We start from the raw sequence: 288,358 nt of genomic DNA, 5'->3' as shown, positions 1-288,358 counted from the left end.
ACTGTTACAACACCATTTCCCATAAATTCAACTACACTCCTTGACTGCCGTGATACAACATTATGACGTACATCCATTTGATCAGATTTTCAATACGGCCCAAAAACAAACGGGTGACTTGTCACTTTTGTATTGAAATGGTGCTTACGTTGTTTTGTTTTCTTGATTTTATGCAACGTACGGATAAGTAACAACTAAAACAAAGATACCAGAAGATGTGTCTTCGAATAACGAACAAATTGGCATAAGAACCCCATATTTGAAAAAATAACGCTTACGTCAGTCTGCAAGATTACGCTAGTTGAGTTCTTATAAAAAAGAGAAAGACTAAGGCAGGCCTTATTGCCGACCGTTGATTAAAATGGATCCCTGCAACTCCTGGGGTTCATGGTCGATGACAAGCTCACCTTAGGGAGCCTAGTATACTTGTAAGAGGACCTGAATGGACCTTAAAATCAGTAATGGCGTACAAAGCAATTTTTCTTTAAAATACTTCATACGTTGCTTAATCTTGCTCTTAAAACATGACTGTAGCAATCAAACAAACCAAAGCTCAATTTGAAAGCTGAAGTAGACTACCACAACATGATCTACCACCACTCTCTCCCACTCTGCGAGAACATTCCAAGCGAGGGGGTACAATCGCCTAAAAAATATCGCTAAGGGATACGCGGACAAAAAAGGTTGAGAACCGCTGTCATATGATGTCTAACAGATCAGCGGTATTTGGCAACAAGCGGTATTTTCTAGTTGCTCGATTTTTGCAGACTTGTTAGACCAAAACTATTATCATTTTTAGAATCAGAGAGACAGAAACACCAAAAATAGCATATTTAAACCGATTTTTTGCACCAAACACAAAATTTTATTTTGAATTTGTACAATAGATTAAGCTCCAAATAGGGTTGCGAACGGCTTCGGCAGTGGTTTTCTTCGGCAGGTTTTCTGCAGCAATTTTATGCAGAAACCTGTCGGAGAAAACCACTGCCGAAACCTTCTGCTATCCTATATCAACGTCGCAGCACTAAATCGAAATCACAGTTTCGTTTTCACTGCGACTTGAAATATCCTTACGTGGGAAGTAGTGCGCTGTATAGCACATCAGATGCGCTATACAGCGCACTATTTGCGACGTAAGGTATAATGTGCGGCATGAGAGTAAAATCAATTGTCGCCAGTCCACAACAACAATTTTCAACTAAATGGTTAATATTTTATTCAAATCTAGAACAACTGAAAAATTTGAAATTTCCGAACACGTGGTCATCTCGCAGTAATACCTTTCTCTTGCACATGTTGATCATCAGCTGTTTCGTTGCAGGCGGAAAACGAGCCGGTTTACTTCCAGTATTGAGTTTTAGTGCGCATCACGAAAGCGCAGGAGTAAACAAACGAGCTGTAAACAGTCACCGAACACTAACCGCTAGCACCAGTCACTGTCGGTTCGGGAATTACTGGTAGTAGGATGTGACATGGCCATTTACTGTTTGGTCAATTTCGAGAATCCAAATTCAGTTCCGCGTTAACACTCGTCCTTGGCGGATGTGTTCTTTCTAGGTACGCTTCGAAAATAAGAAATCTTTGCTCATTACTGGACTTTCTCGGTTCGTCCAATGTTTAACAGCAAACCGTAATAAAGTGCGAGGACATTCGATTGGTTCGTGGTTTCATTTGCCGTGCCTATTTCCCGATGGCGACCGTGATTGTGATAAATTGTGTAGCATTGTTGCAAAGTTTCCGGTAATGGATGAGTATGGCGATTTTTGGAGATATTTCTCCAACGCTTCCGAATATGGAATACGTGTTGAAAATGTTGAAGTTCGTAGCGGGTGCGAAGCGGTATTTTTTCTGAAAGCACGAAAGGATATGCTGTGTTATTGGTGTCAAGAATAAAGAATGAGAGTAATTTGTAATAAATTAAATGTTGGCTTGGGTGCAGAAGTTTAATTTGGGCTTTTCCATTGAAGTGATAGTAGGATTGAAAACTAGATTCGTCTTCTTTCTAATAAAGGTGTTTTAATATGTTCTGGTGATGTGTTGGATTCAATTCTAATTCAATAGACGTAACAAAATTCACAAATGGTGTAGTTTTCTGGCACGTGAAGTTTTCCGGTGAAGTTATCTGGCAGACAGAACAAATTGGCGGCACTAACTAGGATTGTACAGTAAAATAGAGTCAAGGCATCAATCGACTAAGAAAAGGTAGGTGTTTTTTTTTCTAATATATTTAGTTCATTGAATTTGGTATTGACTATGACCACACTTATAAGCATTTATTTTTGAATTAATTTTTACACTACAGTAAGTAATGAACATATTGTGTTTATACAAAACAACGCATGAAGTGTTGAATAACCGGGACTTCCTCTTTGAATTGTTTTGCGGTCAATTGAATGAGGTTTTTATGTTTTTACCTACAAGAAAATGAAACTATGGCTACGAATATGGCATTTTAAGCGAATATGATATGATATTTTGGTTCAATATTGCGAATATTATGAAGAGTGAAAATATAACATTTTGATAAGATGCTACCAAGCTATCATTGCATTCAGTTGCAGCAATCTGGCAATACGAAGAGTGTAAAAGCAGTTTATTGAATGTTATTAGCTTTCGCAATTAAGTTAATGTAATTGTAGGAAAATTATTAAACCTACTTGTCAAGGAAAAAAAATGAATAAAACAAAACTTAAAATAAACTTAATACTATCTTACTGACTATAAAGTGAGCTAATCGTTGCAATTGGGGATTGCAACGACTTTTGTCGGAATTTGTTGATAATTTGGCTTGAGATATTTTCTAATGTTTCTACATTAGTGAGCCTATGTAGCTCGTTCATGCTAAACCAGGGACGACGCTTCAAAATCATTTTCAAAAGTTTATTCTGAATCCTTTGAAGTGTCTTCTCCCTGGTTGCACAACAACTTGTCCAGATAGGAACTGCATATAACATTGCTGGCCTAAAAATTTGTTTGTAAATTAACAGTTTATTCTTGAGACAAAGTCTAGAATTCCTGATGAAAAGAGGTTATAAACATTTGATATACTTATTGACCGGATATTTTAAATGTGCTCCTTGAAAGTAAGATTCTTATCATAAATTAGCCCTAAGTATTTAACATGATCAGCCCAATTTAAGACCACACCGTTCATCTTAATAACGTGGTTATGGGTGGGTTTGAGAAATGAAACTCTTGGCTTATGAGGAAAAATAATTTACTGTGTTTTAGAAGCATTAGGGGAAATCTTACATTTCTGCAAGTATGAAGAAAATATATCTAAACTTTTTTGAAGCCGACTGCATATAACACGAAGGCTTTTTCCTTTTGCGGAAATGCTCGTATCGTCACAAAACAAAGATTTCTCACAACCTGGTGGTAAATCAGGAAGATCAGAAGTAAAAATGTTATATAAGATTGTGCCCAAGATACTCCCCTGAGGCACACCAGCTCTAACAGGCAATCTATTAGATTTACCATTTAGATAGTTAACCTGAAGAGTGCGGTCAGTTAAATAACTTTGTATCATTTTTGAGGGGTAAAGCGGAAAACTGAAATTTGACATTTTTGCTATTAAACCTTTATGCCAAACACTGTCGAATGCCTTTTCTATATCTAGAAGAGCAGCTCCAGTCGAATAGCCTTCAGATTTATTAGTTCGAATCATACATGTTACTCAAAGTAACTGATGAGTAGTGGAATGCCCATGGCGAAAACCAAACTGCTCATTTGAAAAAATTGAGTTCTCATTAATATGTGTTATCATTCTATCAAGAATTATTCTTTCAAAAAGTTTGCTAATAGAGGAAAGTAAACTAATTGGTCGATAACTTGATGCTTCAGCTGGATTCTTTTCGGGTTTTAAAATTGGAGTGACTTTGGCATTTTTACATTTCGTAGGAAAATGTGCTAGTGCATCTGTTAAAAATTTTTACCAAGAAATTTAAAGAGTTTTCGGGAAGTCTTTTGATGAGGATATAGAAAATCCCATCATTTCCTGGAAATTCTTGGGTGGTGATCTGATCATACTTTTGGTTTACTTCATTTTCAATAGGACTCACTGCGTTCAAATTGAAGTTATGAACACTCTCAAACTGCTGAGCAAGTTTTTGAGATTTTTGTTCATTCGTTAGAAAAATGCAATCACCATCTTTAAGGACTGGAATGGGCTTCGAAGGTTTCTTAAGAACATTAATTATTCGCTATGTTAAAGAAGATACAATTTTCCACTTAACAGTAAGAAACGAATTTTACTTTTCTCATTCTGGAATACAAACACCCACTTTGTTTAGCACATTTTAAAAGAAACAACTGTGTTGAAGACATCATACTTCTATCTACCTATTTAAATTGATTTTTTTGGAGTTTTCTATAGGTCACCCGTAGAATTCAATTGTTTTCAATTTAACTTTGTATAGTGGTTTTCTACAATTTTTCAATGTTCTTCAATATTATTGACTGTATTGCAACAAACCATTTGTTCGAGAAAAGTTTATTAGCATCACACATATTATTTTGGTTATTGACGATTTTTACTTAAATAATGCCCTAATTAACACTAATTTTTTGATACTCAAAGAAATGATTTTGAAGCCATAGTGTCTTCAGCAAAGTTGTTTTTTTTTTATTCTTCTTTTTTTTAAAGTTAGGATTTTGTGATTAATTTACCTAGAAGTGAAAAACGAATTTTATTTCTCTCATTTTTGTATATAAAAATCCCCTTAGCTGAGTGCAGTTGTAGCACATTTTATAAGTAACAACCTTGTCGAAGACATCATACTTCTAATTACCAATTTAAATGAACAATTGACTGTGATTTTTTTTTTAAAAGGTCCCTTAAAATCATTTTTTAAATATAACTTTTCATAGTGATTCTCTACAACTTTTCAATCGTCTACAATGTTATTGACTATAATGAAACGCAAAAGTTGTGTAAGCGTTGGTAGCCTCCGCTTAGAAGGTTATTGAGATTTTTGTATATATATATATATATATATATATATATATATATATATATATATATATATATATATATATATATATATATATATATATATATATATATATATATATATATATATATATATATATATATATATATATATATATATATATATATATATATATATATATATATATATATATATATATATATATTCGTTTTATTTTGTTTGTTTTAATTGGGAAGTGTTTGCTTATGTGGGTAACTCCCGACGCCCATGCCACCCAACGATTGACGTATGAACGCAGCCACCCACCCATGAGGTTAGTGTATCCTGCCACCAGGAGACGGGCGAAATGGAGAGAGGACTAAGTAGGATCTGGCGGGAGAAAGAGCTGCTTATTTACTTGGCGAGGGCAATGACCGTTGGCGTAGGGCAATAACCTGTTGATCCTATCGAGAATCGAGTCTTGATCACTCTTAAAAAGACGGCATATCGAAGCAGACCGTGAAAAAAGGAAGCTAGTGAAAAGAGTAATTAAAACAGTGAATAGCAGAGCAGAGAGTAAAGTTTGTAGACAACAGGTAAGCCAAGCCACCCTACGCCATTTAGCCCAAGAGTGCCCTCGCCAGAAAGCTGATGAAATTCTAATTTTCACTTCCCCAGAATCCCGAAGTTTGAATTCGAAAACCCACGTAGCCAGTGCTTTGGGAAAACGTCGGGAAGCTCGGCGAGGGCGGCAAAGGTCGAGGAATTGTCGCGGTCGTTGGCGGCAATAGTGGAGAAAATCGCGTCAGCCGGGTGCAGATTGGAGGCGAAAGGTGGTGGAAGCCGTGGCAGGAAAGGGGCCCCGAACGTGAAGAGAGAAGGTTAGGTAGAATATAAGGAAGTGGGAGGCCAGGATTGTGAGAATAAAAATTGTTAATTGCAAAATACGTCTTTACATCGGCAAAGCATTTCCCAGTTGACTCGCGAAAATAAGGATGAGCGTGCCGACCCTGAGGCATTGTTCAGGGAGTCAGACCAACGCTCACGGTTGAGACTACTGGCAACTTACAGTTTACCGGAGAAAGTTTATTTTTATCTCTTATATTGTCCTTTCACAAAAAATTAGAATGCAGGGTATTTTTAAGAAAAAGAAGAAGCAACACCCGCAACTGACAGACATCTCAAACACTGGTAAAAAAGTGCTGTAAGGAATAGCACTCGATACACGTTCAACTGGGGATAGTGAAATGTTCGTAATTGAAATACAAAAATATCCGAATAAGTTTTATTCTCTACACCTCATTAGGTAATTAGAGTCTTTTTATTTGTTTCTTAGGTTTTCGTTTGTCTTGATCGAGCAAAGAATATCATATTCATCATCAAAGGCATGTACGGTTTATTTTTAGATCGGTTAGTGAATATGATACGACAACATCGGGTACGGGTTTGTTAAAGTTCGCATGCTTTTGGTGATTTTAAGTATTTATCACAACAATGCCATGATATATAAAATAAAAGTCGTGGGACAACTATGTCTATAAAGCTCAATTTTGAAGATGCAGGAGACAGACATAGAAACGATGCGCTGTAGACTTTTGCGGTACTGGAAAACATTTATGTTATCTCAGGCAACAAATTTTCAAAAAAAAAAAGACTTTCAGAAGCATAGGAATTCTCAAGCTGTAACCAACAGAAGTTATGGAGAAACTAGGCCTTCGAATTTCGTTTAGCGGTAGGGCTCAGAAGCTTCGGTTTTTCGAAAAATGTCCTCAATGGTAAAAATAAATTAAAGCTGAGAGAGTTCTCAGCTGAAAAATATATAAATTTTTTTTCTACCACAAAAGATCAAAATAATGGTCGCAGTGGTCCAAATCTTACAAAAACAATACTAGATTTTAACGTTTATTGCATCTCTAAGGAATTTGGCATCACATTTTTTTTTATCGAACATTTATTCATTGGTAAAAAAGTATAATTTAACCCGCACGACTTCCCGAAGTCCGATTGTGCTGAAATTTAGAATAGTGACTTTTTTCTAGAAGACGGCGACGAAACTCTTGAGCCGTACCTCTAAATCTCTGAACGAAATTCAGAGGTCTTTTTCCCATTTATCTCATCGACACATTTTTTTGTTGAGGTTTTAACCGAAGGTCATTCACCAGTCAATGAAAACTATGTTATATTGCATACTGTTTAAGCAACATAAAATAATGGATCATAACTAGTTTATTCGTAGAACATTCTGATTGCAAACCATATCAATGCGGCTCTGCTGCATAGTCGAGGGCAAGGAATCAAGGGGGCTTCAATGCTATTCAATTTCAATTGAAGTAAATTAAGAGTGCATACACTTTGACAAACAAGTTCATGAGTCGCATTTTTATCGGTGCTGTCTGAGATTGTCATTTTCGGTTGTCAGTTAGAGCGCAAAATTCTAATTTTTCTCTGAAATCACAATATTTATTGAGTTATTGAAGATTCTTATCATCTACACTGGAGACAGCGAGAGACAACTGCCTATATTTAGATTGAATATTGTTTTGCTTATATTTTAATGGAGAAATGGTTTAGTTTGCAGGTGTTTGCAGATTTTGAAGTGATCTGTTAGTAAATTAGTGCATTGTTTTAATAAAAAACGTCAATAACTAAGGAAATTTGAGAGATAAAAATAAACTTTCTTTAATGAAATTGTTTGTCTCATTATAGCAAACAACTTTATAGAACGTTGAAAAATTATAGGAAATCACTGCTAAATGTTAGCATAGCATAGCATAGCATAAACAGCTGAACAACTTCGTAGTTGGTGCTAGCAACAATACTCTGTTTATGAGAACAAATTATCTTCGTTCCTGAGCAGCAACATGAAATTTGGGATCTAATTAAATGTTAATAAACAAAGGTCAGATGTCTCTAATTGATTATATTATAGGTGTGAATTTTGAGAGCTAACAAGAGCTGAGGCTGTTGCGATTTATCGACTTATTAGTTTAAATTGTATTTTATCAGTTTAATTTTTAGATTATTCAAATAGCAATTTTACTATTTTATGTTTTGAAGTTAGGGATGAAGGTATACATAGATAGTTTAGTTATACGCTTATTATTATCCTACGATTTGACATAATTGTCATTAGTAGCAAATTAATCTTCAGACAGCCAGTCCAAAGGGGTTTTACCACATCATATATTTCCATTACATCTGACTTGATGGTCGAATATTGTCAAATAAGACCCACGCGAACAAAGTCCAATGTTCTCCGAAACATAAAACCGAACCTCTAAAAAATTTATGTTAAGTGACACATTCGTATGAACAAGAAATCCTCTGATTTCTTTTTTAAAAAATTGTTTCTAACACAAGGTTCAACAACGTTGCTGAGCAAAGTGAATTTTTATATGCAAATATGAAAACAGTAAAATTCGTTTCTCACTGTTTCGTGGGATGATCACAAAATTGCAACTTCTATAAAATGGAGAATAATTATTGGATCGACATTGCTGAAGAACTACGGCTCTAAAATCAATTTTTCTGGGTCAAAATAATTTTGATTATGTTTTGGTTGCTTTGAATTATGAGAGTTTGACTCAGGGAATCCCATCAGGTTGCAACAAACAACCGACTCAAGATGATGCGCGTAAGAGGTGGCTTCTTCCGCTTTCTTTAGTAGTTCTAGATTTTATTGACTTGAGTGTCGACATCGACCTCTTGCAGCGTTATAGTACCGATAGATTCAAGAGTGTTCTCGATAAAGTCGATGGATCTGCTATTTCAAGAATAATACTTTTCCTTCCACGGCATGGTCTTCCTCGATTATTCCGGACCGTATTCTCGCAGCTGGTTGTTTACACGCACTAATCTCTTATCTCACCAGAAGATCCTCATGCTTAGTCTCACGAGGGTACCAGGATGGTGATCTACTTCTCTGGTAACGTACCTCTTTCTTTTAGTTGCTCGAAACCCCAATCGCACCCAGTATTAATTGGCTTGAAATTAATACCGATTAGCATATTCAGATTGCTCACAGCATGGTAAAAAGGCAACTTTGTTGATAACATTAACTCGATTATTTGACCCTCGCTACTTTTACTTTCCCGCTTTTTCATCTCTCGAAGATAATTCTAATGTTAAGATTGTCACCATATCTAGCTTTGATTTATTTCTCTTGCCGTCTCAGTCTCCGTCCAGAACAGCATATGTTAATCTTCAAATATCCCATTTACAAGTAACGGAATGCTCTTCACGTAACACTTAACAAGAGACGCATTCATCCGTTAATAAGTTAAACAGATGGATGTATTCATTTTATCGGATGAATGAACACCCTTCGCACGGAGAGTTGAACGAATAAGTGTTCTCATGAATGAGTGTTTTCAAACGTCCAAATGACGAACCAGTCGGAAATAAGTTAAGCCACGGTCATTGTATTGTTATTCAATGTTCGGATACAAACCATCAGTCAAATTCAATTTTTTTTCGGCCTGTGATTTTTCCAAATGTTTAATATTCACGAGCATCGCAGAGTGTGTATCTATGTGCTCGCACGGGCGTACACTTTGTTTGCGTGTGTTCGCCACTATATGTGTGCAAGCGTATATTTCCATTTTGTTGAAAAGAGCCGAATACTTTTCCATGATAACCAGTACACAGCATTATTCATCAATTGGCTGCTCTTATTGTTGAATTCATTTTGACACGGGCTAGCCAGCAACCTAACTCTAATCTAATGGTGAATATATTTTATTCATGGCAATCCATAAGGAAATTATCTTAATAACCACGACTCATGTCAAATATATAATTATGCGTACCGCACTAAAATTCATTATGGGGGTTCGTCATACGTAACGTTTCTGCACGCTAGAAAGCTCTATGGTAAATTAATGGAAAACAGTTGTACGAAATGGAGAAGGTAATATAAAATTATTGGATAACGCACTAAACCAATTTTCACCGTTCTAATATTGAATGGGAGGTCTACTTATTATGATATATTTTCAATGTAATCATAAATTTTGGCCGTTCAAGTTCAGAAAATGGAAAAGAGGGCATAAAAGATAAGATATATACCGTGCTGGATAGAAACCCGTACAGTATCGAAATCCGTACACCTTGATGTTTTTCTTCAGTTATAAGCATTATAAAAGTGAAAATTCATATGTTAGTTACATGTACATATCCGTTGAGTTGTTGGCCTTCTGTTAAATTAAACTATGCGCCAGTAGGCCATGAAATAAAAATATTAAAAATAAAAAATCAATCGTGTATCGGTTTCAGTTGTCATCTCGTTGTATCGTTAGAGAATTTACTAAGGAAACGTTCTTCAGATAAAAACGATTTTCAAGTGGGATATAAGTGTTTTACTATGTGAATCTTTTTGAAATTGATGGAAAAGGTAAGTCTTTGGCATTTTCGAGCTGTATATTGTCTAATAAATAGTGTAAGATGTATTTAACAAAAACTCTGCCGTACGGATTTTGATTCTTTTTATTTGCTTGAATCGAAATCCGTACAGCGTGTGTATCATGCATATATTGTTGAACTATCTTCTTGTTTTCAGCATATAATGGAAGAAAACAAGTATAAATATACGGCAAACAATTTTAAACGAGCTGTGACTGAGGTGCGCAAGGGAAAGTCGTACCGGGAAGCTTCGAGAGGTTCCGGCGATCCGGTTACTACGAAACGCTACGAAAATTGCACTATTTCAGCTGATATCAAAAATTAGAAAACCGTGTGAAACTTTAGAAGCCAGTTGATCCTCAAAATATACTTATTCGGTAATGTAAAGATAAATTATGAATAAAAGATGTTCATTTTTGTACTTCTTCATCTATACGGAGTTTGATTTATTGTTGTATGGACTTTGATCCAGTCTATATCGCGTGTGTGCGGATTTCGATTCAAAAGTGTACGGGTTTTGATTCAGACAAAAAACTGTGTACGGATTTCGATTCAAAACATGTTCTATTTAAACAAGATTTTTTTCAAGTTTCGGAGTGATTTCAATCATTTTGCTGGAAAATAGTGATAAAATATAAGTAGACCTATAAGTAAATATGTCAGTTTAGAGCAATATGTGATTTCTTGAATTTATATTGACCGTCGAAGATTATCATGTGCTTAGGTGTACGGATTTCGATCCAGCACGGTAAAAGTTTAAAAGAAAATGAAAATTTTTTTTCACAATAATCAGTTATAAAAAGAATAGAAGGGTTAAAGAGCCAGTTTCAGCTATGATAGGTTTTGTATGAAAAATATCGATTCTTATACTTTAAAAAAATATAAAATTGGATAAGTTGAAAAAAGCAATAGATCATTTCATTTATATTCTTCACTCAAAGCTAGTTCAAATGAGAAAAAGATGATACCTATTTCGTACAAATATTTTTAAAACAAGGAACCCTGGGTTCCTGTTTTGGCCACTCGAAGTTACTTCATTGCCCAATCGGCAGCAAATGGTGAAATCACTCAAATTTATTTTGTACTCAGACTATACCACCTATTTGATTCTATACACATAAGCATAAACAAATTGCCTAGATTATTCCATATTAATGATTTCTCACGTTCACATTTCGGGCTTAAGAAATGAAGCTGCTAGTAGCCTGCTACTTTTCAAGGGGAAATTGAATTTTCCTTTCATTAGTGCTCATTCAACGACCGCTACGAACACAATATCGAGAATGGTAAAATAAAGTAATTTGAGAATTGTAGAATATAGCATTAAGTAATGATTGATGGGCGTGAGTAACTGGACATTAAATGGCCTGGAAATGTTAACTTCGGACCTACGACTACGCACTTTTTATTGCGTTTCAGTTATTTTGCAACTACGATAATACTACTTCAACATTTCGAAAATCCCCAGAGGTATTTTATAGCATTTTTCGGCAATTCAAGCCTTGGAGCCTGATGTAACGACTGGAAAAAAATTGTGTGACAATTGAATATGTAATGTAATAAAAAAGAATCGCGAAGCAGTTTAGCGCGAATCTTCATACTCATAAATTATCTATATCAATGTATAGACACACAGCTTGACTGGCATGACGGCGACACGCTTGTTCCGAGCAGCCGACTTTTCCTTCCTAATGAAATATATTCCAGAGCGTACAGGAATATTGCTACCGATCCATCACACCAGATGGGGGCAGCTCAAAAGCACTCTTTGGTCTAGCAGCTAAACTTCGGTGAGGTTCCGTCAACGGTGTCAATTTTCCGCTTTTGCCTTTTTGTTTTACTTCAGCTCCTTCGCATTTTTCCAATTCGATCCCTACGAAAATTGACTCTGACGAGATATCAACGCAAATGTCATTGGCAAAGTTTGTTAAATCGCTTAATGTGTTTTCTCGACTGGTGTTCTGGGGGATTTGAGGGGAGATTAATTGCTGCTTACCGTACGTCTGGCGCTAGAGCCAGATAATCAAGTTTGCATCAGAGAACGCTTTATCGTCAACTGCGAGGGTCGCCTATGATTCAAGTATTATAGCTCGTGATAGTGCAAATTGCGATTTGGTTCTTGGATAATTTGATGGACTGATAGTTTTCCAATGAAATCGATCATGTTCTCCTAGTGCCACTTGACGATATCCAGGCAGCAATGGCAGCTTGCCAATCTAGGTCAAAACTTCACGTTACCTTTTCGTGTTAGAATGAATGACACAATCCTCTTCGATGTTTAATACAGTCTGTCAAATTTAGGCGATGGTAAAATGGAAAACGAATGAGTTAAAATTAAAAAAAAAACCTTTTTTGTTTTTTGGGGTTTTTTGATCGTGTCTTCCGCAGAGTGATAGATAGTATTTTTGTCGTTCCAGTTAGAATATACACCGTAAAAAATAAAAATGTCTTCTTGAGGTCCAATTTTGAAAGATACGATTCTCTTACAAAAACTACATATTCTTAGCCTAACATTGATGCTTGTTTGGATATGGTAGAATGTTTTGCGTTTTGGTAGGACATTGAACATTGGATATTGCACTATTGTAAGAGAAACTATTTTAAATCTTGCAAAATTTCCGAGATACTCAGGAATCCCGGGAATCAATATTTTTGTTCTCGGGATCCAGGATGCCCGGGTGAAGGTAATTTAAGGGATTGCAAACCCTAATGAAGGCAAAAGTTCCGAATCAAAAATGTTTTGGTGCATTAATATACAGCAGTCCTTGACTGGCGACAGTTGACAGTACTGAACTTTTCATTTATAACCAGTTTCAACAGTCAGCAGTGCATGCAGATTAAAATAAATAACTTTTGGTTATAGCGCAAAACTAGAAAAAAAAATATATTTTTTTTAATCCTATTTGTTGTCCATATAAGAACAATTGTTGTGCAATTTAATAGCGAATATAATGTTGATCGCATCTCACGATAGTTGAGATTAAGGCATACGTACAACACAGTAAAAAGTTGTTTTCACTTTGAAAACTAGACTCGGCCGGCAGATTACGATTGCCAGCATTCACAAAGGTTGCGTGTTGCAAAAAAAGCAGAATTTTTTGCATTGTAGGATTTATCGGCCAATGCACCTACCGCTGATGCTTCCGCTATCGCACAAAGGCAGCTTTTTACTAGAGGAAGAAGAAGTGCCGCTTCACCTACCGCTGACTCTCTGTGGGGATTAGTAACGCATTCTATAGATAAAACAATCGAAAGCTGTTTCACACTAAAAATTTGACGGCTCATATATTTTGAATGCCTGTGTTTCAGAACGTCGATGTGTTGTCAAAATAAGGCTTTTTTTTCATTGGAGAAAGTGCCGCTGCACCAGCTGGCCCTGCCACACAAAGGCAACTTTTTGATAGAGTAAGTGCCACTGCACCTACCGCAGCTGGCACTAATATTACCTGCTACAGCTACCACTGTTGCTATCCACTGTCACTGCCGCTGCTGCTATGTAGGGTAAACAGACCTGTTTCGTTATATAGCGATTTATCTTTGATTATTTACAGAAATTTGATGAGGATTCAACTCCAGTTATCAATTTCCATTCAATTTTCTCGTTTTTACTATTTACGTCATTTGCTGTAGAAACACTTGCAAGTTTATGGCTCAGTTTTTAATTTTGCTTCTTTAATTCATCAGCGTGATAATGAAATTCCAAGCAATTTATTTCATTTCGTTCTAGAGACCCACACTGTTTGGATCCAAGTATCCAAAAGTTACAACGCAGTAAATAACCTCATCTTAGAAACTAATATAAGGCAAACGATCGAACGAAAGTTGCTGTTACATAGCTTGAGAACATGACAGCAACTTTAAGAAGCATTGCTGTGTGTTTGTTTTGTGCATCTCGCAAGCATCACGCTGGCAACTTATATGCTCCATCCACTAGATCTATTCAGTAAAGGTTAGGTTTTCAAATGCCGTTTACACGTTTCAACAACAAAACCAATGCAACTTTAGTTGTTGCTTATATCTTTATAATTTCATCGTAGTAACAAACAATGTTTCTCAAAACCTCGAAATTCCATCGGTGCAATTTATTTTTTTTATCATATTTCCATTGTTGCTTGGGGATAAACACTACCTTCACCTCCAGTCAGTTATCCAAAATATGGCCCAGGATGAGCTGCCTCTGAAGAGATTGATGAGTTCGTACATAATAGCTGCGTCCGATTTATGTAGAAAGATGGGTAGTATGCCATCTTGACCTGGAGACTTCATATGGTCGAATGAGCTTAGAACCCAACCTGTTGAAGTTTCCGTGAACAGTCGACGGGCCAGCAGGATGAACTCCCGAGACGCCATATGTCTCGAATTGTTCCGCCGCGACCCATCACTATCCTGTTCTTCGGTCTCTGTCGATTTAGAAAAGTGGGTGTTCATTGGTATCTCCATGCAATTTGAATGAAATTTAATTTATTTGTGTTCGCAAAATGGGCTGTGCAGAAATTTGCTTCAGTTGCGTTGTAAAACCATTTCGATTTGCACAAATCAAAATCCATGTGGGCTATTCTATGAACGCTTACTTGGTCTTAACAAACAAAGCATTTTTTTATACCAACCCACCGAACAATTGTGTTAAATAACAGCTTATTGAACTGTAGTTGAGCCGAATTGCGTTTAATAGCAGCTTTACAAGCTATAAATCAACAAAACTATTTGTCGGGAGGTGTGCGTATTCTACGTCAGTTATGCGGTCATGTCTTGGATACAATCGCCTAACATGTAGCCATTTACTACCCATTATAGGCAATGGCGGATTATAGTTGAGCTTTGCAGGAAATCATAAACAATAGATACCGGAAGATTGCCGCTTTCAGAATGGTTTACCGTGAATTTTTGCCAAAATTGTTGTGCAGTTCATAGCGAACTGTACAATGCGGTAGGGGAAAGCTCCTTGCTTCGACGCCGTTTTTAACAGTACTGCGGCCGTCTTGGCATACTCATCGTGTGTAACGAAGAGGCTCATATAATTTGCACAGAACACCGAAGCATGTTAAAAAAACGGATGAGTTGATTATTTTTTTCGCACGCTGGAAACAAATGCACACTGTGTAAAGAAAACAAAATACGCAACATCAGAAAGCTTGTTTTGTGAAGAGTAAGCGCATAAAGCTCTAACAGAGAGACTTTCTCGGTTGCAACTGTTAAAATATAGATAGCGCACATCGATTGCTCATTGATAAGGGCACTATGATGAAAATTCTAGCTGGTTGAAAACTTTTCTGGCTGATTCCGTAATAAAGTATCCTGTAGTGGTTATGTAGGGCACTGCGCTATGCTCACTGTGTTTTGTTCACTGAGTTTTTTTTTATCACAGTGTACTGCCCATAACCGCATAATTGTAACATTTGCAAAATTGGTTGTTCGAGCAAATGACACTTTTATATTTTGACCTTGAATGCATTGTTCCTAATATATTTTTGCAAATAGACAGTTCAACTAAACTTAGTATCACGAAAAAAGCACTACTTTACACTATGTAAACGTTGAACACTACTTTTGAAGTCAAATTGGTTGAAATTTTGGCAATGATACTTTTATGCCGTTACTTTCAAGCTACTTTTGGAATATATTACAGTGGAAATGAAGTTTTTCTTGTATTCAACAAGCATGAGCTGAACGTCAGAAACAGATCACCGGTAGTTGGCTACCGGACCAGAATAACTTCCGAGTTTCAAAGGATGCAGAAGTGGATTTGGATGGAAGCTTTTATGACAAAAAAGTTGAAAAGGTTAAGTAGTGTTACAATTATGCGGTTATTTACGCTATGTGACAAAACAACTTAATATTTTTTACGACTTTTTTCAAACAAACATAAGCATATTTTTTCAAATGTAAAAGTACATACTATTTTAAGCATGTCCCAATAAAAAACGCAAAATCCATAAAATGTCGAATGTTACAGTTATGCGATCACAGGCAGTGTAGGTCTATGATAAGTTTAGCCCAGACACAGTTAATTTACTCAACAGCGCGCAGCTTTGGCTCGCCTACACATATGTGTAGTTATATTCCACGCTTCCTACGTGCAAAGGCACTGCTCATTAAGACTGCGCATTTTTTTCTGCTCATCACAATGCCTACTAGAAAACTAGTCAGCCTATACACCAGAGAGACGCCGAGACACTCACCGTTAAGGCAACTCTCAACATCAAAACGGGCGAGTTGTATAATTTTGCGTTGCCGTAATCCGATTTGATGTTGACAGTTGCCTTAACGGTGAGTGTCTTGTCATTTCTCTAATATATAGAAAACTGATGTGATGATATTTATGTGTTGATAAATGCACAAAGATGAGTGACTGGCCAAGACTGAGTACTGCGCATGCATGATCATAACAAAAAATACTGCCATAAAGAGGGGAGAGAGAGAGCTTTCATTTACAAACTTTCATTTCTCTCTGAGCGTGTTTGTTGTGGAGTACGAGAGCCTTTAAAAAATTTCAAATTTTTATTTTGTCACCCGTTAGAGTTCATAACATGCTCCGAGTTTATTGCAACCCAAAATAACGTTGTTGAACAGCTGGTTCATCATAAAACTTTTTTATTTTTATATCACCTGAGTGGTTCAAATGTTGCAATTTAAGAACTCCTCTGCGCGTTAAACTTGGTGTTACGACTATGCTCTGTGAAATTGGGCAACCCTTCAATATTTCCAAATTACGATGGTTGGCACATTTGTAAAGCATTGTAGTGTTTTTTTTCCGGTCCGGTAATCATTAACTAGCGAGAAGTCAAGTGGGATGGAACTTATGATTATTAGTACATGACTATCAAATTCTTGATTATTACCAGTGGTGGGCACCGCTAACCGAAAATTTAGCGACGCTAATCGCTAAGTCGCTAACCGGAAAATTTAGCTCGATAATCGCTGAACGCTAAACGCTAAACCCATATTAGCGGAACTTTCGCTAATCGCTAATCGCTAACTTTTTAATATGTAAATAGTCTTATCACTATATTTATTGCTCATGTTTTGTAAGATTTGGACCACTTTGATCTGTTTTGGTTAAACAAACGAAAACAATTACTTTTTAAAGCTATTTACAGTAAGAGGTTCACGAAACGGTATTCATATTTGATTTTGTAAAAACAAGAATAACAAAAGTTATTTAGCTTGTATTGAAAATAGATACTCTTAGGAATGTTTTCATGAAAATTCAATTATTATCTGAATCGAAAAAGTAGAACCAAAGTTCTCATAATTTCAAGCGCATTGCAATTTACCAAAGTTCTTGGTGTGCCAAAAATTCAATCTAGACCCGATCAGAAGAGCATAACAAGAAAATTACAAAATTCTATCAACACGAGATACAAATAACATAATTTGATACGATTTTGTATTTTCCCATATGTTTTTGATATCAAAATATAATCTGAATGAGTTTTAAAAACAAATCCTGAAACAAAGTTGTTTTGAGACAAATCTCACATTTTTTTTCGTCTCTATCAAAACCTGTAGTTTATAACAATGGTTGTCATTATACTGTTCCATATGCTATCTCATTTTGTTAGAAAGCTGATACGTTAGTAACAAAACTTGATATGGGTTTGATATTAGTAGAATATTTATTGTTATAATTTCTGTTATTTTAACACCTAACGGGATTTAATTTGAAACACAACCTGAAAGGTTTTTTGTATAACAAACTAACAGCTTCTGTTACATTTTTGTTTAGTCTTTCTGATCGGGGACCTTGTGCTTGTTCTTCAAAATGCTCCTGTGGCTTGTACGATAACTGGAACTCCATTCCAGCGTAAAAAAACTGACAAAAGTAACTTTCGCAGTAAAGTATGTTCATCTTTTGGAGCAATTTACGTACGCCATCAGCAATCCACAGTTTTTCTATATATTTCTATTGTCGCTTCTCCACAAAATTTAGCGAATTAGCGATTAGCGTTTCGAAGGCCAAAATTTTAGCGACGCTAACAGTTTCGCTAACCAGCTCAAAAATTAGCGAAATCGCTAAATCGCTAACTGAATTTTAGCGTCGCTAGTTAGCGAATTAGCGAATTAGCGGAATGGTGCCCACCACTGATTATTACATTCGTATAGTACCCGCTTTCTTTCTTTGGTTTGTCTCTAACTAAATTTCATAGTTTCCTGATGATTTGAAATTCATATCTGGCATTCGATTTTTCATTTCATTCTATTACGGCTGTCGATTCGTAACCCTGTGTTATGCTACAGTGATTTAGGACTTTTGAAGTGACCTAGTGTAGGTTGTAGGTCTTGTTGAGTGTAACATTTGCTCATACTAGAAATTTTCCAAACTCCCCCAAAATCTGAAGTTATGGTCAAAATACGGTTTTTTGGACCTCAGTGCATACAATTTTTTTAACTCAGTCATTTCTCAAACGATTTTCAATATTGAGGCAGTTTTGGAAAGAAGATAAACAGAGCTTTTAAAAGATTTACTAGTTTGTACTAATATCACTAAAACATTATGAGTTATTTGAGTTTAAATATAATTTTTTAGTTTTTTCACGCAATTTTACAATTTAATTCAAAATTTGCCACCTGTTTTTGTGAGAAAGATACTACAAATACACTAAACTTTTGAAACTATATTCAATGACAAATCAAACAAAAGTGGTTTTGTGAAAATCGGTGAATATTTGACTGAGTTATATAATTTTTAAGAAAACCAGAATTTATGGCTTCTATCCCACAATTATTTCGCAGTGCTAAAAATGGTTAAAAAAACACAAGAACTTCTGAAGTGACCTACCGTAGGTTGTAGGTCTTGTTGAGTAACATTCGCTCATACTAGAAATTTCCCAAACACCTCCAAAATCTGAAGTTATGGTCAAAATACGGTTTTTTGGACCTCAGGGCATAAATTTTTTTTAACTCAGTCATTTCTCAACCGATTTTCAATATTTAGGTAGTTTTGGAAAGAAGATGAACAGAGCTTTCAAAACATTTACAGGTTTGTACTAATATCACTAAAACATGTTGAGTTATTTGAGTTTAAATATAATTTTTTAGACTTTTACATGCTATTTTTCAACATAACTTGAAATTTGTCACCTGTTTTGTGAGAAAGATGCTACAAATACAATTAAATTTTGAAATAATATTCAATAACGAATCAAACAAAAGTGGTTTTGTGAAAATTGGTGAATATTTGGCTGAGTTATAGGTTTTTTTTAAGAAAACCAGATTTTTTGGCAGCTAACGCACAATTGTTACACGGTGCGACAAATGGTAAAAAATGCAAGAGCTTTTGATGTGACCTAGTGTGGGTAATAGCTCTAGTCAAGTGTTAATAGCGCGCATACTTAATGTTTCAAATACCCCAAAAATTTGAAGTTATGATCAAAACCTAGTTCTTAGACCTCACATTAAAAAATTGTGTGAAAAAATCTAAAAATTTTTATTTAAACTCAAATTACTTAACCTGTTTTAGTGATATTAGTACAAACCAGTAGATTTTTTGAAAGCTCTGTTTATCTTCTTTCCACAGCCTAAAAAACTGCGGAACGGCACTGGTTTGGGGTCATCGGGTACGAAGCCGCTCCCGAAGGCCACATATAGGGACATGGTGGGAGCTATAAGCCTTGCGGTTACTTCTGCTACTCACCCCAGCTCCCTACTCACAACGGACCAGCTTCAGGCTGTCCGGACCTCCATCCTCGATCACATTGCGGACCAGGAAAATCCAACCACCAAGCCCAAGTTTAACGGTTGCCATCTAAAAAATGGCTTCCTGCAACTTGCCTGTGCCGACAACGACACAGTGCAGTGGTTGGAAAGGGAGGTACCTTCTCTCGTACCATGGGAGGGAGCACAACTTCGTGTATACCACATGAAGGATCTGCCGAAGGCCAGACGGTATGTTGGTTACTTCGCGGACAGTGCGAACTCTCCGGACGAGAAGATTCTTCGTTCACTCCAGAATCAGAACGACCATCTCTCTACCAAAATGTGGCGAGTCTGTAACCGCAAATTGGTAAAGACCTTGGTCGAACTAGTTCTGGATATTGACGAAGAATCGGCCAAACTCGTTGAGAGTAGAAATAATGAACTGCACTACGGTTTCGGCAAAGCACGCATCCGAAAGGTAAGCGGAAGGCCGAACGTCACAGGCAGGAAAGACTCCGTCGCAATGTCAGGGAAGGTACGTGCGGGTAACTCCTCCGGGAGTACTCTGCCACCACCCAGGCAAAGCGATCCTGCGAATGGGCTAAAGGTTCGCGTGGGAAACTCCTCCGGGAGTGCCCCACAACCACCCAAACGCAACCCTGCGGTTGGGAAGGTACGCGCAGGATGCTCCCCCGTGAGTGCCCTGTCACCACCCAAACAACGCAACCCCGCGGCTGCTCGGACGGTTCCGCCGAAGACTCGCAAGAGTGTGAAGCATCAACCACCGAAAAGACGCACCCCCTGGAGTCAAAAACCGCCACAGTGTGCGCGACCACCTTCTGTTGCCAATCGACTGCTGCAACCGAAGCCGAACAGTGAGGAAGAGCAACTTCCATCAACCAGCCAAACCGCTGTTGGCAGCCGTCAGCCAATACCAGGATCATCTTCCGATCCGGACAAAGACGGCAACTTCACTGCAAAGTGAGCAGCCTTCGCTGCGTGCAAGCGAATCTCCATCACGCAAAAGCGCCTCGGGTGTTCTTTGCAGCAGATTCGCCAAAGAGCAGCTAGCGGCTGCATTCATCCAGGAGCCGTGGATCAACGAATCCAAAATTCTCGGACTTAACGCTCCTAACGGTAGGTTAATCTACTGTGACACGCAGTCCAAACCAAGGACTGCAATTCTGCTAAATAGAGAACTAAAATTTTTACCTATTACAGAATTTTTCCAACGCGACGTCGTTGCCGTCACGGTTGAAGTACCGACAACCAGAGGAAAGTAGGAAATGGTTGTCGCGTCGGCCTACTTCCCGGGCGACCAAGGTGATATACCGCCACCCGAAGTTGCTGCGCTCGTGCGGTACTGCAAGGCCATCAACAAGCCGTTTCTGATCGGCTGCGATGCCAACGCTCACCACACGATCTGGGGCAGCTCGGACACCAACACCAGGGGTGAGTACCTACTTAAATACCTTACTTCTAATGATGTCAATGTATGTAATGTAGGGAATAACCCCACGTTTATCAACGCTATCAGACAGGAGGTCCTTGATATCACTCTGTGTAGCGCCTCTATTTCTGAAAGGATTAAAAATTGGCATGTCTCCGATGAAACTAGTTTGTCGGACCACAGACACATCGTTTTTAATATAGAGGCGCCTCTGGAAAGAGAGCTGTTCAGAAATCCTAAGAATACAGATTGAGAATCCTTTACGGAACACCTGGTCGATTCACGAACTTTCAGTTACAGCAACATTGGAAATTCAGTAGACCTGAATTCGGCAGCAAATGATCTACAAAACAGAATCATGGATGCTTTCGACGCTAACTGTCCACTAACACAGCGGTCAGTATGCCGTGACCTACCCTGGTGGAATGATCAACTTAGTGACCTTCGTCGGGAAACTAGGCGGTTGTTCAACAGGGCAAAAGTCACGTCTAACTGGGACGACTACAGGGCGTCCCTCACTAAGTACAACGCCGAACTACGCAAGGCTAAACGGAAATCCAGAGTTAGTTTCTGTGAAAGGATCCAAACTCTGCCGGAAGCTACGTGGCTCCAAAAGACGATGTCCAAAGACCATACTAACGGCTTAGGACAGGTGAGGAAAGAGGATGGATGCCTCACTGTCACTACCAAGGAAACGCTGGAGGTTCTGATAAACACCCACTTTCCTGGATCGACAGAGACCGAAGAACTGAATAGTGATGGGTCGCGGCAGGACAATTCGAGACATATGGCGTCTCGGGAGTTCATCCTGCTGGCCCGTCGACTGTTCACGGATGCTTCAATAGGTTGGGCTCTAAGCTCATTCGACCATATGAAGTCACCTGGTCCAGACGGCATACTACCCATCTTTCTACAAAAATCGGCCGCAGTTATCATGTCCGAACTCATCAACCTCTTCAGAGCCAGCTTTATCCTGGGCCATATTCCGGATAACTGGCTGAAGGTTAAGGTAGTGTTTATCCCCAAAGTTGGAAGAAAGGACAAAACCCTACCTTAAACTTTCAGACCCATAAGTCTGACTTCATCGCTTCTCAAGTTGATGAAGAAAATAATGGATAAATATATCCGTGATGAGTTTCTTAAAGACTCCCCGCTGAACAGGAACCAACATGCCTTTCAGAGCGGCAAGTCAACAGAAACTGCTCTTCACAGCTTAGTGACGTTGATCGAAAAGTCCCTGAGTTATCAGGAGACGGCGCTATGTGCCATTCTTGATATTGAAGGGGCCTTCGATAACACGTCCGTTGCATCAATTTATACGGCTCTTTCTTATAAGGGAATCGACCAAACTTCAAGGAACTGGATACACGCAATGCTCTCTAGCAGAGTGATCACAGCAAGCTTGGGAGATTCGTCTGCAACAATGTCAGTGATCAAGGGATGCCCGCAAGGAGGAGTTCTCTCGCCCTTGTTATGGTCACTAGTTGTCGACGCACTTCTCAACAAGCTTTCACAGCTTGGTTACGAGGTCATTGGATACGCCGATGACATCGTCCTCATCGTCAGAGGTAAAGATGATGCAACTCTGTCGAGCCGAATGCAAACGGCTCTGAATACCACCATGTCATGGTGTTTACAGGAGGGTCTAAACATAAACCCCTTAAAAACAGTCCTAATTCCATTCGGCTGACGAAGGACGATCTCCATCACTCCTCCAATACTGAATGGAGTTAGACTGGGCTTCAGCAATGAAGTCAAATATCTCGGAATTATTCTGGACAAGAAACTGAACTGGTCTGCACAACTGGATCATGCCGCTAAGAAAGCGACCTCAGCGATCTGGGCCTGCAGAACTCTGTTCGGTAAGACCTGGGGACTGAAACCAGACTTGGCACTCTGGTCTTACAAGACCATTGCCCGACCAAGAATCACCTATGCTGCCCTAGTGTGGTGGCCTAAGGTGAACGAAGTGACTGCGCAAGCCAAACTCAAAAAAGTTCAAAGACTTGCATGTCTTTCGGTTACCAGCGCTATGCGAACAACTCCAACTGCAGCCATGGAAGCTATGCTTTGCCTACTACCTCTACATCTTCATGTGAAAAAGGAAGCAGAGCTTGGCGCTCTAAGGTTGCAAAGGAGGAAAACCATACTTGAAGGGGACCAAATCGGCCACCTTCGCATACTTAGGGAGTTCAAACTAACTCCGCTATTAACCACAGTCTCCGACTGGATGGACGTTAGGACCAACATGGATATTCCATATAGAGTGATTGAAACAAACCGCTCTATGTGGAACAATGGAGGGCCTAAACTTCCACCTGGCATCGTCAGTTTTTATACGGACGGCTCGAAAATGGGATCCCTAACGGGATCTGGTATATACGGACCCGGTATCAGGGAAACGTTTTCCCTGGGAAAATGGCCCACCGTTTTTCAAGCAGAGGTATATGCCATATATATCTGCGCAAAAATATGTCTGCAACGCAACTACAGACATGCGAAAATCGGTATATTCTCGGACAGTCAAGCAGCACTACTAGCACTCAAGTCCGTCAAATGCGCTTCCAAACTTGTTGGGAATGCATTGAAACTCTACGGGAACTTACCCGACAGAATTCAGTTTTTTTGTTTTGGGTGCCCGGACACTGCGGAGTCGAGGGTAATGAACACGCTGACTACCTAGCAAGACAGAGATCAGCTCAGCGGTTTATTGGCCCCGAGCCGTTTCTGGGTACGTCCATTTCCGCTATCGAAAGCGAACTACTAACTTGGGAAAGGCTAGAAATAGTATCTCAATGGCAACAGGCACAGGGTTGTAGACAAGCTAAACAGAGTATCTATCCGAACCCTGGAACCGCCAGAAAGCTACTTAGTCTAAATCGTAGTGACCTACGGATGATCACGATTCACGGAACTCCTCACCGGACACTGTCCCGCTTTTTAGCATTTAAAGAAAATCGGCGTAGTGTTGAACGACACCTGCCGATTCTGCAAATCTGAACCAGAGAGTTCAGAGCATTTGCTTTGCTCTTGCGAAGCTCTTGCTTCCTCTAGGTACAACTTCTTAGGAAGTTACCTTTTAACTCCATACCAAGCATGGAGCTCCAATCCCAAGCAGGTCATTAGTTTCATCAACTATGTTGTACCTAATTGGGGTACAGGTTTACAACAAAACAGTTCTACTCCATCAATGAGTACGAACAATCCGTAACCTGTGCACAGCAATCGGGCACCGCCACAAAAGACAATCAGCAAGAATGTCGCAGTGGCACTTCAGTACCCAGTGCCTTTCAGGCATACAGAGATACATTTTCTTTCCAACACTGCTTAAATATTGAAAATCGGTTGAGAAATGACTGAGTTAAAAAAATGTATGCCCTGAGGTCCAAAAAACCGTATTTTGACCATAACTTCAGATTTTGGGGGTGTGTGGAAAATTTCTAGTATGAGCGCATGTTACACTCAACAAGATCTACAACCTACACTAGGTCATTTCAGAAGTTCTTGTGTTTTTTCACCATTTGTAGCACTGCGAAATAATTGTGGGATACAAGCCACAAATTCTGATTTTCTTAAAAAATATATAACTCAGCCAAATATTCACCGATTTTCACAAAACCACTTTTGTTTGTTTCGTCATTGAATATAGTTTCAAAAGTTAAGTGTATTTGTAGTATCTTTCTTACAAAAACAGGTGGCAAATATCAAATAAAATTGAAAAATTGCGTGAAAAAATCTAAAAAAACCTAAATTAATCCACCTAGCGGTCAGACCCAGCCTTTCTCACTCAAACTTATATCAAATTGTTATGAAGTTTGTTATTTGTAAGCTTGAGAGATGACTCGTTCGTATGACACTATTTATGTTCGAATAAGTCGTGTAATCTTTGAGATAATAGAATTTCGTTGTTTTATTAACAATTTATTACATAACGGTTGCTTAGTTCGATTATAATCAAATGAAATGGGAACGTATAGGGCAGCCAAACTTTGAAACCACGTGTCCAATCATAATTCATCAGTTAACCCTTAACTAGCCCGTTCATCTGATAATACTATTGATCAAATCGGTTGTGTACTTTCTGAGATAATGAAGTTTCGTGATTTTCACAATTCGGTACATTACAGACGGAGTTACAGTTCGATTACAGTAAAATTCAATAGGGTGTCATGAGTCAGCTAGACCTTTCATTTGACACTAATCTCGTGAAAATCGGTTCAGCCATCTCTGAGAAAAGTGAGTGAGTTTATGTATTCTTCGGAATATGTTTCTTTTCATAGCTAGATTTCACATTTCTAAACATAACAGGCAAAGTAATAGTCCGATTGCAAAAATACCAATAGGGTCTTATGAGGTAACTAGACCTATCATATAACACTGATTTTGTGGAAATGGGTCCAGCCATCTCTGAGAAACATGAGTGAAATTAAACAGTCTTTAGAAGACGTTTCTTTTCATAACTTTTGAACCACATATTCAATATATATAAAATTCAAAAGTTAAGGGTTTTTAAGATAGCTCGTTCATTTGATACCAATTTTATTGAAATCGGTTGTGTGGTCTCTGAGATATTGATGTTTCGTGACTTTTACATTTTTAAACATAACCTCTAAAATAAAAATCCAATTACAATGAAATTGAATAGGGTCTTATGGGGCAACTAGAACTTTCATTTGCATATAATTTCATTAAAATCGATCCAGCCATCACTGGGAAAAGTGAGTGAAAATAAAAATCTGCACATACATACACAACCACACACACACACACGCACATACACACACATACACACACACATACATACATACACACATACATACATACACACATACATACATACACACACACATACATACAGAAAATGCTCAGCTCGTCGAACTGAGTCGAGTGATATATGCCATTCGGCCCTTTGGAGCACTTTCATATCTTCGGTTTTGCAAGTGATTGCTATACCTTTCTAGGAGAAAGGCAAAAAGTTAAAAAAATTAATAATTAGGAGAAAAATATTCGTGCTGAAGAAATAGCGAAATAATAAAAAAATGACTTTGAATTTCGTACACTTCAATCACGAGCAATACCGGGAACGTACGAATAGCACAATACCAAATTTAAAATTTGTTGAGGCTATATGTTTTGATCAAACAGTTTTAAATAGTCTTTGAATTTCGTTTCTTTTCAAAACTTTTGAACCACATATCAAATCGCTATGGAATTTCTTACTTGTGAGTTTGAGAGACAACCCGTTCAAATGACACTAGATATGTTAAAATAAGTTGTGTGATCTTTGAGATAATAGACTTTCGTTGTTTTTATAATTTTATACATAACGGTTGGAATAAAAATACGATTATAGTCAAATAAAATGGGAACCTATAGGAAAGCCAAACTTTTCATTTGACACTAAGATTGTTGAATTTAGTCCAGCCATTTTTGGGAAAACGAGTGAATTTGAAAAGTCACCGGAACATGTTTCTTTTCACAATTTTTGAACCACGTGTTTATTCACTATAAGATTCATCAATTAACCTTTAACTAGCCCGTTCATTTGATACCAATATTGTTCAAATCGGTTGTGTACTTTCTGAGATAACGAAGTTTCGTGATTTTCATATTTCGATACATTACAGACAAAGTAACAGACTGATTACATTGAAATTCAATTGGGTGTTATGAGGCAGCTAGACCTTTCACTTGACACTGATTTTGAGGAAATCGGTTCAGCCATCTCTGAGAAAAGTGAGTGAGTTTAAGTAGTCTTCGGAATATCTTTCTTTTCATAGCTGGATTTCACATTTTAAACATAACAGGTAAAGTAATAGTCCAATTGCAAAATAAATCAATAGGGTCTTATGGGGTAATTAGACCTTTCAAATGACACTGATTTTGTGGAAATCGGTTCAGCCATCTCTGAGAAACATGAGTGAGATTAAACACTTTCCAGAACACGTTTCTTTGAATAACTTCTGAACCACACGTTCAATCTTCATGAAACTCAAAAGTTAAGGGTTTTTTAAGTAGCTTGTTCATTTAAAACCAATTTGTTAAAATCGGTTGAGTAGTTTCTGAGATAATGATGTTTCGTGATTTTCACATTTTTAAACATAACCTCTAAACTAAAAATCCGATTGCAATGAAATTCAATAGGGTCTTATGGGGCAACTAGACCTCTCATTTGCAAATAATTTCATGAAGATCGGTCCAGCCATCTCTGAGAAAATCGAGTGAGATTGGGAGAGCGTTACACACACACATACATACACACACACATACGCACACACACACATACAGGAAATGCTCAGCTCGTCGGACTAAGTCGATTTATATACGAGATTCGACCCTTTGGAGCACTTTTATACCTTTGGTTTTTCCAGTGATTGCTTTACCTTTCTAGGAGAAAGGCAAAACTATATTTAAACTCAAATAACTAAACATGTTTTAGTGATATTAGTACAAACCAGTAAATCTTTCAAAAGCTCTATTCATTTTCTTTCCAAACTGCCTAAATATTGAAATTCGGTTGAGAAATGACTGAGTTATAAAACATTGTATGCACTGAGGTCCAAAAAACCGTATTTTGACCATAACTTCATATTTTGGGCGTGTTTGGAAAATTTCTAGTATGAGCGAATGTTACACTCAACAAGACCTACAACCTATACTAGGTGACTTCAGAAGTTCTTGCATTTTTCTTCATTTGTAGCACAGTGTTATAGGAGAAATGAAAGTCATATAAATAAATTTTTTAATTACCATATTTATTTGACGCGGAAGAACGCTGTTTTTTCCAACGGTGTCTTTTTTTCCAGTTAGATTTTTTTCAGCGATAGTGGATACAGGTGATAGCGGGTTTACTCTGGGTGGCTTTAGCGGTGATGCTACTTATACTCCTTGCTTCGTTGTTTGTGTCTTTGCTATTGATTCTGCTTTTGATTTCACCGTAGGAGACTTGGCTTTTTTTGTTCCGACCATTTGACTGGAGACGGATAGAATGGTCTTCGGTTATGTTTCAGTTGGTGGCAGTGTTGTCACATTTTCATCTGTACTGGGAGCTGCAAAAATCTTTTTCATCTGTACTATTTCCGGGAAAAATCTGTACCAAAATCTGTACCTCTGGCTCAAAGTTTTTATTTTCTATATTTATACAGCTTCAACGTGAATTGTTTAGAGAAAACTGGGACTGCGTTGACTCAGTTGACATTAATTCCAAATTACTAGCTCGATTTTCAATTAAACTTTTGCTCACTTAAGAATGGGGCTCGGTAATGCATATTACCGAGCCATTGCGGTTCAATCTCCTGGAAATTCAGCCAAAAAACAATGAAACCCATAATTCAGAAACACTACCGATATTTCGGATATTTTGTACCAACATCTTATTTTGGTTAAATCGAGATTTACGAAAAAATGTAACAACTGCCGTTTTTTAACCGGGTGATGCCATTCTCGGCAACAAATTACCGAGAGTTGGCAGTAAATTCTAAGTGCGTGGATTGCAAGATCCCATCCATTGTATCGTTACAGAGTCGGCCAAATCTAATCCTTTCTAACCATCTAAAAAATCTGTACTTATCTGTACTTTTTCTCGAAATCTGCAATCTGTACGGTGCAGAATCTCTACCGAAAAACCCGAGAAAATCTGTACATTTCCAGATGAATCTGTACAGTTGGCAACAATGGTTGGTGGTGGTGAATTACAATTATACTTCCTATAGTGCGCAATAATCCGAAATGCACCGCTGTAGTACAAAAAACGTAGCACATTGCACAGACTAAAATCTAGTTTCATACGGTTTCCACCTCCTGAATTGGAGACTGTATAGGGCATACCCGAAATTCTACGCAGACGGTATCCTCTCGCATTTTTTAAATGGTGTAATTAGTTACCACCATTCACACTCGGAGAAAAAAAACGCTTCGAAATATTAGAGAATAAAACCATAACGTGCGGTGTTCTCAATCAAACGAAGGGAAACGAAATGTTTCGGGGTAAGTAGCATTTGCATCTGTTCCGGCTGAAAGACTGCCTATTATAAACCCATTTGGTAGTAGGCAAAACAGTATTGAAGCCAAAAATGGCCGACTTCGAGCCACCATTTCGAATTTTCAAAAGCACAAGACTCGGTAACAGGTAATGCATCTGTGAAAACGCTTGTGGCTTCAATACCGTTTCACCTAAAGTTTGTTCATAAAATTTAAATCATTCTACAGCTTGTTTATATCTAATTTTTGTCGTGCTAGTTTAGCGATGTTGTTAGGTAAGCGTTTAACGATCGATGATTTATCGAAAAAGTTATGAAAGCAGATTATTGTCAAAGTGGAAAGCAGAATCCAATGAAACGAATGAGCACGGCTCGAATAAGATATTGAGATGAACATGTTTTCCGAGCACGGACTCGATACATTTGGGAGGCTGTATCGAGAAATATACGGTTCACTGTATCCGTATCCATGTGGGTTATACTTCCAAGAATATGCTCAACGACTCTTCAATACATCAGGCGCCTCCAAATCGGACACGAGCTACGGAAAGCATCGCTAGAAATTTTCAATACATCATAATTTTATATCAATAATGGTAGATTTATATTGCTAATCATTTCTAAATTCTAATAGGAATTTCGATTTCATAGCAGTTGGTATAAGCTAGATCAATATATTCAAAGCATGATTTGCTAATGTTTTTTTACGGAAGCTTCGGGCTACTTTTTTATTACCATGTACAATAATGATCGGCTTGTTATTGTGGCAAATAAACCTCTAATTAGGTTCACTCTATTCATTCTACTTTCAGGAAAAGGATGATATCATCACCGTGCGACGTCAATCATGCTGTGTCCATTTACTTCGGTGTGCAAACCGGAAGAATCTACAAACCCTAAAAAAGTGATAGATAAAACCATCACGTATATCAATAGCGAAATTATGTTGACAGACTACCATTAGAGAAAGATAGCAATACGATATAGTGTACCATTCCATTCCACGGCAAAAATGGAAATCGTGTTATCCCGAGTGAATCTTAGCTTGGATAATGTGACGCTTGCCACCACATTTCGACAAGGTTTAATCGAGCAGTTTACCCATAACCGTAAAGTAGACGAACCAGCATTTCATATACTGATTGTAATGTACAGCATACTAATCGTGTTTGGTGCCACCGGCAACAGCCTGGTAGTAATGGCCGTGGTTCGAAAACCCCAAATGCGGACAGCACGCAACATGTTTATCGTCAATCTGGCAATTTCTGGTAGGTTGTACATATTTTTGAACGCTTTATGAAAGTAGTGGGAGAGGGTAGGGATTTTATAACGAACCTAAACCAGCATTGTGTGTCGTACTATAATTCGTATGAAATCGAAAACATTAATCTAGATAAAACCCAAAACAATGGATGATTTGCACATATTTTCGAAGCATTGTGATGAATTTGTTTCCTCACCTCACCTGCCTATACACAAAAAAATCGATTTGCTTTTTTACGTAATAGATTACTCCAATTTACATTTCATTTTACAACAGATGGGAAAAGCCTTGTTGCTTCATTTCGCATTTGGGACTTGACCGTCAGACGTATTCAACGCTAAAGTGTGTTATTCAAGCGAACAAAAACCAAAAAGTATCATTTCTATCGTTTACTTTCGCATTAAGTGAATCGTGGACGTTAGGTCCGAATTAGTTTGAAAAAATGGCGGACATGAAACTTAGAACAAACTCGCTCAGGTTCGATTCGAGAGAGGTGATCCGGAAAAAATGTCGCTCAAAAGCGAGAATTTACTATTGATGTACAAGGCCCGCTTTGTTCTTCTCTTCAACCTCAATCCGGAGGTTCGAGAATAGGAGATCCAGAAGTTTATGCCGAAATATGGCAAGCTAATTCGTATAGTTTGGAAGATATCGGTGAGGAAACCGGCTTGCCAGAGTGGCAGTGCAGAGCACATGGAAGCGGAATGTCACCAACGTAGGTCAATGAACGAGTGTCTTGCAGCTAGGACGTCTAGTTACAGTGCTGCCTGCCTTTAGCGAAACGGGAAACTGAACAAAGAAGCGACAAGACGGAACGCAACCCGGAATTAGACAAAATGAAAGACGTCATTGCACGAAATTCATATCAGCAGGAAGCACATCAGTAACAACGCATACACCAGAAAGCATCAGCCGTTAACAACCGCTCTGCTCTTTTGGCGAGCGTGGTCACCAATACGCACAAAGAAAGAAAGAGAGTAGATATCGGAATAAAAAAACGAAGTGAAAATGAACAACACTCTCGCGGCGACACACAATCAGCCAGGCGCCTCCATATCTTCCATCGTTATGATGGAGAGGAGAAGTATGTACAAGCAACGGGAAGAAACACGACAACAAGCAAACATCGAAGAACAAGCCATCGAGCGTACCCATCACTGCCGACCAGGGATGCCACATATACAGATTTTCCTGTATTTTACAGATTTTAAAACTGGAAAAGCAATACAGAATCTGTATTACAGAATTACAGAATATTGCCAAAAATACAGATTTTACAAATTTTTTGTTATGAGCATGAGTATGATTGACCGCCCGCGGTTGCTACTCCGTTATTGCCAGATCAGCTGTAATTACACAGAGAACCAACAGATGATGCTTGGGACCAACATGCATCCTCAATGTGTAAAATCTGGTGACCTTAATCTTTATATTAGGCAATACTAGCGCCGGCCGCATCCTATAAAATGCAGGTCAAAGAAGGAATTTGTATAGGAAAATGTTGACGTGATACTCGCTTATTGGAAGCCGAGAACACCTCTGCACTTCCACGAGAAATCACTGGGATGTTGGAGAAAGGACAAGGTACACAGCAGGGTTCGTTTTGGTAAACGATGCGCTGGTTTCGAGTGTCGGGTTCTTTAGAACCAGTATCGCGCGAACAAGTTCATTATATCCGCCATGATATTCATAATGCGATTCGAACTTATTCAGTTTAACAATGTAACACCGCAACAATAAACCGTACGAAAGGATACTGGACCTTTGATCAAATTGGGACAACTTGAAATGATATGATATCTCCTCGTAAGGTGATCCTCTTTACACCGAAATCTATTGCGCGTTGTTGATCTATCTGCGGATAATTCGACCTCATGAAGGTATCGACGCGGAGTCACTAGGGGTTCGGTCAACCGGACATTTTCTACCTAATTGATCGACCAACGACGTTTCTCGTACACACTTTGTCTGCTCTAAAAAAAAACAATACGATCCCGCGAAAAACACACCTGAAAAACAGAATATAACAATGTTGCGCGCTTATTACGAAAACTAACCATGAGTATATTTCTTGCCAAACATCGCGATCCTCTGCGTACGACGCACGCGATAGATTTTACGGATTTTTTTGTTATACCAACGATCTGAAATCAATTTTAAAGGTAGAATTCGATTCGATTTTCAAAGATTTGTAAAAAAAAAACATCAGGATTATGTAGGTATCGATACAGAAGAAATGGAATGTGACTTGAACGAAGCCCGAAAACGAACGTTTCGAAATATTCGTCAGGATTTCTATTCAAAACTCGTAAAACAAATTGCAAAGAGGTGCGATTTCACCGATCCTGTTATAAAAATGGCAGCTTTAAGTAATCTTAAATCGTTCGTGAAATTGGAAAATTTAAATGATGCGATAATTCCCCAAATTCGTAACAATAACTGACTGACAAGGGCTGTCTAACGAATTTCGCACGCTTGAAAAAAAAAACTTTTTGTCCGGAAGATTCATTGAAACAAATGACATAACTTGGTCTGAGCTGTTGAACACCATTAGGCGGGATGGTAATTTCAAGTTTCTATTACAGATCATTTGTAAGAATTTTTTATATAAATCTACACTCTTCGGCTTGTTTAGAACGCATACTTTTAATATATAATTGAAACCAGAAATTGCATGGCCCCTAAGCTAATGATCTCAATTTTAAAAGCTGAAAGCTACATTGCAGAACAAGAAGGAGATTCTAATATTAAATTAACGAAAACTTTAAAAAATAAATTTAACAAAAACCTGTATGAACATCATGTAGAGAAGGATGAATTTGTTTAAATATGTTCTGCAAGTAAATTTTTTCCATCCAAGATTCTGAGTTTGCTCAATACAGATTTCTAATACAGATTTTTTGGCCCGAGATACAGATATACAGGTATTTTAAAAGAAAAATACAGATATAAATGTGGCAACCCTGCTGCTGACGCTGACGGTTACACGACGATGAAAACACGGAAACCAGCAACGAAGGAAAAAGATGTCAAGTCTTGGAACATTCAACGACGGAGTCAGACCATTACGAGAAAAGTGGAACTGCTAAAGCAAAAGTAAGTGATGCCTCTCATTATTCGGAGAGCAAGATATGGTGATGTTGAGATGGATAATGAGAATGTAGTTTTGTAGATTCACATTGCTGAAAGAAATGAGTTTTGTTATCAAGGTAAGAAGTGTAAATTTGAACAGTGCCACAACGATTGTTAGTAATGTCGTTTTCGTTTTCGCGGTGTAGCTACACTCGGACTACACTTTTGACACCTTAAATGTTTTATTTCTATTACCGACCTACACTTTTTCTGTCTCTGACTACACTTTTTATGTTCCGGACTACACCCGAAAAAAGCAGTGTACTGTAAGAAGTTACCAACACATTCACACGTATGTGTCAAAACTGGTTTGTTTTGGTTCTCGTTCCACGTGGTAAAGTGTCAGGTAATTTTTTTTTTCAGCACAATTGCGAGATGGGCGTATGAAATGGAAACGAGACAAAATGACGATGGCGATAATCCGAGTATAGATGACAGTTCTAACAGGTATGCTATTCACGTCGATGCATTAGTATTAGTGATCTTTATGAACTTTTTCCTATTTTGTATGAAATTTGAGATGATTTTGCATTTTAAACTAAACTTATAAAACATACTTTCCTGAAAAGTTATAGAAATGATGTTGAAACATGTTTTACTTGTGGGGAATACATAAACATGCTGCGGTTTAGGTAAAATGTGCTGTTTTTCATCAATTTGCCGGTAACCTTTTTGAACTTTTCGTTATTTTCTTGTACTCTAATAGCGCTTCTAAATAGAGTCGCTTTTGTTTCATACAGTAACAAAAGTCATGAGCTATGACAATGACTAAGATTATGCTCCAACTATTAGAAATTTAGCATTTTTATAGATTTTGTTTCTACATATTGTCGCAATTTTTCACACTAAATCTAAATTAATAACAATTTCTAGTGTGTTTCAACTGGAGAATCACTCTCCAACCGAAAAAAGTCAGATATAAAACAACATAAAACGAGAAATTTCCAAAAATATTCTGAATTCCATACAAACCGCGAAATTTTTCATAACGAGATTTGTTTGTGTGCGAGGATAGACAAAAATGTAGCATACCTTGTAGAACTGTCATCATACTTGGGGCGATAATGACCAAAACAAAACAAACTGACAGCTATCCCTATTATTACGCATACCAATGCAACTACACTGAAAATGTTTTATGTCAAGCTGCAAAGTGTAGTCCGGAAAAGTGTAGCTACACCGCGAAAACGAATTCGACATAAGTATCTTTTGCAGGACTGCGTATTTTTTTATAGGGGGGGGGGGGGAGTTTGTTATGATTTATTTATGTACTAAAATATCTATTCAGAACTAGTATTGTGTGTTCTGCCACAAATGGTGACATTTCAACACTATTATATATTTGTACGCTTTTTAGTTATATTGAATGTTATTAGCTTTCGCAATTAAGTTAATGTAATTGTAGGAAAATTATCAAACCTACTTGTCAAGAAAAAAAAGATAAAACGAAACTTAAAATAAACTTAAAACTATCTTACTGACTATAAAGTGAGCTAATCGTTGCAATTGAGGATTGCAACGATTTTTGTCGGAATTTGTTGATAATTTGGCTTGACATATTTTCTAATGTTTCTACATTTGTGAGCCTATGTAGCTCGTTCGTGCTAAACCAGGGAGGACGCTTCAAAATCATTTTCAAAAGTTTATTCTGAATCCTTTGAAGTGTCTTCTTCCTGGTTGCACAACAACTTGTCCAGATGGGAACTGCATATAACATTGCTGGTCTAAATATTTGTTTGTAAATTAACAGTTTATTCTTGAGACAAAGTCTAGAATTCCTGTTGATAAGAGGATATAAACATTTGATATACTTATTGCTTTTTGACTGGATATTTTCAATGTGCTCCTTGAAAGTAAGATTCTTATCATAAATTAGTCATAAGTATTCAACTTGATCAGACCAATTTAAGACCACACCGTTCATCTTATTAACATGGTTATGGGTGGGTTTGAGGAATGAAACTCTTGGCTTATGAGGAAAAATAATGAACTGTGTTTTAGAAGCATTAGGGGAAATCTTCCATTTTTGTAAGTATGAAGAAAATATATCTAAACTTTTTTGAAGCCGACTGCATATAACACGAAGGCTTTTTCCTTTTGCGGAAATGCTTGTATCGTCACAAAACAGAGATTTCTCACAACCTGGTGGTAAATCAGAAAGATCAGAAGTAAAAATGTTATATAAGATTGGGCCCAAGATACTCCCCTGAGGCACACCAGCTCTAACAGGCAATCTATTAGATTTACCATTTAGATAGTTAACCTGGAGAGTGCGGTCAGTTAAATAACTTTGTATCATTTTTGTGAGGTAAAGCGGAAAACTGAAATTTGACATTTTAGCTATTAAACCTTTATGCCAAACACTGTCGAATGCCTTTTCTATATCTAGAAGAGCAGCTCCAGTTGAATAGCCTTCAGATTTATTAGTTCGAATCATATTTGTTACTCTGAGTAACTGATGAGTAGTGGAATGCCCATGGCGAAAACCAAACTGCTCATTTGCAAAAATTGAGTTCTCATTAATATGTGTTATCATTCTATTAAGAATTATTCTTTCAAAAAGTTTGCTAATAGAGGAAAGTAAACTAATTGGTCGATAACTTGATGCCTCAGCTGGATTCTTTTCGGGTTTTAAAATTGGAGTGATTTTGGCATTTTTCCATTTCGTAGGAAAATGTGCTAGTGCAAAGCATCTGTTAAAAATTTTTACCAAGAAATTTAAAGAGTTTTCGGGAAGTCTTTTGATGAGGATATAGAAAATCCCATCATCTCCTGGTGCTTTCATGTTTTTGAATTTTTTGAGAATGGTTCGCACCTCATTCAAGTTTGTCTCCAATACCTCTTCGGGAAGAAATTCTTGGGTGGTGATCTGATCATACTTTTGGTTTACTTCATTTTCAATAGGACTTACTACGTTCAAATTGGAGTTATGAACACTCTCAAATTGCTGAGCAAGTTTTTGAGATTTTTGTTCATTCGTTAGAAAAATGCAATCACCATCTTTAAGGACTGGAATGGGCTTCGAGGGTTTCTTAAAAACCTTCGAAAGCTTCCAGAAAGGTTTTGAATAAGGTTTTAGTTGTTCATCTTCTCTCATGAAATTCTCATTTCGCAAGAGAGTGAATCTATGTTTAATTTCCTTTTGTAATTCTTGAAAAATAATTTTCAAAGCAGGATCACGAGATCTTTGGTATTGACGTCTCCGTATGTTCTTCAAACGTATAAGAAGTTGAAGTTCACTGTCAATAATTGTTGCATTAAATTTCACTCGAGCCTTAGGAACTGATAAATTCCGGGCATTGAGTATTAAGCTGCTAAAATTATCTAATGCTCTGTCAATGTCAGCACTATTTTGTAAAATAATATCATTCAAATTTTTCTCGATCGTAGAACGATATCTATCCCAATTAGTCTTGTGATAATTTAACACAGATCTAGTGGGATTTAAAATAGTTTCATGGGAAATAGAAAATGTTATGGGAAGATGATCAGAATCAAAGTCAGCATGAGTTAATAAATCACTGCATGAATGGCTTTGATTTGTTAGTACCAAATCAATTGTAGATGGATTCCTAATAGAAGAATAACATGTAGGACCATTTGGAAATAAAACTGAATAAAATCCAGCCGAGCAATCATTAAACAATATTTTTCCATTGGAATTGCTTTGAGCATTATTCCAAGATCGATGTTTCGCATTAAAATCACCGATGATTAAAAATTTAGATTTATTTCTTGTGAGTTTTTGCAAATCTCCCTTGAAATAATTTTTCGCTCACCAGTGCATTGAAAAGGCAAATACACTGCGGCTATAAATAGAATGCCAATACTTATTTCAATTTCAATTCCCAAACTCTCGATAACTTTGGTTTCAAGATGGGGTAAAACACGATGTTTTATTCGACGGTGGATAACTATTGCAACTCCACCACCGGTAACATCAATTCTATCAAACCTATGAACTATAAAATTTGGGTTCTTTTTTAGTTTAATATTTGGCTTTAAAAGCGTTTCAGTCACAACTGCAATATGCACATCGTGGACTGTTAAAAAATTGAAAAATTCATCCTCTTTCGCTTTTGAAGAGCGAGCATTCCAATTTAGAAAATTTACAGCATTATTTAAAATCATTGCTGGATTTCAACTTCATAACAATATTAGTTGTAGATTTTATACCTTCTTGAACAGCCTCGTACATCGAGTTACAGTTCAACAAAACGGATATTAGCTGCAGCATGGATTGTTGTAGGTATTCAATCTTTTCGGGAGTTGGATTACCTAAATCAATACTGGCTGACTTTTCAGCACCAAACACGAATGGTTTGTTACTGTTTGAATTTGAAATATTACCTGAAAGGACACTGGCATATGAACAGCCTGGTGTTGCCTGAACAGGATTATTTTTCTGAAATTTGTTATCTCTATTTAAATTATTACCTACAGACACACCTGCTAATGAAAGTGCTGGTGATGCCTGAACAGCACTGAAAGTCTTTTGATTACCCACATTGACAACAGGTTGTTTAGAATTCCTACGTTGTCTAGAAGCAATAATTTTTGACCTTACAGGACAATTAAAGTAATTAGATTTGTGATTTCCCCCACAATTTACACATTTGAAACTATTAGTGATCTCTTTCACGGGGCAGATATCTTTCGTGTGACTAGTGTCACCACAAATCATACATTTTGCAGCCATATGGCAGTTTCGAGTTCCATGACCATAGGCTTGACAATTCCGACATTGCGTAAGATTATGGATTCCTCCATGTCTCTTGAAATTTTCCCACTTTATTCGCACGTTGAATAAAACACGTGCTTTTTCTAAACATTTTAAATTATTTACTTTGGTACGATCAAAATGTACTAAGTAATTTTCCTGGTGTATTCCAGTTTGAAAAATTTTGGCATTTGCCTTTCGTTTCATCAAAATTACTTGGTTGGGGGCAAAACCAAGTGATTCTGACAAACAATCTTTGATTTCATCAATACTTTGATCATTTGAGAGACCTTTCAACACAGCCTTAAACGGTCTCTCGTTTTTGGCATCCAAAGAGTAAAATTTATACATCTTTTCAGTCAAATACTGTAAAAAATGTTTATGGCCATCAAAAGATTCGGCCAAAATACGAATTTCGCCTTGGCGACCAATTTGAAAATTAACTTTCACATTCGATAGAAATGATGAAAGTTCTGATCGAAATGCTTTAAAGTTTGCTACAAATACCACATTAGGTGGATCTTTAACCTTCTTCATAACGGCTTTATGCTCAGTATGAGAAGTTTGGAATTCTAGATCCCCAACAGAAGAAAGAATATCATACCTGTTAGTCGAAATTTCAGTGTCACTTGGAGGAGATGCCTCACGTTTTCTTGATGCCGCATCAAAGCGAGCTTTTTTATTTTTCCAGGTATAACTGGACAACTTCACTACACTTTCACTTCACTATAGAATTTAAGTAGAAATATCTCAAACCAAATTAATTCACTAAACACTCGTTAACTTTAAAAACAAATTTATTACTTTGCCTTTCAACAGGTAGTCTTTTAAAAAGGTTGCCTGTTGAAAGCGAAAAACAAAATTTTAATATCTCTCGGTAGTCTAAGACTTAGCCTCGAGCTGTTGGTAAAATGCGACCGTACTGTAGGACAGTTCAAGTCGTTCTGGGACTGCGTATTTAATTATCATATTAACGTTGTATTTGTATAAGAACTATGTTACTCAAATGTTTCTTCTGTTCCATCTAACCAGCCCATGGTGAACGTAAACGAGAACGGTTCCAGGACAGCCATATTGATTCGAACCTCATTTGAAGCTGATCAGCCTTTGGTTTGCTTGGATGAACGTATCGCCTCTGTAGTTGTAAGCGGAATTAAGTTCGTAAATGTTCGTAAATGCTCGGGATCATATCGCAAAAAAAAAAACTAAAATCTTTTGGCAAAAAATCTTACAGTACCTACATCTGGGGAAGGGTGGTGTAACTGGGGGGGAGGGGGTGGGCGGTGATTCCGAGCAGTCTTCGTTGTTGCAATTAGAACAAAGTGTGCGAGAAACACATGTTTTCACTGCGCTTCTGATTCTCTTGGTTGGATACAAACATACATTTACCTCTGACGATGTGGACGATGTCATCAGCGTATCCAATAAACTTCATAAGCAAGCTGTGAAAGCTGATTAAAAAGTGCGTCGGCAACTAGTGACTATAACAAGGGCGAGAGAACTTCTCCTTACGGGCATCCCTTGATCACCGACATTGTATCAGACGAATCCCCCAAGGTTGCTGTGATCACTCTGCTAGAGAGCATTGCGTGTATCCAGCTGCTTGAAGTGTGGTCGATTTCCTTACTGAAGAGAGCCGTATAAATTGATGCAACGGACGTGTTATCGAAGGCCCCTTCAATATCAAGAAAGGCACACAGCGCCGTCTCCTAATATTTCAAAGAATGCTGATTGAAAACAACGTCACTAAACTCTGGAGAGCAGTTTCTGTTGACTTGCCGCTCTGAAAGGCATGTTGGTTCCTATGCAGCGGGGTGTCCTAGAAACTCATCACGGATATATTTATCCATTATTTTCTCCATCAACTTGAGAAGTGATGAAGTCAGACTTATGGGTATGAAAGTCTTAGGTAGGGTTTTGTCCTTTCTTCCAGCTTTGGGGATAAACACTACCCTCACCTTCAGCCAGTTATCCGGAATATGGCCCAGGATAAAGCTGTCTCTGAAGAGGTTGATGAGTTCGGACATAATAGCCTCGTCTGATTTTTGTGGAAAGATGTGTAGTATGCCATCTGGACCTGGAGACTTCATAGGGTCGAGTGAGCTTAAAACTCAACCTATTGAAGCTTCCGTGAACAGTCGACGGGCCAGCAGGATAGGCTCCCGAGACGCCATATGTCTCGAATTGTTCCGCCGCGACCCATCGCTATTCAGTTCTTTGGTCTCTGTCGATCCAGGAAAGTGGGTGTTCATAAGAACCTCCAACGCTTCCTTGGTAGTGACAGTGAGGCATCCATCCTCTTTCCTTACCAGTCCTAAACCGTTATTATGGTCTTTGAACATCGCCTGTTGATGCCGCGTAGCTTCCGGCAGAGTTTGGATTCTTTCACAGAAACTAACTCTGGATTAGGCTTGCGTAGCTCGGCGTTGTACTTAGTGAGGAACGCTCTGTAGTCGTCCCAGTTGGACGTGACTTTTGCCCTGTTGAAGCTTCCGACGAAGGTCACTGAGTTGATCATCACCAGGGTACGTCACGGCATAGTGACCGCTGTGTTAGTAGACAGTTTGCATTGAAAGCATCCATGATTCTGTTTTGTAGATCATTTGCTGCCGAGTTCAGGTCAACTGAATTTCGAATGTTACTGTAACTGAAAGTTCGTGAGTCAATCAGGTGTTCCTTGAAGGATTCTCAATCTGTATTCTCAGGACTTCTGAACAGCTCTCTTTTCAGAGGGTTAGTCTCTATGTTAAAAACAATGTGTCTGTGATCCGACAAACTAGGTTCATCGGAGACATGCCAATTTTTAATCCTTTCAGAAATATATGCTTTTGATAACAAAAATGGATCTGAATAACTTGTAATAAGAAATCCTGAAACAAAGCTGCTCTGAAACAAATCTAACAAATTTTTCGTCTCTATCAAAAGCTAATGTTTGTAACAATGGTTGTTATTATACTGTTTTATATACTATCTTATTTTGTTATAAAGCTGATACGTCAGAAATGGCTTGTTGATGGCCTTGCAGTACCGCACGAGCACAGCAACTTCGGGTGGCGGTATATCGCCTTGGTCACCCGGGAAGTAGGCCGACACAACAGTCATCTCCTGCTTTCTTCTGGTTGTCGGTACTTCAACCGTGACGGCAACGACATCGCGTTGAATAAATTCTGTAATAGATAAAAATTTTAGTTCTCTATTTAGCAGAATTGCAGTCCTTGGTTTGGACTGCGTGCGCAGTAGATTAACCTACCGTTAGGTGCGTTAAATCTGAGAACTTTGAATTCGTTGATCCACGGCTCCTGGATGATTGTAGCCGCTAGCTACTCTTTAGCGAATCTCCTGCGAAGAACCTCCGAGGTGCCTTTTGCGTGATGGAGATTCGCTTGCTCGCAGCGAAGGCTGCTCACTTTGCAGTGAGGTTGCCGTCTTTGCCTGGATCGGGTGCGACTGTTCGGTTGTTGATGCTTCGCACTCTTGGAGTCTTCAGAGGAACCGTCCGTGCAGCCGAGGTTGCGTTGTTTGGGTGGTGCCAGGCCACTCCCGGGGAAACATCTTGCGCGTACCTCCCCAGCCGCAGAGCTGCGTTTGGGTGGTTGTGGGGCACTCCCAGAGGAGTTTCCCACACGTACCTTCCCTGACGTTGCGACGGAGTCTTTCCTGCCTGTACAGTTCGTGGTTTCCACTCTCAATGAGTTTGGCCGATTCTTCGTCTACATCCAGAACCAGCTCGACCGAGCTCTTTACCAATTTGGGGTTACAGACTCGCCACATTTTGGTAGAGAGATGGTCGTTCTGATTCTGTAGTGAACGAAAAATCTTCTCGTCCGGAGAGTTTGCACTGTCCGCGAAGAAACCGGCATAGCGTCTGGCCTTCGGCAGATCCTTCGTATGGTATACACGAAGCTGACGAAGCTGTGCTTCCTCCCACGGTACGAGAGAAGGTACCTCCCTCTCCAACCACTGCACTGTGTCGGTGTCGGCACAGGCAAGCTGCAGGAAGCCATTTTTTAGATGGCGAACGTTAAACTTGGGCTTGGTGGTCGGATTTTTTTGGTCAGTAATGTGATCGAAGATGCAGGTCCGGACAGTCTGAAGCTGGTCCGTTGTGACTAGGGAGCTGGGTTGGGTAGCAGAAGTAACCGAAATGCTAGTAGCTCCCGCCATGTCCCTATATGTGGCCGTCGGGAGCGGCTTCGGACCCGATGACCCCAAACCAGTGCCGTTCCGCAGTTTTTTAGGCTGCGGACACTTAGCACTGGTGTTTGGGGACACCTAGTCATCCGACCGCTGTCGCTTGACGGTGACTTCTTTTTTTTTTATCAAGCTGCTCTGTCGGAAGGAGGGCCAGCTTCCTGGTTTCTTCGTACGAGAGACCGGAGCGAAGATTTTTGCTCAGTCGCCGCCTTTGCGCGTTAGAAAGTCGCTTAACAAGGCTTAACGATGATTTGGGTTTCTTTTCGTCTTCAGGCCTTGTCTCTGGACCGAGAAGTAAGTTAATTTGAATTTCGTCGTTTGCTTGTAGAGAACGTAGGATTAAAGATGAAGCAGAGGGTCCTCCGTCCAGCGATCCGCTGTCGTGGTTGAAATCACCCTCATACTCCATGTCTTCCGTTCCGCTCGGTGAGTTTGTTTTTAAAGGACTGTGCTCCGTTAAGTCCATGGGTACCGGCAAAGAAAGGCTGCCGGTGGCCTAATTTTGTGAAGTTTTGTCGTTCATTAAATTCCCACGAGTCGCTGAGTAAGGAAGGGTCCGCTGCAACAGTGACCCGCGTGATGCAGTGAGGGCTAATTACTGTGAAGGGTGCTCTGGTGCTCCACAGGCTCCGTTTGCGGCACCAACATTTCATCTATCGGCACGGGTCGCATAACACCTTTGCTTAGGGGTTTAACAATTGGATTTTACGTAACAGCCATGGTTAAGAGCTGCTACAAACATCATCCTTTCCAGGGGCTTTGGACCCTCTGCTTCAGTTATGAATAATTCAAGTCTATTCGTAAAGGCTGGACTGAACTAAGGAGAACTGTAACAGGCGGAGTTAAAATATTAGTGCATAGTTACAGGGGGTCATAGCAATAGCAAGAAATCAAACCGCTCCTGCTGCCGCTTTCTTATACAGTACTCACACAAAAAATTGCGGATGATTTTATAAGCATTCTTACAGCATGAGTCGGTTTCTTACAGCTTTCTAGTCGCAAACGAGCTTATTCACTCAATCAGTAAATATCAAAACATTTCCATGATCAATCAAAGAACATTCTTCTCCCTAAATAATATTTATGGCATGACGGTTGGGCCATCCGGTAAAGCGCAGTTTCAATGACCAAGCGATATCTGGTTTCGCTGAACGTAAGCAATATTCCGAGTGCTGAAAACAAGTACGCAGTCGAATTAGTGTTTCTTTCGTTTACCGCCCTTCCGGTTTGAGGATTCCTATTAACAACGGTGGGCGAGAATACACCTCTTACCTATAAATTACAAGATGAGAAAAACAGCTAAGGTAATGCTGTGGACGATAAAGCAGCTTCGAACAATTTTATTACTCAGCAGCAGCACAACTTATATTCATAACAAAATATGCGGCATAACTATAGCATCTGCTCTTTTCTCTCTGCCACAGATTTGCTGCTCTGCCTGGTAACGATGCCACTGACGCTGGTGGAAATTCTGACCAAGTATTGGCCAATGGGTCCGCTGCCGTTTCTGTGCAAGTCGATAGGCACCCTGCAGGCCACCAGCATTTTCGTGTCCACTATTTCTATCACAGCAATTGCGTTGGATAGGTATCAGGTGAGTGTTGGCTTTGGACTTGTTAATACGCGCATTTTCATTATTTTTTTGCTTAAGGTTGGTTTGATGAATATTCATTCGATGCAGTCCATGACTGGTAGTGTGTGGAGTTTTTATCAAAGTAATTGTTTTTAGGTGGACTAGAAATGTTAATAGATGGTTGAATAAAACATAATGGGAACAAATCTGGGGTTAATTCAATTATTTTAAATGTTTACTTTGTGCTTGATTCAGTGTCGTTTAAAAAAAACTCAAAAAATGTCCTAGTGTCAGCATTTTTACTTTATCTTGATTTTTCCGTGTTCAATCTGTATTTGAAAACTTTGACAAGCTGGGAGACTTTCATTTTCAAACCAGTTTTTTGACTGTATATTTCAACCACATGTCACAGATGTGCAAATCCCTAAAATATTTTCTGATTAATCTAAAAAACATCAACTACCGTTAGCCGGGGTGAGATTGTACCAGTGGAGGTGAGATTGAGCCATCCAACCCGTGACTTATTCAACTTATTCAAGAAAGATTGTTTTTCGATCGCCATGGGATGGCCGACAAACTACGAGTTTGCATGGCAAAAACTCACCTCTACTGGCACAATCCAACCCCCACTAGCATAATTTTACCCCGGCTCACGGTATAACAATGCACTCTACAAGTGAAATGCGAATGTTTCCCAGCTCAACATTTTCTAAGTCCTCGAAAGTCGATTTTTTTCCAAAATTCCGTATTTCGAAATAACACCAGATCTCGACGTTTTTTGCATTTATAAGACATTTGGCATTGAAAATTTTTTGATATCGACAATTTCATGAACTAACTACCAGTATTTTTTTATTGATCAAAAAGTTGAAACTTTGACCGCTTTGAGGCACAGATCGAATAGTAATACGTTTTCGCACTGAAAAATAAATTCAATATTCATCATTAGATCACAAACCAATCAATTTTTGATTTATTCCATTTCCGTGAAATCATTTCACTTTCAAAATGCTCTTGAAATAATTCCACGCGAAACGCCGCTAATTCCGTTTTCACGTCAGTGATATGACACTCATAATTGGCCCTGACGACTCTGTTGATATTGGTTTGGTTTTTACTTGCGAAAGTGAAGGAGGAAATATTTTTGCTTTTGTTTTCACACATAAATTGACAATTGCATATGAGAACTCGCGTAGGTGCGAACAGCCTTAAAAATCTCTTTTACTTGTGTCAGGGCCAATAACCGAAATTTTACGGCAGATATCACTTTGCGACGTTTTTGTCACTTAGTTAAGTGCCGTAATTGGACTTTATTCACTTTACTCTGATTTCACCGTGAAGTGACTTCCATAATAAGCACCAATAAGAATAAAGTAGCAGCCACGAAAAAACGTTCCAAATTACTTGTAAACAGTAAAAACGTCAAATATGGATTGCTTTAATATGCCAGTCTTGTTGCTTGTTGATTTGATGTTTACTGTTTTCGAATGCTAAAGTACTTCCAAATTTCTTTCGCTATTCGCTTATGTTTTTTTTGCATAAAACATTTTAAAATCAGAGACAAGCAATAATGAGCGTACATACTCTATAACGAATGACAAGCTAAATTTGGATTTTTGTCTACTGCTGTCAAGAAAAGGTAGTTGTACTTGAAGAAAACTGAGTTAATTTCTTCAATTCGTTCTGCATATCCGGAGTGATTTGCGATTAGGGCGCCACTGGCAAAAAAACATTTTTTTACCGCATTAGGGAAATCAGTTTGTAAATTTGCAAGTACATCTTAAATCGTAAATTCAAAAGAAGTGACTAGCATTAACATTAATACCAAAAATCGACGTAGAATAAACCTGTCTTATAGTTTCCTAACCATACTATATTAAATTTGTGCATTTATAGCTAAAAATCTGCGCTTTTCTTCTAACCCTTTCGAAATGAACCTTAAAGCATTCTGACAGCGACCTCCATTTCGCCTTGTTTTTAATTTTTTTTTCAGTTGCGCCTGTATTTTGGAAACAATGTTGATCCACCTTTTACTGTCGCATGTTTACGAAATATTTCGTAAATAAGCCCGTTGTTTCGAATGGAAAGGGCCTAGTTCCAAAGCATCTTTTGATTTGGGTAAACTGTTCTGTCGCCCTCCACTTAAAACTTGATTTAAATAATTTTATCGATTATTACAAAAGAAAGGATTCTTGCCATGATTTTTGTCAGTCTTGTCGAAACCAATAGTGTAATGCAACGATTTGTTTACATTTTGTTAGTTGCGCCCTAATCGCGAATCACTACGGATATATTCATTATTATAAAGATTAATGAACACTTCAGAAAGGTGCGTAATCGGCTTTCCGACAAAGCTTTTTCATAATAAATTATAAAATTTTCTTCAGACATTCGTTTTGGTCCTATCTTGATTGATTACCGAAACACTGAACTTGAACTATGATTAAGTGAGAAGAACGAAGTTCTTTTTTGACGTTGACTAACGTCTATATCGAAGTTAGGCACCTGAATTTGAAAATCTAGTAATTCAACCAAGGAAAACCAGGGAAAAGTGGTCAGATTTTGAGCGCTTATTTTGCAGTGATCTATAATCAGGTTTTCGAGGTTTTGGCATCAATCGATCATAAATTCTTTTACGGTTAAATTTATGTAACAAAAACAAACTATTGTTTGAGATACACTTTTGAAAAATTGGTAATTAATATCGATTGTCTAAATCATACCGCGCAGCTAATCACTACCTCTCTTCCCAACCACAGTCGACACTAACGGATACAGTCGATCGGACTTTGTTGTTATTGTTGTTGTCACTTTCTGTTTCCGATGTTTATTTGCGTTCCTTGTCAATCCATTCTCTACTTAGCCCCTCCTTCTTTCTAACTAACTGACGAAGCCTTGGTATAAAACGTACCGTTCGAACATTTCACCCTATCAGTTTCATTACTAAACCGTACCGATTACATACGGACGCTAGGTGTTAGCAGCTGAAAGGAGGAAAGACTATATAAATAGTACCGGTCATCTCGTGCCGGTTGCACCCGTAATGCTGGTGGCTGTTAGTAGTACATGGCTCCTGCAAAATACTAAATGGCAACAAGAATAATCGGCAACTGGCAGCTTTTGGTGCCTCGAAGTTTTGTAATAGAAGCGTTGCAATTCCCTCTACTATTTGTTTTAATGGAATATAAGAATACGGTAGTCAACGTCATGCGGTCGTGTCTTGAATACCACCCTCCTACTATTTTCCATTGCTTTGGCCGATCATCCACTATTTTCTTGAAGAGTTATTGTTACGGTTTGCAGGCTAATACAGGAATAATACATAGTTGAAACCAGAAGATTTTCGCTTTCAAAATTGTTTATCGTGATTTTTTCTACCGAGTTTCTATGCAATTAAGAATTAAATAATACATTTGCGCAATGCTTCTTTCGACGCCATTTTAACAGAACTGAGCAGGGATAAACAAAACGAAAAATACTGGCAAAAAAGGGGGAAGAACATACATATACATACTCTCATTTCTCTGTGAGCGTGTTTGCTGTGGAGGAAAAGAACCTTAAAAAATTTTCAAAATTTTAATTGTCACCCATTATTTTAACTTAGCTAATAAGTAATATAAACTGATTGCCACCCTTGAACGTTAGATAGGGTAGGGAACATATTCTAAGCAGCTTTAGGAACCCCCTGTGTGTTCAGACGAAATACTCGAAATGTGTTGGGTGTAATTCAAACAGTAGTATATCAATATGTTCTTTATCGTTTTGTCTGTTAGAATTTGTTTTCAGATTGTAAAAGCAAGTTAGCAAACTTTAACAATAATCAATTAAAGTTACCAATCGAGGGACACTATTCCAATCACCCCGAACCTATTTAAGGCATTTCCTATCTGTTTTGCAGGCGTTTTTTTGTAGCACCCAAAGTGGCTCCTGGATGGCTGCAATATAGGTCGTTTGGAATGATCTTTCTTCACAGATTTCTTTGTGATTAAAGATATTTCTTATATTCGTAAGACAGCTAGACAATCAAAGTTTCCGTTTCCATCATTGAAATTGTCGATATTGATCAAAATTCAGGAGTTTTAGGCCTGTTTTCTTTGACTGATTAAAATAGACGCTACTGCTTAAGCCGTTCCTTACCCTAGTATTGTACCATGTCAAATAGATGATTCATGCAAAAAAGGAATAAAAATTAACATCTGTTTTAAAACGGTGTGATGCCGAATGATGCGATGAAGTGAGAATTTTCTAATTATTGCAGACTCACAAATTTAGGTTTGCCGTAGGATTACGTATGAGTCATTCCAGGGCATATCTCATAATAGATCTACGATTCTGGTCGCAGTGAGGAAGTCCATACAGGGAAAAAAATGGGTCATTCCATACGAAGTGTACATGCCACTTGGACACGACCATCACAGATTTTGTTCAAAGTTGGGAGAATTGTTCATCTACTGTCTCTTTTGGAAAATCTCAACTTTGGTGTCGATTGGAATACCCCTGGCTTTCTAGGACCCCCCCCCTCCCCTTTATTGCAAAGTAGCGCAATTTTTGTCGAAAATCTCTTTTTTTTTCTTACAATTCATAGATGTAAGATGTCCGAAAAACACTGATAGATGGTTTTCGAGGGAAATAAACCAAGGAATCCAGGAAAAATATAAGTTTTGACCGGAAGCGTTGCCAGATAAATTATTTTTGTATTTGAAAACTAAATTTACATTTTTTGGCAAATGCAGCCATTTTTATTTTAAATTTGATAATTTCATCGTGTTCCTTGGAAAATTTCACATGAGAAACAACTATCATCCCGAGGTAACATGAGCCAATCTCGAGATATAACATTTTTACGAAAAAAATTGTAAACTTCGTAATTATTTTATTTTATAATTTATAGACGTAAGACACCAGAAAAATGGTGATATGTGAATTTTTAAGAACATAAACCAAGGAATCCAGAAAAAATATTGTTTTTGCCCGGAAGTGTTGCCAAATAATTTATTTTTGTAGTTGAAAATTGAATTTGTATTTTTCGATCAATGCAGCTAATTTTATTCTAAATTTGATGGTTTCATCGTGTTTCTCAGAAAATTTTACGTAAGAAGCACTCACCACCTCGTGGTAATAAAAGCCAATCTTGAGATATAACATTTTTACGAAAAATTAATAACGAAATTCAGAACTATTTTCGTAAAAATGCTATATCTCAAGATTGGCTCATATTACTTCGGGGTGATAAGTGTTTCTTACGAAAAATATTCCAAGAAATACGATGAAACTATCAAATTTAAAATAAAATTAGCTGCATTTGTCGAAAAATGCAAATTGAGTTTTAACATACAAAAAGAATCAATCTGGCAACACTTTCGGTCAAAAATAATATTTTTTCTAGATTCCTTGGTTTATTTTATTAAAAATTCATCTATCACTATTTTCCGGGTGTCTTACGTCGATAAATAGTAAAAAGATTATTTACGAAGTTTACAACTTTTTTCGTAAAAACGTTATATCTCGAGATTGGCTCATATTACCTAGGGATGATAGTTGTTTCTTATGTGAAATTTTCCAAGGAACACGATAAAATTATCAAATTTAAAATCAAAATGGCTGCATTTGCCGAAAAATGTAAGTTTAGTTTTCAAATACAAAAATAATTTATCTGGCAACACTTTCGGTCAAAACTTATATTTTTCCTGGATTCCTTGGTTCATTTCCTTCAAAAATCATCTATCAGTATTTTTCGGACATCTTACGTCTATGAATTGTAATAAAAAGTAAAAAAAGATTTTGAACAAAAAATGCGTGACTTTGCAATAAACAGAGGGGTCCCACAGAGCGGGGGGTATTCTAATCGACACCAAATTTGGGATTTTCCCAAAGTGACAGTAGCCGAATACTTCTTCCAACTTTGAGCAAAATCTGTGATGGTCGTGTCCAAGTTTGTGCTTTTCCGTGGTCACTTCGTATGGAATGACCCGTATGACAACGTATTTTGAATAAAAGCCTCATTTAAAAGTCATAATTTTATTTTCTTTCTAACATTAGCACTGCGAGTGTAATTTTATACCCTTGTATACACTGCCGCTATTCGCATAACAGTCATATGTAAAAGTCTTTTTTTTTTGCGGGAATGGGTCCATTTTGGCATGCTCTTCAAGAATTGCCATTAAAATCGAGGTTGTGGGAATCAAACCTTATATTTTTAATGACTATTCTTGAAAAGCATGCCAAAATGGACCCATTCTCGCAAAAAAATAAATGAGAAAACACTCAAATTTTACACGGGAACTGTGTTGACAATTTCAACTACTAAGATGCGCACTATGAAGATGATTCGATAATATTTGATAATATGGTGCTGGGAATTCAGTGTTTGTGTCATAAATTCATTTTTCAGTACAGATGACAGAGCCAGTTTTTGCATGAAGATTATGAATGCCTGAGTTAACTTTGGTTAATTTGATTCGGTTGTTGATGAAGGATTTTGTGAAGCTGGATTCCAACGAAAAAAGGGTGTCCAACATAAAATCGCGTCACGGGAAAAAATCAAATTTTTGTAGAAAATTACCCATTGGGTTTTTTGCCTTGAAAATTTGGGAAGAAGTAGTTTGGAGTGTATCGTTTACACTGTATTTCTATCGCTGTCAGTTTTTTGAAAATTGGAAAAAATACCGTTACCCGAAAAACAATGTCGCGAATTCGTTTTGCGCCAGCACCTGGAAAATCGTCAACGCTCTCATCGGGACATCGAAAAACAACTTGGAATTGTTGAGTCATCGTGTAATTGAACGTTGCTACAAAACTTTGAGCATCGAATAGAAGGGGAAATGCGGTCAGAACTGATGTTTTATTATTGATCAGAATCACAAGCGTGTTGTGAAATAGTTTACGCGGAATCCTAATGCTTCGCAGGGATGTGACCAAAAAGCCGAATTTGTCCAAGTCCAGAGAGCCAATGAGTGGGGGGACTACATACATATAAAGTGCAGAAGGCTCCAAATCTTGATGAACGGCAAAATACGGTGGAGAAGTCACGGGCTCGGAAACTGCCATATGCTGACGAAGCCTTATTGTCTCATCATGGATGTGGAGACTCACGTCAAGGCGGACCTCAGGTCATTGGCGTAGCCAGAGGGGGCTGGGGGCGGGGGGTGGGGTCGTTGCCTGTTCAGCACATTACGTCAGGTGAAAACCTGGCTAAGGTCAACAATGGTTGAATAGCGGTTGAGTGCTCTCTGCTTGCTGAGTGTTCATCGGCAGATGGTTAACAACAAGCGTGAAAAGACACATGAACCGCTTCCGGAACGTTGACGTTTGATGCCCGAAGATTTTATTGAGAATCTTAACTGTGTCTTCAAACTTCATTCAGCTGGCCTGCATCGTTCTAGAAGAGGTCCTGGTAGTGGTTGAACCAGTGTCCGAACGTAACTCCGTTTTCTTAGTCGGAGACAAACTCGGTGATGTTCGATGAGAGGGACTTCAAAATTTGCTCCGTGGTTTGATACTGAGGCTGCTGCTGCTGGGCCGCCATCTGCTGTAAAAGTTGGGCCATCTTGAGAATCATATCTTGAATTCGCTGTTGCGGCTGCTGTTCAATTCTATCTTCTGCCATGTTCGTGGATTCTTGAGATCCTCGTCGCCAAAAAGATATGTCCAAAGGTTTAAATGAACTAAAGAGTTTTTATTAAAGAACATCTATTTAAATTCGAGGTTGGAGAAAGAATAATCAAATTTTCCACTCTGATGTCTTTTCACTTTTCACTTTTCACTGGTTGCCTTGATGTAACAATCAACACTAGTATTTATTTCTATTTTTTATTTTTAAATTCTAAAATTTGAAGAACTTGCCTCCCCCCCTCTATTCGAAATTCTGGCTATGCCCATGCCTCAGGTAGCTTCCGGGGCTACTGTTCTGCCCTGCCCAGCACAAGTTTATTGTTCCGGATGAAGTAAGGAAGCAGAAACTTTAAAGTTGCCAAGAAATAATTGATTTGGCAAGCGACCTGCCCATGTGGCGAAAGAAGACCACCGTTCGTGACTACCGGAACTGTAAACAGGGAGATCTACCTCCAAGAGTGTCTACAGAAACGTCTGCCTCCTCTGCTAAAGCAACACGAGGAACCTACGACCTTATGGCCGGATCTAGCTTCGTGCCACTATTCAAATTATGTACTAGAGTGGTACAAAGCCAACATGGTCACATTTGTACCCAAGGACAACGCATCCCCCTTCCCCTCAACACTGGACAAATATGAAGCAGGCACTACCAAAGCATCCCAAGGAGGTCAAATCTGAAGAGGACATTAAAAAAAATGGAGTCGTACAGTACAAACTGCAGCCAGATGTTGTAAAAAATTTAATAAGTGAAGTTAAGCGTAAAGTGCAAGTGTACGGTTAAGGTATTGAAACTGAATGAAGTAAATATGCCAAAAGTTTACTAATGGGTTATATTTTATTGTCTGAGGTTTGAAAAGGATCAGCTAACTTGATAATTTCCTACAGCCTTTTTTCAGTGATGTAATTTGCTGTGGGACACCTTTCAGTTTTGATATTTCCCATATTTAATAGATATAATAGGCTAGACTTTTTTTTTTTAAATTTTACCTTTTTTGTCGTTTGTTTCTTCACGATCAGACAACCATCAATGTTTAACTATTCTTCTGCAGTTTTTATAAAAAATAACTTTTTAAAAAATGAGCTTGTTAAGAGCACTAATTTTAGGTTACTCTTTTCAATTTTATTGTTGAAATTGAGCAACCGGGGAAATAATTACAAGTGAAAAATAACGTTATGAATATCAACCAGTCCATGATAACCAACATTCTGAACACGCTGCAGAACTTTTAATTGCGATAAAAATAGCATTCAGAATAGCACAAAAACTGTTGTTGAGTACTTAGCACCTTTTTCTAGGTGAACGTTTATGAACTTGTGTGAAGGTAATTAAATAGCAGATAAATCAATTAATGGAATAAAATTTGTAAAACTAGTGGTTCTATATTGTACATGAAAAATGGGTTACAGTGAAGCAGCTTTATTCAAGTCCCTTGATACTTCAACAATTAATTAATTTTATTCTTCATTTCTCGATTTAACTCTATCAACAGGTAATCGTCTATCCTACGCGCGACAGCCTGCAGGTGATGGGTGCCATTGTGATACTAACCGGCATCTGGATCATCTCACTGATCCTTGCATCACCGATGTTCATCATCCGGCAGCTTATACATTACGATGTGCACCTGCTTAGCCTCGGGATTGATTACATCTCGTACTGTGTCGAGGAGTGGCCGATAGCCCACGGTAGGGTATATTACTCGGTATTCACACTGTGCGTCCAGTATCTGCTGCCAATTTTAACGGTCTCGGTGGCTTACCTACGAATATATTTTAAGCTAAAGCACCGACTAGTAGTGACGACGACAAGCATCACCACTAGTGCGACATCGAATGAAGGCAAACCGTTGCGAGAGCGAGAACGAGGTCGACGGATGCAACGTACGAACTATCTGCTGATAAGTATAGCCTTAATTTTTGGAATCTCATGGCTTCCACTGAACCTTTTCAACCTAATTGCCGACCTGTATTTGGACGGGATCACACAGGAGATCATGGTCGGGTATGCGGTTTGTCACATGATGGGTATGAGCTCGGCTTGCTCTAATCCCCTACTTTACGGTTGGTTGAATGATAACTTTCGGAAAGAATTCAACGAACTGCTGTGCAGAAAGGATACGCATATGGTTTCTGCGAATGGAGGAGGAAAATCTATCTCGCGAAAAAATCGAACTTCGGTAGCTGCTCCGGAAGTAACGCAGGTGGGAGACAAATATCGAACAAATAGTGACCAAACCGAGCTTACCGAGCTTATGCCGTAAATCGAAGCATGTTTTGTACCCATTGTTGACACAGAAACCGCAACCGTTAATCCAAACATCCGCTGCATCCCACGTGAGGTGTGCAATGCTAACAGTTACTTGTTATACATCAGGAACACACAAACACATACATGTAGTTGATCCGCATTTAGTTAATTTACACATTTCCAACACAGGAACTTGGTAATTTACTTGTTATGTTGTTTCTTCTGTGTACGTATTACGTTCGATCAAATGCAGTTTTTTTTTCAAGTGTAGGTTTTTAGTTGCTATTTTAGAAAAGTCAGTCATTCTTTGAATAGGTTGGAAAGGATAGTGTGATGAAAAATGTAGATATTTATTATTACCAATCGCAGTTTGATGTCGACGCTACATAACATACGCAGTTTAATGCCGACGCTGCAATAACACCACATTATTGCATATATTTTATTGTATCCTTGTTACTTGCTCAGCTAATCAATAAACTACACGAAGTTAACACCGGCCTTCAACAAGTAGACCCCAAGCGATGTTTTCAACAAAAACAGTCATTTATATGAATATTTCCACAGTCGAATAATTTGAAACTTAGATCCTCTTGGAATGGAAGGTTGAAATTTAATTTGTAAATAGATCATTGCACGATGACGTCACAAAACAAGAAGAAGAAAGGGATTTGACAGTTTTCGAGGGTTTGTTTACATAGTAAAATTTTCGGCTCGAATAAAAATGTGGAAATGTCTTGTTAAAAATTACGTTTTTAAGAATAAACCAAAAGATCACAGTAACGAATTCGCAAAGGCGTACTCGTATCATTCATTTTCACTCCTATCACATGAAAAGTGAATGGAACAGATTGTAAACAAACCCGTGGGAAGTGTCAGAAAAGTGAGGTAATTTTTCGTGTGCAATGATCTATAGGACCGCTACATGCACAAAATGCTATCGCCAATAAAGAACTACATTCACCAAACTCATTTAGACCGATGTACACTCTAAAACAATTTATCAGGAAAGGTGGCTAATTCTCATCCACTTTCTTTTCATGTAACTTTAGCCAATTTCTCGAAAACCCCTCATGTGCTAAGGTCAACTTCAGTGTCAATCATCTATGTGTTGGTCAGGTAATTATATCCTGATTTTCACGTACCTTCTAACTAGACTTTTTACGTGATGTGTAGGTAAAACCATAAATAGAACGCATAAACACCACATGATTTTCACGTGTTATTCAGATGAAATCTATGTGAATTTTAAGTAAATAGAATACACAGCGCATATAAAAAATATAATTAATTTTCAAATATTAAAAATAATTACTTGTTCAGGATTGACATTTCCGACAGGAGAAAAATAGGAATAGTCAGAACGATATCATCAGTTCATAGTTTTGACTCGCAGCTGGTGCAGGAGGTGTTCCGCTTGAAACTGACTGTCGACGATTCCAATCGTTCCGGAAAGAACTCATGAAACGAAAATTCGAAAGATTTATAAGTTTCTTTTGTTAATCTAAATATTATTCTGGCTATGTAAGTAGTCTTTTGTTAATCTAAATATTATTCTGGCTATGTACATTGCGTGTTCTCCAATATTGAATTAACTGGAGCAGCTCAGGAGTTCTTAGTACACTATATTGACTTTTTTGTATACTAAAAATTCACGTATCTACTGTTATCGGAAACGTCACACCACAGCCGCATTACCACTAACAACCCCCCCCCCCTCCCCCCTATGTAACAATAAGTAATACATACTTAACCCCTCTCCCTCCCTTCACGCGTTACGTAATTTGTGTACGACGCCTAAGAATTTATTAGATTCATTCCGAGCCTGAACACAACGAAAATACAAAAAAGATAGATGAGAATAGAAACTGTTATGAGCAGTGATAAATGACCGTGATTAATGGCCATTCTTGTTAAAAAACCTTTTGAATCAATTATCTTTCACTACCATCTCACAGTAAAATTGATTTGCTAATATCAAAGATTGGAAAAAAAGTTTTAGTGAACAGATAATTAAGAATCTACAGGGTGACAAAAAAGTCCGGTCACACAGGAAAATCTCAATATTTCAAAGAATAAGAAGAAAATCTGAATCTGGCTTTCATAGCTTTATTCAGTAACTCTTAAAGATACTTCACAGACGATATCTCGGAATTACACCACCTTTCTCTGATCGAACCAGCTTCAGACGTCTCGGAAAGTCGTCGCAAGCGGCGCGCACGTGCTCCATCGGCATCTCGTCCCAGATTTTCGTGATAAATCGCTTGAATTGCTCCAAATTTGTTATATTATAGTCGTTCAGCTTCGACATCATGTATCCCCACACGAAATAATCCAGTGGATTCAGATCCGGAGACGACGCAAGCCATTCATTCTTCGAAATGAAATCGGTCAAGTTTTCCTCACACCACGCCTGAACAACCTTTGCGGTGTGGGATGGGGCGCCATCTTGCTGGAAGCAGTAGTAATCGTCTTCAAACAATAGTTCAGCTTGAGGCAGAACATTTTTATTCAAAACCGTGTCGAGGTAGTACACTGCGTTGATTTTGACCCCTTTATCGATAAAAATAAGAGGCAGTTTATGGCTCCCCAAACCATCACTGACGTCGTATTTTGGAACCGGGAAATGTTCAGCTTGTCCGCAGGAGCTTGCTGGAGGCTCACACTCCAAACTCGATCATTTTGGCGATTGACTGTTTGCTCCAAAATGAACCGCTTCTCGCCCGAAAAAATAATCTCGTCATCTGCGCGCCAACCGAGCAACTCCCACGACCGTTGATTCCTCTTGTCCTTTGTAACTTTGGTAACCCCATGAACCACCTGTTTTTTGTACGGTGTAAGTTTTAAATCCTTGCGCAGAAGCAGGTGGATTGATTCTCGGTTTATTTTAAGGTTCCTGGCCAGCTTTCCTGCAGATTGGGCGGGATTCCGGCGAATCCGGTCTCGTATAATCTTTTTCAGCCTTGGAGTTCTCACAGACCTTGGTCGTCCAGAACGTGCCTTGTCCTCGAAGCCTCCGGTCTCTAGGTACCGATTTATGGTCCGGTACACGAATTTCCGGTTGATTCCGAGCGGTTTTAGGTGTTTGAATATGTGTCCGGGTTTGTACCCTTTCACATATTCAGCGATAACAGCTGCTCTTAACTCTGCCATGGCTCACAACTCAATGTAAACAAACTGCACAGAAACGAAACTCTGCCACTGGCACCAGAGAGATGCAACTTGTAGGCTACAGGCGACCCCAAAAAAGTGTGACCGGACTTTTTTGTCGCCGTGTCTTGTGCATATTTCAAGATATAACCAAATACAGTCGCCGTTCGATAACTGCAAGTCTTTTAACTGCAACGCTTTTTAACTGCAAGACCGATAACTGCAACAACTTTGCAGTTATCGGACCGCAATCCGTCAAATCTGAAATCAAAGTCATATTTGACATTGAAGTGACAAACCTCGCGGGGGGATTCTAAATGCATTCGCAAATGAAAATTGTTGAATATCTAGAAACATTTCAAACGGACTTTTTCATTTCGATTTCGTTTACTTTTTGTCTCTTCATTCTAGATGGGAGATTATAGATCTCCACTATTAAGGGGTTATATACCTTTTTGGTCGAGAAAAATGAGGGAAGTTTGAATTCATTATCAAGTGCATAGCACCATTTTCATTGCATCGAAGTGGTATTTTTCTGAAAGGACAGTTTATCAACAACAAGAAAATACGTTTGATTTTGAGATATACCAATTATTACTGGAGTAATGGCCGTTTCCCCGAAACGCTATTTTTTTGCAGAGGCTTGCGGTGATCCTGATAGAGACTCAGCGGGTCAACCTCAATCAAAAAACTCATATTATTTCATTAGTTTAGAAGTGTGCCGTGTCCTTGTACGATCGCTTTTGTGTGTATTTTGTTTTCAGTGCAAACGGGAACGTTTTTCCCAAAAAATGCACGTTTTGAGCGCTAAAAATCGCATTAATTTTTTTTGCGGCAAGATGTAACTGTATGTTTCAAAAAGCGATCGTTCAAGGACCGGCGAATTTAATAACGAAAATAAAAAAAAATAAAGACGAAAGAAATCGGTTCAGTAGTTTCCCGCAATCAGAATCACGGCAAAGTCATTTTTCGGAAAACTTTATTCCGAGATAATCGCGTGTAAAGTTTTAAGTTTAGCTTATGCGGCCGTGGCGAGGCGCCCTGCAAATCGCTCTAACTTTCTTCCTTTTGCTCAGATCTTTATGAAAATTTGTGAAAATGTTCTCAAGATATTGTATTTGAAGATAATGCAATAAAATTTTTTTCGGTTTTTTGAAAACTAAAAAGGTTTAAAACCCCTTAATCAATGAAGCAAAATCACCATGTTATGTGGTTCACTTTCCGTAATTATTATAAAAGAAAAAAAAAATTCTTTGTGCATTGTTTGGCTAGCCTTCACTACTCAGTGAGGCAGTGCATAGTAGATCACAAACAATATTTTGTGACCTAGCGTTAAATAGACCATTTTAGGAACTGATAGGTGTCACGGATCGTGCTGACATTGATGTTGCTTTTACTTGCGTTATGTCAGCGGTTCCGAGCTTTCTGTCAAAATTTCATTCATGAATTGAGTTCAGAAACGTCTCGTTAAATGATCTTCTGTAGTGATGAACTTTATCTTCGCCTACATATTGGTTATGTAAAGTAGTTACTAAAACGCAATAAATTATGATGCGGAAATATGAATATCAAATTGATTAACCAAAAAAGCGTGCCTATTTTAGTTTCCTGCTATTTTTTGCCACTATTCCATTAAAAAAATACATTTCGACATCATTGAAAACAAAAATGGTAGTGACGGACCCCCTTCTAAATTTTGGCATGTGTCAAGTGTTGCAGTTATCGAACGGCATTCGAAAACTGCAATGTAAACATGTTGCAGTTGGCGAACGACGACTGTATATGGTTTAGATAGAATATTTTTCATATATATCACTTGGTAGTGTAATTAATACAATGAATCTAACGGTGATTCGACCGTAAAGACTGTGACTGTGAAAGATTTGGTAAATTTTTGCATGAATCTGTCATTAAAGGGTGTTCATTATATTGCATCACGGAAAAAAAGCAGTAGAAAGTTACGTAGTCGACTGATTCTTTTCAAACTTCAGACGATAGAATGTAACACAATCGTATGCTTTTGGCAAATTTATTCAATTCGACTTCAATGAAATAACCGTACGCTCGCACCTTACGCTTAACTTTACTCGTTAGGTTCTGGCTGCAGCTTTCACTGTACATAAACCCGCTTTTTCTTCATGTTTTCCTCAGATTTGTCCTCCTTGGGACGTTTTCGTAGTGCCTGCTTCATAATAGCCCAGTATTTTTCGATGGGCCTTAGTTCCGCAGCGTTTGTGGTTCATGTCCTTGGGTACTAAGCAGATCGCTTGTCAAATCAAGTATTTCTCGACAAACTTTGAAAGTTTCTGCCTCCTAACTTACTCCGGAACATCAAACTTGGGCAGTAGCCCCATTAGCTGCTGGTAGTCCGCGTTGTCGTAAGTCTCATAATCCATAATAAGAAAAAAAGGCTTCGTCAGCATCTGGGTGTACAGCTTCCGGACCCGTGGCTTACCCACCGTATTTTGCCCTTCGTCACGATTTGGAGCCTTCTGCATTTTGTAAGTATGCAGTCCCCCCGGCCCTTAGCTCTCTGAAAGTAAAACTTGGACAGATTTAACTTTTTGACCACATCCTTGACCGAAGCATGGAGATTCGTCGTAAAAGCAATCACAACACGCTAGTGATCCTGATTACTAATAAAACATCCATTCTGACCGTATCTCTCCTTTCGTGCTCTCCGATCGTAGTAACGGTAAATCATACGTCTCACCGTTGACTGTATGATTCCGAGTTGTTTTCCGATGTTCCGACGAGAGCATTGACGATTTTCTAGGTGTTTGCGCAAAATCAATTCGCGACGTTGTTTTTCGGATAACGGATTTTTTTTAAATTTTCGAAAAACTGACAGTGATAAAAATACAATATAGACAACAGACTCCAAACTACTTGTACCCAAATTTTCAAGACAAAATACTCAATGCGTAATGATCTACAGCATTTTTCCCGTGATGAAATTTGTGTCCCACACACCCTTTTCACGTGCACTTCGATTATTACCTTTACGTTTTTCGTGTGATTCTGCATGTAGAGCAGTGAAAAATGCACTATAATAATAAACTTGTTAACCAAATTTCTGTTTCCCGTTCCAATTTTGTAGAATCCATTTTGGGAGAAACGAATCGGCAGCATGGACCAGCAGGACTGCATGAATTTGTGTAGTGTGGAGAATAGCGTGTGAGAATAACACATTTTTGAGGTCAAAATAGTTGTATCCCTTCGATGTGTGCACAGTATTTTTACCAGTCACCGTATTTGGCATTTGAAGCAAATCAAAATGAAAACCAACATTCATAATAATACAACAACGGTAGGTGTTTTGCTACTACCGGACGAAACCAACGAGAAAGGCTTTTGCGCTTCCATTGTAAATATAAAAATGTTTTGTGCGACGTTAGACTAAGTGAAGGCGTTTAAAAAAAACCCCAAAGCGCCTATAGATAGTCCCATGAAGAAGTGACAGCTTAATTCCTAGTACCATGAAACGCAACGTTGGCCACTGTCAGTAGCCTAAGTAAAACTGTATATATAGCAGAATGGAATGGGCAAGGCAGTTTGACTGGCATCGTTTAGTATAGAGGATGTAAATACGATATTCCAATATATGAAAACTTTTGAATGGATGTGGCAAATTGAGAAGGAGATTTATTTGTGAGATTTACTAGCGTGAATTTTCGATTGTCCGTGATCGACTTAGCCTCTATGAATAAAATAATCGAATTCTATATCATTTATAGGTTAACATAATTGAATACAATTCTACAAACTGCTTGTTGATTGTTTGTAAGTCGGTTTCGGAATAAATAAATGTTTTCTTCCACTATTTGACGAAGAGAATTCAAGCATTTATCAGGTAACATATTATTATAGGTGAAATGGATTTAATCCAGAACTGAATAAGTAGAACAATTTGGCTGGTTCAAAAACAATTGCCCATTCGAGCCCGACAATGAAATTATTCCAATTAATTGCTGCAGTGAACAAACAGCGTTAATAGAAAGAGAGCGCTTTTCATAGATTTTGAGTGAAACAATATTGCATCAATTAAAAATTAATTAGAATAAATTCACAGTTCTGCAATTGATAAAACTCGAAACAGTAAATTTTTCTACTTGTCCTTTTTATTAAAAAATAACAGGCGTAAAAAAGGTTTGTTAACGGGGTTTCAAAGTTTTACGACCAATTATATGAAATGTAATTCAGTGAGAAATGCAATTTAAAAAATAAACTCTGTAAAATTTTCTGCATAGTCCTTACCAAAACAGCGGTGAATTTTAATTTACTGTTTGTATATTTAGTCATATCGGGGATAAATAAAGCATTTTTATACAAAGTAATCGACCAGCTGTTCACTTTCCGTTCATCTATATCACATTCATCATTTGCTGACTCTCATAAAATTCAATCCCAAACGTCGCGCAAACATCCATAAACTCGCTGGCACAGCCATTTCACTGTCAATATTGGCGAAAAGCGCAAAGGCCACCGTCAAAGACGCACGGCATGGCACTCACGCCACCACCGTAGTCTGTTTTCATATTGATGTGTTTTTATTTGGCCTTTCTAGGCTACTCTCCTCTTGCTTTCCCTGTTGACAAAATTTTCGATACCTATGTGGTTATAACATTTTATATTTCAGCTAACAGGCATTTATTTCCTCGACATGATATCAAGATTGAAAATAATTGAAACGTCTGCGAGGTTATGTTGCTTCAAAATGGATTGCCGTAGGTAACAACAACGGTAACAACGAAAGGGTCACACAAAATGTGTAAAACATTCATACTAATCTGCCAATCTAAAGTAATTCAATTCAATCGAATAAGAAATGATTCAAACCGATCCTATCAAATCCATTCCAATCCAATTTATTTCAATCCAAGTCAATCCAATCCAATCTAATCCAACCCAATCCACTTCAGTTCAATCCAGTCCTATGCAAAAAAAGGAAATAATAAGTTGCAGTTCAATTTATTATTCTATTCGTAATTCTATGTTTGAACATGCGTTTATACACTATGGCACATAGCCCTCCATTTTTTTAATCTGATCATTTCAATGGTTGTGTTTTGTGTGATTGAAACTCTAAAAATTCGTAAGTGTAAATAAGAAGGAAATAGAATAAAGATCAATCTAGCTATAAACCAGAAACTCAGCTGTTGCCGAAAAATAGATATATGAATGCAATATTTCTTTTTATAGAATTAACAGTGTTTGTTTTTTGATTCATTTTCTAAAGTCATATTTGAACGAACTGCTTGATTTAAGCTTAGTTTATTTGAAAAACAACAACAAAAAGATTAATGAGATCTGATGACCCTTCAGGTAGTATCACAGATACGGCGAAAAAAAGAAGACCCGCGGAGCATAACTTGGTGAACTATTGAATGTTTTCTCTCGAAATTTCAAGCCGAGTTCATGTACTCAACCGACCGTCACTAGAGTTTTCGCATCAGGTAAAGTATAGAAATGTGGTGTGTTTTCCATCGGCTCGTGTCCCACGTTCATTGAACCACAGTGTTAGCCATGCGCTGGGGCACTATGCCAAAAAAAATGGAAACATTAATCTGGCGATAAGGTGAGCGTGCAGCATAGGCACCAGCAGAAGCACAAACCGGTTTCAACTTTCGGTACTCCCACCGTGATCAAACGGTAGGAATGTACTGTACGATGCGGATGCTTTTTTTTTAAACTCTAATATTTATTTAGGCCCAACCGCAAAGCATAACGGGGCCGAATATCTTTTGGAGTAGGGAAAAGCCAGCTTGAGTAGAGCCTGTATCCCGACTGCTCCTCCTCAAACAGGCATAAAAACCCTCTCATCTTTTCTCTTTTATAAATACAATTTAAAAATACATATCATTTAAACCTACGGCTAACAATAACAATAACAATTAAAGTTTTTCTCTGTATGAGTAAATATCAATTCCTAATACTATTCGCTGAGGTGTGATGGTTCCTTATCTCTTAGAAATCAAAACTTATATCTATGTTCGGTGGATCATGTCTCTCAGAAAGAAGCGATGATTCATGTGTCTCTAAAAAGATCAATAAAAAAAAAGAAGAAGAGGAACAGAATTAGTGTGAAACTTTTTGATGGAGGTTGTGTTGGAAAACAAAGGAGAAGAAGCAAGGAGATAATCAAATTCGATACTTGATATCTCTTAAAAAGTCATAAATAGGTATTACAAGCGCGGGGTTGCGGCTAGCAAGCGCATCCCGTACTTGCATTGTAAATGTCACTTTCTTTTTTCGGAGAAAATCAATAAGCTTGGTCCTTGCTCTGTGGTACTTAGGGCATACGAAGACTATATGATCAATATCTTCGTACCCTCCACATTCGCACAGATTACTATCGACTAAGTTTATTCGATAAAGGTGTGCGTTTGCAACAAAGTGATTGGACATTAGGCGCGAAATAACTCGAATGAAATCTCGAGTTAAATCTAACCCTTTGAACCAAGCTTTTGTAGACACTTTGGGCGAAATCGAGTGCATCCATCGCCCAAGATCGTCTTTATCCCATTTTTCCTGCCAGTTTGCCAGGGCCAGTTGTCGAGGCAGGTGAAAATACTCGGTATAGATGATCGGTCTATCAAATATATCTCCTTCTATGGCACCCCTTTTCGCTAATAAATCAGCTTCTTCATTGCCTGGGATTGAGCAATGAGAGGGGACCCACACAAAGCAGATGATGAAAGACCGATCAACCAGCACTTCCAATATCCGTCTAATTTCCGGAAGGAAATAGGACGGGTGCTTGACCGGTTTAATCGATCGGAGAGCTTCGATAGAACTGATATAGGACTGATATAGGATAGGACTGAGCTCGATAATTCGCAGCGAATTGTGTATGGCAGCTAATTCAGCTACATTTTTGAGGGATATGTGATGATCTGTGTTAAAAACGCCATATCCGGATTGTCCATCCATCACAGATCCGTCCGTGAAAAAAGAATTCTGTTCTGGGAGGTGGCCGAATTTTGCCGAAAATATTGATGGCACAACTGTTGGTTTAAGGTGTTCGGGAATTCCATGGATTTCATGTTTCATCGTCAAATCAAACACAACAGAAGAGTTGTTGAGCGATGTTGAAATCTCACGGGATGGAGCAACAACCGAAGGGTTTATCTCCATGGTCATGAACCGCTGGTATACTGACATACAGGGTTTCTGGACAACTTCCAAACATTTCTCATAGTTCGCAATAAGCATTGGATTTGCTATTTCCGATCTAATAAGGAAACGAAGGGCCAACTCAAATAGCCTCTCTTTGAGTGGCAGCATTCCAGCTATGACCTCTAGGGACATGGTATGTGTCGATTGCATGCAACCTAGAGCGATACGCAAACAACGGTATTGTATCCTCTCTAACTTCAGCATGTGTGAAGCTGCGACACCTCTGAAGCATATGCTGCCGTATTCTATTACGGGCAAAATCGTGGTTTGGTAGAGTCGTATCAAATACTCTGGAAGGGGTCCCCATGATGTTCCTGTTACCATTCGAAGAAAATTGATTCTCGGTTGGCATTTTTGTTTCAGGTAATTGACATGTTTTTCCCATGTGCACTTAGAGTCATACCATACTCCGAGATATTTAAAGCTAGGTGACTGAGTGATGGGTCTTCCGGACAGAACTAGCTCCAAACGGGGTGGTGGTCGCTTTTTTGAAAAGACTACCATCTCCGTTTTTTCAAGCGAAAACTCAATCCCAAGGCAACTGGCCCAACTGGTCAGATTATCTAGCGTATTTTGTAGGCTGTTCTTCATGTCTACAGCCAGGGACGCCGTGACTGATACTACGCAGTCGTCAGCTAACTGGCGCATTGTGCAGCCGTCCGTCAAGCATGTGTCGATGTCACTGATGTAGAAGTTGTACAACAGCGGACTAAGACAGAAGCCTTGGGGGAGACCCATGTAGCTCGTTCGTGTTACTGTTGATGAACCGTGGTTGAAAAGTAAATGCTTTTCAGACAGCAGGTTGATCAAAAAGTTTGTCAATATAGGGGAGAATCCTCTTTGATGCAGTTTCTCGGAAAGAATTTCGATTGAAACTGAATCAAATGCACCTGTGATATCCAGGAAAACCGACGTCATTTGTTGTTTGCTACCAAGAGCCATTTCCGCTTCTGTGGCTAGTAGAGCTAGGCAATCGTTAGGGCCCTTGCCCCTACGAAAGCCGAATTGGGTCTCTGATAGTTGGTTAGTAGCTTCTGCCCAGTTATCGAGCCTACGTAGGGTCTTTTTTTCCAGCAGTTTGCGTATGCATGAGAGCATCGCAATCGGCCTGTACGAGCGATGATCTGCAGCAGGTTTGTCTGGCTTTTTGATTTGCGATAATCTTAACCTGTCTCCAAGCTGTCGGGACCATATTGTTCCTGATAAGTTTATTAAACAGTTTAAGAAATCGTATCTTGGCTGAATCCGGCAGGTTTTTCATCAAATTAAATTTGATCCTGTCCGGTCCTGGAGCCTTGTTCTTGCAAGACGCGAGGGCAATCGAGAATTCCATCATTGAAAATTCAGGTTCTTCAATCGCCGTTGTGTCACTGAAATTTTGCTGTGATGGGACTGCATCTGGACATACCTTTTTCGCGAAATCATAGATCCAACGTTCAGAGTATTCCATAGCCTCATTGTTGTCGGACCTATTGCGCATTTTTCGAGCCGTATTCCAGAGATAGCTCATAGAAGCATCTCTGGGTAACGTGCTTATGAAATTTTGCCAGTACGATCTTTTTTTCAGTTTGTGCAGTTGAGCTTGCTTTAGTTCCAGCTCTCTAAACTGATCATAAAGCTCAATTGAGTCACCATTCCTGAATGCCAAGTATGATGCTTTCAGAGCTTTTTTCATCTCGGTGCAATCTTTGTCCCACCATTGTTTGTTGGGACGAATTTTCAACTTGTTCTCAGGGGCGGGCCTCGTCTGAGATTGCAACGCGCTATCTAGCACTAATGTTGCAAGGAAGTTGTATTCGTCAGATGGGGAAAGCTCTTCGTTTGTTTCGAGACCCTGGGATATTATGTTCGAGAATTTTCCCCAATCAATATTCCGGGTAAGATCATACTCTACTTCGACTGTGGTAGCAGAATGGAGCCTGCTCATAATCGAAATACTGATTGGCAAATGGTCGCTACCGTGGGGATCTTGAATAATCTCCCATTTGCAGTCCAAAGCTGTTGAGGAGGAGAACATCGACAAGTCTAATGTGCTCTCTCGTATTGGAGGCCTTGCTATTCTCGTAGTTAACCCAGGTATGTTCAATAAGGTCAGATCGAAGTCGTCCAACAAACTTTCAATGAGAACAGCACGGCTGTCATCCCTGGGTGCTTCCCATGCCGTACCGTGAGAGTTGAAATCTCCCAGGATAAGGCGTGGAGTCGGAAGCAGTTCAGCTTATTGTGTCAGCTGCAACCGGTTAATAGTAGCTCTAGGCGGAATGTAAACTGATGCGACAGTGAGGCCCTCACCAGCAATTGTTATATGGCAAGCAACAATTTCAATACTGTCAATTACTGGGAGAGGAATACGGAAGAATGTGTAGCATTTTTCGATACCAAGGAGCACTCCGCCATAAGAGTTTTCGCGGTCTAAACGGATGATACTGAAGTCTGGTACGGCTAGTGTCGTATCAGTTGATAACCATGTTTCAGATAGCGCGAAAATATCGCATTTGCTATCGTGAACCAGAAGTTCAAATTTATTTAATTTGGGAATCAAACTTCTACAGTTCCATTGTATGATCCCTGTTGTCGATTCGTCACTTCTGTTGTCTGATTTAGACATCGAAGGATACGAACGCGAGGAGGGGCCATTTGGTGCTTAGTTGCTTACCCAACATGCAAATTGTTGGAAGCCAAGCCGAAATCATTCTTGATGCGGATGCTTCTTCATGGATTCAACGCTTGACGGTGAAGATTTGGTATTCCAAGTGTCGTTTTCAATCAGTATTAAATTGAGAATGATAGGTACTCGAGGTGGTGCATTTCATTGGGATATTTGGAATAAATTATATGAAATAGTATGAAAAAAATCGGTCATTTTTTGTATAGCACCGTCTTGACACTACTTCAATGTACTTGAAATACACAATCTATCAGTTCAATAAGATCAAAATAATTTTATTGATAGTATGCGCCAAAATGAACAAAAATTTTCGTTCCCACGTCAACATCTGCCGTCTGGTAGAGAAATGGTTAAACTGATTTTATCTTCCCTTGTGTGCTTTCGTAACAAGCATAGATAGGGGAACAGCAGGCAAAACAGACAGGGTAGGTATAGTAGACTGCTGTGAACACTTTGATAACAAAACAAATCATTAACTGTCAAAAAATATACATAATAAATTATTTTTTAAACAATACATTTCTCTCGCTACTCTAATTTTGCAACATGAACATTAGAAACACAAAAACATTTTTTTCTACTAGTTTTAAAATTGTGGCATATCATCCCGCGTAGGAGATGGATTTGATTAAATATTCCGTGCTTGTCGTTCTTCATTTGTTTATTATTCGGGTTTGATATTATCGACTGTTTTTATCGTTGAGCTTGAGCTTGAACTTGACGACCGTACATTTCGTTTTTTCTCCGTGATGGATCTGAGCTAGTGAAGTTGCACAAAAAAAACAACTCAGTAGCTTCCGCTTTGAATCGATCGATAACGGCGTCGGCCACGTCCTTACGGTCGCAAGGGTAAGAAAGGAGGTTGTAAGAAAAGAGGTGTAACAGGCTTTATAATCAACGGAAAGATGGTGTTTAGGGACTCTCAACTCGCGGCACTTTTGGAAGATCTGCCGCAGGGTAAAGGTTTGGTCAGCCGTAGACCGTCCTCCCATGAAGCCGGCCTGGTAACTTTCTAGAAATCTGTTGACTAATTTTTTTTTTTTTTTTTTAGGGGGGATTTGTTAGTAGCTCAAGTATTTATGATAAATGTTACTAAATAATGAGTATGTGTGCCCAATCACAAATGGTGACTTCTCAACACTGTTAGAAATTTGTAATTTTAATTGTTAGGATTTGTTTGCTTTCGCAATTAGGACTTATCATTCGTAGGGATTTAAACCTACTTGTCAGGAAAGGGGAAGTAAACTTACAACTAACTTAATTGCTAACTTATTGGCTATAAAGAGAGCTTATCGTAGCAATTGAGGATTGCAACGATTTTTGTCGAAAATTGTTAATAATTTTATTTGACATAGCTTCTAATGGTTCAACACCAGTAAGTCTATGTAATTCGAGTGTACCAAACCAAGGAGGACGCTTCAAAATCATTTTCAGAATTTTATTCTGAATCCTTTGGAGCGTTCTCTTCCTTGTTGAACAGCAACTTGACCAGATCGGTACAGCATAAAGCATTGCTGGTCTAAAAATTTGTTTGTAAATCAAAAGTTTGTTCTTTAAACAAAGTTTAGAATTCCTGTTAATGAGAGGATATAAACATCTCGTATATTTGATGCACTTGGCTTGTATACTCTCAATGTGCTCTTTGAAAATAAGTTTTTTATCATAAATTAGTCCCAAGTACTTAACCTTGTCGGACCAACTTAAAATAACCCCATTCATCTTGACAACGTGATTATTGTTTGGCTTGAGGAAAGAAGCCCTAGGCTTATGCGGAAAAATTATCATTTGAGTTTTAGAAGCATTGGGAGAGATTTTCCACTTTTGCAAGTAGGAAGAAAAAATATCTAAACTTTTCTGCAATCGACTGCATATGACACGAAGACTTTTTCCTTTTACGGAAATGCTTGTGTCATCGCAGAACAATGACTTTGTGCATCCTGAAGGCAAATCAGGAAGATCTGAAGTGAATATGTTTTACAGGACTGGACCCAAGACTGAACCTTGAGGTACACCTGCTCTGACAGGAAATCTATCAGATTTTGAATTCTGATAGACAACCTGCAGAGTTCGATCAGTCAGATAATTTTTTAAAATTTTGATTAGGAAAATTGGAAAATTAAAAGTTTGCAATTTCGCAATCAAACCTTTATGCCAAACACTGTCGAATGCTTTTTCTATGTCTAAAAGAGCAGCTCCAGTGGAATAACCTTCAGATTTGTTAGCTCGTATCATATTAGTAACTCTGAGCAATTGATGAGTTGTGGAATGCCCATGGCGAAATCCAAACTGTTCATTTGCAAAAATTGAATTTTCGTTGATGTGTGACATCATTCTGTTAAGAATAATTCTCTCAAACAGTTTACTTATTGAAGAAAGCAAACTGATTGGTCGATAACTTGAAACTTCAGCTGGGTTCTTATCCGGTTTTAAAACGGGGGTAATTTTTGCATTTTTCCATAATTTGGGAAAATATGCAATTTTGAAGCAGCAATTGAAAATTTTCACTAAAAATTCCATTGTGCTCTCAGGGAGATGTTTGATTAGTATATTAAAGATTCCATCGTCACCAGGTGCTTTCATATTTTTGAAATTTTTAATAATTGATTTAATCTCATTCAAGTTAGTTTCAATTATTTCTGCAGGTAAAAAATTCTGGGAAGAAATTAAATCAAATTGACGTGTGACTTCATTTTCAATTGGACTCACAAAATTCAAATTTGAGTTATGAACACTCTCAAACTGCTGAGCAAGTCTTTGAGCCTTTTGTTCATTGGATACAAGAAAACGTTCACCATCTTTTAAAACTGGAATAGGCTTTGAAGGTTTCTTAAGAATCTTCGACAGCTTCCAAAATGGTTTTGAATATGGTTTCAATTTTTCAACTTTAGTCTCAAAATTTTGATTTCTCAGAAGAGTAAATCTGTGTTTAATCTCTTTCTGTAAATCTTAATAAATAGTTTTAAAAACAGGGTCACGAGAACGTTGATATTGACGTCTGCGGACATTTTTCAAACGAATTAGAAGTTGAAGATTTTCGTCAATTATTGGTGAATCAAATTTCACTTGAGCCTTTGGAACAGAATAATTCCTGGCATCAACAATTGCACACTTTAATGCTTCCAAAGCGGAATCAATATTCACTTCGTTTTGCAAATCAAGCTCATTATTGAAATTTCTCTCAATATGAGTTTTGTATCTTTCCCAATTAGCCTTGTTATAACTAAAAACAGAGCTCATAGGGTTTAAAACTGATTCATGTGATAAAGAAAAAGTTATTGGAAGATGGTCAGAATCGATGTCAGCATGTGTGATCAAATCACTACATACATGACATTGATCTGTTAGCACCAAATCAATTGTTGAAGGGTTTCTTACAGAAGAAAAGCATGTAGGACTATTCGGAGACAAAATAGAATAGTATCCTGAAGAACAATCATTGAATAAAATTTTGCCATTGGAATTACTTTGAGAATTATTCCATGAACGATGTTTAGCGTTAAAATCGCCGATTATGAAAAATTTCGAACGATTTCTGGTGAGTTTTTGTAAATCACCTTTAAAATAATTTTTGAGCTCGCGTGTGCATTGAAATGGTAAATATGCTGCGGCAATAAATAAAATCCCAAATTCAGTTTGAACTTCAATTCCCAAAGTTTCAATAACTTTCGTCTCAAGATGGGGAAGAGCACGATGTTTGATTCGGCGATGAATAACAATTGCAACTCCACCGCCGGAACCCTGAATCCTATCATATCTATGAACCACGTAATTGGGATCATATTTTAATTTTATGTTAGGTTTCAAAAATGTTTCAGTAATAATTGCAATATGCACATTATTTACTGTTAAAAAATTAAATAGCTCATTCTCATTGGCCTTCAATGAGCGAGCATTCCAATTTAATATTTTAATTGTTTTATTTGAAATCATTGCTAAATTTTAAATTAGAAACAATTTTAATAGTAAAATTTGTGCCTATTTGAATGGCTTCAAACATTGATTTTGCCTGCAACATGGCGTTCATAAGATCGAACATTGCCTGTTGCAAAAAAGAAAGTTTACCTGCCGTAATAGGCCCCAGGCAGTTGACATTAGAAAAAATATTTTCGGTAGCAATATTACCTGGAGTGATAGGTGTACAATTATTTTCTAGCGTGTTTTGCTTACCCATATTAACGGTCATTTTCGAACTACCAACACTAGGCGGTATAATGTTCGAACTACCTGTAACCTGTGCATAAGTTAAACAGGTATGCAAAGGAGTAGGTAAACTATGCGTCACTGGTACGCTTGGAGAATTTTGTTTTGAAGTTGGTTTTAATTGAGAAATTGAATTTTGTTTACCTTGCCTTGCCTTAACAATTGCTAAACGGACTGGGCATTGATAAAAATTTGACATCTGGTTGCCGTTACAATTCGCACAGCGAAAATTTTTACTCTCTTTCACAGGACATGTGTCCTTTTTGTGAGAAGAGTCTCCACAATTAAGACATTTTTGGTCCATGTTACAGAATTTGGAACCATGGCCATAACGTTGGCAAGTACGGCATTGAGTGATATGCTTTTCACCTCCGCCATACTTCCTATAAATTTCCCACTTTACACGCACATTATACAAAGCATGTGCTTTTTCAAAAAATTTTAAGTTGTTAACCTCATTGCGGTTAAAATGAATTAAATAATTAACAAGGGAAATTCCAGTTCTCTGACTGTTTTCGCCTCGTGATTTTTGTTTCATTAGAATTACTTGGGTAGGGGCTATGCCAAGTAATTCTGTTAAAGTAAGTTTGATCTCATCAACGGTTTGATCGTTGGTGAGACCTTTCAAGACAACCTTGAACGGCTTGGCGTTCTTGGTGTCATATGTAAAAAATTTGTACATCTTGTCAGTTAAATACTGAACAAGACGATCACGACCCTTTACTGAGTCGGCTAATAAGCGGCATTCACCTCTACGGCCAATTTGATAGGTAACTTTAACGTCAGAAACAAACGTTGAAAGTTCCTTTTTGAATATATTAAATTCAGAAGAAATAGTTACCACAATAGGTGGAACTTTCTCCTTTTTTAAAGATTTTATATTTTGTATAGTTTCATTATTAATAACTTCCATTTCACCAGCTTCTTGCTCAGGCAAAATATCAAAAGGATTGTCACTACAGACACTCGAAGTGTCAGAAAGAGATGCCTCTCTTTTCCTCCCCGCAGCGATGCGAGGTTTCTTTTTCCGTCCAGCCATTTCAGGTGATACGAAAAAAGTTAAAACAAATGTTAAATTCAAAAGTAGGTAGTCTTGAGAAAGACTGATGGGAAATAACTTTCAGGTAGTCTTTAAAAGACACACTAACAAAACACAAACTTTGAAGCTATAGGCAGTCAAAGACCAGTCCACAAGCAACCGAAAAAACGTCTGATCTGTAGGACAGTTCAAGACGCACTGATCTGTTGACTAATGGTGAACGGCATTGGACCTGGGAAAACACTTTGTAGGGCGCATTCAGGACTGTGATCACTGAGTTGATCGCCTTTCTTGTAGATGGGGCAGATAATCCTTTCTTTCCACTCGTCCTGTAGCTGTTCTGTCTCCCAGATTTCGACGATTAGCCGACGCAGCGAGCTGATCAATTTTTCGGGGCCCATTTTCAGAAGCCTTGCTCCGATGCCGTCCTTTCCGGCCGATTTTATGTTCTTGAGTTGCCGGATTGTATCCTTAACTTCGCTTATTGTTGGGGGTGCACATCTCGTCGTTCGTTGCTGTCGTGATCTTCTGCTTGCACGTCGTGCAGACTATCTATTAAAACGTGGTCGATTTGTGTTTCTGTTCCATTTGATGATCTCCAGGAGAATCCATACTGGAGCCTATGCTGGAAGAAGGTGTTAAAGTCGATTAGTCTGAGGCCATCCTGATCAAACGATTATAACAAACGGATATTTTTGAAACCGCAAAGCACAAGCAAAATATCCCCAACACTAATACTTAATTTTTGATTCTCGTCTCTCCTCTGATCCATATTGCTTGTGCGAGAAGCGTCGCACGGGCGGCCGAGCAACAATCTTTCTATACACTCAGGTTTCTCTTGCTTTTTCAGGTTTCTGGTTTCGAAGCGTATTACAAGTACAAAATAAGTTTCAAGAGAGTCTCTAAGAGTATCATGAAACATAAATTGTTACTTGGTCTCTCACACAGATTTATGAGCACTCGCGGAGAAACACGTTCCACCACCGAAAGAAATGGCTGATCCCAGGAATCATCACTGATCAGCGAAACAAAAAACACAGGCGGGGGCCTAGCGTGGTTGGTAACGTCTCCGCCAACCACGCTCGAAGCCAGGGTTCGAATCCCAACGCCGACATAGGTGTGGAGTGGCGTGATCCACTCACAACCAACCCAACTGGTCTAGTTTCAATCTTAGCCGACACCGGGAGATTTTCTGAGGCGAAAAATCTCTGGGATCACGCCTTCCATCGCATGAGGAAGTAAAGCCGTTGGCGCCGGCCCGTTAATCAACGGGTCGTAAGTTAGGGTCCTGTGTGGAGTCGCCTCCCGGGCGTCACTGCTTGGCACAACAACAGTGACGGAACTAGACCGACGGAAAATAAGCGAGAATAGAAAAAAGCGAAACAAAAATTGTTGCGCCAAACTTTTTTTTCTCTCGTTATGATATTAGAAATCTTCAATCTCGAACAAGCCACCATAAACCATCATAATCACTGCTACTCTTAGTCATGATTAGCCAAAAACTTTTAAAGAGCAAATTTTTACTTAGCCTTAATTCACACGTGCATAACGTTGGCCAGACTTCCCGATTTCGAGATTGTTTTTATTGGAGTAAAGAAAAATTAAATCATCAAACATATAAAGTATTTGCACCATTTTATGAAAAAGCACAGGCCAATATCGAATATCACTGAAAAACGTTAAATGAAATATTATTCATTTGATCATATATACATGTTTTACCCGCATTTCCCTTACATTGCTCGTGCTCAGGGGGCTCTTGTGGCTGTCAAACTCCATACATTTTCCATCTACCACTCAATGATTCTGGTACCAGCGTTTCTGGTACCCACTTTTTGGTTGGTTTGCCCTAATACAAGTGAAATAGAGTAAACGTCCCATTTTTTCGGTAGACTTATTCTCGAGTAAATGTCGTTTTAGATGGGAAAAACAAGAGCTCAACATTTGTTTTCAGTACAATGTGCACTTTCAATGAATAAAATAAGTTTTGTAAGTATTTGAAATGAAATATCACCGCCGTGATGAATATATGATTGGTAGGCAAAATGTTGACGTTTATAGGCCCCTGCTTGTGCTACCTGTTGGACAATGTGGGTTAATGTGTACGTACTTAAGCCGTAGTTACTAATGGGAGAAAGACCGTAGCCTTGTATAAACCGTCAGATCTTCTTTTTTTTTTCTTCATCTATAATTTATTTGACACGGCACAAATACCATTTAATGTTTAACGGCGCCAATTATATCTGGTAGCTTACTTTCTAAAGTATCTTAATAACTAAAAGCAAATTTTTTATCCTCGCTGCCGACTACGAGCTGAAACTAAATCTAACTTAAAGCTAGAATGTTTTGCATTGAAAACACTGATTTGTTGTTTGATGGTTTTCCATCGCCATAGGTAAGCAGCATATTGAATATGTTCCGCTGCTAGGCCAAGATATTACGGACTGGCATATTGGGTTGTCTCCCTCGGGGCCTGAGAGTATCGTGCGGGTCTAGTTGCTGTTTCCGGATCCGGGGTCTTAACGTGTTCTTGTCGTTTGGTTGGATGTAGGCGGAAGGGAATAGGATTGAACTGGGGCGTGGATGGATTTCAGGAAAACGTATATAAGGGACATGAAGGATAAGTCACGGCTCGCCAAGACATCACGAACAGGAACAGCCGGCTGCCTACTTTCGGCCTGCAGGGAAGCTATTAATTTAGACCTTGCGTCACGGTGTACAGGGCATGACCAAACCACATGCTCTATGTCGTGATAACCTTCACCACAGGCACAGATACCACTTTCCCCGAGCCCAACACGACGGAGATGCGCGTCAAATTTATAGTGATTGGACATAAGCCGGGACATCACGCAAATGAAATCCCGACCTACATCCAACCCCTTGAACCACGGGTTCGTCGATACTTTGGGGATTATGGAATGTAACCATCTTCCCAATTCCCCTCTGGTCCAAGCATTTTGCCAACTGATGATCGTATTCTGACGTACAAGTGCGAAAAATTCATTAAAGGCAATTGGTCTTTCATAAATATCACCGTTTGTTGGGCCCACCTTAGCCAAAGAGTCCGCTTTCTCATTACCCGGTATCGAGCAGTGAGAAGGGACCCACGCTAAGGTAATCTGAAACGATTTTTCGGATAAAACACTCAGATGTTCCCGTATTTACCCCAGGAAATACGAAGAGTGCTTAACATCTTTCATCGATCGGAGAGCCTCAATGGAACTGAGACTGTCCGTAAAGATGAAATAATGGTCCGTGGGCATTTTTTTGATAATCCCTAGGGTGTACTGAATTGCAGCTAATTCTGCGACGTAAACAGAAGCAGGATTATCGAGCTTATGGGAGACGGTTAAATTGTTATTGAAAATACCGAAGCCAGTGGACCCATCAAGAAGTGATCCGTCAGTGTAGAACATATTGTTGCAGTTGATGTCTCGATATTTTTTGGAAAAAAAATTTTCTGCTGCACGCGTAAATGATCCGGGACTCCACGAGTTTCTTCTATCATGGATGTATCGAAAAACACAGTAGAATCAGAAGTATTTGATAAGTCGACACGATTTGGAATATTCGAAGAAGGGTTAATATTTTGGGACATGTGATTGAAATACAATGTCATAAAACGGGTTTGAGAATTAAGTTCGATTAACCTTTCAAAATTTTCAATCACGGGACGGTTCAAGACCTCACATTTGATAAGAATACGAGAAGACAGGCTCCAGAAGCGGTTTTTCAATGGTAGTACTCCAGCTAAGATCTCCAAACTCATCGTATGGGTCGACTGCATGCAACCTAAGGCGATACGCAAACAAAGATGTTGTATTCGCTCCAGTTTGATCAAATGTGTGTTTGCTGCGGAGCGGAAGCAGAAACACCCGTACTCAATAACAGACAATATCGTTGTTTGGTAAAGCCTTATAAGGTCTCCTGGATGGGCTCCCCACCATTGTCCGGTTATTGTACGAAGAAAATTCACTCTTTGTTGACATTTTTTTATCAGATACCTCACGTGACAACCCCAGGTGCCTTTAGAGTCGAACCACACACCAAGATATTTCTGTACCAAAACCTGAGAAATCGTTTTACCCATTAATTGTGTTTGAAAATGAGCAGGTTCATGCTTCCTAGAAAAAACCACTATCTCAGTCTTCTCCGGAGAGAATTCGATACCTAGCTGTAAAGCCCGAGCAGACAAATTGTCCAAGGTATCTTGCAATGGTCCTTGCAAATCGGCAGCTTTGGCTCCTGTAACAGAGATTACACTGTCGTCTGCAAGTTGTCTTATCGTGCATGAATTTGCCAGACATTCGTCGATGTCATTTACATAAAAGTTGTAAAGAAGGGGGCTTAAACATAAGCCCTGGGGAAGACCCATGTAGCTAATGCGAAAAGTTACCAAATCGCCGTGCGTAAAATGTATGTGCTTTTCGGACAACAAATTGTGCAAAAAATTGTTCAAAATTGGAGAAAATCCTTGTCGGTGAAGTTTACCCGAAAGATTGTCAATAGAAACGGAATCAAAAGCCCCCTTAATGTCCAAGAACGCAGACGCCATTTGTTCTTTGCGAGCATACGCCAGCTGAATATCTGTTGAAAGCAACGCAAGACAATCATTCGTCCCTTTGGCACGGCGGAAGCCAAATTGAGTTTCTGATAGTAGACCATTTGATTCGACCCAGTGGTCTAAACGACGGAGTATCATTTTTTCCATCAATTTTCGGATACAGGATAGCATTGCAATCGGCCTATAAGAGTTATGATCAGAAGCTGGTTTCCCTGGTTTTTGGATGGCGATCACCTTCACTTGCCTCCAATCCTGCGGTACAATGTTTTGCTCCAGGAACTTATTGAACAAGTTCAACAAGCGCCTCTTGGCATTGCCGGGTAGATTCTTCAACAAGTTGAATTTGATTCTATCTAACCCAGGCGCGTTATCGTTACAGGAAAGAAGGGCAACTGAAAATTCTGCCATCGTAAAAGGTGATTCTATCGCGTCGTGGCCCGGAGACGCATCGCGAACAATGTTTTGCTCAGGAACAGTGTCCGGACATACTTTCCTGGCAAAATCAAATATCCACCTACTTGAAGACTCCTCGCTTTCGTTGACCGTTACGCGATTCCGCATTCTTCGGGCTGTGTTCCAAAGAGTGCTCATCGATGTCTCCCTCGACGTCTCGTTCACGAACCGACGCCAATATCCGCGTTTCTTTGCTTTAGCCAAGCTTTTAGGATTGGTATCAAGCTCCGAATACCGTAAATAGTCGCCAGGTATACCTCCCTTCTGGTAGGCCAAAAACGCGTCGGATCTTTGCGTGTAGACATCGGAGCACTCTTGGTCCCACCACGGATACGTGTCATTTCACCGTTGTTTAAAATAGTCATGTCGAAGTCATCGCAAAGGTTATAGATTAAAGAGGAGCGGTTATCATTGTAAGGGGAACCCCAAGCCAGGCCATGAGAGTTGAAGTCTCCCAAAATCAAACGTGGCGAGGGAAGTAGTTCTATTAAACAAAGAGCAGCCGTTGCCCAACCTGTGCTCTGGGAGGAATATATATTGAGGCAATACAAAGCTCTTTACCTTGTATTGTCATTTGACATGCGACAACCTCGATGCCTGGAATCGAGGGGAGGTTAATACGATAGAAAGAATAGCACTTTTTAATCCCTAAAAGTACTTCTCCATATGGGGTGTCTCGATCAAAGCGAATAATATTAAAATCATGGAAGTTGAGATCAATATTTGAAGTAAGCTTCACAAAGGGAAAATGCATCGCATTTGTTTTTATTTATCAAAACTTTAAACGAATCAATTTTTGGTAGAATACTTCTACAATTCCACTGTAAGACAGAGATAGAATCCTTCATATACGCAGTTGAATTAGGCATCGAAGGATACAATCGCTGCAAGGAGGGGCCATTGGGCGGTCAACTGCTTCAAAAATGATCTAACTGTTGGGAGGAATGCTGTAAGAAAAATTTTAATTAGATCGGGTACATTGAAAGTTTCAAAAATCCAGTCCACAATGTCAGAAAATTTCACTAATCCAGAGTTTGTTTCATCGACTGGGAGTGCAAAAGGAACAACTGGGGTTTTAGATGTTCCTGGCAGGGCTGGGAACTCCTTCTGGGACTTTAAATTTGCAAGCCCAGGAGGAGTTTGCTTCGGTTTTTCCGCAGCACTGTTTGGTTTGTTTGTAACTTTCATTTCACTTTGAGAAATCTTAGGACCTTTTCTGGGATGTTTAGGAGAGGAAATATTTTTCCTCTTTCTAGACTCCCCAGGATTGGCGTAAGATGTTCCCGCTGGTGAATCGTCAGAATCGGTTTCATGAGAGGACAACAGATCAAAGGGTTTGATGTAATGGGCGAAGTGGTAACGGTCTTCTTCAGCATCTCAGCGTAAGAACGCTTCGAACGCTCATTGAGAGACCTCTTTATTTTATCTCTGCGCTGCATGTACACCGCACATGTCGAGAGCTCATGCTGACTCTCCCCACAGTGAATGCATTTTTCAGCATTTTTACTGCAGGAATCATCCGCATGATTCTCCCCACACTTGCCACAACGTGCCTTATTGCAGCAGTAGGCGGTGGTGTGGCCTAACTGCTTACAATTCAGGCAGTTCATGACGCGAGGCACATATAATCGCACAGGGAGACGAACCCGGTGGATCGAGACGTGGCTTGGTAGTGCTGACCCGGCGAGCGTAACTCGAAACGAGTCTGACGGAGTGTATACTGTTTTGCCACAATGATCGATGCTGATCGCAGTTGCTTGCAGTCGAGCACCTTTACATCGGGACATGTGTTGTTCTCAAAGCACCCTTTGGCATTTTGCAATATACACTCGACGGACAGACTCGAATCGGTTATGACACCGTCGATCTCCACGTCTCGTGCGGGTATGTAAACGCGATACTCGCGTGTGAAGAGCTCAGAGCAAGCTATGTCGTTGGCCTCTTTCAGGTTACTGACCACGACACGGAGCTTGGTAGGCCGGACCTTGGAAATTTCGGTCACGCCCTTGTACTCCTTCGTCAGGTCTTTAGAAATCTGCAAGAGGTTCAACTGTTTCGATTTCGGTCCCGCCTTTGGCCGAAAATAAACAGTATAGCTGCCCTGGGCTCCGTCTGGGTAAAGCCTGGGGCGAGGGGGGACTGAAGAATGGACAGGGGAGGGGGTAACAGAAGGGTCAGGGTCAGAGGGATTCGGGGATGGTAGCGCGGGAGGCGAGGGATCTACATCCATCGCGCTAAGTCTAGCGCACTAGCGCCAACAAGAACACGTACCTTTTTACTTCTCCCTTCCAGTAAGGTTGGTTGTCCGATCGTTCGAAGTTGCAGCCGTTACAGCCAGCAGCACCAATACAGCAGCACAAACAGCCACCAGCAGCGAGCCAGGTGTGAGATCACTCCACACAGCGATACAACTCAACTGTCAACTGATGTCTTCTTCTTTTTCCTCTTTGGTGTCTCGTCCACTGCTGTCGCACAATTCAGCCTGCAGCCAAATCGGCTTACGCACCAGCTGGCAGTCACGATGCGAAACAGTTGCACAAAGGCACGACCTTGAACCCGGATTTATTTCACTCGACCAGGCAAACAATGCCAACACTTGTTCACACGTCTTTTGTTTTATATTCTATCGGAGCGATCACCAAACACGTCCGATACTGATGCGTGTTCGGCACAGAATGTCATCAGATCTTCTTGTTAAGTGCGAAGGCCATGATGATCCTGATAAAATTGTATTTAATTTAGCGATAGAAATGATGTAAATCAGCGGTTCTCAACCTTTTTTTGTCCGCGTACCCCTTAGCGATATTTTTTATATAGATTGTACCCCCTTCGCTTGGAATGTTCTCGCAGAGTGGGAGAGAGTGGTGGTAGATCATGTTGTGGTAGTCTACTTCAGGTTTCAAATTGAGCTATGGTTTGTTTGATTGCTACAGTCATGTTTTAAGAGCAAGATTCAGCAACGTATGAAGTATTTAAAAAAAAAAATTGCTTAGTCCGCCATTACTAATTTTTCTTTCGCGTACCCCCTGAAGGCTTTCGAGTACCTCAGGGGTGCGCGTACCCCAGGTTGAGAACCGCTGATGTAAATGATGATAAATGAACATTTGTATGCAGAGGTTTCTGGGGCCGATGAAGGCTCCTTTGATGACAACCAAATTTGGCATGTGAATGTTTTCAAAGGTACAACATATGTTCATAATGGTTCGACACCCCTCCTTCTTCTACAAGGGAGAAGTCCCATACAAGTGAAACACAAATTTCAGCATATCTTGAGAAATAATCAGGAAATGGAACCAAATTTGATATGTTAAGGCTTTTGAGAGCAAGAAAAATTTGCATGGTGGTTCGACACCCCTCCCTCTTCTGAGATAGCGGGTTCATGCAAATAAAAAATAATTTTTTTCACAATTCAAAAACTAATGAAAAAAAATGGAACCAAATTTGGTATGTTGAGGTTTTTGGGAGCAAAATAATATTTTCATGGTTGTTCGGCACCCCTTTCACTTCTGGATGGGAGGGCTCTTACACAAATCAAACACAAATTTATATAGTGGATTGACTCTACTTCGCACTCTGGAAGAGGAGGGAGGGCTTCCATACAAATTAAATAGAATTTCAACCAGGTTTTCCGGAAAACAGCCTAAAATGATCGGGTCGATGCACAGGAGCCAAAACTCGACTCCAGACGCCACTTTTAAATTTAAGATGGAAACTTCCGGTTTCTAATATTGGTATTTCCGGAGCCAAAATGACGCCCTAAGACCAGAAATTGTCTCCAAATGCCATTTGAAATCCAAGATGACGACTTGCGGTTTCTGGAAACAGCGGAAAGTGACCAAATACCACCCTATATGGGTATTTCTGAAATCGTAATGATACACAGGAGCTAAAATCGGCCCAGACACCATTTAGAATTGTATCATTGCATTCTGGAAAACAGCCAAAAATGACCAAATACCCCAATATGGATGTTCCTCAACCAGAATGACGCTCAGAGGCCCGAAATTGTCTTTTGAAATCCAAATCAAATATCGGAATCGTAATGATGCACTGTAACCACAAATCGATATCAGACAACATTTTGAATTGTAAGATGGCAACTACCGGTTTCTGGAAAACAGCCCAAAATGGCCGATTTCCATTAAATAGGAGTATCTCCGGAACCAGAATCGTGCACAGAAGCTAAAAATCAATCACAGATACCATTTTGAATTCAAAGATGGCGACTTCCGGTTTCTGGAAAACAGCAGAAAATGACCAAATAACACATTTCCTAAACCAGAATGACGCTCGGGGACCAGAAATTGTCTTCAAATGCCATTTTAAAATCCAAGATCGTGACCTCCGGTTTCTGAAAAACAGCCTAAGGTGACCAAGTAACTCCCAATATGAGTTTCTCGGAGCCAGGATGATGTAAAGCGTTGAATGTTGATCTCAGACACCATTTTGAATTGTGAGATGGCAACAGCCGAAAATGACCGAATACTACTTAATGTGGATATTTCCGTAATCGAGATGATGTAGAGAAGCCAGGTATTGACTCTAGACACCATTTTGAATTCAAAGATAACCACTTTCATTTTCTGGAAAACAAATAAAACAACTGAATACCACCGTGGGTCTTTCCGGAATGATGCCAGAAAAACAGCTGAAAATGACCGAATACCACCCAATGTGGATATTTTCAGAATAGAGGTGATGTACAGAAACCACAAGTCAAGGGTTTTGTTATTCCGGTAAAACCAGTCATATCAAACGATTTATCTTTTGACCTTGATTATATCCTACTAGCTGAATGTACCCGGCCTTGCTCGTGTAGAAATTTCTGCTTTTTCTATAATTTTTTATACTTTCATATATTTTTTCAACCCATCATTTCAAATAATATTTCTATTTTAGTTACAAACTGGATCATGCCTTTTTCGTTTCGTTTTTCGTTTCTGATTGAAGATCCTTTTTTGATTAACAAACGATGCGGAGGCATTCCAGCTGGGTCGAGTGAGTTCAAAAATTCCGCTGGAAAATGGATGGCCTCATCAACATCTTCGACGGTATTGATTCACTTAAAATAAACTCAAATTACACTGAAATTACATAATCAATAGCCTAAGCTCACCTCTGATAGTGAAAATTTTTGTTTGCTTTGTCTTCTCATGAATTAATTAACAATTTGGAGAAAAGGGGACTAACTCGACATTTTCCTCAAGTTTTGAATCACTTCCAATGCAGTAACACAACCCTCACTATACCAAACGTTCGGACACCAATTTTCGGTTTTGGGGAGTCAGGTCTGACATACGAATATTCTTGAATTTGAGAATAGCGTTGGACACCCGTTGTCATTTTCTGAACATAGTTCTCTTTCTAGAGATATCGACATGATTTAACCATTTTACTCAGTATCACACAGAAAGCGGAAATCGCGAAATTGATTTTAAAACAACGTTTCAATATAACGTCCAAGCATTCTTCTGTATTTTAGTAACCTTTCCAGATAATGTAATCTGCCATGTACGATTCAAAAATTTGCGCCAAACATGAATATTTGGATTCTTGGCGTCATCTTGATATCGAAAATATATATATTGCAGAGCATATATTCAAGGAGGGCAGGAAAGTTATCGTACTTTTTCAAAAAGTTCCCATAATGCACTAAAAGACTTGACTTTCTTATACATTAAGGACCCCTCCCTCTTTGATAGTTGCCCCTGTCTCTTTTTGACATCATGTGCCGGTCTCTGGAAATCAATTTCCGGCCTCCAGACATGACCAAAGGCCTTAAAACTATCGTATTCATTCAGAAAGTTCCCATGATGCATGAAAATTGATTTTTCGATCAATTAAGACCCCCTCCTCCTTTAGGGATTGCACCTCCCTCTTCCCAATATTTCTATGACCACTTTCTCTGTACATAGAACACGTATGCCAAGTTCGGTTGAAATCGGTACTGTCATTCGAGAGTTATGCTGGAACATACATACATACAAACAAAACTTTTTTTTAAATAAATAGCTGGATTTCAGAAACTCTTATCTTGTTTGATTGATGCTCTTAACCTATTTTTTATTCGGTAATAGTTGAGCTTCGGCAAACTTTTCCAAACATATTTTTTATCCAAAACGCAAGATTGAACTCTCCGTTATTAAATTATATCCAAGAAATATGTCAAAAAATCGTTTCAAAAAACGGATCAAAGCAGGTTGGATGTTTTGTAACACTACTCTAGAAACATTTGCACGAAAACCGATTTTCGGCTGCAATCAGACGTCACTACGTTTCAAAGAAGGCCAATACATATTTGGAAACATATGATCGATTTTCGTATGACAACGTTATTCCAATTCCGAAAATACCCATATTGCTGTATATAATTTAATTATTAATTTTCGCAGATTTCCAGAAACCGGAAGTCGGCAACCCAAGTTTCAAAGTATCGTCAGGCACCGATAACCGGTTCTTAAAAGTCATTTTTGCGCCGAAAATATCAATATTGGGGGATTTGTGAACGTTTTCCACAGTTTTAAATGGCTTTTCAGAAACCGGAAGTCGCCATCTTGGATTGAAAATGGCATCGAACATCATGTTTCGGTCTCTGGACATCAACTTCAGGGCTCCAAATGTGACCAAGAACCCGAAAATCATCAAATATCATTGAAAGGTTTCCATTATGTATGAAAATTTATGACTTTCTGTAAGGGTGACCCCTCCACCTATATAATATTTCTATGACCACTTCCTTTGTACAAAGAATACGTGTGCCAAGTTTGGTGGAAATCGGTTCAGGCATTCAAGAGTTATGCTGGAACATACATTCATACATACATACATACATACATACATACATACATACATACATACAAAACTTCTCTTTTATATATAAATAGATAGAAGATAGATAGATAGATAGCCGATTCGTCGTGCATTCGACAAATCGCAAGGAATCAATGAATTTGGAATGTTCAAAATTATTTAACCCTCTAGTGCCCAAATTAATTTCTAAACGGACTTCGATAGAATCACTATAAACTATTATAAACACTTTTTAAGTATTTATTGAAGCTTTTCGGAACTTCGACTGAAGCCCGCCAAATGGCGGCATTGGGCACTAGAGGGTTAATTAAACACAAAAGTGGGCGGAACTAGCTGACCCGGCAGCTAGTATAATATAAAAAGACAGATAATCGATTTTGCGGTACCCAATGGCCGATTTAAAATACCTTTGTAAAAGTTTCAACAATGACCAATTGAGCGCTACTATCGGAGAAGCCTTCAATACGAATTGGTTGCGAACTATGTATAAATTTGGCTTTAGGTCATATGCCGGAACGCCACTAGCATGGAGTTGGCTCTTTTGACTCACAGTAGAAGATCTAAAGTTTCGAACCAACCCGGGCAGGAGAGCATAACAAAAACATAACTCATTAACAACATATTTAGCTATGAGGACTTATCATGACCGACCGAGGGCTTGAAAGTTATCAAACATGTATATGAAAATATCAAAACACAGTGGAATTTCCATTTTGTCACGGTCAAAAAAAAACTTTCTGATAAATCTACCTGAATTTCGAATTCGAGGAAATAATGGAGGTTAGTATTTTTGCTACATAGCACTGAAATCTATCGAAAAATACAAATTTTTATCATTTCACCAAGTTCACAGTTTCGTTGGATTCACGGGGGGATGTTTTTTTGACCGTGATAAAATCGAAATTCCACTGTCCATATTCTCACTACACTTTGAATTCTACAACAGTTTGGGCTGCATTTTTTAAATAAATGGTATGCCAAAATGCATACACTGTTCTAGAAGTGTTATTTTCGAGTCTGAATATTTTCATAAAGAATACTAATACTAAATACTTAAATAAAAAAAATAAAAAAATAAATGTTCACGGACTCGCCTTTTTTGAACGGCCCTAAGTGGACGTAAACGTTGCCAACAAGTTAATAATAATGTCGTATCGAGGGTAAACAAACATGTTCGAATTAATAAATATGCGAAGTGATGATAGTAACTGATAAAATACCAAGTCTTTGTGACCCCGATTCCGACCTAATATAATATAAAAGCATAATCGTTAACTTTCTGTTCTGAGTTGAACCACGTACAGTAGCATAACATCAATAGCACAGACTAACAGACATAACACTACGAACAAATTTTCGATAAAATCATCGTTCGGATAATACAAGTACTTTACGTTAGTAACACTGGCATCACCTGCTGCACAACAGTTGGAAACCAAAAATTATGTATGAGGTTGCATGACAGCACTCCGGGCGGTGTTGTCACGCGATGACTGTTCTTCAATTGAAAATTTGAAATGATCTTTTTTTTGTGGCGATGGAGCTAGGTTCCAGTGTTACGTCTGTTAGCCTGTGTTGATTAGATGCACCATCATTATGTTCATTGAGGCGCATCTAGTTGACAAACAACAATCATAGAGAACTACTGTTCGATTTTATCTCTTGTTTTGCGTAACACTCAATTGCAGTGCATAGATGGAAGCTAGGAAGACTCTATGAAACCAATAACTTCGATAACATATGATTTAACATTTCATCGAACTAACAAGCCACTGAAGTACCAGCAATCATTTGTTGTGTGTATATAATTTCAATCTCTATCGGACCTCGAATTCCAAATGCGTCCGAACGTTCTCAAACACTACCCAGTAGACGAATAATATATGGTACAGGATGGTAATGAAATTATAATGTCAAATACATCTAAGAGAAGAGCAAAGTTGTGAAATTAGAAGACGGCGAATTAATGTAGGCAAAGGGTCAAATATAAGATACCCGGATTTTGCTTTGAGTTGTTAACATCATTACAGATAGTAATTGAAGTGGGGAGCAATTTGGGAAAAAATACTACGAAGTAGATGTTGGCCGAGGAATGGTTTTGGCGAGAAAGCTGTTTGGTGTCTTTTTCAATTGGATCGTCCTCATTTATGTTTATTAGGCACGTTTTAGTTCATAGCAGAAAAAATGGATTTTTTCCTGTATTCTATTTCAAACATGCGATCAAAACCTTGTAGCTATTTGTTTATTAAGGTGAAACGGTGTAGAGGCAACGAATGGTCGACCAACACTTTGAATTTTCGATAGCACAAGACTCAGAAATAGCTATTGCGTTTCCTGTGAAAACGATATTTCATGTTTACTTTATCACAGCAAACATGCAGTATCGTTTTGACAGGTGACGCATTAACTATCACCGAGTCTTGAGCCTTTGAAAATTCAAAGTGTTGACTCGTAGTCGATCATTTGTTGCTTCAACACCGTTTCACCTTAATATTTCTTTTTTGCTAATAAAAAATGCGTTAATTTGGTCATGAATCATTAGGATCTCAGAAACTCAATCTTTTCTAATATTTCAACTACTAGATGTACTGAAACAGTCTCTGGTCTCACATAAAGCTGGCGGTGCTTGAACGACCGCACATTTCATAGTTGATCCTCCGTGATGGATTTGAGCTGGTGAAGTTGCACAAAGAACCACCGGAAGATGGCTAATTTGGAATTAATTCATCATCTTCAATGTATCAGAATTCAGTGGCTTCCGCTTTGTATAGATTGGTAACAGTGCCGGCTATATCTCTAGGTCGGTTAGAGAAGGAAGTGATACAGTTGTTGTTGCTAGCAGGAAAGAGAGGTTACTCTAGTGATAAGAGACAGTGGTAATTCGCGGCAAAAAAGTTGAAATTTCGCGGGTGGCAAAATAAAAAATATTCAAAATTCGCGGTAATTTCGCGGCAACTTTTTTTACACAAAATACTAAATAAAGTAAATTTTTTCGTAACAATAAGAAACAACTGTTTTATTTAACTTAACATACGGTAATTTAACCGAACGATTCATAATTTCTTTGCATCACTGACTATAAGTACATACTGTGTCAAATTGTGTTCAGTTATATTTTGGTGTCGATAGGCACGTAGTTTTGGCTCACGCTGCGTTTCGTATTTTCCGAGTTTTCAGGAATTGATAAATATTATTTGCCAACCGGAAAAAGCGATCCGAATACCTACAAAAATTATAATACCGTACCGATCTCACTGTAAGACATTTTAAAATTGCTTACTAGTAGGTACTTAGGTCATTTAGCAACTTCGATTTTGGCTGCACACTCTGGAATTCTATCAATCGCCAAAATATTTGCTCGAAGAGGATCTAGCAACCGAAGACAGTTCCAGGTTGACAAAATCGCGTTGTAAGAGAGCAGAAGTACTGTTTAATTTTATTGGTTGCGTAGGAAAAGTTGCCCTCAAGGTGCCCATTATTCTTCAGCTTTGTCCGTGTCGCTGGTTTTCAGAAAATTCGCAGGTTTCGAAAAATGTTTCAACATTGACATAGAATGCTGCTATTTTTCATTACTTTCGCGGGTTTTTGTAAATTTCGCGGCCGACGCAGGATTTCGCGGAATTCGCGGCTTCCACAAAATCGCGAATTACCACTGTCCCTATTTATCACCATGGTCAGTTAAAGATTTTTGCACTTTTACCCTTCCCTCTACACGCTTATACACTCTACTGCTCTTCTTTGTCAACCCTAGTCAGTTACCTTGCCAAGTAGCGGCGATTATAACTGCCTGGAGATATACTAATTCAATTGTATTTTATTCTTTTCTTGAATTCAGGGTGAGGTTGAGGAGAGGTGTAGTAGGTAGATGGAAAAGAGCCTGAGAATAAACCCATGCGTGAAAGTCCTTCTGACACTGTACAGTCTGATCTACTAAGTCGTCGTACACAAATTATGAAACGCATGAAGGACGGGGACGAGGGTTGAGTTTGCGTTACTTATTGTTACATATGGGGGAGGAATGTGTCAGATTAAATGTTACTTACGGTTACATATAGGTCTAAAACCTAGATTTTTAGTATCACGTAATTTGACGCCTAAGATTCGAGCTTGTCACCAACGGACTCTGCAACTTTGACGCGATTAGCTCCCCTTGGCCTCACATGGAGATGGCGTTGCTAGTTGAGCAACCCCTTCTGTACTTCTGTTAAGTTGATACCATGGAAAAAAGTGAATTTCGTGTTTTGCTAACGTATTGCTGTTGAATAATTAAACAATAAACTACTTGAAGCCGTGTGAAATGACTGAAAAGTCACACATCAATAAAACGCGTTGAACATCTCGTTTACTTTACTAATGAATGAAACATGGATCCATCACTACACTATTGAGTCCAATCGGCAATTGGTGTAGGGTATAAGCTAGCCATGTTAGAGGCGGCATACAACAGCGTCTGACCCGGAGCGGGCGGCTGAATCATGAAACGTGGTGTCTCGCCAGCTATATCAAAGACGGCAGCCCCGTCGCGAGACTAGGTATCGCAGCCCTAGTGGGGCAGCAAACCGAATATTAAATACTACGAACAATCCAGATATAACGGAATAATTGGCATGGACCTAGGCGAACGAAAAAGGACAATGATTATTGGAAACTCGGTACTTGGAATGTAAGGACTCTACTCGAACCGGCACGCGCAAGAATCCTGGCTAGAGAGCTGTGGAAGGTGAATGTGGAGGTTGCAGCTATCCAAGAGGTGCGGTGGCCGAAATCGGGAGAACGCGAATTCCGGGCAGTAGATCCTATTGCGGACACTTCATTTAAGTACCACATCTACTATAGCGGCGGCGTGAAAGCAGAAAGAGGAGTCGGTTTCGTGCTAATTGGAAAACAGATGAAGCGTATCATTAGATGGAGGCCGATCAATGACCGTATATGCGTGTTGAGAATTAAGGGCAAGTTCTTCAACTACAGCCTAATAAATGTGTACGCACCGACCAACCAGAAACCCGATGACGAAAACAAGGAGTTCTATGAGCTCCTGGAAAAGACATACAATGAGTGCCCAGGACACGATATAAAGATTGTCATCGGAGCTGCAAATGTACAGGTCGGGCAGAAAGACTTTTTCCGCCCCTTAACTGGTAGGGAAAGCTTCCACTCTACTAACGACAATGGCCTGAGGCTTGTTAATTTCGCTGTAACTAGGGGGATGACTATCTGTAGCACTTACTTTGCACGCCGTAACATACGTAAGCACACCTGGATGCACCCGAATGGAGAGCTTTGCTCTCAAATTGACCACGTTCTGATTGATGGACGGCACTTTTTAGACGTTACAGACGTGAGGTCGTTCAGAGGACCGAAAGTTGACTCGGATCACAATCTCGTAGTAGCCAAACTCCGCGCCCGGTTGTCCAACGTGTTGAAATCCAAGGCAACGAGGAGGATGCAGTTGAACATCCAGCGACTATCAACTGAAGGAGTGGCTGCAGAGTACTCGCAGAAGGTTGATGAACGGATTGAGGGAAGATTTGAAGGGAACCTGAATAAACAGTGGAGACACATCCACAGTTCGACCAGCACTACAGCGCGAGAAGTATTGGGTACAACTGCGGCAGCTGCGTCCAATGAGTGGTTTGACGCTGAGTGCCAGCGAGTGACGGAGGAGAAGAACCGCGCCAGGGGTCACATGTTGGCCACGGCTGTGACTCGTCAGAGCGTGGGTAGATATCGAGATGCTAGAGCCGCTAAAAAGAGATCGTCGGAAGAAACGACCGCATTGGGAGCGTATTCTTGCGGTGGCGGAAGGTTGCTTCTCCACGCACGATGCGAGGAGCTTCTACAAGAAGGTCAACGGAATCAGGAATCGAAACGTGTCAGCCCCTGTCATGTGCAACGATAGGGAGGGGAACCTGATAACCGATAAAACAGAGGTGGCCAGGCGTTGGAAGGAACACTTCAGTGTGCTGTTGAACGGTGAGGGAAACAGTGGAGTCGAAAGGAGCAGGATGACTATTGAGAATGATGGTCAAGCTGTGAATCCACCATCCATGGACAAGGTGAAGAAAGCAGTGAAAGAGCTGAGAAACTGCAAGGCAGCCGGGAAGGACGGCATTCCAACCGCATGGTGCTCCCACAGACCGTTATTTTAAAACAAAATGCACCAAAGAATCTGAGTACAGCATTCGATTCGTTATGACGTCCAGAATCTCTGGTCAAAATTTCAAAATCATCGTACGGTACATTTTTAAGTAATGCCCTTTTGAAGGTCGTAAGGTACAAAAAAGTGATATAAAACCGACGAAATACTTATTGTAAAGCACGTTTTTCAACCACCATTTTATGAAACAAACTTCCAATATAGTTTCCACACATTCCAAGGGTTATATTTCAAGACATAAACAATTGGTGAAAGATTTCTTTGAAAATCCCACAGTGCACAGTGATCTAAACTCGAAAAATCGTGATCGTTCTAGATTTGACTATGAAAAATTTATTTTATGTACCCAATGTCTTCAGCAAATTTGTTTCATAGAACAAGGCCTTACTTTTGGCGTTTTTTGTTTTTCGATCAATCCACCTAACAGTTAGATAAAGAAAAATATTTTCTCTTATTTTCAATAAATCAGATTGCTTCCTTCAGCAAAGTTGTGAAAAATTTTAAAAGAAAAACAATTGCTGAATAATGCGATGCCCTATCTGTACGTTAGACACGAAAAAATGGAGTTTTTCGCGGAACAATCCTCCTTAAAATCAGTTTTTTGTCTATGATTTTGTCTGTAATGGTCAAAACAATGCACAATGTTCTAAGATTTAACTCATTCAACTAAGCTTCCCTCAAGACTTTGTAAAATTTATTGTTTTGACAATCACAGAAAAAGTTATAGACAAAAAACTAATGTTAAAGTAAGGTGTGGTATTTTCAAATAAATCTTTCCACCAATTGTTTATGTCTTGAAATATAATCTTGAAATATAATTGGAAGTTATTTCATAAAATGGTGGTTGAAAAACGTGCTTAACAATAAGTATTTCGTCAGTTTTATACCACTTTTTTGTACTTTACGACCTTCAAAAGGGCATTACTCAAAAATGTATAGTAAGATGATTTTGAAATTTTGACCAGAGATTCTGCACGTCATAACGAATCAAATGGTGTACTCAGAATCTTTGGTGCATTTTGTTTTATAATAACGGTCTGTGGGAGCACCGTGAGCCGAACTCTTCAAAGTCGGGAGCGAACAGTTGTATCGTGCCTTCCATCGGATCATGCTGAGAGCGAGGTCTGATGAAGAATCGCCCTCAGACTGGTTGGAGGGTTTCATATGGCCGATTTACAAAAAAGGTCATCGCCTTGACTGTAACAATTATCGGGGCATAACTCTTCTCAATACCGTGTACAAAATTCTCTCCCGCATCCTGTTCCACAGACTGGGGCCGTTGCAGGAGACCTTGGTTGTACCAATGCGGTTTTCGAGGGGGACGCTCCACGACGGACCAAATGTTTACCTTGCGACGAATCCTCGATAAATTTCGAGAATTCAACTTGCAGACGCACCATCTGTTTATAGACTTCAGGGCAGCGTACGATTCAGTAAAGAGAAATGAGTTATGGCAGATTATGCCTGAATATGGCTTCCCAACAAAGCTGATCAGGCTGATACGTGCCACCCTTGAACTGCCGTTCTACGCATATTTGTCCCATGTTCCAAATAATGCAAACGAGAAAAACGATGTTAAAGTTTTACAATGCTTTTACGCATTGCGATAATGTGACAAATGCAGCCATGGATTTTAAAGCAGTTTTACCTTGCAATAGACTGTTTTCAATAAATCTAGTTGAATGTTTTGCGGTTTAACACTCTTTTCCATAAAAATACCCACTGGGACAATAATGCCAAGAAATTTGCCTTTCAATAGGTTATTTCTACGCATATCAGTCCCACCACGTACATTCGATGTTTCCCAATACAAAGTTCGTTTTGGAGATACAAGGCTATTTATTTTTCACGAAAATGATCACGCTAATCGTGTTATGAAGAAAGCAGGTGATGATAGTCGAGATGATAGTTTAGTTATTTGAATAAGTATCAGATGACTTACCATTACAAAGGAGAATTGTTTTTTCAGATTGCCCATATTTGAACATTGTTAGGCTTTCACCATTTTGGCCACACACAAAAGACAGTTCTTATAACTTTCAGTTAGTATATTTCTCATGCGATTATCTTCTTATGCTCGAAAAAGAAAGGCATTCACATTACAAACCAGCACGCAAGGTTTAGGTATTCCGAAAATATGAACGTACCGCATTTTAATAACCAAGCAAAATGATTGCGGTACCGAATTTCTGACACCCATAATGTAGCCAAACGTTGTAAGGAGAAGTTTTTATTGCTCTGTAGCACTTCTCAAGTGTTGAATATGGGAATTAGTGGTTAGTGGGATTGATTAGAATAGGAAAAATCTAGTGGGACAAATATGTGTAGAAAATCATCGATGGGACAAACAGATTTGGTATAATTTTTTAAGACTTCCGGAACGAACAATGTTATTTTTGAGAGTTTTTCAAAAATATACATGAAAATAGACTCATTGGTGATAATAAACGAAAATCGACCAATCGACGGGCTGTCGAACTTATTGTTCAACATCGCATTGGAAGGTGCTATACGGAGGGCTGGTGTACAGAGAAGCGGCACCATCAATACGAAGTCGCACATGCTTCTCGGTTTTGCGGACGATATCGACATCATTGGTATCAACCGTAGAGCTGTGGAAGAGGTCTTCGGACCTCTCAGGAGGAAAGCTGCGAGATTAGGGCTTTTTATAAACTCTGCCAAAACGAAATACATGGTGGCTGGCAGAGTGCGTAGTAGTCCGTCGGAGGTTGGTGCTGCGGTGGTGCTAGATAGGGAAACATTTGAGGTAGTTGACGAATTTATTTACCTGGGAACATTAGTGACATGTCACAACGAGGTTAGCCGTGAGATAAAGAGGCGGATAGCAGCCGCAAACAGGGCCTTTTACGGATAACGTACCAGCTAAGGTTCCGCAGTCTGCAAATCCGTTCTAAACTTGCACTCTATGAAACACTGATTCTTTCGGTGGCTCTCTACGGCCATGAATCATGGACGCTGGAAGAGGCTGATCGGCGAGCTCTTGGTGTTTTTGAGCGTAGGGTTTTGCGGCAAACCAGAAAATGGTGTTTGGCGCAGACGCATGAACCATGAAGTGTACCGGCATACAAATCGGCGGATATAGTCAAGCGGATAAAACACGGCAGGCTTCAGTGGGCTGGGCATGTAGCGAGAATGCCGAATGAGCGTCAAGCGAAGGCTATATTTAGCAGGAATCCCGATAGAGGTCGTCGACTTCGGGGTGGACCCCGCTGTCAACGAAGATGCACGCGAAATAGGGGTTAAGGGCGATTGGAGGATAGCGGCCCAAGACCGAGGGACATGGCGACGTATTCTGGATTCGGCACTGGATCGATAATCGGTCTGTCGCCTTAAAAGCAAAGTTAGTAAGTAATAAGCTAGCTGAGTTTTAGGTAAAACAGAATAACAGTGTGGTAGATGGGACAACGGTAAATAGAAGTGCCGTGTAAGGAAAACGAAAAGGGAAAACAGAGCGAGAGATTGATCAGATAGAAGAAGGCATGCTCGGAGTGGATCAAAAGTGTGCTGACTGCCCAGTGAAAAAAGTGAATAATACGGCCATAAATATTCTACAAGAGTTAAATTGGGGTTTGCTATGGTATTTAAATTAGCAGAGTGGTTTTCGCGTGATGATAGCCGTCCGCTCAAAAACGCTACAATCAGCCGGGTTTTGCAAAACATGATCGATAAACCCTATTATTGTAGCAAGAAAAAAAAAGTGCTGTTTCACCAAAACAACGTTTTGCGCTCATTCTGCTTATCATATGACCGATTAATTGTGATAATTGCTTTACGAACTGGTTTCCTATTTTTTTTGTACTCGCCAGTTTGAGCGACTATTTTTTTTGTTCTCCCTGTTGAAAATGTGGCTCCCTGGGAAGCGATTCTACTTAAATGAAGAAATTGAGTTGAAATCATACGACTATTCAGAAGGACTCACCGCGTAGCGTTACAAAATTGATTTTGGTAGTGGACCGCTACAATAAGTGCATTACTCTAGATGGAGACTATGCTGAAGAATAAAACAGTTTAAAAAAAAACGTGTTAACATGTTAGCGCAGACTAACAGACATGACACTTTGAACAAATTCTCAATAAAATCATCGTTCGGGTGATACCAGTACTTTACTTTACTAACACTAGCACCATCTGCTGCCATGTTTGCGCTGCGTCTCGTATTTCGACTTCAGCGCAAGCGGACGTTCAAGTGTCAGATTGAGAACTACAAAATATGTATACGATAGCTTGGCAGCGCCTTAGACGGTGTTGTGGCGCGATGGCTGTAAGATTATGGGAAATTTGAAATGATATTTTTTGTGGCGATGGATCTAGGTAACAGTGTTTTCTAGTAGCAATCCTCAAAGGGAGAGATATGCAGAGAGAATGTTGTGAGGCAAACGAACACATCAAAATCCGCGCTAAACGAACAAGTAAAATAGCAACACAGATAAACAGACGTGCCTCTTCGAAGAAAAATCCAGAAAAATCTTCTTTCTCATTCGACACGTTACACTCATGCGCCATGAGCTTATTGCCTACTAACTTATTTTCGTAAAACGGTTTTTGTCTTTGCTAATGGGTGTGTCTTCGAGAATGAATGTGCATGATTGCCTATAGCGACACTGGTAGCATTATTGCCCACTAAGCAAAATTTCAAAATAATCCTTATTTTTCTGGTCGATGAAATCGTCATCGAGTGGCACATCTGTTTGTCTGTGATAACACATTGAGAGGTATTGCATTTAGGTACAATAAAGGATGTATTTATTTTTTCACGTGTTTCATGTTCTACTGCTAAAAAAACAATGAATTGAGAAGGCTCCGAAGTTGTTTTATCACAGTGATTTTTCATTGGTGGTTCACAAACCCTTTGTATGCTCAACAAAATACTGATTAATTATGGTGAAGGTATATAAAATTAATCATAAAGATAAAATTTAACATCTCTATGGTTTTTGTGATGCACTTTATTATTCCGCAGGACTTCCACCGTTACCATCAGTTAAACAAGTCGAATGAAATAGTGGAAGAGGTTGTTTATAAGCCACGACCGCAGAGGTAACGTAGAATACGACAGCCTGTCTTGTGTCAATGTCTTTCTTGGCATAGGTTTGGGAATACACTCAATTGAGGTTAATTATTTTAATAGTCTCTTTGCTCCAAATGAAGTTTACCTCTGTAGCCGGCACCGCGGTTTCACTTGCTGCCGTATCCAAAACAAGAATGAAATTAAATTGTCTTTTGTATTAAGTTGCACTAAGATATCTTAATTTAGGTAGTGGCTACTAGCAAGCCACACACGCTATATAGCAAGCCACGTACGCTAAATAGCAAGCCACACAAGCTATAGACATGCACAGACACGCTAGACACGCTAGACATGCACACGCTATATAGCAAACCACGCACGCTATATAGCAAGCCACACGCGGTGGCGGTGGCGGTGGTGGTAGCGGTGGTGGTGCCACACGCGCAATAAACATGCACACTCGCGCTACAGACATGCATACACGCCATAAACTTACACACACGCTATACAGCAAGCCACACACCTTATATATTAGGGATGCACGCTTTAAATATTCACACACGTTATGTGCACACACCCTACATACGCTGGATGATGGTGGCTCCACAAACCACCTGGCGGTGCGAGTCTCTTTTAGTTTCGGGTTTTATTCACCCAACGATATCTGAATCGGATTACCGCTGGTGGGGTCCAACTCAGATCGAAAAGGGAGCCGAACTGAAATAGGTAAGAACTGCACTGCCTGTAATCGCATACCAGTCCCATATGGATTTTCATCGTTTTTGAGTTAAATACCAGATTCTACCTATTTCTTGCTCTACTAACGATTAAGGAAACAAAAAAGTATATTTTATTTGAACAAGTCGGAAAAAATGTGAGGTCAAATTGTCCCATCTTAAAAATAATCGCATATCAGTCCCATCAAATGTTCTTCCTAAGTATGGCCATATTTTTTCTTCAATCCATGTAGCAAATATTTGGTACTGTTTTTCAAGCCTTTTACTGTTAAAAAATCATCAAATAATTAAATAATGCAAAGTTGTTTCAAACACACACAAATTGTCAGAACTCAGAAGAAATCGTTTTTAGTTGCTTAGCTAAAAACAGCTTGTACCTCTTTTCATCGCCGTTGTCTTCCGTCAAGTCGCTGTTGTAATGAAATTGGAAACTTCCCAATATATCAATACCACTTTTCCAATATGCTAAATGCACGGGCTAATGCGGAATAATTTTATTCAGCACGTATTGCGAAACACTGAAGATGTAAGAAAGAAAATTATTCAGAAGCATATCTAAGACTCCAACCTTATATTTTGCTTGTTCTAAGGCGACCTTAAAGTTGGGGTAAGTAATGGGTGGACGTCTCCCCCATTTTTCATGCAGCATAGAAGTTGTCTGCGGTCATAAACGTCTGCCCATATTCAAAATACTTGAGAAAAATATGACTACTCCTAAACATAGCGGTTGAAAGTGAGACTGGTATGCGATTATTTTGCTACTCGATGGCCTAAATAATCGCATATCAGTCTCGTCTTTATTTTTCATTGTAATTTTCACGAAAAAGGCAATTCTTTGATGAAAAAGTGATGATTAATAGACCTTTCATTACATTATGTCGAAAAAATAAGAATAATCCACCCCAAACAGGTGAAATACCTAAAACAAGAAAAATATCTTTAAACGCTGTTTTCTCAACTCGACGATTTTCCACATGGGACTGATATGCGATTATAGGCAGTGCAGCTAACCACTACCACCGCCGCTGCTGCCCGATGCTGATCCACTTCGCCTACTGCCATCGGTGTTGATGTCCGCTGCTGCTGCCTGCTGCTAGTACACTGTTTTGTTTGAGGAAAAACAGTCTCTTATATAGCCCAAAGAGTGCATTCCCGGCTAACTATGTACTCCATTCTGTCGTCCTTTTTAGGGAAAGGCAGCAAGCGACCAATCAAAAGTCGACATTTGTGTTTCGACAATGTTCAACAATTTTCAATATTACAATAGTTTGAACAATCAGATTACAATTTTCTGCATTTAGACGGGTGCTTAATTGCGCACATTGCGCTTTGAGAAGAGATCTGGCACCTCTGATATGTTTAACCTAGTTGCCAAATTAGCGTTTTTTTATCACTTATCTCTCTCTCTCTCTGAGTAACTCTAGTTCCTACTTCCCTTAGAATTAAGACGAAACGGTGTTGAAGCCACAAATGGCCGACTTCGAGCCATCTCTTTGAATTTTCAAGGATAAAAAACTCGGTAATTGTAAATGCGTCACCTGTGAAGACGCTATTTTATGTTTGCTGCGGTGAAGCAAAAATAAAATCGCGTTTTCACAGGTGACGCAATAACTATTACCGAGTTTTGTGTCTTTGAAAATTTGAAGAGTTGGCTCGAAGACGGCCATTTGTGGCTTCAACACCGTTTCGCCTTAACCGCGTGTCTTCTTTTTGTGCATTAAACTAAAAACAAACTAACAGTAGGAGTACAATAAGCAATCTCTGAACGTCCGGTTAATGACAATTTCGAGAAATCTGACATGTTTCTAGATGAGTTTCGTGAAACCAGCTGATACACTGCAAGCATTTGTTCCGACCCGATCCAGTGAAGTAGGTATCTTGCGCATATATCGCAGAGAATCTAAGTCTTCCGAAAAGGATCCAACTTTTTACGCTTCATGTTATCTTAATGTGCTTCACAGCCTTGACTGCAGCTTGTTGCCGACAATATTCCTCGGTAGGTGAAACAGCAGCCTTTTTGCATTAACGCTTCCGTTTTCTGCGTCTTGTCCCAGTGATATTGAAAAGCGGCAAAACTTTTGCCGGTAAGATTGCGAATAAAGAATCAGGACTGACATTTATTGATGATTCAAGTAAACAAAACGGAAACGATTTAATCGTCATTTTTCACTTTTGGTGCTATTAAAGTCACGTTCACTACGGACTTGACTTCAGAAATTGTTTTATGCTGATCCTTTACTTAGGTGGTTGGCGCTAACGAACCGTATCCAAAAACGTAACGGTCAAATGGGTAAGTGTCAGACGCCACAAAGCCTTTTATTGCGATACTTGTATTAGTGACCTTGAGAAATGCGGCACCTAACAATGTTGACACGTTGTATTGTTCAATTGACTTTCCTGGATGATGATGTTGATATCTCATGATATTATTTAAAAGGTCATATTATACTGTTTTAAAAACAACGTGAAACGGTTGAAGCATAAAATAATAAAAAAGCCACATAATTGAAGCATGTCCTTCCAGTGAATGCGAGGTTTTCAGTATGGCAATTGTGCCCATTGATTATGAGCAACGCTGGGTTAACTTCCTCGTGCGAATTCTAAGAAATGACTAAACAAATAACGAAAGGATACCATTTCGTTGTTTCAATCCATCAGGAAATCAGGAACTCTCGGGAAAATCCTCTATGGTCGAATATGCTTTTTTTGTAGCTGACATACATAACATGACATTGGTTTTTTCTCGATCCTGCGGATTCATTCCTGAGCAGCAATATTTGTTTTGGGTGGAGCCCTTGAAATTTATGGTAAATACTGAAACAATACTATTTTAAAGCTCTTTTGTACTAAATGTTCCACATCATCCACATTATAAATGCGTACTGGAAAATATTTATTTGTCGTCAATAATGGCTTCGAGTATATTAAAAAATAAACAAATATATGAAAGGATTATTGAAACTACAAGACTGAGAGAAAAATGTTGCTTCAGGCTTTCGGAACGTTATTTTAGTGTTTCGTTCGAGTAAGAAATAAGTTTATCTCATCACGTCCTGTCTTTCTCTCACCACTGCGAAAGGAGTTTTTCAATTGAATCTTCGCAGGAGGTGCTGTGTCAATAGATCATTGCACGATGACGTCACAAAACAAGAAGAAGAAAGAGATTTGACAGTTGTCGCGGGTTTGTTTACATAGTAAAACTTTCGGCTCGAATAAAAATGCGGAAGTGTCTTGTTAAAAATTGCGTTTCCAAGAATAAACCAAAAGATCACAGTAATGAATTCGTATAGGCGGAGAGTTTTTTCATTTTTTCCGTACTCGTATAATTCATTTTCGCTCCTATCACATAAAAAGTGGATGGAACACCTTGTAAACAAACCCGTGGGAAATGTCAGAAAAGTGAGGTTATTTTTCGTGTGCAATGATCTATACTTGTTCTTGTATCGGCGAGAAGACAACATACTTTCGTTTCACTCGCATTGGTATGCCCGGTGATTGAATGCGTCTCATTAGTGTTCTTCTGGGTATTCTACAAAAAATTTAGGCAGCACGAATCATGACACAATTTTTGGCACTTTTTCTGGCCGCTTTTAACTTATTAGATGTCTATGGCTGTGACGCTCTTCTAACTGTATGAATTAATCATTTATGTGTGAGTAATACATAGTTTTTTTTTGCTTCAACTCGCTTTGATATGTCACCTGTACCACAGATTTGCCCAATTGGTGAAAAATTTCCTAATCATTCCAGCACAAAAAAGGGGTTTTCAATAGTTGTAGTTGAATAAAGATCGAACTCACTTGCTCGAAAAAACACATCGCACTTTTTGTTATCCTTTCTTATTTTTGACAGTTCATTCGTTACACAGGGTGTCTCGAAAACCGTAAATTACTGAAGTGCTTATACATTTTTATCAAAAAACAAATAGTTTTTGCTCAACTCGAAATAGTCCTTCTTTTCCTAACTGTCCGTCTTGCCTGTTATTCCTCAACTATGTACGTAACCACAAATTCGGTCGGCAAAGTTTCGGATTTATGGAGTGAATAACAACTAGATAAACAAAATTTCGATACATGTTTGATGAATATTTTATTTTCTACTACCAATTGAAATGGCTTTGAAATATTTCTTTGCAAATGATCAACAGAACGCCAAAGCAGCCTGCCGAGTTGCAGCGGTTCAAAAGCGGCCTCGAATGATTAATTTAGAGAAAGTCATCATCTACAATGTGGGGCAGTCTTTTTCGCGATATTCATCTATCAAAACTGAATCGACGGGGTTTCATAAGTGACAATACAGAATTAAAAAGTTTCTCTGTATAGCGGTAAAACTGATCACAAAAGATAAGTGTAGATGAACGGAACGTGTGTCGTTTGTCACGTAGCACGCGAGCACGCGAGCACGGGACCCGCAATACCGCTGACTCACGGCAAAAAGTCACTGTTGATTGTTTGCTCGCTCTTATACATGGAGTAACTCGAACAAGTAGGTTTTCATAGCAAATGTTGCGGGGTTAATGGTGCGATTTTTAGTTTTGTTCGACACACTCGAAGCATGTACAGAATGTTCGACAGCTTTGTATTTGCGAGAATAAATTCGATGTTAACAGCAGCAACAGTAGTAATTACTTAAATATTTTTTTCAATATTTTCATCAGCAATTAGAAACAACATTAAACATTAAACAAGTTAAACGAATAAAATAAGAATAAAATCACAGTTTTATGCTAACATAATCTTTGCTGTAGTATCGTAACGGTACAAAACGGCGCGGTTTCATCTGAATGTTTCCCAATTTTGACACCAGACGGATATCAACTAGCCGCAGCAGCGGCACAAGAGAGAATAACCTCAAGCATTAAGACTTAATCAGCAAAATAAACAACAACGAAAAAAAGTATTATTATTTCGTAGGTACTGAAGAAAGTGTTAATCGATTTCACTTTCTACAAAACCAACGGCATTTACGACGCATGTCAATAGCTGCAGCGCGTAGATATAAACGATAGAGAGTGAGAATGAGATAATCGTTTATAGCATACATAAGATGGATTGGTCCTTTATAAATGAAGAGAAAACAAAGTGATATTTATTTTGTTTTCATTATCACGGCTATTTGAGAACGTTGACGTCACAAGTTCGAATAAATCAATTTGGTCACTATCCTTATGACGTAGGCTTTGTCTTCTTCTTTTTTTGTTACAAACCATCTGTTGACAGTTCGTATTTTGTTATAGGGTCAGGTAGGCTTTATCAACTACTGTTTAGCGCTGTTGAGGGGAGCGAAAATGACAGCGGAATGACAGCAACAGTTTTTCATGCACTTTTCATTATGTTCATCAAATTCGGCAGTATTTACTGTCAACAAGCAACGAAACCGGAAGCAAAAATCAAGCCCGTGGTCCAGTCGAAATGAGACTATCCACCGAAGTACGATCTTTTCCGGAAAGACAAACAGACGTGCCACTCGATGACGATTTCATCGACCAGAAAAATAACGATCATTTTGAAATTATGCTTAGTGGGCAATAATACCGCTAGTGTCGCTATTAGCAAGCTACACATTCATTATCAAAGACAAAAACCATCAGTAATGCCGCTCGTGTTGATTTAAGCAAGCGTGCACACTAGGGTGGGGCTTATTTTCAAAAATGTTCGCGGGACCTGTTTCCCAGGCAAAAAGACCTCCTTGGGGTTCAATAAGCAAAAAAAAAATTGGTTGAACTACTGTCAATTGGTTGGCAGAGGGCCTAAAGGTCAAATTTTAAACGAAAGCAATTTTAAAACAAAACGTATGTCTATGTAGGTAAACAAGTGATTTTGTGAACCTTTGGGGCGTAAATTTCGTCCGTTTTGCGTTAATTTCAACCGTTTTTGAGATATTCGCCATTTCAGTGTACACTCTTGCAATCTCGGGGTATGTGATTATTAGGAAATGCACAAGGTGCCTGCATAAGTTAACACGTCATGTTCTCGAATATATTCTCGCAATAGACATCATTGTTCCTCCGAAAAGAGTGCAAAAGAGAAAGAAAAAGAATAGGAAAAGCGAAAATATGGAGCATCACAAACTTGAAATTTACTAGTTTCTTAAGATGAAATACAAGCAATACACGCATTTGACTTTGCTTAGTTTCCCTTTTTTCATTCTCTTTCTTTCTCTTTTGCACACTTTTCAGAGGAACAATGATGTCTATTGCGAGAATATATTCGAAAACATGACGTGTTTACTTATACAGGCACCTTGTGCATTTTCTTATAATCACATACCCCGAGATTGCAAGAGTGTACACTCAAATTGCTAATATCTCAAAAACGGTTGAATTTAACGCAAAACGGACGAAAAATACGTCCAAAAGGGTTACAAAATCATCTGTTTACCTATATAGGCATATGTTTTGTTTTAAAATTGCTTTCGTTTAAAATTTGACCTTTAGGCCCTCTGCGCCACCTCTAGATCTTAATGAAATTCAACCAATTTTTTATATTTTGCTTATTGAACCCCAAGGAGGTCTTTTTGCATGGGGAAACAGGTTCCGTGAACATTTTTGAAAATAAGCCCCACCCTAGTGTACACCCATTAGCAAAGACAAAAAATTGTTTTACGAAAATAAGTCAGTAGGCAATAAGCTCACATGTTTAACGAATAGGACGAAGATTTTTCAGGATTTTCGTTCGAAGAGGCACGTCTGTTTGTCTGTGGTGCTAGTGTTGCATGAAAATTTTACAATGTGTCTCAGAATACAAAAAAGCAATCTGGGTACAAAATTTTATAATTTTTAAGATAAAAAATTTTTTCAGTATACTTTTTTGCAACACAAGTAAAGTATTGCTCAATTTTGTCTGATTTAGAATGCTTATTGTTTTTTTACCTTGATTTTTGAAATAAAGTGAAGATATTCTACTAGATAAGGATCAGTAGACACGGCCGGCTACTCCAAAACTTTGGCTTCCCGATCAGGAGAGCATAACTAAAAAATTACAAAATTCCTTCAACACGAGATACAAACAACAAAATTTGATACGATTTTGTATTTTTTCATATGCTTTTGAAAACGAAATTGAATCTGAATGAGTTATAAAAACAAATCCTGGAATAAAGTTGTTCTGAAACAAAACTAACAATTTTTTCGTCTCTATCAAAACCTGTTGTTTCTAACAATGGTTGTTATTATACTGTTCTATATGCAATCTAATTTTGTTAGAAAGCTTATACGTTAGTAACAAAGTTTGATATGGGTTTGATATAAGTAGAATATTTTTTGTTATAATTTCTGTTATTTTAACAACTAACGGGATCAAATTTAAAACACATCCTGAGAGGTTTTTCGCATAACAAATCAACAGCTTCTATTACATTTTTGTTTTGTCTTTCTGATCGGGTTACTTTTAGCTTTAATATATGTTTCGGATCTACATCTTGCTGGAATGCATATCTACGGCAAACTTTCAGTTTTTAAACACTTGCTGATAGTTTTCGCATCGTTATGTCCAAATAAACCTCCTTTGTTCTTATTCATTATTCATTATTGTTCATTATTCCGTCAGTGAATTCAGGTTCTTCAATGACGGAACTCTCCAATGGAGCTCTAAACTCCACCTGCGCAAAAAATAAATAGAGCAAGTTAAGTTTTGTTAAAACTTGTTATAATTCACCTTCACCGTCCATCAGTCTTTCACTATTTTCGAGTACTGCCATCAGACACGAATAACATGATTTTGGTCTCGTCTGACCGAATGACCTTTCTCCCATCATCAATTCCATCATCCCTGGAATGTGAGCTCGCACCCAGGTCAGCTGTTTCTTTATGTTTTTCACCAAGACTAAAACCTTGTTGATAAAGACGATTTCACACTGCTTGAGCTGTCACATGGACGGCAAACTCACACTCAATTGGTTTCGGTATTTCGGTATTCTGTTTCATATTTGATAGAGAACATTGATAACGCAGTGTTGAAAAAAACGTTCTAATAAATTGGTCTATATCCTTTAGAACTAATTTTGTTTCTTTCTTTCCTGGTTGTGCTATTTGTTATTGCGAGGTCTGCCATAAAACAACACAAAACGTACTTCCCGCAGCTGTGGAAAAGTAGTTTTAACAAGATGGATAAGCCTCTGGCTTTAGACTCTGAGAAATAGGTTAGGCCAGCCGAAAATCGTGGTACATTGTTTATTTTAAATGAGGCAATAACTTATATATTTAGGGATCACCCACATTATTATCAGTCACAGGTTTTTTCAATTCACTTTTTTTTTAAAGTTATTCGGTATTGGTAAATCTCAACCGGAGAGTTCCGTTAAGCGGTCCGAAACGCTGCATTCTGGTTCAGTTGTAAAATTAGAATCGGATTTGAAAGATTCCGCTCCTATTGGGCTCCATGTTTGATGTGAAATCTTGAAGGTATTACAGAAATTTGTTAAATTTGCCAAGTAAAAATATAATATTATAACTTCTCGAGTTTTAACATTCTCTAAGACCAAACATATTCAAATGATTCCGTTACGGGATATCACCATTTCTGGTTTAAAGAAAGTTAAAAGATTGATTGAACATTTTATTGTTCAGAAACAATCATAGGTGTTTCGAATTGTATAATAAATATCGAACAGTTCACTCTTGAACTGCAAAAAGTTCGAATAGATGTTAATCTGCAGTTAAAGCTATTTTCTCCGTGCGAATATTAGCTGCTACATCTAAGAAGTTATTAATAAAAAATTATTTGTTTTTTTGAAGAAAAATAGTTGAAAAAAAGAATTTATCAAGCTTTGATGATGTAGAACCGTTACTAATGGGCGATTAAAATGACTGTTCGACTAACAGCTGGCGCTGCAGTGAAAATGATGATGATGATTGGCGATTTGACGCAAAACTAGAAACGACCGTGCGACTTCTGGATTTAAACTTCAGAACTAGTAAAATGATGATAGATTTATGTTTTAGCCAAGGCTGCTATACACAGGAGACTGTTGTGTGATATTTACGTAAAATGGATGTTCCTGGCGTCAAATAGAATACAGCTGGTTAGAAACTTTCAGCAGCATCTAGTAGACTGCTTACTGTCAAGAAAGTACATATGAAATTGCAAATATATGTGATCCGGTTTAGTTTCTAATTTGAGGTAGGGTTGCCACTTCTCTGGGTTTCACCTGAAGTCTCTGGGTTTGGGAAGTGATCTCTTGGTCTCCGGGTGAAAGCGAAATTTCTCTGAGCCAGCGAAATTATTTTCAACTCGCTCTGGAAACGACATAAGTCATAAATTGAATAATTTATTTTCAAGTTATGCGGATTGCCGGAAAACTCAGAAAATTAGCGAAGTAATTTCGGCATTAATTTTGAAAATTTCTCCAAAGGAGATTTTGAGGCTGTCGAATTTACGGCAAATCTTCATCATTTACTAATTGGGTTGTTTAGCTATATCAGTTTTTGTTATCATCTGAAAAAGCTGGATTTCTAAGCAAAACTACGCATCTAAGCAAAACGTGATTTTCAAAATTTTTCTATCGTTGTCCTACAATTTTTAAATCACGAAATAAAATTGCTCGAAATCTACTCGAAATCACTACAATGACAGTTCATCCATGTACCAACTGCCATTGTAGCGATTTAGAACGATTTTAATTATTCATTTAAAAATCGAGGGACAATTATATAACATTTTAAAAAATACGTTTTGCTCAGAAAATTACACTCTTTTAGATGTTATATAAAAATCAGAAATCCGTGAATAGCTAAAAAACCCAATTTCATTGAAATATTATACTGACATTGTCACCAAAATCACCGAATTCGATCGGCTGTTAAGAATAGCTAAAATGAATAAAGTAAATAAATAGTGTAGATCATGTAGTGGAAAAAAATCTCAACAAACACCGCTTTCCCTCCCAATACTTTGAAAATCTCCGGGCTAGGTGTCCCTATCAGGTGGCAACCCTAATTTGAGGTTATGTTTTTACAGGAGTTGGTAGGTACATAGCGTGTTGGAATTGAATTTTCTTAGCTTAAATCTTGAAGTTTCCCGCTACGTGAATTCGTGATAACTCACTGCAAATAGAATCTTGCTAGGTTGAAATGCTCTCATCATCATCATCATCATCATCATCAATCATCATCATAATTTTTACTGCAGCGCCAGCTGTCAGTCGAACAGTCATTTTAATCGCCCAGTGGTGCTTGGTTCAATAACGTACCGTTTTGACTCAAACTTCGAACAGTCTCAAACTTCGAACAGTCTCAAACTTCAAACACTTCACAATAAACGTCGAATTATTATAACTAGTGTGATGATAAGTATGATTATTATATTCCATTTCGTTCCTTGGAATGTCCGAAATGGAACGAAAATAAATTTTTCGTTGATTTTTTTGTGCAAGAAGTTACATCATTGGTTAAGTGTTCGAAATTTGATGCAGTACGATAAATTATATAAAAATGTTGTTAAAAATTTTAAACTAAAACAGTTTGTTGAGAAACTGCCAATTTGGAGGATGGTCAGGAGGTTATTAAAAAAAATAATTCCTATACTATACTGTCACCTTGCTAGAGTTATTCCTGCAAAAATCATCTTTCAGCATTTAGTTAGAATTTTTATTTCTGTATAACATTTTCGTCAAGCATAACTCGTTTTTTGACGATTGCTGGATTTATTTATCACTCTAAATAACAAATTTTTGGTAGCCAACAGTGAAACTATACGGAACATTTAAAACATACATGTAAACATGTAAATAACATAAATTGAATATGTTTCAAATATTTGACGCGATTTTTTTTTGATCGTGGTATTATTGGTATTGTCGAAATGTCACTGTACTCATATTTAGGTTAGACTCTATTATATATCATTCGATAAAATATTATTTCAAATTCGATCATTTATAGTAGGTTTTTTTCTATTTCAAATATGACTTTCTTTTCACAACTTTTGAAACACGTGTACATTTCAATCATACTATTTCAATAGTTAACTCTTATTGTTCAAATCGGCTGTGTAGATATTGAAGTTTCGCGATTTTTACATTTTGATACATTACAGACGAAGTTACAGTCCGATTACAGAAAAAATCAATAAGGTGTTTTGATGCAGCTAGACCTTTCATTTGACGTCAGTTATGTGGAAATCGGTTCAGCCATCTCTGAGAAAAGTGAGTGACTTTAAGTAGTCTGTAGGGGAGCTCCGTGTGGTCCCCGTGGCTATGTGGTTAGCGATGTCGGTCGGCTAGCTCTCCCACACGGTTGTGATACCGGGTTCGATTCCCGATCGAGTCGAGGATCTTTTCGAGCTGGAAATTTTGTCGACTCAGCACTGGGGCACGGTGTATCGTTGTACTTATCCTACACATACAAAATGTGCCGAAAACAATATCGATAACGAATTCTCTCAACTAATCTAGTTGGTCGAGACCGCTATTAGCCCCAAGGCTAAGCGTGCGATATTGTATGGGGGAGCTCCGTAGCCGCAAGGTTACAGAGTCCGCTTTGGTAAGCGGGTGGTCGTGGGTTCGCCTCTTAGTAGAATCAGGCCATTTGCTTGTCAAAGGAGTCAAAGGGTTTATTCTCAGGCTTCCCATCACGTACCCTTCCTTCAACCTGAACTCTACAGTACCTCTGTTGACTCTCCTTCTAACAAAATGAGTCCGTATTATAATAAAACTGGTGTGAGTAACGTATTCGTCTCCAGGGAATTGTAATTAGGCGATATTGTAAGGATGGACAGATGCTCGGTACAGTAGAGTAGTAAGCTCGGAATAGTAAAACTTACACACAAGCACGGATATGAACGATAAGCATATCACCTACTTCAATAGTGATTAATATGAAGTACGGAGTACAGAAAACACCTGGGAAATATCACAATAGATCTAATCTCTGGTCGCAGTGATGAGTCCACTCAGGAAAAAAATGAAGTCTTCGGAATATGTTTCTTTTTAAATCTGAATTTAACATTTTTAAACATAACAGGCAAAGTAAAAATCCGAATGCAAAAATAATCAATAGGGTCTTATGTGGCAACTAGACCTTCCATATGACACTGGTTTTATGAAAATCGGTTCAGCCATCTCTGAGAAACATGAGTGAGACTGAACAGTCTCCAGAACACATTACTTTCCATAACTTATGAATCACATGTTCAATCTTTATAAAATTTGGAAGTTAAGTGTTTTTAGGTAGCCCGTTCACTGAAACCAATCTTGGCAGCGTGAAATGCTATTCCAGCTTCTACTCGTGAAAACTTGGTGATAAGCATACCACGAAGATTGAATATGGTTTTACAAAACAAAGGACAATCCACAAAATATTGAAAGTGAGTTTTGTAACGTGAAAGGTCACTTTGCTAACGATATATAGAGAAATAAAGCTTATTTGGAATGTTTTGTATATATATTTCGATTGTGTTATTTATTTTTTTCGCCACCTTGAAAACACTAACTCACGCAAGAAACTTTCGGAATCACCGACACATAAAAACTCCAGTGTTTTCTCCGTTCATCTTTTAAAAGTGTCTGCAGTGAGTGTCTGCAGATCGTAATGACGTAACATAACATCAAATATCAACTTAAATCAGTGCGGAAATATGGAAAATTAACCAAAACTGCAAGTGTATTATCATTTTCTTCATGACTGTAAGTCTAGATTGTTTAATATTGACAAAAAAGAAACAGAACTACGACGACAAAGGTGGTTTTATGTGAAATTCCATTCTTGTCGATAGTGAATAACCGTCACGTGCTGATGTAATGATATTGGAAATTTTAAATATTCCTTTTTTACCTTTCTAAACCACATGAATGAGGTACATACTGGCAAGTAAGATTAACGACATGAATATATTGCTCAATTGGTGCAAATGATGATGACTGCGACAGTAGCTCAGGTGTTACTCACGACAATAGTTGGTGCAGCGGAGTGGGTCCATGGTGCTAGTGATGCGCTAGTAAACCTTTTACGATAAATCGTAACCTTCTTCGGAACTAATACTGTTTTGGTTCCGTTTTATTATCGTGAAGGCTATTTTTTATGTCTCACTAATTGCTTCTTACTTCAGCAGTAGCTTTTATACTTGAGGATAACACTCGGACATTGTAGATAGGTACATAAAAATTATTTCGCAAACATAAAGAATAGTAAAATCGAACAATCAAATACTTCGGTTTTATCCATTACATCTCACTTTCTTGGTAAAAAAAAAACAATAGTTATGAAATATGGTTCATCAGTAAATCACCTATAGCTATAGTAACCCAACAAAACAAAAGCTTTTATTTTGATTTTAATTTTTTTCTCATAACTTTGTAATCTTATCGACGTCACGTCGCGACGATCATTAGCAACCTCGATCGATAAACCGTCCGTCTGCCGGCAGTTCGGTGTGTAATGATCATGATGATGATCGCGTAGTATACCATAAGGTGTATGTGCACACCCACCAACACAGACTCAGTGTCATCACACCAGGGCTCCACACATTTTCCGCTCTCCATCATTTTTTCTCAAATCTCTCTCTCTCTCTCTCTGTTCCGAAGCGGACCGTAAACAACTGCTGATGTTTGAATTTCACTGCTGCTTTCTTCTGCTGGGCGATCTTGGCAGGTCTTGTCTGGTTGTTCCACGTTTGCTTGTTTTATTTCGCTGGTGAAATTGATCGAAGAAAGACACGCGCGCGTGCGGCTTCGTATATCGTATCATTTTGGCTCCCTGTTTTGCGGTTTTCTGGGATTGTGTCGTTTCGGGCCATAGACGCCGCAAGTAGGACTCCACTTCATGTGATCGCTGGTCATCTGCGCGTGAAACCCTTACCCCTCCGTTTACTACAGAGCGTACGCGACGGTTGTGTGCGTGTGTATTGGTTGGTGAAGGAATGCGTACAACTCAGTGTAGGAACCGGAAGTGAGTACGTGTTTTTGGTGTTTTCAGATAGTTCTTTTGGATTATCGAAGGAGAAATCGAAAGCTGATCAATTCTGGTATACGAAAGTGAACAGGTTTTACGAAATGTACAAAACGGTGTTCGATGCGTTTCTACTGCACTGAAGGGATACAATTGAATCGATGGCGGCAAGTGAGTGAAAGGATTGAGTTGCAGACAATTTGAGTCGGGTTTCGCGTCTGTCGGGAAGAAAGTGGGTGTAAGAGGCGCAAGTGGAAATCGCAGTTTTGTTTGGATGTGTGCACATTATTGGCTAGTTTTCGATATTTGAACGAATAAACGTAGAAAACGTTTCGAAACAACATTGGAATTTTTATACCGTACGAATTAGGTAAGGAGAAACACGCTCAATAATTGCTTTAATTCATGTGCAATTTTAGTGATTTATGAATAAATGATTTTCAGTTCAGTTAGTAATGCGTTTACAAAATGCTTCATTTCTAGCAGCTAATTTTTCACTTGAAGTGAACGATTTTGTTTCCTGCTCAACGCCGAATATTCAATGTCAATTTCATACTTCCCTTTGAATTACTGTAAACATTCTGGGATACACTTGAATGAAGCCAAACTTTGAAATTAATTAGTCTGGAATTGTTCTTATTAGCTGGTTTTTGGAGAGAGTCCACCGAACCTAACAATTTTATCCTTCAATCAAAGCATCTCTTGGGAACCCCGCTCCTCTTGGTGTTTAATTGATTGAATTCCCGGTCTATCTGCTGCTACGTAAAGTAGTAATTTTCTCTGGTACAAATGGTGATTTAATTATTTTATTGCTCTTGTTATTTACTCTCTTCATGATATCGCAGCCGAACTCCAATAGCACTGTAAACGAGTCGAGACAGGTTTTCTGGTTGATTAGAATTCAATGTACCTATATTACGATATCGTCGAATTGAGCTTCCGTAGGACGCAGAAAAGTTGTTTATTAAGTAAAGAGGACTAGAAATAATTGATGTGTTCCGGACTTGCCTCGGAGGGGGCGATTTGTCGAAATTGAACAAAATCGAGATGATGATAGCATTGAATAAAGAAGCTGCCTCTCCAATTTAAATTTATCAAATGGCGAGGGGAACGGTACAAATTTATACTGAATGAAGAGAAAATGAAGAACGTACGAGGGTAGTATGATAATTTTTTAAAGTTTTGACTAAAATTTGTTCCAGTAAATTTTATTTTTCCGTAGTTTTTTTTGTTTGTTGGAGTTTAAATTGAAAATAATCACCGCATTTTGATCCCTATGGTTATTTTATTTCCGTTATTTGCATTTATATTGCTAGTAACGAGGAAGGTTTTCAATGGATGTCTTCATTTTATTTAAAAGTATTAAAAATTTGAATTTCAAATCCTAAACTGAAAAACGACGATTTAAAAAGAATCGGTCATCTCAAATTTTTCTCAAACTAAATGTGCCGCCACACGGACGCTAGTACACTCTAGCAATAGTTTGTCATGAATCATAACGTTAGCATTAAAATGGACTTTTTTTGGGATGGTGATGGACAGAAAATAAGACAAATAATTGAGTTTGATGAATTTCCCATGAAAGGTATTTGCCATGACGGACGAAAATATGCGTGTAGGCATGTTTTTGACTTCTTTCTTCGTTTTATTTATGAATTCCTTCTCAGTTTTTGCGTCAAAATATTTGGAGTAGATCTTACACATCAGGTTTGCCCAGAAATTCTCGATGGAACGTAGCTGGGGGACGTTGGGTTGGTTCGCTGATTTGGGTACCATATCGATATTCAGCCGCTCCATCTCCTCTAACGATTGTTTCACCAGAACACCGCGTCTTCGCTCTTATGGTATTGCTTGATGAACGACGCAACTTCCGGCAGGCATTTCGTAATATAAATTTCCCCGTTCACAGCCAGTCCAGAGTGAAAGAAGAGCGGCTTTGTCATCCCTTTCTCGCATGATTGTCAGCCACAGCAGTACTTTCTTAGGGAACTTGGTGTGTAAAATGAACTTCACGTCGGAGCTCACTTCTTTCGTGGGGAAGCAAACAATGAAGTGCCCTGCCAGTTGTTGCCGTCCAGGGTGGGGTAGGTCTCGTTACCCACGTCGTGATTCGCCGAGAAAATCGACTGTACCATCTTATTCAGCCGGTGCTGCTGCGTCATTGCCTGCAGCTCCGAAACCAGTGGACGGGACTGCCGCTTCCTAACAGAGTCGTCGGCCTTCCGAAACCGGGCTTGCTTTCGAAGCTCTGATTGTTGTCCAATAGTGCCAAGATGTTGTAGGTGCCGGAGCGGGCGTATCTGTTGTCCACAAAGTAACGCACGACGTCCGTTTTTGACGCTTCGGGGTACCGTTCTTTGAACGCGCACACTTCTGAACGGAGTAACTTTACTCTTTTCGTCATAACGGTTAGAGTTCGACTGATAGCGGTGCCAATTTTTTTTTTCTGCTGACTCATGGGTTATTATGATTGATGCTGCATGGGTAGTTTCGTCAGAGCGTGTAAAGGTAAACCTATAAACGTTTGTGTTTTTTGGCGTTATGACACTTTCTCTTGCCAAAACACATTACTTTTATCGGAATGGTGTTTTTGAAGAAATGAAATCAAATTTGTTCTTGAACATTCGTTCTAGTACACATCTTCATTGATAACCAAACCACCACTGGGCTCGAATAATGATTTAGGTAAGAAGAACGAAGTCCTTTTTTTGTCCATTTTTCGAGCTGGTCATCCACGATCTTTCTGGTAAATTATTGAAGAGGTTTGCAGGAAACCATACACAACAGTTGAAACCCTTAAAATGGTTTGCCGTGAACTCTCAACAAAGATCTCTGTGCAGTACAATGCGCTTTCGCAATGCCTCTTATTTTGACGCCATTTTGAATAGAACTGAACATGCTTAAACAAAACAAAAAAATCTGGCATAAAGAGAAGAGAGACTTTACATATCCTTACTCTCATGTCTCTTGGAGCGTGATTGTTGTTCCGGGAATGTTGACGATGCTGTAAAAGCTGTGATGTGACAGATATATCGCTTAGTCCTTACGATTTGAAACAACGCCATTGAAAAAGAATCCCGATCAGAGATGCAAAACAAAAACGTAACACCAGCTGTTAATTTTTTTTGAGAAAAACAAACCTTTCAAATTCTATTTTCAATTTAATCCCGTTGCGTGTTGCTAACGTATCAGCTTTCTGAAAAAATAAGATATCATATAGAACCAATAATAACAAAAATTGTTAGAAACAAGAGAATTTGATAGAGAAGAAAATTTTGTTTTCTTGTTTCAAAAAAACTTCATTTCAGGATTTGTTATTATAACTCATTCAGATTCAATTTTGTTATCAAGAGCATAAGAAAAATTACAAAATCGTATCAAAATATGTTAATTGTATCTGTTGTTGATAGTATTTGTGATTTTTTAGTTTTGATCTTCTGATCGGGATAGGAATTACCTATTCGCGGCGTTGTTTGTAGATTGAAGCGCTCCATACGTTGGCCGAGGAAATGCACCTGTAATTTAAGTTTCGAAGCGCGTATAAAAGGGACTGTTTTTGGGCAGATTCTACGCCCTCTTTGTGTACGGCAGCATAGGGATTCCATAAGTGATTACAATATTCCATTCCTACAATTATATTCACTTAACTGCGGACGCAATTACAATCTTTTAATGAAATAAAAATTAAAATATATGTTATAGTGTCGATATGTTACCGTTAGTGGCAGAACCCACAATATAAATTTTGAATAAATATTAGTAAATAGGGTAGGTGAGCCAGTTCTGGCAAGTGCACTAGTTATGGTTATATCCCATAAGCGCAATGGTACCAGCTATGGCACTACTCCATTTAAACTCTATAGGCCATAACTGGTATGCTTCCCCTGATTAATGCATCACAAAACATCTCCTCCTTTTAAAAAATAAAAGATCACAATATTCCACAATATGTCTTAGTAGTTCTTTGTGTCTGTCTTCCTGTGTGTCTATCTGACCCCAATAGACCTGGACATTACTAAATCAATTGCCGTGAAAATTTGAAAGTAGGCATTTTGGAATCCGTGATACATATGAAATTCAAGGGTCCTCTCCTCTCTGGGGGGCGCGGGTTCCATACAAACGAAACACAAATTTCCGCATGGCTCGAGAATTAATACATCTCTTTTTTGGAAGAGAATAAATACGGGTCTCCTATGGAAGAATAGGGTTCTTCTAAATAAAAACCAAAAATATTGCTTAACATCGGAATTACAGGGTGTTCAATAAGTTCGAATACACTTTAAAAATGTTTTAAAAATGAAAATACAAGATATTTATTACTGAATTAATTTTTATTGAAGCAGTGTTAATTGAGAACCTTCACGATATATTATATGGGAGCAAACTCCCTTTGTGCTAAATAACAAGCTTGACACGTTTTTCAATGCTTTTTAAATTGGTTAATAGTGCTCACTTTATGTTCGCTCTGCTTGGCCAGCATGTACGACCATACATGAAAGTCCACCAGAATAAAAACATCGGCCTTATAGCGCACGGCGTTGATTTTCACGTTTATTCTCGATGGACGGCAGTGGGAGCTTCTGGCGTCTGGATTCGGCCCAAAACCATCACCGACGCGGCGCTCTGGAACCGCGGAAGAATACTGACCAATGGCGGTGCCCACAGCTAATCAAGAAGAGTTTCTACTCAGAAAACACGAAGTCCTGACATGCGTACTGCGAAAGTACTCTACTTATGACGTCGCGGTACCCCTTAATCCTACGCCGTAAACAAACAACAAATGTCAGCAAGTCGGCACCATGCGCGTCGGCTAGTCTATATATGAGGCTAAAGTTGACGCCAATACCAATATACATAATGCAAAGGTGAGCACGTACTTACACAACGCTGGAAGATTGCATTAGAACTTTTTGAACACCCTGTAAAAGTAACTACACGGTGCTCCCATAGACCGTTATTTTAAAATAAAATTCACCAAAAGATCTGAGTACACCATTCGATTTGTTATGACGTCCTGAATCTCTGGTCAAAATTTCAGAATCATCGTACGGTACATTTTTGAATAATATCCATTTGAAGGTCCTAAAGTACAAAAAAAGTGATATAAAAACGACGAAATGCTTATTGTAAAGCATATTTTTCAACCACCGTTTTATGAAATAACTTCCAAAATATTTTCTACCAATTCCATGTATTATATTTCATGACATTTACAATTGGCGAAAAAATTTATTTTAAAATCCCACAGTGCACAGTGGACTAAACTCGAAAATTCATCATCGTTTTAGATTTGACTGTGAAAAATTGGTTTTATATACCTACTTTTATGTACAAAATTGTTTTATTGAGCAAGGCCTTACTTTTGGCGTTTTCGGTTTTTTAATTAATCCTCCTAACAGTTAGGGGAAAAAATATTTTTTTTTTTTAAATTTCCATATACCAGATTGCATCTTTCAGCAAAGTTGTGGATTAATTTGAAAGAAAACAAAATGCTGAATACTGCGGTGTCCTATCTATACGTTTACTTGACAAAATAGAATTTTTGTGGAACTCCCTTTCTCAAATTCGGTTTTTGAATTTACCTTCTTCTGTAAGTTCCAAAACAATAAATTTTACTAAAGTCATAGCTGAATGAATAAAATCTTAGAACATTTTGAATCGTTTCGAACATTACGTTAGAAAAAAAAACTGATTTTAAGTAGGGGTGTTCCACAAAAAAATGCTATTTTGTCGTGTCCAACGTACAGATAGAACACCGCATTGTTCAGCAACTTTTTGCCTTTCTCCTAGAAAGGTATAGCAATCACTGAAAAACCAAAGGTATAAAAGTGCTCCAAAGGGTCGCATCTAGTATATCAATCGACTTCGACAAGCTGAGCATTTTCTGTATGTTTGTGTGTGTGTGTGTGTGTGTGTGTGTGTGTGTGTGTGTGTGTGTGTGTGTGTGTGTGTGTGTGTGGACCGATTTTCATGAAACTAATTGCAAATGAAAGGTCTAGTTGCCCCATAAGATCCTATTGAATTTTATTGTTTTTAGTTTCGAGGTTATGTATCAAAATGTGAAAATCACAAAACTTCATTATCTTAGAAACTACAGAACCGATTTGAACAAAATTAGTATCAAAAGAACGGGCTTATTTTTTGGACTATTTGTAAAACAATTTTATAATGATTGGACATGTAGTTCAAAAGTTATGCAAAGAAACGTGTTTCAAACACTGTTTAAACTCACTCACTTTTCTCAGAGATGGCTAGACCGATTTTCACAAAACTAGTGTCATATGGAAGGTCTTGTTTCCCCATAAGACCCTATTGAATTTTATTGTTATTGGACTTTAACTTTGTCCGTTATGTATAATCATGTGAAATCAGGCTATGACAAGAAACATGTTTCTAAGACTGTTTGAACTCACCCACTTTTCTCAGAGATGGATGGACCGATTTTCAAAAATAAGTTGCAATAGAAAGGTCTAATTGCTTGATAAGACCCTATGAAGTTTTATTATAATTGGACTGTAACTTTGTCTGTTATGTATCAAAATGTAAAAGTTATGAAACTCCATTGTCTCAGAAACTACACAACCGATTTGAACAAAATATGTATCAAATGGAAAAACTTTAAAACCTCTAAATAACGAATTTTATGATGATTGAACATGTAGTTCGAAAGTTATGAAATGAAACGTGTTCAGAAAACTTTTTTAAATTCACTCGTTTTGCCAAAGATAGCATCACTGATTTCAGCAATCTTAGTTTTAAATTGAAGGTTTAGTTGCTTCATTGGTACCCATTTCATTTGATTATAACACTGGTTGATAAAATCGAAAAAAATGCTGCTCTAAAGCTCATAATAATTGCCCTAGAAAGAAAAGAATTCACAGGAAAAGCTATACTTTTCCATTTTTTCTTAGTTTGACCTTCGGGGCAACACTTGTGTTGACCAGTGTAATCGGACTTTTATTTTATCCATTATGTGTTAAATTGTAAAAATATTGAAAATCTCTTCTTTTAAAGATTACACGACTTATTTAAAGAAAACAGGTGTCGCAAATTCGGATTTCAAAATGAAGTACGAAGTTGATTCCTAGTCTCTGAGCATCATCCCGGGTACTGAAAAACTCACATTGGGTAATGTTTGTCCCTTTTAGACTGGTAAAAACCGGAAACTACTGTCTAGAAATTTAAAATGGCGTCTGAAGATGATTTCTGGCCTCAGGGTATCATACCGCTTCTTCAAATCGTATTGGATGATATTTGTCACTTTAGGCTGTTGATCGGAAACTGTCGCCATCTTCGCCATAGAAATACCCAGATTAGGCAGTTCGGCAATTTTATGATGGATTTTATGATTTTATGATTATCAGGCAACCGGAAGTGGTCATCTGGATTGAAAATTGGGTTTTAGGTCGGATTCTGGCCACTGGGTACGATCCAGGTTTCAAGAACCCATATTGATTGGTATTTGGCAATTCATTAAATGCTCCTCAAAAACGATCAGTAATATCAACTGCGTTAAAGAATTTTAATTTCACTGATTGGATCATTCAAATTAATATATAAGGAACAACATTTAATTATACATTATTTGAAATCTACTGACTAACGTTGACTTAAAGAATCTGAATATTTATAGGCAGTATATGAGTACAAATCGATTATACCACAATCAAAACAAAGTCGCATCTTATATTTGAAAGAATTCAATGTTATTTGCAAGTATATGTGTTAATTTATATTCATATCGTCGGTTTTGTGCTACACTGGCACAACTCAAAAAACATAGTTTCGAGAAAAACGCGTTTGAAAATTTGCGTCGAAAGTTTATTTTTTCGATTTTCAAGAAAACTTAGAAGTTTAAGATTACCAATCCTTATTTAACACCTTTGGGTCTATTATACTCATATAACGTGCTTACGTTGTCCAAGTTAAAACCTTATTTTTACTAACTTCATGGAGAAATTTCGATTTGTGCAGCAAAGGCACTTCTACTCATAACTCTGGAATTTTTGTGATTTTCGAAATGGGATTTCGTGTGATGAAACTTAACAGTATTTTGCATCGTTTGCCATCAAAAACTCAAAAATGCAAAATTTTGAGTTGTGCCAGTGTTGCACGAAGCCAATGATATGTTAAATTTTAAATGTTCGGTATAGTTGTGCTGTTGGCTACCAAAAATTTGTTGTTTAGAATGAATAACAAATCCAGCAGAAATAATCAAGGTGTATATTTTAAGTGTTGGAGCAAATCTAATTCAACAAATTATAAGTTCGAAGGAGAAAGGATGGGTCTCACCACTAGGTGGTTTAATTTAGGTTTTTTCTTTAAAGTTTTTCCACAACTTTGCTGGAGGATGCAATCTGGTATATTGAAAATTGGAAAACATAGAGTTTGATAGAGTACGGCACGTGAAAATTGTGGCTGAACAGCCTAATAAAGCCCTACTTACTACAGGTATACCTCGATTTTACGCACATTCTCGTTTTTGAAATGTGCGTAAAATCGAATTGTGCATAAAATCGAATCAAGATTTTTAATTTTTTTACAGCCCAAAATTAACTATCGTGATAGGAAATGTGCAAGAAAACATGTAAGGGATCTTCCAATTAGTTTGTAACGTCTGACAGGGGGGTTGGAAAATTTGACAACACATAAAAACAAAATTAAGGGTCCAAAAAAGGGAGTGACATAGGAGCGGGGTCGAAGAAGGTAATTATTTGCGTTACGTAATTAATAGACGTTCCCTAATTTGCTCTGGGAAACTCACGGCAAATGCAAAATGCTTGAAAGGAAATACCTAGAACAATGAATATGGGCGTGTGTGTATGTGAGTATATAGGTGTATGTGTGTGTATGCGTGTATGTGTGTATATGTGCGTATATGTGTGCGTATATGTGTGCGTATGTGTGTGCGTATGTGTGTGTATTAGACTGGGACACGGTTATATCAGAAAAAAGCGATGGTGTTATTTCTTAGCTCCCATGAACTTTTCGTGTTCCTTATGAGTCCTACAACAACTGTTTAAATTCTCAGATCGATCGGTGAAACTATATTTTTGCGCTCGATTTTTAAAGTTTCCATGCAATTTTATAGGTGAAAATCCCCTTTTTCAAAACTTATTCTCTAGAGATGTCCAGTTGGCTCCTAAAAATATATCGATACATAATATTTGTAGAAAATTTTCCTGGGAAAAACTCTTCTGTAGATCGTAAGGCGCTAGGATACTTGTAGAAAAAGTTATTCCCTTCAAACTGATTGAATATCTGACGAACGGCTCACCATTAAATTTTTTTAGCAATATTGTTGCAGCATGCTGCTGTTGCCAATTCAACCATGTGATAAGAAATGATATCGAATAAAATTTATCTCGAAGGCTTCTCCGAAGATACTATGAGCAAAATTACCCTTTCAAGCTTAATTCCACGCGAAATTATTTCTTATCCTTAAGCAAGTGTGTAATAGCAGCATGCTTGCTGGAAAAATTCAATGGTGAGCCGTTCGTCAGACATTCAATCAGTTTGGGGTAAATAACTTTCTCTACAAGCATCGTAGTGCCTTACGGTTTTCAGAAGATCTTTCCCAGAAAAATTTCCTACAAATACCATGTATCGATGTATTTTTAGGAGCCAACTGGACATTTTTAGAGAATAAGTTTTGAAAAAGTGGATTTTCCCATATTTTTTTTATTCTCGCTGATTTTCCGTCGGTCTAGTTCCGCCACTGCTGTTGGGCCAATCACCGACGCCCGGGGAGGCGACTCCACCCAGGACCCTAACTCACGACCCGTTAATTACCGGACCGGCGCCAACGGCTTTACTTCCTCATGCGATGGAAGGCGTGATCCCAGAGATTTTTCGCCTCAGAAAATCCCCCGGTGTCGGCTAGCATTGAATCTAGACCAGTTGGGCTGGTTGTGAGTGGATCACGCCACCTCACAACCATCGACACCTATGTCGGCGGTGGGATTCGAACCCAGGCGTCGAGCGTGGTTAGCGGAGACGTTACCAACCACGCTAGGCCCCCGCAGGATTTTCCCATATAAATTTTTATGGAAATTTTATAAATCGGGCGCAAAAATATAGTTCAACCGATCGAGCTGAAAATTTACACAGCTTTTATAGAACCCATAAGGAACACGAAAAGTGCATGGGAGCTTACATTTATTTTTTGTCGCACCCTAGTGTGTATATGTGTGCGTATGTGTGTGTGTGTGTGTGTAAGAGAGAGAGAGAGAGCATATGTGTGACTCACACATTCTTTTTACCCACACACTAAAACTGTTTTACTCACACACTAAAACTGTTTTTACCCACATACTAACGCTGACCACCGTTGAAAAAAGCTCCTCTATCTTGTAACAGTACACGTTTTAAATAAAAGTTTTAGTTAATTACTGCAAAAGAGACTGTGTGCGTACGACGCCAAATATTTTACGCGTTAGACACGTATACAGCCTTAAAAAGTTCGATATTTCGCAAAAAAGGTCTTGTTGTTACTGTCTCCCGGTTTTCGGTAGATTTCCCAGTCTATATAGATGACCCCTTATTTGTGAACGATGTCTAATATATATAACCATTCATTATGCACAATTTAATGTAGAAAACATACGAATTTAAAATGTGTTTGAAAAAAGTGTACGTGAAATCGAGGTAAAATGTGCTTAAAATTGAAGTACGTAAAATCGAGGGTGCGTATATACGAGGGTGTGTATAATCGAGGTATACCTGTATTTACTTCACTTATGATTGAGTTATGATGTTCTGCGAAAGTTAGATTGGAGTCTAGGAAAACCTACTCCTAATTCCCAACAATCTTGCATATTTGTACTGTTTGATTCCCAGAATGTGATCTTTCAATTTTTCGGCTAAATGCTATTGCGAAATGTCATTTACATATGCCGATTCGGTCAAATGCTTTACTGAAGTCAAGCATGGCTTCTAACTGCCTACCATTATTCATTGCGATAAAAATAAATGTATCCAATTCTAAAAGATTCGAGGTTGCTGACCTTAAAAAACATATTGTTTGCCAGTGACATGGTAATTTACCTGCTAAAATTTTTGGTCATTTACAAGTTATTCAAAAAGTTTTGGAATGCAAGAATTACTTGCGGATTTTTTTAACCTGTAAAAGGAGAAACTGTTCATCTTATGTTCCTCTTGAAACTTCATTCATGTCGTGTATAACTTTTCTATTAAAAATATTATTTTCTTCTACAAGAATGGGAATGGAGAAAAACATATATCACTAATAGATTGCCAGTATAACTAAAAAAATAATAAATAATTGTTCTGAAAAAAAAAACATCGCAAATTAGTTTATGCAGATAGTAATTGCAAATAATTAGAACCGTCTTTTTTGAAAAATTGCCTCACACATTTACAATATTTATACCGGCTTAACTGTTTCATTTCAGTATTACCGTTTTTTATTTTAGTTTTCACAGAAAGTAGGTAGGGGTAAGCGGGGTAAGACCGCCCCCTTGAGCAATTCAGTTTATAGAAAAAAAAAGCTGGGGCTGCAATTTCATTTTTTCATCGCTAAGAGGTTCTTCTATTCAATACCCGCATTTGAAAACTGAGAACTGAAATATTTTTATTTATTTTCTAGCTTTTTTTTTAAATTCATTGAAAATGTGCAGATCTCTTTCATGCGGGGTAAGCCCGCCCACCAGCGGGGTAAGATCGACCACCATTTTTTGAGGATAACAAATATTTTAAGGGCCAAAACGGTTGATTTTATTGGTAGAGTGTCTTTGACAAAGTTGTAAATGGTATTTTTTTTTCTTTTTTAATAAAAAAGTGAAAGAGGTTGTTGATAAGACACGACCGCAGAGGTAACGTAGAATACGACAGCCTGTCTTATGTCAATGTCTTTCTTGGAATAGGTTTGGAAATACATTCAATTGGGGTTAATTAATTTAATAGTCTCTTTGCTCCAGATGACGATTACCTCTGTAGCCGGCACCGCGGTTTCACTTGCTGCCGTATCCAAAACAAGAATGAAATTGAATTGTTTTGTGGCTGTCTTTTGTATCAAGTTGCACTAAGATATCTTAATTTAGACAGTGGCTACGAAGAGGCTATAGACAAGGGCAATTAGTGCATTCTCCATCTATGATATAACAGTTCAAATTAAAATTTTCTGCATTTTACGATAGCGTAGATAATTTTACAACTGACTGCTGCAATTAGTAGGACTTGTGCGAAAAATTATGTGATTCAGGCTTACTAGCTCAGAAATTCTTCAGATAAACTTTACGGTCAATTGTGTTTGTCAATGCCATTTATTGACAAGTGAAAATTTTTCAACATGGCAAATTTTTTATTTAGTTTTGGATGATTTACAGTGATAATTGAATTCTACATGAGGTGATTTATTAGCAATTATGTATATATGAAAATTTCTATCGCTATATTGCTAGCCACACATGCTATAAACTATATAGCATATATAGCAAGCCCCGCACGCTAGCCGTACGTTATATAGCAAGCCACATACGCTATATAGCAATCCACGTACGCTATATAGCAAGCCACACAAGCTATAGACATGCCGATACACGCTATTAACATACACACACGCTATACAGCTAGCCACGCACGCTATATAGCAAGCCTCGCACTCTAGCCACACGCTCTATAAAAAGTCACACACGCTATATAGCAAGCCACGTACGCTAAATAGCAAGCCACACAAGCTATAGACATGCACAGACACGCTAGACGACATGCACACGCTATATAGCAAGCCACACGCGCTATAAACATGCACACAAGCGCTACAGTCATGCATACACGCCATAAACATACACACATGCTATATAGCAAGCCTCGCACCTTATATATTAGGGACATATAGATATTCACACACGTTATGTGCACACACCCTATATATACATACGCTGGATGATGGTGGCTTCTCAAACCAACTGGCGGTGCGAGTCTCTTTCAGTTTCGGGTTGTATTCACCCAACGATATCTGAATCGGATTACCGCCGGTGGGGTCCAACACAAATCGAAGGGAAGCCGAACTGGAAGAGGTAATAACTGCAGCTAACCACTACCACCACCGCCGCTGTTGCCCGCTGCTGATCCACTTCGCCTACTGTCATCGGTGTTGATGTCCGCTGCTGCTGCCTGCTGCTAGTAAACTGATTTGCTTGAGGAGAAACAGTATCTTATGTAGCCCGAAGAGTGCATTCCCGGCTAACTAGGTACTCCATTCTGTCGTCCTTTTTAGGGAAAGGCAGCAACCACCAATCAGAAGTCCACATTTGCGTTTCGACAATGTTCAAAAAAATTCAATATTACAATAGTTTGAACTATCAGATTACAATTTTCTGCATTTGGACGGGTGCTTAAATGATTTTCCAATCGATTGCTGCAAAAATGACAGAAATCGGTTGGAAACTGACTGGGTTTAAAACGTTTGAAATTGGACAATTTCCGTGACGCTCTCGATGTTTTCGGTTTTGAAAATGGATCCATGTTTTGAAATTGGGTCCCTGTAATTGTTGCCGTAGGACGTATTCTACGTCAATATACACTGTGAAAAATCTGTAAAAAAAATTTTTTTCTAAGTTTTAACTTTTTTTGTTTTTTGTTTATCCAAGTTCATATCAATGTTTAGGTAACTTTTTGTGGTTTTCAAAATAAATAGATTTTTCAGAATTGGGTTTTTTTAAGATATTCAATTTATAATAAACCTGTCTTAAAGTTAAAAATAAAAACTTATAAACCTGTCTGTATGGTTTTTTTGAAGACGTATTTTGTATAGAGTAATAATAATAATTATTAATTTTTTATTCATATTTTCATTTTTTTATGTTTGTTTGAAGAACAAAATTACCAACGACTTTATACATCAAACAAACCACCCAAAAAAATTTTTACAAAATTTGAGCTATTAATATTTCTATTACTTTATGATCCAACAAACATCTACTTTTCGTTATTTTTTTTTACAGTGTATACTTTTTTCGGAAGTGAAAACTACTATTCTTAACTCTGCCGGAGACGTCATATCGATCAAACGAACCGTCCTGGCTTTAAAATTATTTTTGTTTATTAATACCATTTTTACACAAGTTTATTTTTGCCTTTCTCCTAGAAAGGTATAGCAATCACTTGCAAAACCGAAAGTATAAAAGTGGTCCAAAGGACCGAATGGCATATATCACTCGACTCAGCTCGACGAGCTGAGCTTTTTCTGTATGTGTGTGTATATGTGCGTGTGTGTATGTGCAGATTTTATTCTCACTCACTTTTCTCAGAGATGGCTGGACCGATTTACATGAAATTAATTGCAAATGATAGGTCTTGTTGTCCCATAAGACGCTATTAAATTTTATTGTAATCGGATTTTTAGTTTAGAATTTATGTCTCAAAATGTAAAAATCATGAAACATCATTATCTTCAAAACCTTGCAACCGATTTGAACAAAATTGGTTTCAAATGAACGGGCTACCTGAAAAACCCTTAACTTTTGAATTTTATAAAGATTGGACCTGTGGTTCAAAAGTTAGGAAAAGAAACGTGTTTGAAGACTTTTTAATCTCACTCATGTTTCTCAGAGATGGCTGGATCGATTTTCATAAAATCAGTGTCAAATGGAAGGTCTAGTTGCCCCATAAGACCCTATTGATTTGTTTTGCAATCGGAATATTACTTTGCCTGTTATGTTTAAAAATGTGAAATCCAGCTATGAAAAGGAACATATTCCGAAGACTACTTGGACTCACTCACTTTTCTCAGAGATGGCTGACCCGATATCCAAAAAATTAGTGTCAAATGAAAGGTCTAGCTGCCTCATAACACCCTATTGAATTTTACTGTAATCGAACTGTAACTTAGTCTGTAATTCACCTAAATGTGAAAATCACGAAACTTCATTATCTCAGAAACTACACAACCGATTTGATTAATATTATTATCCGATGAGCGAGCTAGTCAAAGGTTAACTGATGAATTATGATTGCACACGTGGTTTCAAAGTTTGGCTGCCCTATACGTTCCCATTTCATTTGATTATAATCGAACTTAAGCAACCGTTATGTATAAAATTGTTAATAAAACAACGAAAGTCTATTATCTCAAAGATTACATGACTTATTTGAACATAACTAGTGTCATACGAACGAGTCATCTCTCAAACTTACAAATAACAAAATTCATAACAATTTGATATGTGGCTCAAAAGTTATGGAAATAAAAGAAATTCAAAGACTATTTGAAACTATACTCACTTTGATCGATATATGTGGCCTCAACATAATTTAAATGTGGTGTCGAACTATTTGAACGTTCCAAATTCTTTGATTCCTTGTGGCAGGTTTAAAGTCTGCAAATGCACGACGAATCGATCAAAGCCAAATAACAAATCGTTTGAAATGATTGGTTTTATCGAAATGACAACATCCTCGACTTTTGGCTTCTGTACATCGCCTCAATTCTGAATATATTGGGTGGTATTCGGTCATTTTCAGCAGATTTGGCTTCAATCTGGCACCGGAAATACCCATTTTGGGAGGTATTTAGTTATTTTGGTTGTTTTCCAGAAACTAAAAGTGGTCGTCTTTAAATTCAAAATGGTGTTCAGGGTCAATGTTTGGTTTCTATGCATCATCTCGATATTCATATTGAGTATTATTCGGTCATTTTCGACTGTTTCCTAGAAGTTGCCATTAAGCAATTCAAAATGGTGCCTGATTGGTTATTTTAGGCTCTTTTTCACAAACCGGAAGTCGCCGTCTTGGATTTCAAAATGGTATTTAAGATAATTTCTGGCCTCTGAGTGTCATTCTGGTTGAAGAAACACCCATATAGGGTGTTATTCGATCATTTTCGGCTCTTTCCCAGGAACCGAAAGTCGCCAACCTAGAATCCAAAATAGGGTCTGTGGTCGATTTCAGTTGCTGTGTATCATTCTAGTTCCGGAGATACTCATGTTAGGCGGCCATTTTTGGCTGTTTCCAGAAACCAGAAATTCATAATGGTGTCTGAAGTCACTTTTTAGCTTGCAACATTCTGGCTCCGGTGATACTCGTATTGGGTGGTATTTGGTCATTTTAGGCTGTTTCCTGGAACCGGAAGTCGCCATCTTAAAATGGTATCTGTGATCGACTTGAGCTCCTGTGTATCATTCTAGATCCGGGTATTATTATATTGGGTGGAAATCGGCCATTTTTGGCTGTTCTCCAGAAACCGGATGTTGCCATCTTATAATCAAAAATGTTGCCTGAGGTCGATTATGGAACATATTTGTTACCACTAAAAACTTTCAACTACCAAATATGGTTCCATTTAGTTGATTAGTTCGCGAGATGTGCAGAAATTTGTGCAGAAACATGTGCTTCCAGAAAAGGGAGGGGAGTCGAGCCATTATGGACATATCTGTTACCTCTAAAACCATTCTCATACCAAATTTGGTTATATTTTCTTGATTAGCTTTTGAGCTGTGCGAAATTTGTGTTTCATTTGTATGGGACCCTCATAGAAAAGGGAGGGGTGTCAAACCACTATGCACATATTTGTTACCACTAAAAACATTCACCTGCCAAATTTGGTTTCATTTAGTTGATTAGTTCTCGAGATGTGTAGAAATTTGTGTTTCATTTGTATAGGACCCCTCCCTTCCAGAAGAAGGAGGGGTCTCAATCTATCATAGGAACCATTATCGGAATCAAAAACCCCTACATACAAATTTTCACGTCGACCGGTTCGGTAGTTTTCGAGCCTATATGGATCAGACAGACAGACAGACCGGACTGCATTTTTTTATGTATAGATTACAACATCAATTTTTAAGAACCTTATAAATTAATATACATTTATTGGATTGAAGCGTTCATGTAAATCTATTTTTACAAATAATAAGTTTGAATGAGAAAGGCTGGGTCTGACCGCTAGGTGGATTAATTTAGGTTTTTTCAAAAATTAGTCGCGTTAAAAAATATTACTAGAAAAGCTTCAACCAAATCGAAAATGGTCGATTAACATCGATGTCTTATGTGGCTTGAAATTGCTTACTGATCCTGTAAATATTTCCTTTGTAGTGTCGAGGCATTTGGGTCTTGAAGTAAAACAACAAGCAGTTGTATACGTAGCGGTTTTACCCCATGTATAGTGGACGACGTTACCCCCAGTGGAACATTTTCGAATTCTATCGAAAAAGTAGTCAAAATTACAAGATTACTCACGGCCTTCGATATTTCCGAAAGAAGACAGATTCAGGCAAGCGGTTAAACGTATATTCACGAATAAAACAATAGATTTTTAGACAGAAAAACCTTAAGTTCCGTTGCCGCAAAACATTAGTGCATTGACTGGTTGCCAGCTGAAAGGTTGTTTTTGATTATTTCTGTGACCGTTCGCGCACTATCAAAAAAGAAAGGGGTTTGCAAATGTTATGTAATTATACTGTAATAGACATGTTAAATTTTTTTTTCAATTATCATATAACTTGGTAGTTAAACTACGGGGGGCGGTCTTACCCCGCTGGGCGGTCTTACCCTGTTTACCCCTACTCTAGTAAGGTAACCAGTGACCTACCTGAAAACAGCGCAGACCTGCGATAAATCTAGAGCTGAGCAATACTAATCAAAAATTATGGTGTCCACCACTGGTCAAATTCTGTTGTAATCAAATAATTCTGCATTTGCAGAACGAACCTACAAATACAATGTTCATGGTTCTCTGTTGATTATTTCGAACACCGTAAATCCATTTTACGCTCCAGCTGTACGATACAGAGTGGGGCAGGGGAACTAGCCGACATACTTGCCAGTCGGCGGCTCCACGTGTTTACAAGATTTCCACGCTGGCTGTGGTTTTCACAATTTCATTTAGTGATGCTGCGAACTTTGCAGGAAGCGTTCAAATGCAGCAATAAAAATCGAATTTCCTTTTTGGCATCATTTAGTTAGTGTTCGAATGTTTAGCAAGCCGTCGGTTCCGTTTGTTGAGCTCATGGTTTCTCTGGCAATGCCTGCGGCTGTCGAGCGTTTTGTATCTCGCAATTTGATTTTGCTGCATGTGAGCAATGTAACAATAAAAAACAATCGAACGATTGGCTTTTACGAACTATTCTCTACCATAGTAGTAACCGTTTCATCATGCGCACGCAACATCCAACAAGCTCGAATTTGACAAAGTTTTCTTTTCGTGTGCTATATATAATTTTTAAACAATTACTATTAGACACTTCAAAAGTGGACTACGAGTTTTTGTAGGCAATTTTCAAATTCAACCGCAATGTGGAAAGAATGTCTATCGATTGAAAAGAGGATTAAAAGGTTGCGGAAATAGCAACCCAGCCAATAAATAAATCCTGATAGATATAGTTATGCTCTGAACAAAATCAACACTACCCGGAAAACTTTTCTCACCACCACAACTCGGAAACACAACGCCAGTGTTCCAGATATCGCCAAACCAAAACTTTAGGAAAAACTTTTTTTATCAGCTCGTGTTCCACGCTGACGGGGAAGATATCACGTCCTATTGAATTTGCTTGTAAATGATATTGGTTTTTGTCCGGCATGGGCGGTGAAATGGGCATGACGCAAAATCTGTGTTCCGATGAACGACAGATAGAAATTTCGTTGCTTGTTTCCCGCGATAAAGTTACGCCATCGATTTAAAAGTTCATTTATCTCGTGCTTCGACGTGACGCACGTTGAACCCTTATTTCACAAAGTTTAAGTTTGTGTGCGATAGGATTACAGTTACAGTAGTCTTCACGAATGAAATATTCCATGATTATTTTATTCCGATCTCGTTCAATCATAAAATACTTTCAAGCAAAATGGCTCAACAAGTTTCTTTGGGATCCATTCCGGAATATGTTGACGGAGTTTTCATTTGAAAACAATGACATTCTGGTTTTATGTTCAGTATTGTAGTTTAAATATTTTTTCAGGATGGATGTCTTGCTATGAAATTTCATTTGAGTATATAAAATTTTGCTAGTATTATGCAAGTCAAATACTGTACTATGTTGGATAAAATGCCTGGCTCGACTATTGAGGATTGGGATGGAATTTTCGTCGAAGGAAAATTGTGAGAAATCAAGCGTTTCTAGAGAAGCAAAGCCGCATTGAATGTAGTTTTTGAAAGAAAGCTTCAATTATGTCCCTAAATCTGATGAAGCAATATTCTTCTGCACATTGATGCCTTTCTCCTGGAAAAGTATAGCAATCACTGGCAAAACCAAAGGTATAAAAGTGATCCCAATGGCCGAACGTCATATACAACTCGACTCAGTTCGACGAACTGAGCATTTTCTGTATCTATGTATGTGTGAATGTATGTGTGTATGTGTGTGTGTATGTGTGTGTGTGTGTGTATGTGTGTGTATGTGTGTGTGAAACTTCATTATTTCCTAAACTACGCAACCAATTCTTACAAAACTGGTGTCAAATGAAAAGACTGCCTTGAAAATCTTTACCTAATGATTTTATGATGATTAAAAATGTGGCTTCGCTCCACGGATTCATATTAGCACTAGAGCATAGTCTGTCGAAGTAGTGTAGCATAGTCTGTGAGTGTAGCTTTCGCAGATGCGAAGGCGATACGGCGCTGCTTTCTTTCCATATAGGTACGCGCACTCTACCATCTCCACCTCGCATGGAGGCATGCTTTGAGAAGGTCTGTTATCGTATCAGTACACCAGTATGCGGCCGCCTTCTGCATCTAGGTCGACAATCCTAGGCATGGTGGCGTCGAACGCCTGCGATAGTATGGTAATGCCCATCAGCACTCGACTGGAACTTCCCACCTTTGTGTTCTCTTTTATTTGCTCCCTGAATACATCGGCATCAAAGTGCGATGTCTTCCAGCCGCGGATTGTTGAAGTTATGGCTCTGCCTGTCACTAGCCGCCTCGTGTTTTGGTCTACGTTATAGCGTACCGACTTGTGGTCGCTATTAGTGTGACCGTCGTCTACCCTCCAGTTCGTGATCAGTCCGGGCTGCAGAATGTCAATAATCGACTTTCCATCATTTCTGCTATAGGTGCACTTATCACCGATGTTTGCCAGATCCAAGTTGATCTTCTCCAGAGTTTCCAACAGGATCCGGCTCCTCGGGTTCGTACAGTGACTTCCCTACTGGGCAGCCCAAGCGTTACAGTCACCTGCGACAACCGACGGCATTCGGCCCGTCAATTTCATTGATTCTTGGTCGACCATCTGAGTGAACCTTTCGATAGACCAACGCGGTGTGGCATAGCAACTACAGTCGTTCGACATTCGACATTCGAAAAAAATTAAAATATCAAATTTTCGATTTTTTTGTTTGATTTTAAATTAGATTAGTTTTCCGAAAAACCATACCTCACCGGGCAGCTTCAGGCCAAGGTGTGTCTTGTTGTTCAAAGAAGTCGTCTTCATTTAGTTCGGTCAGCCAGGGCGAAAGTCCCACAGGTCATCTGCTTCTCGATCGAATCACCTTGTTCGCTGGGCGCCTCCTCTCGTTCCAGTTGGCTCTTTATCGAGAACCATCATCTAGCCTTCCGATTTTCTGTGGTTCTCTTAGCAGTTGATGCAACTCGGGGTTTATCCGCCTCCGCCACGATCCATCGTACATTCAATCTGATTCTGATACGTCTCCGTCATCGTCCTAAGGATTCGTGCTACAATATCAATGTCATCGGTAAAAAGCTGAACAGTCCTCCAGAATATCGTGTCATTCAAGACGATACCAGCTCTATGTTTTACACCTTCCAAAAAGATGTTAAATAGCTACCCTCCATTCGCTCCATCTACTCCTCCGGTACTACCACCTCCTCCTTAATCTAGGTGTTGCGCCTTCGCCAGTGATTCGCCACCGTGTTTCAACAGCATGCTGGTGAGTTGGTATGCTCCAGCTGCTTTGTTGTTTTTCTGCCGGCCAATGTGCTTTGTAACCTCCTGGAGGTCAGGGGATGGAATTCTGTCGTCTTCTGCGCGTACACCGAGATCTACTACCATCTCTTCGTCGTCCTCTGCTACATCGCCGTTGAGGTGCTTGTCGTAGTAGTCGTAGCTTCCACTTTTCAATCACCTTCGTGAGAAGGTTGCCGTCCAGGTCCCTGCACATGTCGGCTTGTAGCACATAGCCTTTGCGGGATCTGTTCAGCTTCTCGTAGAACTCTCGTGTGACACTCGTACGGCACAGTTCTTTTATTGCCTCGCAATCTCGATCTTACTGCTGTCGCTTCTTGTTCCGTAAGACCGAGTTTTGCCGGTTCCGTGCGCGTCGGTAGCGCTCCTCGTTCGATGTTGCAGCATTCTCGCTCTAACTACATTCTTCTCTTCCACTTCCAGTTTCGACTCGTCGTCAAACTAGTCGTTTCTCCTGTTCGGAGCCATTGTAACAAGTGCCGCTACAGTGGTACTACCTATGGCTGCTCGAATGTCCCTCCAGCCATCTTCAAGAGCAGTTACGCCAAGCTACTCTTCCGCTGGTAATGCTGTTTCAAGCTGCTGTGCGAATTCCTGTGCAACTATAACCCGTAGTTGCCCGACGTTTGGTCGAGGTGAGCAACTTTGACGCGTGTTTCGCACCGTCGAAAGTTTTGAGCGCATGAATACTGCAACGAGATAATGGTCCGAATCTGTATTCGCATTGTAGTAGGTGCGAAGGTCTGGTATAGCAGTGGGACTCCCCACCTTCGTGTTCTCTTTTACTTGCGAATTGTTTAGGTATTAGATCTACCTGTCGCTAGCCGCCTCGCGTTGTGGTCTAAGCTATAGCGCACCGACTTGTGGTCGATATTAGTGTGACCGTCCTCTACTCTCCAGTTCGAAATCAGTCCGGGCTGCAGAACGTCAATAACCGACTTCTCACCTATTTTGCTACAGGTGCACTTATCGCCAAAGTTTGCCAGATCCAAGTTGAGCTTCGCCAACTCGGCATCCCAAGCGTTAAAGTCACCTGCGACAACCGACGGCATTCGGCTCGTCTATTCCATTGATTTTTGGTCGACCATCTGGGTGAACCTTTCGATAGACCAACGCGGTGGAGCATAGCAGCTGCAGTCGTTCGAAATATACACAATTTCCTGCAACGGAACCCGCTCGTCCTCCATAAGACCGCCTTACCAGATTTGTCCAGTACCCAGTTACCATTTCCGGGTGGGATCCCGAGTAAAGTTGAACAACAAAACGATAACATGATGTGATGCCTTGTTATCAAGTAAGCCAAATCCTATAACATGATATTCTATATTTTGATAACAGAGAAAAACAAAATGAATCCAAAAATGCCATAATTTGTTATTCAGATGCCCTGAGAGCTGTTATCATACTTTATTCGGGATGCGATACGAGTTCGATACGCTGGCAATGTTAGACTGAGTTACCATTTCCGGGTGGGATGCGATACGGGTTCGATACGCTGGCAATGTCAGACTGAGACTCGCATGATGCTTGGTATAGCAGCTACTGTGCCGCATAGCAATGGTTCAGGTTTAATTGAATTGCCCTCACGCCAGAGGTTTAGTAACCGGCTTGATTGCCGGCTACTTGAGACAACCAGTGGTGGGTTTATCGTCCCGTTTACCGGTACATACAAAACACTTGGGAGGCTCGCTACATAGCCTGCACCTCCGCATCTTCTGCAAAGCTTAGACTGGTCGAGCTTTTTACGCGAACAGGAGCTTTTCCTGCGCTCAAAGCACCTGAAGTAGACATCAAGCTGCTGGAAGATATGCAGGAGGTAAACCGATCAGCCGACATTTAGTCTGGTTATCTTTGGGGCTTTGTTGCCCTCCTTTAATGGAAATTTTATGACGGCGACCTCAATCTATGCTGGACACTGACTTTCAGGTTCCTAAACTGGTAAGTCACCTCCTGGGTAAGTGCCCTCCGTCAAGCTGTTACGGGTTACGGGTTGCGGCCGTTTTGGGTTACCGTTTTGTAAGTAGAACCTTTTTTCTTTGCCGCTTTGCGGGGTTCCAAGATCATCCCACCAGTACGAGACCGACGAACGGTCTTAACATCAGCGCCATAGTCTTTAAGCTGGGCATTGCCCCTTATGGCCTTCAAGACTTCAGCATACATAGACTCATCAGTTTTGAGAATGAGCGCGTCGCCCCTGCTCTTTGACTTGTTTGTCCTTCCGCGGTTTATTGGGGCGTTTTTCACGCTTATCCCGTTTGTTTGTTACCCGTAGCTTCACCCTTTCGTGGGCCGAGTTGGTTCAGTTGACGAGCCAGCCTCTGGGCTTACTTCCATCAACCGTCTCTTCGTCTTTTTTCCGGAGCAAACCTCAGCTTTTCCGCTTATAGGAGAGATCGCGTCAAGGGCCGGCGTCATACTATTTCCCTGGGTGGGTAGTAAGGAATAGAAAGGCTCCTGGGTGACAAAGGTATGGTCAGAAAGGTTGGAGGGAGGGGTGGCTCACCGATACCTGAACAAAATTTTTCGAAAAATCGACAGATTATCAACAATAGGGTGCCGATGGAATGTATAAGACAAATTTGGTTTTCGAATTTCATTCAGCAGTAATGTTTGCATTAAAAAATTGCCTTTTTTCGGATGGTGATAGGAAAAAATAAGACATATAGTTGGTTTTGATGAATTTCTACACCCTTGCGAGCGGCCTTCCGGCAGTTGACCGGCACTTTCGCAATGCGGGCGAAATATGCGTGTAGACATGTTTTTGAGTTCTTTTTTCGTCCTATTTATAAATTCGACGTCGCGATTGCAGGGAAAATCGACTTATCCATTTTATTCAGCCGCTGCCGTTTCCTGACATTTATGTTCATGTTTGCCAGGTAATTGTCACAGTTTGGTCGGTGGCACTAACCTGATTGGTGCTGCATGGGTAGTTTCGTCAGTGCGTCTAAAAGTAAACCAATGAAAAATCGACCATTTTTGTGAATTTTTTTAATGTAAACGGGCTTCTGGTAAGGCTTTACCTACAGTAGAGAAAGTCTCATTTCTTTGAAGAAATGAATAAAATATAACCTCTCACTAAACGATATCCTTAGAAAAAATCGCACATATGCGCGGCAATTTAACATAGTTCATAGTTCTGAACATAGGAAACATTGCATTTTTTTGGTTTTGTCCGATAATTCCGTGTGGGTAAGTACCCACATGAATATTTTCCGAGTGGGTACTACTACCCATACTACCCATATCAACCGCCGGCCCTGATCGCGCTGTCTAATCGCTTCCTCTGCTGCTTGCGCACGCTTTTCCGCATCCTCGGCTCATGTAACCTTTTTTTTTTGTTTTAAACATATAAATCCAGCTTCCCTAAAGTTCTCATATGTGCGCTACAATGATAAAATACTTGAAAAACTGTAGAATTGCCTGTGGATCTGTCCAACATATAATTTTTAATGAGTTTTATACAAGTTTTTAGGGTTGATTAACCTGAAAATAATACGAAAAACTGTGGTTCCTCTAACTCGCACACTTTTGGAACTAAAAACACTATGAATATTTCAATTTGTTTGACACACTTTCATTCACTTGTACCTAAGAACGATCAAAATTAAAATTAGGGGGAAATGCACAATGAAGCGCTGCAGATGATGACTTGGCAGTTTAGGGTGCGAAAATTAATGATGTGGAAAAGAATTTACCGTCGATTAGTACATGGTCGTATGAGCAGTGCACGTTGATGATGTTGTGTTAAATAATCGACCCTTAATTCTCAACTTACATATCCTCGTACCGATCGGCTGACAGACAGACGCTTGGGTTGACGAAGCATTTACTCTACCACCGAAGTATGATTTACGCGCCAATGATCGCGTCGCTCCTTCCTACTTAGTTATTGTCGGATGACAACATTATCCAGGCAACGCCAACCACACGGTGTCAAAATTTCGATTATTATCGAATTTTCATGTACCTCTGATTTTTCTTCGCAAAAATGTTGCCAACTGGATAAGAATCAAGGATCGGGAAGTTAAAAAATATTTCATCGGCGTTTTTTTGAAAAATTTGGATTTTAATTTTTTCAGCGCAAATCTACAAAAAAAAATTCCCTCTTACTTCATTAATGTCAGTAATATTAACATAGTCAGCAACCAGTGCATTTGAGGGTAGTGCAGTGCCATTTAATTTCAAAAAATTAACAATTAAGTCAGTCATTTTACCACAGACAAACAGACGTACCACTCCATACAAAATTCTAAAAAAATGTGGTTCCGATTATTTTGTGCGACACGTACTGGACATATTACGCAAATGATAAACTTTCAGCCTTTCTGCGAAAGCCAAATGTACCTCTAATTTTTTTCTTCGCAGAAATGTTGCCAACTGGATAAGAATGAAGGATCAGAAAGTTAGAAAATATTTCATCGGCGTTTTTTTTTTGAAAAATTGAATTTATTTATTTAAAAGACGTTCAGCGAAAAAAAATTAAAATGTTACAATTTTTGTGGGATGCAGGAAAAACAAACGGGAGTCCAGCAAACCAGTTTGTCTTTATGTTTTCGTAGAGAAAATTTCCTTAATGTTAAATTTTTGTTGGATTAGATGAATAAATTCATTAAAAAACAATTTTCCTTTGAAAAATTCAAAGTTATTTATATTGAAGTATTTTTATTGAAGTCGTGGACGTGCAAATCTCGATGCTTCCGACCTTGTTCGAAAAGGTGCCTCAGCAATAAGTAATTTGACAATAATTAGATCACATTCGACTTAACTTTGGACTTTCAGTACACCCCCAGATAAAAACTCCCGCACAAATATCTAGGATACTTTTTATCATTTTCGTTATACATAGGCAAAAAGTGAGAAAATAGCATTTCCTCCACTGCTCGCCTATTCTCTTCGTAGATTTAGTTTTTTTGAAGCACAAAGCGCAAACCAAATTTCTACACTTCTCGTGGTCTAGCTTCATGATTTATTCGTAAAATTTTCGAAATGAAGTGACATTGCACTATCCTCAAATGCATTGGTTGCTGCGATTTCCTGTGGTTAAATCACAGATAAACAGAGGCACCTTGAAATTTATATTCATGGATCAAAATAACGGTCAATTCAAATGAGTTTCAATTACGCGGAATATTTCCGCCGCAGCAGTGGTGCACATTAGCCCTTTTACCTTTGAACTCAGTAGACAGTCGCGTGCCGTGCTGCCAGAAACAGCAGAAAGGCTGAAAGTTTATCATTTGCGTAATATGTCCAGTACGTGTCGCACAAAATAATCGGAACCACATTTTTTTAGTATTTTGTATGGAGTGATACGTCTGTTTGTCTGTGGTAAAATGACTGACCTAATTGTTAAATTTTTGTAATTTATTTATTTATTTATTTATTTCGTCAAGCAAATGTAGACTACAGTTATAATAATACAATGTTTTCTTATATTCTATACATTATTTCCAGTAGTTAGTAGTTTTTTTATTTGATTTCTGCCCATGGTGATGTCGATATTTTCGCAGTGCTGGTTATAGTGACGCATCATGCGATTTATTGGGCCATTTTTTGAGTAGTTTGTTCTGTGAGAATTTTCCGAAAATATTTTACGATTTCTCAATTGACGACTGGGTGCATAAAAATTTAGTTGTGATAATAATTGAGTAGATTGCACGCGTTGAGAAATAATGTCATTGATAAAATAAAGCATTGAAAGATCGCGGCGTTTTTTAAGTGCTTGTATGTCTATAAGCATGCAGCGTGCTTCATATGATGGTAAGGGAAATGATGTCCAATTTAGCTTACGAAGCGCGTACAAAAGAAATTGTTTTTGGACAGATTCAATGCGATCTTCATGTGTGGCAATATAGGGATTCCATACAATGCTACAATATTCCAGAATTGGTCGGACGTATGTAATATATAATAGTTTGATTGTATATGGGTCTTGAAAATTGTGGCCGAAGCGTTTTATAAAGCCCAGCATACTATTTGCTTTGTTGATAATTGTATTATAATGTTCTATGAATGTGAGTTTGGAGTCTAAGATTACGCCTAGGTCCCTAACGATTTTGCATTTTTCTACTGGTTGGTTTCCTAAGAAAATGTTTGTTGGTGGTGTTACTGTTTTTCTGCTAAAGGCTATTGAATTACATTTTTTAATGTTGAGTTGTAATAGGCTTTTGTTGCACCAAGTGTAGAATACATTAATTTCATTCTGGAATATTTCGAAGTCTTCTGCATTGGTTATTTCTATAAAGAGCTTCATGTCATCAGCATATACAAGCACATGTATTGACTTAAGAAGAAAGGAAATGTCATTTACGTATAATATAAAAAGAAGAGGGCCCAGGTGGGAACCTTGAGGAACCCCAGAAGTTACTTCTATTGGGTTTGAAAAGGAATTTTGGAAGCGGACTATTTGTGTTCGTTTTGTTAAGTATGACTGCAGCCATTCCAAAAATTTTGTTTCAGTTCCGTATTTTTCGAGCTTGAAGAGTAATAATGGTATGTCGATTCTGTCAAATGCCTTGCTAAAGTCCGTATAAAGAGCTTCTACGTGGTTACCGTTGTCCATTACAGTCAGAGTGAAAGTTATGAATTCCAAAAGATTTGTGGTAGTTGATCGGCCTTTGTAAAAGCCGTGCTGTTGAGTTGTAATTTGGTGTTTTACTTGTTGAAAGATTTTTTCATTAATTATTGATTCAAATAATTTTGGAATGCATGAAATAATGGCAATTCCACGATAATTACGAATGTCAGATTTAGCGCCAGATTTGAAAATTGGCACTAAATATGAGGTTTTCCAGAGTTCTGGGAAAATTCCATTCTTCAGGGACATGTTAAAAAGGTGTTGTAAGGGTGTAGATAGTTCTTCTGCCAAATTTTTGAGAAAAATTGGAGCTATTCTGTCAGGTCCAGGACCTTTCGTAGCGTCTAAATTTTTAAGTGCGTTCTGAATTTCGAATTCAGATATTTGATTGACAGATAAAGAATTCGAAAATTCAGGAAAATACGAGAAGTATTCGCGGTCGCGATCTGTTTCTTCATATGTGGTGTAAATTTCTTGAAAAAAAGTGGCAAAAAGACTACATATTTCATTACTAGTTTGTCCTACATTACTGTCAAGATGCATTCGTGATGGAAAGTTGTTACTTTTTAGTTTGGTTTTTACGTAATTAAAGAAGTTCTTAGGGCAAGACTTGATTTGATGTTCGATTTTACGATTATGTTCTTCATGTGCAATTTTAATGGCTGCGTCAAGTTGACAGCAAATTTCTTGGTAATTTTGAAGATTTTCGCTATTGTTGTCTTTTTTGTATATTTTATGTGCTTTTTGTTTTCTATTTTTTAGGTTCTTCAATTGTGGATTAAACCACACTGGATATTTGTTGGTGTTCGTTCGTCTTCTTTTCTTTATAGGTACATTTTCTGATATAATTTGATTAATTATTTCATAAAATTTTGATACTTCTTCGTTGACATTTCCTTCTTTACAAATTATACTACGCCAATTTATTATGCGAAGTCTAGTCTTAAATGACACTGCACTACCCTCAAATGCACTGGTTGCTGACTATGTTAATATTACTGACATTAGTGAAGTTAGAGGGATTTTTTTTTGTAGATTTGCGCTAAAAAAATAAAAATCCAAGTTTTTCAAAAAATCGCCGATGAAATATTTTTTAACTTCCCGATCCTTGATTCTCATCCAGTTGGCAACATTTTTGCGAAGAAAAATCAGAGGTACATGAAAATTCGATAATAATCGAAATTTTGACACCGTGAACCAGTTGTGTCCATGTTTCAGCTGGCAGCCACTTTTTTCAGATTGCCAACGCACAAAACCTCTTAGGCGGGGGCCTAGCGTGGTTGGTAACGTCTCCGCCAACCACGCTCGACACCTGGGTTCGAGTCCCAACGCCGACAAAGGTGTCGATGGTTGTGGGGTGGCGTGATCCACTCACAACCTACCCTACTGGTCTAAATTCAAGCCTAGCCGACACCGGGGGATTTTCTGAGGCGAAAAATCTCTGGGATCATGCCTTCCATCACATGAGGAAGTGAAGCCGTTGGCGCCGGTCCGTTTTTCAACGGGTCGTAAGTTAGGGTCCTGGGTGGAGTCGGCACAACAACAGTGGCGAAACTAGACCGACAGAAATTAAGCAAGAATAATAAAAAAAATCACAAGACCCCTGGGTTTTATGGTTTTTACTAAAGTTACTTACTGTTCAGATACACGGTAAAATAGTTCTTACAAAATTTCACTTGCTCCGATCATGACAAAAATCGCTAACAATGTGGGGGGTATATTTTTTTATTTATTTTGGAGATAGAATTGATTAAATCTTCAACATCACTCAACATTTTAGAAATTTAGAAATTACCATGCGTCTACATTAAAAAAAGTTACAGCAACGCTTGATGGAGACATATCTGATTAATTTAGTGACATTTATATTACCACAATAAAAAATATACCTCCTTCAAAATTTAGTTATGTAAAATTTCCTGAGCAATCAAAAAAACTAAATATACAACGATAGGGTCTTCTATGTCTTGAACCCTCTTTTTTTAGAAATTGCTATCTTTAAGGCCAAACAATATTTATGATAAAGCATTATTTTTTGCTAAAAATCATCGTTCATAGCTGATCGAAATTTGCTGCCATTAAAATTTGTTGCCATCTGAAAAAATTATTTTGGCTCTTTAGTCGTTTAAAATAATAAATGCATTTTTGATTTTACTTCACCTAAATTTTAGGACGTGAACTGCCTTGAGCTTAGTGATTCTACTACATGACAACGCTTGGCCTCATATTACCAAAGTCGTTAAAACTTACATAGAAACACTAAAATGAAAAGTCTCAGATATTAAGCAGTTCGATTACTACTTGTTTAGTTCGATGTCACATGGTCCGGCTGATCACCAGTACCGTTCATATGAAGACATCTGAAAAGAACTCGTGGTTAACCAAATAAACACACTTATCGTAACGGCATTTGAGCTCTGCCATAAAGATGAGACAGAGTTATAGCTAGCGATGGGCAATACTTTCAATGAGTTCTAGGTAAATATTTGTTTCAAAAACAAAGTTACATTTTTATGAAAAAAAAAAAAAACAGCGAATACTTAGTTGCGCACCTAATAGTTAAAAAGTTTAGAAATAAGTTAAGTACAAGATAATGTAGTTTTTCTTGACAATTAAGTCTACATGACACAGAATTCACATCATAGTAAAAAAATAATATTTCCATTTGAGTTTCACAGAAGAATTTGTTACTATTTCGAACTAATTCACTAAAATAGAAAGCTGCTTGTTAGTGCCACCTTATTCCGTAAGGTACTTTTCAAATAACTTTTCAAATAAAAAAATCACGTTCCCCAGAAGCTTAAACTATTCATCCCACACCTACTATATAACCATCGCAGGTGCGGCTGTTATCGGCTCTAACTACGACCACTTAACACCTTTTTTCTGACCCTTGAAAATGTCGCAATGCCCTAATCGGGCTTGCTTTCCACGGCGTGCTGCCCGAACATAGGTGAACCTATCCGGTGGTCAAGACCAAGAGACACAGTGACTGAGTTTTGCTGCTCCGTCTGTCTGCTCTGGTCGTCGAGAGAGTTGCTGGGAGGAAATGGCGTGTCATACCAGCAACTCATGCATGATGCATCCGCCATTCTCCTGCGCGAGCTCCACCGTTGAGTTGCCCGGATGGTGCCAATGGAGGCTAGCATGACAGAAAAAACCTGTTACAAAAGAAAGTTACCGTCCCTAGCGCGATACTGAAGCGAGGACCGGTTTAACTAAACAGTCTATCTTCCCTATAATGGTATTTCAGGAATTGGCCGAAGAAGGAAAGCGGAAAATCGATGTATGATAATGTAAACCAAAACATTGGAGTAATTTAGTGTAAAGATGTAAAGTAACCTAACAGTTGTAGTTGTTTAGCGGCTAGTCTAATTAGAGAGGTTTGACTGTAGTGGAGGGCTAGCTTAACGATCTGAGCTAACTACAAAACACAAGTTCAACACACCTTCGCAGTAGCAGACGCCGCAATAAAGTAGAGGAAAGAAGATGATTCGAATTAAAACATGTTTCATGCGTCAGCTTTTTATGGTATCGTAACCATCGGAATCTTAGCACCCCTGGCTGTTTAAGGGCATTCGCGAATATCATACGTTTACTAGTGAGATCGACGCAGAGACGTCTTTTGCTTCGGCCTGAAGAGGACTTTCCATTTCACGTCCGATATGTGGCTGTACCCAGTACCAGTTTGAAGATGAAAAGGAAATTTATCATTAGAGTGCATCTTCGGCATAATTGATAGCTTGGTGATGTGCGGAAATAATGTAATTTTCTTAGCGACTAGAAACTCAATGTCGCCTGTTGAAAGCCGATTAACCTGCAAGGTCATTAGGGGGTTAGAAGATAATTGTTATCGGTTATTGGTGAAATTTTCAATTATATTTATTGTCTGAGGGATATGTTCTCCAAAATCGATATAAATATATAAATAAATAAAATAAATCAGTTCCATGCGTTTTTGGGTCACATTTAATTGTGATAAAACGAGTAAATTTTTTCGCTTGATTGTAGCATTTATTGTGTTTCTACATAACATAACCTGTGCGTGCAGGCTGCCAATAAAAGTTCATATCGCTCCATGGAGAACCCACCCGAATCATGATCGCTGTACACCGGAGCGGAGAGACCCAGCCAGACCACAGTATGACTGATGGTTGAGTGCATTTCCTTCGTATTCTTCGAACATTATGAAACGAACTGCTTTCCCAGCCGAAGTGAGGCGACCACCAAGCGACAGAGCTTGATCGTTTGCCGGCAGACTCTAACGTAATAATGCGTTATGTTATGGGTCAACAGATAAGTGCTTTTGTAATGCGAAACAAGGGCACAGAACAATTTATTGATAGGAGGCTAAGGGTATAACTAACCTCGTTTTAACATGCCATCACCTAGTTAATGGCTGTTTAGATTCACGATAGTGTTCTTCAGTTAGTTGACATTGCATTGTTGAGCTCAAAACTGGCACAACTCAAAATTTTGTACTTTTGGGGTTTTAATACGAACGATGCATGATATTATTTAGTTTCATCCCACAAAGACCAGTTTTGAAATTTACAGAACAATACGAACCTTTAAATAGATGTGTCCTTGTAACTAAAATCCAAAATATCGTAGGAAAGATGAAAAAGTCAGGTTTCAACTCGTACAACTTGCTCATTATATGCACATAGTAAACGCAAAGATGTTCAACTAGAATGGGAAGTCTTATTTTTCTGTTTTTTTAGTTTGTTGGTCAGTGCTAAAGCTCAAGGCAATAATAACAGCAGCATGGGATTGCAATTTAATCCAAGGAGGATATTGATATCCATCAAACAACGTCCCACAGAAAACTCAATAATTTCATTGACACTTGGCTACGCGTGAAGAAAATCGGCAACCGAGAAAAGAATATTGGAATGACACTGACAGATAATTTTATTCTGATAGTGTCGCCGCAATATTAATAGGGTAAACAGGTATAATACGCCCCCCCTAAGGAACATCGTCAATATTGTAGCTATATTTATCACAAACAACAAATAGTTCATGCAGTTGGATACACTATTTAGTTGGTAATGCACTGCCATTACTTTGTTTTGTAATTACTGTTACACAAAAACGCCATAATTTTATTAAAAAAATTGACTAAACTGCAAGCTTTCCAATCTATCGGGGCAAAACGCCCCAGATGCAGTATAATATGCCCCATGCAGTAGCTTCATATGCCAGCTCAGCATGCGAAGTGAAACAGTGCTTGAAGTCTCAGAAGCAAACGCTAAAGCAATGAACAAATCAGCTGGGCTAGCGGTGGGGCATATTGCCCGCGAGCTGTAGTGTAGCCGAAAGCATTGAATACTCAAGCAAATTATAAAAATTTTATCGTTTCTTCACTAGATACAGCTGCTTAGAGGTTCATTTGAGATATATAAGTACAAAAACCAGGTAATAAACTTTATACATATTTATACTTTATACAGAAAAAAAACGTTACGGAAACGCTGCAAGAAATTAGATCTGAAGCAGCTCAATACAAAATTGATTTTTGTTTATTTTTTGCTGCTAGTGACAATTATCAAATTTGCACAGAAGGTTGGTCCTATGACCCGCTACGGATTCCCAATAGTCTCATTTCTTATTTTTTGTGTGTTTCCGAATAAATGGACTGGGGCGTTATGCCCCGGGGCCGGGGGGCGTTTTATACATATTTACCCTACAGGCACACTTCGTCCGATCGAAAAGTTTTGGGCGATAGTTAAAAAGAAGCTTAAAAAAGCGGAAAATATTTAAAACCGATAAATCTTTGAAAAAACTGGAAGAAATTGTGTAAGGAAGATTGACAAAGCCTCGCCCAAAACCTCATGAGCAGTGTCAAGAGGAAGAAAATATTCAATAAATAAATTATGCCAAAGCATAGCTAATATGTATAGTTGTTTAATCCCTGAAATTTGAAAAGTACCCGATTGAAACCTAATTTCTGGTGATCATTTTTGTGTGTCTCGTTTTTTAGAGTCCAATCTCTATTTTAATTTAGTGTTGAAAAGCTCGTTCTCATTTGCTTTCAATGGGCGAGCGTTCCAGCTCAACAATTTTATTGGATTAACGATAATTTTTCAATTCACCACTTTGAAAAAATGTTAATGGTAAAAAATGGTTCAGAAATCAAAAGTGAAATTTGCGTCCATAAGATCGAACATTGCCTGTTGCAGAGAAGCAAGTAATAGCTTCTATAGTCATTATAGATGAGCAATTCTCGCTGAAACTAGGCCACTAGATGCACAAGGTCTTTAAAATTTAATATAAATGCACATAGTTATTAGAAATAGAGAAAAAATGATAATGCCATTTTTGTTTGATCGAATTTTTTGACCCCTTGGTCACCGAGGGGCGAAACAGTTTTCAGAAAAGTTGAAATTTTAGCAACTCCTGATGTATTATTTGAGCTATATCTCTAAAATTCGTTTTGTAAAGTACTACAAGTAGCACTTTTCTGTAATGAGGAATAATAGGGCTTTCATTTGAAGTGATCAGAATTTAAGCCGCCATCTTGAATTTGGCCGCCATCTTGGATTACATCAGAAATATGCAATTTTGACCGTGTTCGCAACTACCGATTTTCGATCTGAGACCAGCATTGGGAAGCTGAGAAAAAATTCTATAAGATGCATGAAAAAAATTTGGTGAGCATCAGTGTTAACCCATCAATTGAAGCTATTTTCCAAGCTGAGTTTCAAATTATTCATCGTACATCGCGCGATCAACGTAGTAACCTGTCTACTGAGACCAAGTAGATGCACATGTTATGTCCATATATGTCCCCCAAGCAGCACACATTGTTGCAATGAAGCAAATGCAACTCTCAACGCAGCATTCCAAGATTGTAATAATTCGCATCCGTTACTTTTATTCAACTTGTAAAAAACCGAAAAAGCGCAAGAGGTGGAGCCTATATGCAACAAACAGTGTTATGTGAAATCATCATCTGCATCGATAGTCGCTGCAGTATAGGAAGAAAAGAGGGGAGAACAAAATTTAGTTTGTTTACCTTTAATCTCATTACTCTTCGGTGATGGTGTCACGAAAATTCATATAACTACATATATCATAAAAAACCTCAAATATATCGATTTTTTTTCTACTTACGCTTCTGATAGGCAGTAATTCTACCTGCGATTCAAAATTTACCGTGCAAAAAATGTTTTTACTTCGTAATTATTCACGCGCCTATTATAAAGTGTTGTAAAAGAAATTTTTTTATTTTCCCAAAATAGCATTTTCGATAGCTTCTCAAAAATGAGTCGTGTTGCAAAATATTAAACCATTGGCACAGAATGGCATCTTTTGCCTATAGAAACGTCTATGCAGAGTTTTAGCCAAATTAAAAATGACAATTCAAATAAAATATTGAAACTGGGACATTTTTTGTGGAACTGCTCAGTATTAAAAAATCTAGTAGTATCACACATGCTAGTATTGTACTCATTATTCCCACTAAACTTAAAAAACAGTAGTGGCGTACTAGTTGTAGCATCAATCGATTATGATATATGGACATATATGGACATAACATGTGCATCCACTTGGTCTCAGTAGACAGGTTACTACGTTGATCGCGCGATGTACGATGAATATTTTGAAACTCAGCTTGGAAAATAGCTTTAATTGATGGGTTAACACTGATGCTCACCAAATTGTTTTCTTGCATCTTATAGAATTTTTTCTCAGCTTCCCAATGCTGGTCTCAGATCGAAAATCGGTAGTTGCGAACATGGTCAAAATTGCATTTTTCTGATATAATCCAAGATGGCGGCCAAATTCAAGATGGCGGCCAAATTCAAGATGGCGGCCAAATTCAAGATGGCGGCCTGAATTCCGATCACTTCAAATGAAAGCCCTATCATTCCTTTTTACAGAAAAGTGCTACTTGTAGTACTTTACATAACGAATTTTAGAGATATAGCTTGAATAATACTCCAAGAATTGCTAAAATTTCAACTTTTCTGAAAACTGTTCCACCCCTTGGTGACCAAGGGGTCGACAAATTCGATCAAATAAAGATGGCATTATCATTTTTTCTCTATTTCTAATAGCTATGTGCATTTATATCAAATTTGAAAGACCTTGTGCACCTAGTGGCCTAGTTTCAGCGAGAATTGCTCAGATTTTACTAGTCTGGCGGAGTGGATTCGGGAACCAATTTTAACTGTTATAACGGGATTCAGTCAATAAAGATTCTCTATGACTGGTTCTCGTTATAACAGTTTAAATTGGCTCCCAAATCCACTCCACCAGACTGTAAATATAGAGACTGTAATAACTCCCAAGCAGTTAAAGTTGGGAAATATATCATATATCTATTATACTCACTTACTCCGGCGACAGACCGACTATCGATCCTGTGCCGAATTCATATTACGTCGCCCTACCACTCGGTCTTAAGCTGCAACCCTCAGTCACCTCTAACACCTATTAGGCGAGCTTCCTCGTCGACAGTACACATCAACGAGTGCGTGATTTACCCCAAAGTCGACGGCCTCTACCAGGATTCTACTTGAATATAGTTTTTGCTGATCGTTCCTTCGGCATTTTAGCTACATGCCCAGCCTACTGTAGCCTGTCATGTTATATGCGCTTGACTATACCCGCCGATTTGTATGCCTGGTACTCTTCATCATTCATGCGTCTGCGCCAAACGTCATTTTCTAGTTTACCGCCAAGTATCAACCGAGAGATTCTACGTTAAAAAACATCAAGAGTTCGCGAATCTGCCTCTTTCAGTGAGGATGTTTCCGGGAGGCCACCGGGAGAATCAGTGTTTTACAGAGTTTATAGAGTTTATAGAACATTATCTGCCATAACTCATTGCTCTTAACCTAGTCGTACGCTGCCCAGAACTATACCCAAGTAACAAAACTGGTTTTATCAAAGTTTTATAGCTCTGTTTTGGCTGTATTTGGCGCTATGAAACTTTGATAAACCCAACATTGTTACTAGGGTATGAACAGATGTTGAGTCTGCAAGTTAAATTCTCGAAACTATCGAGTATTTTTTGCAAGGTAAACATTTGGTCTGTGGAGTAGCGTCCTCCACGAAAACCAACAAAGTTTTTCTGCAACGGCCTCAGTGGATGGAACAGGATGCAGGAGAGAATTTTGTACACGGCATTGAGAAGAGTTATACCCCGATAGTTACTACAGTCCAGGTGGTGACCTTTTCCGTAAAACGGGCATATGAGACCCTTCAACCAGTCCGAGGGCAATGCTTCATCAGCACACACCTCCCGACTTGTTCCCGACTTTGAAAAGCTCAGCGGGAATGCCGTCCTTCTCAGCTGCCTTGGAGTTCTTCAGCTCTTTAACTGCTTTCTTCACTTCGTCCATGGTTGGTGGATCCACAGCTTGTCCATCATTCTCAATGTCAATTCTGCTACTTTCGACGCTTTTGTCTTCCTCACCGTTCAACAGCACACTAAAATATTGCTTCCAACACCTGGTCACATCTGATTTATCGGTAACCCTCCCTTTCGTTGCACATGACAAGGGCAGACACGTGTCGGTTCCTGATTCCGTCATTCTTTTTGTACAAGCTCCCTCCGCCTCCGCAAAAACACACTCCCAATGCTGACTTTTTTCTCGGCGATGGAGTCTCTAGCTGCTCGATATCTCCCTACTCTCTGGCGTGTCACAACTGTGGCCTACAAGTGACATGTGGTGCGGTTCTGCTTTACCGTCACTCGTTGGCACGTGGTTTGCGCTTCAGGTCCCCTGCTTATCGATCTGCTCAGCAACTTTCTGCGAGTACTCTGCAGCCTATCCTCCAGAAGGTAACAGCTGGATGTTCAACTTTATCTTCCTCGTTGTCCTTGATTTCAATACGTTGAACAACCGGGCGCGGATCTTGGATACGGAGAGATAGTGACCCGAGTCAATGTTTGGTCCTTTGAACGACCTTACGTTTGTAACGTTTGATAAGTGCCGACCATCGATCAGCACATGGTTGACCGATGAGCACATGGCAGGCCACTCATTTGGGTGCTTCCAGGTGTACTTACGAATATTCCGGTGTGCAAAATAATTGCTACCGATAGCATTGCTTCTGGCTGCAGGAAACACTATAAGCCTCAGGCCATTATCGTTCGAGTAGAATGGAAGATTTCTCTACCAATTATGGGGCGGAAGAAGTCTTCCTGCTCAGAATGGGCATCTGCACCTCCGATAACGATTTTGATGTCATGTCCCGGGCACTCACTGTATGTCTTCTCAAGAAGATCACTCCTTCTTCTCGTCATCGAGTTTATCATTAGTCGTTGCGCACACATTGATTAGGCTGTAATTGAAGAATCTGCCCCCAAACTCAACACGCATATTTGATCACTAGGGCGGTTCGATTTGTAGGGGATCAAAATATATGCTTAGGCACATATGATTTTCGGATTCTAGGGATCAAAATAAGATACTTTGCTCAAAAAACCATACCTCTAAAATGAATTCTGATGTCCCTTGTACTAACGTGTAGGTACCCAAAAGGTCAAATTTCAAAAAATCCTGTTTTGACCCATTTAGAGTGCCCCAATCGAGTCCAAATGTATGACCGACCCCCACTAACTTTGGAGGGCCGACCCACCCATGCTAGTGTTACCCCCCTGGGACCCCCCTAGGGGGTCTTCCATACAAAAATATAAAAAAATATCAAAAAATCACCATTTTTGGCACTTTGTATGTCAAAAATCAGTGAAATTGCTATTATTTTTTCCGCACAAATGAAGTTTCTAGGAAAAAAATGTTTTTTTTTTTTGTTTTTGGATTTTTGTTTTCTCCTGCTTCGCATGGGATTCGGTCCTGAGTCTTCAGCGCATACATACACAATTACACATATTTCTGAGCCATTCTCATTGCAGATGGCGTTTGCAGTTGGCGTCCTTTTGAACATAAAATCGTATATCACTCTGTTACATCATATGTAATATTCTTATTTCGACCAGTCAGGCGAGCACCGCTGGTAAGCTACCACAACGGCTACCACAACGGCTACCACGCACGGACGCTCCGTTTCCACTGTTCCCACGCACACTGTAGAACCAGAGTGAATAAATAGAGTGACGCAGAGTCTGAAACCAGAAAAACCAAACGAACACTGCAAAGTCGGGTGTTTTCGTCAATGAAATAGTCTGCTGGGAGGCAACAAAAATCCATCCACTGTTTCCTCACAATCGGATTCTTCGGGAACCGAAAAAAACTCGGTACTGTTTTTTGTTATTACACAAAACGCACTTCATTTTATCTATCTCTATCAAACCTTATCAAACGAACTTGTTTTAAATTTAAATACAATAACTATCTTTTCACTCTGACAATAACAACACTCCGTTGAAGTCAACTGGAACTTGAGCAAAAAGGGGCTGCCAGAAAAATATTTTGGTGGATACATAAAAAAACCGTGTTGCTGTTTTGACTGAATTTCTCTCTGCGTCACTCTATCTATTCACTCTATGTAGAACTAGTGTAGGTTTCGTATAGGATAGAAACGTCAACATAAATCATTCATGGTGATTTTTTGATATTTTTTTATATTGTTGTATGGGAGACCCCCTAGGGGGGTCCCAGGGGGGTAACACTAGCATGGGTGGGTCAGCCCTCCAAAGTTAGTGGGGTCGGTCATACATTTGGAATCGATTGGGTCACTCTAAATGGGTCAAAACAGGATTTTTTGAAATTTGACCTTTTGGGTACCTACACGTTAGTACAAGGGACATCAGAATTCATTTTAGAGGTATGGTTTCTTGAGAAAAGTATCTTGTTTGATCCCTAAAATCCGAAAATCATATGTGCCTAAGCGATTTTTAAATCGACCCACCCTCACTGATCGGCCTCCATCTAATGCCACGCTTCATCTGTTTCCCAATTAACACGAAACCGACTGCTACTTAAACAAAGTGTCTGCAATAGGATCTACTGCCCGGAATTACGTTCTACCATTCTTGGTCACCGCAACTCCTGGATAACATTCACCTTCCGCAGCTAGCCAGGATACCAGCGCGTACCGGTTCGAGTAAGGTCCTTATATTCCAAGTACCGAGTTTTTAAGGATTGTTGTCCTTTTTCGATCGCCTAGTTTGATTCAGATCAATTACTCCGTTCCGTATTATTATCTGGGTTGTTCGTAGTAGTTCATATTAGGTATGCTACCTTACTAGGGCTGCGATACCTAGTCTCGCGATGGGAGCGCCGTTTTAGATATAGCTAGCGAGGCACCGTATTTCATACTTAATCCACCCGATTCGGGTCAGACGCTGTTGTATGCCGCCCCTAACATAGTGGGACAGCCGCGTACGTCCCCCCCCCCCCCTTTCCAGTTAAACCAAAGTTTCCACCAGGGGTTACTTACCCGATCTCCACTAAGGTTATTCGTATCCCGGTCGGCTCCACGTGGAGGTTGGGATAGGAGATGCTGAACAGAGGTGGGTGACCACAATAGGGTCTTCCAACACAGTTTCTTAACCTATTTTGGCCCAGGTCTTCGATTTATTTATTTGTAATGACAAGGACGGCATCCTGCTTACTGATAAGCCGACGGTTGCAGCCAGGTGCAACCTGGAGCATTTTCAGGCGCTTTTGAACAGTGAGGAGCCAGATGAGCAGAGCAGGAACAGGATGACGATTATGAGTGACGAACAAACTGTAGAGCCACCAACACAGGAGGAGGTGAAAAAGGCGATTAGTGAACTGAAAAATGTCAAGGCCGCTGGGAAGGACGGTATCCCGGCTGGTTGGGAAGCTTCATATGCCCTATCAATAAGAAAGGTCATCGATTGGGTTGTTGCAACTATCGAGGCATTACGTTGCTCAACTCCGCATATGAAGTGCTCTCCCCTATCCTGTTCCTCAGATTGAGAACGTTAACAGAATCATTTGTTGGCGAATACTAGGGTGGTTTTCGGCAGGGGCGTTCCACGACGGATCAAATTTTCACCCTCGACAGATCCTCGATAAATTCTGAGAGTATAACCTGCAAACGCACCATCTGTTTGTGGATTTCAAGGCGGCATACGACTCAGTCAGTCAGTCAGTCTGTGGCAGATCATACTGGAACACGGTTTCCCGACGAAACTAATTAAGCTGAGTCGTGTGACGTTGGAGGGATCGAAATCATGCGTGCGGACAGCTGGCGAAACATCAGCCGCGTTCGTAACGTTGGATGGACTGAAGCAGGGGGATGCACTCTCTAACTTACTGTTCAACATCGCCCTTAAAGGTGCAGTACGAAGAGCAAACGTGCGGAGAAACGGTACGATCATCACGAAATCTCACATGCTTCTTGATTTTGCGGACGACATCGATATCATCGGTACCGTAGAACCGTGGAGGAGGCCTTTGTACCTTTCAAAAGGGAAGCAGCGAGATTGGGACTTGTAGTACTTGAAGTACATGGTAGCTGGCAGGGAGTTCCCGTGGTGTTGGTGCTGAGGTGGAGATAGATGGGCAACGATTCGAAGTGGTTGACAAATTTGTTTATCTTGGTACGCTTGTGACATGTGACAACGATATGAGTCGTGAAGTGAAACGACGCGTTGCAGCCGCGAGCAGGGTCTTCTACGGACTGCGTAACCAGCTAAGGTCTCGTAGTTTGCAAACTCGCACAAAACTTGCGCTGTGTGGGACGCTGATACTCCCGATGGCCCTTCACGGACATGAAGCATGGACGCTGAAGGAAGCTGATCGACGAGTTCTCGGCGTTTTTAAGCGTAAAGCTCTGCGATCGATACTTGGCGGTGAACTGGCGTAAGTGTTGCGCAGACGCATAAATCACGACTTGTACCAGGTATAAAAACATGCTGATATAGTGAAGGTAATACAACGGGGCAGGATTCAGTGGGCTGGACATTTAGCCGGAATGCCTGCGAGAGAGCCGTCAAAACTATCTTCAGTAGAGAAACAGGAAAAGGCCGTCGACTCCGTGGTAGGCCTCGTGTAAAGCCACAACCGCAAGGTTGAAGTAGAATACTTTTACAAGAAAGATAACCCGGCTGCTTGCGTGTCAGTCATTTTTTCTTATTTACTATTTACTTATTTACGTTTACTAATCATTTCAATCGAATTTTGCACTTCAACATGGATTGACCATTTTCAATAATAGAGTAAGTTGCTTGACATGATTGGGGCTTGACAATTTTGAAATTTTGGTTATGCGAAAAAATAATTTTTATGCAGGTAATGAAAATTTTTCGGATGTCGTGCTCATGACTGGAGAAGATAAGTAAAATTTATAACTTCTAAAAATTTTAAAATGTAAATTAACTCAAAAGAAAATATTAACTCTTTAATCATGAGGTTTTATTCCATCCTGAAAGGGACAATTTGTTGTTCAATTCAATATCGGATAAGATACCGATCACATATTGTCGTTATCACTGACAGTGCGAATGAAATATTCTTTGTGATTAAATAAATAGTGAAAAGCTGATTAAACACTCAAAACTAGACGGCTTATGTGTTGTCAAAATGAGGCAGCTTTTCATTGAATGCCCGCTATCGCATAGAGACTGCATTTCACTAAAGTGCCTCACTGCATCAGCTGCTATCGATGCTGATACCCGCTGCAACTGCCACGGTATCCGTAGCCATGGCCGCTATATGCTGACATTGGTATCCGCTGTCCCTGCATCAGCTATCGATGCTGAGATTCGCTGCAACTAGTGCGCTATCCATTGCTATGCCACAGCTGTGGCCGCTATCCGCTATCGCCAGTATCCACTACACTGCTACTGCTGCTGCTAAGGGTGGACTGCTGTTGTCGCTGTCTAGAACTATTATAAGCGGCTTCGGCTGAAACAGGCTCTTATATAGGAAAAATAGCATATTTTAACTTGCAAGGTATATGATTCTATCGACCGTGCTTGGGAAGCAATCATATAACGACCAATCAGAGGTCGAATTTTTCGTTTTGACAAGGCTTGACTATTTTCAATAGTACAATAGTTTGAATAATAAAATAACAATTATCTTCATTTGTTACCAACCTATTGCTGCAATAACGAAGGAAATCCTTCGAATACTAACCGATTTATTAGCATTTGAAATTGGACATATTTTTCACTTTTTGCGGTTTTAGATTTTCATTTCACATCCCTATGTAGCCGAACTTTCTGAGAGAAGTATTCTACTTCAAAAAAACAGACAATCAAATAAAGTCACCAGAAATTTGCACTAATGAAGAACGTGGATAACCCCTTTTCGGAATCATCGACGATAAACGAAAGTTGTTAGGGTAAAAGGAGGTCTAGTGAAATTATATGCTTGTATATTGCAGGGGAAAAAGTCTAAGCAAAAAGTGGCCAGAAATAATCCAAAGGGTGTCTACGTGTTTTATGGATAGCTTTTTGACCAAATATTACCTCAATACAATAAATCTATAATTCCAGCATTATTAAAGCTACACCCACGAAAAAACTGGTCACTGATAACAAAAAAATTCGATGGCATAGTTGAACCAAAATTTATCGATTTTTTTTGTTGTGCATGCATTCTAATATATCAAAAATATGTTTTAAAAATGTGGAACTTGAAAAAAAAAAACCATTGGAGATACATATACGTATTCGAGTAATACTTTAAGATACTACTACTAAGTTAGCGGTACTTTTTATTTTTTTCTATATTTAAAAAAAAAATTGAAAAGCTGATTTTTTTGCAAAAGTTTACCTTCACTAGACCCCAAATTCAATTATTGGCGTGAATTCATCCTTTACCGGTAAGATGTTTATGGGAACAGTTAATAAAAAATAGGGATAATTTTTTCACCGTTGCTTCTTTCTGTAATGTACATTTTTTGAATTCTATTATCTGTACATATATTTTGATGATTTTTTTCATTAGGGGAACAAAGTTACGTTGTCATACGGTGTGAATTTTTGTAATAACTATTATTACAAGGATGCAGATCAGCTTACAGAGCGACGTTTATTTCCTTTTTATTTGCTTTATGCGATGGGCCACAATGTTCCATAATCGTTTGATGGCTGCAAGATTCTGGCAAACACGGTTATTATATTGTTTGTCTTGAACATTTTAGAGTAACAAATTAACTTAATTACAGAATCATCTCGTTAGAGTGTCTCGCCTCACGCTCCAATAAATCTATTTCATCTCCCTCGACAAAACCGCTAATGTGTTTGCTATACCGGCAGTATTGTTGAAATACAAATTTTTTTTTCTAGGAAGATTCTGCCTTATTGAGCTTTGGTGAATTATAAATTTCAAAAGCGTCTCTATTTAGCAGCTGCTCCTGCTTTTTCATTGCGGTAATTCAAGAACAATTTAATGGATTGATGTGAAATTTTCAAGTATTATTCCTAACTTTAATAGCCACTAAAAGGTGTTTTTTAGTTATGCACTAAACAACTAATATGTACTTTAATGTGAAACAGTATATTCTAGTGAATTTGTAATACTAAATCTGTAAAATTGACTGGGAACTAGACTAGAAACGGTTCAATCGTTGCTGACAGTATGTAGGGAGCCTAATCGTCAAACCACATCTGTCTCATTCGCTGTCGAACGACGATCGTAACAAAGACGTCAAGTTTCTTTGTAAACTAATTTACACAATCAGTGCAGTAACCGGCACGACTGACTCGCCTGAGACAACGCAACTTGCTTCAGGTAGACTCGGATGATCTCATCAGTTTCACATCCTCTCTCAACTCTAACAGTCTCTGCTGGTGTGGTGTTGCAAGCGAAATGAAAAGTGAAATTGAAAACAATCGTTCCCGCGTTGCACAAGCTTTAAATCCGGCCCGAAATCCGATCGCCCTCCGTTCTGCACGCTTCTTCATCGTTCCGGTTTTGTCGGTTGCCTCGGCTGCCGGTCGCGGTGCTGGTCAAGTTCAAGTGACCGCCAGAGCACCGGCAACGACAGCTTCCCCTGCTTTCACTTTCGATCTCTCAACAAATCACGCGTCAGTCGTCGAAATTTCCTGCCAGGTACTACACACTCCAAAAAGTTTCTTGAGGCGATTGTTTGGAATTTGTGCAATGACGCCGATTCAAATGAGCTACGATGGACAATAAAAAGAGAAACATAGTGCTGGAATGATGGTCTCAACAATTGATTGCTCACGCTTGCCAGTACCAAACTGAATGAGCTTTATGGGCCGTTAAATTTCTCCCTCATTTGTTGGTAAAGTGTGCGATTGAATCTCTCGCGGATGTCGTTGAACTATGAATCCAAGCGGGGGCTCAGATTTTCACACCTATCTTGCGAACTATAAACCAAACAAAATAGTCTATACCAGGAGGTCTTTGCGTTATGGCATTAGTTGTGGCTAGAGCGGTAGCTCATCCGAATCTGAGGTTCAAACCGGACGCGCAGTATATGATTGACCGACATTCTAATATGCCTTTACCTGAGGGTCCGCGGGCCCCATGGTGAAATGTGGAATACTCATTACGAGTAATCCAAGTGTACGCTAGCGCAGTGATGGCAACTTTGGCGTGACGGGTCGCCACGGATGGGTACGATTTGTCACCAGACTTGCAGGGCTGGCAGGCTGGCGTTGACAGTTGTGACCAACGTGATTCGGTTGAGTTAGTCTGGATCCGAACATTGCCGCCCTTCTCGTTCATGTATTGATGAATTGACTTTCGATTGTAGCTCATTCATAAAATTGTTATGGGCTTCCTGATACGTTATTATGCGTAAATAGGTTTGTAGATCATAACGGCAGAATGATGTGTCTAACCAGCGTTAGCAATAAATCATGCAATCATGATGAATTTATAATTCTGCGCTTGTATTCGACTATAAGTACCATCTATTTGATATTAGACATTTTGATATTGGCATAATTTCAGTGCCCAGAGAACATTGATATGGTAATAACGACTATGAGTCACCCACTGATTAATTGATTGAGGTTCCTGCCTAGATGTTCACTAACTTTCACAGTCGCTCAGACGATACTTTCGATATGAGATCATAAGTAAAATCTTCAGATATATGCAAACAAGCACCGCATAATAGATGCCGTGATGCTGTCACCAATGCACCAATGCTGTGGCGATAAGCTGCTATCAGCTTTGCTTAGTTGATGCGACTAATGACGGGATGGGGCTGCTTCGGGTGCCGCTCGTGCATAGCACTAGAAGCGTAGAAATTTTTTAATTGATTGCACCCCACAGTTGACTGATAATCGTTTAAACTACTGCAGTGTTTGGTCAGACAGGAAGAGTTACCGGTTTAATGTATGTGAAAAGTGAAACCGGGTGTAAATGCCACCGGCGTTCGATTATTGAGTGACATAGATACGCAGGCTCGTAAACATATACATTAGGCGAGTTAAGCGTTCAAGTACCGGCTCAGTTCAAGGGCACGTAAGCAGTTGTCCATCTGTGCGTTTAATTTAATTTTATTTTTATTGTGTGTAACCTAGAAAAAAACCTGTCTAATACAAGAGATAACCTATATATATAACGTTGTGGATATGGATGCAGATTACAAGGCCGTGAAAACCGAGGCAGATCTGGTTTGTTGTAGGTTTAAGGACATAAATAAATAGCTCAGATACTAACCATCCTACATTCTCGAAAACAATTGGACAGAGGATATAACAGTAAATCAAGTCAAGCAGGACATACATCTCTCTCGTTAGGCCCTTTTGTGCGTCCTTTGTCAATGATGGTTAAATGTCTCCGAAACTGAACACCATTGGCACGACGTTTATCAGCGGAAAATCTTTCCGCATTTCGATTGAAAAGTGAAACTTTTCAGCCTCGCTTGCACGTTTGAATGTGTCAACAATAAAAGGACGCACCCAATTGAAAACATGACAACAAAATGTATGAAAATGAGAATCAGCTTTAAGTGTATTATTATTTTCCGGTACGGTTTTAAGCAGAACAACATTGATGACGTTCATGTGCCGCTAGTTAAAACCGATAAAATAATAAACCATATCAAACCAGCAACTATGCTTAAAAGAACCAGCAATAGACATATTTTATATCATAATAAAGTTATAATATAACGAAGATAAAGAGCAAACAGCTACCATTTAGTCCATTCAGGTTGGCATGAATTCTAGTATTCCACGTATTTTTAAATTGGGTATTCTAGATTAGGTAACAGGGCTTTTGGACATTCCAAGATGATTCCGAGTATTGCTCTGATGCTGTTCGGCAGTAATGGTTATTGTGTTGCTGGCCATTTGAGTGAGTTTTATTAAACGAGCAATCGATTTCGGTATCACACTGCAACCTGAAATATCTACCTACTTCATGCACTGTAGAACCGCTTTTTTGGAAAATTATAATAAACAAGTCCGCGTTAAAATCTGCTGGTGAGGTTGTGAGTAAAAATGAGAAGGATAATTGATTCTTGCTAAGCGTCCAATTCTGGTCGCATTAAATTCATTATCATACTATTAAATTTAGAGTTTATTCTCAATTGGTGCATACGGAGGAGGTTCAAGTTTTTTGTTAAAAGTTTGGCTTGTCGGTAAATTGATGTAGAAGATTTTTTTTATTCAACACTAATTCAATTACTCTGTGATTTCATTACGGTATGATCTGCAGTTCTCAGAGTAATTTTGCTTACATCAATTACCATTAATTGATTTTCGAACAACGATAGAAAAAAATAAGTACGATGTTCCATCTTTAGTCTATGCGTAGAAAAACAAATAAAGCTGATGTCTTACATTATTCCTATTTCTGTATCCTGTCAAAAGCAACTGGCTTGAAAGCTTGAAACCAGTAGTAGTGCAATAAGTAGGTCATCGAAAGCCACTCAACGGACGTGAAAATATATAAAATAATCATTTTAGGGGCACGTATTTTCATTTATCGCATAGGTTTTGCCTTTCTCTTAGAAAGGTATAGCAATCACTGGAAAAACCGAAGGTATAAAAGAGGTCCCAATGGCCGAATGTCATATACCACTCGACTTCTTTCGACGAACTGAGCATTTTCTGTATGTATGTATGTATGTGTGTATGTGTGTGTGTATGTGCAACTTTTTTTTCTCACTAACTTTTCTCAGAGATGGCTGGACCGGTTTTCATAAAATTATTTGCAAATGAATGGTCTAGTGGCGCCATAGGTTGCTATTGAATTTCATTATAATCGGATTTTTAGTTTAGAGGTTATGTATCAAAATTTAAAAATCACGAAACATCAATATCTCAGAAACCACACAACCGTTTTCAATAAAACTGGTTTCAAATGATTGGGCTGTCTCCAGAACCCTTAACTTTTGAATTTCGTTATTATTGAACATATGGTTCAAAAGTTATGTAAAGAAAAGTTATTCTGAGGTTGTTTAAACTCACTTATTTTTCTCAGTGATGGCTGAACCGATTTTCACAAAATTGGTGTCAAATGAAAGGTCTAGTTCCCCATAGGTTGCTATTGAGGTTCATGGGAATCGGATTGTAACTGTGTCCGTTGTTCATAAAAATGTGAAATCACATAATGAAAGTAAACATATTGACTTTCTTTTAACGATCACTGGCTAATTAAAAGGTAGAAAAATGATTGAAATGGCCGAATGTCATATACTACTCAACTCAGTTCGACGAATCGAGCATTTTCTGCATATATGCATGCATAGGTGTATATGTTTGTGTGTGGGTGTGTGTGTGTCTTTCGCACTCACTTTTCTCAGAGATGGTCTGACCGATTCTTTCTATCTTGGTGTCAAATGAAGGGTCTATTTCCCGCTTAGGTTGCTATTGAATTTCATTGTAATCAAACTTTTAGTTTTGGCGCTGCGTCAGAATGTGAAAAACGCTCTTATATCTCAGAAGCTATGAACATAAATGAATTCAAATAAATGGGCTTTCAAACCCTTAAACAATGAATTTCATAATGTTTAAACATGTGGTTTGAAAGTTATAGAAAGAAACGAAACCCGCAGACTGTTTAAAACTATAGCTACGATCAAAATATGTGGCCTCAACATCATTTATGTTTGATATTGTACTATTTCAATGTTTTCGGCCTTGCTCGGGATTGAAGTTCAAATAAAAAGTCATTTCTATCATTTCACTTTTTGCCTTTCTCCTAGAAAGGTATAGCAATCACTGCAAAAATTAGAGATATAAGAGTGCTCAAAAGGGCCGAATGTCGTATACCACTCGACTCAGTTCGACGAGCTGAGCATTTTCTGCATGTGTGTGTGTAACGCTCTCCCAATCTCACTCAATTTTCTCAGAGATGGCTGAATCGATTTCAATGAAATCAATTGCAAATGAAAGGTCTAGATACCCTATAAGACCCTGTTGAATTTTATTGTAATCTGATTTCTAGTTTAGAGGTTATGTATCAAAATGTAAAAATCACGAAACATCAATATCTCAGAAACTACACAACCGATTTGCACAAAATTGGTTTCAAATGAACGGGCTACCCAAAAAACCCCAACTTTTGAAGTTACAGAAAGAAACGTGTTCTGGAGACTGTTTAATCTCACTCATGTTTCTCAGAGATGGCTGGACCGATTTTCATAAAATCAGTGTCATATGGAAAGTATTGTTGCCCCATAAGACCCTAATGATTTTTTTGCGAATGGATTATTACTTTTCCTGTTATGTTCAAAAATGTGAAATCCAGCTATGAAAAGAAACATATTCTGCTGACCACATGGGCTCACTCATTTTTCTCAGAGATGGTTGACCCGATTTCCACAGAATTAGTATCAAATGAAAGGTCTAGCTTCCTCATAACACCCTATTGAATTTTGCTGTAATCGGAATGTAACTTCGTCTGTAATGTATCGAAATGTGGAAATCACTAAACTTAATTATCTCAGAAACTACACAACCGATTTGAACAATATTGATATCGAATGAACGAGATAGTTAAGGGTTAACTGATGAATTATGATTGAACACGTGGTTTCAAAGTTTGGCTCCCCCATACGTTCCCTTTTCATTTGATTGTAATCAAACTTAAGCAACCGTTATGTTTTAATTTGTAAAACAACGAAAGTCTATTATCTCAAGTATTACACGACTTATTTTACCATAACTAGTGTCATACAAACGAGTCATCTCTGAAACTTACAAATAACAAACTTCATAAAAATTTGAGATACTGTTCAAAAGTTTTGAAAGAAAAGAAATTCAAAGACTATTCAACACTATAGCTGCTTTGATCAATATATTTGGCCTCAACATGATTTAAATGTTTAAATGTCTTATATTTCGCTATTTCTGAAGCACTAACATTACGTCAAATTTCATATTTAATACTTTAATTACAACATCAATATTTCAGAACCCAAAGAGTGAATATACCTTTTTGGATTTAAGCATTCATGTAAATCTATTATTACAAATAATAAGTTTGAATGAGAAAGGCTGAGTCTGACCGCTAGGTGGATTAGTTTAGGTTTTTAGTTTTGTTTTGATCGACATTCTGTCATCTTTCTACAACCCATAGCATGACGTTCTCACTGGGGTAATAAATTTATATTCCTTCAAACGCAGAATCGTATTTAGGCTATAGTAGTTGTTTCCCGTGTTTGGTGTAGAACTGTTGTTCATTCTCTAGTGAATGAATTTGACAGCTCCACAAACACCCTATTATCAGAGAAATATTGTGACTTGTGAGTATTGCAAATGGAATTGTCGCTAAATCTCATTTAACGAAATTTAGAAGGTTTTTATCATTTTTGTGATAGATTTAGCGCTCAATCAAACACTCGGCTGCTTCACTAATAAACCATCTTTACTCTGTCTTCTCAAAGCTTTTCCATTAATTCACTACAGATCTTTCACCACATTTATCCTTGTTTCAGAAACTAAGATTTAAAAGTTGCATGTTTGGTATGTTTGTAATGTAATGAGCTGTATTAAATGTGGAGTATTTCGAAATAAATGATTTCCTTCTACGGTAAGAAGCGACTCGGACGTTTGATTACACGCTGGGGACGGAGTTGTCCTGCAACCATATCTGCTTCAACGAATTTCGGTGGTGAAACGTGAATTCCCTCCTGACTTGTGCTAGATTCGACTGGATCCCTCTCGTTCTGCTCTTGCCAGAGTCTTTAAAGCTGTAATTTCGCCAAGGAGTGTATTCTTCGCCACGTCGTAGAGATGTTTCAGATGGCTCATGTTCCTGTCATATACCTTTTCAGGCTCTCCATTTTGTACAGTTACTTGTGGGTCTTGCTTGACTTTACGGTGGGGTTGAAGGTAGTACTGAGTTTATTCAGCTGGTGTACAAAACCAACTAAAATCCCGTATGTATCGAATAGTGAAGCGCAAAGTGGTCCAAACTATGGTAGCGAGGGTTTTGGAAATTTTCGAGAAGGTTGAAAATGAAGGACCACCATCTGAAAAATTGAGAAGTCGCTGGCCTGTGCCGGGCTCTATGCTGAATGTCATCTTCACTGGTCACTCTTCTAACATTCGTGCCACATGGCCAGCCTACTGTAGTCTGCCATATTTTATCAGCTTGATGATATTTGCATGTTGGTACGCTTGATACACCTGGTTCATGTACCTGCGCCACACTCATTCTCCAGTTTGCCGCTAAGTATTAAACGCAGGATGCTACGCTGGAAGACTACAAGTGTTCGTCGGTCGGTCTCCTTCATCGACTTACACTCATGGTCGTATCACCGGAAGAACCAGCGTCCTGCAGAGCGCAAAATTTGTGCTGACATGCATGCTGCAGAATTTCAGCTGGCTACGTTATAAACTCACTTCACGATTAACATCGGAGTCACACGTCACAACAAGTGTTTCAAGGTACATAAAGTCATCGACTACTTCTAGAGAAACATTTCAAAAGGTCCTATCTGCTTTTGTCGATTTCTTGATCGATCACTTCCATTCAATCACCACAACTTATTAAACAACTTTTATAACACGCTATTGGCACAAGTTGATAGTGGAGGGATCACTCTAGCCTTTTGGACGAAAACCACGCTTGGGAGAGTTACTAAAGCTGAACCATTACCAAAATGAAAAGACGCTCCGGAAAAACGATGAAAGCAGATAGGACCTTTTGAAATGTTTATCTAGCCTTCATATGAACTTCTATCTTTCACAATCTCAGTAGGTATCAAGACTCGTTGAACTTTCACGCTATCTACCAGCCACCACATGTTTTGTGTTGGTAGAATTGATAAGTCCAATTTTCGCTTCCTTTCTCCTATACAGCACGAATGCCTCTCACGCTGCTCTGCGAATAATATACACCTCTTTCGCAAAACCAAGAAGCATATGAGACGATATAATGGTACTGCTTCTTCGCATGTCAGTTTTCCGTATTTCAACCTTCAAGCAATGTTAAGTAACAGGCTGGAAAGTTCGTCATCTCGCTTCCGTCTAACGTCCATGGAACGGATCCGAAAACATGTCTATAAGCAGATCGTGATGACAGAATCTTAACGTTGACGGTAAAAAAAAACTCCAGCCAAACAGTAAAAAAGTATCTGACAAGCATGGACATGCATGTCAGGAAGTACTAGTCTTGAAGCTGCAGACAATGACACAGCGGCAGCGCCTGAATAAGATGGTCAAGTGGATTTTCCCGGCAAATCACGACGTGGTAGTGGTGATGGACGACGTGACCTGTCTCACCTTGGATGGTAATGACTGGCGGGCACTTCGTATGAAGTTGATTTCACACGAGAAGTTCCCCAAGAAGGTGCTTCTATGGCTGACAATCAGCGAGAAGGGGATGACAAAGTTCCGGACAGGCCGTGAACGGGGATATTTAAAGTACAAAGTGCCGGCTGGAAGTTGTGTCGTTCATCAAGGAATACCATAAGGCCGAAGACGTGGTTTTTTACTGGATCTGGCACCGGCCCACTACTCGAAGCTATCGTTGGAGGAGATGGAGCGGCTAACTATCGATGGGGTACCAAAGCTGCCGAACCCGCCCAACGTTCAAATGTTGCGTCCCATCAAGGATTTCTGGTCAAGCCTGAAGCGTAAGATCTACTCCAACAATTTTGTCGCGAAAACTGAGGAGGAATTGATGAATAAAACGAAGAATAAATTGAAAAACATGTCTACACGCATGTTTTCGTCCGTTATGGCGAATGTTCCGGTAAACTGCCGGAAGGCCGCACGCAAGGGCGTAGAATTTTTTTTTGCTTGTTACATAATTGACTTCAAGCAATCTGGCACCAGCGGCTTTATTACGCCTTTTTCAGTCTTAAGGGTGTATCAAAACGCTACTATGTCTTATGTCCGACGTTTCGGCCTTTGGACTTGGCCTTCCTCAGGGGATGTAAAGTTGTACCGTTTTTCGTTCAGCGTACAAAACTTTACGATGTACGATGTACGCTGAACGAAAAACGATATAACTGTATATACCGTGAGGAAGGCCAAGTCCAAAGGAATGAAGTGTTAAAAGAGAAAATACTAAATCTTCGATGGACACCCGCTGTAGCTACCCACACACATGCCATAGCAATCTATACATACGAACAGATAAGAAATTTCATTCGACGGCGTGTGCTTCTATAAGCGACTAATACTTGCCACCACCCGCTTTCTGCTGTTCTAGGAAGAATCATCCGCTTTGCCGGTCAACAAACAAATGATAAATTCAATTCAGTGGCATGCGCTTGTATGGGCGACAAATATTTGCCACTGTCCGCTTGCTGCTCCAGAAAGAGCCGTCCGCTTTGCCGGTCAACGCACGAATGAGCACAAATTTAAATTAAAATGATGAGGTGAAATGTTCGAATTTTACCTTATATATCAAGGTTTCGTCAGCTATTTGGAAAGAGGAAGGAGTTTTGAAGAATAGGGAATGGTAAGGAAAATAAAAAAGCATCGGAGTCAGAAAGTGACCTCGAGTGAAACAAAAACAAATCGTTTACAAAGTCAGATCGGTTGTATCCATTAGTGATTGGTTGCTCGGTATGATTTAGACAATCGATGTTATTTACCAATTTTTCAATAGTGTATCTCAAACAATAGGTTGTTTTTGTTACTAAAATGTAACCGTAAAAGAATTTCTGATCCGTTGATGCCAAAACCTCCATATTCTTAAAAGAAATGACTGATATATAAGCGTTCAGTCTTTCATATTTAGGCGCCTAAACTCGATAAAGACGTTAGTCCAACTTAAAAAAAAAATCGCCAGAGAATTTTGTGCGCCGTCATGAAAAATCCGATGGCATCATGATCGAAAGACAACTGGGAATCTCCCATACAACTGTGTCTCCAATGGCAAAATCGTTTAGGGAATCCCGGACGACCGAGTGGCGGGCTGATTGTGAAAGGAAATCGAAGACAGGGATTCTGTGGTTCAGGAATACAGATATCAGGCAATACCAAATTGACTAATAGTTTTCCGGCAGAATTTCTAGCTATAATCGAAAATAAATAATCTTCAAAAATTGTCTGGGAGTGCATTTGAACTGTCAAATAATCCAGGGAAATGCGTCATCGGAGGCAACAAAACGGTAAACGAATACGTCAGCTCGTAGTTTGTTGATCCGAAGCCTGGAGGTTAAATTCTGAGAAGAACAAAAGGTGACAGCCAATGAGATGGATGTCAGAGAATGTCACCAGTCAATATACAGTTTCCAGTACCGACTTTCCAATCGCCGTCCTCATTTCCTCGCCCTGGTTGTTATTACGCGTATCGATTCAGAATTTTTTGATTGGTCTTAGTTTATTTCAAATTGACTATGCCACCTTACTAGTGCAGCGATGGTTACTCTTGTGACGTTCCACATTTTTTTTGTTGTTAATAGAGCTGCAATTCGTACGTTAATCGCCAGCTCTAGGTCAGACGTTGTTGTACGCCGTCCCCGGCATAAGGAAACAGACGCGTGCAACCTCTTTCTCAATGTTCAGGCGAAAAAAAACTCCCACAGGAGTTGAATGCTAGATTTCCACAAAGGTTACTCGTATCTCAGCTGGCACCGCAACGAGGTCGAAAAAAAGTTGGGCTTAGGCTTTTGACCGCAGTGTCGCGATTGGAAATAACCAACATTTTCTCGTCGGAACTAATTTGCTTCGAATTATCCCGATATACTTTTTTTTAAAGGGGGGATTTGTTAGTAGCTTAAGTATTTATGATAAATATAAGTAAATAATGAGTATGTGTGTCCAATCACAAATGGTGACTTCTCAACACTGTTAGAAATTTGTAATTTTAATTGTTAGGATTTGTTTGCTTTCGCAATTAGGACTTATCATTCGTAGGGATTTAAACCTACTTGTCAGAAAAGGGGAAGTAAACTTACAACTAACTTAATTGCTAACTTATTGGCTATAAAGAGAGCTTATCGTAGCAATTGAGGATTGCAACGATTTTTGTCGAAAATTGTTAATAATTTTATTTGACATAGCTTCTAATGGTTCAACACCAGTAAGTCTATGTAATTCGAGTGTACCAAACCAAGGAGGACGCTTCAAAATCATTTTCAATTTTATTCTGAATCCTTTGGAGCGTTTTCTTCCTTGTTGAACAGCAACGTGACCAGACCGGTACTGCATAAAGCATTGCTGGTCTAAAAATTTGTTTGTAAATCAAAAGTTTGTTCTTTAAACAAAGTTTAGAATTCCGGTTAATGAGAGAATATAAACATCTCGTATTTTTGATGCACTTGGCTTGTATACTCTCAATGTGCTCTTTGAAAATAAGCTTTTTATCATAAATTAGTCCCAAGTATTTAACCTTGTCGGACCAACTTAAAATAACCCCATTCATCTTGACAACGTGATTATTGTTTGGCTTGAGGAAAGAAGCCCTAGGCTTATGCGGAAAAATGATCATTTGAGTTTTAGAAGCATTGGGAGAGATTTTCCACTTTTGCAAGTAGGAAGAAAAAATATCTAAAGTTTTCTGCAATCGACTGCATATGACACGAAGACTTTTTCCTGTTACGGAAATGCTTGTGTCATCACAGAACAATGACTTTGTGCATCCTGGAGGCAAATCAGGAAGATCTGAAGTGAATATGTTGTACAGGACTGGACCCAAGACTGAACCTTGAGGTACACCTGCTCCGACAGGAAATCTATCAGATTTTGAATTCTGATAGACAACCTGCAGAGTTCGATCAGTAAGATAATTTTTTAAAATTTTGATTAGGAAAATTGGAAAATTAAAAGTTTGCAATTTTGCAATCAAACCTTGATGCCAAACACTGTCGAATGCTTTTTCTATGTCCAAAAGAGCAGCTCCAGTGGAATAACCTTCAGATTTGTTAGCTTGAATCATATTAGTAACTCTGAGCAATTGATGAGTAGTGGAATGCCCATGGCGAAATCCAAACTGTTCATTTACAAAAATTGAATTTTCGTTGATGTGTGACATCATTCTGTTAAGAATAATTCTCTCAAACAGTTTACTTATTGAAGAAAGCAAACTGATTGATCGATAACTTGAAACTTCAGCTGGGTTCTTATCCGGTTTTAAAATTGGAGTAATTTTTGCATTTTTCCATAATTTGGGAAAATATGCAATTTTGAAGCAGCAATTGAAAATTTTCACTAAAAATTCCATTGTGCTCTCAGGGAGATGTTTGATTAGTATATTAGAGATTCCATCGTCACCAGGTGCTTTCATATTTTTGAAATTTTTAATAATTGATATAATCTCATTTAAGTTAGTTTCAATCATTTCTGCAGGTAAAAAAATCTGGGAAGAAATTAAATCAAATTGACGTGTGACTTCATTTTCAATTGGACTTACAAAATTCAAATTTGAGTTATGAACACTCTCAAACTGCTGAGCAAGTCTTTGAGCCTATTGTTCATTGGATACAAGAAAACGTTCACCATATTTTAAAACTGGAATAGGCTTTGAAGGTTTCTTAAGAATCTTAAGAGCTTCCAAAAGGTTTTGAATATGGTTTAAATTTTTCAACTTTAGTCTCAAAATTTTGATTTCTCAGAAGAGTAAATCTATGTTTAATCTCTTTCTGTAAATCTTTATAAATAGTTTTAAAAACAGGGTCACGAGAACGTTGATATTGACGTCTGCGGACATTTTTCAAACGAATTAGAAGTTGAAGATTTTCGTCAATTATTGGTGAATCAAATTTCATTTGTGCCTTTGGAACAGAATAATTCCTGGCATCAACAATTGCACATTTTGATGCTTCCAAAGCGGCATCAATATTCACTTCGTTTTGCAAATCAAGCTCATTATTGAAATTTCTCTCAATATGAGTTTTGTATCTTTCCCAATTAGCCTTGTTATAATTAAAAACAGAGCTCATAGGGTTTAAAACTGATTCATGTGATAAAGAAAAAGTTATTGGAAGATGGTCAGAATCAAAGTCAGCATGTGTGATCAAATCACTACATACATGACTTTGATCTGTTGGCACCAAATCAATTGTTGAAGGGTTTCCTACAGAAGAAAAGCATGTAGGACTATTCGGAGACAAAATAGAATAGTATCCTGAAGAACAATCATTGAATAAAATTTTGCCATTGGAATTACTTTGAGAATTATTCCATGAACGATGTTTAGCGTTAAAATCGCCGATTATAAAAAATTTCGAACGATTTCTGGTGAGTTTTTGTAAATCACCTTTAAAATAATTTTTGTGCTCGCGTGTGCATTGAAATGGTAAATATGCTGCGGCAATAAATAAAATCCCAAGTTCAGTTTGAACTTCAATTCCTAAAGTTTCAATAACTTTCGTCTCAAGATGGGGAAGAGCACAATGTTTGATTCGGCGATGAATAACAATTGCAACTCCACCGCCGGAACCCTGAATCCTATCATATCTATGAACCACGTAATTGGGATCATATTTTAATTTTATGTTAGGTTTCAAAAATGTTTCAGTAATAATTGCAATATGCACATTATTTACTGTTAAAAAATTAAAAAGCTCATTCTCATTGGTCTTCAATGAGCGAGCATTCCAATTTAATATTTTAATTGTTTTATTTTAAATCATTGTTAAATTTTAAATTCGAAACAATTTGAATAGTAAAATTTGTGCCTATTTGAATGGCTTCAAACATTGATTTTGCCTGCAACATGGCGTTCATAAGATCGAACATTGCCTGTTGCAAAAAAGAAAGTTTACCTGCCGTAATAGGCCCCAGGCAGTTGACATTAGAAAATTATTTTCTAGCGTGTTATGCTTACCCATATTAACGGTCATTTTCGAACTACCAACACTAAGCGATATAATGCTCGAACTACCTGTAACCTGTGCATAAGTTAAACGGGTATGCAAAGGAGTAGGTAAACTATGCGTCACTGGTACGCTTGGAGAATTTTGTTTTGAAGTTGGTTTTAATTGAGAAATTGACTTTTGTTTACCTTGCCTTGCCTTAACAATTGCTAAACGGGCTGGGCATTGATAAAAATTCGACATATGGTTACCGTTACAATTCTCACAGCGAAAATTTTTACTCTCTTTCACAGGACATGTGTCCTTTTTGTGAGAAGAGTTTCCACAAATGAGGCATTTTTGGTCCATGTTACAAAACTTTGAACCATGGTTATAACGTTGGCAAACACGGCATTGGGTGATATGCTTTTCACCTCCGCCAAACTTTCGATATAATTCCCCTTTTACACGCACGTTATATAAAGCATGTGCTTTTTCAAAAAATTTCAAGTTATTAACCTCACTGCGGTTAAAATGAATTAAATAATTTACAAGGGAAATTCCAGTTCGCTGACTGTTTTCGCCTCGTGATTTTTGTTTCATCAGAATTACTTGGGTAGGGGCTATACCAAGTAATTCTGTTAAAGTAATTTTGATCTCATCAACGGTTTGATCGTTGGTGAGACCTTTCAATGCGACCTTGAACGGCTTGGCGCTCTTCGTATCATATGTAAAAAAATTCTACATCTTTTCAGTTAAATACTAATAAGAACTACTAATCTAATCTTTGAAGTTGGATGGGAAAATTGTGAGCGAGCGATAAAAGTTCTATGAAATGAAAATAATTGTTATAACAAAATTTTCATTTGTGTTTAGTAAGCGAGATTCATCGCTTTATCGAAGTGGTTCCTAGAATGCCTGCCGCTAACTGCTTTTCTTTTCACACACCGATAAAAGGCAGGTGCTAAATCGTCGATGCAAAAAATTTGGCTGCCAAAACGGTGTTTTCCGTAATTTTTGATTGAACATATATTAAAAGCATCCCACTCTGGCTAGGCAACGGGATTATTTTTCTTTTCATGCTTCATTATTGCGCCTCGTATTGAAGCGCAAATATGTTTACCGGCCGCTAAACGCAATCGAGTGGAGGCACGCTTTCCGCAGCCAAAATACAAGGGTCCAAAGCAAATCCAGTTGCTCAGTAGGCCACTTGCTCGTAAAGTATATAAAAACAGCCAAAGTGGGTTAAAAGAAACCCAAAATAGTTTGCACCGTTTGTTTGGTCACAGGTGGTTTTGGGCGAGAGCGGAAAATAAATTAAATAAGCTTTTTATTAGCATGATGGGGAATAAGTTGGTGTTAACCGTGAATGATTATCTCGCCAGAGTTAGCAATTGGGTCACAACTAAACAACCAAAATAGTTGATTGATCTGATGATTGCGGGAGTCTTTTGCTTTTAGAAAATTGATAATCATCTTTGAACACTGGCCGATATTTGGTGGGAAAATCGGCTTCATAGATTAACGTACCGTTCGCTTAATTTGCGAATTTGGCTAAGTTTCGTATACAGGCACCTGAGCGATTTTATAGGAATGAAAATTATCATACCACATCACAGAAAGCAGTTTCATCCTCAAAAACAGATACTTACAGGTTTTGGTTGCCCCTAGACAAAACATGTTCTACGCCTGAATTTAAAAATGAATCGAGTTGAATAACAATTGAATTTGGCACAACCAATTGTTGGTTAGCAACAAGGCAATCAGCGTGATAAATTGTTTCACGTATTTCAGTACTTCGGCAGAATGACTCCAAGAATGGGTTTTGAGACGTGTTATTTCAACTCCAATCAAATGGGTACGAAGAAAATATTTATAGAATATTATTTAAGTCAAAATACTGCTTTCAGCTACAGGTACCTGCGTTATTTGCTGCACAATTTAACTTTTAAGTCTTACACTTTAGAGAAACGGATTCTTCAGTAAAGTTGTAGATAATGTTGTCACAAAAAACTTTGACGATCTTTTTTTCTTCTAACTCTACTTGTTTTGGAGATACACCATTTTGTATCAGACTAGTCCGTAAAATTTGATTTTTCCGAATACCTTGAAAACTGAACCATTAAGAAAGTAAAAATAAAACAAAAAAAATAAATAAACATATTACGGCAACAACTGTTTTTTTCATTTTCGTTCGTTTTATGTCGGTCTAGTTCCGCCACTGTTGTTGTGCCAATCATCGAAGCATGGGAAAGGCGACGCCACCCAGGACCTACGACCTGTCGATCAACAGACCGGCGCCAACGACTTAACTTCCTCATGCGATGGATGGCCTGGTACCAAAGATTGTTCACCTCAGAAAATTTAGATTTAAATCCAGAATTGAATCCAGGCCATAATTAAATTGGGTTGGTTTTGAGTGAATTACGCCTGCCCCATCGAAATCTATGTCAGCGTTGGGATTCGAACCCAGGCCTCCAGCGTGGATAGCGGAGATGTTACCAACTATATTACACCCCGCTTTTTGGCAATCACTTAAACTGTGTAGAAGCTATCTTTTTTGAGACTTCTATAAAGTTGTATGTTTAGATGGGGGGCGGGACACGAGGCATATGGACGCTAGGCATATGGATGTTAGGCATAGTATGCTAGGCATACAGATGCGAGGCATAATGGATGTGAGGCATAATGGATACGAGGCATACTGCCACGAGGCATAACGGACGCGAGGCCGAATGAACGCGAGGCTGAATGGACGGGAGGCCGAATGAACGCGAGCCCGAATATGATGTTGCACGATCGCATGGGATCCGATTATCGTGATTATGTGTCCCGGATTTGCAACATTCATATCGGAATGTCCATTGAAAAATTTTAATCAGAATGTCTATTGAAAAATATGTTGCATGTTTGATGATTGTAAAAAGTGTCATCCATTAAATTGTATATTTAACTCAGATATGTTTTACTCTACGTGTGTAGTTCAAGTGTAACTACATTCCTAAAGAGTTTAGGGTGGGTATCTTATTATTTTTTAAATCATGCTGCGAAGACGCGTAATCGAGGGCAAGGAAAGGAGGCGGCACTAAGCCGCCGTGGTTTCTGCAGTCCGAGCCGGCCACCGATCCGCCGTCGGAAGCGGCGGCCTCTCGTACACAAACGACTGATCTACTGGGTTGCTAGGTCTACTAAAACAGAGTGTCTTTCTCTTAGTTAAGTCCGAACGAGCGATAGCGAGTAAGGACAGAATTCGCCCGAATTGCTTTCCAAATGTCACTCTGAAGCGAAATATATGTTATTGAAAGAGGGCTGTGATGATGATGACGATAATACCGTATTCCGGCTCCCTTCTCCTTGGCCTTGCGTCCATTCGGCCTCGCGTCCATTCGGCCTCGTGTCCATTCGGCCTCGCGTCCATTCGCCCTCGCGTCCATTCGACCTCGTGTCCATTCGACCTCGCGTCCATTCGGCCTCGCGTCCATTCGGCCTCGCGTCCGTATGCCTGCCGTCCATTATGCTTATCGTACTATGCCTCGCGTCCGTATGCCTTGCGTCTGTATGCCTAACGGGGTGTCATCGTTTAAATGTTATACAAATATATGTCCAACATTGTTGCCTTCTAAATATTATAGTTTTTTATTTACTTACCTTACCAACCAGACGACAGTCATGGTGGCTCGTGCTGTATCAAGTCTCCTTCAATCTGGTCGAGCTATCATGCAGGCTGCGCCCCTCTATTTCTGGTGCCGGCAGGGTTGCTGACGAGAAGTGATTTCAGAGGGTTGGCGTCCAGCATCCTTACGACGTGACTAGCCTACCCTATTGACTTTCGCCAGGTGTGCAATGGGGTCCTCTCCAAGCATGTGCCGTCGCCATTCACCGTCGTTCGTAGATAGTCCGCTGCACTGTTTGAAAACTCCAAGAGCGTGAAGGTCTTCCGCGAGAAGCGTTGTAGTCTCAATTCCGTAGAGGACTACCGGTCTCCCTGTTTGTACAGTGTCGACACTTTGTGCGTCGTCGCACTCGACTCGATCGAAGTGTCATCCGAAGTGAAAAGTTGGCACGATTTGCAGCCTTAATGTGTCTCTGGATCTCTTTGCTGGTGTTATTGTCGGTGGTGACTCCAAATACACGAACTTTTCGATCACCTCAAGCTCATCGCCGTCTACAGAGACTTGAATTGGGAGGCTGACGTTGTTCTCCTTGGAGCCTCTCGCTCGCATGTATTTCGTTTCCGACACATTTATTCGAAGTACGATTCGTCCGGCTTTGGCTTTCAGTCGGGCGTAACTTTCCTCCACCGACGCAAAGTTATGATGTCAAAATCATCCGTGAGGCCCAGCAACTGAGCAGACCTTGTGAAAAAAATGCCCCTTGTGTCGAGGCCATCAAGGGCGATGTTAAACAACAAACAGGAAAGTCCATCACCTTATTTTAACCCTCTGCGCGATCAAAGGGACTCGAGAGTGTCCAAACACGCACGTAGCGTAGTGCAAAGGTGGCCTTGATTGATCGAGACAGTTTATCCGAAAATCCGTTCATGCACGAATCTGCTATAGCTGTTCTCGGTCGACTGTATCATAGGCCATCGTGAAGTCGATGAAGACGTGATGTGTAGGTACGTTGTTCTTGCAATATTTCTGTAAGATCTGTCAGATTGAGAAGATCTGGTCCTTGGTGGCACGGGCTCCCATGCAGCCCGCTTAGTATGGCCTACGAACCTCCTGGTTAAAGGTGATACACGACGGAACAGGATCTGTGCGAGTATCTTGTAGGCGGCATTGATAAGCGAGATACCGCGGTAGTTGCGGCACTGTAGCTTGTCGTCCTTCTTGTAGATTGGGCAGACGACTACCTCCATCTACTCATCTGGCAGTTTTCCCTCCTCTCAAATTCTGGATATGACCCATTGAAGCCAGCCTCTATCCAGCGCCTCTCTCCCATGTTCAAACAGTACACTCGGCAATCAATCTATGTCTGCGGCTTTATTGTTCTTCAACTTCCCGATCTCACAAAGAACTTCATGAACGTCAGGGACTGGTACTCAGTCATCTGCTGCTGGTGCTCCTAGGTCAGTCCCTGCTCAATTTATGTTTACTGTATCGCCATGCAGGTGTCCATCGAAGTACTTTCTCCACCTGTCGACCTCCTCACTGGCATCTGTGAGAAGGTTCCCATCCGTGTCGTTGCACAAATCGGCTTGCGGCACATAGGCTCTGCGAGACTAGTTTAGCGCGTTTTCCGCTATCACTGGTACGGTACAGCTACTTCATCTTCTCATGTTCACGATCCTCTTGCTGGCGCTTCTTTCGTCTCTTAATGGTGGTCATGTCGTTCCGTGCCCGTTTGTAATTGACCTTGTTCTCTCTCGTTGACCTGTCCAGGTATATCGCCCACGTTAGGTTCTTCTCATTCTCCGCTGCCTCGCACTCCCCGTCATACCAGTCATTTCTGCTACCCCGTGCTTTACCGTGGGCAGTACTGTTTTGAGCTGTTGCGCGTATTCCGTCGTAGTCTGGGAGTCCTGGAGCTGTTTGATGTTGAGCCACGGGGTTCGGCATGCGTAGTATACGATCGACAGTCAAAAATACCGCCACTGGTCTGAGGCAATATCCGCACCGCGATTGGCGCGCACGTTTGTAATGTCTGAGAAGTATCGGCCGTCGATGAGAACATGATCATTTGGTTTGCTGTACGTTGGTCATCTCCAGGTGGTTTTGTGGATGTCCTTTCGGGGAGAGAAGGTACTTCGGACAACCAGCCCTCGGGACGCTGCGAAGTTGACGCATCGTTGTTGTCGTTTGTCACGGTGTGCAGGTTGTGTGGGTCAGTCACCGGCTTGTATATGTTTTCCCTACTGATCTGAGCGTTCATATTTTCTATCGTATAGTTTCCCCAGTTGTGCGTAGAACGCTTCTCTCTCTACATCGGGTCTTCCTTCGTGAGGGCAGTGCACATTGAGGATAATATAGTGGTAGAACCGGTCATTTATTCTCAACAAACACAACCTGTCATTGATCGTCTGTCACTTGATAACACGACTCTACATCCTGCCCAGCACTATGAAGCCGGTACCCAGTTCATTGCTTGAGCCGCCGCTCTGGTTGAACTGTGATATGTGGCCACGCGGTATCACTTAGAGGTAGGGATAGGAGTTGCAGGGCATTATGTTTTGGACCACACTGGTACTGCCCAGCCGTTTTTCAACCAATTTTTTGGACAAGTCTAACACAAAACATTATATCTTCAAAAAACAAAACAGAATAGATAGAATAACAATGTCCTTGACATTTTTTCTGTAATGATATCATCAAAAACACTATAGATGAGGAAAAAAAAATCATCAAAAACTCTCTTGAAATCATCATTTCAAGTAGTTTATAGTATGTCAATGAAACCAGTATTTGAATAGCAAATAGAGGAAAAAAAAACCAGATTTCGAGTTCTTTATCGGCAATGACGCAGTCTGTGTAGATGCTCCCATTTTTGTGTCTCTGCAAATTTGTAATTTTTCAATGATATACTGAAGAAGATATGCTGAATGTTATTGCCTTTTGTGACAGCATCATCTACAATTTTGCCGAAGACTTCGTTTCTCTATAGTGTAAGACTGAAAAGTGAGATTTTGCAGCACCTTTGGCGTATTTCTGAATTAAAATATGAATCTGATTGTTCCGGTTTGTATTTATTTCTGGATTGTTAGTAATACGGTTCATTCGGCAAACTGTCTTACTAGGATTGCGATGCACAGTCTCGCGATGGGGCGCCTGTCCTCGATGATGACACCCCGTTAAGCATACAGACGCGAGGCATACGGACGCGAGGCATAGTACGCTAGGCATAATGGACGGCAGGCATACGGACACGAGGCATATGGACGCGAGGCTGAATGGACACGAGGCCGAATGGACGCGAGGCCGAATGGACGCGAGGCCGAATGGATACAAGGCCGAAAGGACACAAGACCAAGAGGAAGTGATGCGGAATATGTTATTATCGTCATCATCATCACAGAACTCAATAATATGTATTTCGCTTCAAAGCGTCATTTGGAAAGCAATACACTCGCGGCCTTCGGCCGACTCGCTGTTCGAGTGAATGCTGTCCTTACTCGCTACCGCTCGTTCGGACTTAACTAAGGGAAGAAAACTCTGTTTGAGTAGACCTAGCAAACCAGTAGATCAGTCGTTTGAGTGCGAGAGGCCGCCGCTTCCGACGGCGGGTCGGCGGCCGGCTCGGACTGCGGAAACCACGGCGGCTTAGTGCCGCCTCGTTTCCTTGCCTTCGATTATGCGTCTTCGCCGCATGATTTCAAGAAAAGTATTATACCCAACTTAAACTCTTTAGGAATATAATAACACCTGAACTACATAATTGGATTTCATGCAATCGTACAACATCGCGACCATTCGGCCTTACGTCCATTCGGCCTCGCGTCCATTCGGCCTCGCGTCCATTCGGCCTCGCGTCCATTCGGCCTTGTGTCCATTCGGCCTCGCGTCCGTTATGCCTTTTGGCAGTATGCCTCGTATCCATTATGCCTCACATCCATTATGCCTCGCGTCTGTATGCCTAGCATACTATGCCTAACATCCATATGCCTAGCGTTCATATGCCTCGTGTCCCGTCCCCGTCCTCGATATATTTATTGCGATATACATGAATTGTAATGTGGATGAGAGAAAACCTCATCGGAGGTGGCCACGAGTTAACCTTCCTCAATAATATTAAATTGTTGGTGGGACACCGCATTTCGTAGACCAGTCATCCACTCCGCGAAATATGGGGAACGGATGTATACGGAAACCCTTCTTGTGAGGAAACGAAGCTCCCACCGGGGCTACTCGTATCCCAATCAGAACTACGAAAAAGTTTAGATAGAAACATTTTCAACAGGGTGATAAGTCGCAAATTTGCTAACTGGGGCAGCTTATTAATGCTACCGGATTAGTTCTTGAATATAATTCGATAACGTTGCATTTATATAATTGATCGCTGCAAGTTCTACGATTTGAAATGACCTCTAAAACTATATAACATTATCAAAATTCCGTTATTCTTGGAAAAATTGGAATTTGAAAAATTTTCAAAGTTTTCTGACATTACTCATTTTTGAATATCTTCAGTAATTTTTCCATTGGAAAAGGTTGGTACGGAGCAGTGGAGTACAAAATTGGTATTAGTCGGCTTGTCCAGCATTTGTGGCACTTTATTTGAAGTATATCTTCATAAGGCAGTATAGAAACAACTTATATTTTTCTATAAAATTTTATTGTGAACAATATTAAATAAGAGAAAAAAACACATTCTCCATGGTACATTGCCTTTTCAATACACCGAACGGCAAAATACGTCGAACCACAGAAAAAATACCAAAAAGGAAATCGAAATGAAGATCAATGTTAAATAAATATACTTTTTCGCAATGGGCGGGGGGGTTTCCTGCTCCGCCGCGAGGTAATGCTTTATTATCACATGTCGGCACCATCCATGGTTAGAGAGGCAAGTTCACTGAGCAAGGCACAACCCGTGGAATCGATGGTGTAGAGGAAACCGGAAGGGGTGGGTAGGCAGACGGATTGAGTTTATGTGTACGCATATCATCTCGATAGAAAGTGTTTTCCCTTTTTCGACACTTGCAAGTGACGCTTTGACTGCGATGGATTGGTGTTTGTTATGCTTGCGTAATTTGATAGAAATTTATTTGTTTCTTTGTTTTACCTGCAGCTGTTGTCATTCGGTTTTGGGTACTAAATTGCGTCGACAGTATAGCACGGAATGTTTCTTTACTTTGAATGTGAAATTAATCAACAAGCGTTTGAGATAATGCTAATGAAGCTCAGAATGCCGATAGAGTCGTGTTTGCAAACCACGAAGAGTTCGTTTCATTTTACTTGTGTGGTATGGTATCGCGCTATTGCGAAATAATTCATTGTAATCAACTATGAAAAGCGTTGAGGGCCGTCTAGTGAACGGAGACAGCTGAATTTCTTTCTTCAAAATGAGTGCTGCGTCGCTACACTACAGACAATTTTAGCAGGTTATGATGCTAACGTTATTAACTGACAGAACACAAATGCCCTTGGTTTTGTTTTCATATTCGAAGAAGTTTTTAAGTTTTTACAAATTATTTCAAGCTCTTTTGACTTCCCGTGTCCGTTGAAAGTTAAAATGCCGAAGGTGTAGTTGTTATTGGAATTGACCGTTATTGGAATTGACGCTCAAAAATTTCACTGATAAAAATATTAAAGAGCAATGTAGATCGACTCGTGAGAATCTATTCAACGGGAGAAGACATTTCGAAGAGAATATTCCACTTTCGTCCGATGTTCAAGGACGACACAAGTCCCGCAAGGTTTAAACAACTTTTATTTTTAATAGTCAAGTTTTGGTTCCGCTTTTATTTTTGTTTATTTCGTCGAAATTTGCTAAACTCCCTAGGAAACAATATCAAAGTTTCATTACTATAAGAACGCGCCAATGCTCCAGCACATATTCAAGCTACTGCTCTTGTCAGAAATAATTTTACACAAACAGTGACAGATCTCACTGCTGACAATATAGCTTAGTAGGGGAAGGTGAAACGTGTGACTGTTAAGCAGGAAGTAGAAATGAATTAACTAAAAGTTTATTTATCTGTGTATAATATCCTGCAAACCTCTTTAAGTACATCTACCTTTTTGAGAGCGGTACAAAAAATCCCAAATCTTAGTTGCCATCCATTAATTGCTTGCCCTTTGACATAGGACTACGTCTTACCGCACTACAGTCATAACGTAACTTTTACCTCGATATAACGTAACTTTTTAAAATGTGTCGGTAGAGGCAAATAGGAGGGTATATAAATTTGGTGCATTGTACAGATAAAATTCCTTGTTTATTTCTGATCCCTATATTCTGTTTTGCTAATATTCATTTTTCATTTTTTTCATTTTAAATAAAGGGCATTTGAAAGCAATAGAAAACCAAAATGCTCCATACAGATCTTTGAACAGGTAGTTTAACGAGCTGTACTGATGATTATATTTTTCTAGCTAAATGAATTTAATTCAATATGACAATCCTAGTTGCATCTCGCGGTAGTGGTCTAGAGAAAAACAAAATTTATTTCAGCTTGGTATTGGGGTTTGTAACAATTATATTTGTATTTTTCAATAAAAAAAAAATCACATCAGCATCTGCAAGAAAATATTACCTCTCATAAACTTACTTGTAATTGAACAACTCTATGCAAACATTAATTGCTGAGGCTAATGTTGTTTATTACTCTAGCCCGGTTTATTTTCGAAGATAACAGACAGATGACTTTCTAATATGGCTTCTTCGCAGTTTTTTGAATTCTTGAAACTGATTGAATTTTTTCTGATTATGTTTACTAATAAAATTTTTAAATTGATCTGAATTAATTATGTGACATCTTCATCAATATTAAAGAGAATATTTTTTTGCCTTTCTCCTAGAAAGGTATAGCAATCACTTGCAAAACCGAAAGTATAAAAGTGCTCCAAAGGGCCGAATGGCATATATCACTCGACTCAGCTCGACGAGCTGAGCATTTTCTGTATGTGTGTGTGTGTGTGTCTATGTGCAGATTTTTATTCTCACTCACTTTTTTCAGAGATGGCTGGACCGATTTTCATGAAATTAATTGCAAATGAAAGGTCTCGTTGTCCCATAAGACCCTATTAAATTTCATTGTAATCGGATTTTTAGTTTAGAGGTTATGTATCAAAATGTAAAAATCATGAAACATCATTATCTCGAAAAATACACAACCGATTTAAGCAAAATTGATCACAAATTAACGGAATACCTGAAATACCCTTAAATTTAAAATTTCATAAAGATTGAACTTGTGGTTCAAAAGTTTTGATAAGAAACGTGTTTTAAAGACTACTTAATGTCACTCATGTTTCTCAGAGATGGCTGGACCGATTTTCAGAAAATCAGTGTCAAATGGAAAGCCTGGTTGCCCATAAGACCCTTTTGATTTGTTTTGCAATCAGACTATTACTTTGCCTGTTATGTTTAAAAATGTGAAATCCAGCTATGAAAAGAAACATATTCCGAATACTACTTGAACTCACTCACTTTTCGCAAAGATGGCTGAACCGGTTTCCACAAAATTAGTGTCAACTAATATATCTAGCTGCCTCGTAACACCCTATTGAATTTTACTGTAATCGGAGTGTAACTTCGTCTGTAAAGTACCAAAATGTGAAAATCACGAAACTTCATTATCTCAGAAACTACACAACCGATTTGATCAATATTATTATCAGATGAGCGGGCTAGTTAAGGGTTAACTGATGAATTATGATTGAACACGTGGTGTTAAAGTTTGGCTGCCCTATACGTTCCCATTTCATTTGATTATAATTGATCTTAAGCCACCGTTAGGTATAAAATTGTTAATAAAACAACGAAAGTCTATTATTTCAAAGATTACATAACTTATTTGAACATAACTAGTGTCATACGAACGAGTCATTTCTCAAACTTACAAATAACAAACTTCATAACAATTTGATATGTGGCTCAAAAGTTATGGAAAGGAAAGAAATTCAAAGGCTATTTAAAACTATACCTGCTTTGATTGATATATGTGGTCTCAACATAATTGAAAGGTGGTTTTGTACTATTTGAACGTTCCAAATTCATTGATTCCTTGCGATGTGTTAAAATACTGCAAATGCACGACGAATCGGTTATTGAATATGATCAAAGTCAAATGACAAATCGTTTGAGATGATTGGTTTTATCGAAATGACAAAATCCTCGACTTTTGGCTTCTGTACATCGCCCTAATTCTGAATATATTCATATTGGGTGGTATTCGGTCATTTTCAGCAGATTTTCTGGCATCAATCTGATACCGGAAATACTCATATTGGGAGGTATTTAGTTATTTTGGTTGTTTTCCAGAAACTAACAGTAGTCGTCTTTAAATTCAAAAAGGTGTCAAGGGTCAATGTTTGGTTTCTATGCATCATCTCGATTACGGAAATGAGTATTATTTGGTCATTTTCGACTTTTTCCAAGTTGCCATTTAGCGATTCAATATGGTGCCTGAGGTCAATTGTAAGCTCATTGCATCATTCTGGTTTCAGAGATACATCTGAAACCAGAATGATGCAATTCTAATTCAGATCTGATTTCAAAGATCATATTGGATGGTATTTGGTTATTTTAGGCTGTTTTTCACAAACCGGAAGTCGCCATCTTGGATTTCAAAATGGTATTTAAGATAATTTCTCTGAGCGTCATTCTGGTTGAAGAAACACCCATATTGGGTGAAATTCGATCATTTTTCGCTGTTTCCCAGGAACCGGAAGTCGCCAACCTAGAATCCAAAATGGGGTCTGTGGTCGATTTCAGCTGCTGTGTATCATTCTAGATCCGGAGATACTCATGTTAAACGGAAATCGGCCATTTTTGGCTGTTTTCCAGAAACCACAAGTTGCCATCCTACAATTCGTAATGGTGTCTGAAGTTGATTTGTGGCTCCAGTGCATCATTACGATTCCGAAAATACCCATATTGGGTGGTATTTGGTCGTTTGCCGCTGTTTTTTCGAAAGCGGAAGTCGCCGTCTAAGAATTCAAAATGGTATCTGTGGTCGAATTTAGCTCCTGTGTATCTTTCTAGATCCGGGTGTTATTATATTGGGTTGAAATTGTCCATTTTTGGCTGTTTTCCAGAAACCGGAAGTTGCCATCTTACAATCCAAAATGTTGCCTGAGGTCGATTATGGAATATATTTGTTACCACTAATAACATTCACCTGCCAAATATGGTTCCATTTAGTTGATTAGTTCGCGAGATGCGCAGAATTGTGTGCAGAAACATGTGCTTCCAGAAAAGGGAGGGGCGTCGAACCATTATGGACATATTTATTACCCTTTAAAACATCCACATGCCAAATTCGGTTTCATTTGCTTGGTTTGTTCTTGAGTTGTGCAGAAATGTATGTTTCATTTGTATTGGACCCCTCCTTTCCAGAAGAGGGAGGGGTCTCAAACTATCATAGAAACCATTATCGGGACCAAAAACCCCCACATACAAATTTTCACGTCGCACATAGGAGTAAATGCGTTTAAAACCTGATCATAAGTGAAAAATTCAAAGTAAATCAACTTTGTATTGTAGTGTTTCATTTTGAAGTGTGATGTATGCTTGATCACTTGACAGCTCATCAACATCCAAAAGTTATGTTTACGGTCTTAACGAGAGGTTTGAACCGACCGCAATTCAACAGTTTTTTGTGCATGATAATGACGCTTTGATACCGTGAGCTAAAATATAACGTTCCGAAGATAAACAAGTGATTTTTAAATTAAACAACGATGGAGATTGTTAAAGAATGTTAATCGAACAGAAATGTGTACTTAGCATGTATGCTAGTCTCTCCAAATACCCAGGTGTTTGTCAAAATCAATATAATAAAACCCAAAATATTTGTTTTTATAAGTTAACTCAAAATGGGATAAGTTATGTTTCCGGCAAAATCCGGTTGAACGGCTTATATTACGTGAAAGTGCTAATATTTTTGGTTATAATGGTGAAGAAAAACCTTCCGGATGCTTCCGGTCTCGTGTTTTATCGCTATGTGAAAATAATCAAGAAATTCTTATTTTTTCGCTTCTTGGATAGTTGTAGCCTTGGTTACCCAAATGAAGCTTTGTCAAACGACTGAAATGTGTACTAAAAAGTCATTTCATGATAAATTCAAGTATTTGGATGAATTCTGACCCAACTTTGACTGAATTTATATTTCATTATAAAAAATTTCATCCATCACTTTAAGGTGGGTTACTCCATGTAAAAAATTATCCAAATCCAATTATTTGTTTTTATTATCACAAAATGATACGTTCTCAGTGCAAAAATTTTTTTTAAATAATTATGATCAGGTTTGATGTTCTAAGTGTTCCACTGTGCGTCGATCGATTCGGTAGTTTTCGAGCCTATATGGATCAAACAGACAGACAGACAGACCGGACTACATTTTTATATGTAAGGGAAAGTCGGTAAAGACGGACACCCTACGCAGTTTTTGGTATTAGTGAACTTCCTTAAAAGTTTTATGTGTTTTAGGTTTTTAAAAATATGACTACAAATTGTTGTTTTTTGACATGGTTGGGAAAGACGGACACCTGGGGTAGGTAAGATGGGCACTACGATGGTAAAGGTGGACACTCACAAAAGAGATGTAGTATGTTACGTATTCTTTTGATTTATGTGTTAAGTGATGGCCATACACTACTCTTCGTTATTAGAGTCCATCTATACACCACGTGAATAGTTTGGGAGGGTTGTTTATGATGAAGGTAAAAATTCACAACCTGTATGGCCTGTTCTAACTGCTAAGTGATTAATATTTGCTGGTTTCTCTCGGGGGTGTACTTTGTAAACATCTGTAGTACACAACCGATATTAAATGTGAAAATTCTTGGAAAATTCGCGTTTCCATCTTTCCCTACCTGTGTCCTTCTTGCCCGACCTGGCTGGAAATTTTTCAAACGATCGTAGCTCTCTATCGGAACATCGTAAATCTGCTAGATTTTTACTAGAAAACAGAGGAAAGACTAATTAAACACCTTACTATCGGGAATAAATGAAAACACATAAGTTTCACGAGTTTTTCATTAATTTTCGTGGAATGAAAATTACATCAAAAAGCGCGTTCACGAAAATATTCTCTGTTTTACTTACAAATTTGATAGTTTGCTTGCTGAAAACCAACAATGCATCTCAAAATTATTAACGCACTACAAAAAAGGTATTCGCATCACTCAACTATCGTAATACATTCTAGTTTGTGAAATATTACAAGTGTCCATCTTACCCGCAGTGTCCGTCTTTACCTACTTTCCCCTATAGATTACAACATCAATATTTTAGAACCTAAAGAGTGAATATACCTTTATTGGATTGAAGCGTTCATGTAAATCTATTTTTACAAATAAGAGTTTGAATGAGAAAGGCTGGGTCTGACCGCTAGGTGGATTAAATCAGGTTTTTCTAAAGTAGAGGGCTGCAAATAAAAAATCAAAATACAAAACTCGTTCCATTTTGGTAACACACCAAAAAAATTTCTGGTGCCAAGATCGAACCATGCGGTAAATTAACAGTTCCCTTATATGACTTTTTTACTTTTCAAGTTGTCTATGACGAACTAGATATTGATATGACCACCCGAGTATTTAGAGACATAGTACGGTTCTCAGTACTGAGAATCAAAATACCTCTCGGTTGGAGGATGTTGAGCTTAAATCGGTCAAACAAACAAGTAAACTAAAAAATTTGATTAAACATAATTGCTCGTTTTTGGCACATGTGTGCCAAAATTTAAACGAGCCAAAAGTAAAACGTGCTCAAGTCAAATTTTAGCCTGTAGTCTCAAAATTAAATATAAAACTAGCATAGTCCTACGTCAACTCCTACTCCTACTTTTTTCAAATCATCTACAAGGATCAAATTAACAATTAATAGCTGCAGTAAATTGTTTTACGGGAATGGCCTTACTATGATAGTGTGGGATGCGTCTGAATGATCTCCACAATTTTAAATCCGTTTGCTTCCCTCCAGAAACCCCGCAAGCACAAACCTAGTTGATAAAAAAACTCCTTTTTTGTTAATGGATTGGCAACCTATGGTGCAAACATTTCAATCGTTATGTGGGCACTCGACATAAAAGTTTTCCTGCTCAGGAAGCGGAAATTGATCCAACAGTCGAATATCCGTTCATAGAATGTCTTTCGACGAGTTCTTTTCCAATTTTTGTTTTGTCGTAACATCCATTCCATTTGCAAACCTTCGACGGTCGTTGAACATTGTTCAAATGCATGTCTATCTGCCGTGCCGCCACATTATTAGCGTGATGGCTTCAATAAATAGCTTTGTGTTGTTTACCAACATTGTTGTAATAATGAATTTCACTTTCATTCGGTGTCTCAATTTGCATGTTAATTTTTTGTTCCAAGCTTCTAAGACACGACTGTCTATTTTGTTTTACGGTTAGCGCTCGTTGCTGTATGAGCTTCAGAGGTTTTACATACAAATGTGAGAATAGGTGCCTCTCGATTGGATCTGTAAATTGAACTGAATTAACAAGCTGGATCGTTGCTTGTCTTGGCTATGGAACCATGTTTGTGTACTTCTCAAGAAAATGGGTATTTATTCTATTTATTTCTGTTTTTAGAACGGTAGAGCGAAATGTATTCATTACCATGCATCGTAGAACTCAGTGACGCAAAACCTAGTATATCCAGCCAAATTTTTTGAGTAATAATGAGTATTTGTCTGATTGAATCAAATGCATATAAACGCAAAACCCAACTGAGTAACGTTTACCGCGAAGATGGTTCCATAAAATGAGTCCGAAACGAATATAATTTGATTAATGATGTTTTGCTAAATTAGCATGGAAGATAAAAGTATCTTTGATGGAATATTTCTCAATTATACTCCTGACCCTCTTTGATGTAGCAAGAATATTTTTTTCAACCAACAACCAAAGTTACTTGTTCTGTTTTTGGAAGCTGTGGCATTCAGGCCCTGCTTCGGCTATTCAACATGAACGATAGAGTTTGGGGCACCGGCGAAAACAACATGACTGTTATCCTTAACAGACAAGGTCACGGAAGATAGATAACATCGTTAGACCTGTGACACAAAAGACTCAGACTGTCTGAATTGACGTTGTATGAAAAATAACGTTTGGTGTTGGCACCGATATCCATCCTTTTCCGACAAGAGCGATTCCACACAACTTGATGAAAATTTAATATATTTTTAACTGGTTATTTCCGATTTCAGTAAACCTTTAGACAGGTGTTTCTCTTATGTCAAGATATTGTTTGATTATTTTGGTTGTTCATAAAAAAATTCGAATGCATTTTCAAAAGAAAATGAGAATAATTCTTATGTTGAAATAAATTTTAAACGTATATCAGAAACAACGATTCGTTCGATTGAAATCGTGTCTTTGGCCATTTACGAATATTTAACAGACCAGAAGTGGACTTGAAACCATCGCATACTGGAAAAAATGAACCCAAATTCTTTAGCACCCAAATTGCATTTCTTATGTAAAATTGGTCAATAAATCGATTGGTGATATTTTCGTTATGTGCAGAACACGGGAAAGGATTTGTATTTTCAAAAATACGCAAAAATAGAGTAAAAAGGGGCAAAAAAATCATTCCGCGTGCCCTGCCCAAAATGAAACCATCACCAATCGATTTGTTGACCAATATTACATAAGAAATGCTATATTTCTGGTTGTTAGCCTAGCGGCGATTATTTAATGAAAATGTGGGTTTCGTTTTTTTTTTATTATTCTTGCTTATTTTCCGTCGGTCTATTTCCGCCACTGTTGTGGCCAATTACCGACGCCCAGGGAGGCGACTCCACACCCAGGTCCCTAACTCACGACCTGTTTATTAACGGACCGGCGCCAACGGCTTTACTTCCTCATGCGATGGAAGGCGTGATCCCAGAGATTTTTCGCCTCAGAAAATCTCCCGGTGTCGGCTAGGATTGAATCTAGACCAGTTTGGGTTGGTTGTGAGTGGATCACGCCACCTCACAACCATCGACACCTATGTCGGCGGTGGGATTCGAACCCAGGCGTCGAGCGTGGTTGGCGGAGACGTTACCAACCACACTAGGCCCCCGCTTCGTGGGTTTCGGTTTTTCACTAAATAATCGCCGCTAGACTGGCAACCTGGAATATAGTATTTCTTATGTAAAATTGGTCAACAAATCGATTGGTGATGGTTTTATTTTGAGCTGGGCACGGGAAATGGTCTATGTTGCCCCTTTTCACCCTATTTTCGCGTATTTTTGGAAATATAGACCTTTTCCCGTGCCCAGCTCAAAATGAACCTATCACCAATCGATTTGTTGACCAATTTTACATAAGAAATGCTATACTTCAGGTTGCCATCCCAGCGGCTTCTAATTAGTGGGGATTTGGGTTCATTTTTTCCCAGTGTGCATCGGGAGGTAATTCTCGTTTACTAAACATCCTCATGATAGCGAGAATAGCCATTGATGATCAACATCAAAGAAATAGTGAAAAGTTATGTAAAATTGAAAAAAAAGTTATGAAAAGTAAACTATAACTTTTAATGTCTTAGAAAAATTTTCGACGCGAGTAATTGTAAGTAATTTCAATAGTTACTTCGTTGATAGTATTTAATCGATCCATCAGTGTATTGACTTGGTCAATGAACCTCTCGGAATAATACAGCCGGTCAATGATAACTGTTATTTTGCTGGTTTTCTTCCTATTACTCTTGCACAGTTGAAAGATATTTTTTGTCATTGGACACGACCTGCTGGCAGGACTGGAATTCACCTCAGTGCAGACAGAGCCACACAAATTTGTACACAACACATTTGCCATCAAACAGTGTGTGCCACTCCCGATAATTCTTTTGTGTTCTCTTTTCCCCATTCGCTCTTTTGCATTTCTTTCGCAAAAAAAAATACGACTGAGTACTCTTTGTGCATTTGCCAAAATGTGCGATACCACACATTGTGCCTTTCTTTGTGTGTTGCTTGGGGCAATGATTATCCGATTTGACTAACGTGTGCAATAATCTATGTTATTTATATGTACGCTAATGCTGGTTTATGTTGTTTTTTTTTTAATTCATTCACTCGGCTCTCTTAATGTTGGATGTTTTTATGCGGTGTAATTATTCCATTTCCTACGCGGAATGTTCATTTTGGTGTAACGATTCTTGTATTAAATTTATTTTTGTTTTCGGCACTTCATTTGATTCCTGTCCTGAAATAATATTGGAACTAATTTTTAGTGCCGCTCGATGGGTTTTGTTTCAAAACCAAAAATGGTTTCTTCTCGGAAATAGCCGCGATATGCGTACATGAACAGTAGGGTGGCAATAGAAATCTACTTTCCGAATTTCGTTTAGGAGTAGGGCTCAAAAATTTGTCTTCGAAAGGAAGTCTCCATACTAAACTTCAGCTAAACTAAACTTCGGGAACACGTAAGCATTATTTTTTGACCGATAAAAAAAATGCACAGGTAGTTTATAAATTTGTCAATATCAAAAAATGTTTGATGCCAAATGTCTTGAAAATTCATGCAACGTCGAGATTTGGTGTTATCCAACGACTTTCTTGAAATTGAAAATTCTTGTGCTGCGGCCAGTGAACGTATAGGAAAATGAGACCTTCAAGTTTCGTTTAGCAGTAAAGCTCAACAGTTTCGTCTACTCAAAAAATGTTTTCAATTTTAGCATAATCGGACTCCGGGAAGAGATGGCTCGAAGCGGTCAAAGTTTCACTTTTCGACTGAGCGAAATTCTAAAATGCAACGAATGACAATTTTTTGCCATACAAGTCATTACCATCCAAATGAACAGTATCAGTAGTGAATGCATGTAACGCTTGTATATGAATACCGGGACAGTAACATGTCTGAACGTGCATAATATGTCCCAAGAAACACGTCCACGCCATTAAGAATCATGTTTGAATGAATTCTCAAAAATGTATATGGCCCTTGTACATTAGTCTACTACCCTCTTCTTCTCAACTTCTTCTTCTATTTTCCGAAATCCATTTCTTTCGGCTGAAAAATTTCGACAAATCAATTTCTTGGTTCTTTTTCTCTGCTAAGTTTTCTACTCGCAACGCAACGAAAACTGCTCAAACTGAAGCTCTTTGTTCTGACATAATGTGTCACAAAAGCTGCACAAAGTGTTGTTTACGTTCTTCCTCTCTTGAAATATTTCTCACTTGATGATATCTTTCATAGTTATTTCGTTTTCGCTCTTCCTCTATGCGCCTGTTGGTTGTCAAAATGTGTAGGTACCGTTCTCATTGTGCCTTGGCCTAAAATTAACACACTGAGCGCAATGAGTGTGCGAATGACAGCCCTGCCTGCTGGACCTTATTAACGAAACATTAAAACAGGACACGTGCCTATACATTTGAGGGAATCACCTGTTGTTCCTATCCCCAAGATTAGTGGGACGGATAAAGCCGGAGAATTCTGGCCCATTAATATGTTGCACACATTGGAGGATATATTAGAACTAGTTGTAAGCTAGTTGATATATTATTTAAATAGTAATGTTTTGCTTATTCCAGAGCAACCAAGAGGGTCACTTTTGTGTGTCTGATTTGAATCTAGTGTTAACGAAATGGAAAGAAAAAATCAAGGCTGAATTATTTTTGCGGTGTTTTTGGATACAGAATGCGCTTTTGAAACAATTTTTAGGCCCTAATTGTCCAATAGCCCAGCTGGTCTCCAGGTAAAATGCTAGCTGCAAGCTAGCAAGCTAGTCATCTTAGGTTAGAGACTCAGCTCGAAAGAGAGGAAGTCTGTGTATAATAAACAGAAGTTTCGAATCGGAATGCGGCACCAAGGCTTCGCTTGCTCTTATGGTTACAAACATTGGAGCGCTTTAGTATTGTAGGGACAGCAAACAAATGGCTTGGAAGCTGTTTGTGAGCTAGAACCCCAGAAGACTCGATTCAATGCTTCTGAATCAGATTTCGTTGCTAATACACTTTGTGTACCGCAAGGAAGTATCTTTAGGCCCATTTTGTTTATAATTTATACCAGTGGTTCTCAACCTAACGGATTTGTTGTTTAATATTGCTCTGAAAACATGACTGTAGCAATGAAACAAACCATAGTTCAATTTGAAACCTGAGCTAGACTACCTCTACATGGTCTACCACTACTCTCTTTCACTCTGCGAGAAACATTCCAAGCCAGGGGATACAATTGATTTGAAAAATATCGCCAAGGGGTACGCGGACAAAAAATACTACAGAGTATACAGCTCTAGGGGTTGTATGAAATGGTGACGTAGGACAAATATAAATATTGATTTTAACTCTTGTTTAACATATTTCACTATGCCTGTTATATACCGTGTATCTAACACAAGTATAAGGGCTCCACTTGCTATCGTGTTAAGAACAAGAATGAATTAGAAATTTCTACACGCAGTATTTTGTATCGAGTTGAGTGTAGATTTTGGCAAAGAAGGTGGAGCGACGCAGATTTGAAAAAGAGAAACGAAACAAAACTCCTTCAATACTACTGAGTTACTGTCATGAGCACCAAAAGAAAATTTTTGCTTTTTTGATACTAAAATTACCCTCGTTGTAGATTAGCTAATCTGCGTTATCGATATTGGAACGATAACGTTGTTCGACTGGGTGCAAAGAAACAATTAAACCGGAAAATCACACAATTTAGCAGTGAAATTTCTTGAAATGAGGGTAATATCTTGCTGCGATAAACTGTTCATAGGAAACACTACCGTTTACCTTTGGTGCCCTGGTCGTTATTGGGAAAATGATTGTTGAGAAATACATGAAAATTTCACACTAGTAGTAGTTGCGAAAATTCTCATAACTCTTGTCTTCAAGCATTCATAGTTCTGAAAAGAACTGATTCCATAATTTTTAAATAGAAATGTGTGCTACACAAAGCTGATAATCGCACCACCGGTAGCATCGAATGTTTTGCTTTGCCGCACATAATTAATTTGCTCTCCGCTCTGCCCTCCGGTAGCTGTATCAGCAAAATATCCTGCAGCATACAATGGTACCAGTTGCTGTCGTATGCAAAATAAAGGTAAGGTGTTCCGCAGTGCCTGGAAGTTGATTCGTGTGCAGCTCTCGTTTCCTAATGTCGCGTACCAACAACAAAAACCAAATAATGTCGCGTAACAGTCATACTCCACTCGCTATCGTGTGACGGACAAGAATAAAGCTGAATTTCCTACACGCAGTTTTTTGTATCGAGTTGAGCGTAGATTTTTGCGTTGAAGGCGTGGCCACGCAGTCTCGTGGAAGAGAAACGTAACAAAACATTATGTTGAGTCAGAATATGTAGGCAGTGGAGTTCATTCCCTCCATGTTATTGTTAAGCGTGCTCGGGAAGCAAGGCAATAGCGAGGAAAATGAATGGGAAAGCTTGACCTTGGAACTTTTCACCTATTTTCACCATTAAGCGGTAAAGCAACAATGTTAAACATTATATCAAACAATTGTCACACATTTTGTCTATCCACCGACACATAAATGACTAAGATGCATTAAGTCGTTCGCTTGCGTAGTCCTACGTCAAAAGTTGAGAACCGCTGATGTATACTAATGACACATTCTCTGCGAAGCTACACCAACAAACCAATTTTTGAAATGCATATTTCAGCAATGTAAATATTTTTCTTAGATCCTATAGTGTTTGAACCTTCAAAAAACGTAAATGTCAAATTTATAGTGTTTAAAAAACTGTAGAAAACTAATTGCAAAGTTCAAGTAAAATTAACAAGTTGAAGGCGTGGCCACGCAGTCTCGTGGAAGAGAAACGTAACAAAACATTATGTTGAGTCAGAATATGTAGGCAGTGGAATTCATTCCCTCCATGTTATTGTTAAGCGTGCTCGGAAAGCAAGGCAATAGCGAGGAAAATGAATGGGAAAGCTTGACCTTGGAACTTTTCACCTATTTTCACCATTAAGCGGTAAAGCAACAATGTTAAACATTATATCAAACAATTGTCACACATTTTGTCTATCCACCGACACATAAATGACTAAGATGCATTAAGTCGTTCGCTTGCGTAGTCCTACGTCAAAAGTTGAGAACCGCTGATGTATACTAATGACACATTCTCTGCGAAGCTACACCAACAAACCAATTTTTGAAATGCATATTTCAGCAATGTAAATATTTTTCTTAGATTCTATAGTGTTTGAACCTTCAAAAAACGTAAATGTCAAATTTATAGTGTTTAAAAAACTGTAGAAAACTAATTGCAAAGTTCAAGTAAAATTAACAAAAAACAAGCGTTTTTGGTTACATATTTTTTTAAATGGTTACAAATGATCAGGAGTATGTATTTATAATACATTTTTTATATTATATGACTGTGGAATAAGTGTTTTATTTGATGCCTAAAGGGTTTTGAAGAGAAATTTCAAATATGTTGATATTAGGCCAATATGAAAACAGGGGTAATTTAGCGTTGTAACGTCACGAAAAAAGTACAGTTTTTTTCTTCATGGGAACTCCTTACATTTAATCAAAGTAATATTTTGTTTTCTCTTTATACTCAAAAATACCTTTTACTTGATACTAAAAGATCGCAGCTAGGTTGAATACAACTTGAGTTACAACCGGGTTTAGTTTGCGTTGTAACGTCACAAAATTTTTTTCTCCTCTTATATAATATTCGTCCATGTTTAAAAACATACTTGATGCGTCTAAATTTGTTCACGTTACATCTGTCATACAACAGAGAATAAATTTTGTAAAATGGAATAATGTTTTTGATTATTAAACTGTGGGTCATCCATGAGTAACGTTACATTCGGAAAAATTCCAATATTATTCTATTATATTGTATTACAATGCATTGCGTGAGGGGGGATTGAAAATTGTCAACTTCCGCGTTACGTAACATGCGAATGTTCCCTAAGGGAAAAACTATTGACGCAAGGTAACCGTATTAATGGAATGAATACTTCGTCCGCATCGCTCAAGCCAATCTTCCGAATGTGATGGTTATCGCAATTACGGGACGTGACATCACCACATTTAAAGATGAGAAGAACATATTTGAACGTCCAACACCATATCGTGGAACAAGCCAGCTATTTATTTTTCGGGCAAGGCTAGATGTTTTTCATCTTCATCTTCAGCGGCAAAAATGCAGTCGAATTTTCTTAAATAAGTAGTGTGAGTTTTAAAAAACCAAGGAAATATTACGGGAGCGAAAAAAGCTAAAAAGCGGCACTTTTGTGTTATTATTATAAGTTTTGACAGGTTTTTTGTATTTATTGGAATTAAGGACACATTTGTAAACTTGTTTTTAATATAAATGCTGAATAAACTGCTAACGTACCCAGACATTGTGAAAAAACTACAATAAAAATAAATTTAATATGTTTTACACATAATGTCATATAAGACACTTTTAAGATTATATATGATACATGTGTCACTTATGAAAAGAATTGATTTGATCATAACTCACATTCCTTCACCGAAAATCTCCAAGTTTAAGTTTGGTTCCGCATTCCCAATCATGGATAACCCCACAAACCAAGTGCATAAAGTAGCAGTAGAAATATAAAAAATCAGATATTGAACTATCTCTTATGAAAATGTCTAAGAAATATGTGATAAATAATGGATATCGACTAATTCATATTTTCGTGACGTTACAACGGAGTGAGAATACCCCTTGCTGAAAAATGAGCGTTGTAACGTCACGAAATATAAAAGCTTCTCAAATATAGATGTTACCAGTTATAGGCACTCTAAACATGGCATTTTGTTCGATTATTATTTGTTATCAAATCGTGGAAGAAGAAATTGTTATAAAATTCCAAACAGAGCAGAGTTTTTGACTTTTGTAATAAAAGTCCCGACACCTCAATTTCTCGCGCGTTGTAACGTCACGCTACATTCTCACTCCCCAAGGTAATATAGACAAAGTAAACAAATATCTTATACATCATTCTTATAGGAAATCTTGTCTACTTTCCGAATCTGTAATAATATCAAAGGGTTTCATGAAAAAAATACAAGTTAGAATTAAAATGATGCCAACAGAATAGTCAAAACGTTGTAACGTCACGGTAGAATGTGTCTAATGATTAAAAGAGTGCGATTGAATCAAGCAATAGGGCCTGCTTTGATTGGCTACGCGCGAGTACCAATGCGCATTCGTTGAGAGAGGCCTTCAGGATTGTGTTAGCCGAGATCGAAGGCGTATCATCGAGGGACTCTCTCCACACCACGAACCAAGTCCTTGGCCTCCGACGGTCAAGTCTCACGTCCAACTTGCCAGTATCTCAGACAGACTTGCGGTGGTCGGCCAACCTGCTGGACGTCCGTAGACGAAGACAGCCGCATCGAGGTTGGTAAAAAAATAAAAAACTAAATGGGCCCCCGGGGTTTTACGGGCAGACATGCAGAGTTTCTTGGATGACTGCCACTTCCCGGATAGGTGGAAGCGACAGAGATCGGTCTTACTTTCGAAGGCTGGAATACCGACAGGAGACCAATCGGCAAATAGGCCTTTCGGTCTGCAGGACACCTTGCATTAGAGGATTATCCTTAACAGCCTGGTAAAGTACACGGAGGGCGTACCAGTCTGGCAAGCAACCAGTTCGGTTTCCGGGAGGGTAAGTCCATGCTGAATGCTATCCTGTCCGTCACCAAGACGGCGGAGGTAGCACTCTAGCGCAAGAGAAGGGGCATTCGATATTGCGCAATCTGTATACTCGACGTGAAAAATGCGTTCAGTAGTGCCAGCTTGGACTCCATAGCGCTTGCGCTCAGGAGCATCCGAGTATCGGTGTCGCTGTACAAGATTCTGGAAAACTACTTCCAGAATAGAGTTAAGTTTACAACACGGAGAAGAGTTAGAAGTGCGTTCCAATTACCGCAGAAGTACCACAAGATCCTATCCCTCGGTGTTGTGGAATGTCATGTATGACGGTGTGCTGAAACTCAAGTTCCCTGTAGGAGTTGCGATCGTCGGCTTTGCAGACGACGTAACGCTAGAAGTCTAAGGTGAGTCGATCGAAGAGGTCGAGTTGACGGTCGCGGACTATATACCAAAGGTCAAAGACTGGAAGCACTTCAGGAAACTGGAGTTAGCGCAACATAAGACGAAGTTAAAGGTTGTGAATAATCGCAAATCGGAGCAACATGCAGTGATCATGGTCGGAGACTGCAATATTACTTCAGAACGATCTTTGAAGCTCTTGGGGATTATGATCAACGACATGCTAACATTTGGGAGCCACGTCGACTATAGGATAGCCTCATCGGCTATTACAGTACTATTCGTTAAAGCTCAGCGGTGTGTGTCAGTAAGCGTAAACTTCTTGCCAGCGTGAGTGCTGGGCCAATGTGGTACAGACCTCTAGGTACTAACAGTTAGTGTGGTAAACTGGAAAATATCTACAGGCCCATGTGCCGGAGAGTTGCGAGTGCATACCGTACAGTGTCATACGACGCAATCTGGGTTTTGTCCGGCATGATGCCTATCAGCATAACCATTTAAGAGGACAAAAAATGCATCGACCAACGTGACACAAGGGCAATACGGGGAACAAGAAGGTCATTCTCGATGTCTCGATGGCAGCGGGAATGGTCCAATGCCACGAAAGGTAGATGGACGCACCGACCTATTCCGAAGTTATCTGGTCGGGAGGCACCATGGTGAAGTGAACTTTCACCAGACACGGATCGTGTCAGACCATAGTTTTTTCAGGTAAGTGTGCATAAGTTCGGACATGCGGGGTCCCCCATGTGTCGTGAGTGCGTGGATGCGGAAGACACTGCTTAGCACGTCTCCTTTGTATGGCCACGTTTTGTATGTGCAACATGATGGCAATGAGCGGGCTAGGCACTACTCCCTAGTCCGGAGGATGTGCGATGACCCGGACATCTGAAGTGCGGTTTGTGCAGCGCCTCCCAGATTGTCCTGAAGCTAATCGCCAGTTCCCAGGTACCCGATCAGAAAGCCAAAACAAAAGTGTAACAGAAGCTGTTAGTTTGTTATGAGTAAAACATTTCAGGATGTGTTTTAAATTTGATCCCGTTAGGTGTTGGTGTTAAAGTAACGGAAATTTTAACAAGAATGACTCTACTAGTATCAAACCCATACCAAATTTTGTTACCAACGTATCAGCTTTCTAACAAAATATGATAGCATATAGAACACCATAATAACATTCGCTGTTAGAAACAGCAAGTTTTGATAGAGATGAAAAATTCGCTAAACTTGTTTCAGAGCAACTTCTTTTCAGGATTTGTTGTTATAACTCATTCAGATTCTATTAAGTTATCAAAAGCATACGGTAAAATACAAAATCGTATCAAAATATGTTATTTGTATCTTACGTTGATAGAATTTTGTAATTTTTCAGTTATGCTCTTCTGATCGGGTAGTTAGCCAAGAGGTTAAAAGAGTGAAGAGGGCCACTCTCCGACGTAATACTTAACCGTCGTCCCGGGAAGAGTAGAGCTGAAGATTGGAGAGGTTTTACTGGGTTCGGAACTTGTCGAGTAACTATCTTGGGGAGTGTAACTACCCCAGCATCACTCTCCTAGTTTCATCACCACACTCTGTGTTTTTTCTCATGTGTCTTTCAGTAGATTTTCCCGCCACCTTGGAAAAAAGCACATACATACATACACTTAAAAACTCACACACATATACATGGCTATATTCATTGTTTAAGTAATTCGTTTTAAGGATTTTCCAGACGTTCTTTATACGTTACGTTACGTAATAATTGGATGTTACATGTTGATTTGTTTATGTTACATGTTACATGTTTATTAGTAAATTTCCGATTACGGAAGTTTATTTTGGGTTATGAAAACATTAAAAATCTTGCTCCGATTCCACACACACTTAAAAAACGAGAATGTACGTGAAATCAAAGTTAAGTTTTGTTCAGTTCACCCTGGTTTTGAAATTTAATAGTATTTATGCATCAACCTTTTAATTAAGCTACTCCGGTAAGTGATTACTCTTTATCACAAAGTCACGGCAGTGCATTATAATGGCACTGGGATTACTTGATTGAAAAAAAAGAAAAAAGAAACATACAAAATATTCCATTCAGTAAGCTATCGATGGATATCGCTTAAAGCAACTCCGCATCTTTAATGCACGGAATAACCTATTTTAATTCAATAATATTAAGGTAAAACAGTTCTAACACGATTATCAGACCGAAAACCAATAGTTCTCCGAATACACTAAAGTCGCTTTTTACGCGGGGGATACGTGCCGCGTAAAAAAAAAACCGCGTAAATTCCAGAATCCGCGTAAAAAAAACCGCGTAAATTCCGGAATCCGCGTAAAAAAAACGCGTAAATTCCGGAATCCGCCTTAAAAAAACGCGTAAATTCCGGAATCCGCGTAAAAAAAGCGTAAATTCCGGATTCCGCGTAAAAAAACCGCGTAAAAAGCGACCTTAGTGTAATCTAGTCTGCGGATAATCGAGTCCGATGTGTATTTGGCCTATCCAAAAGAGATAACCCTTTTTCGAAAAACCAACCTTTTTTAATTTTCCAATTTTTGGCAAAAATGACAAACAGTGGTGGAAAAAATGAAAGGTGTGAGCATTGCTTATAAACTCATCTGAATTTTAACCTATAATGTATGAGGCATATTTTAACGCAATATCTATGTTAGATTGCTTATAATGTTTTTTTTTTTTATTTTTGTAAAATTCTTCCAATGCGAAAGAAGTTTTTCTGGTAGGACGAGCACGGTATTTACAATCATTCATACCTTCACTTTTACCAATTTCAGTATTCGACGGTCATTTCTAGAACTAGTTTTCCTTTTCACCCCCGTGTTTTTTATTTCTTTCGGTATTTCATAGATTTTTCAACTATATTCTGTGAGCAGCCGATGGTTTCTGTCATTTTTTTGGAAGTTTTACCTTCATATTGTAGTTTTCGATCAACCGTTTTGTATCGGGGCTCGAAAGTTTAACGCGACTTTTACCGGTAGACCAAAAGCAAAATTGTAAAACCAACTTATGAAATATCAGTTTATCAGTGCAGACATACTGTATCCACTCACAGAAAACCGTGAATCAATATTTTTCAATAAGCAAATTGTACCGCCAGTCACGTCACGATGTATAGTTTACTTTACACCTATTATTTTTTCCATTTAAAATATTGATCAATGGAAGTGTTTTAACGCTCACGGATAAAATATCATGCATTTTGACAGATAGCATCATTCTATTCATTGCCCATAACATAAGCAATCTCACACAAATGTTGTGTTTGAATATGTCTTATACATGATAGGTTAAAATTCAGATGACTTTATAAGCAATGCTCACACCTATTATTTTTTTCATCACTGTAAATGCATCAACTGTTTTTTTTTAGAGTTTCAATGTCTCATTCATTCCAAAAAAGTTTTTTGCTCCATTGTTCCGAGGTTGTTTTGCACTACACTGTCTATTTATCATATTGTTGGTTTCGCGCAACACTGGCACCACACAAAAATAAAAGTTTCGAGCGTTTAAAAATTAGCAACGAAAATTCATTTAGTATTTCCAAAAAAACCTTTATAGTTTTATATTTCATATCCTCAATAAACAGTTTTGGATCAATTACGCTTATATTATAAGCATGTTGTGCAAGTTGAAACCTTATTTATAAAGAAAAAGTTGAAAAGTTGAAACCTTATTTATAAAGAAATTTCAAATTGTACTGCAAGGTACTAATGTATATTCTTTTCGAGTCTAAAAATCAATAATCGAAAAATAAAGAAAACTGTTTACTCATCTGTACAAACCATCCCATAACATTGAGAGGGAAAAAATACAAGGCATGAGAAGAAAACAAAATTAGCATGTTTTGTTTGCATGCGGATAAGGAATTAGGCATCTTTTCTAAAACCCTTAGTCAAACAAATCATAGCAAAAGTAATAGTGTTATGAAAATAAGAAGTCTGATTGCTCTAGTTGCCAGCAAACGTTTTTCTTAGTGTTATTGCTGTGGTTTAGTGGGTCTCTCGGTTAGAAAAGATCATGCGTATGATATGAGAACTAATTGCAAAAAGTTTTTTACGTTCAATAAGCGGAAAAGCAGTGTTCAGCAGGTTTATAGTAAAACTGGTGAAGACTTCCTGGTGTTTGGTAAGAGCTGACTCTGACTAATGAATGGAATCCATCTGAATGGTACTTATTTTTCGCTTCAACTGGATAAAACAGTAGCAGAATTACCGCATAATTTAATAAAGACGGCGCTGTGTACCTAATTATCACACCTTTAATCGAAAAATGATGCCACATTGGTAATGGTTGTTTACGGATTATGAATGCTCCTGCTTTGAAAAGCAATACAGCAGATGGTGTTCGCAAAAATGAAAACAAACGACGAAATTGATAAAATATATTCAAAATTTTCATACGGTTGTGTTTGTTGAATGATTTAAAGAACTATCGTTACTAGTATTTGTTTGTCGTTGTGGATTTATACTGGATTCAATCTGGATCGATCAGTGAATAAAACAGAGATTATTGTGGATGCTGTTAGCAAGTTTTATGCCAATAATGTTGCTTCTTACATTTGAAACCGGCATTTCAAAAATTAAATAATTGCTTCTTTTCCTAAATTATCTCACTTCAGTTTTAACCTGATTTGTTTCCCATTAAGCAGGCAACATGTTACGTAAGAAAACGTAACGTAAACATGGAATAGCCGCAAATAGAGTGTTAATTTTCTAGTTATTTTCTGCCTCGTTACGGTACGGCCACCTGTCGATACGGTCTCACCCAATGCAGTATAGGATATATCATCGGTACGGTGGTTGGAAAATAGGTCAGAGTGTTTACAAAATTTTGGTATTTAGCTACTGACGTTGACTTTATTGAAACTGAAAACCGTTTCCGTGACGGTCGCCTCGACAGTTGAAACGGTAATAAGAAGAAACTGTACTGGGATTGTATGCTGTATGATTGTATGATGTATGCTTACCATGCCATGCTATGTTCTGACATTCCGTTAGATTTCTTGACCAAAAAGAAGTCATCTTTTTCTTGAAATTCCATGCATCACCGTAAAACGACCTAATATTTTTCCCCATTATTAAAGTCTATTTATTTCCTTTCAATTGCAGATTGATCTCACAATTACCGATAGAACAACAAACCGTCATTGAAATTGAGTCAACTTCAAGGAATTAGTGGTATTACTACCTCTAGAAAACCATTGCAGTTTTAATCACCTCTATTCCACCGGTTCCGGAATGTGACAACGGAGAATGAAAATGACTTGACTGACCATATTGAAGGTAGGACCTTCGAATTTGGAATTCGACCAGGCAAATCACAAGTACAATTAAACTTTTAACAACAAACAAACAAAACAATCTTTGTCTCTCGTCGTCGTTGGAACTTCTAGAATAAATTGAGGTTAATCTGAATATAAGCAACTATGGGCACAAACTTGAAAAATACCTCCGTGCGGCTACTGCATACTTTGGCCACCCTGCTAGTAATCTATACTATTCCTGCGGTGCTCTGCAGTAGCTCTAGCCATTTCAAAAGCATATCGAACGCAACAATCATATCCACAGACACAGCCATTCCCACGAAAGTTCCGACAGATCAGTCCAGTGAACTGGAGGAATTCGAGAGCATTGTGGAAAGCTACGTGAACGACGCGTTGGATCGTAATTATAAGGCAATACTAGCGGGCATCACGGCGTCCAATGAAACCCAGGATGCAGCAATTGATGCCGGCACGAGTGACAAAACAAAACGCAGTTTTGGACCTTTCAATCTATCGGAGTTCGATCGGAAAATTATCAACGGAGTAGCACATTTTATCGATCAGCGATTTCTCGGCAGCAGTATGAGCAACGGTGTAACGGCCCGGGCTGTGCATACGGGGCGGCTGTTCTTTTTCAAAGGTTAGTACTGCTATTAAGTATTGCTGGTCAAATGCATTAACCCATTCCCGGCGGAGAGAAATCAGTTCTTACTAGGGAAAGGGAATGAAAGCATGAAAGTTGCAAAATTTTCTTTCTTAATTTAAATTATTTTGAAACAATTCATTAAAAGTTATTTATATAAAAGACGAGACAGGCATTTTACACGGGCCGTTGCAAGATATCTTGGACAATAATAATTAGTTCGTTCTAGGAGACTGCAGTTCTTTCTAGAAAGCTTGAACCAGTTCAGCTCCATCGTAAATCGATTTCTCAGATCTCTCTTGAAATATCTTGATGGTTGGTTCGATTCGAAAAGCAGTTGGGGATGACACAGAATGTATCTGATAGAAAATGTCAACAAAAAGTATTACTTTTTCGCACAGTTACTGTATTATGAAGGGGAGCCCACTCAAAGCCTGTACCTAACAATGATATTGACTTGGATATGAGTGTATCTGCTTCTGCTGTACAGCAAACATACATTTGATTAAACTAGTGAGAATATAATATCGTTGTTTGCGTATGTGAGGGTAGCAACGTAATAGAGCATATTATTTGCTCTTTTCTTGTACATTTTGTGTCGTCAGGTCTAAAGAGCAATTTTATAAAAATTAAAGTCCCAATTTTCACTTGTCATTTTTTATTTGACTGAAAACTGATGTTCGTTTGGGGTAAATATTCCATTTTTTTATTGATAACTATTTTTAAATCACGGCTAATTTGTGTGTTTTGGTGTATATGGTGTATATTTTTTTCGGAGTGATAAAAGCATTATTTATAAATTTGCTGCAAACGTCACACCGACCAAACAAACAGTTCTGACTCTAAAAATATTTGTAGTCCTCAATACCCTTTTTTCAAAAACCCTTCTCACAAATCAGTCGTGATTCAAAGCACAAGCAAAAAATGACATCTTCAGTCCATAGGAACATCTGTGTGGAGTTTCAGTCACATTTAAAGAGGTAATTCAAAAAGGTTTCCCGTTTTTTCGTGGAATGGAATTGAAAGATTTTCTCAGAGCTAAAGGGGGCAGTTTCGGACAGAGCTTAAAAAAACAAATGGTGCAATTTTCAACCAAACTAAAGCTAAAAGTGAGTTGACTTTCTTTCCACCAACATCTATCATATAGTTTGATAGCTTTTGGTAGTTTATTACTTACGAAAACAACACAGTTCCATTTTTCATTCATGTTTTCAACCGTTTGAGCTTGATGTTGTAAGTATTTTTCTAATTTCTTTGTGAACGATTTAAAAATTCAAGTACACCACCTTAGTTCGTAACATATATGCAATGAAAACACGTGATAACATCGGGGAAACAAAGATCTTATTTATTAGATAAAACTAGGATTTGCCTTCGGATGGTGGTGGGGCACATTCGGACATCGTTCATGGGGCACATTCGGACACTTACCAAATTTGTGTTTGATTGTTGTTCATTAACAAATATAGATTTAGACTGATTCTCAGTCTAAACAATGGTTCGGAATTACAAAAAGAAAACCGATAGAGCAAGCATCAACGAAGATGAGCTGGGAAGAGTTTCTAACGGAACAATGTCTTTGAGACACGCTTCTGATACCTGCGTAATTGAAAGAAGTACCTTGGTCTGTCTTCTGAAAAATCACAGAAACGAAAAAACGAAAAAATTAGAAAGCTTTTCGTCCAAAAACTCATATCAACAAGTAGGGGTACTGGGGACAAGCCCGGCACTGAGGGTAAGACCGTCACCCCTAGGATTTCACTAGAAAACGCTAATTAACTGTATTTTGGAATATGTGATTGTTGGTATTTAAAATTTTAGACATTTCAAGACACATCGAAGCCACCGTGAAACGTCAAACGTCAAAATAATAGAAAAAACATACGCTTCTGCAGCTTATGCGTAAACGGATGTAATTTTTCGTGAGTGGAACTTAAGCTTTTATTCATTAGAAAAGACTAAAATAATTTTTCGTTGCTCTACAATTTATTGCCTGTATTGTTAGCAATCACAGGAAGTCGATCTGAGGTAAATTGAAGCGATAAATTTGTAGGAATACTCTTTTTAAAAAAATGTGTGCTGTCGGGGTAACACCGTCACCCAGTGAGTGGGGTAAGCCCGACATGGTCTGAGGCTAGTTGGATGTTACTGACACATATTTCTCAGCTATTACCGATGTCTCGCTGATAAATAAATTAATTAATCGACTTAGAACCATGCACTCAAGCTCTTCTGTGATTTATGAATGATTCCAAGGGTTATTAGAGGTGCCAAATGTACTGAATCAAGTCACAAAACTGACGGCTTTCCCGGTGGTATTTGAAACATGCTCCGGTGTGGTCAATGTGATCCTGGCTTCAATGAAACTAGTTAATAATATGATTTAAAGTGCCACATGATAGCCTTGCCGAGTATCAAATTCTTTCATTGTTTATACATAATGTTCACCGGAACTTGTTCCGACAATCTGCCCAGAACCAGCTAACCGACAACAACCAAATTCAACAGTAACATACAGAAATGTAAGATCTCTCATTCGGCGGCCTCCGAGTTCAGATTGGTTCAGTTAATTCGAGTTGATTCATGAGCAAATATAGGTGCCGGTGCTACCCCCAAGGAGTGCCGGTTTCACCCGCACTGATTGCTGAACGTCGTTTTTATCTTAGTTTCAAAACTTCACTATTCCTTGTAAAATAACAGTTTGAAAGTACTAAAAACCTTCATGTCTTGTAGAAAACAATCTGGGCAATGATTCTGTGAAAGAAATATAACAATATTCGCCATCAAGTGCTACTAAAGAATCATTTTCCTTAGGGGGCCGGGCTTACCCCCAGTACCCCTATTTACGAACGTGGAAGAAACATTTCTAGAGAAATATTTGATCGAAAATTCCCATATGAATCATGGATTGACGTACCGTTTGCCAAGGTGATTGGAACTTGTTTCTCAATGTTCTGGAACACTTGAATAAGGTTCCAGAAAGCAGCGTAAGTGAACCAGTTTTGCTGTTGCTTGATAATCACGAATGCCATTGTACTTTGAACCAATCAAATATTGCCGAGAAAATGGCATAGTTCTTGTATTCTTTCCCCCCTCATAGCCAGTTTGCTCGATTTTTATTTTATGAAATAAATTTGTAATAAAAGGATGAGTTTCGAAGTTTGCAAAGCATCTGATCTCAGTCTCTGTTTATATGGAAGAAATAGTTGAAAATCACAAAATTTTCATCAATCTAGAAAAGTTTTTCAACACTGTCTGAAAGTGCCCCAGGCCTGTCCGAAACTACCCCACACACGAGGCACACTCGGACAAAAAAGCAATTTTGAAAAAATTGAATAAACCAATCGAAATCGCATCATCGCACACTACTAACACGCTTATATGTGATTTGGTCCAAGCAACAGCCAGGATGAATTCAGATTTTTTAAAAGATAACAAAAAAATATTAAAAATCATGGTAGAAAAAGTATCCGAAACTGCCCCCCTCTTCCGTATCCATTCTGTGCGTGATGTCTTGGCGAATCTTAACTCAACCTACATGTAACTTTTTACGTTTTCCTCTCGATATCAAAATCCAGTCCCGTGCTCTTCCGTGATAACGATACGACCAAATCAGTGGCTTAACCGAGGGGATGGAGAGAGGAGGTATTTCAATAAAACTTTACTTTTACTTCATTTTGTGTAACATCATTATTACCTGATGAACAAAACTCCTCCAATAAACTCGGTTTATGGCCACGTTTCTCCAATCCCGCGGGCATCCAATGCTTACCAGGCCTTGCTTCCTTCAGTCTGAACACCTAGTTCGCTGTGCTCCTTTTCGCCGTGTACCGACCAATGCCAGTTTTGGAGGGTAGTTGTCCGGCGTTCGTGCAACATGTCCCAGCGTATCCGTCTTGCTATGACCACCTTCGAAATACTAGGTTCGCCAGCGAGTAGCTCCAGCTTTTAATTCATACACCGGCACGTCACTGCAGTGTGAGCAGGTAGACGAATTCGTCGACTCTATAACTTTACGGCAACGCAGCTCCCTTTCTTCAGCCACCTGATGGCATCCTCAACTTCGGCTATCATTGGAAGTGACATGTCTCCGTACTTTGCTGCATCGACGATAGCCGTCTTGGTCCTCTAACTGTACACCACATCAAGTATTCATCGAAGTGCTGCTTTCACCAGAATACTCCCTTCCTTATCTCGGTACATAGCGGCTCGCGACACAAAACCTGTGCGGAACGCGTTGAGTTTCTGGTACAACTTTCACGCCCCATGAGAGTGATTCAGCTGCTAGAGTTCCTCACCACTCATACCGTCGAATTTGTTTTGCATGCCCCAGGACGTTCTCCGCTACGCTGTTGATGGCTGTATTCACGGTGCTCCAATAGTCCTCGAGAGGGGTTTCAACCAACTCGTCTTCTTCGGGCAGCGATGTTTCGAGCAAATGCGCGTAGTTTTAAGCGACGTTGATTTGCCTCAGTCGCGCGATATTTTACTGTGGCCAGTGTTGCGAAATTTCGACACTGCAAAATAAAAATGAAACAACAGCAATTTCAATCTCACTCTCATCACACTGATAGTGATTGTCACCCTTATCAATTTTCAATGAATATCGTGTCAGTGATATAAATGATATGTCTTAATCGATATCGAAATCATTTGATCTGAGCAAATCCATTGCATGAAGTCGATGAAGTTGGTAAGCATCGGCATCCTCAACCGCATAAACAGCGCTAAAGTAATATAGCGTGTGCGAAATCACAGTAATGCTGCCAGTCAGCATTATCACTATCAACTGATTGTAGCTGAAAGTAATATTCACTTTCAGCTCGTTCGTGTTGAAGCTGATATTCGCAGTTGTGAAAATTTGCAACACTGTGTGGTGGGCGCCGGTATCGAGTGTTGTTGTTGTTACAATGGAAAATTCGGGTGCATCTTCACCATACGAGGTAGTGGTCCGAATCGGTGTTGGCGTCGGATTCTGACGTCGGTGATGCCCGGAAAGTGCCGACCACCTATGAATACGTGGTCGATATGCGATTCTGTCTGATTCGGTGATCTCCAGGTGGACCAATGTGGGAGGTTAAGATTCATAGAGCCAAATCGCGAGAAGTCTTTTTCATAAGCTTGCCTGAGGACATTCACAGGTCTTATTACAGGGCGCTGTTCGAGTAAGTATCATCTCAAGAAGATAGACAAACTTGATAATGATAAATGTCGCCTTTGTGGCATCTAAAGTGAAACATCAGAACATCTACTCTGCGATTGCCGAGTATTATTACAACGCAGGTTGCGTATCTTCGGTAAGGGACATATATTTGGAGGAAAGTCCCGGTGAGGTATTAAACTTCATTCGAAGTGCGTTGCCTAACTGGAATAAATGTGCAATGTAGCAAGGACATCAACTCGCCAAATAGTGATGTACAAGCTCGTACGCACTTAGAGTAAGTTGAAGCATACCACAATAGATCAAAAAATGGTCGCAGTGGTTTAGTCTTCTACAAGAGGAAAAAAATGTGGGAGGTTTTGCTCTAAAAAGGTACTACGTACGGCCATATTCTTGGAGGTTTCGGCCATCACCCGCTTATGCATCTCGCTCATCACGATAAATGTTGTAGTCAGCTCATGCGTATTGCCGCAGCTCTGGTAGAAGGTATGACCATCTCAGAACGTACGAGCCATATATTTCTTTCAACGCACCTCCTGCAGCTCTACGATGTTGAACTTACGGCTCTTCAATGCATCGGCAAGTTCTCGAGTAAGTCCGTTTTCGTCACCTGAATCTATACCGATTATTCTGGTTCGAACTTTTGGCTTTGGTGTTTAGAGTCCCGGTGCACTTAAAAAACGGTCGTTCAGCCAGTTTAAACATGGAGAACAGATGCTGTTTTGAAGCCGCTCCTAACATGGCGGTAAGACGCTCGAATGATATATCTAGTGAACCAGTAATGTACTATTTGGGCTATATAAGAGCCTAATTCTGCTTAAACTAACCATATTACTAGTGGATGGTCCGCAATAAACAGCAGCAGGTAGCAGCAGCATTGCGGCAGTAACAGAACTGGTAGTAGGGACCTCAACTGGCACTTCCTTTAATAAAAAGCTGCCATATTTTGACAACACATTAACATAAGGGGTATTGGCAAACAAAATCTATTGAACGTAAAATTTTCAGTAACAGCCTTCCACTATGTTATCAGAGGCATATCTTATTTTCGCTGTCGGGAATCTCACAGAGATGCGATCAGCATCAAATCCGATGCACAATCAAACAACAAGTTGTCCTGTTAAAGACAAATGCATACTTAATTGGAAAGTTGACATTTTCTCGTTAGTTATCAAAATGTTGGATCGGTTATAAATTCGACAAATATTTCAATGTTTCAACATGCACAGAATTTTCTTTTCCTCTCCTTTGCGTAAACATCTTTTGTTATCTGCTTCCAAACGACACCAAAATTTGTACTCGAGCCTTGAAAATTGTCAAGTCCTAGTTATGCGAATAACTGTACTATTGAAAATGGTCGAGCCTTGTTGAAACACAGATTTCGATTAATCTGATTGGTCGCTCAATTATTGCTCTCCCTAACACGGTCGCCAGAAATAAATACCTTTTAAAAATATTAACCTAAATTCTTAATATTCACTCATACAATTCATAATTCTCCAATTTCTCCAATGACTCAGCTCAAAAAGGACTACTTGAATAACAAGATCTTATCGGCTTATTTACTTATTTACTCGACGTTCCTGTGGTTACATCGCGCAGTAACGTCCCTGTGTTAACGAAATCTAACAACAAATTGTCCTTTTGAGGTCCTTTTGAAGAGTTATTTTTTTCTTGTTTTGTGCTAGAATTAAAAGCGAAATGTCATTTTAATCTGCATGCACTCCGACTGTGGAAAATTGTTTGCACCGCTTAGTGTTTGTTTCATTTCTATTTAGTGATGTCGTATTTGTATTTGCAAATCGAAATTCGGCAGCACTTCAACTCCTATTTGGCACGAAATTTTCAAAAATATTCAGTACAATAATGTAATGTAACAAACATTCTACGTTAACCTTGTGGTCATGGCTTTGCACAGAAACTCTTCTGATTTTTTATTTTCATACCTCAACCACACTTCGCGCTCTAGATTAAAAATTTGTCACTCTTACACACACACATCCACGCAATGTGCGATGTTGTGTTGTGTTGTGTCATTGATTTAGGTTGCTCTCTCTCAACCTGTCTCTTTCTTCAATATTCTTCTGCTCTACATTACTACTACATCACCAACGAGAAGTTAAGCGCTCCAACACATAGGGGAACTGCTCCATTATTCATCTCATTAAGCCGATATTCACGAAGAATGCACGGATTAAACAACAAATTTTCATGAAATCATGGAACACATAAACAAAATACGCTTACGTGCTCTCATAGAATCGTTCAGTATTGTATATTTAGTAAACTTAGCTAGATTTATCCTGAATTTTGTAAAACAAACCATTTTGCACAACGCTATTCATCTTTTCATCTAAATCTAAAAACTCAAATCACTGCTCAAATATTCATCTTACGACGCCCCCATATTCATCACACTGCAGTGCACTGTTCATCATGAATGAATCACATTATCATGAACGTAGCCGCAGCCCGTCGTAGTAGGTTACCTAGATATCCGCTGTAGTTGTTTACGTGCAAATATGGTAACCTAGGTAACCACTGCAGTGCTGTCCATTTACGTCAATTATGTCGGAATAATTCAACATTTTCAGTATGATTTGTTTGTATTATCAGAAACTGATTTGGCAACTTTTGATTTTCTTCAAGGCAGTGAAAACAGATGAAAATACATACAGTTGAAATTTAGGAGTTGTAGAAATTCATCTCATATATTTCTGCTAATTCAAGCTGGTTTTTAGAAATTTGAGGTGAACGTTTCAAAGAATCAAGTATTCTTAGTGTAGTGAGTGTTTTTTTTTAGTGATTAAAATGAAAAATGATCCGCTAGTGATGAGAAAAACTTTGGTTGGCTGCTGAACGAGTCCCGTTGTAGCCGTACAGAACAATGCGTGAATTTTGTTTTCTGAGGTAGGTGATCGAAATAGATGAGTTTTCGAGTGCAGATGCTTGACTATTAAATCAAATTTAGAGCTTTTAGGTGAGTTTTTGAGGATTCTACTTCTTGAGAAATCTAAAGTGAACTAAGAAGAATCCATTCCATGGATTAGCAGATCGTTTAGTTAGAAAATATGCGTTTTTTCTATTTTCAATTGTGTTTTCATGTTGTATGAGATGAATATATGGAGCAGATCCCTTATTAGTTAAAATATGTATCGACCTTTGTTACGTGGGAAACATTTTCACATCAATTCGAAACTTGCAACAAAGCTTATCGTGAGCTGCGTTATTTTGAGAGATGAATTTATCACAAAACAGATAACGCAATATGGACATCAGATTTTTTAGAAAAAATCTGGTTCTGGAACTGATGGTAAGTGATTAAATCATGTAACTGAGGCAGAATATCGTTCGAGTCATTTCGGGTAAACGCACATGAGACGTTCGCTATTATTCGTTAGAAAGTCACTAATTTGTGCGTTCGCATTGGAGTAACAAAAGCTTTGCCAAGAACAGTAAAACGCCAAAGAGGCCTTCAGAATGCTACAACAAGAACGTGCGAGTAGTACTACCGGGATAAAGCATTTCCAGAAATTTCAGCAGCATTGGGAAACGTTGCTCCCATTCCAATCACTTTTGAAGTACCAAGAGCTAGTACCAATTGAAAAGCTTGCACGATTTTACAATTTTGATTCACCTGACCTGGCTGAAAAAGTACTCCTGTGGCGTCAAACTGTTCTGAAACTGAAGCCTAAGGGTTCTATTGAATTGTACAAGAGCTGTGATGCTGAGTTGTTGCCAATACCAATCTTTAGCCGCCTACTGGAGATTATGGCCACACTCCCAGTTACCAGGTGCACGTTCCTTTCCATCGCGTCATATCAATTGCAATTGTTGACTGTCTCAATTGACGGAGATACTGACGCATACTATGACACTTTCTTTTTCTTCAGTATGTCTTTGAAAATTAGCACTGCATCATGCCATTTGATGATAGTTTTCTCACAACGCAAGATGTAATTGGAACGGCATTGACATCTTAAAATACGTCACGCAAGTTCCGATCAATATTCCGGAGATTTTTCATGCTGATCATTTCTTTCCTTTTGAAACCCTACTGCGTCAAAAGGAAGGTAAGAGATTTCGCGTTGGTTTCATTTGACTCACAAGGTGCTTGAAATTGAAACAACTGTTTTTCAATCAAAAACGACGGATCACAGTGTCACTATAACCTGATAATTATTGACAATTGAAAATGACTTTGCCAGGCTCTGATTGGACATATGTCTCTAAAATGGTCTTTGTTTTATATAGTACCTACAAATAAACGAATGTAAGTTCAAAATTAAAATTAGATTCATGTGGTTTTAATGAGAATCGATATTAATATTATTTTTATTAAACCTCTCTTCCTCTAGTACGAAATTTTGGCTACACCACCGGAGCGAACTATCAACTAATTGGAATAGAAGATAAAGACTATTGGCTCCGTAGAGCCGTGTCGAACAAATCCACTTATTCACAGAAAACACACATAACAATCAACCATTTTGGTTTAATTTTATTATATTTCGTGTGAAGCAAACTTTTATATCCGGAGTGATTTGAGATTTAGGCGCAACTGGCAAAAGATAAAGATAAGATTGGGGAATATCAGTATGAAAACTTGAAGGTACATTTTCAAATCGTAACTTTAAAGGAAGTGACTAGCATTACCATCAATACCAAAAATCGACGTAATTGTTATTGTAGTTGTAATTGTAATTGTTTATTGGACATAGGCTGTTAGCCCGTTACCCCTCTTAAATCTAGATACAATACATGTTTGCGTTTAAGTATATTGCTGATTTCTTAAGTATAATTTGAGTCTTCTTCGAATTACTTCTGAAATCATATTTACAGAGATTACATCCTGCAGTTCATTGAACTCGTTCATAAATCTGCTGGTGGGTTCGTGTTGTGTGTAGTTCCTCGTTCTCAATGGAGGATCAAAGACCCTCCAACGACGAAGAGAAACCGGGCTTTCGTTGAAATTAAGTCGGTCCAACAGGTAAGAGCTTTCAATCCGTCCACTGAGTATGTTGCAGAAAAACACAATATCTGCGATCTTATGTCTGCTACTAATTGTTTCAAAATCTTCTAGACAGCAAAGGTTTTTCGTATTCGGGTAGTTCGTCATTCCATCCAAGGTGTCTTAAAGCAAATTTCACGAATTTACGCTGAACTGATTCAAGTCGTTGTTTTTGCATGCCATACTTTGGTCGCCAAACCACACTCGCGAAATCCAGTTTTGTTCTGACAAGACTGCCGTAGTTTGCAAGAATTGCATGAGGGTCCGTAAAATCGTCGTGTGAGAGCAAAAAGTTGCATCGATTCCTTCACTACTCTATCGATATGATCGTTGAATGTGAGAGACTGATCCATTGTCACGCCCAGGTCTCGAACATTCCGTACGCGTTGTCAAATGGAAGGTCCTAGCATATAGTCAAACAATATCGGACGAACTCTCCTGGTGTACGTTATGACAGAGCATTTACTCGCATTTATACTTAGTCCATTTTCATCAACGAATCTCCCAAAATTATTCAGATCCTCTTGAAGCAAATCGCAATCTTCGGCGATTTTAATCGGTAGGAAAATTTTTACATCATCTGCGTAAATTAGTACTATCGCTCGGCTCATGAAGGTTTCAAATAACAATGGTCCTAGGTGGCTATCCTGTGGGACACCTGACTGAACACCAAAGGTACTGGATGTTTTGTTGAATATTTTGACGTATTGCATTCTGTCTTTAAGGTATGTCTTAATCCATGCCAACAACTTCCCATTAATATTAAAATGGGTTGCGGCTCGTAAAATGCTATCTATTCCAACCACATCAAAGGCCTATAGGTCCGTATATACACAGTAGACTTGATACCCTTTAGACATAGAATCTGTGACCATAGAGGAGAAAACACAAAGATTTTTTTCTAACCCTTATCAAATGAGCCTTAAAGCATTCTGACAACGAGATTCGCCCACATTTATTTCGCCTTGTTTTTATTTTTCCCTCAGTTGCGCCCTTTAAATGCGCCTTTATTTTGAAAACATAATGTTGATCCGCTCTTTACTGTCGCCTGTTCACGAAATATTTCACAAATTAGCCCGTTGGTTCTAAACAATAAAAAAGGGCCAATTTCCAAAGTATCTTACGTTTTGGGTGAACTGTTTTGTCGCCCTCCACTAAAAACTCAATTTAAATAGTTTTATCGATTATTACAAAAGAAAGGATTCTTGCCATAAATTTTGTCAGTCCTTTCGAAACCAATGGTGTAATCAAATGATTTGTTTACATTTTGTTAGTTGCGCCCTAATCGAATAACACTCGAATGAAAAAAAACACTATCGTAACTAGAACATTTTTGGAATATCTGCTGACTCAATAAATGTTCGAAGAATTGTTTTTCAAAATGGTTGTGACCTACAGGGCCATTCGACACTAATTCTTGAGAACTTGTAACAGAACCTTCTAAATGAACACATATATTCAATTTCTGTGCAAACAAAAATTTTTTGGTAAATTCATTCTTATATAAACATACGTTTCGTGCGATCCCAGTTTAATATCTTACAAAAGACGCATTTCACTACGCCATAATTTGACATTGTGATTAATGCAAATTTGATGAAAATTTATGCCTCACTGTTAGAGTCAATAGAGAATAACCTGTATTGCTAGTAGTCTAAACTTGGTTTCTGTTACGATTCAATGCACACCAACAGGACATGTTTCATTAGAGCGGCTGTAGCCAACACTTTTCGTTCCGGTTGTTAAAACAACAAACTAAATGTACTACCAGCTGTGAGCTGTCAGAGCCTGATGTTGCCTTTCCGGGCGCCCGTGCTCTGTGATCAAATTAACACCATTTTCATATTGTTTCCTTTTCTCTTTCAGGACTGAAGAAATTGATGTGGCCACTGCTGTTCGGTCTGCAGATAGTGAAAACCGTTCTGCTGGTGCTCTTCCTTCCCAGCATCATTGGATCGTTTGGTAAAATCCTCGGAAAAGGTAATGCGCACGGATGAGGGTGATAATTTTTGACGCAATCGCTGAATGATAGCAGAAGTAGTGCTTTGTTGATTGATTACTCTGTCCTAATTTATTTATAATATGGCTAGAGTTTGGCTCTACTTCAGTGCCATGTAGCATTCTCCTAGAAGAAAGCCTAATTTTGAAACTTAATCTGCTTGTTTATTACCTACTTTCATAATTTGATTCATCTTTTCAGGTCTGTCATCGGTTTCTACACTGTCACATCCAGCTACCACCGTCGAAGATTTAGACTTTAAAGATAACTCGTATAACTCAGACCAGGATTTCCAAATGAACATGGAGAACAATGCTTATCTACCTTCATTGGGTATGCATCCGAGTCAAGATGTCAACTAATAGTCATGTTGAAAATCGTATTTCCATTGTAGATTCACATTCGGCTGGAACGAGTTACAACGCAATGTACGATGCAAACAACGCCAACGCAGCTCTATCGAGGCTGGGCTTTGGGGGAGGTAAGGTGACGTACGTCAACTCTGTGAACGATTACAATCGGCAGCAGAAACGAAACGATTTCAAGATATTCCACGACATTCCTAGTAGCAGTCTTCTGCTCACGAACTACGATCCGTTCTACAGCCCACTCCTGTCGAGGCTGGACGCGGTCTTTGCCCAGATGGGTCCGTCTAGCAAGGAAGAAGCGTGCCGGGAGAAGCTGGTCTGCCTGATGTACGCCAATCCAGCCAAATATGCGCCTTACAGCAATTTAATTTCGGCGCAGTTGAGCAGGTGGGTTTCCATTAGAGGTATTTTAATTAATAGTTTGATATGAACAAGTACAGGAGAATTCAAAAGATAATAGTTTAGGCCTAATTCTGGTTTTATAGCGATGCAATTTTATTCTATCAAAGTATCAATTTGTTAATCTATCAATCTACCAACTCAATAACCTGTCAGTCCTACTTACTTTTTCCTCATCGTTCAATCTTGGGCTAATCTCCTCCAATCGCCCTAACATCCGCTAATCTGGACTCTAATCGCCGACCCCTCATAGGTTTTCTGCTGATTATTATCTTCGCTGGTCGCTCCTTCGACATTCGTGTCACGTGGTCAGCCCACTGTAGCCTGCCGTATTTCATCAGCTTGATGCTTCAGTTTTCCGCCAAGTATTGGGAGCAAAATTCCATGTTCGAAAACTCCAAGTGCTCGCTGGTCGGGTTTCTCAGACGACTAATAGGTTTCCCACAACAAAATGCATCACAGGAACCTAACCTAACAAATCTAACAAACTTGTCATCGTAGGTACGAATATCGGCTTTGGAAGACTGTTAGTGGCAGCAGGATCGTAGCTCTAGCCCCGCAATTGTCATGTACATTAAAAAGTTGGCTACAAAGTGTGTGTATAATTAACGGAATGTAGTACCTAGACTTCACATTGCTTTGTCTCTCCCACTGCTCTGCGGTTAATATCGATGATAACTACTATTTCAAGCAGTAAAATTGGAGTTGACGATTGAAAAAAGCACCAACTGGGGAAATAGTTAATTAGAAATTTCCAAAAAATATAGTCCAGCAGGTGGGACTCGAACACCCACAAATTCTAATCTCCGGTCAGATGCATTTCCGATTACACCACTGCAAGAAATATAACTCGGCCTCGCTAAGTAGCTATTTTGTATCGCTTGCACACTTTTCGCACGTCATGCATTTACTCAGTAGAGAGTATTGTTTAGTGGATGGCTGTTGTTTTCATAACTGTCACCTCACCGTGGGGTTTACTGCAACCTGTCGCTAGCAGTTTGTTTTAGCCCAAATTTTCATGAGAAACTGTGGAAGGCCGCCCTTTTTTACTTCTTTACGAGCTTCCCTGAAAGTTTTCAACCAGCTAAACATTCCATCATTGTGCCCTTATCAATGAATAGTAAATGTACGCTATCTATATTTCGTCGGTTGCAATCGAAATACTACAAGGTAATGGTTGCATGAAATGGTGACGTAGGACTAAATGTATATATTTTTTTTGCTGCGTTAAACTGTTCATAGGCAACACTACCGTTTATTTTTGATGGTCGTTATTGTAAAACTAACGATGAATAAATACATGAAAATTTTACACTGCGAAAATTCTCATAACTCTTATCTTCAAGCATCTATAGTTCTGAAAAGAACCGATTCCATAATCTTCAGTTAGAAATTCGTGCTACAGAACAGTGATAATCGCACCATCGGTAGCATTGAATATTTTGCTTGACCGCGCATATTAAAGTTTGCTTTTCGCTGTGCCATCCATTAGCTGTGCCAGCTAAATATTCTGCTGCGTACGATGGTAACTGTTGCTGCCGTATGCAAAATAAAGGTAACATGTTCCGCAGTGCCTGGAAGTTGACTCGTATGCAGCTCTCGTTTCTCAATGTCGCGTACCTTTAACAGCTGCACTGCACTCGCTATTGTGTAACAAACTAAACTGAAGCTGAATTTTCTACACGCAGTCTTTTTTATCGAGTTCAGAGTAAATTTTTGCCATTAGGGCGTGGCCACGCAGCTTAGAGAAAGACAAACAAACCAAAACACTTTGTTGAGTCAAAATATGTTGGCAGTGGACGTTATTTCGTCCATGCTGTTGTTATCTGTGCTCGGGATGCAAGCCAATAACGAGGGAAATGTATGAGAAAGCTTGACCTTGGGACTTTTCACTTTTTTCCACCATTAAGCAGTAAAGCAACAATGTTGGACATAATATCAAAAAATTGTCATTTTTCATCTATATGTCATATTTTATCTATCCACCGACATATAAATGAATAAGATGCATCAAGTCGTTCGCTTGCTATAATCGTTTGATATCTGTCGCAACATTTGCCAGTTTCATTTTCAATTTCACAAAGTGTAATCTAGTATAGAAAACAAAGACGTAATCCTACGTCAAAAGGAAGTCTCACCAAAGAGCTTCCTGCGCTTACTCTTCACAATACAAGCTTTCTCATGTTGCGTATGTTGGTTTCTCCGCACAACGTGCTGGAAGCAAACGCGCGAAAAATATAATCAACTTATCATTTATTTTACACATGCTTCGGTGTTCTGTGCAAATGCTTTGAGTCTCTTTGTTACACACGATGAGTATGTCAAGGCCACAAGTGTTTCATAGATCATCAGGTTCCCTTTCCTGTCGTTCCGCATGGTAGGGATAGGAATAGTACAGTTCCTGACTCCGTTGACTACTCTATACAAACTTCTCGTGTCATGTCAGGAGCAGCATACCTCCACCTCCACAAAAAGTCGTTCGCAGAGCTCCCGTTTTTTGCGTTGGTGTAGTCGCTTTTCGACCATTCCAGCCTCTCGATAACCTACTCTCATTTGGTGTGTCACACGAATTGCTGCCACCATCGTGCGAGCACGGGCTCATCCGTCACCTCATGACACTCCATATCAAACAACGTGTTGTGAATGGATTCGAGCATGTTCCACATGTGTAAACAAATTTGAAAACAAAGCTAAGTGTTTATACGTTTAACATGTTAAAAATATGCTCTGCGAAAACATGAAAAAATAACATAACTCTATCTTGGAGATTTGTGAACCAAGTTTTACGCAATTATTCGTGTTGAGTAACATATTAAAAATTTACGACTACTTTTCGATACTCAGCTTACCTTACCAAACAGTCCCAAGCCGTCGTGCTGAACGTAAGAGTCGTACTATCCATTTTACTCAGTCCATGGCTGCAGTTAGCCATCTCTGCAGTTAGCCATCTCTGCAGTCTGCGTGGGGTCCGTAGGTCGTCTTCCACCTGATCGATTTACCTTGCTCGCTGTGTTTCCTTTCACCTCGCCCCTGACGGATTGGTTTCAAGCACCATTTTACTGGGCTATCGTCCGACATTCTTATAACATACCCGGCTCACCGCAACATGCCAATCTAAGCGGTGTGGACGATAGATTGCTCCCAAGCAGCTCCTACGTGGTCCATTCGCCTTCTCCACGTTCCATTCTACATCTGCATTCCACTGAAGATGGTACGCAACACCTTTCGCTCAAAGACCGCAAAGGTGCGTTGGTCCTCCACAAGCATAGTCCATGTCTCATAGCCATAGAGGACTAAGTATGGGTGATTTTCTGCCATAATGTGCCGATAAAATTCTTTGCTGGTATCGTTGTGCGCAGTAACCAGCGAGCCCAGGTACACAAACTCGTCGACAGTGTTGTTATTCTCGCTCATAAACAGCATGCATCACCTCAAATGAAGTCCTCGTTGCTACCGATATCACATACTGAAGTATTTCTCCATTCAAGCTCTTTTGTTCTTTTTCACTTTCTTCCTCGCTCGCATTCGTTCCCGAAATCGTGTGTACTCCCTACTCGCGATCAGCCGAAGACAATTGTTTTAAGATACATTTCGATGGTTGCGGAGGGACAAACAATTATTTCGAATAGGGTATCGGACTATCTCAGTAGCGGTTTTCATCAGCTGGTTTTGCATTAGACTGCTGCAAGAAAACTTACAGAAGATTTTACCCCAGTCTCGGCTGTCGGTGCACTAAGAAAAAACCGGTGAGGTGAAGAAAGCATTTTCGTTTTCGTGCACATTTTTTCAAGCACTTCTCGTAGTCGAAAAATTTCAGTCGAGTACTCTCACTTGCCCTCCCAGTTGGTCTCGAGGTATGATGCTGGTCTAACAAGCCAATTGTCGTGGGTTCAAGTCTCGGCTCGGGAGGTACTGTTAGTGTCATTAGGATCGTAGCGCTAGCCCCACAATTGTGCTGTACACTAAACAGTTGGCTGCGAAGTCTGTGTATAAGAAACAGAAGGTCGAGTTCCGAATCGGAATGTAGCACCAAGGCTTTGCTTTGCTTTTTACTCCCACTTGCAAGCAGGAACTCGCGTACTCTTTTACAGTTGCTTAGTAGCCAGACAAAAGAGCTTTTGCGTGCCGGTGCTCATTAGCTGCTGCTTCGCTGAGTCCATGAAGAATAATCCTCCGGTACTCGTTATTCCTCCCATATCTTGACAATGACCCGCTCAAGCCAGTGTTTCTCCACCGTATTTAAACAGCTCGTAGATCAGAAGTTGCAATACTATTGTTTTCTCCTCGTGCACCAAGATCAGTGGCCATACCGTCCTCGCTTTTTATTGCATCACCGTTCAGATGTTCATCGAAGTACTACTTCCACCTTTCGATCACCTCACATTCGTCCGTAAGGAGGTTGCCGTATTGGTCCTCTTGCTGGCGCTTCTTCCATCAGAGGGCTGAGTTTTGGCTGTTCCATGCCGTTGTACGATGTTGCAGCGTTCTCGCCCGTGCTACGCCCTTCTTCTCGACTAATTGTTGGCATTCACCGTAAAACCAGTCATGGCGGATCGGATGCTTCTCTAGCCATCTTCAAGAGTAGCTGCTCATTATTATTTAGAACCATCGTTTCGAAGGTATTCCGGCATAGGAGCGAAGTCCTTTGGAAAAGTTCAGCAAAGAGAATTTCAAGTGGTATTTCACCATGAGTCATGGGTTTTGCACCACAAGAGGTGCGCTGCTTGCATTGTTAACGGACTGAAAAAGCTTAGCAAACAAAATTGCCACCACATTGCGAAAATTAACCGTTTTCCTGTTCAAACAACATCGAACATCATCTCCCAACATAATCCTTGTAGCTGGTTGCAAGCAGCGAGTTGCCCTGACTTTTGATTGAACGCAGAGGGTTTCGACTGTTCTCGACTTAGAGCTGAAGTACTACTTACGGCTCTAGATTATTCTGTGAGAGACGAAGTTCAACGTTCCATCAAGGCTTCCACTCGGTGCCACTGGTAATGTATCACCGTTCATAAGGCGATTCCAACCTACCGTGCTGAGATGGTTGTTTAAGAAAATCAGATCGCAGTTCTTGAGGTTCAACATAAGATCAAAATTCAAGGTGGATACCAGACTAATCAGCCTTCCGTATGCGTTCACAGATAAGTTTTTTCTTTTACGCAAGATACTTCTTGCTCGGTTGATACATTCCAAAATTGATATCCGTTGATATCCTCGTCAAAATTTCATTGTAAATCGGGTGAACTGTAATGCCAAGATGATACCATCGTTCGTAGACATCTTAACGATTCTCTGTACGGCTGTGGTATGCAACTTGTACAACTCAGGACTAGAAACCGGCAAAAATAGATTCCAGAGATGAACAAAAGGTGACTCTTTAGTTCAATCCGGACAACAAGCTGCTCAAGTATATCACTGTTATGCAACGAAGTCAGGACACAGTGATGCTGTCATTTTACTGCCATGAGTGTACTACCTCATCTAGTTAGATGACTTGAAGCCTCATTGCGGTCACATCGGAAGATTTGATAACCTGTGGTAAGCTCGAAACCTTGAATTTTAGACTGAGGCCAGGTTACTATCTTAACCACAGCGTCGTTGTCGTAGCTTGAGAGACGCATACGAAGATCGTGTGGGAGAGCCTCTGTCTCACTGGAAGTACATAGTGAAAACTGAGTCCGAAAAGATGTTCGCTCGATTCATTACACCCTGTAGCGCAATGTGAAACAGCAGGCAAGAGAGACCATTCAAACTTCGACCCCCTGAACTCTTTTACTGAAGACCACAACTCTCTCAGCTATCGTAATCACGAGATAGAGTTACATAAATTTGCCCATTTTAGGTGATGCTCAACTTTGCGGAGTGCTGTAATATTCAAAGTGGATGTTGATATACTCCGTGAAGCGATTCCGCACTTTTGCTTACACTACATTATAACTATTTTTTGCAATAAAGTGGTGGCTACTCTCAATGCCTTGAGTGTATCGACATTTATCGATGTAAAACTTATTAAAGCGAATTTAATCTACAAAATCATCTCTCCATTTCCAGGGAACTGAACGAGTTACGCAAACCAACCAATGACAACCCGGACATAATGCGGTTTTTCCGGTACATGAAGGCTGCCAAGGACGGCCAGGATGGCGTCGATTGCGATCAAATTCATAAGGATTGCATCACCTACAAGGACCTGTCAAACCCGGCTATGGTAACGACATTCAACGACATTAATAAACTTGTGCAAGCGAGAAAGCTGTAGAGCGCTTGCTAGGTGGAAAATAGAATAAATTACCACTAAAATAGCTCACGCCAGCCAAAAGAGAAAAGATTTCAACAGAATTAAAACGATGTTGTAACGAGTCATGCAGCAGGATGCCCGGCGAAATAATTACGCCGCTTGGCTAAACCGAACTGCTTTTAGATGAGAATCTCAGCGAGATTGTTTTGCAGTCGAGCAAAACGCGCCGCGAGAATGCGAAACGAACGTGACTGCTTTCGATGATGGTTTTTCGAAAGAATTCCTGTTCGCACACTGCAAGATTGTTCGCGAACTGGATTGTCTTGGAAATCTTTCATCCGGCAGGAAGCTATGGCCTCTCTCAGGAAGGTACGAATACTTTCCTGTGCGCTGCGGCTTCCTCCTCGTAGTGAACAGTAATTAGTGTGTTTAGCTGTAGTAGATAACATACATTAGGAAGAAATGTGCCTGTAATTAGAGTCCTGTTTGATTAGGGTATTTATTTATTTATTTATAGAATCTAATAATTTATTCAATTATTTATTTATTTATCAATGATTATTATTATGTTTATCAAATTATTAGAAATCAATTGTCTTTAAGTTAGGTTATTTTTCAGGATTTGGAATTCACTTTCTTTCAATATTTTTGTGCAAGTTGATTATGAATTAAACTATAAGTAAAATCCTAATGAATGTTTATCATGACTCAGTATCATTTTGGATGGAAAAAACAACAATGTTAAAAATAAAAATCTGGAGTGTTAGTGGTATAGAAGTCAACACAGTATTTAGCTATCGGTTAAAGGCGAACCGGGAGTGGAAAAAATGGTAACAATTAAATAAGCACATTCGAATCAACAGTGAAACCTCGTTTCCTTGTGTCGTTCTATACTAAGTTAGTGAGTAGCATCCTGTCACTTCCAGAACAGGAATAAGCAGGCCAATACCGTCAGGATAATACACCACGCTTTTAGTGCTAGCTGAGTGTTGCACACAATAACTCTTTTAGCATTAGATGTTAAGGAAGGGACCTTTTCTAAGCTCTGTTGGAAGAAGGAAAAATATTGTAATATATAAGTAGGTATTTGATCGCTCAAAATAGCAGCTTCTCCGCTGTGATGGACGAACGGGAACATAATAGCGCGTGAAAAAATGGAAGTAAATACTCGTTTGCCATTTTCCGCAGCGTGAAATCATAATAAAACGAATAAAAAACACAAGTTGTTTGTCTTGCTGAAGTTTCGTGCTTCTTGGTGACGGTGTTGGCTCAAGTGAAAACTTTTTGTTTGATGAATTTTGCGACGTGGATGAGAGTAAACAATAATGGAAGTGTTCTCAGATTCTGAAAATCATCCTTTCAGCGGTAATGGGCCCCCATGGATCATATCTAAGAGGAAATAGAGTATCGTAGGAGAGAAAAAATCTCAGATTCGAAACGCATGGCCAATTTGAACACTACAGCTGCAAAAAGAAAAACTTTTCTCAACAAATCTTTTCGAAATGTAACTTGGAGTGGTCAAGCGGTTACCGAAAATACTGAATAACTTGATTGGTTTCTATATCTATAACATATAAGGTCTTGGAGCCTCTGATCAAATTGAATTATGCCATTCGAATGTAACTGATATTGTTAACAGGTTTCGCCATTGTTAATAAAACTTAGTAGTTTTCTTAGGTTTTTCTTGAAGTAACACACATGTTATATTGAAATCTTGAATAGAAAGCTGCTTTTACGCTGGAGATACGTATAAAAATCGTGTGAAAACTTTCTAAATTGAAATTCATTGTGAACAAGAGCGCAAGCTCTAGAAATCGTGTAGAAAAGCACATTAGTAAAACATTTTAATCGTGTCTGTAAAATTAGTGACTGTTGGTTTAGTGTACTGGACATTTGCAGGACTAGCGCTTCGATCCTACTGACACTAACAGTCTCTTTCGAGCCGACACTTGAGCCTACGACTACTGGCTTTTTAGACCAGCTTCGTACCTCGAGACCAACTGGAAGATAACAGAATAACTATTAAGTGTTTTATAATTTTATAAACGTTATTGATTGGGCTTCCAAAAAATGGGTGGAAAAGAGAAGATAAAGCATAACAAAAAGAAGAAGACGAAAAAAAATCGTTGTTTTCAAATATATTGGTCGGCATCTTTTGACTTCAGGAAGTTCGGCTACACAGGGATGTAAAATGAAAATCTGAATCCGGAAAAAGTAAAAAAAAATATGTCCAATTTCAAATGCCTGATCGGAAAGTTTTTGATGGATTTCCTTCATTCGCAATAAATTGGAAAATCTTCCGAGAATCCTCCCAAATACAGAAAATTGTAATTTTACTATACGAACTATTGTACTATTGAAAATGGTCAAGCCTTGTCAAAACGCAAAATTCGACCTCTGAGTGGTCGTTATATGATTGCTTTTCCAAGCACGGTCGACATAATTATAGACCTAGTACAGTCCCTCTACAATTATGAGTCAGTCAACGTGTTGCCTGAATATCCAAAAATGAATATAAAATCGAAAAAAATATCAACTACCAATGTTTTACTGTCTATTTTTGTGTTCTGATGTACACTTTCGATCGACAATTAGTTTCACTGCAGCTGATGTGTGTAAATCGGTTAAGAAGAAAAAAAAACAGCAAATTATCCTTTTCGGGATGAACTAAATGCCTAATTGAAAAGTTAATATTTTCTCCTAAATTAATTACACTTCATTTTAAATTATGAAACAGTTATAAATTTGACTTTATCTCCATGCCTCTCAGAACGTACTGAATTATCTTTACCTTCAGTATACTATTGAAAATGGTCAATCCTTGTTAAAACGCAGGATTTGATTGATCTGATCTTGATTGCTTTTTCAAGCACCAAGTAACGGTTGGTCGAGCTACTCCCGCGGGATAGCACACCAACCGGTTCAAGGTCCACCGGGACACCGGCTGAGGTGGAGGCTACGGGTAATCCTTGGACTACCGTAGAGGGTAGGAAGTGTAGGAAAGGAGGTGCAAGTGCGGGCATTCACCTCAGACGTGACTCTCCAGCTTGAAAACCTGGACGAAATCAGGGGGTGCAACATTGCACAAGCCCTCAAAGCGAATTGCGGGGTGGAGGTGGTTAAGGAGTCGAACCGCCTCCGCAAAGGTGTGGCGGGGACCTAGCTAGCTACCTTCCGACCAGCGTCGGCGGATGCCAACCTGGCCCTGAAAGAAAGCAAACTGAAGGTCGGCTGGTATGTATGCCCTCTGAGCATACGACATCAACCGGACATTTGTTTTCGGTGCTTTGAGGGAGGACATAAGTCCTGGACCTGCAAGTAGCAGATAAGAAGGTGCAGGCCATAAAGCAAAGGACTGTGGGGAGTCTCCCAAGTGTACGGTACATTCCGGAAAGCGGGACGCCAAACACTGGGAGGCTCCAGGTGCCCAGCCGGTTAGCCGGCTGCGCAATCATGGGCGTAAGGATGACGCAACTGAACCTAAACCATTGCTTCGCAGCCCAGCGGCTACACCAAGCAACCACTGAGTCGTTGTCGGACATCGCCATCATATCGGACCCCTACCGCATCCCTCTCGGAAACGGTAACTGGATTGCGGATAAGTCCAGATTGCGGCCATATGTACGACGAACAAGATCCCGGTTCAGGAGGTTGTTTCAACCAAAGTTGCTGATTATCACAATCATTCATGATTCATCATCGTCGCTGCTCACTAGTGACTTGGGCTGCCGCCTATCGCATCATCAAGTGTGAATAACAGTGAGCAATGAACTGTTTGGATGCATTCTATTCTTTACTTCTTCTCCTGCTATTGTATCTTACTGAGTTACCACATTCGGCCACCCGAAAAAAAGTTACTCACCGGGAATTCGACTTACAGCAGAGAGAAGCGAACGAATCTAGCGAAGCGAATGAAGCGTCGGAAAAGACCAATGACGTTTACAAAGTAACAAAACACCGTTGGTTTTGATGAGAATAGATTCGTACAAGACAAAAACAAACGTCGCCGCATAGGGTGGGCAAGCGAATTCTCTGTTTATCGGATAGGGTATTCGATACATCTGAGAAGGGATGTATTCTTGACAGATTGAATTTTGTGGAATATAGTTTAAGGAATTAGTTTAGATGTTCGCACGCATTGTTTGAAATTTTTTAAAAAAGAAAAATATGACATTTTTTCAATGTATGTTTCTGTATGAGTCAGCTGATTGTAGGTTCCTGAAATTTAAAATGAATTTAACAAAACTGGAAACATCGGTAAGACACCGATATTTTATTGCCCCTGTGGCATCAGCCTTTTCTTCCACAACATCCTTTCACTTCGTTTTTAACGCGCCGCAGTTCATCACTGCTAGACTCTCCTTATTTTTACAACTACGCAGCACTGTTGGCTGAAGAAAGCTAATCGCTCCGGTTCACCCAGAAAAAAAGACCCGAAGAACATGACTTCCATACGTTCTTATACGTAGATCACTCATCATGGCACGGGACAATCAACACGTTCGTTTCATTTCTGAGTGCATGCTTTATTGCCACTGTACTGAGTACTTCTGGTTGCAGACAACGTATTTGAATGTAATAAAGTGATAATCAGCAACACTGGTTTCAATCTCAGAAAAATGATTGATGCTAAAAAGTGAGATAAAGGCTAGCAAGAGGGTCTGCGGGCGCCAATACGAATCCGTGGGGTGGCGCCTACTGGATCGTAGTGGTCAAGACTTAAGGCGCGCCGGCACCTGTAGAGTGAGTACTAGCGATGCTGGAGCATATCATCGAGGGATTCTTTCCGCGCCACGAGGCAAGCCCTTGGCCTCTGGAGGTCGAGTCTCACGTCCGACGTTCCAGTATGCCGAGCATCCAATTTGTGAGCGACGACAGTCGGCGGGGCAAGGGTTACGAATGAGGAACTCATCGTGATCGCCAAATCGTTAAAGGTGAGCAAGGCACCGGGACCGGATGGTATCGCTAACCTGGCAATCAGGCTGGCGATAAAAACGGCCCCCGGGTTGTTCAGGGCAGTCATGCAGAGGTGCCTCATCCAGAGGTACAGTCATCCATCTCTTTCCGGACAAGTGGAAGCGGCAGAGACTGGTCTTACTGCCGAAAGTTGGGAAACCGCCAGGAGACTCATCGGCATATAGGCCTGCTGGACACTGCGGGCAAGGTGCTTGAGAGGATTATCCTCAACAGACTTGTGAGGTACACGGTCAGGCAAGTAACCAGTTCGGCTTCTGGAAGGGCAGGCCCAAGCTGGATGCCATCTCCTCCGTCACCAAGACGGCGGAGGTAATACTCCAGCGCAAGAGTAAGGGAATGCGCTATTGCGCAATCGTCACGCTCGACGTGAAGAATGCTTTCAGAAGCGCCAGTTGGGACTCCATGGTGTTCGCGCTCAGGAGCATCCATGTACCGATGTCGCTATACAAGATTCTGGAAAATTACTTCCAGAACCGAATATATGTTTACAACACGGAGGAGGGTCAGAAGTGAGTCTCAATCACCGCAGGAGTTCCGCAAGGTTGTATCCTGGGTCAGGTGTTGTGGAATGTCATGTATGACAGAGTTTTGAAACTCAAGTTCCCTGTAGGGGTTGTGATCGTCGGCTTTGCAGACAACATAACACTGGATGCTTACGGCGAGTCAATTGAGGAGGTCGAGTTGACGGCCGCACACTGATACGCAAGGTCGAGGACTGGATGCGCTCCAGGAACCTGGAGCTTGCGCATCATAAAGGCACAGATACATGCACGGCGTAATGACGCCTTCTCCATGAAAAATAGAAGGCATGATCGCCCTCACGCCTTCTATTTTGTATGGAGAAGGGGTCAACACACCGTGCGTGTAACTGGGCCTTATGACGGAGGTCACGGTTGTGAACAACCATAAATCGGAGCAACAGGCGGTAGTCAGAGCCAGAAACTGCACCATCACCTCAAAGAGATCTCTGAAGCTTTTATGGGTTATGCTGGACGATAAGCTCACGTTCGGGAGTCACGTCTATTATGCCTGTAAGAAGGCCTCATCGGCTATTGCAGCACTATCTCCTATGATATCCAATAGTGGTTTATGGAAGCAAGCGAAGACCTCTTGCCAGCGTGGTTTCGTATGGTGCGCCAGTGTGGTCCAAAGCGTTAGGTACTAACAGTTACCGCGGTAAACTGAAGAGTACCTACAGGCTCATGTGACTGAGAGTTGCGAGTGCGTATCGTACGGTGTCATACGATGCAATCTGTGTCTTGTCCGACATGATGCCTATCAGCATCTCCATCAAGGAGGATGTTTTAACCAACGCTCCGCTGGCAGATGGACGCACCGACTTACACCGGAGAAATCTGGTTGGGTCGGGAGGCGCCATGATGAAGTAAACTTCCACCTGACAAAGATTCTGTCAGGCCATGGTTGTTTCAGGTGATATTTGCGCAGGTTCGAACAAGCCGGGTCCCCCATGTGTCCCGAGTGAGTGGAGGAGGAGGAGACTGCTCAGCCCCCGTTACGTAAGAGCGAGGATTGGCATTACTCCGGACAAACTAGTCCGGAGGATGTGCGACGACCCGGACACCTGGAGCGCGGTTTGTGCGGCTGCCTTCCAGATCATCCTGGAGCTGCAACGTATGTGGCGGGTTAACCTCCAAAACGCCAGTGGTAGCTAACTACCAGTCACCAGATTGTTAGCTTGGAGGTTATAAGAGTAAAGAGGGTGCATCACGCACAAAAGGAGGGCTGGAGACTGGGGGGGTTTTAGCGGGTCGTGACAGGGATCAGTAGGTGTTTGGGGGAGTGTAACTACTCCAGCATCTCTCTCCTAGTCCCATACCAACACCCTGAGTTCTCTTCTCAAGTATCTGTTCGCTACCTTAAAAAAACTGGCAGCGTATCCAGCAACAACTTTAGCACTTCTGGCGTTGATGGTATACCGAATATCTGGTGCAGCTTCAAGCACGAGTTAAAAACTGGAAATCAGCAATCAAATTCGAGCCAGGCAGACTTGACGTCATCGTTGACGAAAACCAACCGTCGATGAAATGGAAAACGACCCGTATTCACCAAGGACACCATCCGACGGATGCAGGACGACGATATCGTACGTGTTGTGAAACTACGCGACGCGACAGACTACTTGAAGAAACAAGTCTCCAAAATCTGTTTGCCAAACCTACCAAAGATGCACCTATGGCCCACAATCAACCGTAGCAATCTACTAAAATTGCGCAATTCCAGGGTTGGTCGGAATGTTGGAGAGTACGGCTTGCAACAAGGCACTATCAATATGGCACCCACAGCTACATTCACCACTTTTGATCCCGAATAGATTCGATAAATTGATCCCGAACCACATTTTGATCCCGAACAGAATTGATCGGATAGATCGTCTTTCACTTCATCATCGAAGAGGAATTTCCTCCAGACTTGCAACAGGTACACACTTATTTCAAACCACGGCAGCAAATTGTTATAGGTCGAGAGCTAGCCGACCGACATCGCTAACCACAAAACCATGGGGACCAGGAACTAAAAGTTTGATGACTATGAAATCCAATAGCATATGGGACCACTGGGCCTTTCATTTACAACTGATTTCATGAAAATCGGTTCAGCCATCTTTGAGAAAAGTGGGTGAGTTTAAGTAGTCTTTGAAGTATGTTTCTTTTTATAACGCGATTTCACATATTCATAAATAACGGACAAAGTTACAGTCTAATTGCAATGAAATTCAATAGCAATGGGACAGCTGGATCTATCCCTTAACACTAATTTTGTGAAAATCTCTAGCTAAATTGAGTGAGTAAACAGTCTCTGGAAAACGTTTCTTTGCATAACTTTCGAACCACCTCTTTCATTTAAACAAAATTTATAAGTTAAGGGTTGTAACGCGGACGGTTGTCACGCGTGCGGTGATTCTCGTTCTGAAGAAACTCAAACGGTTGACTTAAATGCGCCACCCCCGGAGGGGATCAACCGTCGTGTTGTATTTGCCCGGCAAGCGATCTACTTTCAGGACGGGTTCAGTAAAACAACCTGAGCCGTGAATCGCGAACGGTATGGCCAACAACAACCAACTCAAACGGCTATTTGAAAATTCAACGCCAGTGGAAAACGCAGAAGAGGTCTTTGAAACAACCCGTCGCTCGGCCAGTTGGCAAAAAACACCACCCACTACTTTATCATTACGGGGAACAGTTTCCAATCAAACTAACCGTTTCGTTTGGGTTGGTAAGGTGGGTGGAGGGGATAGAGATTCCCAAGCAATCCTTACTTGGGGTAAAAAGAAGAAACGAACAAACGAACCGCAACTGGACAAGCGACATGAAGTTTCCAACAGAGCGAACCAATCAACAGGAGTAGCTTCTCATATTTCAACGATGGCGTCGCTGATGGTTGCGATTACGCCGACGAAGGACGTGGAAAATCTCGTTCCTGTCGATATGCTAAAAACGCTTGAAGAATCCGCGGGGGCTCACAGCACAAGCAGCACGTTCCTCGATCACGTGCATCGATAGAACCGTTTCCTATGGATCACTTAGCGGTGGTGGGAATTGTTTGCTTTTATTCTCAGGCCTTTCACGCACACGATACCGCACAAATTATCCTAAGAACTAAAGTCTGTTTCCTATCTAACTATTTTATAACTCTCGACAACGCGCGGATCCAACACTCCACTTACATTCGCGAACCAGGTTAAAAAAATCCCTCAGTTAAAAGCGAGCTATCTTCGGAAAATTTGAATCGGATGTGCGTTATCTAGTCGAAACAGGACAACGACCTTTCCAAACGACAGGTTCTCCCAAAAACCAATTCGTTGTTGATCCGGACTAGCATTTCTTTTTCGTTCAAGCCGTTTGAATAAAGCCATCTCATATTCTGTCGACTACTAAGAATTTCCCTACCAAGAAAGATCTTGCCCGACGGAGAGAATACCGTGGAAAGACGGAATAATGGTTAACTCGAGTATCTTCTGGTTAAGTGTTCACGCAGCAGAGACTTTCATAGAAGTTATGCGAACAACAACAGAGAGCCGCATAAGCTTTGTACGTTCACTCGAAAAGGTGCGTGTCTGAGATATTTGCATACTTGCGTCTTGTGCCATTCTTATCCTAGACATTCGATATGAAGTTTGTGTAATAAATATCACCACAAAAGTGAACCAGAATACCATGAAGATTTGGGTGAACAATACGGATAACAAATCATAAGTCAAAATGTGACCATGTTACAGGGTTTTGGAGACAGCCCATTTATTTTACACCAGTTTTGTTACAACCTATGAGATTATGATGTTTCGTGATTTTCGCATTTTGCTACATATCCTACAAACTAAAAATCCGACCTTCCATTTGCAATCAATTTCATGAAAATCGGTCCAGTTATTTCTGAGAAAAGCGAGTGAGAGTAAAAAGGTGTACATACACACATACAAACACACATACATAAAATGATCAGCTCGGCGAACTGAGTCGAGTGATATATGACAGTAGTCCATTGGGATCACTTTTATACCTTCGGTTTTGCTAGTGATTGCTATACCTTTCTAGGAGAAAGGCAAAACTAAGTTGCGCACCCAATATGAATTTGATTAGTTTGAATTACTTTAAAAAATTGATAAAACCTTAACGTGACAAACTTTAATTATATGAAATATCAACGGAATGCTCTTTAAGCAAGTCTTTCAAAAAGCATCGTATTATACTTTCAAATAACGTTTAAGAGAATCAGAAATATGTAAATGAGAGCCAAAATAGACTGCTTTCTATGGCGACATCCTGTGTCAACAGAAGCTCCAAAATTAATAAACCTTTGTTACGATGATAAATTCCTAGATGGCCTGCTGAGAGGGTCCTGAACTCCTGAACAATCCCGCAACCGCAAAGCACACCGAAGACGATATAAAATTTTTTACAACAAATCACCGCACGGTTTGTTCGAGACTTTCCTTCGGACTTGTGCTTGAATAAGCGTGCTTGATTGCCAGCTACTTGATATAAACACTTCGTTCCATATAGAACATCGTCTGCATGCTGATTTCCTAAGTGGAAAAGATCCCGTTGATTGTAATTTATTTTATCGTCGCTATTCGTGCCTGCATGTACATACATACCATAAAGCGAATGATATGTGAAACGGTTGGGTCATCGCGCCCACTGATTGCCAACCAACCTTTGTTTCTATTTGGTGTTGTATAACGACGTTCATGTCCTGGGTTATTGGGTTAGCGATTATCCTTTTCTCGCCGCAGCGATTGTGTCTGGGGATTGCCTGTGGCCAATCAACACTTCCAGTTCTCTGCGTGGGATTGACACGAATGAAGTTATTTTATATATATCAGAAAGTGGTGTGCAGTTTGTAGTTATAGCTGAATCGAATAGTGAATCATGTTTTTTTTTAACTCTGCGGATTGTAAACATAGTCATATTGTAGATATCGTAAAAAAACTAAGTTTAAATCCTTTTTTTATGTGAAAAGCATTAGTTGCAGATTTGTTAAGAAACATATATGAACAAAGACTGTAGAATTTAAAAGCGCCGGGACTCATTTACCAATTTTCGATTTATAGGTTTTCCTAAATGGTGTAGGTGTAAATGACGTGGGTGGTTTTTGTAATAAATCGCATGAAAAACGCTTACTAGTAGGGTTGCAAATTTCACTGTCACTGATAGATTCTCAGTTGAAACTGGAAACTATGAATAGCAGTGCCAACACGAACGAGCTGAAAGCGATAATTTTTAGCTCCTATCAATTGACAGTGATAATTCTGACTGGCGAAGTTACTGTGATTTCGCACACACTGTGTCACTTCAGCGATGTCTATGCAGTTGGAGGCTCAGATCAAATTATTACGGCATTAATTAAGACATATCATTTTTTTGACTGACAAAATTTTCACTGAAAATTGCCACGAGCGACACTAAATATCAGTTTGAAGAGAGTGAGAAAGAGTTTGCTGTTGTATCATTATAATTTTGAAATTTTTCAACCCTGCTTAGTATTATTAATATTCATTGTAAATTACAAATAATATGCTTTACTTATCTTAGTTAGGAACACTTCCGAAATAGATGAGAACGCTGCAATGTTTCTAATTAAATCACCAGAAAGTTGCTTGTACTTTTTCTGCTGCGCTTTTCAATTCCAACCTTTGAACTATATATTAATTCTAGACTCCAGTACAAAGGAATGATACGATGAAGAAAAGTCATTATTTAATTACCCTGAATCATTTTGCCCTTCACTTCCATTTGTGCCGTTACCTAATGGAAAATCCCAACTGTTGGTACTTTTGCCGTAGCATCGCTTATGCAAGCTCGTAGAAGGCTATTCCTTTTCATTAAAAAGCTCTCATGAAACCGAATAGAAAAGTTCATTGCTGATGCGAGTTCCGTTAGTGGTTTCGATTCGAGGGAAAACCCAACCGATTTCTTAGTTCTTATGGTCTCTGTAGGGGAGAACCGTACAAGACGCACCAATTGGGTAAGATGGCCCATGCTATTAATTCCCCAAAATACTTACACATGTGGCTTTTCATGACGAAATTCTTCGCTTTTCTCATAAAAACCCAGCTTCTCTACACTTCTCATATGAAAAAGTGTGCCAATGACTAAAATACTCAAAAAACTGTGCAATTGGCTGTGGTTCTGTTCAACATGTTATTATTCATGAATTTTATTTTAGCTTTTATGATTAACTGACTTTTGAATAATACAAAAAACTATGGTTCACCTAACCTTTCCACTGTTGGAGTTTATAATATTATGAGTATTTCAAATTATTTCACTAACGTTCGTCAATTTTTACCTAACAGGAAATCGAAATCAAAATTGGGGCAGAAACCACTATGAAAAGCTTGCAGGAGATTGCTTGACAACTTAGAGCATGTTCCATTATTTTTTATTTTACTTTCGAGACTTCAAGCGCTTATCACTTCGCGTGCTGATTTCTGCTAGTGGGGCTTATTACGGATGTCACCTCACGGTGAGAACGAAGTGAAAAAATCTCACGGTGAAAAAAGACGCGTGCAAATCAAATGGGAATCACTTTGACCGTGCCTATTACGGTTGTCATCTCACCGTGAAGTGACTCCCGTAATAAGCCCCAGTTACTGGGCCAGTAGCATATTAGCCTACTACTTTGGAGCACCTTTGTTGTGGTGTGTTTTGGTCACGGGCTTGTTTGGCGGCAATGGTAATTTTTACCAAAAATGACATCGAAATCGAGTGTTTTATAATAAACTTCGTCATAAACATACAATAGATAGATCCTACAACCATCCTACACGTTCAATGTCGCTTTGAAATGATTTGAAGCACTGTAAATCGCGCAAATGCTTAACTGGTGCGTTTTGTACAATCCTCCCCTACTCGCAACTTGTGAATGTTAGAGCCGGCTAACCACGCAGCGTGCGGCGAGGTAAAAAAAACGATTAAAGCACCAACATTGCTGGAATACGTGTGAGAAACGCCACTTAAAGAGGTTGAATTGATTGATAAGTTATAATAGTTTGAAGAACTGAATATTCAAACTAGTATAATGTTGTTTGAATTATAAATTATTTGACTTCAATTTGGTATTAAATAATAACCCAACATTAAATATGTGAAAACTAAAAAACTGTATCTCGGGATTTTAACACTGGATAAAAACTAACATAGGCAAAACCGGATTTCTGGGGAGTAAATTCGTATGGAAATCGAAAGAGTGAAATGACATGTGAAAACATTTGTGGACTAAAACTACTATTTCTACAGTGCACAGTGAAGTGAGAGGTCAACATCGTGAACTTTTTTTTCATTTACTTTCCAAGTACTAATTTCCATCCCTAAAAGATTGCTGCCTTCTAAGAGAGCATGCATAGAAGACGTAATTTTTCTTTAGGTTTTTTCGAAGCATTCAATATACTAAACTAGCTAACCCGGCAAACTTCGTCCTGCCTATTTTAGTGATTAATTTAATAATTTTAAACATTTCAAACTTATTGATTCCTTGCGATTGGATTATATCGTTTAAAAATGATTGGTTTTATCGGAATGGCAACATCCTCAACTTTTGGCATTTGTACATGACCTCTGTTCCAGATATATATTGGATGCATTTAAGTTAGTTTCGTTGTTTTCCAGAAACTGAAAGTGGTCATCTTCTAATTCAAAATGGTTTCCAGGGTCAATGCTTGGCTTCTCTACATCATTTCGATTACGGACATATCCATATGTAGTAGTATTCGGTTATTTTCGGCTGTTTCCCAGAAGTTGTCATTTTTCAATTCAAACTGTTGTCTAAGGTCAATTTGTAGCTCCTTGCATCATTCTGGATCCGGTGATACTCATATTGGGTGGTATTTGGTCACTTTGGGCTATTTTTCAGGAACCATAAGTCGCCATCTTGGATTTAAAAATGGCATTTGGAGACGATTTCTGGCCCCTGAGCGTCATTCTGGTTTAAGAAACACCCATATTAGGTGTTATTTGGTCATTTTCGGCTGTTTTCCAGAAACCGGATGTCACCATATTCGAATTCAAAATGATGTCTGTGGTCGATTCTAGCTCCTGTGTATCATTCTGGTTCCTTAGATACTCATATTGTATGGAAATCGGCCATTTTTGGCTGTTTTTTAGAAACCGGAAGTTGCCATCTTACAATTCATAATGGTGTCTGAGGTCAATTTTCAGCTTCATTTTCGTTCCAGAGATACTCATATTTAGTGGTATTTGGTCACTTTAGGCTGTTTTCCGAACACCGGAAGTCGCCATCTTGGATTTCAAAATGGCATTGTGGAACAATTTCTGGCCTTCGTTCGTCAATCTGGTTAAAGATACGTTCATATTGAGTGGTATTTGATCATTTTAGGTTGTTTTCCAGAGACCGTAAGTCGCCATCTTACAATTCAAAATGTTGTCTGAGGTCGATTTGTGGCTTCAGTGCGTCATAACAATCCCGGAAATACCCATATTGGGTGGTATTTATTTGGTCATTTGCCGCTGTTTTCCAGAAACCGGAAGTCGCCATCTTGGATTTCAAAATGGCATTAGGAGACAATTTTTGGCCTCTGAGCGTCAATCTGGTTGAAGAAACATTCATATTGGGTGGTATTCTGTCATTTTCGGCTGATTTTCAGACACCGGAAGTCGACTTCTTACAATTCAAAAAGTTGTCTGAGGTTGATAGGTCGATTTGTGGCTTCAGTGCATCATAACAATTCCGGAAACACGCATATTGAGGGGTATTTGGTCATTTGCCGCTGTTTTTCGGAAACCGGAAGTCGCCATCTTGGATTTCAAAATGGCATTTGAGAACAATTTCTGTCCTTCTTGGGTCAATCTGATTAAAGAAACGCTCATATTGAGTGGTATTTGATCATTTTCGGCTGTTTACCAGACACCGGAAGATGCCATCTACAATTAAAAATGTTGTCTGAGGTCGATTTGTGGCTTCGGTGCATCATAACAATCCCGGAAATACCCATATTGGGTGGTATTTGGTCATTTGCTGCTGTTTTTCAGAAACCTGAAGTCGCCATCTTGGATTTCAAAATGGCATTTGTAAACAATTTCTGGCCTCTGAGCGTCAATCTGGTTGAAGAAACACTCATATTGGGTTGTTATTGAACATCTTCGGCCGTTTGCCAGACACCGGAAGTCGCCATCTCACAATTCGAAATGTGGTCTGAGGTCGATTTGTGGCTTCAGTGCATCATAACAATTCCGGAAATTCCCGTGTTGGGTGGTATTAGGTCATTTGCCGCTATTTTTCAGAAACGGGAAGTCGCCATCTTGGATTTCGAAATGGTATTTGGAGACATGCCAGAAGAAGGAAGGGTGTCGAAACATTATGGACATGTTTGTTACACCTAAACACATTCACCTGCCAAATTTGGTTATATTTGCTTGATTGGTTCTCGAGCTGTGCGTAATTTGAGATTCATTTGTATGGGACCCCTCCCTTATAAAAGAGAGAGAGGGGTGTCAAACCATTATATTTGTTACCCCTAAAAACAATCACCTGCCAAATTTGGTTCCATTTAGTTGGTTAGTTCTCGAGATGTGCAGAAATTTGTGTTTCATTTGTTATGAACCTCTCTCTCTCACAGAAGAGGGAGGGGAGTCGAACTACTATGGTCATATTGTTACCTCTAAAAACATTCACATACCAAATTTGGTTGTATTTGGTTGATTTGTATGGGACTTCAAAAATGATATTGTCATCTATGCCAATGATGCAAATAAGCATTTTTATCACGCAACCCATTACCAAATCTATCTAGAAATTAGCAGGTTTGACATGCCTACTGGAACTCAGGAATAATTCCTACATTCAATGACCTAGGCCAGATCTGAGGTCAGAAAACTTCAAAAATTCAAAAGTTTTCTAATTCAATGGTGTTTGAATTATTAAAATTGATTAACATTTGACAAAGCTACAGCATTTCAAATTTCATCAAAATTTTGCCTATCCTACTTATTTTGACTATCCCCTGTAGTTTGTTTGATTAACGATATATCTTCAGCAATGAAGTATAAAACTAATATCTACAAAAGTCTACTTTCAGATCGGAATTTTTTACACAAAAAACTACACAAGACAATAATGTATGTCTAGCAATAATTTTTAGAAAAAAAAAACAAATTTTTTTTGTTTTAAAATTTTGTTTACAGTGGTATTTTTTTTGGAAAGATAAAATAATTATCTACAACTTTGCTGAAGACACTGTACCGAAAAAAAAAATCATTCAAACGCTAAAAATATTTTTTATCAACCAAAGACTCTCGGCGCTGGTGATTATCTCATAGCTTGATGTCCTGGGTTGTCAGATGGCATAAATCGAATTTTGAGTTTATCTTCTGCGCCAAGTGTCTATTATTGATGAATAACATTTTTGGCGTTTGAATGGATTTTTTATCGGTATAGTATCTATAATAATACCTTCATCGTTCCAAAAAAATACACTATGAAAAAATTTGAAAATAGAAATAATATTTAATTTAATCAATCATAAATTTTGTAGTTTTTATTCTAACATATTCTAAAAAGCATCAATTTATACACAATATGGTATCGTTTTTGTGAAAAAAACTCCAGATCTTCAAAAAGTAGTCTTTTGTAGACTTTTAATTCATAACGATTATTTCAGCTTTTCTTAAGAAGAAATTTTTTTTTTCTCCATTCGTTGTTTTCCTTTCGTCTTGATTAGACGCAAATTGTTTATCTCCGTTTGATTCGCAAAATAACAATACACGAGTTATCGTACGGGTGTTTTTTTTTCGATTAGTTCTTGTGTGCGATAACAATAGCCTGCAATATATCGGCAGAAACATCTTCTGCACACTGGTAGGGGCAGGCTACCCCGCCAGTGATCCGATACGCAGCTGATATATCAGCAAGAATAATTCTCCCGCACCGCTGTTACCCCGCTAGCAGCACGGACCACCATACGATCGAGCGAGTGGAAGTCAACTACAAGTGGCATCTACAAGGTCGCGTGTAGGATACGGCCACTGTGTCACAACACGAAGCTGGATCGTCATTGTTTGTTCTGCGGAGACGCTCGATTAATCCTACTATCAGCCGTGAGGTCGTGACTTAGACGTTCGGTGAAGTATTCACTTTAGAATTTTTATCATTATTATTAATAGTATTATTATTATTGTTATTATTATAATTATTATTACTATTATTATTATTATTATCATTATTATTATTATTATTATTATTATTATTATTATTATTATTATTATTATTATTATTATTATTACTATTGTTATTAGTATTAGTATTACTGCCTTTTTTTTTATTTTGATCCATTGTAGTTTGAAAAATTGTTTTTAAAATTTAATAGCAACTACTTGACCCCCCCTCACATTCGAATATTTATCGTTTGTGTGCGGTAGAGCGTAACGCTCCCGCAAAATGGACGACATGCAGGTGCAACTATTCCTGGATGTGGAAACAACTGGGGAAGAGATTGAGATCTCCCCCATCAATTCCCCTCTACCTTCCCCGCTACCTAGCCCCGTACCAAGGGTACCGGCAACACGGGTGAAAGCTTACCCAGATGCTTCGAAAGGTCCGTTCGTAGTTTACTTCAGGCCCATAAAGAAGCCTCTAAATATAATTCAAATCGGCAAGGACCTGGCAAAACAGTTTTCGGACGTAACCGAAATTACAAAGGTTAGACCGAACAAACTGCGAGTTGTTGTGAGTAGCTTGAAGCAAGCAAACGCAATTGCTAGCTACGAGCTCTTCACGAGAGAGTACCGCGTGTACATCCCTGCCAAGGACGTGGAGATCGACGGTGTGGTTACCGAAGGAAGCCTCACGGTCGATGACATTTTGCGTCACGGGGTTGGCTGCTTCAAGAACCCCCTGATTCAAGATGTAAAGATACTGGATGTCAAGCAATTGCATTCAGTATCCATCGAAGAAGGGAAGAAGAAATTCTTCCCTTCGGATTCCTTCCGTGTAACATTCGCCGGATCCGCACTGCCGAACTACATCTCTTTGGACAGGGTTCGTCTGCCTGTACGCCTGTTCGTACCGCGGGTCATGCATTGCCAAAACTGCAAGCAGTTAGGTCATACAGCCACCTACTGCTGCAACAAGGCACGCTGCAGCAAGTGCGGAGGCAATCATGCTGAGACCGCTTGCAGTGAGGATACTGAAAAGTGTCTTTACTGCGAGGGAACTCGGCATGACCTTTCGGCGTGTCCCGCGTACAAACAGCGCGAGGAAAAAATAAAGCGTTCCCTCAAGGAACGATCAAAGCGCTCTTTCGCAGAAATGCTGAAGAGTGCTGAGCCACCCTCGACAGGAAACATCTTTTCCTTTTTGCCAACCGATGAGGGTACATCTGACGATCCCGTCGAAAGGTGTTCTTATGCCATGCCAGAAGGATCTAGGAAGAGGAGAATGATCAACTCTCCTAATCTTTCTCGCAAAGGTCGCAAGATAACCCCTAGCGGAATGACCAATAAGCCAACACAAAAAGGAAGCGGTGAAGAAAAACCGAAGCAAGTACCTCCCGGTTTTAATTTTAAATCAAACCAGGAGTACCCACCGCTTCCTGGGGCACCAAAAACCCCTCGTGCACCCATTTCTCGATCATTAGATAAAAAAGAAACAGGGTTCATAAAATTTTCTGATATTGTGGACTGGATATTTAAAACATTCAACATACCAGATCCCCTACAAAATATTCTTCTTGCCCTTCTTCCTACAGTGAAAACCTTTTTGATGCAACTAGCAGCAACTTGGCCCCTCATTTCAGCTATCATATCTTTCGATGACTAATACGGCGAAAGAGGTTAGGAATTTTATCACTGTATTACAGTGGAATTGCAGAAGTATCATCCCCAAATTCGATCTATTTTCTCATTTAATAAATACATACAATTGTGACGCATTTGCGCTCTGTGAAACCTTTCTCAATTCAAACGATCAACTCAATTTCCACGATTTTAACATTATTCGTCGAGATCGAGACTCACACGGTGGAGGGGTACTTTTAGGGATTAAAAAGTGCTATTCCTTCTTCCGAATCGACCTCCCCTCGATCTCGAATATTGAAGTCGTTGCCATTCAAACGAATATAAATGGAAAAGACCTATGCCTTGTTTCGTTATATATGCCTCCATCCGCGCGGATTGAACAGAAGCATCTCACTGATATAGCAGAGTTGCTTCCCGCGCCTTTTTTGATATTGGGAGATTTTAATTCTCACTGTTCGCTATGGGGGTCGCTGTACGACGACAACCGATCTTCTTTAATCTGTAACTTGATCGACGACTTCAATATGACAGTTTTGAATACTGGGGAAGCGACACGTGTACCTAATCCTCCAGCACGTGAAAGCGTGCTTGACCTATCCCTTTGCTCGACATCACTAGCGTTAGATTGCCGGTGGAAAGTAATCAACGATCCCCACGGTAGTGATCATCTTCCAATCGTTATATCAATTGCTAATGGTTCAACTTCCCCGAACCCAATCAATATTTCCTACGACCTTACACGTAATATTGATTGGAAGTGTTATGAGTCTATTATAGCGCAATCTATCGAGACTCACGAGGAACTTCCTCCGGAGGAAGAATACGCGTTCTTAGCTGGCTTGATAATCGACGCCGCGACTCAAGCTCAGACGAAACCGATACCCGGGGTAACGATTAGACAGCGCCCTCCCAACAAATGGTGGGACAAAGAGTGCTCTGAGCTGTACGCGCGAAGGTCCGCGGCGTATAAGGACTACCGGGAGTACGGCACTGTCAACCTGCTTCGAAAGTACGAGGCACTGGGCAGGCAGATGAAGAGCTTAGTAAAGGCGAAAAAACGCGGGTACTGGCGGCGGTTCGTAAACGCGTTGTCCAGGGAAACAGCGATGAGCACTCTTTGGGATACCGCCAGGCGCATGCGGAACCGTGACGTTTCGAATGAAAGCGAGGAGTATTCAGATCGCTGGATACTCGATTTTGCCAAAAAGGTCTGTCCGGACTCTGTACCGGAACAGAAAACCTTTCGCGACGCGTTATTAGTAACTACGGAAGAGCCTCCATTTTCGATGCTGGAATTTTCAATGGCTCTCCTGTCGTGCAACAATAAGGCTCCAGGGTTAGATAGAATAAAATTCAACCTGTTGAAGAATCTACCCGACTCTGCAAAAAGACGCTTGTTGAATTTGTTCAACAAGTTTCTTGAGCTAAATATTGTTCCGCATGACTGGAGGGAGGTAAAAGTCATTGCTATTCGGAAACCCGGGAAACCTGCCTCTGATCACAATTCATATAGGCCGATTGCGATGCTCTCTTGCCTCCGGAAATCAATGGAGAAAATGATCCTCTTACGGTTAGACAAATGGGTCGAAACAAACGGGTTACTTTCAGATACTCAATTTGGCTTTCGCCGGGGCAAAGGGACGAACGATTGCCTAGCGTTGCTTTCTACTGAAATTCAACTTGCCTTTGCTCGAAAAGAGCAAATGGCTTCTGCGTTCATGGATATTAAGGGGGCTTTTGACTCTGTCTCTGTAGAAGTTTTAAGCGCGAAACTTCATTCGCAGGGACTTTCACCAAATTTGAATAACTTTTTGCTCAATTTGTTGTCAGAAAAGCATATGTATTTCTCACATGGCGATTCGACAACTTCCCGAATTAGTTACATGGGCCTCCCCCAGGGCTCATGTTTAAGTCCTCTCTTATATAATTTTTACGTCAATGACATCGATGAATGTCTTGCAAATTCATGCACGCTAAGGCAACTTGCAGACGATAGCGTTGTATCCATTACTGGTGGCAAGGCTAGCGATCTGCAAGGACCATTGCAAGATACCTTAGACAATTTGTCTGAATGGGCTCTTAAGCTGGGTATCGAATTCTCTCCGGAGAAAACTGAGCTGGTCGTTTTTTCTAGGAAGCATAACCCAGCTCAGCTGCAGCTCCTACTAACGGGTAAAACGATCTCTCAGGTTTTAGTCGCTAAATATCTCGGGGTCTGGTTCGACTCTAAATGCACCTGGGCTTGTCATATTAGGTATCTGACACAAAAATGCCGACAGAGGATTAATTTTCTTCGTACGATTACCGGAACTTGGTGGGGTGCTCACCCAGGAGACCTTCTAAGGTTATACCAAACAACGATATTGTCAGTTCTTGAGTACGGCTGTTTCTGCTTTCGCTCCGCCGCGAACACGCACATTATAAAATTAGAGAGAATACAATATCGTTGTTTGCGTATTGCCTTGGGTTGCATGCAGTCGACCCATACGATGAGTCTTGAAGTGTTAGCGGGTATTCTTCCGTTGAAACATCGTTTTTGGAATCTCTCTTACCGGTTGCTAATTCGATGCACAGTTATGAACCCATTAGTAATTGAAAATTTCGAGAGGTTGGTCGACCTTCAATCTCAATCCAGATTTATGACTTTATATTTTGACTATATGGCTCAAGATATTAATCCTTCTTCATACGATTCCTCCAATGTCGCACTTTTAGCTACTTCTAATAATGCTATATTCTTCGACACCACCATGAAACAAGACATTTCTGGTATCCCGGATCAATTGCGACCCCAAGAGATCCCTAAGATTTTTTCCAATAAGTTTAAACATGTTAGTTATGATAAAAGGTTTTACACTGACGGATCTAATCTAGATGAGTCCACTGGCTTCGGTGTTTTCCACCTCCTACAAACTCGATGCTCCTGCTTCCGTGTACGTCGCAGAACTTGCTGCTATTCAGTACTCTCTTGGAATCATCGAAACCCTACCCATAGACCACTACTTCATCTTCACAGATAGTCTCAGTGCCATTGAGGCTCTGCGATCAATGAAGCCTGTGAAGCACACCCCGTATTTCCTGGGGAAAATACGGCGGTTTTTAAGTGCTTTAACAGATAAAAATTACCGGGTTACCTTAGCGTGGGTCCCTTCTCATTGCTCGATTCCGGGTAACGAAAAGGCTGACTCTTTAGCTAAGGTGGGTGCTATTGACGGCGATATTTATGAAAGACCATTTGCTTATGATGAATTTTATAGCATTTTGCGTCAGAGAACACTCAACAGTTGGCAATCATCATGGAACTCAGATGAACTGGGACGGTGGCTACATTCCATTTTTCCTAAGGTATCGACGAAAGCATGGTTCAAGGGGTTGGATGTATGTCGGGACTTCATTCGCGTGATGTCCAGACTTATGTCCAATCACTATACGTTAAACACGCATCTCTTTCGTATAGGGCTTGTAGACAGTAATCACTGCGTTTGTAGCGATGGCTACCATGACATCGAGCATGTTGTTTGGTCGTGTACCGAATACTGTGGTGTTAGGTCTGAGCTTATAGATTCCCTTCGGGCCCGAGGAAAACAACCGAACGTACCCGTTAGAGACATTCTGGGAAGCGGTGATCTCCAGTACATGACACAACTATACGGGTTTATAAAAAATGCTGGCATTAAAATTTGATTTCTTTTATCTATTTGCTAGAATACAATTTCTGTCACAAACTGAAAGAGAATGATACACCCGGCTGGAGACACTAAAATGAAGACTCGGCATCTCTATGTTTACGCAGACACCTCAGACCAAAACTGCTCAAACAGAACATCACTGGTTAGCCACGTACAAATGAATACATTCTGTAATATAAAATAATTAAAAACAAAATTGTAACACCCCTCCTCTCACCTTAAATCCCCACTAGCTCGTAGTCGGCCGCGAGAATAAAGAAAAGGCCTCCCTCTTTTCCCTGCTAATTTAGAATTTAAAAAAAAATGTACTTGGCTCAGTTAAACATAAATTGTATCGTGCCGTGTCAAATAAACTATTTAAAACTAAAAAAAAAAAAAAAATTTTTTTCTTCTTACGGTATAGATTTTTTCTGGATCGAAAAAAAGCTATCTATAGCTTTGTTGAAGACATAACGTGAATCAAATAAAAAAATTTACGGTGTATATATTTTTTCTAAAACCGTGACTTTATTGCCTGCAATTTTATTGAAAACACTACTATAATCAAACAAGCCGTTTTTATGATAAAAATATTTTATTCATCATACACATTTTCTAATAGGCCTTTTTGAAACAACAGTCGTGAGTCTACAAGAAAAACCAATGTTATAGAATGACCTCTTTACCAAAAAAGAACAACTGTGCGAAGTTTCAGCGAGATCTGAAATCATCGATTAGGATCGATTTGCGAAGCAGCGTAGACTTGCTTAGATGTAAATTTCTTCACAAATGCCATACCGATGTGAGGTATGTGTTATGGCAAGATGAAGCATCATCACATTACGGTAAAAACATAAATGTTTCTGAACAACCATGCGACCCCCTTTGTATTCAAAATACAGTACCCAACGAATCTGCCTCTGTGCCATCCGAACAGAGATCCTTTTGAGATTTCAGGTTCCTTGGTTCACATAAATAACGAACGCATCCGAACTACAAACCGTGAGATGCATTCGAAAAGTCGACGTGAAGGCCGTATACGCTTTTAAAATCAGAAATGAGAAATAAATCAGTTTTATATTAGGTACATATACATTTTTTTCATATTTTTGGTTGCCATTTCTTACTTCCATTATCGAACTTTCTATACGTTTTTTTCGAAAATTTGTCAGGAATAACATTTGGAAGGAAGTTGAAGTTGTATTCATAACATACTCGAAAAATTGGTTTAATGCCCCCGTTACAGCTTGTACAGTCGTTTCCGGTACGTTGTTTCAGTTTTTGTCCACCTTGCCATCATTTCCTTTTCGTCCTTCGCCTCTTTTTTTTAGTCCTTCGAAGTTCACGCTTCATCATGGCTTAAGTGGTTTCGATCGGTCAACTGCAACTGATTAGAATCCGCTTTGATATAGGACTCATCATTATTGACACAGCACCGGTATTTCATTAGCAGCTTTGTTCGAAATTAGCGGGCACGCATTTTAGTAGCACTCTGTTGACTTTGGTCCCGATTTAGCAATTCTGTGCCTTGTCTATCAATTTTTCCATTTACGGAAGGTGTCTATCTCGCCTATCCCGAGAGTTACGCAAGTATGAAAGTGTCGCACCCATTACCCATCAACGCACCCTTCACAAGATATGTAAAGTTGAAATGAATGAAAGTTTGAATTATAAAATTTCTACCCGATCGGAGCGGAGAAAAAAGTAAATGTGATTTCCTGCCACAATGTGTCGATGAATTTCTCTGCGGGTATCGTTGTCCGCAGGTAACAGTGAGTCCAGGTACACATACTTGTCGACCATCTTGAATTCATCGCCAGCAACATAAATTCGAGGTGGGACTTTAGCACTCTCTCATCGTGAGCCCCTTCATTTAATATATTAACGCATTGATGACCAGTCCAATCCACCTGGCTTTGGCCTTTAGTCCGTTGTACGTATCCGCCGGTTCGACTCACAACGCCCTACGGATCGAAAGTTCAAGAAATTTGACTCGCACACCTTTACACTGTTCATAAAAGCATAGCTGTCCCATGATGAGAAGCATGGAGGACGAGAAAATGTTATTTAAATGTTAGACTTTCTTCCGCATTAAACGCATCCCAAGGATAGAAATTTTTTTTTTCTTCAAGGATCATCCTTGTAGGAGCTTATGGACACTGCTACTTTTAGTTGGATATATTGTGGTTGTGGTTGGCTTCAAGGATCATACTTGAAGCAACAACGATACCCGCAGAGAAATTCATCGGCGCATTCTGGCAGGAAATTGCGCATACTTTGATCTCCGAAGGACGCTCCGATCGAGTAGAATACACCACCGCACCAAGTTAACCATCTACAAGACGCTGATCAGATCGGTAGTCCTGTACGGCTATGAGGTACAGAAGGTATTTGCGTACCATCTCCGGTGGACTGCAGATGGAGAACGTGGATGGAACGGAACGTGGAGAAGGCGAATGAACCACGAACTGCAGAAGCTGCTTGGGGAGCCATCTGTCGTCCACAACGCTGAGATTGGCAGGTTGCAGTGGGCTGGGCTATCTTGGGGATGTCGGAAAAGATGGTTCCTGAAATCAATCCGTCAGGGACGAGACAGAGAGGTGCTCAGGGGGCAAGGTGGATTGGAACTGTTGCTTGGAACTGTTTGGTAATTTGATCCGTTGGGGAAAATTAATTGAAATTTTGAGTTAAGATAGTTCAGCGTGCATTTTTGACACTCTATGAATTGGTTTCCTCAGATGCACAGTCAGTAAAATGTCGTCGAGAGAACGCTTTCACGAAAAAGTTCAGTACTTCGAGAATAAGAATACAACGAATCAGTAGCATCCGCTTTTGTAAAGATAATTACGGCGTCGGGTGAGTCTTTGCTTACTCTGCAAAATATCGGTAGTTATAACTATTTGGAAAGGTATTCATTCAGCTGTTTGACTTTTTTTCCTGGAATTAAGCGTTAGAGAAGGGTCGAAGTAGATAAATGGGAGGGAGCTTGAGAATAAACCCATGTGTAAAACCGAAAGCATCCGTTCAAGATGTGGCTAAAAACTGCACAAGAGCAATACTTTCGAGCAAGATACCAAAACTCGAACTGAATTACGTACGTTTGAGGTTCGAAGGGCCAAAACTGTGACGAGAAGCATAATACGATCACAGAAATCCATCCCCGGAAGTTATACGTCCAAAAGCTAACGAAACCATAATGCTGCGTCATTGAAGATGAGACCTATGGTAAGGCGTACTTCAAACAGATTCCAGGGAACCTGTGCTTCACAGACAAGTATCGGATTAATGTTAAAGAAAAAACCCCGAACACAGAAACTGTCCACATTCACCAAAAAGTTCTTGATTTGTTCCTGCGGAAAGAGTAGAACACCCTCCGTTATCTCAAGCACCATGAATCGACAGATGTATAAGAGTGTCTTCAAAAGCGGCTCCTCCCTCTCTTGAAGACTCACAACGGTCCAACGATCTTCTGGCTGGGTTTGGCACCATGCTACTCTACGAAGGACGGGCTGGAGCGAAATACGGCGAGTAATTTCGATTTTGTGCTGGAAGTTCTTAACCCCACAAATACACCGGCGCTGCATCCAATCGAGAAATACTGGGCTATGAAGAAACGTCCTTGGAAGAGAGTTGAAGAAATAAAGAAAGTAAGGGCGAAAATGCAAATAAATTTCGATTACTAGATGGATTGCAAGTGCAGAAACTTAGATAAGGTTTGTATCCGCGATAATCCGGACAACTTCAAATCAGTGTAACTCTGGCATCATTCAAGCTACGATCGAATCTTTTCACTCAATCATAGCTGCGGGTCTACACTTTAGTCTATTTTGATTTGTTCTGACATTTCGTAAAAAAAAATATCGACTAACGATTATGACATGCGCGAAGATCCGTACAGCAGTCCCGAAAATCCTCACCTCCAATATTGGTAACAAATACCGCCAATGTCCAACTGTCCACAGCTGCGTCTAATCGAAAGATATTGGGCTCTAATGAAGCGCACGCGTTCCGGGAAGAAGCAGATGTCAAAAGTGACAAACATTCTCATCAAATCTGGCCAACAGCTGCCAACAAGATCACCGAAGTGACTGTACAAAACCTGCGCAAGGTATGTGAATTTTATATCAATGGATAGTAATGATGTTTTAAACCCGTGAATTTGTAAACCATGTTCCGTAAATTGAAAGTCAAAAGAACAATGCTCTATGATTGTTTCATTACATATTTTTGGGGTGCTCGGATTATTGCGGATACGGACTTTATGTAGGTGAAAAAATCAATGACTGCAAAATTAACTTCAATTGTTTTTATTTACGCCCTGAAAATTTGATAACAGTCGGAAGAAAATCTAAATTTTGGTAATTAGTTTTGTGTGTTTGGATTTTGACCCGTACACTTTTAAGGTGTAATACACCTTTTTACTCGAGAAAATACTACAAGGCTTACAGCCCTAGGGTTGTATGAAATGGTGACGTGGGACTAAACACTCTAATTGGGGGATTTTTTGTTACAAAATATACAGAGTCTGCAGACAGAATCAATGCGTTTGCTCAGCGACCGTACGTATTTTTATTTTCAACCTCCCCTGGAAATCAATTTTTGAAATATATATAACAACACTCGAAAGAATATCGTTTATATCTGACGATAGTATGCCTGTAGTATATTTTTGTTCTAACAACATGCATTTGACAAGGCACAAGCATATCGTGCTTGTTGAAGAAGCACCAAGAATTTCTCGTACTGCGTCAAAGTCAGAATTAACTCTATATCCTCAAAAACCAAATCCAATAATACTTACATTATCATAATGAATGATTTTGTCTTATTTAACTCTGATTAAATCAAATCAATAATATGGATCTTACTTTCAAAACAATATGGAAGCCCTTACCAAGGTTCATTAATTGGCAAACAGAAGAAGATATTTTAAACAAAATTATTAACAAATTCCAGCAAAAAATCGTGGCAATCCACAATTACATTTTTGTTTTTTGCTTAACAATTTTTTTCATTTGCCTACAACTACATTCGCTGTATTACGAAGACAGCTAATATACGTTTATACGGTAAAGCTTAGAATAATAATATATCATCTAACAATTTTGAAATGTAAAAAGAGGTTCTGAATGAATCTTAGTAAATAAACATAAAATTCACAAGCATTTATAGGCTCTTACTTTACTATAAATGTATGTATTTAGGAATTTACTCTTTCGATACTATCACGATTATTAGGTGAATATCGAGAATAAAATTAAATAAATATCCGCTGCAAAAATTTACAATTCTCGTTGAGTAATTTATGATAATCATATTTATGAGATAAACTTTCAATCACCATCAACATCAGCATTGCAGTTTTTCCTCGATTGCAAACGTATAGAAATGTACGAACAAAAGTGTACCACTGCAATACGAATAGTATCGCTGCAGTACGAATAGAAGTGTACCGCTGCAATCATAGACGACGAGAGACCTGCGGTTCTTTACTTCACTGGTACTGTTGCTTTTACCGGCATGTTTTCTTTCAAGACAGCAGGTTTTATTAGGCTCTGAAAGCAGGTGTAGAAGTTGTTCAAGAATGGGGTTTGTTTCAAAATTTTCGAAAAACTTTTACCTTCGAGACATCATAGGTAAATGGAAGCAAAAATAAATTGATCTATTGGGACGGGGAGACTCTGTCAATTTTTATTTCGATATTGATACAGAGGATATCACAAGGAACGGATGTTGTCCATTCACGTCGTCTGTGCTAGGAATGCTCGCATGCAATTGGTTTATTATTCGCCTAAATTTGTTATTGAAACTTTTTATCAATTTTACCGCTTTGCAATGAAATTAGAGTTTACAAAATTGTTCTACATTTTATCTATCCAACAACATATTGGTTATTGTTATCCATCATGTGGTTGTGCTGTTATTAACGTTTGAAATTTGACGCAACATTTGCCAGTTTCATTTCCAATTTTACAGAATGCATCCCAGAATAGTCAAAGTAGACAAAGACGTAGTCCCACGTCAAAAGAGCAAAGTTTGGAATTTTTAAGCATTTAGCACCTTTTAAATTGCATAAAAGTTGTAGTTTTCTGAATGTCCAGTTATTAAACAACAACAAAACACATTTGTTCATGATTAATACCAATTATTTTGGGAGTAATGGCCGTTTCCCCAAAACGCTTTTTATTGGCAGAGTTTTGTGATGTTTACCATAGTGACGCAGCAGATCAACTGAAATCGAAAAACTTATATTATTTCATTAGTAAAGAAGTTTACCGGGTATCTGAACGACCGTTTTTATGAGTATTTTATTTTCAGTGCAAACGGAAACGTTTTTCCCGAAAAAAAACATGCGCTGAAAATTGCATTGAAAATTATTTTCGGCAAAGTTAAATTTCTTGTATCAAAAATCGATTATTCAGCGACCAGAAAAAGAAAATATGAAAAAATATGCTTACGTAGTTATTGAACGGCCCCTTAATCAGGACCTTGAACGGATAGTGGATTCAAATCTGGGACCATCATTAGAAAACAGAGATAGAATAGTGTAAGACGCAAAATTAAAATTTAGTGACGAATGAAGTTGGTTTGCCAATATAATAATCAACGCAACGCAACGATCGACATCAGCTATTATGTATCGTGCCGTATCGAACAAATGATTCGTAAAATAAACGTCAGCTGATCAGCATTTGCGCTGAGCTTCTTAATGAGAGAGATTGGAAGAGAGAGATTGAAGATTGGCTTACTGAACGGAAATCTGTTTCTTGTTCCGAAGCTACCTATGCAAATATGCAAATAAATTTAGAAAAACGCGAAGATTACCATTGCTGATTCTACTGCAAAAGGTGCCTTTCAAATAGCAGATTGAGCAAGATTTGTGCGTTAGGTTGGAAAAAATTGCCGAACTAAACGGTACAAAACGAACATGATTTGGAGTCACTGAGATATTACAATAGGATTACCATAAATAAACTTGATGGGTACACAACTTTTAAGATCGCTAGCAGAATTATACAGAAAACAAATTTACATTCAGTAAACTAACCTATAAAATTAAGGTAAGAAACCAATTTCTTAAGCATCTTATGCAGCTTTATGTGCCTTGAGACGAAATATTATTTGTGTAAGTTGAAATATGCTTGTTATAAAAATGTCTTAGAAGTTGAAGCCGAACAATCGAAATCGTTTATGCATAACATGCTATGGCTGAAATCTTAGATCTTGAAACTTAAACAGTTTGATCTGGTTACAACAAGCGTAATTTCAATTTTCTAAAAGATTTTTTTTACCGAAGGCAATAAACTTATACAAGTTGAAAATGTTCAATTGTGTCCAACATCATACCAAACGTACGCTTGATAGAGTATCACTCCATGGTCACAGATGTTGGTGAATTGCGCGTCGTTGCAAGGTGTTATGCAATTTTCTCATTTTCTGTGAGAGGTAGAGAGCAAAACACATGGATGCAGCGAAAGATTAAACCGGTTGGAGTGAAGAAAGTAAAAATAAACTGTCTTATTACTTTGGTTGAGTGACTTTTTCAGGGATGGTAATCGTCACAGGTCACTGAAGAAATGGATGATTCCCGGTTAAATTTAAATTGGGTTTGGTGTTCAGTTACATAATGAGGGATAGTTTGTAACCACTTAAGGACTGGGATTGCTGCAGAGAATAACATCCAGCAAAGCGTATAACCAACCTTGAACGGAAAGTTGAGTTCAGTCTGTGTCCGGCTCTAGCCAAGGCTTAAGCAATTGACCCACATTTGGCGATGTGTGATACTCAACGCTGTGGTATACAGAAGGTTCGTTCGACTGCAGGCGTTTGTCCACAAGCGTCGTGTAGAGTTGTAATCGCAATCGCAAGTCGTTGGTTTTCCCCGATTCACGTTTCATTCATGGCCAACGAAAACGGTGTTGCACCCGACGCATGATTCATTTACACCAGGCGGATTCGGCTGCTATCCGTGATTGCCAAACTATAGCAACCACCTCCATGCGTCTGGTATTTTCCCGGCCCGGCTTACAGAGTATCCGACCAAACCTTCGCATTTTGTGGCACAATGAGACAAGCAACCGGCCAACTGATGACGTTAGCCGCTTAAGCGCATTACCATCGGTGACTAGGCGTTATTGTTATCTCTTTGAGGCCGTTCGAAAACATACAATCTGCAATCAAATATAAGCTGTTTGCATATAGATTCAATAATTCTCTTGAATTTCGATATATACATGCATTTCTCAATACGAAGAAGAGATATGAAAATAAGCAAATATCGGTAGATAGAGAGTTAATACCTGGACTAACATGCGCACACTCTCCGTCGTATCTAGGATTCAAAATTTACCTGTGCAAATTTGTTGGTTTTATAACGGGTTGGACTTAGGAAAAATTGATACTAAAATTGAAACTGTTTAATTTAACAACTATGATTCTTTTAAATATTTCCACCATTTTGTTTTAAATTACCAAATTACTGCATAGATGTCCTTGTTTAACATTTGAAGGCATAAAAAATTACCTGTTTTCGAAGTTTGTTTTCTCAGCCTAACCTAAGTCGACTCTGCGTATTCGTTTAAAAGCTGAACCGCGCGGTGGCGGAGATAGCATGAGTAGTAGTAGGAAGAATCTTTATAGTAGGGAGCCCCCCACTTAAGTAAAGGGGGAACTGTTCGAGTCTCGTGCTGCTGCTGAACAGAATCTGTGGTAAGACTGCAATTAATCCAAAGAAGGTACCCCTGAAGTATACCCAGAAGTTTAATCATATGTGTTTGATATATAAAACCGATTGGGGCAAACTTTCGACAATTCATTTCACTTTCGCTCTCGTTGCAAGTCGGAGCTTTTTTTATACTTGCGAGGTTTTCTCGGTGGTTAATTCTTCAGTCGTGCCCAAAGCTACGGTGAACGCGTGCTAGAGGTAAGTCTGCCCAGTTGCCGGCTTCACTCGATCGATCAAACAACAAAACCGGCGAAAAAGACCGTTTCTCTGTTTTCGGTTTATTATTACGAACGCGTCCGGCGGGTGTAATGTGTGGGTGTGAGGGTCTGTGTGTGTAGTGTCCAGTAAAAGTGCAATACTAATGAGCCGGAAAATTTGATTACACAACATTCAATAAAGTGAGCACGAATCAGGCTGTAGTGAAAGAACAACGAAAATTGAATATTATTTATAGTGAGTATCATCGTATACGACGAGCAATGACAGTTGGCGAGAAATCATGTCAAGCAAGTTTGAGTGATGCAACGTGGAGGAAGTTTTTTTCAATCAACGCTTTTGGGAAGAGTGTATTTCGTGAATCATAGTGTCAGGAGTGTGGTAACAATTTATTGCCCTGCAGAAACGGTTTTATGATCATTATACCTAATATAGCAGGAAAAGAATGAACCCCAACCGTTACTTGTGGTTGACAACTATCTTGTGGTTTCGCACTATTGGGAATGTTTCTTTAGCAAGCAAAGTGCTTGAGGTGAATTATAATATTGCTCGATGTGATTGTTGTAGAAATATTTATACAACGTGACATCAACGTATACACGGTTGAAATTAAATTATAAATTCAAATACTTAACTGGTTCATCGCTTTATCGCTATGTTACGACCAAACTCATTTAAGTCTCTAAGAAAATGTTGTTGGCTAGGGGCACTGAAATTCACAGGAACGGATAAAAAGCTAGAATCTTTCTTTTTTCCAATTTGAGCTTTAGGGCAAGATCTGTGTTGACCATTGTGATCCATGCAACATTTTGAATGTATTCATGAGCAAGAACACTGCATACGCTTCATTGATTTTTGTGATTTACCCGAGTATCCTGTCAAAAATGAGGAATATTATTTTTGTGCTACTAGATTTGGTTTTTAGTTCGATGTAGAGCATCTTTACCGTCGCAAAACAATGAAATCCGATCATTGAGCTTAACATTAAGCCGCATTAATTCGGTACCGGTTGAAAGCTGAGCCTTTTATTGCGATACGATACATTGCGGGACTGGTGAGCAAAGCAAAACCTTGGTGCTACATTCCGATTCGAAACTCCACCTTCTGTTTATTATACAGGACATAATGTACAGGACAATTGCGGGGCTAGCGCTACGATCCTACTGACACTAACAGTCTTTCCCGAGCCGTGACTTGAATCTACGGCGACTGGCTTATTTAATCCGCATCGTACCTCGAGACCAACTGGGAGGGCTGGTACTTCGATCTTGTTGATTCTAACAGTCAACCTAACAACAGCCAAGAATCGAAAAAACATACCAGATATGAGACTACCAACCAACAAGGGAACATAAGAAATCTTTGAAATAAGACTTATGATTTCATGAATATGATATATTTCCATTTTATGCAAATACAGTTAGTGAGATGTTAGGCATACCGTGAACAAATTTTTCGCAACGCGTTACCTGCATGCTGCTGCTGTCAAGTAGGATTGGAAATAGAAATATCAAAATATGTGTCTTCTGAACCGACAATTATATTTATCATTTTGATTGGCTGAAATTTAACAAATGATTCTAGGCTTAACGATTTTACGGCATAAATTAAATTATTGCTACATCTACATTTTTATAACTGACCCAAACAGCTCTAAAATTTAAAAAAAAACTGATCTTCCATAAGATATTTGTAAGTGGTTATTAAAAGGGATCCGTGAGAGGAAATTACTTTAACAAAATCGAAATCGATATATAATACTTACTTTACTTCCTCGGCGACAGATCTATTTTCGATTCAGTGCTGAATCCAGAATACGTCGCCATATCACTCGGTCTTGGGTTGCTATCCTGCAGTCGCCTCTAACACGCGGCATTCTTGTCGACAGCACTCATCCAACGAGTGCGGTCTACCCCGAAGTCGACCGCCTCTATCAGGATTTCTGCCAAATATAATTTTTGCTAATCGTTTCTCCGGCATTCTAGCCACATGCCCAGCCCACTATAGCCTGCCGTGTTTTATCCGCATGACTATATCCGAATACCTGGTTTATTCACCGTACATGCGTCATGCTCTGCGCCAAACAACATTTTGCAGTTTGCCGTCACGGATTAACGGCAAAATTCTACGCTCAAAAACACCAAGAGCTCGCCGATCAGCCTCTTTCAGTGTCCATGCTTCATGGCCATAGAGGGGAGAATCAGTGTTTCAGTGTAGAGGGCTAGTTTAGTACGAGTTTGCAGGTTACACGACCTCAGCTGGTTACGCGATCCGTAGAAGGCCCTGTTTGCGGCCGCTATTCGCTTTTTTATCTCACGGCTAACCTCATTTTCACACATCATAAATGTACACAGGTAAATAAATTCGTCGACTAGTCCAAATGATTCCCCATTTATCACCACCGCTGCACCAACATTCGAAAGGCTGCCACGCTCTGTACCAGTCACCATGAACTTCGTTTTGGCAAAGTTCATGCTAAGCCCAATTCTCGCACCTTTCTTCTTGAAAGCTCCTAAGGCCTCTTCCACTGTTACGGTTAATACCAATGATGCCGATATTGTTCGCAAAACTTAGGAGCCAGCCCTCCGTATAACACCTTCCAATGTGATGTTGAACAATATGTTTGACAGCCTGTCGTCCTGCTTCAAACCATCTAATGTCACAAAATCGTCCGATACTCACCGGCTACCCTGACGCTTGATGCGGAACCATCAAGGGTCGTACGTTGTCCTAAAGTCTATGAACAGATGGTGAGTCTGCATTTGACGCAAGGTGAATATTTGATCCTTGGTTGAGTAATCCCCTCGAAAACCACATTTGTATTTGCCAACAAAGGTTTCCTGCAACGGCCCTAGTCGATGGAAGAGGATGCGGGAGAGAATTTTGTACATGGTATTGATAAGAGTTATGCTATTCGCTCATGACTTTAAAAGACTCGACGGAAATGCCCTCTTTCCCAGCTGTCTTCTTCAGCTCTTTAACTGCCTGCTTTACCTCGTCCATGGTCGGTGGACCCACAGCTTATCCATTATTTTCAATATCAATTTTACTCTTTCCAACGCACAGTGGTCCAATAAGGCAGAAAGTGGAACTTAATTTCATGGCACCTTTCACCTTCATCCTAGCTTAATAATGTCTTCGGAGCAATTGTTTGCATGAATGACCTGCACAATCGCAAATTGTCAAAAATTATGAAAAGTTTACTATGCTTAAATTAAAAAAAAATACTAACTATTTGTGTTGAGAAAAAGAGGAATAGTTTATTAGGATATCTTATAGAAGATTAAAAAATATGAAACTTTGCTGAATAAATAAAAATCATATCTTCATTAGGTAAAAAGTTATAAAGTGAATCTATGGAACTTACTTAAAATTTAGTGTTTGGTTTTTAACTTTTGTTAGTTGCATTTCACACGAAAGTGTTGGTCGAAAGAATTATTAGGGGACACCAAACACACATTTTTCCAAAGAGTTTCAGAACATACAAAAAAATGAAAGTTTGCTGAACAAACAAAATTCCTATCTTCATTTGGTACAGAGTTACAGAATATTTTATGTAAAAGTTACTTAAAAGTTACTTTTTTGTACTTAACTTATGTTAGTTACATTTTACAAGAAAACATTGTTCTAAAAAAGCATTTAAGCATATAAAACACACGTTTTTGTTGAAGACCACACATAGCTAGGACTCTTCCCTATAAAGTTATAGCATATCATAGCTTATTTTAGCGATTATGCGGGTCATTCATACAAACAAATGTTTTGAAGATACTATTGAGGTAGAATGAAGGTGAAAGGCGCTATGGCATTAAGTTACACTTTCTGCCTTGTTGGACCACTGTGCAACGCCTCTGTCTTCCTCTTCGTTCAACAGCACACTGCAATGTTGTTTCCAACGCTTAGCCACCTCTGATTTATCGGTAATAAGGTTACCCTCCCTGTCGCTGCATATAACAGCAACAGACATGTGTGGTGCCTGATTTCGTTAACCTTTTTTTATAGTAGCTCCTCGCATCGTGTCTAGAGAAGCAACCATCCGCTTCCGCAAGAACACGCTCCCAATGCTGACATTTTTCCAGTGATAGAGTCTCTTTTCAGCAGCTCTAGCTCCAAACCGATTGGAACAAATGCTTTACAAATGCATGAGGAATCGAGATCTGGTGGTATCTTAAAATAACCGATCTTTTGGGACCTCGATTTTAAAGCTACAAGAATAAATTGAATTTAAAATGAGAGATTCAAATGCAATTGCTGAGAAGGTGCGGCGTGAAATTGCGTCTGATCTTCATGTTAGGAGCGGCTGATCAACGTCCTGGCGTCAGTGTGGAACTCTAAACAGAGCTGACTCGATAGTCTTCCGGCCAGACAAAGGAAGGGGGAAAGCTCAACGAACCGCCTTGGACAAAAAATTGTTGCAAATTACGTAAGAGATAATACGAATCGAAACAAACTGCATGGACCTAGTTAACGTAACAAGAACTTCGAATGGAAACTCGGGACATGTAACTGCAAATCATTCTGCTTTCCGGGAGGCGACAGAATAATCTACCCACGCAACTACGAAGTCGTAGCGCTGTTAGATAGGACAGAAGGTATGGAAAAGCGGGCACCGAGCGACTACTTTCTACTATAAATGTGGCACCCACAGCGAGCTGGGAATTGGTTTCATAGTTCTGGGCAAGACGCGTCTACGCGTTATGAGGTAGCAGTCGCTCAGTGCGGGAATGTGCATGGACCGTTTCTTCAACTACAGCATCATCAACGTACATTGTACACATGGAGGGAGACTCAACGACGAGAAAGAAGCGTTCTACATGCGGTTCGAGCAGGTCTACGATAGCCAATTTTCACGTCACGTTGCAGTACGTCATCGAGCCAGATTGCTAATAGAGCCATACAGCCTGTTCACTCTGTCTAATGATAACAGCCTTCAAGGCGTGAGCTTTGGAGCCCTCGCACAGATATCCACAATTCCAGCTGGGGATCACCGGACCAACAGACGTAGAATCAAATCGACCATGTTCTAATCGACGGCAGGTTCTTTTTGAATTCCGATAACTACCTAGTATATGGCTGTAGGCTTGCGCTCAAAACCCTCGACAGTGTATAATACCCACTTAAGTCGAACGCCGTCATCGAGTATTTAAAAACTGTGTGACGCCGCGGATGCACAGTAATACGCGCAGCAGCTGAAGGTAGTGTTAACCATGGAAAAGCAGCTTGGCGAAGCTACTCTTGAAGATGGTTGAAGGAGTATCCAATTTACCATTTTTAGCACTGCTGTAGCGCTATTGGGTACAAGAGGTTAGTCGTATATGAATGTGGCACGGGCAACCATACCAAAAACCACGGAAGAGTCAAACCTCAGTTCTCCGAAGGAAGAAGCACGAACAGGAGAATTTAGGAGCTGTACCAAGCTAACGACATTCGGAAGTTAAGTTTCCGTAGAGACTATGTACCGCAAACCGATTTGTGCAGAAGCTGGAGTATGAGGTGATTGGAAGGTGGAAACAGTACTTAGAAAAGCGTCTGAGCGGCGATGCAGTCTGATCTCCTGGAGGTGGAGGAGGAGATTGACTGGCAGAATAACAGCAAAGCTGCTAGAGTGAACCAACATTCCAGTGAGTTGTTGAATTACGGTGGAGAAACACTGGCTAGAACGGTGCACTCAGTCATTGCCAAGATTTGGCAGGAAGAACGAGAGCCGTGGATGGAAATTATCGTGTGCCCCACCGACAAGAACTTACTCACACACAGAGAATCCTGAGTAAGAATCCCCAGGATACCTTTAACTCGGTGACGGAATCGTGAAATGAATCGCAAACACGATCCGGAGGATTCCCACTCAGGATTCTTATTCAAGAATCCTAGAGCCATATACAGGGCATTCCTGAGGATTCTGTTTTCAGGAAACCTTCTCAAGGACGCTCACGAATCCAATGTGAGGAATCCTAGAGAATCTATGCGAACTGTATGTGTTCGTCCGGGAAAAGGTGACAAGTTGGAGTGCTGCAATTACCGAGCAAGTACTCTGCTGAACGTCGTTTACAAGGTGCGGATCAGATATTCGCGATACAGTGGGTGCACATTACCTATTCATCGATATGGATACGTATATCGGACTGAAGGCCGAAGCCAAATGGTCAGCTGCCATCTGACACAGATCCTGTCAGACCATGAATGCTGCAGGCAGTACCTGCATGGGTCTGGTCGCTAATGTGCCCAGAATGTGCGGGTGCGGAGCAAACCGCTGAGCATCTGTTCTTTGTATACCCTCATTACGCACAGGAGAAGAGCGAAACGTTGACAGTGAGAGGATCAAGAGGAGATAGTGTCCTCCCTCGAGTTCATGTTGGTAATAAAATCAGATCTACGGATTCGTTTACGTCTATGGATGTAATTAGAAATTCGTAGAAGTCTGTAGAAAACCGTGGAATCCACAATCGCATTTCATGCATCTTATATGGTCATTGTTTGACAAATAAGGGTTCAATCAACAGAGTTGGGCCCGATTAATGTGAACAAAATGGTTTGCTGGGTAGTATTTGAACAATTGCAATTATTCATCTCAAATTAGATGCATTCTCCCAATTCGAAAAATTTTCAAGTTCCATAAAGTCGATAGAAAATTTAATACAAAATTATGCGTTTATTGCATTTTCAAGAAATTTAGCATCCAAAAATATTAAGAAGAATATGAAGTCTTTGGAATTATCATCGTTTGCACACTATATGACAGCAAAAAATATACCTGGCAACTCTTGTCATACTTTTACCTACTCCGTAAGCATGAGACGAACAAACTAATACACGCACATCAGACGTGTTTGTGTTGTTACTCAACTGGAGAAGAATGTTATTGATCTGTTACAAAAGAGAGAATTATTCGTTTTTGGATTTGACCTAAAAGCCATTACTGTTTTGCTTATCCAGTAGTTTGTACAATTATAGCACAAGTGTGTGTGTTTTTTTTTTTGCTTTTATAGGTTGTCACTTAATTTTCAAAACTGTGTCGATTGATATATGTGACACAGTATAGTGCGCTATAAAAATACGCAATCCTTTGGAGTGTAATTTCAGCATTTCCCCAGTGAGAAAAAATATTCATCTTATTGTTTACCAATCAATATTTCATGCGGTGTATGATTCCACAACGGGCAATTGAATTACTAATTAAACTGGAATGTTAAAACGATCTTCATTGTCCCTATCCGTTCGACAGTTAACCACAACGGTAATAAGTTTCCCATTAACCCACACCTCACTAATCGAAAACAAATAAAATGGTATTGTCAACCTAATAAACCCAATGCAATGTGAGCAAAAGTTTTAATTCGAGGGGAAACACTGCGACTATTAGTTATTTACTGAATGCTTTATAACACTCCTCCCTCTTGTTTCAACAAGATACAATTTCAGCAGTGATTATGGACAAGCAGCAATACAAACAGTTGGCGAGCAAGGGAAACAAAAATGAGGCCAGCTCTTCTTTTTTTAAAGGTGACATTTATTATTTTGATTAGTTTACGAGCGTTGGAGTTTGGGCGCGTTGGTAGACGGTGGAGAACTTGTTTACTCTTCGAATATCAACACAACCAACCAGGTTCGTAAAATTATGCGACCGCCTTCCGACCACTCCACTGTGAGTACGAAAATGGACAAAATCTAGTAAAAAAGGAGAAAATCTAGATGAACGGTTATTCTAGTTGAATGATTAAAAGCAAATTATTATGTGTGCAAATTATTCACGATTCCACGTTAATGGTCGCGATGTTTCACACCGCTGCTAACACCCGAACAGTCGAAGTAAATTTCTTTACCCCAATTAATTCTGCCTAAGTTCAGCACTTGGGGAGAGAAAAAAAAAATGCACGGCTATCGGTTGCTGCTAGGTAAAATGTTTACATAAATGAAAACGTAAATTGGTCTGGTTCCGTGGTCCCACGCTTGGACAAACGAAAAATATAAAACATACCAAACGCAATGGAATTCACCCAAAGGAATGTCTATTCAACTGGATGTTGAAAAAAATGGCCCTCCTGTGTAAGGTATTCTGGTATTTGTTTTGTATTAAATGTTTCATTAAACGCAAATGCAGTGAACAATAACAATCAATTCTCGCTTCTGACCTTAATATTGACGTCCGATACGAATAAATATTGTATTTTTGTTTGAGAATGTCAAAATCTAACAAATATCTTGACAAGTTTAATCAATGTTTACTCTCAGAAAAGAGTATTTCCCTAAAATTCTTTTTTTTTTCTAATAAGAGAACTTCTCTTGTAGGTCATTTTTGATTATGTGATTTCAAAATTGCGTCAATGTATTCAATGGTATTCCCTACGATTGAAATCATCTAGATTTAACCACACTGCGAGCTTTTGTCTCTATTCAATAATCCAAAAATGTAAAACTATCGCCACCAATACCAAAACTATCGAGGGCACAATACATGTTACTCCCAAAATAAATGCTTTCTTTCAAATCATCAATAACTATCGGTTCAAAGAGTCAATACCAAGTATATCTTGTGTTACTACTTCGCATGTTTCCAATACCAGTTGGATTTCAGCCTAGTCAAGTGAATACATTTTTAACATCAATGTTTGCTTCAAACATCTCAGTTGCTAATGGGATAATTTGGTTCACTTTCGTCTTGAGTGCCAATTTTTCCATTAGACACTGAAGCCCCAATTTCCTAATTCACTGTAGGCATTTTTTGCCAATCCTTATTGCCCAAGCTGTGAATAATTCATATCTACAGCAGCACTAATGATACCACTCCGACGCGGTTAGTTTCGGCAAACTGATACCTGTAATTCACTGGCAAATGATAATAACTAAAACCAGATTGGTTTTCGATACCGACTGTTTCTTCTAAATTCTGCATGGGCTTGGTATAACAAAAAAAAAAACACATTTAGGTACCGCACGAATAGCGGTAGGTGCATATTTAGATCAAGAGGCCTGTAAACTTTAAACTATGCGTTTGGTTACTGTTACAGTATCATTTTACCTACTAACGCACAACGAATATTGGAAAGTTTGGCCATCTTAAAATAGACTTTATTACAAGATTGTCCACCGCTGATATGAACTTTCTGGCAGGCGAAAGTAGTGCACCGGAAAAGAACTATTTCACCTCGATCGAAAACCTTCATCGTTGCATCGCGTGACGAGTCTCGTTTTCCTCCGAAACGGGCAGACAGCGTTGTCTCAGTTGGCGTACGTGACCACCGGAGCCTACCTTGCCGTTGCATGGAGCGTGTGTGCGATCTGCTGGTGCCTGGCGAAATGGAATAGGTATAAACAACTGTGCGGGAAGTAGAAATTTTATGCGCAAACACGGACGGCGGGGAATGCTTGACTTTCATTACGCGTCAATTGTTGCTCTTGCTGTTCGGTTCCGCTACGACCAGCTGGGCTTAGTTTGACCATATTGTTTTGACCAACATCCGCTTGGCATACCAAAAACCAAGAGCACACACGAACGCGGGTACATCGAGGGGTGAGAGAGATACTGAAAAATCACACCGTATAGTTTCTGCAGAATGCAATGCAATTCCATTTATTCATCAAAGTTTGCCCTATAGAACATCATACTTTTGGCTGCTACTGCGGTAGACTAAATTTTGTTCTTCTACTTTTTTCAAAATAGTCAAAGATGCCGAAGAGCCATTCGAAACATATGATCTACTGAGTCAAGAGTCTATAAGCTGTCAGTTCAAAGTAATCATTTAGAGTTTATTAAACTTTATTAGCCGTTTTCATGATTAATTGAATAATATTAGTGATAGAAATCAATGCATAGTGTACATTATACCAACTGAAAAGTTTACAGCCGCTCTGATGATGGTGATAGTCCCGCCGAATACTCCTACAACTGTTTGAGGTGGACGATTGACCTACAGATAATTTATGTAGTAGCAACTTAAATCAGTTACATACAAATAAAAACGAACTTCTTCGAAAAAAGAAACTTTTTACTTGATTCACATCTGTGAAAATGCAAAAATCTGTAGATATCCACGAAACTTGCACAGGGTTCTCATGACCTGAAGAGCTAGACCAGGGGTTCTTAGACCTTTTGCTTGAAGGAACACTTTTTAAGCCAAAATATTTGGCGGGGCACCTTGGCCTCTACCCGGTTCTTTGTTAAATATTATCTTTGTTTGTCGCTCATACACCATCCGTGCTACGTGGCCAGCCCACTGTAACCTGCCGTGTTTCATCAGGTTGACAATATTAGCGTGTTTGTATACTTCGTACAGCTCGCGATTCATGCGCCTGCGCCACTCCCCATTTTCTAGTTTGCCACCGAGTATTGATCGCAGGATTTAACGCCTGAAAACTCCGAACGCTCGACGATCGGCCTCCTTCCACGTCCACGATTCATGTCCGTGGAGCACCGCCGGGAGGTTCAGAGTCCTATAGAGCACAAAGTTCGTACGGATCTGTAGTCTACGGGACCTAAGCTGGCTACGCAATCCGTAATAAGCCCAATTCGCTGCCGCAATCCGTCTCTTCACCTCGTGGCTCACCTCGTTGTCACAACTGTTCTACGGTTAACACCAATTATGTCAATGTCGTCCGTGAAGCCTAGAAGCATGTGGGACTGCGTGATGATGATACCGCTTCTCTGCACACCCACCCTTCGTATCGCACCTTCTAAAGCTGACTTGAACAGCAAGATCGAGAGTCCGTCATCTTGCTTCAGATCATCTTACGTCACAAACGCTGCGGAAAATTCGCCCGCTCTTCTGACGCATGGTGTGAAACCGTCAAGCGTCGCATGTATCAATTTAATTAGTTTTGTTGGAAAACCATGTTCTAGCATAATTTGCCACAGCTCTTTGCGCTTCACTGTACCATACGCCGCCTTAAAGTCAATAAACAGCTGATGTGTCTGCAAGTTGTGTTCTCGAAACTTGTCGAGTATCTGAAACATCTTGTCCGTTGTAGATCGTTCCACTCGAAAACCGCATTGGCCAGACTCCTGATTCCGTTAATCGTTTCTTAGATTCTCCTCGTGTCGTGTCTGGTGAAGCAATTCTCCGCCTCTGCAAGGACGCGATCGTAGTGCTAACATTTCTTGGGGCGGTGAAGTCTCTTTTCGGCAGTTCTTGCCTCCCGGCATTTTTACCGCGTCTGACGCGTCACATAATTAGCTGCTACTAACGTGTTGGCGTAGGCCCGGTTTTCTATCTTGTCATCTCTAGACACTCAGCATCGAACCACCCACTACGCGTGGCTCCCGTTGTCATGCCCATCGATTCTTGCGCTGTTCCGCTGACCGCATCATGGATGGTCGTTCAGGTCCACTCCCGCTGGTTCACCGATCCGTCTATCAACTTTCCGAGTGTACTCTGCAGCAACTCCTTCCGCTGATAACCTCTGGATGTCCAGACGTATCTTCCTCGCCGATCTCGATTTAAATACGTTGGACAACCGGCCGCGAATCTTGCCTACCACGAGATAGTGATCCTAGTCGATGTTTGGCCCTCGAAAGGACCGCACATCTATGACGTCTGAAAAGTGCAGGCCGTCGATCAGCATGCGGTTGGTCTGGGAGCAGGCCTCTACATTGGGGTGTCTCCAGGTGTGCTAAAGAATGTTCAGACGTGCAAAATAGGTACTTCGGATGGCCCTTCCCCTGGCTGCGGCGAAGTTCACTAACCTCAAGCCATTGTAGATGATGGTAGAGTGAAGGCTCTCCCTACCAATTACGGGCCAAAAAAATACCTCTCGTCCAACTTGTGCGTTCATATCTCCGAAAACGATCTTTATGTCGTGTTGCAGGCACTCTCACACGATTTCTCTATAGGCCGTAGAACTGCCCCTTTACGTCATCCGTCTTATCGTTTGTCGGCGCGTACATATTGATGAGGCTGTAATTGAAGAATCTGCCCTTGATCCTCAATGTGCATAGACCGTTATTGATAGGCCTCCACCCAATGACACGCTTCATATGATTCCCGAGTAGCACGAAACCGACGCCCCGTTTCGCTCTGTCATCGCCACTGTAGTGGATGTGGCACTTGAATGAAGTGCCCGAGGTCGGATTACCCGCCCGGAATCAACGTTCTCCGGTTTTGGGCCACCGCACCTCTTGTATAGATATATGGCCTTTGACAAAAATGTGTGTTTTGTGTGTCATAACGATTCCTCTGAACAATACTTTCGTGTAAAATGCAAACAACAAAAGTTAAGTACAAAAAACTAACTTTTAAATAAAATCCATGTTATTACTTTATAACTTTTTACCAAAAACAGATAGGATTTGCATTTGTTCAACAAAGTTTCATACTTTTGAATCTTCTACAACTTTGCTGAATAAACTATTCTTCTATCTCTTAACACGAAAAAGCTAATTTGTTTCATTTTAGTATAGTAAACTTTTCATACTTTTTGATAATTTGCGATTATACGGGTCAGTCATACAAACAATTGTTCCGAAGACACTTTTAAGCTAGGATGAAGGTAAAAGGCGCTATGGAATTAAGTTCCACTTTTTGCCTTATGGGACCCCTGTGCACTGGTTCACCGATCTTCCCTTGGTTTCTCGCATCCCAGTCGGTACCACGTGGAGGTGTTGCTGGGCGTTATGCTATGGACCACACTGGGGTCTATTTTATGCTAACTACTGCGGAAGTACCGCTGATACGCTCTGCCTAGCCATTTACCAACCTCTGCTACGAATAATTCAGAAGTTAACACGAATCGAAACTTGGAGCATCGGAACTCAACTCGATCCGGCAAAATGTGAAGGTGGAAGTTGTAGTCATCCTAGAAGTGCGGTCGCCGAAGACGAGATGATGGTAGTTCCGAGAGGTTGTTCCTATCACGGGAACAACTTTCAAATAACACTGTAGTAAAATTGGCTGCGACAGAGATGAACGAAGTGTCGGTTTCGTCATACAATCAAAACAGAAAAAGCGGGTCATGAAGTGGAGGCTCGTTAGTGGCCGTTTTGTGTGTTATTAATCAAGTGAAGATTCTATGGGTTTCTCGATAGAAATATGGAGGGTGTCCAAAACATGACATAATGATCTTCACCGAGCACTCAAACGCATAGGTTGGAACAAATAGTTTTTTCGTCCAATTATTGTATAACAGCAATCTGTAGGACATATTTTGCACGGAGAGTTATCCCAAAACACACATGGCAATACCCTAATGGCTTGCTCTCAGATCGATCATATTTTGGTTCACGGATGGCTCATAGGCCCAAACGTCGACTCAGACTCATACAAGTTGAGCTCCTCGAAGAAGTTACGGTGAAACATTTAGTAGTTGTCAGCTGACAGAGTTGCTGCAGAGTACAGACGGAATGTTTACGAACGGATTAGTGAACCGGCTTGGAATAGATCAATTAGGCTTGGAATGAGCTAAAAGGTCACAAAACATCTGGGAAGGACGGCATCCCAGCCGGAGTATTCAATGTCTAGCAATAGCAGCTTTTGCATTGCCGCAAACAAAGACTTGCACACTTAACGAGGATGACCACCGCATCGTTTTTTAGGGAACACGGAAGTCAAATGAAACAAGAAAAAAAGCAAAGCCTTGGTACTACATTCCGATTCGGAACTCGACCTTCTGTTTATCATACACAGATTTCGCAGCCAACTCTTAAGTGTACAGGACAACTGCGGGGCTAGCGCTACGATCCTACTGACACAAACAGTTTCTCCCGAGCCGAGACTCGAACCTACGATGACTGGCTTATTACGCCAGCATCGTACCTCGAGGCCAGCTGGGAGGGTTAATTAAACAAGAAGATGAACTCAATTCACTTCACTGTTCAGGTGCTTCATTACGAATACCTGCTAATTTTGACGCCGTCAAGAAACCAGACTGTTGGATATTTTCATGGCCAAACGATGCATTGAAAATAACTGCTATAGGATCGGCCAAAGAAATTGAGTACCGACAGAACACCACTATCATTCATTCTGTGCCGAACACGCATCAGTATCGGATGTGTTTGGTGATCGCTCCGATAGAATATAAAACAAAAGACGCGCGAGCAAGTGTTGACATTGTTTGCCTGGTCGAGTGAAGGTTCAAGGTCGCCCGCCTTTGTGTAACTGTTTCGCATCGTGGCTGTTTGCTGGTGCGTAAGCCGATTTGGCTGCTAAGTGATTTGTGCTACAGTAGTGGACGAGAATCTCAACACAAAGGAGGAAAAGAAGAAGCCAACAGTTGACAGCGAGTTGTGTCGCTGTGCTGAGTGATCACACACCCGGCTCGCTGCTGGTGGCTGTTTGGAGCTGCTGTATTGGTGCTGCTGGCTGTAACGGCTGCAGCTTCGACCGTTCGGACAACTAACCCTGCTGAAAGGAGAAGTAAAGAGGTACGTGTTCTGTCGGCGCTAGTGCGCTAGATTTAGCGCGATGGATGTAGATCCCTCGCCTCCCGTGCCACCATCCCCGAACCCCTCCGACTCTGTCCCTCCTGCCAACCCTTCCTCTGTTAATTCTCCAGTCCCCCCTCGCCCCAGGCTTTACCCGGACGGATCTCAGGGCAGCTTTACTGTTTTCTTTCGTCCAAAAGCAGGACCGAAATCGAAACCGTTAAACATCCTGCAGATTTCGAAAAACCTGACGGAGGGGTACAAGGCCGTGACCGAAATCTCCAAGGTCAGACCCAACAAGCTCCGTGTCGTGGTCAGCGACCTGGAACAGGCCAACGCTATTGCTCGCTCCGAGCTTTTTACACGCGAGTATCGCGTTTACATACCCGCACGAGACGTGGAGATCGACGGTGTCATAACCGATTCGAGTCTGTCGGTCGAGTGTATCTTGGCAAGCGGTTTTGGCTGCTTCAAAAATGCTTTGTGTCACGACGTAAAAGTAAAGATCATAGATTGCAAGCAATTGCGGTCTGTGTCTCTTGTCAACGGCACAAAAGTGTACACTCCGTCAGACTCGTTTCGTGTCACGTTTGCCGGTTCTGCTCTCCCTAGCCACGTCTCGATCGATCGGGTTCGTCTGCCTGTGCGATTGTATGTACCCCGTGTTATGAATTGCACCAAATGCAAGCAGCTAGGCCACACAGCCGCCTACTGCTGCAATAAGGCACGATGTAGCAAGTGTGGAGAAACTCATGCGGACGATTCTTGCAGTGTAAATGCTGAAAAATGTATTCACTGCGGGGAAAATCAGCATGAACTTTCCACATGCCCGGTGTACATGCAGCGCAGAGATAAAATCAAGCGGTCACTTAAGGAGCGTTCAAAGCGATCTTACGCTGAGATGCTGAAGAAGACCGTGACCACTTCTACCATAACATCGAACCCCTTTGATCTGTTGTTCTCTGATGAAACCGATTCTGACGATTCACCAGCGGGAACAACTTATGCCAATCCTGGGGCGTCTAGAAAGAGGAAAAATATTTCCTCTCCTAAACTTCCCCGAAAAGGTCCTAAGATTTCCCAAAGTGAAATGAAAGTTACAAACAAACCAAACAGTGCTGCGGAAAAACCGAAGCAAACTCTTCCTGGGCTTGCAAATTTAAAGTCCCAGAAGGAGTTCCCAGCACTGCCAGGAACATCTAAAACTCCAGTTGTTCCTTTTGCACTCCCAGTTGATGAAACAAACTCTGGATTAGTGAAATTTTCTGACATTGTGGACTGGATTTTTGAAACTTTCAATGTACCCGATCCAATTAAAATTTTTCTTACAGCATTCCTCCCAACAGTTAGATCATTTTTGAAGCAGTTAACTGCCCAATGGCCCCTTCTTGCAGCGATTGTATCCTTCGATGCCTAATTCATCTGCGTATACGAAGGATTCTATCTCTGTCTTACAGTGGAATTGTAGAAGTATTTTACCAAAAATTGATTCATTTAAAGTTTAAATAAATAGAAACAAATGCGATGCATTTTCCCTTTGTGAAACTTGGCTTACTTCAAATATTGATCTCAACTTCCATGATTTTAATATTATTCGCCTTGATCGAGACACCCCATATGGAGGAGTACTTTTAGGGATTAAAAAGTGCTATTCTTTCTATCGTATTAACCTCCCATCGATTCCAGGCATCGAAGTTGTCGCATGTCAAATGACAATACAAGGTAAAGAGCTTTGTATTGCCTCAATATATATTCCTCCCAGAGCACAGGTTGGGCAACGGTTGCTCTTTGATTTAATAGAACTTCTTCCCTCGCCACGTATGATTTTGGGAGACTTCAACTCTCATGGTGTGGCTTGGGGTTCCCCCTACAATGATAACCGCTCCTCTTTAATCTATAACCTTTGCGATGACTTCGACATGACTATTTTGAACAACGGTGAAATGACACGTATCCCGAAACCTCCAGCGCGCCCAAGCGCTTTGGATCTATCCTTATGTTCGACGTCGCTACGGTTGGATTGCACATGGAAGGTAATCCTCGATCCTCACGGTAGCGACCATCTGCCTATTCTTATTTCAATTACTAACGGTTCAACTCGCATGCGACCAATTGACATTCCGTATGACCTCACACGGAATGTCGATTGGAAGTTATACGAGGAAATGATTTCAAAAGCGGTCGAGTCGATTCAACATCACCCACTACTTGAAGAATACAACCTCCTCGCGGGCTTAATCCTCGACGCTAAAGCAAAGAAACGCGGATATTGGCGTCGGTTCGTGAACGAGACGTCGAGGGAGACATCGATGAGCACTCTTTGGAACACAGCCCGAAGAATGCGGAATCGCGTAACGGTCAACGAAAGCGAGGAGTCTTCAAGTCGGTGGATATTTGATTTTGCCAGGAAAGTATGTCCGGACTCTGTTCCTGCGCAAAACTTTGTTCGCGATACGTCTCCGGGTCACGACGCGATAGAATCACCTTTTACGATGGCAGAATTTTCAGTTGCTCTCCTGTCCTGTAACAATAACGCGCCTGGGTTAGATAGAATCAAATTCAACTTGTTGAAGAATCTATCCGGCAATGCCAAGAGGCGCTTGTTGAACTTGTTCAATAAGTTCCTGGAGCAAAACATTGTACCGCAGGATTGGAGGCAAGTGAAGGTGATCGCCATCCAAAAACCAGGGAAACCAGCTTCTGATCACAACTCTTATAGGCCGATTGCAACGCTATCCTGTATCCGGAAATTGATGGAAAAAATGATACTCCGTCGTTTAGAACACTGGGTCGAATCAAATGGTCTACTATCAGATACTCAATTTGGCTTCCGCCGTGCCAAAGGGACGAATGATTGTCTTGCGTTGCTTTCAACAGATATTCAGCTCGCGTATGCTCGCAAAGAACAAATGGCGTCTGCGTTCTTGGACATTAAGGGGGCTTTTGATTCCGCTTCTATTGACATTCTTTCGGGTAAACTTCACCGACAAGGATTTCCTCCAATTTTGAACAATTTTTTGCACAATTTGCTGTCCGAAAAGCACATGCATTTTACGCACGGCGATTTGGCAACTTTTCGCATTAGCTACATGGGTCTTCCCCAGGGCTCATGCTTAAGCCCCCTTCTTTACAATTTTTATGTGAATGACATTGACGCATGTCTGGCAAATTTATGCACGATAAGACAACTTGCAGACGACAGTGTAATCTCTGTTACAGGAGCCAAAGCTGCCGATTTGCAAGGACCATTGCAAGATACCTTGGACAATTTGTCTGCTTGGGCTTTACAGCTAGGTATCGAATTCTCTCCGGAGAAGACTGAGATAGTAGTTTTTTCTAGGAAGCATGAACCTGCTCAGCTTCAAACACAATTAATGGGTAAAACGATTTCTCAGGTTTTGGTACACAAATATCTTGGTGTCTGGTTCGACTCTAAAGGCACCTGGGGTTGTCACGTTAGGTATCTGATGAAAAAATGTCAACAAAGAGTGAATTTTCTTCGTACAATAACCGGACAATGGGGGGGAGCCCCATTTCTGCTTCCGCTCCGCAACAAACACACATTTGATCAAACTCGAGCGAATACAATATCGTTGTTTGCGTATCGCCTTGGGTTGCATGCAGTCGACCCATACGATGAGTTTGGAGGTCTTAGCTGGAGTACTACCATTGAAAATTCGCTTCTGGAGCCTGTCTTCTCGTATTCTTAATAAATGTGAGGTCTTGAACCGTCCCGTGATTGAAAATTTTGCAAGGTTAATCGAACTTAATTCTCAAACCCGTTTTATGACATTGTATTTCAATCACAATTCCCAAAATATTAACCCTTCTTCGAATATTCCAAATCGTGTCGACTTATCAAATACTTCTGATTCTACTGTGTTTTTCGATACATCCATGATATAAGAAACTCGTGGAATCCCGGATCATTTACGCGTGCAGCAGATCCCCAAAATTTTTTCCAATAAATATCGAAACATCAACTGCGACAATATGTTCTACACTGACGGATCACTTCTTGATGGGTCCACTGGCTTCGGTATTTTCAATAACAATTTAACCGTCTCCCATAAGCTCGATAATCCTGCTTCTGTTTACGTCGCAGAATTGGCTGCAATTCAGTACACCCTAGGGATTATTGAAAAAATGCCCACGGACCATTGTTTCATCTTTACGGACAGTCTCAGTTCCATTGAGGCTCTCCGATCGATGAAAGATGTTAAGCACTCTCCGTATTTCCTGGGGAAAATACGGGAACATCTGAGTGCATTATCCGAAAAATCGTATCAGATTACCTTAGCGTGGGTCCCTTCTCACTGCTCGATACCGGGCAATGAGAAAGCGGACTCTTTGGCTAAGGTGGGCGCAACAAACGGTTGAATTTATGAAAGACCAATTGCCTTTACTGAATTTTTCTCATTTGTGCTTCAGAATACGATCATCAGTTGGCAAAATGCTTGGACCAGAGAGGAACTGGGAAGGTGGTTACATTCCATAATCCCCAAGGTGTCGACGAACCCGTGGTTCAAGGGGTTGGATGTAGGTCGGGATTTCATTTGCGTGATGTCCCGGCTTATGTCCAATCACTATAGATTTGACGCGCATCTCCGTCGTGTTGGGCTCGGGGAAAGTGGTATCTGTGCCTGTGGTGAAGGTTATCACGACATAGAGCACGTTGTTTGGTCATGCCCTGGTCACCGTGACGCCAGGTCTAAATTAATAGCTTCCCTGCAGGCCGAAGGTAGGCAGTCGGCTGTTCCTGTTCGTGATGTCTTGGCGAGCCGTGACCTATCCTACATGTCCCTTATATACGTTTTCCTGAAATCCATCCACGCCCCAGTTTAGTCCTACCCCCTTCCGCCTGCATCCAGCTTAACGACAAGAACACGTTAAGACCCCGGATCCGGTAACAGCAATCAGACCCGTACGATACTCTCAAGGCCCGAGTGGCCCAGCAGCGGAACATGTGCTTACCTATGGCAATGAAAACCATCATACAGTAAACCAGTGCTTTTAATGCAAAATATTATAGCTTTAAGTTACATTTAGTTTCAGCTCGTAGTCGGCAGCGAGGATAAAAAATTTGCTTTTAGTTATTAAGATACTTTAGAAAGTAAGCTACCAGAAATAATTGGTGCCGTTAAACATTAAATTGTATTTGTGCCGTGTCAAATAAATTATAGATGAACAAAAAAAAAAGAACACCACTATTTTTTATTTCATCTGGCTCTGCAGCAGTTCCTGAGTCTCCTCGTTGCTGAAAGCAGCAAAGCTGGAGTTAGTGTGAAGGTGGGCAGATTCAAGAGGCCACAAAAATCGGGACTGTGCCTCTCAATTGCTTGGTATATACCGGGAAACGGGACGCTTAGCACACCACACGAGGGTCCAAGTTGGCTGCTAAACCGGAAGCATGAGGCTGACGCGATTGAACCTGAACTTCTGCTATGCGGTGCAGCAGTTGCTTCGTTATCGGACATTGCCATTGAATTGGACCCCTACCGTATCCCTCTTGGAAATTGAAACGTGTAGCGGATAGATCCGGTATGGAGATCATATGGACGACAAGCATGTCCCAAACCCGGCAATTTGCGTAGACCTAAAATGAATGAGCAGTTGTTATGCTTCGCCGCAGTTACAAAAAAGTTCGCTCAGGTGGTGGTCAATCGAGTAACTGTGGATCTGATGGATCTAACGTCGGTGGTGATTGCGGGTGATTTCAGGCTGACGAGTAGGGAAGCCACTTTATGAATCAAAGGGGGAAGCTTTGGCGAAGCTCAACTAAGACTGGCCAACGTCGGTGCTAGAAGCACTTACAGTAGAAACGGTGCGGAGTCGATCATTGACGTGACGTTCGTTAACCCGGGGCTGATCACGCACTGGAGGGTAGGCGATGGCCACACTAAAAGTAACCATCAGACGGTTAGCTTTTACGTTGACACCAGGCCTGTTTTGATAGAACATGCACCAGCGGCAACAGAAACCCATGCGATGACACCTACAGGATTGTAATGGTCAAGGTCATGGGTGTGTCAGCCCCAGCGGAGTAGTCACGAGCGATGTTATAGCGAATAATAAAGGAAGTTTTATACGCCACGAGCCAAATCTCACCACAAACAGTGAGTCACGGCAGTCGCACAGAGGTTGGGAAGCCGGTTAAGGTTACGGAGAGTGAACTTATTGAAATCATGAACTCCCTTAAGGTGAATAAAGCTCTAGCATATAATGGAATTCCGAACCTAGCTATTAAGACGGCTTTGAGGGTAGCACCCGGGTCCACCAGCTGGTCCATCCAGGAGCATGTAGAGACCACCAAGAGCATATAGAGAAACGGGCTCACACTCGTTTTCTGAGTGAGTAGTAAGGAATGAGCGAGGGATATGGAGGGGACAACACTCCTCAACATTATCACAAGACTGGTGTTGAAAACTGCCGCACGTTTGTCGTCGCTCGCGCAAGTTCACGGCTATTCAAAATTTCGATCATAAAAAATTAGAATTTTTAGTTTGTTCTAACAATCACGAGTGAGTAAGTACCCACACAGATATTTTCCGAGTGGGGTCAGAAATGTATCCCAATCACCGCAGTTGTAGCACAAGGTTTCATCCAGGGTCCGGTGTTATATAATGCCATGTATGACGGTAAGTTAATTGTGGGTTTTGCGGACAATATAACTGAAGAGATCAGTCAATTAACTATATCTAGTTGGAGGCCATGACATCGTCCATACATGGTCAGGGGCGTTAGGTACTTCCTGTTACCACGGTAAACTGGAAAGTACCTACAAGCTCATGTGTCTGAGAGGCGGGTTCGCCAGAGAAGACGTACAGTGTTTCGACCGTGATATGTGATACGAGAGGTATATCTTTGATGGCCAGGTGGCAGCGGGTATGGTCCCCCTCTACCAATGATGGATGGACCCGCCGACTCAAGATATCCACATGGATCGAGAGGCGCCATGAGGATGTTAGCTTTCATCTGACACAGATTTTACCTGCATAGCTTTGAGCACGTGGAGTCACTAATGTGTCCCAAATGATGTGCAGCTGCGAAATGGTGGCAATTGGGGCTCGTCGTCGCATTCTGTATTTTGAGGGCAGTTAAAACGGCTGCTTCCAGATCGTTCTCGAGTTCCAAGACACCAGTCGACCGGTCAACCTTCGAAGACCAGCGAAAGCTAACTCCTCGTCTCTAGGTAGCTATCTATGAGGAATATGAAGCAGGTACGTGCATCAAGCACAATGACTACTCTCTGATGCAACACCTAACGGAAAAAAGGCTGGATACCGGCGGGCTTTAGCAGGTCGGATCCAACAAACTGCACCTCTTCCCCTGAGTCTCTGAAAAAAAAAAAAAGATCCTAGAGGTCACTAGGAGTGCCAGAAGTAGCAGATCCCGGCTCAACATCCCTAACTATTGTCTGTTTATAGGCTGACGTTAACTATTTCGCAAATATTTCACATTTTCATCAAGGGATGCTGGTTCCTTACTATCAAGAATCACGTTGAAAGGCATGCTCGAGTGCTGTTCACAAGACTCCAGAAGTTTCGAGGGTGACATCGTGAAGTTCTTTTTTAATCTCGTACCCAACCTACATTAAGTTGTACTATGACTATGGGTTGCATGGCGATACAATATCCTCTGTGCTGTGTTGCAATCACGTTTTAGCTATCTAAACTTAGAGGCACCTAAAATGACTGATTAAATTAAGGGGTATTCCAAGAAGGGTAACATGATATGAGCTGCCATAAGGTACAGAAAGTGAAATGATCAGATTTGAATGGACAAGGTACATGCAGAATTCATCATTGTCGAAGTTAAATTCGCCGCTGTAAAACATCACATCCAGAGTACGAAAGCATTCACGAACTCCATTTCATTAACGAACGTAGAGCTAGCAGATCTCGGGGTTAAATCATCAGAAAGAACAACACTGTTGTCATTAGTCACCTTATAATGATTCTTCAATTTTCGTTCGATGATCATTTGTTTTTTTATTTGTTTACTATAATTTATCCGACATTAGTCTTAATGAATAACAGAGATTAAAGTCAAGTCTACAAATTCTTTGATTCGTTCAACTTATACACAAACTTGCGGGATGGTTCGCCTCAAATAGATCTTCTACGCTCGGAAAGGTCCTAATTGCAGCAGTGATAGGTTCGTTAAGCCTAAATGGTGTGCGTAAAATGCGGTGTGTAGTAGGGCAGTTGATCGTAAGGATCATTGAGAGGCACTGAAGTTTGGCTGGAACAGGAGACTCGGTGAATCTATTATGCCGTTCAGTATTTTCGCAACAAATGAAACTTGTTGAATTTTACGACGACGTTCAAGCGTGTCAAGACCAAGTGATCGACAGCGGTCAAGTAATCGACACGCCAGGGTAGGTCGCGTAATGCAAGTCGGACAGATCTATCTGAACACGTACGATTCACAGACACCATTTTGACTGATAAGGATACCCCTGAAGCTACAATTTTCAAGTAGTGGCCGTACTACAACCAATCTTTAACCGCAGCATTGCATAACTGAAAAATAACACGAAAAGTGAAGGCCTCATATTGCATCCTTGCGGAATTCCAGATTGATTTGTGAATTGCGACGAAACACAGTAACGAAGCTTTACACGTTGAGTTCTTTCACATAAATATGACCTCAACCATTTAAGAAACGGGTGCGATGCTTCTAAACGTGAAGCTTTTCGCAATAATATGCCATGGTCAATTCGATCGAAATCTGCCTTCAAATAAACTGATTGACAAGCCAAAGCACCATGACATGATATACTATACAAACTGAAGTATAAAATTTGATATATTATTTGATTTACTATAAAATTCCCGTTTAAACCGTGTATACATTTTCCCAGCCTAGCAAATGAGGCAGGTAACTTGCGAAACAACAACGTTTGCTCGGTATCTCCGGAGTGCGATGAAGCGCTTAGGCATACGCGTGGCTCGCTTTTTGATTCTGCACTGCTGCACGTCGCCCGCCACCCGTATCGGAGAAGATCGGGAAAAATGAAAAAAAAAACATGTTGATCAATAATTGATCAACAAGAGAAGAAAAAACAAACGCTACCGATATGAGGTCGTTATCCGAAACCGCTCATCTCACTTCATGGCCATGTGGAGTTGTGTATGTAACTTTTCGCGGTTGAAAAAAAACTAACACTGTTACGTGATTTTCCACCGTCACAATTGGGATGCACATTTTTTTTTTGCCGTGATTTTTTAATGTATAAGTGGGGAACTCGCAAGTTTGGTTGTGCACTAGGTACGTATTCCATCGGGAGCGGATCGACTGTCAGAGACCAAAAGGAGGAAGGAAAGTTTTGCGGCATATTCAAACATACCGCAACCGGCAAGCTCGAGACGGCATCGCAGTGCCAGCTTTTCGTGGCTAGAGACGTGTGCCGTCGCACAGCAGTGGTGTGGTGACAGTCAAAAAGGAAAACTAGTCGTGGAGATCCCGTTTATGTTTTTTTTTCGCGAGATGTGCACCGATTGGCAGCAACATACAGCAAACGGACAGCTTGTGTTTTGTAAGTGAGTGCCCCGCAGCTTGAAGCTATTCATCGAAGTTAATTGGACCTTATCAGAGTAGATTCGTACTGGAAGTATACAGTTTTTTTTGTTTTAGTGAAAACCGATAGGCATGTGAAATTCGAAGACGTGCGGTTTTTCTCTCATTGCATTCAACCTGTAATCTATTTCATATTAGTATATCTAATCTATTCCTTGTTTTTAAAAGCTTATACAGTGCGTACGAATGCAGTATTTGAATTAGAACACTTGTGTCTGTTGATTTTGAGTCCTTCACTTCAAACTTGACTTTTATGTCTGTAATCAGGTATAAAGTTGCCAGACACCTACTTTCTGGATTTGATTTACAATTCATCCTGCTCTCCTTTTCAAGTAAATATATTCAAAACTTATTCAAATTGGTTACAGATTTGTATCATCATCCAATGTTTTTTTTTTCGTTATGATTGGTTTTCAGCAGTGGTGGGCACCATTCCGCTAATTCGCTAAAACGCTAATTAGCGACGCTAATTTTCAGTTAGCGGTTTAGCGGTTTAGCGGTTTCGCTAATTTTTGAGCTGATTAGCGAACTGTTAGCGTCGCTAGAATTTTGACCTTCGAAACGCTAATCGCTAATTCGCTGAATTTGTAGAGAAGCGACAAAAAAATATTTACAAAATTTGTGAGTTGCTGATGGCGTACATAAATTGATTCGAACGATGAACGTACTTTACGGCGAAAATTACTTTATAACGTATGTTTCATTCAAGAAACGTTCATTTGTCTCAACTGTCTAATGTTTCTCTCTTTACGACATAAGTGCAAGTCAGTCTTTTTACCATAGAATGGGGTTCCATTTAGCGTACAAGCCACTAGAGCATCCTGGAATTATGGTAACTTCTTCGATTCAAATAATAATTGTGTTGTTTATGGAAAAAATTTTAGAGTAGATTTTTTTTACATACAAGCAAAACCAATTTTGCTGCTCCTTGTTTTTAATTAAATCCTCAGGCACATACTAACAGACGTAATATTGGAACCTAGCTTCATTGTCACGAAAAAAACCATCATTTCAAATTTCTACTGAAGCGATGCGCTACCGGCTTGATTACTCCGCTTTGTCATCTTTCCCACCTCTCACTCTCTACAGGCAACTTTCCATCTGCATGGAAGTTCGCGTATATGTTTCCGGTTTCCAAAAAAGATGACAAGAGAAACGTCGATGATTCCCGCGGAATCTCCGCCGGGAATGCAGTCTCAAAACTGTTCGAATTGGTCGTGATGGAACCGATTTTTTATCATTGTAAGCCTCTTATCTCTGATACGCAGCATGGATTCAAGCCAAAGCGTTCAACAACAACGAATCTTCTAACGTTCACCTTATTTGCAATGGATATTATGTCTGAAGGGCACCAAACCGATGCTATATACACTGATTTGCAGGCAGCCTTCGATAAAATTAATCACAACATTACCATTGAAAAACTCGACCGAATTGGATTTGGCGGAAACATTTTACGCTGGCTTCAATCGTATCTTGCGTATCGGCACATCATGGTAAAATTTGGAGACAACAGATCGCAAGAATTTCATGCTTCTTTCGGAATCCCACAAGGTAGTCACCTTTAATCTTCATCCTCTACTTCAACGATGTGAACTGCATTCTCAGTCGCCCCAGAATATCTTTTGCCGACGACATGAAAATTTACGCCAAAGTGCTGATAGCATATCTGCTATACCGTTGCCACAGCCTCGCGAAATTTGGGAATGATAATGAGAATGGCCAAGAATTTCAGGGACGTGTATTGCAAAAGTCTATATTGCTCATTAGTTCGCTCGACGCTAGAATACTGTTCAGAAGTGTGGAGCCCTCATTACTTTAATGGTGCCAACAGAATCGAAGCAATTCAGCGGAGATTTGTACGTTTTGCTCTTCGACATCTACCTTGGAACGATCCTTACCAGCTCCCCAGTTATGAAAATCGCGCGCAGCTCATCGGCCTTGACTCTTTGAAAGTAAGACGTGATCTTTCACGAGCTATGTTAATTGCTGATACCCTGATGGCGAGAACCGACTGTGCTGTAAAACTGGGCAATATCAATCTTATCATTAATTCCAGAGTCGTTCGGAATAACCTTGTCCTGCGAATTCCTTTCGTCGTACAAATTATGGGGCAAACGGAGCTCTTAGTGGACTTCAGCGCGTTTTCAATAGTGTATTCTCCGTTTTCGACTACCATCTACCTCGCTCTAGTATTAGGAGTAATTTTTTAAATATATATTGAGTCTGTTGATGTTGAACGAATAAATAAATAAAATTTACAGTTAAACCACAGTCATTGCGTGACAGCGTCGTCTAGGGAGCTGTCATGCAGTCTGATATATTTTTGTGGTTCTCAGTTTGACACATGCACGTACACTAGCACTGCTTTTTTTACAGAAACTACTGTTATCTCCCAAACGAAGAATTGATTCAGAACTTGCTAGAAATGTCTGTTGGTCTGTGTCTCAAGTTTGAAGATCGTATTGCAAACTTCGAACCTCTCATTATAAAGAGCATTCAAAAGTAATTATTTTCGTTTGTTTTTATGAGCTATAAATATGGCCATATGACAATCTACGTGTTAAAAAGTTAGCGATTAGCGAAAGTTCCGCTAATATGGGTTTAGCGTTTAGCGTTTAGCGATTATCGAGCTAAATATTCCAGCTAGCGAATTATCGATTGGCGTCGCTAAATTTTCAGTTAGCGGTGCCCACCACTGGTTTTCAGATTTACCCTTGTCAAAAATTTTGTCAAAAGTATCCTTTTTTATCATTCCTACTTCAGCTCAGTTAGTTACAGGTGGATGATTTGTGCGAACGATTCATCGTCCTGTCACACGTCGACCGTCAATTTACGAGAAACTAATGCGCATCGTACGGTGCGGGAGGATGGATATCATTAGATGTCAATGTGGTAGTCCTTTGCACACGGGTGGGAGTGTCTGCAGATTTTATTGAGAATGCCTAGGCTACCGCCTAGCTACAACAGTGTGTTGTGTATGCATGAAAAGGGTCCTAAAAGGAAATCAAATTTACGATAGGATAGCTTTTCAATCGAATTTTCCTCATATGACAGTCAGTCGTACAGCGATAATTGGACTCGATGTAGCATACGATGCATGTAGAGATTGCTTCTAACTCAGTTTGAGAGAGGGTTTCTTGGCAGACTAAAAATGGATTATGGAATCACTAATGTTAGCAACATCATTGAATTGAATTCAACAGGTCAATAATTTAAGGTGTTTAGAAATCGGGTATCCATCCTAGTGATCGACATTGGAACGGAAGATTGGGTTCTAGTGGGATCCATTCCGGTCAACCGGAGTTTAGGGAATCAACTAATAACTAAGCGGATATTAGAAGACTTGGTGTTTGGGTATGTGTGAACAATGATAAACAAATTTTACACTCAAATTTTGTTATATTCATAACATTGCGTTATGACACATAAGGGGTTAAAGACACATAAGGGGGGATAAAAGGGTGGTGCAGCTTGTATCACCAAGTTTTTTTTGTCATTTTTTGCTTGTCATTAATTTCTGATTTTTTTTTTTCATATTGCAGTTTAAAACTCACATCCGGCCATAAGGTGCACGACTAAGTTCTCGTTCGCTTTTAAATAAAAATAAGACAAATAAAAATAGGATTATCGAATCACAATCAACATTTCCGCTGCCAAACAGGTTTGATTAAAACCAAATGGTTTTGAGTCCAAAAATGGCCCAGTTATTGCGACACAGTTAATGCGACACAGTTAATGCGACACAGTTAATGCGTAACTTGTGAAAACGCTATTTTATGTTTGCTGCGGTGAAGCTAACATGAAATATCGTTTTCACAGGGAACTTATTATCTATTTCCGAGTCTTATGCTTCTGAAAAAGCGAAGTTCGAAGTCGACCGTTTGTGGCTTCAGTACCGTTTTACCTTAGGGGATTTTTTCTTGTTTGGTGTTCATCGGGTCATTTCAAATGAAATTGAAGACGGTCTCAATTGACGGAGACACTGTCGCAAATTACTCCTTCAGCGTTGTCATATGAAATTAGCACCGCATCATGTCATTCGATGATAGTTTTCTAACACTATTATCCGCAGATAGAACGCAGATAGATGGTATTCAATAAATACGTCACGCAAGTTATTTTTGCTGTTGATTAACTAAACTGATATTGGCGTCCTACGTTTCATATCGTCACGGTTTCCTTAACTCCTCGTCTCTACATATACGTGAATTACAGTATGTGAGCATTTTGTCTCCATCAGCGCTCAATATAATTTTCAATTGAAAATCATCAGTGCTAATCTCAATTGAAAATCATTTTATTCCTTTTCGAGCCCTTTTTTGTGTCAAAATCAAAGCAAGAGCATTCGAGTAGTTTTCATTTCACTCACAAAGTCCTCGAAAATGAAACACATGTTTTTCAATTGAATACGACTGTAAACAGCATCACTGTAATCTGACAATTGTCAAGCTCTGCTCGTGTCTCACTCGGTAACATTAGTATTAAAAAAGTAGTAGGGTGGTATTCAAGACACGACCGCATGACGTTGGACTACGGTATTCTTATATTCCATTAAAACAAATAATAGAGAGAATTGCAACTCTAGTATTTGCTGCAATTTTATCTAACAGTGCATTTCTGGATGCTGAGACGTTAAAACGTTATAAATAATAATATATACTAAAAGAATGGATATCTTTTATCCATTCAACCGAAAATTTTAAATTTGAAAATTGTTTGACATTTAATCGATAAAACTCATGCTAGGTTAGTTCCAGCCCAGCATATAACTTCATGTATTTGAAAAAAAAAAAACGTTTGGTTCAATAGCTCAATATAGCAAGAGCTCAATCACACGTTTTTCGGTAGTTGTTATCAAGGTTGGGGCGAGTGACAGGAAAATATCTTAACTTCTTCAGTTGTGATTTAGAGCATTTCTAATTGTTTTGTTATTTTTCACGATAGCGACAAGTTTGTTTCTTTCTCTGTGTGCGAGAAACAAAATCAAAACCGCGCACCGAGAAACAAAAACGAAAATCTAATGAATGCTCATTGAGAAAACTTGCAACTTTTTTTACCAATAACTTATGATACTCAAAAGAACCCGTTTTGATCTAAATCAAATTTCTAGTAAATAAGTGTTGATCATTCATAGGTAGTAATTTTTCCTCGATGAATAAAGACTGGCTGAAGAAGTTAAAATCGCTGCTGTAAAATCAAATTCACAACTGTGTTCGTTAAGACGTTTTAATATTTTCAATGACAATAATAATCTTCGAAAAACACCCGCTAGTTATTCACACACATGCTATAACTATCTAAACACGCGTTAAAACTATTCATACACACGCTGTAGCTATAGCTATCCATACACACGCTATTCCTTTCCATACATCCGATACAACTATCTATACACACGCATAAGCTATCCAACCATGTGCTATTACTATCCATACATACGCTATAACTAATCATTACACACGCAGCAGCTATCCACACACAAGCTATAACTATCCGTACACACGCTGAAGATATACACGCAATAGCCATAATATGCTACACTTGCTAGTGTCTTACACACGCTATAGCTAGCCATACACACGCAACAGCGCCATCCCTATCATCGCAAATGTCATAGCAATACAGATGCACATACGCTATATGTGCACACTGCACACACACCCAACGTTTTCACCCAACGATATCTGAATTGGATTACCGCTGGTGGGGTCCAACTCAGATCGAAGGAGCACCGAACTGAATGAAGAAATGCAGCTTCCCACTACCTTCGCCGCTGCTGCCTGATACCACCGCTCTGGTTCTGCTGCAGCTCAGTTTGGCCGCTGGAATCAGCCACCGCTGCTGATTATACAAGACCGGCCTGGTGGCCTTTCACTTGTTAACTGAAGACTGCTATGAGACGACACAGGCTATTATATAGCCCAAAGCAAAAATCCATCCGCGAGCAAACAAGAAGCGAGCTTGTGATTGGTTGAATGTGCACGACTTTTAACACAACTTTTAACTAGTTTAGTATCGAAAACATATTTAAATTTTTATATGACAATCTTGCGCAATATTTCCCCTATCAATCAAGCCATTGGTGTTTAGAATCTGTTCAGTGGTAATGATAAAAGAAGCATTTTAAAACGGTGTTGAAACACCTGTTGCAGCTACCGAAAGCGAGCTCGTTATTGGTTGAAAGCTGTGAGACTGTTTACAAAGTCAGATCGGTTGTATCCGTTAGTGTCGACTGTGCTTGTGAAGAGAGGTGGTGATTGGTTGCTCGTTATGATTTAGACAATCGATGTGATTTATCAATTTTTCAATAGTGTATCTCGAACAATAGGTTATTTTTGTTACATAAATTCAACCGTAAAAGAATTTCTGATCGGTTGATGCCAAAACCTCAAAATTCTGAAAAGAAATGACTGATATATAAGCGCTCAAAACCTGACCACTTTTCCCTGGTTTTCCCCGGTTGAATTACTAGATTTTCAAATTCAGGTGCCTAACTTCGATATAGACGTTAGTCCAACGTCAAAATGGACTTCTTACGGTTGGTGATAAAAACCTTAATTAATCCACATAGCAGTGAGACCCACCCTGAGGCAGCTACACCTTTCATTCGACGCTAATTTTGTCGAAATCGGTTCAGCCATCTCTGAGAAAAGTGAGTGAATTTAGGTAGTCTTTGCAATTTGTTTCTTTTCATAGTTAAGTTTCACATTTTTAAACATAACAGGCAAAGTAATAGTCCGATTGCAAAAAAAAAACAATAGGGTCTTATGGGGCAACTAAACCTACCATATTATGAAAATTGGTCCAGCCATCTCTGAGAAACATGAGTGAGATTAAATAGTCTGCAGAACACGTTTGAAAGCACGTTGAAAAGTTGCACATGCACACCATACACCACACACACACACATACAAACACATACATACATACACACACATACATACATACACACACATACACACATACACACACATACACACATACACACACATTCACACACATACACACATACACAAACATACACACACATACACACACGCATACACACATACACACACATATATACAGAAAATGCTCAGCTCGTCGAGCTGAATCGAGTGATATATGCCATTCGGCCAATGATTGTTATACCTTTCTACGGGAAAGGCAAAAAACTAAGATAAAATAATTTGCCCATGGATAAATTTTTCATGGAAGTTACCGTGGCATGGGGTGAAATTGATCACCCGAAAGTTCGTGATAAAAAATACTAATCAAAAGATACTGATCTTACAACACTAGGCAATGTTTACGTGTCCTAAAATGCAGTTTAACCCTTGCATGCCCGGTGCAATTTTACATATTTTCGAAAAATTCTCCTAACTCAATCAAAGCTCAATCAAATTTGATCAAACTAGTTTTCAAATAACAAAGAAAGTATTGAATTTACTTACAGTAATCTCAATTGAGGGTTCATTACGTTAAATTTGGAGAAGTGAGTAAAGTTTGATAAAAGCTTAAAAATATAATTTTCAACAATGATTTATCCATACCATTAAAGTTATACTGATGAATTCGCCGGAGACCACAAAGATTTTAATTTCAGAGTAGACGATAGAAATTTCACCAATAGCAATAGAGGTTTTCCAGTACTTACCAGTACTTGTTTTAAATATATACCTATTTCGGGAAAAATGTACATGAAGCTAGTTAACTGGAAAATATAAAAATTATTCAATTTCACCCCGTTCCATGATAATGATATTAGTTTTCTTGACAATAATTCTACGCCCTCGCGAGCGGCCTTCTGGTAGTTAACCGGATCATTCGCCATGGCAGACGAAAACATGCGAGTAGGTTTCTTCGTTTTATTTATCAATTCCTCATCAGTTCTCGCGTTAAAATTGTTGGAGTAGATCTTATGCTTCAGGTTTGCCTAGAAATTCTCGACGGGTCGCAGCTGGGGGACGTTGGGCGGGTTCGTCGACTATTCAACCGGTCTCTTCTAATGATCGTTTCCAGTAGTGGGCCGACACCAGATCCGGCCGAAACACCGCGTCTCCGCCCTTATGTGTATTTCTTGATGAACGACGCAACTTCCGGAAGGCCCTTGTTACTATAAATTTCCTTGTTCACGGCAAGCCCGAAGCGAAGGCAAGGCTTTGTCATCTCTTTCTCGCTGATTGTCAGCCACAGCAGCATCTTTTTGGGGATCTTGGTGTGTGAAATGAACATCACCTTGGAGCTTTCTGGTTTCGCGGGAGAAACCCTACCAGTCGTTGCCATCGATGGTAAAATAGGTCTCATCGTCCATCAGCACCGCCATGTCGCGATTCACTGGAAAATCGATTTGACCATCTTATGTAGCCACTGTCGCTGCGCAATCGCCTGCAGGTCTTAGACCAGTGGACGGGACTGCCGCTTCCTGACATATATGTCCATGTTCACCACGTACTTTTCCACTGGTTGGCCGGTTACTTTCGTCCCACTTCTCGGCCAAGCGCTCGCAGCGATGTAGCCAACTTTTCCCTCGGCCTTCCTCTTCAGCATTCTTTGGAACATCTTGTCGCTCAGGGTCGTCGGCCGACCGTAATCGGGCTTTCTCCCGATGCTCTGATTGTCCCATCCAATAGTTCTTTCTGCTCCCACGCAAAACGAGTAGCTACGGCTCTGACAGTTGAACAACTTTTCACTGCTTCTGACTTTAGTCACTTTACTAGTCTGACGGAGTTGAATCGTGAACCAATTTAAACTGTCATAACGGGAACCAGTCAATGGGCTTTCTATACGAATAGTTCACGTGATAACAGTTTTAATTGGTGCCCGAATCCACTCCGCCAGACTTTAAATATAGGGACTGTACTTCTAACTGCTTTCAACTGATTCAGACAGTAACAAGGCTCGCTGTCTGAACACATTCGTGTTCAAATATGTCAAACGAGTACTCGCCACCACAATGCTTTTCCCTATACGTATTTCAACTGTTTTTTAGAAATGATAATTACACACGTTGTGTGCGGTGATTCTGGAAATTGCTTATATCATTAATCGTGCTATAATATTCCTCAACAAAAATAGAATGATGTAAACAGAAATAAACTAAAATGAAATCACCAAACAACTCTTCGATGCGCAAGTGTCATTCCACCATTCTTTTTATGTGCGAGAGCCGACGGTTGTTTTACATTTACCAGCTTTCAGGAGGGTGCGTTTTGTGCGATGTTTTCGTTAAGCTATGTGAGGAGGTTTACGTGCAATGCAAGCTGTTTCTAAGAGGGAGGCTCAAATTTACTTTTATTTATTTATCTATCAGCTCTATTCAAAATTGATTACGAATAAGTGAAGTTTTCATTTTCACAAAATAAAAGAAAGAAACATGAATGAGAGACAGTTTCTCTAGAAAAGAGTCAATTATAACTGAAAAATGCTTCTAGCTATTAAAAAAGTAAAGTTACTATTTTCAGTTTTCGATTGATATTATCGTTGACTTTCATTAACCCAAGAGAGATAATCTAATTTTGGCGTTAAGGTGATTCATGAATTTTGAATCATTTAAAATGAAAGTTTTTGTTTAAAATTTAATAATGAGCGCTCATTACGGTGTTAACGGTTCATAACAAATACCAGGATTCAGTTTTTTGTAAAACGGGAACGAATTCGCACTATTTAAAAAAAAGAAGAGCGCAATGTCAGTAAAAGCGAGGAGTTAAACTTACGAATACTTTCTATCTAGGGTTAACTAATGGATTTTGTGTCCATATACCATTTATGTCTTTATTATTTTTCATCATTTACGTATTGTTATACGATTTTATCCAAGTAGTCTTCAACCTTATTTTTGTTGTGATGATATTCTAGGCAAAATACTGCTCTTAAAAGTAATTTTACACAGAAAATGAAGGACGACTATTACCAAAAGCGACAGTTTTTTTTTCTAGTAAATACTAAATGGTTAGAGGCAATGTGGCAAATCGTTCTCCGATAAACCTTAGTTCATCGACTCGATCTTTTAATTACGCCTACACAAATTGTCGACTATCAATAAATCATGATGTCCATTGAGCCGCTCATGTACGGTACGTATGAACTGAAATCCATATTACACTAGGTAACAATGTTCATACAAGCAAATTACCGCGCTCCAAAAAATTCAGATGTACTTTCTCAAACACCGATGATGCACAGCACACATGCATTGCGTCGATTCGGATTAGAGGGTGAACGAAAACAAATCAATGATTCATCAGCACGATACGCCAGGATAGGAAAAAATGAAAACATTCCGTTGATCTGGTTTACATCATGAAACCGAACAAATGAAAGTGAATGCACACTGATGGCTCGATGCAATCATTCAGGGCTGGGTTACAAATTTGTTTGCAGATAGTTGACAGCCAACAAGTTAGCTAATTTTGCTAGTGAGCTTAGGTTAAAGCTCCGCTAGTTAATTCTCAAACTAACAGTATTGCATGACTAACGTGAAATTTTGGTACACGACCCTGCATTTAATGATGTTTTTTTGCAAAGGAAAATTTAGAGGCAAATTAACAGCATCTAATGTGGCATCAATAAGTTTTCATAAATGTTGCTTTTATTGGTCTATTAATACTGATTTACATCAACAATCGGGTGGGAAAGATCTTTAGAGTAGATCGATTGACATTCAACTTTTGTATTTTCCAATGCATGAATTGTTTGGTTCGAAGTATATCGCTGCCATTTTAGAATACTGCTGTAACTTTCTCATTTTCTGAACTTTTTTCGCTTACTAAACTAAAGACCCTAGTTAGTATATAGCTCATATAAAGACGAACATAGACAATTACTGAAAACGATATGTTTTTTCAAGGATCAATTTACATTTCGTGTAGAAAAGTCAGAAATCCATTAACTCACTAGAGTGGCTTATATTATTTGGCAGAACAAATCAGCGTGCGAGGTAACAGTAATGGGGCTCATAACGAGCAGAAACGTTGGTCGGAAATCTGTTGTATGGGTGTTAGTATCAGCAAACAAAGCATGAAATTCAATGGAATTCCTAAATTCTGCATGAAAAGCGCAACAGAGATTGGTTGCTGGGAGTGATATTGTCTACTTGTATCAGGGTAATGATTGAGCTTTTACACCTACGTGCAAGATTAAATGTTTTCACTAGACATTCTGCTGTTTTTTTTTTGTTTCCGTCGCTGAAATGGAAAAATTTATAAAAGCATTTCCACACCCGGAAAAAATTGCCTGCGTTATTTAGGTCTAATTCGTTGTTTTGATTCCGGTGGCACAAATTCCCGACGTCTCATTGAGCTGAAATTTTGCAAAAGGAATTATTTCGTGAAGCTGAAACATTTTAGCCATACCGCTGAACGAAATTCCAAGGCCAAGTTTTTCCTGATGTTTGTATACATTACTCCAGCGCTAATAGTGAATCGCTTGTAAGTGACTTAGTCACTATTTTGTGTAAAACCACGGCGGAGATTTTACTTCGATTTATTTTTACGAGAACCAGTCACTTCGTATCCTGTGTTCTGAACACATAACTCAAATGAAAAATAATTCATTTGAATTTTAAAGGCCTATTCAATTCACTTTCTATAATTCAAATCTAAAACGTCCCAACCGTCATTATTATTTTACTGCAAATCGGCCATTAGCCCTCTTGCGTATGTTGCAAGATGTAGAACATGATTTTTTCCACAAGAAGTGCCGTATTTGTCATTTGTTTTTTGCCAGTCTTGAGCTGTTCTATCGAAAACTTCCTAACTCCACTTTCTAAACGTAAGTGATCAATTGTAAGCAGCAGTTTTGCTCTTGCAATGTATAGTTTGATTCCGCCACCTCACTCCTGCAGGCACTATTCAAAAGTTGACTGAATTTAGTGAATTCAAAAGATTCCCTAGAATACCTCTATCACACGCCAATACCAACCGCTAAAAATGAGATAGTTGCAACAAAGTTGAGCATTTTTCCCAAATAGGTTAAGCTTAATTCAGACAGTGGAAACGAAGCATAGGATAAACGCAGCCGACAAATTGCAACTAACAACGCATCTAGACATGCAGATATGCCCTCTTACATTAAAATGGTTGCTCACTCGAATGTAAACGATGTCTCGACCAAGCGATTAGCTGCAAGACCACGTTCGGGACGAGCAAAAAATGGTCCTATTTAGAGCAATGCACTTATAACAAACCACGGTAGGGGAGAGCAAACTCATTAGGGTAATCATCTTCATCGGCTGCGGCTGGCGCTTGGAGTTATGTACTTTTTTTCCTGTCGGTTGTGAAGCCAGCAGTTAGTTTGATTATTTGCAGGGTGGTGTGCGAACCTGAAAAATGTAATGAAACGCCGCAGCTCCGAAGAACCGCGAGCTAATTTCCATTTCAACTATGTTTCACTAATGAAAATACTTACACTTTTCACTTTTTTATTTCTTTAACAGAAATGGGTTTCTTGGTTAACTGTCGTCGGCGAGGGCTTGATCCACGATGGTCACTATTGGTAGCGTTGTTGATGAAACTAGTTGTTCTAACTTCCAGCGACGGAATAAAACTACCGGATCAAACGGATGCTGCCCTAGCGCAGTCAGTTGAGGGACGAGCTTCGGCGGTACCTGCAGTCAGTCCGGTCGATGGCGAAGGCCGTCGACAAGGGAAGCATTTGCTTGATTTTGTTGGTTTAGGTACCGGACCGAATGTGGATCCGTACCTGGGACGAACAAATGCTCAGTGTCTGAATGGTGAACTTGCCGATTGTTTCAAATCACAGGCTCTTAACACATTTACGGACTTTTTTGCACGAGATGAATATCAGTAAGTACCGAAGGATAATAAAAACCAGCACCAATTCATTTTTTTTTCACTCTTACAGATTAACATCTGAAGCTCGAATCGTTCGACTGCCAGAAACGCAAGTTCGCTCCCTACAGTATGAGGGCTTCGAGTACTCCGAAGAACCTCGCCAACTAGACTCGGAGTGGGACCAGCTGTATAAGTTTGGACTTCGTCAGCTTGAGCGCTTCGTCAAATCCACAGCCCTAGAATTCGAAATCCCAGAAGATCTTACAGAAGGCGGTCGCTATTCTGCACGGTTCATCGATGAAATTTCCGACGAAATCGACGTTATCGAAGATAAGAAAGCCCCACTTTTCACTCGTCACCGGCTGAAGAAAATATTTATCCCACTGCTGATTATTTTGAAAATCTTCAAATTGAAACTGTTATTTTTCCTGCCAGTTATACTGGGATTGGCCAGTTTCAAGAAACTCCTAGGTTTCGCTGCAATCATTATACCAGGAATTATCGGTTACCTGAAACTGTTCCGACCGAACCAAAGCTGCTGTACAAACGATTTGTTCGCAAATAATTACCAACCGCAGTATTCACCTCAAGGAGTCGGTTCAGTTAGTTACAACCCTTTTAAACCTCACCAGAGCCACTATTCTCGCCCAGGACCGAATTTTGCTAGTCCTTATGGCAATTACTATCGTGATGGTACGGATTTGAAGGGTGGAAGTGTGAAGTTTGGTGATGAGCAGGCCTATCAGGGCTATTCCGAATACCGTAACAATGATAAAGACATAAAGGCAGAGAAACAGTAACACATGGATAGCTTTAATGAAAATGATAACGTAGCTTTTGTATATAGGAATAATCCAAATCGAGTGAATGAGATGGCTAGTAGAGTGTGGTAGATTTTACTATTCGTATGTTTGTTGTGTGTCTCGACTTACCAGGATCGAAAACGAATCGTGATAGTGTAAATAATGACAGTTAGGAAAAAATAAATTTCTTATCGGAGAAAAAAGAATTCATTCAAGTTGTTTTATTTTTATTATGAAGCATTCACGTACCGTTGGTGTAACGTTGCAACATTTATTTAAAAATAAGGTCTCGATCATGCAGGGTACAGGAGTTATCGGCCAAATCAAAAATGACAATTCAAAAAAAAATTAGCTTCCACCAGGGATGGTGTTCTACACGATTTTTGACGTGGGGTTTCATCTTTTTTTCCTGTAGGAGCCTATGACCACTGCTACCATTAGTTAGATATATTGTGGTACAAATGTTTCGTCTTACTTTAGTAGAGTGGCATACCACAAAAGTCGAGAATGGAATTGAAGAATAAAAAATGAGCGTTTTCATGCATGTTGTATACCAGAAGACCGTGCATCTTCTTCCACCGCGCACATTTACCGAGTGCCACGGAGTCGACGACTTCTTCCTGGTTCTTTGCTGAAGATAGTTTTGGCGGCTCTCTCGTCAGACATTTTGGCTACACGTCAAGCCTACAGAAGCCTGCTCCAATGTATTAAAGCAAAGCCTTGGTGCTACATTCCGATTCGGAACTTGACCTTCTGTTTACTATACACAGACTTCGCAGCCAACTGTTGAGTGTACAGGACAATTGCGGGGCTAGCGCTACGATTCTACTGACACTAACAGTCTCTCCCGAGCCGAGACTCGAACCTACGATATCTGGCTTGTAAGGCCAGCAACGTACCTCGAGACCAGCTGGGGAAACAGCTCCAAGTATTACCTTCACTAAATCAGCATATTTGTACACCTGGTATAACTCGTGGTTCATGCGTTCGCGCAATACTGCATTTTCCAATTTATCGATCTCAGAACTTTACGCTCAAACACTCCGTGCACTCGTCGATCAGCTTCCTTCAAAGTTGATGGGTCATGTCCGTGAAAGGTCACCGGGAGGACCTTAGCTGGTTACGTAGTTCATAGAAGGCCGTGTTCATAGCTGCAACCCATCGTTTTACTTCATGGTTCATCTTTGTCACATGTTACACGCGTACCAAGAGAAACGAATTCGTCAATAACTTCGACTCGTTCCCCATCAATCCACACTTGAGCACCAGCACCACCGGAACTCCCATGCTCCATGTCAGCTACCATGTTATTTGTTTTGGCATAGATATTGATAAGTCTCAACCTCGCCGATCCCCTCTTAAGAGGCCTGTCTTGATGAGTAGAACAGAACGCTTTATATAGGGAGTTCAGCAACTCGCCTCGATAGTTACCCTGTCCTTACCCACTAAAACCCCCTCAGTGTCCAGCTCTGGTCTTCCCAGAATGACGGTTAAGTATTACGTCGAAAAGTGGCTTTTGTGCGTGATGCACCCTCTTTACTCTTATAACTTCCTAGCTAACTACCTGGAGACTGGTAGCTAGCTACCACTGGCGTATTGCTGGTTGACCCGCCACACACGTTGCAGCCCCAGGACGACCTGGAAGGCAGTCGCACAAGCCGCACTCTAGATGTCCGACTAGTTTATGCGGATTAGTGCCAGAACCGTTCACAGCCATCATGTCGCTTCTCGCCCGTACAAAAGAGGGGCATACGAAAAAGACATGCTCAGCAGTTTCCACCGCCTCCACGCACTCAGGACAGCTCGCGTGTCCGAACCTGTGCAGATATT

At 39.5% G+C, this 288,358-nt stretch overlaps 3 protein-coding genes across 12 annotated transcripts; all 3 read left to right on the top strand.

Annotated features, from left to right (window-relative positions):
- Window positions 1-1,514: 1,514 nt before the first annotated feature.
- Window positions 1,515-61,621, top strand: LOC129717515 (neuropeptide F receptor). Of its 4 annotated transcripts, XR_008726687.1 has the most exons (6): window positions 1,515-2,202; window positions 30,209-30,664; window positions 44,131-44,300; window positions 53,381-54,229; window positions 55,191-55,257; window positions 60,389-61,621. XR_008726687.1 is itself a non-coding variant. In XM_055667479.1 (5 exons), exons 2-5 carry the CDS (start codon window positions 30,409-30,411, stop codon window positions 60,467-60,469), a joined length of 1,218 nt encoding a protein of 405 aa, XP_055523454.1. In that variant the 5' UTR covers window positions 1,515-2,202; window positions 30,209-30,408; the 3' UTR covers window positions 60,470-61,621. The 4 variants fall into 4 exon arrangements, 1 of the variants encoding a protein (XP_055523454.1); XR_008726685.1 differs by lacking the exon at window positions 55,191-55,257; XR_008726686.1 differs by lacking the exon at window positions 55,191-55,257 and having other exon boundaries at window positions 53,381-54,334.
- A 48,111-nt stretch (window positions 61,622-109,732) lies between these two features.
- LOC129718124 (uncharacterized) lies at window positions 109,733-220,560 on the top strand. 2 transcript variants are annotated; one of them, XM_055668555.1, is made up of 7 exons: window positions 109,733-110,382; window positions 138,231-138,298; window positions 198,184-198,978; window positions 211,020-211,133; window positions 211,354-211,485; window positions 211,547-211,907; window positions 217,971-220,560. In XM_055668555.1, the coding sequence occupies exons 3-7, from the start codon at window positions 198,501-198,503 to the stop codon at window positions 218,176-218,178; spliced, it is 1,293 nt and encodes a 430-aa protein (XP_055524530.1). In that variant the 5' UTR covers window positions 109,733-110,382; window positions 138,231-138,298; window positions 198,184-198,500; the 3' UTR covers window positions 218,179-220,560. The 2 variants fall into 2 exon arrangements, with proteins under 2 accessions (XP_055524530.1, XP_055524529.1); XM_055668554.1 differs by lacking the exon at window positions 138,231-138,298.
- Window positions 220,561-228,471: 7,911 nt separating this feature from the next.
- LOC129718112 (uncharacterized) lies at window positions 228,472-286,738 on the top strand. 6 transcript variants are annotated; one of them, XM_055668538.1, is made up of 3 exons: window positions 228,472-228,566; window positions 285,368-285,737; window positions 285,796-286,738. In XM_055668538.1, the coding sequence occupies exons 2-3, from the start codon at window positions 285,370-285,372 to the stop codon at window positions 286,523-286,525; spliced, it is 1,098 nt and encodes a 365-aa protein (XP_055524513.1). In that variant the 5' UTR covers window positions 228,472-228,566; window positions 285,368-285,369; the 3' UTR covers window positions 286,526-286,738. The 6 variants fall into 6 exon arrangements, with proteins under 6 accessions (XP_055524513.1, XP_055524509.1, XP_055524510.1 ...); XM_055668534.1 differs by lacking the exon at window positions 228,472-228,566 and adding an exon at window positions 248,863-248,996; XM_055668535.1 differs by lacking the exon at window positions 228,472-228,566 and adding an exon at window positions 249,008-249,251.
- The last annotated feature ends 1,620 nt before the right edge of the window (window positions 286,739-288,358 follow it).

This window comes from Wyeomyia smithii, chromosome 1 (genome assembly GCF_029784165.1).
Source record: "Wyeomyia smithii strain HCP4-BCI-WySm-NY-G18 chromosome 1, ASM2978416v1, whole genome shotgun sequence".
Lineage (NCBI taxonomy): Eukaryota > Metazoa > Arthropoda > Insecta > Diptera > Culicidae > Wyeomyia > Wyeomyia smithii.
This window is presented reverse-complemented; position numbering and strand designations above follow the sequence as displayed.

Excerpts from the sequence above, each read along its gene's own strand:
- LOC129718112 (XM_055668538.1), top strand. The coding sequence starts at position 285,370 with ATGGGTTTCTTGGTTAACTGTCGTCGGCGAGGGCTTGATCCACGATGG. Across the intron at positions 285,738-285,795 it reads TTTGCACGAGATGAATATCA|ATTAACATCTGAAGCTCGAA; the intron begins GTAAGTACCGAA and ends TCACTCTTACAG.
- LOC129718124 (XM_055668554.1), top strand. The coding sequence starts at position 198,501 with ATGGGCACAAACTTGAAAAATACCTCCGTGCGGCTACTGCATACTTTG. Across the intron at positions 198,979-211,019 it reads GCGGCTGTTCTTTTTCAAAG|GACTGAAGAAATTGATGTGG; the intron begins GTTAGTACTGCT and ends TTTCTCTTTCAG. Across the intron at positions 211,486-211,546 it reads TGCTTATCTACCTTCATTGG|ATTCACATTCGGCTGGAACG; the intron begins GTATGCATCCGA and ends TTTCCATTGTAG.
- LOC129717515 (XM_055667479.1), top strand. The coding sequence starts at position 30,409 with ATGGAAATCGTGTTATCCCGAGTGAATCTTAGCTTGGATAATGTGACG. Across the intron at positions 30,665-44,130 it reads CGTCAATCTGGCAATTTCTG|ATTTGCTGCTCTGCCTGGTA; the intron begins GTAGGTTGTACA and ends TCTCTGCCACAG. Across the intron at positions 44,301-53,380 it reads TTGCGTTGGATAGGTATCAG|GTAATCGTCTATCCTACGCG; the intron begins GTGAGTGTTGGC and ends CTCTATCAACAG.